General features: G+C 43.3%; 6 protein-coding genes across 20 annotated transcripts in view; 2 read left to right on the top strand and 4 right to left on the bottom strand.

The window, feature by feature from the left end:
- Positions 1-4,493: 4,493 nt before the first annotated feature.
- ITPRIPL2 (ITPRIP like 2) lies at positions 4,494-10,832 on the bottom strand. Its single transcript, XM_049903876.1, has one exon. The coding sequence runs from the start codon at positions 10,778-10,780 to the stop codon at positions 9,179-9,181; it is 1,602 nt and encodes a 533-aa protein (XP_049759833.1). The 5' UTR covers positions 10,781-10,832; the 3' UTR covers positions 4,494-9,178.
- Positions 10,833-22,991: 12,159 nt separating this feature from the next.
- COQ7 (coenzyme Q7, hydroxylase) lies at positions 22,992-55,305 on the bottom strand. Of its 2 annotated transcripts, none has more exons than XM_049903741.1 (6): positions 55,146-55,305; positions 50,174-50,352; positions 48,746-48,860; positions 47,413-47,552; positions 46,245-46,313; positions 22,992-23,058 (listed from the first exon to the last, which is right to left on the bottom strand). In XM_049903741.1, exons 1-6 carry the CDS (start codon positions 55,216-55,218, stop codon positions 23,032-23,034), a joined length of 603 nt encoding a protein of 200 aa, XP_049759698.1. In that variant the 5' UTR covers positions 55,219-55,305; the 3' UTR covers positions 22,992-23,031. The 2 variants fall into 2 exon arrangements, with proteins under 2 accessions (XP_049759698.1, XP_049759697.1); XM_049903740.1 differs by lacking the exon at positions 22,992-23,058 and adding an exon at positions 43,523-45,800.
- A 4,483-nt stretch (positions 55,306-59,788) lies between these two features.
- Positions 59,789-126,008, bottom strand: TMC7 (transmembrane channel like 7). 3 transcript variants are annotated; one of them, XM_049903736.1, is made up of 16 exons: positions 125,863-126,008; positions 106,702-106,945; positions 101,492-101,640; positions 89,701-89,868; positions 85,104-85,186; positions 81,460-81,605; positions 75,684-75,831; positions 74,382-74,555; positions 72,634-72,791; positions 71,701-71,818; positions 71,347-71,444; positions 69,177-69,363; positions 67,330-67,460; positions 64,614-64,769; positions 62,344-62,422; positions 59,789-60,365 (listed from the first exon to the last, which is right to left on the bottom strand). In XM_049903736.1, the coding sequence occupies exons 1-16, from the start codon at positions 125,927-125,929 to the stop codon at positions 60,291-60,293; spliced, it is 2,181 nt and encodes a 726-aa protein (XP_049759693.1). In that variant the 5' UTR covers positions 125,930-126,008; the 3' UTR covers positions 59,789-60,290. The 3 variants fall into 3 exon arrangements, with proteins under 3 accessions (XP_049759693.1, XP_049759696.1, XP_049759695.1); XM_049903739.1 differs by lacking the exon at positions 125,863-126,008 and adding an exon at positions 125,412-125,454; XM_049903738.1 differs by lacking the exons at positions 59,789-60,365; positions 62,344-62,422 and adding an exon at positions 62,493-62,800.
- Positions 126,009-144,708: 18,700 nt separating this feature from the next.
- Positions 144,709-243,256, top strand: TMC5 (transmembrane channel like 5). 6 transcript variants are annotated; one of them, XM_049904201.1, is made up of 23 exons: positions 144,742-144,756; positions 145,306-145,367; positions 145,962-146,192; positions 188,196-189,137; positions 193,720-193,892; positions 198,273-198,362; positions 205,112-205,211; positions 208,218-208,305; positions 208,754-209,002; positions 211,382-211,533; positions 213,313-213,457; positions 214,371-214,526; positions 219,083-219,234; positions 222,581-222,659; positions 224,685-224,782; positions 227,254-227,349; positions 230,075-230,150; positions 230,273-230,406; positions 231,678-231,851; positions 237,988-238,066; positions 240,228-240,332; positions 241,471-241,513; positions 242,281-243,256. In XM_049904201.1, the coding sequence occupies exons 4-23, from the start codon at positions 188,269-188,271 to the stop codon at positions 242,325-242,327; spliced, it is 3,105 nt and encodes a 1,034-aa protein (XP_049760158.1). In that variant the 5' UTR covers positions 144,742-144,756; positions 145,306-145,367; positions 145,962-146,192; positions 188,196-188,268; the 3' UTR covers positions 242,328-243,256. The 6 variants fall into 6 exon arrangements, with proteins under 6 accessions (XP_049760161.1, XP_049760158.1, XP_049760162.1 ...); XM_049904204.1 differs by lacking the exons at positions 145,306-145,367; positions 145,962-146,192 and having other exon boundaries at positions 144,709-144,756; XM_049904205.1 differs by lacking the exons at positions 144,742-144,756; positions 145,306-145,367; positions 145,962-146,192 and adding an exon at positions 144,810-144,874.
- Positions 243,257-247,818: 4,562 nt separating this feature from the next.
- GDE1 (glycerophosphodiester phosphodiesterase 1) lies at positions 247,819-270,039 on the bottom strand. 3 transcript variants are annotated; one of them, XM_049903801.1, is made up of 7 exons: positions 269,631-270,039; positions 261,273-261,448; positions 258,578-258,683; positions 254,706-254,798; positions 254,437-254,493; positions 253,607-253,818; positions 247,819-252,926 (listed from the first exon to the last, which is right to left on the bottom strand). In XM_049903801.1, exons 1-7 carry the CDS (start codon positions 269,889-269,891, stop codon positions 252,779-252,781), a joined length of 1,053 nt encoding a protein of 350 aa, XP_049759758.1. In that variant the 5' UTR covers positions 269,892-270,039; the 3' UTR covers positions 247,819-252,778. The 3 variants fall into 3 exon arrangements, with proteins under 3 accessions (XP_049759758.1, XP_049759757.1, XP_049759759.1); XM_049903800.1 differs by having other exon boundaries at positions 254,419-254,493; XM_049903802.1 differs by lacking the exon at positions 254,437-254,493.
- Positions 270,040-272,082: 2,043 nt separating this feature from the next.
- CCP110 (centriolar coiled-coil protein 110) overlaps positions 272,083-288,358 on the top strand; it is a 27,065-nt gene continuing 10,789 nt past the window's right edge. For 4 of the 5 annotated variants that reach the window (XM_049904120.1, XM_049904123.1, XM_049904122.1 and 1 more), the window contains exons 1-5: positions 272,083-272,299; positions 276,917-277,072; positions 280,490-280,618; positions 283,700-285,341; positions 288,294-288,358. The exon at positions 288,294-288,358 is cut by the window's right edge and continues 66 nt beyond it. In XM_049904120.1, coding sequence (XP_049760077.1) covers positions 276,932-277,072; positions 280,490-280,618; positions 283,700-285,341; positions 288,294-288,358 — 1,977 coding nt within the window. In that variant the 5' untranslated portion in view covers positions 272,083-272,299; positions 276,917-276,931. Of the gene's footprint in view, positions 272,300-272,834; positions 274,047-276,916; positions 277,073-280,489; positions 280,619-283,699; positions 285,342-288,293 lie in introns of those variants that run through there. The other variant, XM_049904121.1, reaches the window with a different exon arrangement.

Genomic DNA, 288,358 nt, shown 5'->3' on the forward strand with positions numbered 1-288,358 from the left:
AGAGGCTTTTCTTGGCTGACAAGTTGTTTCTGTCTCCTTGCAGTTGGGGAAAAGGGAAGCTGCCGGTGGGATTAAATGCGTGCCTGCTTAGCAGTGGTACTTTGCCTTGCGCCTTGCAGCTGAAGAGATCTGTCCTAGGATTTTATTCCACCCACAAAGTAAACCTCACGTGCACAGCTCATGGTTCCACCACACCAGGTAAGGAGATCACAGGTACCCTACTGTAAAGTACCAGATGGGTCATCAAAGCCAAACCAGTGGTTACAACCCTGGTTGCAGTTTAGAATCATTCAGCCAGTTGCCATGGAGTCGATTTCCACTTTAGGCGACCTTAGGTGTGTTAGAGTCGAACTGTGCTCTACAGGGCTTCCAATGGCTGAGTTTTTCACAAGTAGGCCTTTCTTCCAAGGTGCCTCTGGGTGGACTTGAACCGCCCGTCTTTTGGTTAGTAGCTGAACGTGTTAACTGCTTGCACAACCCAGGATCTCCTTAGAATAATCCAGGGAGCTGTAAAAACTACCCACGCCTGGGCTTTAACCTCAGGGTTTCTGATCTCTTGGTCTAGGGTGGAACCCCAAGAGCTGATATTTTTATGAAGCCCCTCATGTATTGTTATGCATGTATTGTTACGCATCAACTGGCCTACGCTTTCTGCCCACGCCCCAAGCAATGAAAATCAAATTTGGGAGGAAGTTCCTAAGAATATGACATAATTCATAAGAAAGAGACATGATCCTCCCACTCAATGCCCTTCCTCCTGGGGACACAGGAAACAACTATCCACAAGCGCAGACTCAATTACAGTCCTGAGGAAAGAAGCTTGGTTCAGACTGTAGTGGGGAGGCATTGGGCAGGGTGCCTGAGCATGACTCTGTCTTAAGAAATAGATTCACCTTCTGTTGTTCCAAAGATGCTGGGCACCACTCCTCAGAGAACATAGCCAACAGTTGGATAGCACTTCTCTGTTTCACACACATTACTCCTGGATTTCCCCAACGAACCTATGAAAGGAGGGATTATCACCTCCATTTTGTAAATGTGGAAATTTTGCAGATGTCTAGAAAAGTTAACTGGTTTGCCCAAAATAATAAGTCGGTGAGTGATGGAGCTGGGACACCAATACTAACAACATTTATGGAGCATTTACTATATACTAGGCCTTAAAAAATTATGGTATGGAATCCCTGGGTGGTGCAAATGGTTAGGCACTTGACTACTAACCAAAAGATTGGCAGTATGAACACACCCAGGGTGCCTCGGAAGAAAGGCTTGGCAATCTACTTCCAAGAGGTCACGGCCCTGAAAACCCTATAAAGCACAGTTCTACTCTGTACACGTGGGGTTGCCATGAGTCAGAATCAACTCAATGGCAACTGATTTTTTTTTTTTTAATTACTTCTCACGTCTTTAACACAATCTTCTGCTGTAACACTTATTAGTAATATCCATGCTTCTTTCATATTTTGGTCAGGGCTGCAGTGTACCCTATGCCAGGTTCTCTTTCCCAGCTTCCCTTGCAGCTAGGAGTGGTCATGTGACACCTTTCTGACCAATGAGATATAAGAGGATGTATCCCGGGTTCTCTAACCCATTCTCTCTTCTTCCAGACTTAAACTCACAATGCCTGAAATTATATTACCCATTGTGGACCCTTCACATAACAAAAGATAAAGATAAAAGATAAAGTACCCAGAATTGCAGAGCAAAAATGTACGTGGGTCCCTGATTCATCCCTGAACCACTGGCTGCCTACCTCCAGGCTTCTGTGCATGAGAAAAACAAGACTTAAGTCGGGGTCCCTGCATGGCGCGAACGGTTAATGCACTTGGCTGCTAACCAAGTTTGGAGGTTTGAGTGAACCCAGAGACCTCCTGGAGGAAAGGCCTGGCAATCTACTGGGTGGACTTGAACCTTCTGGTTAGCAGACTAGTGCAATAACTGTCTCCACCACCCAGGAACTCCATACTGACATGTACTGGGTGCTTATTTTGTGCCAAGCACTTTGCATGCAAAAGCCCACTTAATCCTCAATCGCTCCTAAAAAGGAGGTTCTAGTTTTAATCCCATTTTACAGATGAGGGAGTTAAGGTTCAGAGGATTAGGTAAATTTGCAGAGAGACACACAGACAGAAAATGCAAGAGGTAGGATTTGAAGACAGGTCTCTTGGCACTAAAGTCCTGGTCCTAACCACGCTACTGTTTCGTCTCTAGAAGAATTTGTCTCTCTGGCCCCACCCCAGGCCCCCTGTCCAGGCCCAGACCACTGCAACATCCAATTACTTTTTCTGCAAAGGGTCAAAGAGTAAATATTTTTGGCTTTGCGATTACTCAACTTCGCCATTTAAAGTGAAACCCGCCGTAGACAGTTATACAAAAGGGCATGGTTATAGGGTCGCTCTCAGTAGGAATCAACTCGATGGCAGTGGGTTTAGTGGGTTGGGTATTCCAATAAAACTTTATTTAAAAAAAAAAAAATACCCAGATAGTAGTTTGCCAACCCCTGGTTAATCCACTGTCTACATTGCAGCCAGACTGAGCCAAATGCAAACATGACCCTACCACTCCTTGCCTAAAGCAGTCAGTGGCTCCCCAGTGCCGTCAGAATCAGTCCAAATGCTCAGGGCGGTTACAGCCTTGCAATTACTTTGCAGTCCAACTGTGGGTGCTGGACGGGAACCATCGGCATCACCATCACCTGGGAACTTGTTAGAAACCAGAATCTCAGGCCCTGCTCCAAAGCCAAAACCAAACTCATTGCCATTGAGTCAATTCCAATTCATGGCAACATCACGCGTTACAGAGAGATGCTCCATAAAATTTTCTTGGTTGTAATATTCACGGAAGCAGATCACCAGGCCTTTCTTCCTTGGTGCCACTGGGTATGTTCAAACTGCCAACCTTTAGGTTAGCAGTTGAGCTCAAACCATTTGCACCATATAGGGACTTTTTTCCATTCCAGAACTGCTGAATCAGAATCTGTATTTTATCAAGACTCCGGTTTGAGCAGCTCTGGCTTCAGGACCCTTTGCGGCCTGGCACCTTCCTGCCTCTCCTGCCTCATGCTTTGCCACTGAAGCCCCTCTGCCCATTGCCCCACCCTCCTTTCTGCCAAACTGGAATATTCCTTTCACCTCTGCCTGCTATATTCTTCTCCAGCCCAGCTCCCTTTGCTCTGCTAAGTCCTAGTCATCTTTGGCTCTCAGCCTAGATGTCACTTCTTCTGAGCAGCCCTCCGTGGAGCCCGTAAACTGCACAAGGTGCCCCTCTTCTGAGCTTTCACACCCTCCCCCCAGACACTCACCACACTTCATGGAAACGGCTTCTTGAATTACCTGCCTCTCACAATGAGCTCATGGGGCAGGAACCACATCTGTCTCCTCACTGTGTGTGTCCTCAATGCCCTGGGACAGTTCCTGGCACAGTGACAGTTCAATAACTACTTGCTGAAAACAAAACAAGACACACCCCACCAAGACTTTCCCCTGGGCAAGTATTCTACCAGGTGATTAACCTGTGGCTGCAGGTTTCCTAGCTTCCACCTGGCATAGAAGTTGCTCAGCAGTCCTCCATGGCCTTCAAAATTCCAGCTCACCTGGAGCCTGGTGGTTTTTCATATTACCAAATGTTTACCATTTGGAAAGGGCCTGGGGGTCTAGAAGATTTCTGGGCAAAATTCTTAAACTATAAATTGGCCATAGGCCAAGGCCTGAATTTTGTGTTTGGGCGTATGAGGGAAAGGCGGGAGGCAGAAAGGAGGGGTGGGGCAGTAGGTTCTAGGTAAGGGGAAAAAAAAATCACACTTTGCCATCCAGTCAACCTGACTCATAGCAACCCTACAGGGCAGAGTAGAACTGCCCCGTATGGTTTCCGAGGCTATAATCTTTATGGGAAACCCAGGTGGCACAGTGGTTAAGAGCTCGGGTGCTAACCAAAGGTCGGCAGTTCAAATCCACCAGCTGCTCCTTGGAAACCCTACGGGGCAGTTCTACTCTGTACTACAGGGTTGCTATGAGTCAGAATCCATTAGACAGCAATGGGTAATCTTTACGGAAGCAGACTGCTGAATCTTTCTCCCTGCAAGAGGCTGGTGGGTTCGAACTGCTAACCTTTCTGTGACAATTAGTGACTCCCTTTAATGAGGGACTTGAAGGCAGGGCCCCAGGCTACACGCCTGCAGAGCTATGAACTGGCATCCTTTCCCACCTCTGTACGGAGCCAATTCTGTGCAAACAATAACCCCCAGATTTGCTGCCTGGGAAAAGACTCCCAGTATATCCAGATGCCAAGAACACTTGAGGCTTGTGCAAGGAATCACAAGCCAGTGCAAGCGCAGGCTGCCCCCCTCCCCCCAGCAAAATCTGACATCCACTCCAGAGGTTTCTACAAGTTCCTTTATTAATAAAGCAAAGTATAAAAGAACGAGGTCCCCAAATGACCCATATGATTAAAAGTGCAAGTTTAATCCAACCTGAACTAGAAAACGAAGCGCAGGCTTCAACTAATTGGGCCGTGGAATTTGATGTGATCAAAATGGTTTTTCCACGACTGTTGCAACTGAACCATATTTGATGAACTCTTTGGCCTTCGTTACTGGAACAAAACTTATGCTACAACTACAGCCAACAGATTGCATCATAATACACAGTTTGGGATCACAAGACACATTATAAAATTACCATACAATAGGAATGTTTTAAGTCAAGTGACTGCATCAAGGCACCTTTTTTTTTTTTTTAAAGCAAACGTGCTAAAATATTCCTGAATATCTGATACTTCAAAAACCAGATTAGATATAATTTAGCTGGACATTTTAGTTTATTCTGTCTACATGAATCACCCCCTCCCAACATATACTTGCTTTATCCCCACCAAGCTATGTGCTACGTACGTACAAAATACAAAATAAACAGTAGTGTCTCAGTAGCAGAGATGCAATTTTTTAAAAATTAACACACACCACGGTGATAACACTGAACTTGTCTCCCACTTAAAGAACACTAGAAACGCTGAGGTTAATTTTTCCCACCACTGGTGAGGGAGACAACCATCTTCCCCCACAGGGGTGGGAGTGAGAAGTAAAAATCTTCATCAAAGTCAAAGGCCGTTTGACAGAAACGACTTACTCCATGAGGATCAATGGCAAATGTTTGGAAGGATGATGGGTAACTCCCTCAGAGTGCTAGGATGTCCACAGTGGTGGGCACCACCAAGTCAGACAGGGATGGAAACAACCAGGTGAGAAGTCTGACCTTGGCAGTGGGAATGCTAACAAGCCTAAGAAGCTTGAGCCAAAGATCCAACACTATTTTTCTGGTGTTCATGGCCACCAGTGATCATTGCTAAGGCACAGGCTTAAGATCCCACCAAAAAAAAAAAAAAAAAAAACCCATAAATTTAATTCTAAAAATCAAAAACAAACTACTGAACAATACTTCCTGATTACTCATCTGCCAACTCCAACAGATCTAAGGAGTTTAGCCCCAAATCACCAGGAACGAAATGTCAAGAACTGGCCCACGTTAGTTTGATGGAGAATCTCTAGAACCCTGGGTCCTTCTGGGAATTAAGTGTTATCTGTGACTGTGTTAATTTTTGAGGGGTTTGTTTTTACAATAAAGCTTAGCTCTGAGAAATAAAGACTTGAAATATCACACCCCCAACTATACATAACAACACTTTAACCACAACAATAAATATAACCTTATACATGCTTTGGGGGGTTAGCTGTGTAAGGCAGGGTTCGCAAAATGGTAGCCCCGGGCTCAGTCAAATGTTTTGTTTGGTCCATGTGATGTTTTGGACATTTTTAAATTATCTGTATAATAAAGTTTCACTTAAAAAAAAAATTAGATTTCCAGCCAGCCCCCCTCCCCCCCCGTTTTTAATCAAAGATCTGACACTTTGGGGCTTGCAATCCTGCGTGGCAAAAATAGGTCTGGAGGTGAGTAATTTGGTCCCCTTAAGGTGAGTATAACCCCGCCGTCCCCCATTTACCTCCCTACCTTGCTTCTGCAGGCTGCTGAGTTTGCGACCCCTGGTTTGAAATCTTACCCACCTAAAAATGTATTTCCTAACCCAAACTTCTCTCACACCCTCCTATGGTTTTCGCCCCATCTCCTCTTTGCCCTTCTCTCCCCTCACTTCCAACTTAGGTCATCCTTCCTGAATTCTTCAGATTTCTCTGGTTCACTCTCATCTTCCCCTCTCTCAGCTTCAGTTTCATTTCGCAAAAAACCTCCTCCTCCCAGCCCACAAGCATTCCAGAATGGCTCCCAAGACTGGCCAGTGGGAGTTACCAAAGGGTGTCTGGGGCAAGATGGCTGACTCATCTTCCCCAAAGCATTTTCTTCAGGCGCTGGCTAGAAAACTCATCTTTTTTTTATTTGTTACATAAGCAATTTTGAGCCTTCCTGTCTGAGAATATTTGCCTATGTGAATCTCCAGTACCAAGCATACACCAAAAATGTGCACATGTTAAATGAAGGACGTGACAGAGCCCTAATAAAATACAGAATGGAGCTTAATTTAAGTGCCTTGGGCATCCGTCAGACCTGGCAAATGTGCCCTATTGTCTCATTTGTACACAGTACATGATTTGGATGACTAAACATTGATCAAAATTGATCTAAATCTCTACGTTTTGGTCACCATGTGCACAGAACAATTGCTCAGCATGGTATTTAAATAAAACATTCATCTCTTAAAAACTCACAAATACAATGCCCCATTAATTAAAAAAAATAATTAAAAACCTTGAGGATGGATGAGGCTTTGGGAAATTAACCTGAACAAAAGCTACAAGAACAGTATCTTACTAGATATATGTTTCAAAATATTATCAAGATAAAAAAAGAAATCCATCAACTTGGCTAAAAACATTTGGAAAACTCTGCTTTTAAAGCTTTATAATCCCTCTGAGAGCCTTGCTGTCCCCCAACTCCAGGAGACTTAATGACTACAGGAGAAACTGCAGCTGGGTATAGAAATTCTTTTTCATATATACATATACATATGATCTACTCTTGGCATTTGTTTTAAAAAGTAATTTAAAGAACACTGTGCAGTTGATAGCTTTGCAGGAAATTGATAGACTGAGCCATTTGCTAAATGCAGTACCTTAGGACATAACATAATGTCAAAAGCTAGGAATGATGTTTGTGGTATTCAAGGGAACCATCCCCACTACAACGTCAAACAGACAGCGCATTTGCTATGTCTCTTACAGTCCAAGGCTTCAAAGGATAGAAGAAATCTATGCAGCCCTGGTGAGAATTCCCTGTAAATCATTTATTCACAATGATTTCTTGCAGTCCCCAACTGGATCCCCTAAAGAAGTAAGGTTTAAGGGGCTCCCTCAAAATAGCTCAGAAATTAAACAATGGCCCCACCACACAGCTACTTCTGCCTTCCAAGTTTTACCTTTAAGAGTCTAAGGAAGTACATGTCTTTGTTTAAAAAAAAAAAAAACCCCAAAGTGTAACACTGGGGCTAGCCGCTTTTCCAGTCAGGCAAGGGGATGATAAAACGATACCCACTGCCCTCAAGTTAGTTCTGACTCATCGTGACTCCATGTGTTTACACAGTAGAACTGCTCCGTAGGGCTTTCTTGTCTGTAATCTTCATGGTAGCAGTTCACCAAGCTTTTCTTCCATGGTGCTGCTGGGTGGGCTTGAACTGCCAGTCTTTAGGTTGGCAGCCACCCAGGCTCTTAAGGGGATGACAGACCGCTCTAAACTGAAGCTGACTTTTAAGTTGACTGATGAAAATTGAGGGCCATTAGAAATTTGGAGGTACAGGAGAGATTTCAGAGTGGGCTCCTGCTGGCTGCAAAATATACCCAGAGTGATGATATTTGTGCCCAAAAAGAACAGAGTAGATGCTCTCAAGGCCTGTCTTCCCGATGGTATTTCTCCTCTGCTCTTCAAACATAGAGCCCAATATTCTAAACTATAAATGAAATGCTTTGCCAGGCTTGTGCAGAACCAACAGCTCTTCAAAGTTGGCCAAGTCCACTTCAGTCTACTTGGGCGATGCCAGAAGGAAAATTTCAACCACTAGCCATCATTGAACATTGACTGAAAGCACTAACTACGTGCTAGGCACTGCAACAGGCATTTTCACTTCATTATCTCTTTAAACCACAAAGTAATCCCCATGCAAAACAGGTTCCATTCCCAACCAGCAGCAAACCCTCCCTGGTGAGATACCCTAAAGGCAAAGATGTGAAATACATCTTTCTCCAAACTCAACATGTTTTAAGCCCTCACCAGTACCGCCTTATACATGTATTTTGTTGCCACTTTGCACTTGCCTGGCTCACAGTAGATGCTCAATAAACAGGGTTGACTGACTGGTACATAGTCCTAGATTGTGCCCTGGAGGGATGTAAGCAAGCCTGCTGGCTGCTTTTCAAGGCTGCCCATTTCTTAATCATGAACATGATTGGTCTCCCTTTCAGATGTAATGCTTGGCACTAGCAATCACCACAGAAAGAAGAAATGCATCAAAATAAAGTGGAATTTCCTCTGAAAGTCTCTCTAACCAACTCATGTGTGCCTCCCAACACGTGTGACTTAATTCTTCACAACCCTGTCAAACACCCATGATTGCACTGCTTGCAAAATACATTAAATAGTGAAAACTAAGTTCTCAGAACAGCAGCCCCTGCAAGAGAATTTCAATTCCATTTGTGAATTAAGACTTTTTTTTTTCCTTTTAAAGACAAGGGGGAACCAAGTATCTAGCAAGTAGCTACCTCGAAAACATTAGCTTCTTTTAAATTTGGGGGCAGGAGAGAGCTGTTTGTAGAACCTATATAAGGAACCTTCCCCTGCAGTTAGTTCTTGCTTCCTCTACCGGACTTCCCCTAAAAGCCGGGCCCTTCAACAGACTTATTCCACACGGCACAATATTTGGACCAATTCTTAGCTGCTGCAGTTGGGTGTCTTTTCATACCTTTCCCCGGATATTCACGTGGGCATGAACAAGGTGCTATAACTATACTAGACTGTGGAGCCAAGTGACATTTAAGCCACCAAAGCTTGTAGCATCCTTCAAATTTCCCAGCACCTTCTGCAGCTCATCTTCCTAGGTTTAAACTGGCTTAACCGCCCTCCCCCATCCCACACCGCAGGAGAGGCTTTAGGAGCATTTGGGCAGGTGGGGGCGCTGTCACGAATTACGGTTCATCTTCAGGGAATCCCTGGGTGCGCTGACTCCGGGGTGGGGGGCACCTGGCAAGGTAGCGGGGACCGCCGTAGGCCCGGAGAAGCTGCGGCAGCCTTCGCCACGTGGACAGCAACCGCGCCGCTGCGAGTTCCCGGGCGCGCTGGTCGAAAGCCGCCAGGAGGTCTACTGGGGCGGCTTCGCGCAGCACCTTAGGCAGGGGGCCCACTTCAGCGGCTGCCCCGCCAGGACCCAGGACGCAGTGGAAGAGTGTGCGGCGTTGCAGCAGGCAGTCCCTAAGAAACTGTACCACCTCCTCCAAGCGCTCGCCCAAGTGTACCTCATCCCAGACCTGCGCAGGGGCCCCCTCACGCAATAGCACCGCCAGCAGTGCCATCTTGAGCACGTATGAGGACAGGATGCGCCCCCACTGGGTGGCAGCCGTTGGGTCCAGCCCACGGGCACCCAGGTCTCGAAGGGCCTTTAGCAACTGCAGGCACTTGAGGTAGCAGGCACCTGGTGGGGCCCGTTCCTGCAGCCAGCTCAGCAGCTTCTGCTCCTGGCGTGCTGTGTTCACGCCCCACAGCGCCTCGGAGCGCAGGCCTCCCGGGAGCTCCGACAGGGGCCCTGCGGGCGAGGGCGACGGTGCCACTAAGAACACGCCGTCGCCCAGATGGACGGCAGGGATGAGACGCACTGCCATGGAAAGGCGGCAGCAGCCGTAGTCAGTGCGGCAGGGCAGGATGTGCAGGGTGGGTGGCTGCTCTAGGCCGCCCGGGGTCAGGCTGACCCGACAGCGACCCTCCAGGCTGTAGCGCACAGTGGCCAGAGAGCGTTGCAGGTGCGACTGAAACCAGCGCAGAACCAGTGTGGCAGAGAGGTGACGCCGCCCACGCACGTCCACGCAGAAGCCTTCGGCAAAGGGTTTGCAGTCCCGGAGCCAGTGGCCCGAGGGGGCCCCTGATGGCGCGGGCGGCGCCTTGAGGGCGCACAAGAAGCAGCCGCGGAAAGCCGGGGCCAGCGCGGACTCGGCGCCCAGGCTCCGCGGCTCCAGCGCCACGAGCGGCGGGAGGCGCAGCGGCACCAGCACATCGAAGCTGTCTGGCCGGCGGATTTTATGTTGCTCGTAGGCGCTGCCCACTTGGATGAAGTCTCCGCGGAAGGCCAAGGCCAGAGCACCGCCGGGGATGGGGCCTGGGGACGTCCGGGCACGGCCAGCCCGCACCAGTTCGCCTACGATCCGGCTCACGTGCGCCTTGCTGTGGCCCAGCACGTGCGGCGACAGGCGCACCTCGTGCTCATAGTAACTCTCCAGCAAGATGCCAAGGCCGGGCTCTCTGAAGGGCCTCGGGGACAAGGCGGGGTGGCCCCCCAAGCGGGGGGGCTGGGGCAGGAAGCGCTGGCGGACAGCGTGGCGGCAGCGCAGAAGGACATAGCCGAGGAGGAGCAGGACTGCCGCCTTGAGCAGCGGGAAGCCGCCGTCTGAGCTGTCTGGGGGCTCGGCCGGGACGCCCCCGTTTCCCCGCAGGACGTGGTAGAGGCACACGAGAGCGGTGCACAGGCCGGTCACCAGCGGCCAGAAGACGCGCAGATTCAGAGTGTAGTGCACCGACATGCTGGGCGCCCGGGGCAGCGGTGGCCGAGCAGCCCAGGGCGCGAGCCCCGGCGGTGCCCCCGGCCCAGCATGCGCGCAGCGCCCGGGCGCCCCCGCCGGCGCCGGCTCCTTCACTTCGGCGGCCGCCCCCGCCTCGCAGGGCCCGGGGAAGCCCCTCTCCAGCTCGGCCTCCGCTCCCAGCTCAAGTTTTCCTTCCAGCTGCGGCCCGCCCTGTACTCTCGGGCTCCGGGCCGCGCCCTGCGCCGCCTGCGCGCTGCGTCCCGCCCGGCGGCCCTCCCCGCCCGGCGCCCCGGCGCGCTGTCTTCGGCCAGTTTCTGGCTCTACCCGGCTCGCCGCCTACCCTGGGCGCCCCGCCTGGCGCCGCGGACCCTGGATTCTTCGCGGCTCCCCTCCGTGCTCGTTCCCGTTACTCGGGCCCCGGTTGCTTCCTCTTCCGAGGGGAGGCGAGGGCGCGCCAGCTGGCGGGGAGGAAATGCCGAAGTCTGCAGCGGAGTGTGGAGCCGGCGGGCGGGCGGGGTCGGCCCCCTCCCGGGCCTCCGCCTTAAAGCGACGCGGGCGGCGGGAGGGACTTCTAGAAGCGCTTGGCACTGGCGTCCCCCGGGCCAACCCCATTTTTCCTCCCCGAAGGCAGACCTGAGAAGGCCACGGTTCCGGGGCTAGGTGGCTTTGTCCGGGGAGCCTCGAGTTGTGCGACATGAAAGTATACTGGGAAGTTGGAAACGAGAAACTGTTCACATCCAGGCTACCCGCTTCCCCTCCCCCCGCCAGCAAGTTGTGGTGGCGTGGCAGGCTCGGGAAGGGAGTGGCCCCTGCCGTGTGCTGGTGTCCTTTATTCAAGCCAGTATTTACTGAGCACCTACAATGTGCTAGGCAGGGTGCTAGGTGCTGAGGAAATGGCGGTTAACAACATAGACAAGGTTTCCCCCCTTCGGTGGAGCTTAAGGCCTGGTTAAAAAAAAAAAAAAGGAAACCAAAAGAGAAAGGAGCGGATATGGGGAAGATGCCCTGAAAGAAACAAAGCTGTGTTGTGATGGAGACAGATTGAGAGGGTGACTGCTTCCCATTCAGTGGGGGAGGGGGGGTCTCCCCAGGGTGACATTCGTCTGAGACCCGAAAGAGGAGGAGCCAGCACTGGGAACGATTACCGTCCTTACCGGCACTGCTCTAATCACTTTATGCAAATTAACTTATTTACTCCTCACTTCGTGCTATGGCTAAACCAAACCAAACCCAATGTCGTCGAGTCAATTCGGACTCATAGCGACCCTATAGGACAGGGTAGAACTGCCCCACAGGGTTTCCAAGGAGCTTTCCAAGGAGCGCCTGGCGGATTCGAACTGCTGACCCTTTGGTTAGCAGCAGTAGCACTTAACCACTACACCACCACGGTTTCCATGCTACGGCTGCTAACCAAAAAGTCAGCAGTTCAAATCCACCAGGCACTCCTTGGAAACTCTATGGCACAGATCTACTCTGTGCTATAAGGTTGCTATGAGTCAGAATCGAGTTGACAGCAGTGGGTTTGGTTTTTTGTTTTTTTTGGTTAATCCCAATAAATGGATACTATTTTTCTCCCCATTTTTCGGATGAGGAAACCGGAAGGCAGGTTCAGCCACTTGCCTAAGGTCACACGGCCTTGGCAGAGCTGAGCTTTGAATCCAAGCATCTGTCTCTCTGGGAGAACCCAGTGGGCAAGACTCCCAGGAAGAGGGACCATGTGAATGTCTTTTCCTCGTCTGCAGGGAATTTCTCTGCATCCTTTGTCAGGGCCTGCGCTGGGACCTGAGTCCCAGGAAGCCTGTTTTGTTTCTTTCTTAACAGGGAGTGACACTCTCAGAAATTATCTGGATTGATTCTTGAAAAAAGGAAACAAACCTGTTGCCGTAGAGTCGATTCTGACTCATAGTGACCCTATAGGACAGAGTAGAACTGTCCCATAGGGTTTCCAAGGAGCGCCTGGTGGATTCAAACTGCTGACCTTTTGATTAGCAGCGGTAGCACTTAACCACTATAAAAAAACCAGGGTTTCCAGTTTGATTGATTGACAGGCCACTCAATTGTACCTTCCCTGCTCGCATCATCATTGAAGTAGAGCAAGGTCAAACCCAGCTGCCGTCTGGAAGCCAGGACTCAGGATAGCTCCTGGATTAAGCTCCAGAATTACTCCTGGGAAATCCTGGATTGAGCCTGATAGAGCTAAACAGATCTGCTTTCAGATCCCATCTCCACTGCTATTAGCTATGAGACCATAGTCTGTCCATCAGGATGCTTTGGATTACAGGTGAGAGAAGCACAGCTAAAACTGGCTTAAGCAAGATTGGAATTAATGTATCATGTTAACTGAGAAGTCCATGGGGAACCAGCTTCAGGTGCAGTTGAATCTAGGTGCTCATATACGATAAGGACCTGTTCTCTCTGCTCTTCAGCTCTTTCCTTTTGCTGTCTAGTAGCATCAGAAGTCTCCTAACTTCCGAGGGGATGAGAATCACCATCAGCACAAAGCTGATACCTCTTCCAACTTCTTCACCATTTCTGACACCAGCTGTCCCCCCTCCCCCCACGCCCCGCAACACACACATACATTGCACTCTCTGTATCTCTGCCAGGTTCAATAATTTGTTGCAGTGGCCACACAGAACTCATAGACTATATTCACAATTATGTAGTTAATTAGGGAAGTAACAGGATACAACTCAGGAGACAGGAGACAGGTCTTCAGTCAGGACAGCTTCCAGCCAAGAGAGCTCTCAGCTTCTCAGCCATGCCTGCTGGCGGGCCTTCTCTCAGCCTCTGCCCTGCTCAGGCAAGTGTTAAAGCTCTTTAGATCCCCTGACAAGTGCCCAGAGGCACCCCACTCCATAGCAAGCCTCCTGCTTAAAGGCACTCTCAGCTCTCTCCTGTTCCATGGCTCGGCAAGCCCACCGCGGCCACCTCTCACTGGTCTCCTGGCTCATACTGCTTGTGCTGCGGCTGCTTATGTTGCTGTGCCATGTGGTGCCACCTCAAACTGTCTTCAGCGTTACAGCTCTTGAGCCATACGTACAATAGCTCTTTTAGGAGGTTTTCAGCACAGGAACCCAGAGTCCGGAGAACACATCCACTCCAGGCTCTTCTTGATGGTAGTGAGGTCCCCTCAACCTCTGGGGAATTGGCCCTTATGTAAGCCTAACCAAAACCCAAACCTTTTGCCGTCGACTCAATTCCGACCCATTCTGACCCTAGAGGACAGAGTAGAACTGCTTCATATGGCTTCCAAGGAGCGACTGGTGGACTTGAACTGCCGACCTTTGGGTTAGCAGCCATATCACTTAACCACTGCGCCACCAGGGCTCACTTGTCAATTTCAAGGTATGGTCCTCCTACCAGGACCAGAACTAACCAATCCCCTAAGTAGGCCATGGTCACTTAATTTGCATAGTAGTTGACCAATTCCTGAAAGATCACCTAATCCTATTGGATGATTTTATGCACACTGTTTGCATAGTAGACTAACCAATCCCTTGCAAGATTTGTGGCCCAGCAAATCACCTCGGCAGAACTACAAAGCCAGGGCCAGAAAGGCTGTGTCTAAGAGAAACCCGCTGCACCTTGGCCCGGCTTAATGCTCTCTCGTACGACCTCTCGGTAGGACACCCTGCTGCTCTCCTCTCACATGATCCTCAGTGCAGATGGAAAGTAGGCTTTCCTTTCCTGAAAGCTGCAGCAAACGCCCTGGGGTAGCCTTGGGCCATGTGCTCAGAGAGATGAAGTAGGGGCTGGATGCACTGACCAACCTGTCCTGGGGTTGAGTACCCAACCCTGGAGCCAGGAGTTAGGGTCATCTGCACGCAAACCATGGGACTGTGTGTGTCGGGGAGGGGGGAAAATGGAGGGCCTCCCAAGGAAAGTCACAATGCTGTGGCTACAGAAAGGGGGGTGGCAGTGTTATAGCATGTGGACATAACAGGTGGCCACCACATTTGGATAAGCCTCTTAACTTCACTTTGCTTCAATTTCCCCATCTATAAAATGGGGCTAATAAAAACTGGGTGATTTATTTTTTCCTTGGCAGATATGATGGCATGCTATCTTCAGCCAGACAAATGAGGGCAATACCACAGATCAAGGGTCAGCAAACATTTTCTGTAAAGGGCTAGAGAATAAATAGGCCTTGCGGGCCATACAATCTCTGTCACAACTACTCAGCTCTGCCATTATAGCCCCAAAGCAGTCATAAAAACCAAAAATGAAACCGGTTGCTGGTTCTGACTCATAGCGACCCTACAGGACCGAGTTGAACTGCCCCGTAGCATTTCCAAGGCTGTGACCTTTATGAAAACAGACTGCCACATCTTTCTCCCGTGGAGCAGCTGGTGGGTTTGAACCACCAACCTTTCAGTTAGCAGCTGAGCACTTAACCACTGTGCCACCAGGGCTCCTAAAGCAGCTATAGACAATATATAAATAAATGAGTGGGCAGGGCTATGATTCAATTAAAATTTATTTATGGACACCGAAATTTGAATTTCTTACCATTTTCATGCCATGAAATACACTTTGGATTCTTTTTCAATTATTTAGATATGTACAAACCGTTCTATAATATATATATATAAACCATCCTTGGAAACTCTACGGGGCAGTTCTACTATGTCCTAGAGGGTTGCTATGAGTCAGAATCGACTCGACGGTTTTAAACCATTCTTAGCTTGCAGGTTGTACAAGAACAGGTGAGTTTTGCCTGCTGGCCATAGGTTCCCAGCCCCCAATCTAGAGCATGGAGGAGCAACAACATGGAAGGAGCTCAGGTCCTCAACACTGTCCAGCTCTCAGATCAGCCTGGACCCCTTACCCAGACTTCTTGTTAGCTGCCGTCAAGTCGGCCCCCAACTCATGGCGACCCCATGGACGATGTAATGGAATGCTGCTAGGTCCTGCGCCATCTCCATGATTGGTTAGGAATCATACTGTTGTGATCCGTAGGATTTTCATCGGCTGATTTTCAGGAGATCGCCAGGCCTTTCTTGCTAGTCTGTCTTAGTCTGGAAGTTCTGCTGAAACCTGTTCGGCATCATAGCAACATACAAGCCTCCACTGATGGACAGGTGGTAGCCGTGCATGAGGTGCACTAACTTCTATTTTGTTGAAGCCAAAATAATAATAATAAAAAACAGGGCACTGGGAAGATTAAACGAGATAATGCTCCTTAGCACAATACCTGGCATGTAAGCTGCTGTCATTATCTGCCCTTAGTGAATCCTACTAATCTTTCTCACCCTCTCTACCACCATAGCCCAGGCTGCCTCATCTACCACCTGCCCATTTATAACCACCTCTGCTTCCACCCCTGCCTCATAGAGTCCCTTCTTCACCTGGAAGCCACAATGATCTTTCTAAAACCTAAATCAGATCATGCTGCTTCTCTGTTCGAAAGCCTCCACCAGCTTCCCATTTACTCAGAGTAAAGTCCACGGCCCGCCAGGCCCTCCTGGCCTCCACCTCTCCTCCTCACTCAGCGGTGACCTCACTGCTGCTTGAACACCCATGCACATGCCCTCTTTTGCACTTGCTGTTTTTGGTGCCTGCTGACCTTTCCCCAGGCCTCCGCTCAAATGTCACCTTATCAGAAAGTCCTTCCTAAACCCCGCCTCCATAAAACAGCAGCCACGTCACTCTGTTCCCACACCCCACTTTGTTTTTCTTTTTGGCCTCCAGACAAATTATGTATTTGTATCCTTTTCCTTTAGAATGTAAGCTCCATGAAAACAGATTTGGGTCTGTTTTCTTGTTTGCCATAGCAACCAAAAAAAAAAAAAACCCAAACCCACTGCCATCAAGTTGATTCCTACTTATGGTGACCCCATGTGTTACAGAGTAGAACTGCTCCCTAGGATTTCTTGGCTGTAATCTTTATGGAAGCAGATTGCCAGGCCTTTGTTCCGAGGTGCTGGTGGGTAGGACTGCCAAACTTCAGGTCAGTTGTTGTATTGTTGTTGATTGCCATTGAGTCTGTTTGACTCATGGTGGCCTCATGTGTGCAGAGTAGAACTTCTCCATAGAGTTTTCAGGACCATGACCTTTCAGAAGCAGATCACCAGGCCTGTCTTCCGAGGTGCCTCTGGGTAGGTTCAAACAGCCAACCTTTCAGCCAGTAGCCAAGTGGTTAACCATTTGCACCACCCAGGGAGTCCTTTTTAGGTTAGTAATCAGGTGCAAACTGTTTACACCACCCAGGGACCTTTCGCCATAGTCGTGCGGGGTAAATACTTGCTAAGTAAATGATGTACTACTGTTACTCTTTTTCCTGCCTAAGCTTGGTTTCCATAGCTCATTTCCTCCAAAGAATTCAAGATAAAAACCTCAGAACTTGGCATGTGGAAAATCTACTGCTAGGTGTGTCCGAATAAATAAAAATTCATTTATTCATTAATTTACTGTCCACATCTATGGGTGGATTCAGAAAACCGCCAGTTTCTTAGCCTTTAGGTAACTATTAAAAACCTCCTTTCGTGTTTCAAATTTGACAAAGTCCACTCCTGTTGTTTTCATATCACTCAGCAAATATATCCACACACACTTTGCAGTGTTCCTGCTATGCCCGAGGCGTGCCCCGTGGAAGAAGAATGGAAACACCAATGAGAGGAAAAGAGAAAGAGGAGGTGACTCATTTTGCACAGGAGGATGATGGAAGACTCACGAGGCGGTGACATATGGTCAGACTTTGAAGGACAGGAAATGATAGATGTTTGATACGGATGGCGTGTGTCCTGGCTGCTGCTCTTCCCACACAGTAGCTCCCAGGAAGCTCAGAACAAGCCCAGTGAGGCAGGTTGTGTTATTAATGCCATTTCACATGTAGGGAAAGTTAAACAGAGAGATTAAGTAATTTATTCAGAGCCACACAGCTAGCAAGTCTGACTACAGAGCTGAGCCCTTAACCCCTGTGCGTCACTGCCTTCAGCACTGTAAAGGGTTTGATAGGAAAGAAACAGACCATCCTGGGAAGGCAGGTTAATGTATTTTTGTATTAATCTCCCTAACCAAGTGACGAGGTTCTTAAAGGCAGGGACTTTGCCATATTCATCTTGGTATCTTCAGCACGTAGAGGTTTGTTGAATTAATGGGATCCTGATAAACAGAAATTGTGGAAATGGAAACAAAATGTGCAAATGTGCAGAGGTGAACAAGCACGTGACAGTAGGGGAACAGGAAATGGGTCCTGTTGTGCAGAGGTCTAGAGTTCGTGAACTGACTGAACGGACTCTGTGGCTCAGTTTGCTCGTATCCGTCTTAGTTTCCTAGTGCTGCTGTAACAAATAATACCATTTAATGGGTGGCTTTAAAGAACAGAAAGTCATTTCCTTACAGCTCTGGAGGCTAGAAATCTGAACTCAGGGTGTCAGCTCTAGAGGAAGGTCCTTCTTTGTCTCTTTCAGCTTCTAGTAGTTGCCAGCAATCTTTGGCATTCCCCAGCTTGTAGATATTCATCTGCCTCTTTCTTCACATGGCTTCTACCCCTGTATGTCTTTCTCTATTCTGCTCTTTTCATAAGATACCAATCAGAAGTGATTAGGTGTAGGACCCACCCTACTCTGAATTGACTTCATTAACATAAAAAAGTAAAAACCCTATTTAGAAACAGAGTCATATTATCGGGATTGAGACTTCAACGTAACTTGTAGGGGGACACAGTTCAATCCATAACATCATCCATTTCAGCCTTCTTGCAGCAAGGCTTCCTCTGTGGCCCAGATGTGCAAATCCAAATGCATCTGGGGTGGCCCATAAACTGGGTCTGGAACAGAAGGCTTCCTAGAGGAGGTGTCTGCTGAGCCTAATAAAGGGGATGGAGAAGAACACTCTGTGCAGAAGCCCCTCCCCGCATGAGACCCTGGAGAAATGAAAAAGCGTGGTTTAGATTTCAGTAGGTCTGAAGTTTGGGGATGAGGGAAGAAATGTTGAGAGATGAGACTGGACAGTTGATCATGAGCCAGGTCATGATGGACCTCGTGTACCATGCTGTTTGGTTAGGTTAGGATGCTGTTGGTTGCAAGTCACAGAAGACCCAGACTCAGCTTATTTAAACAATAAGGACATTTTACAACTTTACATACTAAGAAGTCTGGAGGTGGAGTGGCTCCATTCTTGGTTAATTCAATGGCTCAGTCATGCCATCAGGTCCTCCCATCCTTCTGTTCTCCCATCCACAAACTAGCTCCCCTCCTGGTTGTTATAAGATGGCTGCCACAGTTCCAGGCATCACATCCAGACACAAAAACATCTATCAGAAGATGTGTCTTGTGTCTTGATTTTAGAGCAAGGAACACTTTTTCAGAAATCTCCCATCATAACTTTCCCCAAGTCTCATGGCCTAGAAATGCATCATGTCCAAGCTCAAAACAATCAGTCAAGAAAAATGGAGTTACCCTGATTGGCATATGTTAATGAGAATTTGGAGTCCCTGGGTGGTGCGAATGGTTAAGCACTTGACTACTAGCTGGAAGGTTGGCATCCAGAGGTACCACAGAAGACAGGGTTGGTGATCTACTTCTGAAAGGTCCATCCTCGAAAACACTATGGACCACGGGTCTCACCCCTTCTGGGGCAAGGCAGAATGGAGAAAACTAAAAATACAAGGGAAAGATTAGTCCAAAGGACTAATGGACCACAGCTACCACAGACCTCCACCAGACTGAGTCCAGCATAACTAGATGGTGCCCGGCTACCACACTGGCTGCTCTGACAGGGATCACAGTAGAGGGTCCTGGACAGAGCTGGAGAAAAATGTAGAACAAAATTCTAACTCACAAAAGAAGATCAGACTTACTGGCCTGACAGACTAGAGAAACCTGGAGAGTATGGCCCCTGGACACCGTTTTAGCTCAGTAATGAAGTCACTCCTGGGGTTTACCCTTCAGCCAAAGATTAGACAGGCCCATAAAACAAGAGGAGACTAAAGGGGCACGGACTAGAAGGTAGGAGGGGACAGGAAAGCTAGTAACAGGGAACCCAAAGTCGAGAAGGGAGAGTTTTGACATGTCATGGGGTTGTTAACCAATGTCATAAAACAATATGTGTACTAACTGTTTAATGAGAAGCTAGTTTGTTCTGTAAACCTTGATCTAAAGGACAATTAAAAAAAAAAAAAGCCTACGGAACAGTTCTACTCAGCACACATAGGGTTGTGCCATGAGTCAGAATGGACTCGACTGCAACTAACAACAACAATGAGATTTACTTCTGAGCTTGGGGTGCAGTCTCCTTTGCTTAAGAGTTGATACCTGAATACATTTGGAGTACTCTTGATAGGGGAGAAGCGGACCGATGGGTAGATTATTAATTAGGATATAAATTCCGCTGCTGTTACAGAAACCTAAAATTACGGTGGCTGAAACAAAATAGCAGCTTATTTCTCGCTCATAAAACAGGCACAGTATCAGGAACCCAGGCTCCTTCCTTCTTGTTGCTCCACCATCCCTAAATGCTGACCTGCTCTCCATTGTACAAGATACAGCACCTCCCCTGCATTTTAGCCCATGGGAAGAGCAAAAGGGGACAGGAAGAGCATGCCCCTTTCCTTTGAAGAGCATGACCTGGAATTCCACATTCTACTTCTACACATATCATTGGCCAGAACTTAGTCACATGGTCACATGTGGAAGCAAAGAAGGCTGGGAAATGTAGTCATTATCCTAGCTATCATGTGTCCTCCTAAAATTAGGGGTTTTGTCACTATGAAAGGGGATAAATATTACAGGGCAACCATCAATCTTTGCCACATTAGGCAACCAACGGTATCTGCTCCGTGGGGCACTGTTAGGTCAGTCCTACCCTAATTGTGATAAATTAATTATTTGCTTGATTACTAATTAAAGGTTTATATTTCCACTATATTGTAAGTTTTTTTGAGAGCAAGGACCATGTCCGTCACGGAGATGCTCAATCACTAATCGTTGAATGAGTGACTAAATGAAAGAATGATTGAATCTTATCTCAGAAGTTCAGCGAAGTTGCCCTGTATTACAAAAGAGAGTCCCTGGGTGGTGCAGATGGTTAAGCACTCAGCTACTGAATGAAAGGTTGGCAGTTCTAATCCACCCAGAGGCACCTCGGGAGAAAAGTAGGCCTAGTGGTCTACTTCTGAAAAATCAGCCACTGAAAACCCTATGGAGCACAGTTCTACTCTGAAACACATGGGGTCATTATGAGTCAGGGACGACTTGATGGCAACTGGTATTAATAAAGAGCCTTCCCCTAGAAAATGCTCTTCCCTGATCTCCATTTTAGAGGTCACTGTTTCAATAAGCATAATGAGTAATGAAACCATCATCAGTCAAAGGAAAGTTTTGGTCTGGCAGAGATGAAGGGCCAGGAGAGAACTAATGAGTCTGTAATGCAATTTAGTGCTAATAAAATGGCGCAATATTAAATTCCAGGCCGTGAGATTTACACTATAAACCCAACAGAATTAGAGAGTAAAAACCCAATCCCCCACCTGCTCCTAGTCTTCTAGTTTGAGTCATTTTATGGACACTGACTTCCCACTGATGTTGTCTGGTGATGTCATGGTGAAAATTTTGACAGTCATGAAATTTCTGGCTAGAGGGCCAGTGGGACCAAAGAGACTCAGAGTCTCTCAGTTGTTGTTAGGTGTCGTCAGATCAGTTCCGACTTGTACCGACCCTAATGTACAACAGAACGAAATGCTACCTGGTCCTTCGCCATCCTGATCATCGTTGCTATGTTTGAGTCCACTGCTGCAGCCATCTCGTTAAGAGTCTTCCTCTTTTTCGCTAACCTTCTACTTTACCAAGCATGATGTCCTCCAGGGAAGCTGTACCTCCTGTGAGTGTATGGGTCGTAAAATCACCAAGCCCAGGAAGCCACTGTCTGTGAAGCTAACGTGTCTGGTATCCCTGTCTCCTGCCAACAGCCGGGTAATGAGAGCTAACAGGTCTTGAGCGTTTACTATGCAGCCGGCGAAGTTCTAATTGGCACTTGACATGATTTTACTCATTCAGCCCTCACAACCTAGGACAATCCCAAGAGGGAGGGTTTATCTTTATTCCCATTTTGCAGAAGGGAAAACTGAGGCATACTCAGTGTTCTGAATGGATCTGTGTCCTCCAAAATATGTGTTGTAAATCCTAACTCTCATGCCTGTGGATGTAATCCCATTTGGGAGTAGGGTTTTCTTTGTTATGTTAATGAGGCCATATCCGTGTTGCTGGGTACCTTTGAATCTGTTCCAACTCAGAGTGACCCCATGTGACAGAGTAAAACTGCCCCATAGGGTTTTCTAAGCTGTAAGCTTTACAGGAACCTATCGTCAGGTCTTTATCCTGCAGAGTTGCTGGGTGGGTTCAAGCTGCCAACCTTTGGGTTAACAGCTGAGTGTTTAACCGTTCCACACCAGAGCTCCTTCACATCAGCATAGGCTGTGTCTTAAACCAATCACATTTGAGATATAAGAAAGGGCAGATTAGGTACAGAATCAAGCAAGCACAGATGGGGGAAGATAGACACCACACTACATGAAGAATGCCACTGAAAAAAGACAAGGACCTTCCCTCAGAGCTAACAGAGAGAGAACGCTTACCCCTAGAGCCAGTGCCAGGATTCGAACTTGCAGCCTCCTAACTGTGAGAAAATAAATTTCCATTTGTTAAAGCCACCCACTTGTAGTATTTCTATCATAGCTGCACTAGGAAACTAAGATAGGCAGAGTACATACTTTGCTCGAAGTCATATAGCCAGAAAGTGGCAGAGTCAGGATTCTAAATGGTTCGAAATAATTCGGTCTGGTTCAAACCCCTGCTGAGAATTTGCAAATACTGCTGGTTACGGATGAATTTTGAGAACTACAGTGGTTCTCAAAATTTATTATACCTAAGAGAATCTTAAAAAAAAAAAAAATTTTTTTTTTTTTTTGAGAGAATCACCTGGGGATCTGTTACAATGTAGATTCTGATTCAGTGTATTCGGGGTGGAAATGCAAATTATCAGCAGTGGCTCAAAGCCCTGGCTAATACCTTTAACCAACCCCACGCATTGCCTCAAGTCCAAAAAAACAAAAACCAAACCCATCGCCGTTGAGTCTAGGACAGAGAAGAACTGCACCGCAGACTTTCCGAGGCATTCCTGGTAGATTCAACCTGCCAACCTTTTGGTTAGCAGCCATAGATCTTAACTACTACGCCACCAGGGTTTCCACTATGCCACCAGGGTTTCCACTGTGCCACCAGGGTTTGAGTGGTTTCCAAACGGCTTGTCTAGTCTCTGATGCTGTTTTCCAGAGTCTGGGGCAAAAAGAACAAAATAAGACATATGAAATTAATTTTTCATAAAGCTCAATTTACAGTGGAGTCTCGTCTTATAGGGCAGGAATGTTGCAAATTCAGCCCATAGAAAAAGAAAATTCTCTTTAGTTCAAATTACCCTTGACAAACCATCACAGAGGTTTGGATTACACAGCTGTGTGCATTTGTCTACACTCACTGAATGGTCCACTTAGGATTTATGCATTTTGTCATATCTAAATTTTATCTCAAAAAATCATAGGGAGATACTGGATTCTAGTGAGTGATATGCATGCTGACGTGTTTAGGAGTAAAGTGTGCTGATTTCAGCAATTGTCTTTGAAATGGATCAAAACATAAGATGGCTTGATGGATGGAAAGGAGATGGTATCTTAGCTCCCTAGTGTTGCTGTAACACAAGTACCAAAAGTGGGTGGTTTTAAAGAACAGAAATTTATTTTCTCACAGTTTTGGAGGCTAAAGTCCAAATCAGGGTCTCAGCTGTGTCCATTCTTTCCTCATTGGCAGCCCCAGGTGTTCCTTGGTTTGTAGACAATTCTCGCATGGCGACTCTGGCTGCTGTTTTTACAACTCAGAAGTGATTAAGTTTAGGCCACACCCTACGCTGATATGGCCTCATGAACGTAACAGAACCTGTTTCCAAACAGATTACAGCCACAGGTATGTTGTTGTTTGCCATCAAGTCGATTCTGACTCAAAGTGACCCCATATGACAGAGTAGAGCTGCCCTATATAGTCTCCTAGGCTGTAATATTTGTGGCAACTGGTAGGTTCCAACTTCGGTCATTTCAATTAGCAGCCAACCGCTTAACCAATGCACCATCCGGGTTAGGATTTCAACACATATTTTGGAGTGGGGCGGGGGAGGGGGGGACACAATTCAATCAGTAACAGATAGAAAGATGGACAGATACATGATAAAGCAGGTTTAGTAACATGTTAATGGTTGAGTATAGGGTGTTCACTGTAAAATTATTTCAACTTCACTGTATGTTTGAAGTTTTTAAAAAATATGTTAGGAAAAAAAATATACCCCTGAAAATCTCATATAAAGTCGCCACGCTGGAAACTGTTACTCAGGCTGTCATTGGCCAGCCCAGCCAGGTTTCTTGTCTCCAGGGTTGTAACAAAAGAGCCACTGGTTGAACACCTGATGAAGGAGTTGGTTTGAGTTTTGGGGTCAAGCTGTGTGAATAATACGTATGTTTAAGCACACAGCACAGCAAGATGTGAGACATGGAAACAGAACCATCAGCTTGTCAAGTGGAGTGGTGAGCAAGATTGTCCAGACTATTTAAAGTGTTCTCGCCCCATCCCAAAGTATTTTTGATTATGTAGCTGAATTCCAGTAACTTAGGTTTACACACGATGTAGTTCCGGTATATCGTTGTTAGTTGCTGTCCAGTCGGCTCCTACTTATGGTGACCTTATGTATAACAGAACAAAACATTGCCTAGTCCTGTGCCATCTTCATGATCTTTGATGTATTTGAGCCTACTATTGAGGCGACTGTGTCAATCCATCTCATTGAGGGTTTCCCTCATTTTCGCTGGCTCTCTACTCTACCAAACATGATACTTTTCTAGTGATTGCTCTTTCCTGATGACGTGTCCAAAGTAAGTGAGTCAAAGTCTCACCATCTTCTTTTCTAAGGAACATTCCAGTTGTATTTCTCCGAAGGCAAATTTGTTCGCTCTTCTGGCAGCCCACTGTATACATTCGATATTCTTAACATTACAATTCAAATACATCTATTCAGTTTTGACATAGATATTTTAAAAATATCTCCTTTAAGGCAATGGAATGTGTGGCTGATTGCCTCCATGAACAACTGCTTTCTTTGCCATGAGACCAGAAGAACTGGATGGTGCCCTGCTACCATTCCTGAACATTTTGATCAAAGATTCTGTAGTAGAATCTTGATCAAATGGGGGAAAATACAGAACAGAATTTCAAATTCTCATGGACTCCAGGCTTTCTGGAGCCATGGAGGCTAGATGAACTCCTGAAACAACTGCCCTGAGATCATCTTTAAACCTTAAACCAAAAATATGCCCTGAAGTCTTTTTAAAACCAAACAATAGTTTAGCTTAATTAGTAAAACAAAAACAAAGTCTGCCTTCATCTTTATGCTCTTTTAAGATCTATCTGTCTGGGGTGAAATTAACAACAGCAACTCAAAAGGTCAGATAAGACCTTAGGGGACAGTGAGTTTATGTTAATGGGGGAAGAACAACTTAGAAAAGGAGGGTGAGAATAGTTGCCCACCTCAAAGAATGTAATTTATGTCACTGAATTGTACACGTAGAAACTGTTAAACTGGCGTATGTTTTGCTCTGTACATTCTCAACAACAACGAAATGAATAAAAAAAAAAAAAAAAACAACTCTAAGTGAACATCCTTCCCCTTTATGGGATGTTAAAATAGCCATTTCCTTCTAGGAGAAGTTGATTCCAATGATAGTAATGGCGGGTTGGTTTCTCTCCTAAAGTCCTCACCTGGCAAAATGAAAAGTTGGCAATCCGAGGTCAACTCCCCAAATAACTTACCTCTCCCACTTGAATGTGGGTAGGGCTTCTGTCTGCTTTGTCCCAGTCGTTTCCCCAGTGCCTGGCACAAGGAGTCACTCAAAAACTAAACAGCTGTTGAATTGCCTGTACTGGCCTGCAAAATCTAAGAGGTGGGGGAAAAGGTTGCTGTTGAAACCCGCTACTTGGTACTACAGCCAGAAGTCACGACTGAATGTGTGGAATGCTAACAGATGTGCCCAGGGTATGTGACCTGTCTCCACTCTGACATCCATGTGACATTCCAACCAGCGAGAACAGAATCACAGCCTGCCCAAGGTTCCCTTCAGTATAAATCACACTCCATAGATGTCACTGGGATATTTTTCTCCAAGGAGGATTGTGCCTCAAAGAGTCAAGAGGACCCTGTGAGATCTGACACTCAAACAAGGATCCCTTGGAATTTGCCTCTCTCTAATGGGGGAGGGAGAGAAGAGACCCCTCAGGCAAGCAGGTTTGGCCATGGGTGGAAACTCAGCCACCATTGGGGAGGAGGATTTCCTTGTACTGTGGGTGGGCACAGTGGGAAATTCTACAATTTATTCACCAACACCTGATTTTTTCCACCCCAAGCTGTTGCCAAAGCGCCCGGTTGCATCCACAGCCCACAATTCACCCCACCCTAATGACTGTCCATGTTTTCTGAGCCCCTACTGTGTGTCAACAGTCCATGGGTGGTGCAAACAATTAACACGCTTGGCTGCTAACCAAAAGACTGGAGGTTTGAGTTTACCCAGAGGTGCCTTGGAAGAAAGGCCTGGCAATCTACTTTGGAAAAATCAGACATTGAAAACCCTATAAAGCACAGTTCTACTTTGACACACATGAGACAACCATGTGTTAGAGTCAACTCAACAGCAACTGGTTTTTTATTTTCCTTCAACATGGTCCAGAGAAGCAACAATTTTCCGTAGGGCTCAACCAGAGAAACACAGTGATGTGTTCTGGCCCGGGGGGGGGGGTTGGTGTATGGACTTACGGGAGCCCTGGTGGCACAGTGGTTAAACGCTGGGCTTCTAAATGAAAGGTCAGCAGTTCAAACCCACTAGCCGCTCCATGGGAGAAAGATGTGTCGGCCTGCTTCCATTACAGATTACAGCCTTGGAAACCCTATGGAGGCAGTTCTATTCTGTTCTATAGAGTCGCTATGAGTCAGAATTGTCTAGACAGCAATGGTTTTGGCTTTGTTTTTGGTTTCATAGGCTTACTTGGAAACAGTCCAATGCTGTACTTTCTGGAGAATTTAGAGGATTATTTCAAGGGTAACTTTGGCGACCCATGGTCTTGGCCATCCTTGCTGACTTGGAACTGACCTGCCACCACATTCCCACACTCACAGGGAAGGGAGAATTCACAGGTCACTTACTTTCTCTGAAACCTTCAGCTACTCTCATCCTTTGGTATGTTTTCCTCAGTTTCCCTTTGGAACACTCTGAAGGTTATAACACCCTTTAACGATACATTGTGAACCTACCCCCAATGTAGTTATGATTTCCATGGTCTCAAAAGCTAACATTGCCAGTGGTCTCAGACACCTCCCTCCTGGACCTGCTACCAGCTTTGTTACACCGTCTCCCTGGCGCGGACTGTGCTGGAGGGCTGGTGTGAGCAAGGTGGCTCTCTGCCAACAGCTGCGCCGCCAGGGTCTCTCCTGCCTCATCCGGCACCTTGTTCATTAGTGGAGCTCTGTCAGCCTGGCAAAGCGCCATGTCCCCTTTTCTCTCCTTTGTTGAAGGTGCACTGTAAGTCGGGGAGTGCGTGTGGCCTTCTTTTCATAGCCCTCTCAAAGGTCAGGCTTTCTTCTGTGGCTGCAAATGGCTCACAACACACTGAGTGCATAAAAGGAGTAGATTTTCAGCTCTGCCCTCCTGCAAGGCTGTGCTGAGCACAGAACTTACCTCCCTTTTCTTCAGCAAAGCCACCTGGGGTTCGGTCTGATGTGTCATTTCTGGTCCTGCGTGAAAGACGGCCCTACCACCCCACCCATGGGAGGCCTTCAGCAAGGCCCACCTCAGAATTCAGCTCTGATGCCCTGGCAGCCCCAGCCTCAGTATGAACTGGATGTTCGATATGCATGAGCGAAAACACAAAACCCAAACCAGCCATGGCTTGGTGTCACCGCAGAGAGGACAGAGAAGCCAGGCATCTGGGCATGTTCAGAGCTACTTTAGCAGAACCGTCCTCGTCCCACTGTGTGGTTTTGTTCACGTGGTGGGTGCCTGTGTGTGGTGTAGGTCATTCAGGCAATATTCATTGATTCGACAAATATTTATTGACTATCTTCTATGGGCCAGACTCTGTTCTAGGCGCTTGGTGTAATTTAGTGAGCAAAATAAAGATCTCAGCCCTCATTGAGCTAATGTTTGAAGCCTGGGTGGCACAATGGTTAACCACTTAGCTACTAACTGCAAGGTTGGTGGTTTGAATCCACCCAGAGGCATCTTGAAAGAAAGCTCTGGCAATCTACTTGCGAAAGGTTACGGCTATTGAACGCCCTCTGGAGCGGTACTACTCTGACACATATGAGTTGCAATCGACTTAACAGCAACAGGTTTACTGGTTATATTGTAGGTGGGGGAACCATATACTTTATCATCCAAACTCAGATACTCATGAGAGTGAAAGGGGTTGCTATCGATAATGAAGTCAGGACAACAGACACAGAATAGAACTGTCCTGGGAAAGCCATTGGAGAGGTGTGCAGTGGTCTAAGGGCTGGCCTCACAGTGGACACAGGCCAATAGTAAGGTTGCTTCTACAGTGGAAAGAGTTAAGCAGCTCTGGGTTTGAATCCCAGCTCAGCCACTTACTAACTGGATGATATCAGCTATCCCTCCTCTCTGATCTTCAGATTTCACACCTGTAAGACTGCAGGTAATAGGGATTAAGTGAAGTAACACATGGAAAGCATCTAGCCCTCGGCGTGGCACGTACTAGGGGCTTCACAATTATTAGTTTGAATTCCCACTCCCAATCCAATGCCACCCCTACCCAACTTCACTAGATTTGGAAATTACTCTTTAGTACCTAAAGCAATTTACTTGGATCTACAAGAAACTTACATTGGCTATAAATAGTGTTATGTATTGAATTGTGTCCCCCCAAAATATGTGTTCTCAAACCTAACCTGTATGCCTCTGCTTATAATCCCATTTGAGAACGGGCTGTCTTTGTTATGTTGATGAGACAGGATGAGTGTACAGTGTGTCTTAAGTCAATCTCTTTTTGAGATATAAAAGAGACAAAACAAGCAAGTGAAAGAAGCAGACCTGGGGGAAGAGAGGTGCCAAGCCACATGAAGATGGCCCAGGAGCAGAAGCTCAAAAGAGATGAGGACCTTCCTCCAGAGCTGGCAAGAGAAAGTGAGCTTCCTAGAGCCACCGCCCTGAGTTTGGCCTTCTAGCCTCCTAAACTGTGAGAAAATAAACTTCTGTTTGTTAAAGCCACCCATTTGTGGTATTTCTGTTATGGCAGCACTAGATAACTAAGACACATAAAAAACATAGCTACAGGAAAATTTCTGCAGGAGGAAAAAGAGAATGAGAGCACTGAGAAAATAATAACTAGTCCACTCACTGAGGGTTTACTATAAATGTGGAGTCCTGGGTGCACACACAGTTAAGTACTCAGCTACTAACTAAAAAGTTCTAGTCTCCCAGAGACACCTCAGAAGAAAGGGCGGTGATCTCCTTCTGAAAAATTAGCCACTGAAAACACCACGGAGCACAGTTCTACTCTGACACACATAGAATCGACATGAGTTGAACTAATTCCACAGCAACTTTTTTTTTTTTTTTTACTATAAGTGCTAAGTAGTTTTTATGTTGATTGTGTCCCATAATCCTCCTAAACTCTATGAAACAGTTCATATTTTTATTGACCCATTTTAGAGATAAGGAGAGTAAGGTCTAGAACAAAGGTCAGCAAATATTTTATATAAAGGCCCAGGGAGTAAATCTTTTTGGCTTTGTGGGCTGTGTAATCTCAGTTGTAACAAATCAATTCAGCCACTCTATTGCGAAGGCGGCTGTAGATGGTATGTAAATGAATGGGTGTGGCTGTGTTCCAATAAAACTTTATTTACAAAAAAAACTGGCCAGGCCGATTTGGCCTGTGGGCTTTAGTTGCTGACCCTTGACCTAGAGAAGCAAAACCTCGCCAGAGCCCATCGGCCTAGTGAAGTGGTGGAGCTGGGATTTGAGCCATACAGGGTTCTGCATCCTGGTTTCCCCCCTTACAGTATTTCTCAGAGATTTTCCTGTATTACAACAAACAGGGCCACCTCATTGTTCTTAACAGCTGAGTCACAGTTTGCTTAACCAGGCGTCTCCTGACGGATCTTGAGGTCCGTTACAATCTTTTGCTATCACAAATAATGCGGCAACGAATATTACACACAAGATATTTTGCACCTGTTGAACTACGTCTTGAAGATGAGTGACTATAGAACTGCAGAACTTTCCTTTGTCCCACGCTTAGCTCTGGCCACCATGCCTGCAAGCACCGAACACATGTGGCTGACCTCCAAATAAAGGTACAGTGGCTTTTGGGGATTAATAAATGATTGAACAGTACTTTTGTCAGTTCTGCCTTCTTGGCCTTGGGATAATTTCTTCACACCTAAGATTCCATCTAAAGCAGAAATCTAGACTGTGAGCTTCCTGGGGGCAGAGACTGTCTAAGTCAAGATTCATTCATTCATCCAACAAATATTAAGCACCCACAAATGGGCCATATACTGTGCTACTGATGGGGCCACAGTGATAAACGGGAGGGATGAGGTCCACTGTCTTGGGGAGGCTACAGGCTGCAGGGCATGGAGACAAGCAAATAGGTGATTACTGTGCAGTGTGATATGAGCTATGATGCAGGATGTGCAGGGCATATAGGAAGGCAACTCAGATACGGGGGTGGGAGATCAGAGAAAGCTTCCTAGAGAAAGCAGAGTCTACCCTGAGACTTAAAGGCATTAGCTAAAAGTATCAATTAGGATTGACACCGTTTGGCTGCTAGTAACAGATACCAGAAATAACCGTGGTTTAAATAAGAAGGAGGTTTCAAGTAAGGAGGTGAGAAATACAGGGCTGGTGTGGTGATACCATGGTCACCAGGGACCTAGAGTCTATCTTTCTGCACTGCCATCCTTAGCACAGGGTGTTCATCTTCAAAAGTGCCTTGTGGTCCACAATGGCTGCTGGAGTTCCAGCCATCAGATCTACATTCCAGACTGGAAACAGGAGTTGGGGGAAGGCAAATAGAGCCTATGTAGCTCTTTGTCTCATTTCTACTTAATGACTTCTGCTTACATTTCGCTGACCAGAACATATCACGTAGGCACACCCAGTTGTAGTGGGGAAGCAACACTGGCTGTGGCGAGAGATGATGGTGGCCAATACTGGAGACGTGGCAATGGGGATGCAAAGAAAACGGGATGGGTCTGAATTTTTTTAAAATGCTGATTAAAGCTTCAAATGATTCTCAGTTTTTCTCAAGGATCCTTACGAATCAACACCCAAGGCAACGGCTCTTTTGCAAAGTTATTTATTTCTTCCCTCATCGCTGTTTAGCCAGAACAAAATGAAGGAAATGGGAAAGAGGGAGAAAAGGCTTCCTGCTACTGGATTTTTGCCATGGAGAATGGCCACTCCTCTGCCCCACTCCACCCAATGATATAACCAGTCTGAGCACCTCTCCTGGCATCTAGGGAAATGGGCAGATACTACAATGCTCCACAGAATTTCAAGGAGGTGGATGTGGTCCAAGGGGCTGTCCCTTCTTAGGGTGGCTTTCTTAAGGTCTCCTGCCCTTCAGATGGGGACAATCTAAAGTATGAAGTCACACTCAGGAAGCTGGATTCTCAGCCTTAGCGGTCACCCAGCTCTGGCGTCTTTTTTCTCCCTATCTGGAGATGCCCCCCCTCCCCTCTCCCATCTTTGCTCTACCTTAGGTCCTGTTTTGATTAATGGCATTTTGCAGAGAAACTGCAAGTAATCTTTCTTTGGATACTATCTCATCCCCCAGTGAACACTTAACATTGCTAGCATCACCCTCCCTGGTACCTTAAGCCATGTGGAGATGTGAAATCTATATGCATTATATCCATATACTGTCATCAATACCATTAATCTTCTATTTCATGTACAATAAATCTTGAAATATTAATACCTCAAATATTTTCATGGGCCCCCCCCCAAGCCATAAGTGAAATCATTACACCATGCCGTAGATCTAAAGGGCAGTGATTCCAATGTGTTCAAGACAACCTTTCAAAGTCTTCTGTACTTGGCAAGGAAATGGATTTGAAAGCGATTTGAGGAGATAAAATTATAGGTTTTACGATTAATTTGATGTTGAAGGTGAGCCCAAAGGAAGAGCCAAGGGTGAATTCTGGCCTCTAGTTGTGGTTAAGTGCTACAGCTGCTAACCAAAAGGCTGGCAGTTCAAATCCACCAGGCACTCCTTGGAAACTCTATGGGGGAGTTCTACCCCATCATAGGGGGTTGCTATGAGTCGGAATCGACTCGGCGGCAACGGGTTTGGTTTTTTGGTTTTTAGTTAGGCAACTGGGTGGGTCTTTTAATCCTCAGTGGTTAGCACTCTGTCTGGCTCAGGGTAGATGTCAAATAAATATTTGTGAATAAAAAAATCCTTCCTCCCCCCAAAACTAGTCACTTCCCCTAATTTCCTTATTTTTGTCCTGTTTTTTAATCATTTTCCTAGTCACTCCACCTGAAACTCACCATTGACTCATCCTTCCGCTAGGTCCTTTCCAATTAGCCGACAAGCTCTGCTCATTCTTCTTTGGGAGAGTCAGGGCCTGGCAGGAAACAGAGGCACCCTCCCAGGGGGATAACTGAAGTGAGTGGAATGGTGGGACAATTTAGAAAGGCGAGGGCAGGGTTAAAGGAACTAATGAGGGACGGTGAAGACCCTGGGGACCTGCAGCAGGAGGCTGCTCTGATCTCCAGGCCTGGGGGGTAAGGGGAGGGACAGGTCCTCTGAAGCCTGACGGAGCTGTTGCTCTAGGACAGAGGCCGTGGCCTCCAGGAGAGGAAGGAAGCCATTGCTGAACCTACAGGCCAGCAGGGAGGGGCCAAGATTAATACCCCCAGCCTTCTTCTCTTCCCAGCACCAAACCCACCGGAAGACAGAGGCCAAGGAGCCTGGTGGAGTCTGTCTATGGAGGTCAGCTCCCATGGCACCGAAGAGGGCAGATGGAGAAAACCCAGCACTCTTGCATATACCTTGCCCTTTCCAACTTTTTTTTGGCGGGGGGGTGGTGGGAAGTGAGTAAAACGTAGAGCAAAACATACATCAAATCAACAGTTTCTACATGTACAATTCAGTGATGTTGGTTACATTCTTCAAGTTGTGCCACTTTCTCAATATCCTTTTCTGAATTGTTTCACCATCATCAACGTAAACTCACTGCCCCCCAAGCTTCTCATCTAACCTTTCAAGTTGCTGTTGTCAATTTGATTTCATACGGATAATTCTTTCAAAGAACACAATCTCAAGGCAGATGCTCTTTTCTAATTAAGTTAAGCTATTGTTTGGTTTAAAGATGACTTCAGGGGATAGTTTCAGTCTGAGGTTTAAGGCCTAAAGATTTCATCAGGGCAATAGTTTGGGGGATCATCTAGTCTCAATGGCTCCAGAAAGTCTGGGTTACATGAAAATTTGAGGGCCTGTTCCACATCCTCCCCACCCCTCTTTGATCAGGGTTCTTCTACAGAATCTTTGATCAAATCGTTCAGTAATGGTAGCTGGGCACCATCCAGTTCTTCTGGCCTCATGGCAAAGGAGGCATCCAATTGGTTAACAAACACTTACATAGCGCTTACTACGTGAGGGCACTGTTAAAGCACTTGACATGCATTTCCTTCTAATCCTTGTGACAACCCAAGTGCTGCTATTACTCTCATGTTACAAGAGGGAAAATTAAGACACAGAGAAGCTGGCTAACACTGGTAAGTGACAGAGCAAGTTTTCAAACCCGGATGGTGCGGACCACTACTGTCATGGATTGAATTGTGTTCCCCCAAAAATGTGTGTATCAATTTAGCTAGGCTGTGAGTCCTGGTATTGTGTGATTTTCCTGTATGTTGTAAATCCTGCCTCTATGGTGTTAATGAGGGAGGATGGGCGGCAGCTGTGTTAGTGAGGCAGGACTCAATCTATAAGACTGGATTGTGTCTTGAGGCAATATCTTAAGATATAAAAGAAAGAAGGGAACAGAGAGAGACGGGGGACCTCATACCACCAAGAAAGCAGCACCTGGAGCACAGCTCATCCTTTGGACCAGGGGTTCCTACGCAGAGAAGCTCCTCAACCAGGGGAAGATTATGACAAGGACCTTCCTCCAGAGCTGACAGAGGAAGCCTTCCCCTGGAGCTGACACCCTGAATTTGGACTTGTAACCCACTAGGCAATGGTTTGAGTAGACTATGAGAGAATAAATTTCTCTTTGCTAAAGTCATTCACTTGTGGTATTTCTGTTACAGCAGCACTAGATGACTAAGACAATTATGCTACACATTTGTGACCACATGACCATCTGACCTCTCACCCAGGTCACCCCAGGTGCTATAGTAATGTCCCCACTGGTCTGCGTCTTCCCTGTTCCAGTCCATCCTGAACCCACTGCCGACAGTACACCACTCAAGCTCTGGCTCCATCATGCCCTCCTGGGCTCAGAAGACATCTGTTTTTTGTTTTGGTTTTTCCCTGCCCAACATCTCTTCTCTCTCTGGTGACAGAACCTGGGTTTCCTTTGGGGGAACTACCCCCACCCACTGTCAGCCTATGTGTCTTAGATGGACTTGTTCTCTTTCCACCTGCTTTGGGAGCAGTCACGTGACCAGGCCTGGGCAATGAGAACACCACAATCCCTGGGGCCCTAACAACTGTCTGGGGGTTAAGGAATGCGACCTGATTGGGGAAAGATGGGGCTAGAGGTTGGGGTGGGGCATGTCTTGTGACTTCCAGGGAAGCTAAGTTTTCTTTTTCTTCTGCAGAAGCTAGAGGAAGAGACCCTCACCTTTTTGCAGGTGGAGGGGTGTTAGAATGCATCGAATGGAAGTACTGCAGCCATCTTGCTGCCATACATGAGGTGAGCTGCTGGGGGCCATTGTGAGCCTAATTCCCACACTGTGGAAAGCAGAGAGAAGGGAGAAAGAGAGGTCAAAGGTTTGGCTTGAGATTCTGGATCAGACCATGCCTGAAGCAAGAGACCTCTGGATTTTTCACTTAGCAGAGCTAGTAACATGATAACAACAATAGTGACTTCCTATCAGAAGCAATGGGTTATGTTTTGTGTAGCTTGCAACCCCAAGAGCTCTAAATGATGTAAGGGAGGTGTGCGAACTTCACGTTCTGAAATTTTTGTTCCATGACACTTAGAATCATGGATGTCCTTAAAGAACTCAAATAAATAACTGAGATAATTATTTTTTTAGTGCCTAGAGAAGCCTTATGTAAACACACACATGCACAGAGCACCAGCAACTTAAGTGCAACAGGTGGCATCTCCAGGCCTTTTCTGTCTGTTTGTTTGTTTAGTATTTCAATAAAGCCGTGTGGAAAATACTCCACAAAGGCTGGTCACCCCAGCAGAAGAGGGAGTGTGGTTGTTTGCCATTGTTTCTCCCTCACGAGGACAACTCGGCCTAGAACCTGTTTCCAGCTGTCTGGGCGCGGAATGGGCTGGAGAACGTTGCAACAAGAGGTCACATCTTAGCAGAATGCAGTGCCCTACAAGTAGGGGACCAGGGAAAGTCGGAATCAGCCCAGGAAACTGGGATGGAAAGCTGGGAACAAAGCTTCCATTTGGGGGTAGGTGGAGAATAAAGCCCCCTGTGGGATTAAAAAGAAGTCCTGGTGGTGCGGTAGTTAAGCACTTGGCTGCTAACCTAAGGGTTTGTGGTTCAAACCCACCAGTGGCTCCACAGGAGGAAGATGCGGCAGTCTGCTCCCATAAAGATGACAGCCTTTGAAACCTACGGGGCAGTTCTGCTCTGTCCTATAGGGTCGCTATGAGCAGGAATCAACTTGACAATGGTGTGTTTGGTTTTCGGATTGGGTGGAATTAAACCACTGATTCTTAACCAGGGCTGTAAATCACAGAACCCATGCAAGTTTTTCACATATATTCACCCCCTACACCCAGCCCTTTAGCTTCTGATTCAGAAGGACTTGGGTGGGGCCAGTGACTGTAGGTTTTTTTTTTTTTAATCTCCAAAGTTTATTCTGAGGTACATGCACAGCTAAGAACTCAGGGATAAACATTAGGAAATTCTGTATAACCCAAAAAGAAAGGGGGGGAGGGGGGAAGAAATGATCAAGAAGAGAAATTCTCAAAAAACAAAACACAGAAGCAATAAATAAAAAGCATTTAGAGGAGAAGAGTTGAAACAGGGTTACACATGACGTGTTTACCAGGCTGGGTCATCCTGGGTTTAAAAAACAGATGGACTGAAGGACTCTTAGAAGACTGTCCCATTTCCCCTACTTCAAACTTTCATCTGGAAGTTTCTAAGTATGTTCATATTGAGATCGGGAGGATCATTTGTAATTACTAGCTGTTAAGGACTGAATTATTTTATTGACTACGCAAAGGCATTTGACTGTGTGGGTCATAAGAAATTATGGATTACATTGAGAAGGATGGGAATTCCAGAACACTTGATTGTGCTCATGAGGAACCTGTGCTTAGACCAAGAGACAGTTGTTCGAACAGAACAAGGGGATACTGCGTGGTTTAAAGTCAGGAAAAGTGTGCATCGGGGTTGTATCCTTTCACCATGCTTATTTAATCTGTATGCTGAGCAAATAACCCAAGAAGCTGGACTAAATGAAGAAGAATGTGGCATCAGGATTGGAGGAAGACGCAGATGACCAACCTTGCTTGCTGAAAGTGAAGAAGGCTTGAAGTACTTACTGATGAAGATCAAGGACCACAGCCTTCAGTATGGATTACACCCCAACATAAAGAAAACAAAAATCCTCACCACTGGACCAATAAGCAACATCATGATAAATGGAGAAAATATTGAAGTTGTCAAGGATTTCATTTTACTTGGATCCACAATCAACACCCATGGAAGCAGCAGTCAAGAAATCAAACAACACATAGTACTGGGCAAATCTGCTGCAAAATGTTAAAAAACAAAGATGTCACTTTGAAGACTAAGGTGCGCCTGACCCAAGCCACGGCCTTTTCAATTGCCTCATATGCACGCGAAAGCTGGACAATGCATAAGACCGAAGAAGAACTGACGCCTTTGGGGGATTGTGGTGTTGGTGAAGAATATTGATTATAACATGGACTGCCAAAAGAATGAACAAACCTGTCTTGGAAGAGATATAACCAGAATGCTCCTCAGAAGCAAGGATGGCGAGACTGCGTCTCACATACTTTGGACATGTCATCAGAAGGGAGCAGTCCCTGGAGAAGGATATCATGCTTGGTAGAGGGTCAGTGAAAAAGAGGAAGACCCTCAAAGAGATGGACTGACACAGTGGCTGGAACAATGGACTCAATCATAATGATTATGAGGATGGTGCAGGACCAGACAGTATTTTGTTCTGTTGTACACATGGTCACTACGAGTTGGAACCAACTGGACGACAGGATTGAATTGTGAACCCAAAAATATGTGCTGTAAATCCTAACCCCTATACCTGTGGAATAGAGCCCTGGTGGCACAGTGGTTAACAGCTATGGCTGTCAACCAACAGTCTGGCAGTTTGAATCCACCAGCTGCTCCTTGGAAACCCTGTGGGGGCAGTTCTATGGGGCAGTTTTGTTTTGTTTTGTTGGTATACCTCTGGATGTAATCCCACTCGGGAATAGGGTTTTCTTTGTGATGTTAATGAGATCATATCGGTGGAGGGTGTGTTTTAAATCGATTACCTTTGAGATGTAAAGACGGCAGACTAGGCACAGAGGAAAAATGAAACCCTTTGCCACAGAGTGCTTGAAATACTGGTGGCATAGCTCCCAGTATCATAGCAACATGCAAGCTACCACAGTAATAAGACAAACTGACAGGTGGTGTTAATACCTGTTAGGTTGTTGTTAGGTGCCGTGGAGTCAGTTCCGACTCGTAGTGACCCTGTGTACAACAGAACAAAACACTGCCTGGTCTTGCACCATCCTCACAATCAGTTATGCTTGACCCCATTGTTGCAGCCACTGTGTCAATCCATCTCACCAAGGGTCTTCCTTTTTTTCACTGACTCTATTTTTTTTTTTTTTCTATTTTACCAAGCATGATGTCCTTCTCCAGGGACTGGTCCCTCCTGATAACATCTCCAAAGTATATGAGATGAAGTCTTGCCATCCTTGCATCTAAGGAGCATTCCGGTATTTCAAGTGCCAGCAGGGTCACCCATGGTGAACAGGTTTCAGCAGAGCTTCCGAGGGTAGTACCCCTACACAAAGACTAATCTCATCCCCAGCCTCCTTCCTGTTTTCCTCTCGCTCCCTGTTCTGGAAGAGGAAGTGTATCCTCCCTGATAAGGACACCATAGTCAATGGGACAGTACAGGCTGGAGCAGCCAGCTGAGCTCTCTGCCTCTTGGGGTGTACAAATGTGATATTCTGCTCACTTTCAACAATGGAGATCAGGAGGTGTGATTACTGGGGCCAGATTAGCACACCACAGTAGCAACTACCTTGCCTTCATCGCCAGGCATTGTGGATATGACATTTTAGAAATTAATAGCCAGCTTGGCTGACAGTCCGAACCAACTCAGGCAGCCTTTGAGCCCAGCACACAGGAACTCTGGGGAGTGGGCGCCCTCTGGTGGCCGCAGCGCTGGTGCGGTAAATCCCGAGACCTTCCGTGCCCTTGGTGCACAGGGGCATAGATCTTCCGACACCATCAGGGATCAAAGGACCTGTGTGTTCAGTCACAGCCCTGTAGGGCTGCCATTTCAGGAGGCAACAGTGGGAGGAAGCAAGTCCCCGAAGGCAAGAGGAGCCTTTTAAACTTCTGAATACATACTCAGTGGAAAAGCGCTTTGTGCTCAGGGCTGTTTCTCTGGAACCCGCTAGAAAAGAGTGATTTTGAGGCCAAAGCTCCACACTGAAAGGTTTCTTTTGTTTCCTTCTGTTGGGAAAGGGTCATATTTTCTTCTTCTCAAGTCATTTGGAGGAGGTAAGGATCCATCATTTTAATCAGAGTCTCAAAGAGGTATTGAAAAAGAAAAAAAGTCAACCCTATAGGATAGAGTAGAACTGTCCCATAGAGTTTCCAAGTAACACCTGGTGGATTCAAACTGCTAGCCTTTTGGTTAGCAGCTGTGGCACTTAACCACTACAGCACCAGGGTTTCCCAATAAGGTATAAGGCCTCCAAAAGGGTTAAGAACCTTTGAGACAGCAGCTCTTTCCCTAATGTCTTTCTTTCTGAAATTCCAGAGAGACATGCATATAAGGGGCATGTTGTACAGCTTTGGGGGCCTGCAAACACTGTATTAGAAACAACCCAAACGTCCACCATGACACAATGGTTAACCACTTGGCTGCTAACAGATTGGAGGTTCGAACCCACCAGCGGTTCCATGGGAGAAAAGACATGGTGATCTGTTCCCATACAGATTACAACCTTGGAAACCTTATGGGGCAGTTTTACTCTGTCCTATTATAGGGTCGCTATGAGTTGGAATCAACTCAATGGCAATGTTTGTTTTTATAGGGTCACTCTGAATCAGGATTGACTCAACAACAAACAACAGGGGAAGAGATAACCTAAGAAAAGGCAGGGTTGCTTAGTGGTCAAGTTCATATACTGGGACCAGACTAACTAGGCTCCACCATTTACTAGCCTGTGACCTTCGGCGAGTCGCTCACTGAGCCTCTGTCCTTCCATTTCCTCATCTGTCAAACGAGGATGATGAGAGCACCTATTTCACGGGCTGTGAGAATCCAGTGAGTAAGGCAGTTAGGACAGTACTCAGACCCAAGTAGGGGCTAGGTTAGCGTCAGCAGTTGTGACAGCTCAGCTGTAAAAAATGGAGCATAAGTGCAGACAGCTAAAAGGAATGAGGCGGATCTATAGGTATTGAGCTGGAAAGATGGCAGATCTAGATCACGAAATGAAAAATGCAAATTGCTGATCAATATGCATGGTATTATTCCACTTGGGGAGCCGTGGTAGTGCAGTGGTTAAGAGCTTGGCTGCTAACCAAAAGGCCGGCAGTTTGAATCCACCAGCCGCTCCTTGGAAACCCTATGGGGCAGTCCTACTATGTCCTGTGAGTTGGAATCAACTTGATAGCAATGGGTTGGTTTGGTTTATTCCACTTGGGAAGCAACACAAATCCAAATATGTATACACGTATGAATAAAATAAAAAGAATCTGGAAGGATACACTTTGAATTTTGAATCATGGTTACTTCTGGGGAATAAGTTTGGAAGAAAACTGTCTATTTATATGGAGTTTTATATTGTTGAGTTTATGGCAAGTATTACTTTTGGAAGTAAAAAAGAAGAAAAGGAATACTGTAGAGATAAAAGGAAAGAAAAAGAAGGGAGGGAGGAAGGAGAAAGGGACTGTCTTATGTGGCAGGTTGTTAATAGTCAACCACGAAGTAAGAAAAGTAGTCACAGACTTTCCTGTTAATCAACAAGCAGTCTATAGGGAGATTTACTTGTCACTGTAAATACCTTTTAGCACTGCTGGAATATTTTGCCATGTACATGCATGCATTATTTATTACAAGAAGAGTTTTACCTTTTTTTCTTTTTTAGAAGAGGCAGTCTAACCTTGTATTTAGTCCAACAAAAATGTATGCATTCCAGGTGCTGTGCTAAGCTCTGAAGCTGTAGAGATGAGTACAACTCTCCCTGCCTCCAGAAGGTCATGATCTAGCTCAGTGCTTCTCAAACTTTAAAGTGCTTCCGAATCACCTGGAGGTCTTGTATATCTGCAGGGCTTTGAACCAGTTCATTCAGGTTCGACCCCCTGCTGAGAATTTGCATTTCTACCCCGGATCTGCTGAATCAGCTGGCTTCCCCCCAGAAGGAGTGATCCTAGAAAGGTGGAAGCTGCAGTGTCTTTTATGACCAAGCCTTGGAAGTCACATTCCATCATTTCTGACATATCCTATTTGTTAGAGCAAGTGACGAAGGAACAGCCCACACTCAGGAAAGGGGAATTCAACTTCACCAACAAGAGTGTTGAAGAATTTGTGGCTATATTTTAAAACCTCTACATCAGGTCAGAATGCAGTCTTTGATTCAGTAGGTATGGGGAAGAACCCAAAATTCTGCGTTTCTAACAAGCGCCCAGGTGATGCCGTAGCTGCTAACCCACGAGCACACTTTGAGGAGTGAGAGAATCAGAGACACGCAAAGAACTATAGCTCAGAGTGCCTCCTTGGAACTACTGCTTCGAGAATAACATCCTTCGTCATGCTGCCATCATCTTTGGATGGTGTCCAACTTTAAAATCACATTTCCCCTGAAAGGTAGGAGCAGTAAAGTAAGGGAAAGACAAGATGGCCTTGTTAATACACAAGGACAAGCCGTAATGGAATTACAAACAACCAAAGGGGGATTTAGAAAGTCACTCTGGCCTTGTTCTGGCAACTCTCAGAAGCATAAAACATCAGCCATCAATTCCGAAGGGGATGCTAAACAAACAGCAGCAAATCTGGGCTTTTAATAAGGCTTGTACAGAGTGTCTTTGTATGACTAAGATTCCTGGCTGTGATCCTTACAAAAGTACCTTTGATATAGGAGGGCAAGAAATGGCACCAGGTCCTCAGAAGATCAAGGGTTTTATATGCTCTGCTGGCTTGAAGGGCAGCTGTTTAAAGACATCATTTTCCCATTGAACAGCTTGGCTTGAAATTTGCTTTCGAATATAGCATAAACTGTAAATTCTGAGCTATAACTCAGATACCATAATTCACCATTTTAAAGTGTGCAGTTCAGTGGGTTTTAGTATCTTCACAAGATTGTGCGACCATCACCATTATCCAATTCCAGAAAGTTTTCAGCACCCAGAAAAGAAACCCTATATCTACTAGCATTCACTCCTCATTTCTTCCCATCCCTCCCAGCCCTAGTCAACCACTAATCTACCTTCTGTCTCTATGGATTTGTCGATTCCGGACATTTCATATAAAGGGAATCACATAACATGTGGCCTTTTGCGTCTGGCTTTTCATTTTGCATGTTTTCAAGGTTCATCCATGACGAAGCATGCATCAATACTTCATTACTTCATACCTTTTTATAGCCAGATAATATTAAGTTGTATGGCTATGTCCACATTTTATCCTTTGATCAGTTGATGGGCATTTGGGTTGTTTCCACTTTATGGCTATTAAGAATAACGTTGCTATGAACATGGTTTCAATTTTCTTGGGTATATGGCTAGGAGTGGAATTGCTGGGTCAAACAATAGCTCTATGTGTAACTTCCTGAAGAACTGCCAAACTGTCTTCTGAAGTGACGGCACCATTTTATCAGCAATGGACGAGGGTTCCAATTTCTCCACATCCTCACCGACACTTGTTATTATCTGTTGGCTTTGCTACAGCCATCCTAGTGGCTGCGTATCTCATGGTCGTGCATTTCTCTGATGACTGATGTTGAGCATCTTTTCATGTGCTTTTTATCCGCATGTGTATCTTTTTTGGGGAAAGGTCTATTCAAATTCTTGGCCCATTTTTAAATTAGGTTATTTGTGTCTTCATTATTGAGTTGGAAGAGTTATATATTCTAGATACAAATCTCTAATCAGATACATAGGACTTGCAAACATTTTCTCCCATTGTGCAGATTGTCTTTTTCACTTTCTTGATAGTGTTCTTAGAAACCCAAAGTTTTTAATTTTGATGAAGTCCAATTTATCTGGTTTTTACTTTGGTTGCTTGTGCTTTTAGGGTCATGTGTAAGAAACAATTTCCCAATCCAAGGTTATGTAGATTTAAATCTATGTTTTCTTCAAAGAGCTTTATAGTTTTAGCACTGACATTTAGGTTTTTGGTCCGTTTTGAGTTTGTTTTTTGTATATGGTGTGAAGTAAACCAAAAAAAACCAAACCCATTGCCATCGAGTTGATTCTGACCCATAGTGACCCTATAGGACAGAATAGAACTTACCCCATAGGGTTTCCAAGGAGGGGCTGGTGGATTCAAACTGCCTGACCTTTTGGTTAGGAGCCACAGCTCTTAGCCACCACACCACCAGGGCTCCATGGTGTGAGGTAGGGTTCCAAATGCATCCTCTTGCATGTGGAGATTCCACCTACAGTGTTTTAAATCATCAGCAGGAAGTAGACTTAATGGCTTCCTTTTGGTTTCTTTTTCATTCAATCTTGATTGAATTTTGCTGAGAGGCACACAGAAGTAGTTTTGAATTGCTAGTTATTTATGTGACTTTACACCTATTTCTTCACTCAAGTCCATCAACAACTATTTATTGTGCACCTTCTACATGTCAGTTATTGAAACACAGCTTACATTCTAGCAGGGCAAAAGACAGTATATTATATGCTGGAAGGTGGTAAGTACTATGGGGGAGGGAAGCAGAGCAGGGAACGAGGATGCCGCTTGCAGAGGGCGGGTAAAGGGTAGGGTAAAAAAAAAAAAAAAAAAAGGGTAGGGTAGGGCCTTGCAATTTTGAAAAGCGTGTCAGGGCGGGCCTCCTTTAAAACGTGACTTGAGCAAAAACCTAGGATTTTGACTACGCAGATATCTATAAAAGAGCATTCCAGGCAGGGGGAACAGCCACTGCAAAGACCACAAGGCAGACGCCTGCCTGGCATTTCCAGGGAGCAGCAAGGAGGCCGGCGTGACTGCAGCAGAGTGAGGAAGGGCGTAAAAAAGCCACAGAGAGCCAGGATATTTTAGGGACTTTAACTTTTATTTTGAAGGAACTGGGAAAAACACAAGGTTGAGGAGGGTGAGCTGAGCACTGGCGTGACATGGTTTATGGTTCAAACATTCACTTTGGTTGCTGGGTTGAGAATGCACCTTTGAAGGATGAGGTTAAATGAGAAAGAGTTAAAATTAGGATGTTTCTGAAAAACTCGAGATAAGAGATGAGGGCGGCTGGGATCCAAGCAGCAGCAGCGGAGGTGGTGAGAAGGCCTTAGCAGAGCCCACAGGATGTCTCGGCTGATGGGATGGGCATGGGATACAGCAAGTATCAAAGGTGACTCCAGGGATTTTGGCCTGACTACGGGAAGTATGGAGTTGCCATTGACTGCAACGGGGAAGGCCACTAGAGTAGCAGGTTTGTGGGGTGGGGGTGGGGAGTGGGGCTGAGACATTGAGCTCAGTGTCAGGCATGTGGGAGTCCTTGACTTCCAATGGAGGGGTCATGTAGGCTGTTTGATATTTAAAAATGGAGTTCTAATGATACAAATGTAAAGAAATTAGCCACGAGGCAGCATAAGATACCCAAGGGAAGGGTAGTCTGAGAACTGAGCCAAGGACCATACCCTGGGACCCTCCGACATTAAGGGATCCAGAGAGGACGAACCAGCAAAGAAGCTGGCTTTCATAGCAGCATAGCAACTGCTTAAAAACACCTTCTTCCCTTTCCTCCCTTCCTTCCTTTTCCATTCTCCTTCCCTCACCTCCTTCCTCCACCTTTCTCCCTCTTTTCTTCTTTTCAGTGGGCACCTACCATGTACCAGGAACTAGAAATCGATTTTTTTGCTCTCAATAAACTCATGGTCTTCTAGGAGAGAAAGATGTAAATGCACACTTCTGAAAAAATGTGGACATGCAACAATAACTGCAGAGGAGCTCGGGTTTTCAGCTGTTAACCAACTACACTAAAGGAGACTTCAGACATCTGTTTGTAGCCTAGCACAAAAGAGTTCGGCATCTAAACCAGTCTTTAACCTTTCTCTCCCACGTTTAATTTATTGCAACTATTACTGGTAGACTGATTCACTTGATCACATAAAACTAAAGTTGCTTTTGGTTTAGGAAAAGAGAGAAGTTGTAAAGGACCAATCCAAACTATCGCCCTATCTACTGTTCTTCAAAACTAGACCCTTTGCAAGTGAGGCAGACCTGGCTGTTAGGGGCTAATTACACACAGGGCACTGGGTGGGAGGCATCTGCATAAAAGCTGAGGTCCTTCACCACAAGAAGCTTACAATCCATCTCAGGGGTTCTCAACCCTGACTCATATTAGAATCACCTGGGGAGCTTCTGGAACCATTTTGATCCCAGGCCCTACCTAAATAAGTCAGAAATTTTGGCGTATAAATTGAATTTATTTTAAAAAGCTCTCCAGGATATTCTAATGCGTGGCCAGGGATGAGAACCACTGACTGACGTTTTTCCTTAAAACCTTAAATGAATTCATGAAAGTATGAAAATTTTAGTCCATTATTTTGGTAGCAGACCTTAAGAAAATGATTCTAGTTCAACGCTGGTGGAAGTAACCCCCACCCCCATCCACAACTCAAAAAGGAAGCGACAAGTCTTCCACTTACTTGATGGACTTGGGAGTCTTCCTTCATCCATCTTAAATGCCCTAGTGTTTTAAGTTTACTTAAAATCAAGTTGCTGTTGTTTTTTTTCTCTTAAAGATCTGTTGCTTTATTAATGATTCATTTTTGATGTTTTAGGAGAAGATAAGCTATGACACCAAACAAAGATCACCTTCGTTTGCTGTGACTCAAATGGGCTTGCTGAACTCTCATCCTTATGGCATAAGGCTGCCCAGGGAAAAATTAACACTGGGGATTTTCATTACAGGACAAAAAAAATTTCAGTTTGTTAAAATTCACGTAACAATAATTGTTGGTTAACAAAATTCATGTAACAATAATCGTACATTTCCTCTGCTGCAAAAAATCACTTGTCAAAACTCAGTAGCACCCCTTATAGACAAGGATACAAAAAAAAAACCCCAAATCCGTTGCTGTTGAGTCGATTCCGACTCATGGCGACCCTATAGGACAGAGGCGAACTGCCCCACAGTTTCCAAGGAGTGCCAGGTGAATTCGAACTGCTGCCCTTTTGGTTAGCAGCAGTAGCTCTTAACCACTACGCCACCAGGGTTTCCATAGACAGGGATAAGTGGACGTAATTTAAAATCTTTCTGACAAATATATTGCTGCGCTGCATCCGACCTGGATAATACTCTTCAGAAGGGCGTATGCTGGAGCCTATTTAAAAATAACAAGAAGCAAACAAAAGAAATACATTACGTTCCTCTTCAGTTGCAAGATGCAGGGCTGGCATGGCAGGGTTTGGACTTCCTTAGATAAGAAATAAGATCTTGAGAAACAATTTATTTTAATTTGGAGGGGAAAAAAAAAAAAACCTTTGCAAAAGATGGGAACACCTCTGCTCCCACCAAAGCACTCGAATCATGTGATTTCTCAGAGTAACGGGAAGAGATGATGTAACCTGAACGTGCTTGCTTGGGAAAAGGATAAGGGAGGAAGCAAGAAATAAGATTTCCAATCAGGAGTAATGCTTCTGCTTGTTTTATGTCAAAGCTACATAATTGGTTTTCTTCCTTTAGTGATCACGTTCCTGTTTTGGGAAAAGTAGATTTAAAGGGCCTTGAAGCACCCACAAGCAAACAGGAACAGTTAGGTACCTACCAATTCTGCGTCGTGGTCAAGGCCTATATCGTGGTGCTCAAGCTCTTCATCCCGAAATTTCTTTATTATCTGATTAAATTAAAAAAAAAAAAGAAGTGAGTCAGCATTCCAACTCTTCTGTTGTTCTGTCTTATTTTGGAGGCTAAAGCCTGACATCATAGTTTGAAACAGGGTCAGTAAACTTTGCCTATAAAGGGCCAGATAAATACTTTAGGGTTTGCAGGCCATATGGTCGCTGTTGCCACTACTGAATGACTTCATTCCCGTTGCCATTGAGTTGATTCCAACCCTACCAGACAGAGTAGAACTGCCCCACAGGGTCTCCAAGGCTGTAATCTTTACGGAAGCAGACTGCCACATCTTTCTTCTGTGGAGCCGCTGGTGGGTTCAAACCACTGACCTTTGGGGTAGCAGCCATGCATTTAACCACTGTGCCACCAGGGCTCCTTACCCAGTGACTAGTACTCTGCTATTGCAGCATGAAAGCAGCCATACACAATACCTGAACTAATGGGTACGTTGGTGTTCCAATAAAACTTATTATAGAAACAGGTGCTCAGCCTGCAGGCTAGTTTGCCAATATCTTGTTTAGGCTTTTCAAAAATTCTGTTAATGAATAAACAGTTCCTTATTTGCTGTGGAAGATTACCTGAGGATATCTATTTATTCTTTTATTTCACCTAAAGGGTTCATGCTCACAGCATTTCCTCAGATTCTCCCAATGATACTGGGTTGCAGTTCTGGGCCCAGCTCTGCCTAATCCGTGTGACCAGCTTCACCGCTCTGGGCCTCAGTTTGCTTACCTTTAAAATAAGGTGCTGTCCTAGACATCTATGTCCCTCTCATTCCCTAACGTTCCATTTTTTATTCTTCTTGCCAAAGAAGAATTGTATCCAAAAAAACCCCAAACTCACTGTTGTTGAGTTGATTATGACTCATAGTGACCCTGTAGGACAGAGCAGAACTGCCCCATAGGGTTTCCAAGGCTATAATCTTTATGGAAGCAGACTGCCACAGCTTTCCCCCACGGAGTGGCTGGTGGGTTCAAACCGTCAACCTTTTGGTTCGCAATCGAATGCTTAACCATTGTGCCACCAGGGCTCCTTCCAAATTGTATACTTTCCCTCTTTTCCTTTAAGCAGCCCCTTTCCAGAGTACAGTCAAATACCTGAAGAAGTTCCTCGTATTTTTCAGGATCCTCCTCCATCAACGTCCTGATTTGGTTGTTATAATGATGTGCTATTGATTCTTCTACGGCCACAGTGCAAGCCATCGCGCCCTCCTTCCCAAGCAAGGCTGTTCCAGCTCCTGGAATGGTCAAGTCCAGAGAAGTAAAGGAAGGAACTGTGACCACTGATGAGGGAGATCATTTTAGTTCAGGGTTTCACAACCGTGGCACGATCGACATTAGGGGCCAGATGGTTCTTTGTTGTGGCAAGCTGTCCTGTGCGCTGGAGGGTGTTTAGCAGCATCCCTGGCCTCTACTCTACCCATCAGACATCAGTAGCAACCCCTCCCCCCTGGTTGTGACAACCCATGAATGTCTCCAGACATTGCCAAATGTCCTCTGGGGGGCCAATTCACCCTGGGTTGAAAAATCACTGTTTTGGGTGGCACCAGATCACAGTGCTGAACTCTGAGTCACACAGTGAGACAGCTATTCTCTTTTCAGTGTTCTCCCTGACCTTCTGATTATAGGAGGAGAAGGCCTTTGTCTGGGGTGAGAATGTCTGATTCTTCAATGCCATTTACTCTGCTCCCTTTTTAAAAGGGCAAGCAGATCTTGGGTTGAGAGCCTTTGTCAGAGACGGTATCTGGCTGCAACTGAATTACACTGGTTCCCCACCCCCACCCCTCACGTCTGTTTTGACTGTCCCTTCTACAGGGTCGCTGTGAGTCAGAACTGACTTGACAGCACAGCAATGGGTTTGGTGTGTGCTAAATGATGTACAGATTCTAGAAGAGATAATTCTCGGTCTTTTTTGCACATTTAAATCAGGTACATAGAAATATGTATTTCAGTAACGCAGATAACAGAAGGTAGCCATTAAGTAAAATTATTCACATTTACCAAATTTTACCTATTCATTATTTTATTACTATAATCCAAATGCAAGAATCCCTGGTGGGGCAAAGGTTAAGCGCTTGGCTGCTAACCAGAAGGTTGGTCGTTCGAACCCAAACAGTGGCTCGGTGGGAGAAAAGACCTGGCAATCTGCTCCCATCAGATTACAGCCCGGGAAACCCTATGGGGCAGTTCTACTCTGTTATATAGGGTCGGAATTGACTCAATGGCACACAACGACAACAACATTTATGAAAGTGCTGATTTTATGATTTCATCTTAAAAGAATTTAAGCCAAAAAAAGTCAATTTAACTTTTAGAAAAATATTAATAACAAAAGACAGTAACAGGACACAAGAATTATGGAAACAGGACTTGAATGATTCAATCATTCAAAATTACAAAGCTCACATACGCTCTTCTGGCAGGCACTTACCCAGGGCAAACCCCACCACATTCCAAAAGGGCATCAGAATTGTCGGCCGGACCCTGAATGCAACCATCAACTCGTTGAACTTCTTCAAATGGTCCTTCTCCTGATCCCACATTTTCTGTAAGAGATATAAAGACATCCAAGCATTCCGTCGAGGCCTACTGCTACTTACCAAGGATGCCACATGTCCCGTCCACGTGGTCTACAGGAAGCAAAACAGAAATGCCTGTTATCTCACTTTCAACTGAGCATGCCAGCCTCGAGCCCCGGCAGAAGTCCCTCGGCTGCACCACAGCCTGACTCAAGCCGCTGAAGAAGTCCCGTGGGCACACCACTGCCTGACTCGAGCCCCGGCAGAAGTCCCTCAGGCCCACCACGGCCTAACTCGAGCCCCGGCAGAAGTCCCTCGGCCGCACCACAGCCTGACTCAAGCCCCTATAGAAGTCCCTCAGGGCCACCATGGCCTGACTCGAGCCCCGGCAGAAGTCCCTCAGGCCCACCACGGCCTGACTCGAGCCCCGGCAGAAGTCCTTCAGGCCCACCACGGCCTGTGCAACGAAGAGGAGCACACGCATGAGAAACGAGATGGTTGGCCCGTTCCAAATTACACGGGGCAGAACATTCACTACTGTGTCATTTCCTTCCAGCAAGCTAGAATATAAGTATCATTTAAATCAGTGGGGAAAAGGGAGGATAACAGCCAACATTTACACAGTGTTTCCTAAGTGCCAGGTGCCATCAGGTAGCCTGACACAGACAACTCATTTACCCTGTACCACCACCTTGTGAAGTACAAACTATTATCCCCATTATATAGATGAAGAAAGTGAGGCACAGAGAGGCTAAGTAACTTGTCCAAGGACTCAGATGAGGCTGTTTAACTTGTACAAGCACCTATTATGTGCCAGCCACTCATTTATTTCTCACCAAAACTCAATGAGGTCAGTGGTATCACCTCATTTTGCAGAAATGGATGGAAAGGGAATCCCGGAGAGGTCATGTGACTTCCCCAGGTCATGAAGAGGAAGTGGGACAGAACTGGGCTGTGAACCCAGGTCTGTGTGACTACAAAGCCCAAGCTCCTTCCACTGCCCTGGCACTACCTCTGAGCATAAATATCTCTGCCATCCAGGTATTGTGGGTGGGGCACACCAGCGCCTTCACCTAACACGTGAACATCTGTATTACCGCCTCCTCCACCATGACATTTTAAAACTACAGAGATATATTTTAATTGTTTATGTACTATATTGTATGTCCGTGCTTTACATGTAAAAAGAGTAAGACTTTTTTCACCCTACCCCATCCCCAAGAATTAATTTTCATTTGCTTGGGGACAACAGAGCTTCCCTTGAGGACACCTGGCCTAAGGTGGGCCTGAGGCCTTTGGATCATCTGTGCAGGAGAGCAAGTGAGTTAAAGAATACCCACCTGGATGACTGGCCCAACGCTCGTCCGGCCCAGGACGGCCATCTGCCCTGCATAGATGCGGTTGGCTCCGTATTCTCCTGCATGATCCACCCGGATTATCCGATCCACAACTGCCCAATTGATATTGTCTAAGGTCATTCTTGAACTGCAAAATCTGACACCGATCTTCCTTCCATAAGCTGCAATGCAAGTGTTTATTCTTCATTACTCTCAGGTAAAATCGGGATGGACCCTTTCACAGACAAGAACACCTTAGAACAAGGGTTGCAAATGAGCTCCTGTGGGCCAGAAATGTATTTTGTTTCACCCACTGAGTTCTTAAAAAAGTGAATTAGTTAATCAACATTTAAAACCTTCAAGATTTTACCTAAAGCTCTGGATTTTTGGCTTGACTTTAAATATTTGAAGACCCAGCAACACTGAGCCTGCAGGTAGCCTGGCAGCCGCCTCTAGGTGGGCAGGGCTCTCTGGCTCACCCATCTCCTCCTGCTTCAGTTTTTTATGTCAGTGGCTTCCAACACTGGCTGCACACTGCAATCCCTCAGGAGCTCTTAAAAACACAGACTCTCCTCCCCACCCCAATCACCCAGTCTCTGGGAGGGGGCCTGGACTAAGATTTTTAAAAAGCTTTCTGCATGAATCTGACCTGCAGTAGAGGCTGAGATCATAGATTTAAGTTCTAGCAGGCATTTGATTTTGAGAGTCCAGTCCAGCCCTACAGCTCAGGTTTCATCTCATTTTGGTCCAATTCAACCAAACTCTTCTTGTCTTCAAAACGTAAATTCTTCAGGATTAGATTTTACCTTTTAAAAAACTCCTAGGAGTAACAGCTTAATTTTATTCTCTGAGCCTTATATTGCTGTTGCTGTCAGTTGCCACTGACTCATGACAACCCCATGTGTACAGAGTAGAACTGCTCCATAGGGTTTTCAAGGTTGTGATTTTTGGAAGCAGATCGCCAGGCCTATCTTCCGAGGCACGTCTGGGTGGATTCAAACTGCCAATCTTTTGGCTAGTAGTCAAGCACTTAACCATCTGTGCTGCCCATGGACTCCTGAGCCTTATATTAGGGTATCTCAAGAGTTCTTTCCACTAAGAGGAGGGTTTGTGGACGTTAATTTGAACTATGAACATTGACTTGTACTGATAATCACCTTGACATGTGTCACAGGGCTCATGCCCAGCACGTCATTGGTGGGTAATTCCTTTTCACTTAGGCTAACTTCAACACTCAGGAAATATGTGGGAAAAATTCATTTCGGGTATATTTATGGTTCTTTCATTAAAAAGACTTGAGTGCTTTGGACAGAGGGTGATAGTGTGGTGTTATGGATTGTGTCTCCCAAAAAGATATGTTGAAGTCCTAACCCCTGTACCTGTGAATGTCACCCAGTTTGGAAATAGGGTTTTTCTTTTATATTGAATGAGATCATACTGGAGTGGAGTGGGTCTTAAATGTAGACCTTTCTGGGTGGTAGCTTTTAAGAGGGCAAACAGACAGGGAGATACACACACATACACACTCACACGCATGCAAGCACGCAGAAGACACCACGTGCAACAGAGAGCCTAGTCCTGCCAACACCCTGAATTCAGGCTCCCTAGCTTCCCAAACTGTAAGACAATACATTTCTGTTCTTTAAAGCCACCCACTTGTGGTATTTTTGTTATTACACCAGGTAACCAATTCGGGTGGGCTTGGTGGAATTTGGAGGGGCAGTCTGCACTTGAACTTTTCTACCTGGTAGGGTTTTAAATGCTGCACTCTAAACAAAGGAGAGTGGATGTGGGAGTTCTGATCCATCACTACGCAACTTCAGTCCACTCCTCTGCTCCAGCTTACTGAGCATATTCGACTCAGTGAGACACCAGGAAGTGGGTGCAGTCCCAGTTCTGCCCAGTGTACCACACCACACGGACCTGTGCCATCGGACAGTAGGTCACTGTAGTCTGTAGCCATGTTTTTATGTGGAGAACAGTTTGAGACATCTGACAAGGTCAAGGTAGCCTGTGTCAAGTTTTTGCCTCCTAGTTCAAGGACTGGTGCTTCTATCATAGAGCTCCTTGCAGAGAGATGGAGTTCAGTAATTGTAATGATGAACTGGTTCTATTTTTTTTTTCCACAAAATAATCTTATTTCCTTGTGATTTGTTACCACCAAAAACATGTTAATGGGAAAGAACTTTAGAGACAAGCTAATGCTTCTGTGTTTTTTTTTTTTTTAATGTCATTTACTGAGACAGTAAGGGCCTGAGGACAGAGGATGACTGACTTCTGACAGGTAATAACGAGGATTTGTTATTAAAGCATACCGTGCTGTTCCCTAACACTGTGCCACTTCCAGACTCAGGCACCCAAAAAATGATTTGGGGGGGGATGGTAATTGAGTACTGTGATATTTGCCACTTTAATCTTCATAATCTCTGCAAAATGTCTTTATAAAGTATGGGGTGGGCCACAGAAAAAGAACGGACCTAGAGTCAGAAAATACGTGTCCGATCTCTAACACTAATCTTGGACAATTCAGAACCGCCATTTCTTACATACAAAATTGGTAATCATGCTAGTTCCTTTTTCAGGGAAAACATACATAAGAAAACCTTTCTTACTGAGTTATCGTGAGGACAAAATGAGATGTTGTTGTTGTTAGTTGTAAGCCAGCCGATTCTAACTCACGGCAACCCCACGTAGGACTGTGCTCCATAGCATTTTCAAAGCTGTGACCTTCCGGAAGCAGACTGCCAGTCCTGTCTTCGAGGTGCCTCTAAACCAAAACCCGCTGCCGTCGAGTTGATTCTGACTCATAGCAACCCTATAGGGCAGAGTAGAACTGTCCCATAGAGTTTCCAAGGAGTGCCTGGTGGATTCGAACTGCCGACCTTTTGGTTAGCAGCCGTAGAACTTAGCCACTATGCTACCAGGGTTTCTGAGGTGCCTCTAGATGGGTTTAAATCACCAACCTTTCAGCTAGTAGTTAAGCACTCTTTTGGAATGAATTACGTCCCCAAAAATACGTGCTGTAAATCCTAATCTCTATCCTATGGTTATAATCCCGTTTGGGAATGGGTTTTCCTTGTATGTTAATGAGGTATGATTAGTGTAGGGTGTACCTTGAGTCAATTTCCTTTTAGATATAAAAGATTAAATAAGCAAGAAGAGAGAGGGAAAGAGAGATGCCAAGTACATGAAGACTGCCTAGGAGCAAGAAGCTCAGGAGCGACAAGGAGCTTCCTCCGGAGCCAACAGAGAGAAAGCTTTCCCCTAGAGCCAGTGCCCTGAATTCGGACCTCTAGCCTCCTAAGCTGTGAGAAAATTAATTTCTGTTTGTTAAAGCCATCCACTTGTGCTATTGCTGTTATAGCAGCACCGGATAACTAAGACTAGCACTTAGCTATTTGTTCCACCCCCACTCCCCGCCCCCCCCCCCCCGCCACCAGGGAGTTTAAAATGTGATGAAGGAAGCAAAATAACTTTATAAATAAAAAAGGAATAATTCTTCCTGTTATGCTCACTGCCTCAACAGAAGTGGACTCAAGGCTGCATTCAACAACTCTGAGTTTTGCCTGCATCGTCACACACTTGAAAATAACACTGAGGTCTGGTGCTAGAAGTTCTCAGATGCATTATTTTATATCACTGTTTTCGCAAAGTATGAAACACGTGTCAGTAATGGTACCCAGGAAATTTTAAATGACATACGGGAAGATTTTATGTGGTCTAAGGGCATGCATACCCATGTAGTAAGAGTTATTTCCTCTTAAATTCTCTTTCAATCTTTTTGATTATTACATGTTTTGTTATTACAATATTTTTGATTATTACATGTTTTCAGCTAGTATATCCTGAACACCTTTGTAACACTTGCTAATCTCCCTTTTCACCAAAAATAAAAACGGTCTTGGGTTCAAACCTCCGTTGACAACAGTATCTAGAGGAAACTTTATAGCTTTTTGTTTTCAGTGTATTTATTTAAGATTTTTATGATGATCCATTTGATACTGGTGAGACTGGTTTTCCCTTTTACTGTAAGGATTTAGTTTCCATGAAATAATTTTAATTACTTTTAAAGTGGGACTTGATTATGCGGGGAATAAACCTATCAGGTAATCAAAAGTACAAGGGGTTTTGCTAAAAGGCAAAAATCCTGAAAGTGGTACACAAATGATTTAACTTTGAGAAAAAGACCTCACAACACTCTGTGAGGCACCTGAGATTTAGCCAGGAAGGGAGAGGGAGCCAGGATCCAAAGCCAAGTTTTCCAACTCCAAATACTGGTGCTTCTCAAACTTGACAGTAAGTACTAATCACTTGAAACAACAACAAAAAAAAACCCAAACCCGTTGCCGTCGAGTCGATTCGGATTCACAGCCACTCTACAGGACAGAGTAGAACTACCCTATAGGGTTTCCAAAGAGCACCTGGTGGATTTGAACTGCTGACCTTTTGATTAGCAGCCGATCTCCTAACCACTACACCACCTGGGTACAGATGCACATTTAGTAGGTCTGGCGTGGAGCCTGGGAGTCTGCATTTCCAAAAAGCTCCAGGTGAAACCGATGCTGCTGGTTTAAAAGCCCTGGGTGACGGATTACAATGACACCCTGGAACAGAGCTTGCAATGTCGCCAAGCGTCCTTAGCCCAAACTTCCGACCACACCTATCGTGATCTCGCGGCACAGGTGTGCAACTATGTCGTTCCCCAAAGCGCCTACCCTGACCAGCCTTGGCAAAGCGTCACTGACGAAAACCACCCCCTTCCTGCCAGTTAATCTCTCAGCGAACTACAGACCCGACCCCGCGACTCCGCCCTCTATACCCCGCCCACTATCCCCAACGCGTTTCGTCACGCAGTCGCACTCTGTCGCAGCCCTGTGACGTAACGCGTCTCCCCCGTGACCTCTCCAGACCACTCAGGCAAAAATGCCCTAGTTGACAGGCCGAGCGCGGGGCCGCGGCCCTGCCTCCCCTTTACCTGAAAGGGGCCGCCGGGCACCCGTGCGCAGCCGCCACAGTGGGCGAGCCACCGCCGCCCGGGCGCAACTCATCGTCGGGACAACAAAGCAACCGCGCCTCTGAGCTCGCCGGGCCACATGTGCCCTTGGCGCTGACTGATAACGCACGGGAGACGTAAGGACGACGCTGCCTGTCCTTGCACTGGTGGAAACGCCCTTGGTTCCCGCGCCCCATTCGATTGGTTGGAAACGGCCAATGAAAAGATGCTATTGGATGCAGTCACTATCTATCACTCAGGAGACGGGACTAGTCTTTGGGTTACTATGGAAATGGGAATGCGAAATTGCTCTTCGAAAGGATCAAGATCTCTCACCAAAGTTCCAGGGAAAGAAGACGGTGAGGGAATTATTTATTCACACATCTAGCCATAGTATTTTCTGCTTTACCAACGTGGAAGGGGATTTTTCTCTATTTGTATCCTACATCCACTTTAAAATATTAAAAGTTACATGCTGCAGTTAAATTCATCACGTGGTTGTCGCTAGGTGGTGGACTGACAACCGACTTAAAATTTCTCCGTTTTCTCTATCTTCAGATTTCTACAGAGAACATGTAGTCTTTCTCTGTCCACTTTAGTGTTGATATGAGTGTATATTGATGCAAAGGTTTTTTCTGGGTGGGGGCGGTTAGGAGATTTAGCAACATATTTTTTAAGGTCCATATGCATGGATACAGCAATCCTAATTCTCGGGATCTAGCCAACAGAAATTATTTCTCGGATGAGTAATGGTATATGAGGAGACCTGGTGGCACAGTGATTGAGTGCTTGGCTGGTACCATAAAGGTCGGTGTTTCAAACCCACCAGCCCTTCTGAGGCAGAAAGATGTGGCAGTCTGCTCTGTAAAGACTACAGCCTTGGAAACCCTATGGGGCAGTTCTACTCTGTTCTATAGGGTCGCTATAAGTCAAAATAGAAATGACAGCAGTGGATATGGGTGGGAACAGTGTTCCAGTTAACACACTGCAATAACTTAAACTTAGGATAAACTATATATATTTTAAACCCAAATTCTTAGTGCTAATCAGAGTGGTGTAACATTCTCATGTAAAACTACTGAGGGTAATCTAGGCCTCAGATGCCTTAAAATGTTCAAAACCTTTGCCATAATCCTGCTTCTAGGTCTCTGTCTGTAAGGAGAAAAATGCTGACAAAGATTTATGGATGTCCCAGTTATTTATTAGCAGGAAAAATAGGAAGCAAAATGTTAAGCAGCCAAACAAGGTGTATGTAAGTTTTTGTACGAGACTGACTTGATTTGTAAACTTTGAGTTAAAGCGCAATAAATAATATAAAAATAAAACTGCAACAACAACAGAAAATGTTAAGCAGCTAGGGAATTGTTAAAAAGCATGATGTTATGTCTACTGAAATGTTTATAAAGAACTTTTGATAACATGAGAAAACACTTATGTTAAGTAGAAAAAAAAAATGAGAACGCCAAATTCTTTCCTCCCTCTCTCCTTCTGTATTTTTATCTTAAAAGGAATTTTGCCAAGATTAATGGTGGATGGTGGATGCCCATGAATGGTGCTTATGAGTGATTTTTTTCTCTGTACTTTTCAATGTTTTCCATAATAAACATGTATTTTTATAATAAGAAAATTTCAAAAAAAGCATACTAATCCCTAATTCAGTCCTTAAAACTAAGTGAAATCTATGTATTTTCCCATTTTAAAGGTGATGGGACAGAGCCTTACACAGATGAAGACAACTATCCAAAGTCACACATTAGGCAGGTCACAAAGCCATTCCATGTCCCAAGCACATCCCACAGCACTAGAAAGGATATACAGCAGAAGGAACTTGCTAGTAAACCCACATGAGAACACACACACATACACACACATACAGTGGTGCAAAAGGCTAAGTGCTTGACTACTAACCAACAGGTTGGAGGTTCAAGTCCACCCAGAGCCCCATAGAAGAAAGTCCTGGGGATCTACTTCCCAAAAATCAGCCAATGAAAAACCCTATGGAGCACAGTTCTACTCTGACACACAGGGTCGCCATGTGTCAAAACTGACTTGATGGCAACTAGACTGGGCTGGATATAATAAAGAAGATATATTGAGAAGTTCTTTCTTCCCAGGGGTCAGACTTCTTGCCACCTTGGCAAAATTAATTGCTTTCTCTTCCAAAACTTATGCAACTGGGTAGCTGCAATCAGATTTGCCAACTTAAGAGTTAAAGCAAACTTAAGACTTGCTTGACTGGATTCTTCTCTTTGCTGGGATGAGAACATTTTTTGACTGTGAAAACCGGCAAGGCTGTCTTGGTAAAGAACAAGGACCTAATGCAGAATGGGGCAAAAAATAGAACTGTTTGCAGGAGTCTTTCAAATTCCAGCGCCCAGTGTTTTCAACAGGGGAAAAAAATGGAAACAATCTGAATTACTGGTCAGGGGTAAATGGTTATAGAGACACCATGGAATGCCATATTACCATTAAAAAGGATGAGGTTGTTGCTTATATGGAAAAACCCATTGCTGGCAAGTTGATTCTGACTCATGATGACTCTATAGGACAGGAAAGAACTGCCCCATAGGGTTTCCAAGGCAGTGGGTTTTTTAAATCTTTATGGAAGCAGACTGCCACATCTTTCTCCCACAGAGTGTCTGGTGAGTTTGAACTGCTGCCATTTCCGTTAGCAGCCAAGTGCTTAACCACTGCACCACAAGGGCTCTCCAAAAAGGGGGAAGAGCACAGAAATATATATTTCACACATACAACCACATAGGTATGTCTGCTTGAATATGTATTCAAATAATCTGGAAGAATGAAATATACAAATTGTCAACTGTGGTTCCCTCTAGAATGGGAGGGGAAGTACTAGAAATAATTTTGTTTTTTAAATTCATTTTAAACACACATACGCATACACCCCTTCCATCTCCTACAGAGCCAAGGAGTCTTAAAAGTACTCATCTGATGATGGCATTAAACATTCCTTTCTTCTCTTGGTGATTTGAGGTAACAGTAAAGAGCAATACAAACTGGTACCATTTTCCTTGATGACTTGATGGCTGACAAGAAGGCTCCGTGAATCCAAACACACACAGTCACATGTTAAAACCTTAAAGATACCATTTAATCAGTAGTTTTAATGCACATTTGTCAGCGACAGTTGCATTTTAAAAATCATACAAACATCACCTGAAGTTATTAAAGTTGTCAAAATATAGAAACACATTCAAGTAAGAGGTATGCAAATTAGTAGCATTTAACTAAAACAAATTAGTACATTTCACTATCAGTTTTATAACAGGAAAGAAAAAACGGCAATTTATTTTCACTGTTTCCATCACACACACACAGAATACTGTCTTCAAAAACATGTGAAGGTGAGAACATTTCATATATAGGAAGGCATTAGACAGAAATGCCAACAATTAGAATTTGTTTTTCAAGTGAGGATGGGATGAATTTTTGGTTACTTAAAATTCCATGACACCAGTTATTAGATTGAGAAACTCATAAGCCGTAACAAGATAGAGATTTCTTGAAAAAGTTTGTCAGTCTCACAAGTACAAAAATATCCCATGTTAATGCTACCCTTGTGGAAGAGCAAGAAAATGGCTCTCTGGCAAAGGGACAAGTACAGAGAAACTTGCAAGCTATGACAAGCTTGCTTTGATCCTTGGACCAAGGAGTCAGTCACTTTTGAGTAATGGGGAGTGGTAGGAATTATTCTTTCTAAAACCTGCCTCCAACTTTAAGTCCCAGCTACCCCCCAAGAAAAGTTTGGAGTAAATGAAAGGAAGAAAAATAATGGGACGAAGGCCCCAACGGTCTGTTGCAAAACCACAGTACTCTGATAAAGTTTTGAAGGTATTAAATGAAAACTGTTACATTTGACAATAACTTAGGCTTATATTAAAAGGTTCAGTGAGCTATCAATTTCAGGGAAGCCTATGCTGAGGTACTTATTGCACGTAGTTCTTACTGTAAAGGAAATTTTAAGACATACTCCACACGTTTTATAAAATAAAGCCATGGGCATTTAAAATGTTAAGTACAGGGAAACAAGCAGCCTTCAACATGTGGGTATGTCTATGTTAGAAACCAGTCTTAAATATAGTTTGCTACATTTTCACAGGCTGGACTAAAGAACAGGCTGAGCTGCAACTGGCATCCCAAAATACTTATGCATAGAAACCCACAGCTCAAATACTAACCAGCCCTTTCCAGCCTGGCCCTGAAATGTTAAGTGTCCTTCGGAGGTGAAGACCTCAATGCAGAAAAGGACGTGGCATCTGGAAGATCAAGAGACCAACCCTGACTCCTAATTTTGATGGCACAGGGTCCTCTGCTAAGTCTCCAGGACTCAGAAGGAGAAGGGAACCGAGGTTTGAGGACACCCAGCCCCCAAAGGCAATTTTCCCTGGAGTAATAAGGCTGCAGCCAATTGCCCAGGAAGTGAAGAAATCAAGGCTGCCAACCTGCAGCAATTCACTTCATCATAAGGCTTATTCTAGAGCATCCCAGAGCTGCTTATTTACAAAGCAAGGAACGGGATTTTTTCTCTCTCAAATTACTACCTAGTAGCTGAAATTACGCAACCATTCTCTCCATTTTCTCACTATCTGTCCCAAAGATCACGATTCAAGGATTTCTTTTCACTTAAAAAACCAAGTCTCATTTTCGGTCAACCAAATCATTCAAAAGAGTCCCTACTTCTTAAGGAACAGTCCTCAGCCTCACCCCGCGTAAGGAAGTAATCCAGCTTCATGAATGGATGACTCGAAAGTTCACTTTAAAGGACAGGACAAATACGCTTTTAAAAATGTAAAAGTCCTCTTCTCCTCCAGTTGTAAAGGCATAAGCCGCTTAGCAAATTAATTTTCAGCGCAGTCAATGACCCGTTGTTCTATAGGAAAAGACTTGGTTTTTAACCGCTTTTCTTCTAAGTCACCAAAGCCCTAACATAGGGATGGGGTTATGGGAAACGTGGCCACCACTGCTGCACGTGTGGAGCCCCAGGCAGGAAAAGCCTAAACTCTAGAAAATATAGATGAAAATTTCTGTTCAAAACTCAGGTGGGCTTTGAAAACTTGGCAGAGTGCTAGGTCAGCCCAGGAGCAAAACATGTCAGCGTCTTCGGCATCAGTCCAGTTGCTCCCTCATATCCTTTTGGGCTTCTGTTAGTTTCTGGATTAAATAACGCTTGTCACGACTTTCCTAAAAAAAGAAATGAGTTGGAAAATACATTCACTATATTTGGAAGCAAAGGGCATTATTTTCTTCCTAGTAAATTACAGGTAATTCTATTAGACTCGGGGCTAAGGATTCTAACCACTGGACTTTTCATAATAAGGGTCCAAACTGGTTTGCCTCTTTCATCCTTGTTTCTCACAACTCCTTCTCCACTCAGCAACTGATAATCTTTTAAGAATATACCTCAAGAATGGGAGAAAATATTTGGGAACCATATATCTGATAACGGTTTAATATCCAGAAGATAAAAAAGACTCCTACAACTCAACAACAAAAAAGACAAAAACCCAATTTAAAGATAGGCAAAGGACTTGAATTGACATTTTCACCAAAGTAGATACAAAAATGGCCAATGAGCTACATGAAAAGATGGTCAACAATGAGTTATTTTGGGAAATGTACATCAAAACCACAACGACATACCACTTCACCCCCTCTAAGATGGCTATGATCAGAAAAATGGAAAATAACAATTGTTGGCAAGGACACTGAGAAACTTTGTGGGTAGGATTTTAAAATGGTCCAGCCACTGTGGAAAACAATGTGGCAGTTCCTCAAAAAGTTGAATATAGAATTACCATATGATCCAGCAATTCCACTCCTAGGCATATACCCAGAAGAACTGAAAGCAAGAATGCAAACAGATGCTTGTATACCAACGCGGCACTATTCACAACACCCAAAAGGTAGAAACAACCCCAGTGTTCAGCAACAGAAGAATGGGTAAACAAAATGTGGTATATACATGCAATGGAATATTATTCCGCTATAAAGAGAAATGAAGTCCTGATACATGCTACAACACGGGTGAACCTTGGAAACATTATGCTAAGTAAAATAAGTCAGTCATAAAAGGACAAATATTGCATGATACCACTTATATGAAATATCTCGGAAGGCAAATGCATAGAGACCACCGCTCATTAGTGGTTACCAGGACTGGGTGAGAGAGGGAATGAGGAGGTATTGTTTAAAGGGCAATGGGTTTCTAATAAGGGTGAGGAAAAACTCTGGTAACAATGGTGATAGTTATACAACAAGGTGAAAGTAATTAATGTCACTCAGTTGTACTCTAAAAAGCGTTGAAAGTGCAAATATTTTTTATATATATATTTTACCAAAATAAAAAATTTTTTTAAAGTAAATAAAGTGTGAGGTATCAATTTAAAACCTTCCAATGGCTTCCTTCACATTGACAGTGAAATCCAAACTTCTTACCAGAGCCCTCATGCTATATAACCCAAACCAAACTCATTGCCGTCGAGTCAATTCTGACTCAGCGACCCTAAAGGATAGAGTAGACCTGCCCCATAGAGTTTCCAAGGAGCGACTGGTGGATTTTAACTGCCGACCTTCTGGTTAGCAGCCATAGCTCTTAACCACTACACCACCAGGGTATGGCCCAGCTGATGTTCCAATACCGTCTTGCCTCATTCACCCACTTCCAGCAGCCCTACCCTTCCTTCTCATCCCTTATCCCTTGTTGCACTCTCTGCTTGTTACTCTCATCCCAAGACCTCCAGCAACCAGCTCCTTCTCATCACTCACATCTTAGCCCAGATGTCACCTCCGCAAAGAGGCCTTCCCTGGCCACCCACCTACAGTAGCAGAGGGCCCACTTGTCACTCTAACAACCTTGATTTTAATATCTTCACAGCAATGGTTATTACTGGGATTGATGTTATTCCTTTAACTCACCATTGGATCCCAGCACCCAGCACAGTACAGGGTGTAAAGTAGGTGCTTTATATATATGTTGAAGGAATGGATGAGTGAGCAAATGAATGAATGAACCTGGGGAGGGCCTGGTGGCAGAGCTTTGGTAAGGTGGTGATGAGAGGACCTCAGCAATTTCATCTCCTCCCTGAGAGAAGTACCACTTTCCCTATGGCGTCCTGGGCAAATGCCCCCTTGCCATGACCCCATAACCCTGCTCCCTTACCAGGGACAGCTGCTCTCGGAGCTGGATGACCACCTGCTTGTGAGCTCCTGCCAGGGCGATGAAGTAGAACATGACGAGGCTGTGGCACAAGGTGGAGAGATTAGCAGTGAGTTTGCATGACTCGAATGCCAGCAGAAAAACAACCCAACACATTTTGCCTGGAATGATTTTTTAAAAGAAAAAAGAAAGCCCTCACTTCCCCCAAGCAGAGAGTATCAGAAACAGCCCATATTGTCTTGCTTGTCTCCCCTTCATTCACCCACCAATTTTTTTTTTTGCCAAATCTGTATTTGGCAGTGGCAAGAGAGTCTGATTTCTACTTAGCTTTTAATGCCACAAGTTGCTGATGTTCCCCTGGCACATGCAAAAGGATAGGGAGAGGAGAAAGTCAGCTCAGTGTGTCTGCAACTGGCTATGGAAGATCATTGTGGACCATCTCTGGCCTCAGTTTCCTCATCTGTAAAGTGTGGGCAATACAGTTAAACCCAAAAAGAGCAAGGCTCAGTATCCATAAGACAATTTTAGGTAAAAACAACTGGCAATTGGTTCCTGTCTTCTGTCCAGCCCCAGATCTCAAATGGGGGGGTAGCTGAAGTTATAGTCTTTGGGGAAGTGGGCCAAGTGGAGTGGAGCACAAGCCCCAAGGAAAACAGCAGGTGGCCTCCTTTAATAAAGGGAAGGTGGTTTCCTGTGTCCCTAGGATTCTACCCGTCCAGTCTCCCAGATGGGCCTGACAAAATGAGGACCAAGTAACCAGGAGAGTCCTGGAATTACCAACATCAGTGACACTCTCCTGGAAGTCCCCACAAACTACAGGACAAGAATGGTCCCCAGAGATACGGAAGCCAGATCAGATAATCACCACCAGGTGGGGCGGGCCAAATTAAAGCTGGGGTGAGCAGCTGGATCCCTGGATCCTTGGAATTCCAGGCTGATTAGCTGTACAGTTTCCCCAAGTCATTTTATTAGTCTTGCCAAAAAGTATCTTGCATTATAAGTTTGAATTTTTTTGTCCCATTCTTGCATTATGGTGAGGTTTTACAATAATATCTACATCATCACACTGTAATTGTGATGGTCTCATGAGTTAATAACACATTTAAGGAATTTGGAGCAATACCTAGCACACAGTAAGCACTCAATCCACATTCGTGATTAGTATTAACGGATCCCTGGGTGGCACAAACAGTTAAGCGCTCAACTAGTAGCCAAAAGGTTGGGGGTTTGAACCCACCCAGAGGTGTCTGGGAGGAAAGGCCTGGCAATCTGCTTCCGAAAAGTGACACAGCCTCGAAAACCAGAGGGAGCAGTTCTACTCTGTACCCAAGGGGTGGCCATGAGTCAGAATCAACTTTATGGCAATTAACAACATTATTATAACACTCAAAATGACTCACTGTGTACAGCAAAGACCCTCATGATGCTCGTATACAAACCCAAACCAAACTCACTGCTGTCAAGTCAATTCCGACTCATAGTTTCCAAGGCTGTAAATCTTTACAGAAGCAGGCTGCCACATCTTTCTCCAACAGAGCAGCTAGTAAGTTCAAACCATCATTCACACCGACAGTCATTTACTGGGGCAGCACTTTTCACAGGTTATCCCATTTCTCCCCACAAGCCTCCGAGCCATGCACCATTCTCATCCCTATTTTCCAGGTAAGAAGACTGAAAGAATATGTGATGGCCCAAGCCAACGCAGCTTAAAAGTGACAGAGCCTGGCTTCAAGCCCATGGTCCTAATCCAGTGCTCTTCTCCTGCCCAGGTAATCAGTCCTTTTTTACAAAAAGCAAGAGGTTTTGTGAACAGTCAGTAATATTAATAAAAAAAAAAAAACAAAAAACCCAGCTGCCACTGCGTTGACTCAGACTCACGGTGATTCCACGTGCTTCGGGGCAGAGCTGTGCTCCGTGGGGTTTTCAATGGCTGTGACCTTTTGGAAGCAGATTGCCAGGACTTTCTTCTGAGACACCTCTGAGTAGACTCGAACCTTTCAATTAGCAGCCAAGTGCATTAACTGTTCGCACCACCCAATAAGAGATAATGTTTATTGGCTTCGGGCTAATTGCCTTACATGTGTGATCTTCTCAAATCTGCTCAATGACCTTCTTAGACAGCTACTATTATGATGTCCACTTAGAGACGGGGAAAGTGAGGCTCAGAGAGGTTCAGTGATACAGCAAGTGTGACAGGGGCCCCATTCCCCAGTGGAGATGAGCCCGCATGCTCTAGTGGGAAATACTCACTGGTCCGGGTGGTCCTGACTTACCAGATGATCATGAAGAAAGGGACTGCAAAGGCCTCTGACGTGATGTGGTGGATCAGGGACTGCAGTGAGCTGGGGAAGGTGCTTACTGTCTTAGGCATGACCTCCCAGGTGGTGTTGAACTTGGTGAACGGCCCACAGGCTTTGGAGGAAGGGATGCTGCCAGGACACAGACCAAGGGGCTCAGGGCGGGTGGCACAGGCCAAGCCTCCCTTCTCTGCAGGACCAGAAAGCTTTGCTAGCAGCAGCCTAGAGGAATCACCTGACCGCATGGGCCTCCCGGAGTATTCTGGTCAAAAATGCCTCCCCTGGATTTCATCAGGTGTCTAGAGCCAACTTCCAGTGTACGGAAAACCCAATGGATAGAGGAACAAGTTAAATGACACTGTAAGGAAGTCATCAGACATATCTAGGATGTGGAGATTCTGTTCTCTAATCTCTTAGAGATGAGGGAACTGGACTGGACTCTTTGAAAACAAATCAAAAATTAAAACACCACTGAAGAGATATAATAATCAAAAGCAATGGTGAACCTTAAGGATCTTCATTTAAAAAAAAAAAAGGTTATAAAAGACTATCTTGGGACAACTGGAGAAATTTGACAAGGGCAGGATGTTGGGTTAATATTAGTATTAATTATCTTAGCTGTGATCATATTATTGTGGGTACACATGAAGGGCAGCGTCCATATTCTCAGGAGTTGTATGCTCACACGTTTAGGGATGAAATGTCATGATACCTAAAGCTTAATTTCAAATGGTTCATCCCCCCAAAAAAAGTGTACATAGAGAGATAAAACACACGTGGCAAAACGTTAGTAATCGGAATGTCCTATTGAAGGGTATATGATTATCCATTGCTGCTATTTTTCATCTTTCCAATGGATTTGAAACTTTTTGAGATAAAAAGTAGGGAAAAATTATAATGAAAAAAAAGAAAAGAAAATTAAGGCCTAAAAAGAATTGCCTGAATTCACATCACAAAGATTCGTGTGTAAGATTTTCCATGGCAGCCCTCTTTGTGGGGATAAAAATAAATCCCTAGAAACAACCTTTCCGAATGTTTGTTAAGGAAATGAGTGAACGATTTATGGGTCATTCATACAATGGAATGAGAAAGAGTCACAGAGAGAAGAGAGAGAGACAGACAGATATGAAGAGATGACTGTTTCTCTGAGGGGAACTCAGTGGCTGAGAAATATGATTAGAAAATGAATCTTCACCATACACTCTTATATACCTTCTGAATTTTGTGCCATGGGAATGTATTTCTTACTTAAAGAATATTTTCAAAGGTTGAGACAGTTCTGTAGGTACTAGCATGGAAAGAGGTACCAAAAAAAACACCAAACCCATTGCCATCAATTTCATTCTGACTCATAGCGACCCTAAAGGACAGAGTACAACTGCCCCGTAGAGTTTCCAAGGAGCACCTGGTGGATTCGAACTGCCAGCCTTTTGGTTAGCAACCGAGCTCTTAACCACTACACCACCAGGGTTTCTAAAGAAGGTACAAAGCATAAAATTAAGAGAAAAAAAAAAAGTTGTCAAACAGAATTACAGTGTTATCCCATACGTATTTTTTAAAAAACATAGATACATTTTGCATAATGAGTTTCTGGAAGTTTTCATAAGAAAATGTTAATGTCATCTCCAGAGAGTAGGATTAAGAGGTGACGATAAGAGGTAATTTACTCTCTTCAATTTATACCCTTCCATACCATTTGAAACCCTATGGGGCATTGCATAGGTCGTTATGAGTCGGAATCGACTCGATAGCACTGTTTTTTTTTTTTTTTAATACCATTTGAACTTTTTTATATAACACATATTACCAAAACCCAAACTACACCACCAGGGTTTCCTACCCTGGTATTACCCAAACAATACAAAATACAAAATATTACCAAAACAATATAAAATACATAGAATCATATTTGTTTAAAAAAAAAAAATCTGTGAGAGGGATTCAAAGCTCCAAGCTTTCAACTTTAAAGATGAAGAAATGGAGTTTCATGAGTGTGTAAGTCAGGAGTTGGCAAAGTATGGGCCATGGGCCAAATCTGGCCGTCTATCTGTTTTTATGAAGTTTTATTGGAATACAGCCACACCCACTCATCTACATATTAACTATCACTGGAGTTTGAACCCTCAACTTCTGATCCTTAGTCTACTGTCCTTTCTGCTCTTCCCAAATTCCATACTAGACCCTAAATTCCATGTGCCACATCTTAATAGTTTTTATACCTTAGCATCTATAGCACACTCCTTGGCACATAAAAGGCATTTAGTAACCTTTTGATGGGTACAAAACTCTCTCAACCAATATGGGTGATTTCCTGCTTCTTTTTGCTTTTTCCTATACTCCAAATCTTCTGCAATGACCGTGTATTATTCTGATAATCAAAAACAAAGAAACAATCCGAAAGGGGACTAGAAAGGAAGTTCTAGGAAAAAGGGGTACAGTAAGAAAGACCCAACTCACAAAAAATGATGGCAGCACTGTAAGCCCAAGTTCCAGAAGGAGACCAAGACGTTCCAATGTCTAGAAGGAGATTCTGAAACAAAGGTGTGTCTGGCGAAGCCAGGAGTGCCTTGTCTTACCTCTGTGGGCAGAATGATGCGAGGAAAACCAATAAAGAATGCAATGAACTCTTTAATGTAAACGAGGGACATGTTGAGAAGCAAAGCAAGGTTCTAGAAAACAAAACTGTGCTTACCGTGCCATGCTGATTGTTAGTGGTATTATGGCCAAACACAGCCCAATCAACAACACCAACAGGAAGAAGAAATTAGAATTGGATGCTCGGAACTGCCTCGGAGAGGGTCTACAGGTATAAATAAGGCTCATCTAAGGGGGGAGAAAGAGAAAAGAAATCAAGAGAAATGAGCAGAGCCTCCAAGAGGACTGGAACACACTCATGCCTTACAGGTGAGAATGTAGATTGGTATAACCTTTCTAGAGGGTAGTCCAGCAATACAGGTCAAAATGAAAAATGCCTAACCCAGACCCCAACTTTGGGGGATTCCTCCTGAGGAAACAATAGGAAAAATGGGCCAAATATATGTATATGGATATTTACTCCTGCAGTTGTTGATTAACAGAATAATTGGAAGCAATCAATAAGGTGATTGCTAGCTATCAATAGGGTGTTTATTAAAGGTAAAGTTACATCCATACAGTATAATATGATGTAGCCTTTAGGAAAGATGAGAGCTTTATGTACTCAAGTAGCACTATGAGATGAAAAGGATGGATATCATAAGTTATGGCGTGATTCCATTTAAGTTAAAAAATAGTGTTTATTTTTTATACTATTAAGATTATAGCCTTGGAAGCCCGGTGAGGCAGTTCCACTCTGACCCGTAGGGTCTCTATGAGTTGGAATCCACTCAAGGGCAATGTTTTTTTTTTTTTAAATACTTTTCACATACCTATTTTAATGCAAATAAGGGGTATCTTTTACATTTGTTTGCCAACCACGCCCTTCCCCTGAGGTATTTTCACAAGCACTGCTCTGCCAGTTTTTTTTACATGTTGCTCTAAAAAAGAAATTGAGCATAGCGCATTTAAGAAAATACCTGGGAAGAGGGGGAGGAGGGCGTGGTTGGCAAACATAGAAGGTGCATATTATTATTTGCGTAAAAACATAGGTATATTAAAAATGAATATGTCCATTGAGGGGAAAAAAAGACTTGAAGGAAATATCAAAGGGGGGGGAATGGATATAGAAACAGGTGTAAAATTTCTCCCTAATATTTAAAAAGTAATGTTACTTGGAATATGCATCAAACTCTTCTGACATCAGCAGCTGCCAGACCATCTTGAGGGTGGAGGACACAAAGTATTAATGGGTCACTTATTTATTTTTTTTTAGTGGGTCACTTCCCCCAGTAAGCACTCATTCAGGCACACTGCCTAGGGCCCATAAGCTGTTCAAAGGCCTACAGAAGTGACCAAACCAAAAACCAAACCCACTGCTGCTGAGTCGATTCTGACTCACAGCAACCCTGTAGGACAGAGTAGAACTGCCCCATAGGGTTTCCAAGGCTGTCACCTTTATGGAAGCAGGCTGCCATATCTTTCTCTGGTGGAGCGGCTGGTGGGTTCAAACTGCCAACCTTTCAGTTAGCAGCTGAGCGCTTAACCACTGTGCCACCAGGGCTCCTTACACAAATGAAGACCTGAAAATAAACGTACTGGCTCCAAAGTCCAAACAGAAAACTGCAAAATCAAAATTAATAAACACTGCGTTAAATATCACCAAAATGTACCACTGGCAACTGATCGACTATGACTCAACTCTTAGACAGTTGCATATAAACACAACATTTAAATCACAGGAACGAGACAATTCTTAACAAAACTCTCATATTATAAAAAATGCCCCAATCCACTCAAAGCCATTTTTTCCAGAGTAAAATATGTATTAAATTAAAGGATGATATGAGTTAAGTCTGACACATCTGACAGGATATGGGGTGGGCTCCAAACATATGAGTGCCTGATGCCTTGGAAGGTCAAGAATGGTGCAGGGTATCAGCCCCCACCCCTGTCTCCCCTTACCTTTTTCACATAAAAGATGATAATGAATTTCACAGTTGCAATTGCAGGAATAAGAGGGGAGAAAAAGGCTCCGATCCAGCAAATGGTTTGCCCATAAACAATCCCCAGAACATTATCAGGAATGGCAAATTCCTGCTGCCCCCAGCACTGAATCACCTTCCATGAGGAACAGTAGGTCACCAGGAGCCTGGAAACAAACAGGAAAACTGCTCACCTGGACTGTCAGTGTCTGCCAAAGCCCCAGAACCAAGTCCACAAAATCAGGGCCATTTCCTCACATATTCCTCAGGGAAACTGGTTAGTCAGATGTCTTGAGGATGCAGCCTATAGTGATCTCTGGAATCATTCAGACCAGGGTCCTAGCCTTGGTTCCACAACTTATTGGCTAAATAAACTTAGACAAGTTCCTTGACCTTTTTGAGCCTCATTTTTCTCATTGGGAATGTTGGTAGATTATAATGCAACCGACTTCAAAGGGTTGTAGTGGGAACAAGTGATATGGGCAGCCTGTGGGGTCCGGCTTGCCACTCAGCACTAAGAGTACCACGTACCCGCACAGAAAGTGGCTTACAAAGACCCATTACCCCGCAGTTCCACTTTCTGGACCCTAGAAGCTTCCTACAGAAACCCTAAGCCCAGGGGCCTGAGATAAACATACACAGTTGGTCGCTATAACGTTGTCATGTATTAGCAAAGACACTGCAGACAACCTGCATGTCCACCGGTAGGGGCCTTGGGTAAGTGGAAGATTACACAGTTCTTAAAAATGAATGAGGAAAAGTCATGGGTTCTGACATGGAAAGTTGTTCACGATACTTTGTATGAGAAAAAACAGAAAGGTAAGCTGCACACAACGTGCATTTACGCGATTACACTTATGGGGGGAGAAACACTTTAAAACCAAACTGTGCATTTGCTTACATGTGTACTGATGGAAATACATGTTTTTTTTTTGTTTTTGTCTTTTTTTAAGGATGGCTAGATCTACTCCAAAGGGTTAACAATGGCTACCTCTGAGGAGTGGAGAGAGACCGTGGGGTTAGGTGGTTGGGTAACAAAAGAAACCGCTCGCTCTTCTCCAGACTTCTGTATTTTTCTCTAAATCTTCTAAAAATTTTTTTAACAACATGTATTCATGACACACTTGTGCCATTTTTTAAAAGAACTGTTCCTTTTTTAACATTTATTTTTAAAGGCTTACTGGACCTCTGGCATAACCCGTTGGCTCTCAGTCAATTCTGACTTCTAGCAAGCGGCCTGGGTAATCTGTACAATACATGTGGGTGATAAAGTGAACAGAGTTTCATTCAGACTCAAGGGGCTGCTGAGAATAGTAATAATAATGATGATAGACATGATAGTGACCATGAACATTTTGTTTAGTGCTTACTGTTTGCCACGGGGCAATCGTGGTTCCACGTGGGAGACCCAGGTTTGATCCCTGGCCAATGCACCTCATTCGCAGCTGCCACCTGTCTGTCAGTGGATGCTTATGTGTTGCTGTGATGCTGAGCAGGTTTCAGCAGAGCTGCCAGACTAAAACAGACTAGGAGGAAAGGCCTGGCAACCTAATTCTGAAAATCAGTCAATGAAAACCCTACGGATCACAACAGCCTGATCTGTAATCAATCACGAGGGTGGTGCAGGACCAGGCAGCGTTTCATTCCCCTGTGCATGGGGTCAACACGAGTTGGGGGCTGACCCCACAGCAGCTAACAATATGTGCCAGTAAGTGTTCTTAGTACTTTATCCGCATCGTCTCATTTAATCCTCACAATCTCATTAAATGATTAATCCTCTCATGACTTAGGTACTACTACTACTATCACCCCCATTTTATGGATGAGAAAACAGGCACAGAGCTTAAATCACTGGTCCAAGGGTACATGACTAACAAGCAGTAGTGCTGGGGCTTGAACCCAGATCAGGGAACATGGCATCCGCTGCAGCAACCTGGAGGGTCTACCCAGCCAGGCCCATGACGAATGGCGGGAAGGCAGGCAGTCTTCCCCATGGCGGCCCTGAGAAAATCAGCACCATTTCCGCTCTTCAGTCTGCCTTTTAAGATGGAGCAGTGAGCGGGCTACGAGGTGGATGGCCTGGAGCCACTCAAAGTCACCAGTGGGGAGTGGCTGTGATGGGGGGTAAGGGGTACATCCTTCGCACTTACTTTCTAGGAAAATCCACAAAAAGTGTCACAGCCAAGATGATGATGAGGTCGAAGATCATTAGCTTGTACATTTCCTGCCCAACTTGGGTCTCCCAGCACTGAAACCAAAGAGAGCAAGAGAAACTGGGAAGCCGGACTTGCAGCAGAGAAAGCCAGGCTTTTGGACTCCTTCCAACACTCTTTCCATTCCCAGATCTGCTGCCTCTGGTTAGGGCATCAGCTGACGTTCCTCTGAGCTTGGGCACAGGCTTTGGTTTTTAAGCCCCTACAAGTGGAGATGCTGGGATTCAAACCCATGAAGCTGTCCTCCACAATCATTTGTCCAGCAGGGGGCTCCCATCCCTGCAGCCTTACCGGGTAGAGTTTCTGGTTGTAACCACAGAGTTCACAGGTGTAGTTATCACAGGATGTAATCTTGGACCCCAGGGTGAACACCAGCACACAGATGGTTGCCAGTCGCATAAAGACACACCTTCAGGGAAGAGAGGGAGGAAAGAAAAAGGGAGGAGGAGGCTCTCAGGGCAGGCTGGCCCCTCAGAACTAGAGATAGAGATAGGAGGTACTGCCTTTTTTTAAACACAAACCCACACCACTGGTCATTTCTTTCATCACTAAGCATGGGGCCACCTGACATTATGTGCCTCCTGGTAGGATGCCACAGGAGGTACACTGCATTACCAATGAGATTTCCAGAACTAAAGATCTGAAATGGAATCTAACAGAAACTTCTAACACTACACAGTAGCTTACTGGGAACATGGGGGATAGAAAAACAAACATATCACAAAGAAGCAATGAACTAAATTCAGAATAGGGGACATTCTACAGGACAAATGACCCAGTGCCTCCCGCAAATCAAAGGCATATCTAAAGAGGAGGAGGAATTCTTAAAGAATAAAAGGGATTTAAGAGACTTAAGAACCAAATGCAATGTGTGGACTTTGCTCCAGTTCAAACTCTCCAGTTCAACACCGTCCTCACCTGGTCTCCCTCACTCATTTGTGCTAATTTCCCAGACCCTGCATTACACTGTTCATTTCTGGCATCTTCAAAACAATCCTTCTCCCGGGGCCCCATCCTTTGACTTCAGCTGTCAATGTGCAAATTCATGGACCAAAAAGAGATTTCACTGTGTGTACAAACTCTGATTCATACATTGGGGTCAAGAAGGGTTCTTGGCTCAGCAGGAAAATGTTCCACAATTGATTAGCAATGTCTGTCATGGACAAGGGAGAAGACAGGTGGTGGTCGGCTTAATGTGTTTGCTATCCTTGAGTCAGGCATTACCTAAGGATTGTCAGCCGGATCTCAAAGCCTGGGGAATAATCCTCATAGTGGATGATCTTAGCAAAGATCACTGGAGTGATAAAATTGGCTAACGTGATCACAATAGATGGCAGATACAGTATCAGGAGGTTCTCTCCAAAAACCATCTTGTCAATCTCCTAGGAAGGTAACAAAATTTATTGGTCAGGAGTATGTAATAAGTGAGGCTGCATCACAAATAAAATGAACTTACGAGAACTCAATCCTACACATTTGGCAAGCACACAAAACAAGACACATCTGTTATTCAACATAAACAATGGTTTATGTTATTAAACATAAGCTATTTCCTGAATGTAATTTATGACACTGAACTGTACACTTAAAAATGGTTAAAATGGCAATTTTTTTTGTTATATTTACTACAACAAAATTTTTTTCTAAAGCCATCTCCTTCCTTGGATGTTCAAACAGAGGAACCATGATCTAGTACCATGCTGGAAGAAAAATTAGCTCTATTGGATTTATTAAAGTGAAATATAAAAACTTCATGTATTCTGTATCAATGGGCAATTTAAAAAATATTTTTAAGCCCTGTTTCTGAAAGGTCACAGCTAAGAAAATTCTACTGAGTCCGTTCTACTCTGCAAGACATGGGATAGGTCACCATGAGTTGAGACTGACTTGACAGCAACTGGTTTGATTAGTATTAATTCACTTATAAGGAGTCCTGTTGGCCTAATGGTTTAGTGCTCAGCTGCTAACTGGAAGGTTGACAGTTTGAACTCAGCAGCTTTGAAGGAGAAAGACCTGGCAACCTGCTCCAGTAAAGAATACAGCCTAGAAAACCCTATGGGGCAGTTCTAATCCATCACATGGGGTTGCTAGGAGTCAAAATTGACTCAGAGACACCTAATAATAGCAACAATAACTCACTGACAATAGCCATTCTCTCCTTCTTTTACTATGTAGCTACATATACACTTATCCACCATAAAGACTAAATTTCCTGGCCTCCCTTGTAGCTAGGTACAGCTATGTGACTAAATTCTGGCCAAAGGGACGAGTGGAAGTTATAAGCGCAACTTCCAGGTCATGTCCTTAAAGGTAAGGGCCATGCCCTCCCTCTTCCTTTCTATGTACAATGTGTACATGGTGGTGAGCTATCTTGTTATCATACAGAAGGGGGCCATTCTTAAGGATGGCAGACTCGTAAGATAGAAGGAGCCTGGGCCACGGATGACTGATTTTATGAGGCAGAGCCACTAGATGAAAATGGATTTTTAAAACCACTGTTATTTTAGGTAAATTGAGGCCCCAGCTAATAAGTAGAAGAGTCAGGAATTAAATTCAGGAAGTCTGGCTCCAGAGCCAGAATGCTAACAACTGTCATATTGTGAATTCCAGGAGGAAGAGGCATCTCAAATCTGTTTTGGATATTTTTTTATTTTTCTTAAAAGTGGAAATTTATTATCTCTGATTTTTAGGTCTCTGTCATATCAGCCAAACTTGTATCACCATATAAAACCCCAAACCAAATCCAGTGCCGTCGAGTCGATTCCGACTCATAGCAACCCTATAGGACAGAGTAGAACTGCCCCATAGAGTTTCCAAAGAGCGCCTGGCGGATTCGAAGTGCCGACCCTTTGGTTAGCAGCTGTAGCACTTAACCACTATCGCCATATATATAACAGAAATAATGATGGCGCCTACTTCACAGCTTTTCAATGCCCAACCAGAAGAAAAGTTAATTTTCACTGAGTACTTACTTTTTTCATGTGTTCTTGTGAAAATATAGTTGCTCTATAGATTGCATAAAAGCAGGCGGCTAAAACAGCCAGAACAATGCAGTTCAAAAACAGTCTCAAAGAGTAAATCCGTATTGTTTCTTCTGAGGTCCTTTCTGCTATCTTCTGCCGTATTCTCTCTTCCTCCAAGTCTGCCTGGGGACCAAAGAAAACTCAGTGAGCACTGGGATGGAGGGATCGGGGTGAAATTAGTGATTTACTGTATCCCTCCTCATTCATCTTTTAAGATTTACCTTAAATATTCACCTTCCCCAAGATGCCTTTGTAGTTCTCATGTCTCCTAAAGGCTCAAGTCAAGGTAGAGCCTCCTACTTAAGACTGCAATTAGATCTGCGAATAAATGTGAACTATAACCTATTCATGGCATTATTTATACACAGTATACGTAGTTTCTTTAAACAGCATATGAGCGGTTGATTTTTTGTTTTTTTTCCTAACCCAATTTGGGAGTCTCTTTTTAATGGGAGAATTTAATCTATTCACATTTAACGTAGCAAATAATACATTTGATTTTATTCTTTTCATCTTTATTAAGGCTTTGACTTATTGTCCTCTCCCTTATTTTTTTTTTTTTGGTCGGTTTGACCAAGAAGTTATTTATTACTCATTTTCTTATTAATTTGAAAATTCTACTGTTTTTTTTTTTTTTAATATTCTCTCCATTCTACCCAATCATCACAGCATTCCCTCTTGAGTCCTATTTCTCCTAATATCAGCAATGTTTATGACTGGTTCTCATCAGGTGGAAAATAACAGTATAAAATGAGAGAGGGTGGCGGGAAGACACCATCTCCTTCCACCCACTATGGAGTTCCTACCTCCCTTCCCAGTCCTACCTAGTTCCCAGACCTACCATCATGCTTTGGGCTTTGGTGAACAACCCCAACAAGTTGTTCCCTACAAAAAGTTCTTGAAAACTTGTTAGTTGCCATTGAGTCGATTCTGATTCATGGCAACCCCATGCATTACAGACTAGAACTGATCCATAGGGTTTTCTTGACTGAAATCTTAATGGTAGCAGATCATCAAGCTTACCTTTCAAGGTACTTCTGGGTGGGTTCAAACTACCAACCTTTAAGTTGGCAGTTGAGTGCAAACAGTTTGCATTACCCACGGGCCTTCTCTTGAAAACGATATGGGGGAAACTTGCTAAGCACCAGGGAGAGCCTGGCCTCCACCTAGCTCCTCTGCAAGCTGTAAACTTGCCTCCTAGGCACAACCTTGCCGGCTAGGAACCGCCAAGGGAAAGCCAGCAGCACTCACTCGGAGCTCGTACCGCAAGCTGCTGTGCTTCAGATCCGCCATACTGCGGTTGGTGATGCAGAAGTCCCAGCCGGCAAAGATCTTGTTGCAGTAACTCTGGAAGTGCTCCTCACTCCGAATCAGATTGATTTTGAACCCTTCCACGGACCTGACCCCAAAACACAATCATCCTTTTTATGAGAACAAATACACGCCCACGAAATGGCTTTGTCTAAGATAAAAAAGTTAGACATGAGTGCATTGTCTGTCCATTCAGCCATGCTCATGTTTTGGCCCATTCTAAATAAATATATGTGGCAGCTAACCAGATATGTCATTGTTGAAAACCACCTCCTTTCATCCATCCAATGGTTCCCATCACGGCTGGAATAAAATCTCACTCAACTCTTTAACCTAGAGGGCCTGCATGATCTAACTCTGCCATCTTTGCTCCCATGGGGCCACTGGCTTTCTTCCCTTTCCATAAACATACAAATCTCTGCTTCTGCTTCAGGGCCTTTGCACTTGCAGTTTCCACTACTCTCTCCAGGGATGGTTCTTCCCCTGCTTCTTCCCATGACTGGATCCTTTGCATCCTTCACGTTTCAGTTAAAATAGTCCCCCCATATAGAATAATCCTGATCACAAGGGGGAAAATGCAGAACAGAATTTAAAATTTTCAAAGAATCTAGTCTTTCTGGAGCCATGGAGCCTGGATGAACCCGTGAAACTACTGCCCTGAGATAGTCTTTAAACCTTAAACCAAAAATATCCCCTGAAATCTTCCTAAAACCAAACAGTAAATCCAAAAACCAAGCCCACTGCCGTCAAGTTGATCCTAACTCATTTTAGCTTAACTAATAAAGAAGGTCTGCCTCGAGGATTATGTTCTTTTAAGATTTATCTATATGAGATCAGACTGACAACAACAACTCAAAAGAGTAGATAGGAACCTTAGGGGGCAGTGAGTTTATGTTAATGGAGGTGGGGAAACAACTCAGAAAAGGTGAAGATGGTTGCATAGCCTGAAAAATGTACTCAATGTCACTGTATTGTCCACGTAGAAATTGTTGAATTGGTGTATGTTTTGCTGTGTATAATCTCAATAACAACAAGAATAAAATAAATTATAAAAATAAAATAGCCCCACCATGGATAGGATTCCCCACCACTAAAAGTCGCACACTCCTCTTTTTATTTCCATCGCAGCGCTGAATCTAATCTGCAATTATTTTATTTATCTGTTTACTCTTTGTGGTCCCTTACCGTTGCTGAATTTTAAATTCCTTGAGGGTAGGTGCCCTGGCTCTCTTGCCACCTTTATAACTGGAATGCCTGGAACATGGCCAATGTATGACTGATAATGAATAAATGACTTAAATCTAACAAATAGTTAGCACCTGTTTACGCCACATGTATATAACTGCTGTACATTTCAGAATTCTTATGTATTGTCATGGATTGGATTATGTCCCCCCAAAAATGTGTGTATCAATTCGGCTGGGCCATGATTCCTGGTATTGTGTGATTTTCCTATACGTTGTAAATCCTGCCTCTATGATGTTAATGAGGGAGGATGGGCAGCAGTTGTGTTAGTGAGGCAGGACTCAATCTACAAGATTGGATTGTGTTTTCAGGCAATCTCTTGAGATATAAAAGAGAGAAGAGGGCAGATAGACAGGGGGACCTCGTACCACCAAGAAAGCAGCACCGGGAGCAGAGCACGTCCTTTGGACCCGGGGTCCCCGAGCCTGAGAAGCTTCTCGACCAGGGGAAGTTTGAGTTCAAGGAATCTTCCTCCAGAGCCGAAAGAGAGAGAAAGCTGTCCCCTGGAGCTGACACCCTGAATTTGGACTTTTAGCCTACTTTACTGTGAGAAAATACATTTCTCTTTGTTGAAGCTGTCCACTTGTGGTATTTCTGTTATAGCAGCATTAGATGACTAAGCCACATATTAAAATGCTTTCATGGAAAAAGAAAAGTACCCTTGTACACGATAATATAAAAACACCAAATGCCACAGACAGTCCTCTGCAGATGAAAGAGGATATTTTTGGGACTCGCTGCTTGTTATGGATTAAACTGTGTCCCCCAAAGTATGTGCTAGAATCCTATAACTATGGATGTGATCCTTTTGGAAACAGTTCTTTGTTATGTTAATCAGATCATACCCAAGTAGGGTGGGTTCTACATCTAATCACTCCTGAGCTATAAATAGCAGATTAGACACAGACCTACACACATGGAGGAAGACAGGCTCTGTGAGGATCACCTACAAGCCAGGAAACCAAGTTGAAAATCATTTCCTTGTTGGGCTACCAACAAGAAGGAACTGACACAGCAGAGACCCCAATTTGGACTTTTAGCTTCCAGAGCTGTTGTAAAATAAATTTCTCCTCTTTAAAGCTACCCACTTGTGGTGTGTCTCTTACAGCAGCACTGGGTAACCAAGATACCAGTAAACCATTAAGATAATAGAAGTGGAAGGAAGGAATTACAGTGGCCAGTCATTTGGACCAAAGGTTCATGGCAAAGAATTTCTGTCAGAGCCACAGGGGGTGCTTTTCTAAAGGGTAGACTCCCAGGTGGTGTCATACCCTGAGGTGAGCAGATTACTCATTCAGCAGATTTTATGTGGAGTCCTGAAACATGTTATTTTATAAAGCGCCACAGGTAATTCTAATTCACCATTCCAGTTGAAAATCTCTGCTTTAGATCAAGCCTACTTTTTACAGATGAGGAAGCTAAGATCCAGAGAAGTGAAAATTCTTTCCCTAGATCCAGAGAGTGGCAGAACTGGGGCTAATTTGATGATGATGATGTTGATGATTTTAACTGAATAAAGGTCCACAAAGTTCTTTACCTGCCTTGCTTCAGGTAATCCCCCCAGCGACCCTTTCAGGTATGTACATTTCAAAGATAAAAAAAAAGCAGACTCAAGGAGGTGGACTGGCTGGATGAAAGCCACAAAGCGCGGCAGAGCCAGGTTTGAATATTGGTCTCTGGACTCAAGCCCACGCTCTTCACCACTCTGCAGCTCGCCCACCTCCCAGGCCAGGCCAGTCCCCCATCACATCACAACAGCCCTCCCTCTGCCAGTATCCTCCAGGAAGAAACCAAGGCCCTGAGGATATGCAGCTTCAGCAAGATCCAGAGGTGGGTTCACTGTTAGGCTAATAAAGCTCACTGATGCTTCAAAACCCCTCTCCAGGGCCCTGGGAATGCCTCCAGCAACATGTTCATATGGTCGTATGCTCTTTTTATACTTTAGAAAACATATGTTTGTACTCTTGGTCTTGAAGAAATCTCTCCAAACTGTCTAATCTGCAGTTCTACAAAACTCGGATCTGTCCCTGCCACAATCACAGAGTAGCAAAGCCAGAACTCCAATCAATCAGCATTTCTTTACCAAGCATGTCTGTCCCTCAAAGTCAGCCATTGCTCGTGCTTGGTGGTACGCTGCCCATCTAAGAGGGGGGATAAAAATACACACCGGTTATTTTTATCTCATAGATTCAGAGTCAGGACACAAGTGCCCGCCTTGGCTCTGGGGTTTTCTCTGAGGGCTGTGGTGGTGAATCCTGGTCTTCATGAAGGGCAAACTCATGATCCCTTCTGCACCTGAGATAAGGAGCTTCACAGCCCTTTGGCGTACAGCACTGCCCACATGCTCAGAGGGGACAATGAAGTAGGCAAGAGAGCTGTCATTCATTCTACTGTCTGCCAAGTAACCCCATAGTGGCACAGACGGCAAGCTAGCCATTATGGATTGAACTGTGTCCCCCAAAAATGTGTATCAACTTGGCTAGGCCATGATTCCCAGTATTGTGTGGTTGTCCACCATTTTCTGATCTGATGTGATTATCCTACGTGTTATAAATCCTAATCTCTATGATGTTAATGAGGCAGGATTAGAGGCAGTTATGTTAATGAGGCAGGACTCAATCTATAGGATTAGCTTGTATCTTGAGTCAATTTCTTTTGAGATATGAAAGACAGAATCGAGCAGAGAGGAGAGGGACCCCATTACCACCAAGAAAGAGCTGGGAGCAAAGCGTGTCCTTTGGATCTAGGGTCCCTGCACTGAGAAACTCCCAGGCCAGGGGAAGACTGATGACAAGGACCTTCCCCCAGAGCCAACAGAGAGAGAAAGTCTTCCTCGGGGGCTGGCACACTAAATTTGGACTCTAGCCTCCTAAATTGTGAGAGAATAAATTTCTGTTTGTTAAAACCATCCACTTGTGGTATTTCTGTTATAGCTGCACTAGAGAACTGAGATGCTAGCCATCAAAAATGTGTGGCTCCCCTTCTGTAATATTGTGTTGTTGCTAGGAAGTGGCTGCACAGCCAGGGACATTTCCCAGCCTCCCTTGCAGTTAGCTATGGCCATGTGACTGGGTTGTAGCCAATGCAATGAGAGTGATATGCAGCATTTCCACACCTAGACCATAAACATCTTCCATGGTACTCCTTTATGCTCTTTTTCCCTTCCTACCCTCAGAAGCACCGTCAAAGCCACATCTGAAGACGGTAAAACCTTGGTCAACTTGAGTCCGGGAATGACTATGGGAAGGAGTCTACCACACTAACCTGTGTCCCTACCTAGAATTGTCAGGTAAGAAAGAGCTTCCATTGTGTTTGAGCCATTGTATTTTTTGTGAGAGTTGTTTTTTAAAGTAGTTGCAGCTATTGTTATTAGCTGCTGTTGAGTAGACCTCTGACTCATGGTGACCTCGTGCACAATGAACAAAGCACTGTCTGCTCTTGTGCCATCCCCATGATCGTTTGCTGATCAGACCATTGTGATCCATAGGGTTTTCATTGGCTGACTTTTGGAAGCGGATTGTCAGGACTTCTTCCTAGTCTATCTTAGTCTGGAAGCTCCACTGAAACCTATTCAGCATCAGAGCAACATGCAAGCCTCCACTGACAGATGCATGGCGGCTGCACATGAGGTACACTGGATAGGAATTGAACCCAGGTCTTCATCACAGGAGGCAAGAATTCCACCACTGAACCATCGCTGCCTTTGTTAAAGTAGTTAATACTTTCCTCTTTACTTGGGAATTGATATTTTCTACCAAACCACTTGGCTACCATGGGAAATGCCATGTTCTTATATGGCCCTAACCACTAGCCACAGTTGAAAGATCAGGAGACTGGACACTTGAATCAACAGAGGCTCATCATAAGACACTCTGTTCCCCACGGCTACAGTTGATTGGTTCAGGGTTGGGTTCCTGAGTGAAGCAGAGACAAGGTTCTTCCCAGGATTTCTGCACCTGTGACTCAGAGATTCATGGGCTGATAAGACCTGTAGGATGCTCTGTCTTCCACCACTTAAGGGAGCTACCCTACACAGGAGAATCAGAGACGAGGGAGCCCTTGTTTGGGGTTGTTTCTACGCATAGCTACATTCTTGTCCTTCCTGTAATTTGGACTTTCCTCCCTCCCTTGGTTCCCCTTCGCTCCAGTTGCCAGAGTTGAGTTTCCATTACTTGCAGCCCAGAAGAGACCTGACTAACATCCACACCAAAGACAAGGTCAGAGCATGGTATTAGTGAATGTGTCTGACTGAAGAGCTCTAGGATGCTACTTCTGGCTCCCAAATCCTGGCCTCCATTTCCTCCTGGTCTCCTCAGCCACCCAGATGCTCACAAACCATTCCCCACAAGGCCTGCCCCTGTACTCTGCTCATCCATTGGGCAACGACTTCCAGAATCCACAGATCTCTAATAGACTCCAACCATCACAATAACAATTAAGAGAAAAAATGCAATTACAAGGCAAACTTTACCTTTTTACTATCCAAAGAAGGCTCAGGGCTAGGTAAGCAATTGTGCTTACCAAATAAGCCAGAGGCAGATCATAGGTGAAGTTCTGAAATTTCACCCCATCAATGGTGTAATTTCCATAAAAGAGGCAAGTCTTCTCCAAGAAACCCTGAAACAAAGCCAAAGGCATGAGGTCAGACCAGTGAGTTCATTGCAGGAGAGCAGTCTCCAACCTCAAAGAACTCATATTCTGATGTTTTGTTCATTGCTGTTTCCCCAGAGACCAGTACAGTCTCAGAGGTATAGGGTGTGTTCAGTTGGTGTTTGGAGAATACAGCGCTGATAAAACCTGAGCATTAAAAATATACTGAAAAAAAGTGAAAACAAAATTTTAAAAATTCCATTTACGATATCATCAAAATGAATAAAATACTTATAATTTTTTTAAAAAGAAGTGTAAAACTTATACTCTGAAAGCTACAAAACATTGTTGAAAGAAATTAAACAAGATCTATGGGAAGGCATCCCATGTTCATGGATCAGAAGACTTAGTATTGTAAAGATGGCAAACCAAAAAAACAAAAAAACCAAACCCGTTGCTGTCAAGTTGATTCTGACTCATAGCAACCCTATAGCAGAGTAGAACTGCCCCATAGGGTCTCCAAGGAATGCCTGGTGGATTCGTGCTGCAACCTTTTGGTTAGCAGCGGTAGCTCTTACCACTGCGCCACCAGGGTTTCCATTAAGATGGCCAAAACCAAACCAAACCCACTGCTGTCGAGTCGATTCCGACTCATAGCGACCCTATAGGACAGAGTAGAACTGCACCATAGAGTTTCCAAGGAGTGCCTGGCGGATTCAAACTGCCAACCTCTTGGTTAGGCAGCCACAGCACTTAACTGCTACGCCACCAAGGTTTCCGTTAAGATGGCAGTATTCCTCAAATTGATCTACCGATTCAACAGAATCTCTAACAGAATCTCAGCTGGCTTCTTCACAGAAACTGACAAACTCATTCCAAAATTCATATGGAATTGCAAGGGATCCAGAATAGCCAAAACAATCTTGAGGAAGAACAAAAAAATTGCAGGATTCACGTTTCCCAGTTTCAGAACCAATTACAGAGCAACAGTAATCAAGACAGTATGGCACTGGCATAATGAGAGACATAGAAATTGATGGAATTGAATTGAGAGCCCAGAAATGAGCACATGTATATATGGTCAACTGATTTTCAACAAGGGAAAGAATAATTTTTTCATGGTGCCGGGACAAGTGCTTATCAAAGCAAAAAAATTATTTTCCAGGCCCAGTGGACCTTTGCCCTGTAATGTTACATGACTTTGAGGAAGAGATTGGTGACTGCCCTGATACCAATCTGGGGTGACATAAACAAGTTTCACACAGTTGTGCAAGTCTATATGGCCTGTGTGCCCAGCCTTCAGGAGAGTTGAAGAGAATATAGGGTCATCTTTTTTTACTCGTTTTTTTCTTTTTCTATTATAAGATCTACTCAGTTACTCAAATGGCATAAGAATACATGGTTGTTATAAAAAATATAGAATTTGTAGAGTAAAAAGCAAAAGTACTCCTCCCCAGAGGTAAATGACCCTTGAACACCGTGATGCTTCTCTTTCTGGACCTTTCTCTGTGTGCTTGCATGGTCTTGCTTAGCATTTCATTATATGGATTATTCATGATTTGGTCAGTCCCTTATTGAAGGACGTTCAGATTACTTCCATTTTCTTCCTTTGTAAACAATGCTGTTCAGTCTCCCTGGCTATCTGTCATGGGGCTATTTAAATTACAACTAATTACCATAAAAATGAAATGAAAAATTCAGCTTCTCGGTCACATTGGGCACGTTTCAATTGCTCAAGGGTTAGTGGCTATCAAACATTACAGCGCAGATATGGGACATTCTCATCAAAAAGTTCTTTGTCACTTGACTTTATTGAACATGTATAATCAAGTATAGCTAGTTCTCCTACTTAAAACGTCCCCTATAAGGAAGAAAGTTAATGGTGTGTGGAAACCTACAAATGGCAATGTCTCTGGTGGTATATAATCTAAAGAAACGGAGCTAACAGCAGTCCTAGGATTTGAGCCCAGTTTTGTTTTCACTGGTAGTGTGACCTTGGCTGAGTCACTGAACCTTTTTGAGCCTCTGTTTTCTCATCTGCACAGTGGGCATGCTAACACCCACTTGACAATTTCTCTGAGTTGTTTTGAGGGAAACCTAAGATTGGAGATGTACAAAACCACTTTTTCAAAATCAAATGCAATGGACAAACTCAAGGCTTTTTACTTACCTATTCAGAAAAGTGGAAGTTGAATGATGTGGCATTGTAATACATTACATTTCAGAAAGATACCTTCAAATATTCATATTTCTTAAACATCTAGAGCTGTGGTTCTTAACCATGGGCATTTTGTCCCCCAGGAAATATTTGGCAATGTCTGGAGATAATTTCCCTCTCTCTTGATATTTTTTGGAAACCCTGGTGGCATAGTGGTTAAGAGCTACGGCTGCTAACCAAAAGGTCAGCAGCTTGAATCCACCAGGTGCTCCTTGGAAACCCTATGGGGCAGTTCTACTCTGTCCTGTGGGGTCGCTGTGAGTCAGAATCAACTCAACAGCAACAGGTTTCGTTTTTTTTTTTTTTTTGGTTTGCAGATATTTTGGGCTGTCAAAACCTGGGGCAGGGGGTGCCACTGGCATCTAGTGGGTAGAGGCCAGGCATGCTACTAAACATCCTACCATGCGCAGGACCGCCCCCACAGCAGAGAATTATCCAGCCCCAAATATTGACAGTGCTGAGGTTGAGAAATCCTGCTCTAGAAGACAGAGACAGTCAGCTTTCACAGCTGCAAACTTACTCTGCTGAAAAGCAAGGAAAACTGAAAACTGGGCTAAAAATAAACCAAAGCACACCAAAAAAAAAATCACTTTTGAGAAAGAAGATTAAAAAAAAAAAAATCTTTTCAAAGTACTATAGAAGGATGTGATTAATTCTATTTTACAGCAGGGCGCTGAGCTGAGATTTATGGATTTTTAAAGGACTTCAGGAACATGTATACGGGTGTGTGTGCATATGAGGGTGCATTACACGTATCTGTGTGCATCCATTCTGGGGAGAAGAGCCATAGCTTTTATCGAAGTGGTCTAAAAAACCAAACTTGTTACCATCGAGTTGATTCCAACTCATAGAGCCCTATAGGACAGAATAGAATTGCCCCATAGGGTTTCCAAGGCTGTAATCTTTACAGCTGATGGTTCCAAACTGCCAAACTTTTGGTTAGCAGTCGAGCGCTGAACCACTGTGCCCGCAGGGCTCCTTCAAAGCGGTCTAGGATCATAAAATATTAATGTCTTACAGTGTCAAAGAATGTAAATCTATTTTATCTGGGTTAATTGGTCCAGGCCAGTATGAAGGTGGTGGGGACTAGAAGAAGGCTGACTGTTGAAAGTGACAAAGCACATTTCCTGTAAATTCTAGCAGGGGCTGGGTGATAGTATCCTTGCTTTTACGTAACTGTGAACCTTGTCTCTTTTGCCTCAATACTTGTGTTTGGCTCTCACTGCAGACAATAAGGAAATGATCTTTAAATGGACAAATTTTCAGTGTATTGAAGGTCCAAGTACAGAATGATGTTAAATGCTTACAGTGCCGGAAAGCAAGTCTATGATATAACTGTAAAAGTAAACGAGTCCAGAGCTACTTCTTCGATATACGGTACATTCTTTATCTGTAAAAAAAGCAAAAACAAAATCAGTGGAAATGTTTTTATAGTCTCTATAATTTGTCCACTTACGACTATTACTGTATATAAGCATGTACATGCATACACATTTACACGTGTATACATGTATCTGTATATGGATATATTTGTGATTTTCTATTTGTGGGCCAAATTCGAATGCGCTGAGTATGGTAGTATTTTCCCCCTTCACTATTCTTCCTAAATATTTGGGGATATCTGCTTTTTCTACACATTTTGTATGTGGGTCAGTACACAGTACATGTTTTCTGCATGTCTGTGTGTTTTCTGTTTCGGTGTTCATGTTGGCACGTTTTGGGCTATGTCATCGATATAACTGTTATCCCATTTTACGCATATCCAATTTTAAAATACCTCTGTTGACGTGTGTATAAATTAATCATGCCATATTTATTCAAAAGAATTCATATATTTAAAGATCAACCAAGAAATGTTTTGACATCAACTTCAGTGATACCACTTTATGCTTGAAAAACAAACTCACTTCCCCCCTGTATCAGTCAGCTATTGCTTCATAACAAACAACCTCAAAGTCTTAGTAAGTTAAAACACCATTTATTTTCTCACTCATAGGTCTGCAGTTTTGAGTTCATTCAGCTGACTTAAGCTGAGCCAGGTTGAATTCCAGGCTTCCAGCTGGGCTCAAGTCTGTCCCACTTGACTTTATTTTGCAGGCCTGGCGAAGAGTCAATGGCTACCTTCGGGGGGCGCTCTTCTCATGGCAGATCACAGGAGTGCAATGGAGCAAGCCAACCACACAAAGAGCTTTCAACCTAATGTTCTACTTAACAAAACAAGTCACATGGCCAATATCAATGAGGCTAGAAGAATTCTCCGCCCACAGTGGGAGGCCCTGCAATGTCACTATTACAGGGATTGATGAATTGGGAGAAAATAACCCAATCTACCACCCTTCTCTGGGCCTCAGTTTCTCCTTCTGTTAAAATAAGGGAGTTGAACCAGTTCCTCCTAAGGCCAATTCCAGCTCTGCCATTTTATAATTCTAACATGTTCATTTATTTATTCATCCAACAAACATTTCTTAATCATTCTGAACCACATAGATATTGGGGATAAAAAGATGAGTAAGAAGCAGTTCTTGCCCTTGAAAAGTTCACCATCAAGTGACAGAGAAAGATAAGTCAAAGGATTATATGAGGTGCTCAAATGGTTGCAGGAACATGGTGCTCGAGGCAGAGAGGAAGTCATTCTCTATGGGGAGGAGTCAGGAGGATGGAATGAGATGGCTGGGGAAGTTCTCCTGCCACTCCACTCCCTACTCACTATCCTTTAGCCCCAAAAAAACAACTGTCAAATCGGTTTGACTCATGGTGACTCCATGTGTTACAGAATAGAACTGCTCCACAGGATATTCTTGGCTGAAATCCTTACAGCAGATTGCCAGGCCTTTCTTCCACAGAGCCACCGGGTAGGTCCAAACCACCAACCTTTAGGTTTGTAGTTGAGGACAAACTGGTTGTGCCACCAGGGACCTTTTTCCTCTAGCCCAGGGGCTTACAACCTACAATAGGCCAAATCTGGCCAGCCACCTGTTTTTATAGATAAAGTATTATTAGAACATAGCCACACCCATTCATTTAAGTTTTATTTATGCTTCTCCACTAAAATAAAAAAACAAAACAAAAAAAACCCCAAACCTATTGCCTTGAGTCATTCCGACTAATAGCAACTCTATAAGACAGAGTAGAACTGCCCCATAGGATTTCCAAGGCTATAAATCTTTATGGAAGCAGATTGCCACGTATTTCCCCCACGGAGTGGTTGGTGAGTTTGAAAGGCCAACCTTTCAGTTAGCAGCCGAGCACTTAACCACTGTGCCACCAGCGATCCTCTTACTCTACAATAGCAGAGTTGAAGAGTCACAACAAAGACCCCACAAAGCATTAAATATTTACTATATGGCCCTTTACAGGAAAAGTTTGCCAACCGGCCAATCCAGACTTTCAGCTTCTCTAACAGGCTGTTATTTCCCAGCTCTGGGCCTTTTCAGATGCCAACCCTCTGCCTGAAGGAGCATACCTTTGTTCTTCAAGATGGCTGCCTTCTCCTCACCATCCTGATCTTTGCTTAAAAGTCCCTGTCTTCAGGAGGGCTTTGTGGACCCCTCAGCCTAAAGGGCCCTGGTGTTCAATCTCACAGCACCCTGTCCTTCCCTTTCCCCCCCGTGGCCAAATTCTGATGTTATATACATCTTTGTGGGTTCACTTCCTTAACACCATCTTCTGCTGGGGCTGTCTACACTGGATGCCTGCGTGTGGTTCCTGCTGTATTCCCCATGCCCAGCTCAGGGCCTCGCACACAGTAGGTGCTCAAAAAGAATTTGCACCTACTGTGTAATAGGGAGACAAAATAAAATAAAAAGGTAGGGAGAGGAAAGGAGGGCCCTCTAATCCTTTCTTTAAGGGAAAAAGTTTACTAGGTGAATTTTTTTTTTAATGTGTGTGTGTGTGGTAGGGGGATATAAAAAAAACCCACCCAGTGCTGTCAAGTCGATTCCGACTCATAGCGACCCTATAGGACAGAGAAGAACTGCCCCATAGAGTTTCCAAGGAGCGCCTGGTGGATTCGAACTGCCGACCCTTTGGTTAGCAGCTGTAGCACTTAACCACTACGCCACCAGGGTTTCCAGGGGGATATAGTCAGAGGAAATAATGATGAGAAAGAAGAGATGCTAGGTGATGACGCTTTTCATCCAGCTCCATTTTCTTCAGAATAGTGGCCTCCCTCAGACTGAAGCCTTGCTCAGGACAGACAGCAGAAAAGCGGGCAGTGAGCTCATACAGCCTAGTGGTTGAGTGCTCAGGCTCCAGGTTCAAAGATGGACATGCCATCAAATCTTCTAGAAAAAGAAATAATACTGAAAGAAGTAACAGCTACCATTTATTGGGTGCTTTCCATGTGCCGGGCACTGTGCCAAGTGATTTAGACATCTTATCTCACTTAATACTCAAATTTAGGAGTATTGTTTAAATAATATTTATTCACAATTTACATTTTATATTAAGTAACAAAAAATTTATATTATTTATCATTTTCAGTTACTTACAATTTATATAATTATTTTATTAAATGAGCTAAGTATTAAATGAGATATTATTTAAATAAGAAAAGAATCAACTCATTATTTAAATTGTCACTCCCATTCCATGAATAAAGAAACTGAGGCTCAGAAGACTTAAGCAACCAGCAGAGCTAGGCCTTAAAACTGAATCCAGGGTGCTCACTTAGCAGCAGTCGGTATTTATCCACACAACGAACGAATTAGAAGATGAGAATGCAGCATATGCATACAGTAGGTATCCAATAAATCACTGCTGAAAGAGTGTCAGTGCCCTAGAGCTAAGTCAGGGTTTCCACTTTGTTCTCATTTTATTTTTAAGTGTAGTAGAATTAAAATAGAAACAAACATGGCAAGGAGGAATGTTGAGGGCCACAGAGTGATTCCAGAGGATTCTTCTATAGAAAGTATGGTGTCTCAGGACTCCAAAAGGCCTGGTTCCAGCTCAGCTCCTCTACTTCTAGTCCTAGCACAGAGCCTAGTATTCAATAAAAGTCTGTGGAGCAACTAAAACCAAAACTTTGAACGAATGGGACCCCAAGAAGGTTTGACTTGTATTGAGAATTCAATAAGAAAACACAGGTCCAGCTCCTGGCATGGTGCCTGGACATGGTAGTGTTCAATAAATGGTAGGCTTGAGCATCCTTAATGTGACAGAGATAAAATCTTGAAATAAACAGTCACGGGGGTAGAATGCATTACGTTTGCCAAATATTCCATTTTCCTGCCCCGCAGTGCTCCTCCCAAATGTCCTGCTGAACTAAGGAAGGGGCACGTGCCTTGCTTTGGCCAATGAGATGTGGCAGAAATGATGTCAATGAGATGTGGCAGAAATGACGTGTGCCATCTCCAGGAAGATACTTCAGGAGCATGTCTGCCATGGCTGTTTCTTCCTTGCCACCAAAATCAAATCAAACCCATTGCCACTGAGTTGATCCTAACTCATAGTGACCCTACAGGTCAGAGTAGAACTGCCCTATAGGGTTTCCAAGGCTGTAAATCTTTACAGAAGCAGATTGCCACATCTTTCTCCCTTGGAGTGGCTGGTGGGTTTGAACTACTGACCTTTCAGTTAGCAGCCAAGCTTTTTAACCACCACACCACCAGGGCTTCGCTTTGGACACAGTGATTGTCAATGGTCCAGATAAAGGCTGCTCTATCTGTCTGGGCTCCGAAGTGAAGACAACATGGAACAAAGCTACCACCAATCTGTGATAGACATGTACTATGAGTGAGAAATAAACCTTGTGGTTATTAAGTACTGAGAGTTTGGGGATCACCTGTTTCTACAGCATAACCGAGCCCATCCTGACTAACATAGTCATCCAAGACTTAAACACTCCGAGAAAAGGGAGCATTGTAGTGAAAACAGCACTCCCATATTCAAGTAGGCCTTACTCACCCATGTCTTTGGATGGACTGAATATGAAGCTGCTGTCAGTGATCTTGTATTTGGTGAGCAAGACTGGAAGCAAAACCAGCATAAAGATGATCACAAATACCACCAAATTCAGCAATACCAGGAACCGCAAGAAGGAGAAATAGGACCGAATCCCGGTGCCAAATTTCCCTGGAAGAAAGAAAACCAGACACGCACCATAGATTCAATTAGCCACAGAATGCCAAGCTTGGAGGATTCTTAGTAGAGAGACTGAAGAAGAAACATTTTATTTTTTCTACTGCTGGTTTTAAGGTTCTACTTCTTAGTGGTTTAACCATTTACATAAAGATCTAAAATCCATTTGGAATTAATTCAGAATGGCACAAGGGATGACTTAATATTTAGCTTTTTACCCTTAGGTGGCAGTAAGTTTATGTTAATGAGGAAGGAACAACCAAGAAAGAAACTGAATTGCACATGTAGAAACGGTTGAATTGCTATATGTTTTGTTGTGTATATTCTCAACAACAAAATAAAATTAAAAACAAAACAACAAAAATATTGACCTTTTCCTATATGAATATCTAATTGACTCAGTGCCATTCATTGAAAAGGTCATCCTTTTCTCAGTGAGCTGCAGTACTGCCTTTGTTGAGTCAGTGGACCATACATGTATGAATCTGTTTCTGAACTCTCGGTTCTGTTCCATTGGTCTATTTGTCTATCCTTCCACTAATACCACACTATCTTAAGTGACGCAGATTTATAATAAGACTTGCTAGCTGGTACTATGTCTTTCTTCCTTCCTGTGGCTCCTTTATATTTGGAAATAAATTTTAGAATCAGTGTATTAATTTTCACACATACACAAAATCTGCTTAGATTCTGCTGGGATTACATGGACTATATAGTTCAACTTGATGAAAAGTGGTATCGTTACAATATTGCATCTTCTGATCTATGAACTTGGTATGTTTAACTGTTTCATTTTTCTCAACAGTATTTTCTAGTTTTCAGTGTAAGCTCTTGCACACCTTTCATTACATATATTCCTAGGTATTTGTTTTTTGGTTTTTTTTTTTAAACAGGATGATATTTAGTTTATTCAACAGATATATTTTTAAAATTTTTATTGTGCTTTAAAAGGACGTTTACAAATCAAGTCAGTCTCTCATACAAAAATTTATATACACCTTACTATATACTCCTAATTGCTCTCCCCCTTACGAGATAGCACACTTCTTCCCTCCACTCTCTTTTCGTGTCCAGTTTGCCACCTTCTGACCCCCTCTACCCTCTCATCTCCCCTTCAGACAGGAGACATCAACATAGGCTCATGTGTCTACTTGATGCAAAAAGCTCATTCTTCCCTAGTATCATTTTCTATCCCATAGTCCAGTCCAATCGATGTCTGAAGAGTTGGCTTTGGGAATGGTTCCTGTCTTGGGCTAACAGAAGGTCCGGGGACCATGACCTCCGGGGTCCTTCTAGTCTCAGTCAGACCATTAAGTCTGGTTTTTATGAGAATTGAAGGTCTGCATCCCACTGCTCTCCTGCTCCACCAGGGGTTCTCTGTTGTGTTCCCTGTCAGGACAGTCATCGGTGGTAGCTGGGCACCATCTAGTTCTTCTGGTCTCAGGCTGCTGTAGTCTCTGGTTTATGTGGTCCTTTCTGTCTTTTGGGCTCATAATTCCCTTGTGTCTTTGGTGTTCTTTATTCTCCTTTGCTCCAGGTGGGTTGAGACCAATTGATGCATGTTAGATGGCCGCTTGCTAGTGTTTAAGACCCCAGACTACACTCTCCAAAGTGGGATGCAGAATGTTTTCTTAATAGATTTTATTATGCCAATTGACTTAGATGTCCCCTGAAACCATGGTCACCAAACCCCCGCCCCTACTATGCTGGCCTTCGAAGTGTTCAGTTTATTCAGGAAACTTCTTTGCTTTTGGTTTAGTCCAGCTGTGCTGACCTCTCCAGTACTGTGTGTTGTCTTTCCCTTCACCTAATATAGTTCTTATCTACTATCTAATTAGTGAATACTTGTCTCCCTCCCCCCGCCCCATGACCATCAAAGAATATTTTCTTCTCTGTTTAAACTATGTCGAGTTCTTATAATAATGGCCTTATACAATACTTGTCCTTTTGCAACTGACTAATTTCACTCAGCATAATGCCTTCCAGATGGCTCCCTGTTATGAAATGTTTCACAGATTCATCATTGTTCTTTATGCGTAGTATTCCATTGTGTGAATGCACCATAATTTATTTACCCATTCACCCACTGACGGGCACCTTGGTTGCTTCCATCTTTTTGCTATTGTAAACAGTGCTGCAATGAACACGGTGTGCATATATCTGTTCATGTAAAGGCTCTTATTTCTCTAGAATATATTTCAAGGAGTGGGACTACTGAATCGTATGGTAGTTCTATTTCTAGCTTTTTAAGGAAGCTCCAAATCGATTTCCAAAGTGGTTGTACCATTTTACATTCCCACCAGCCGTGTATGTGTTCCCATCTCTCCACAACCTTGCCAACATTTATTATTTTGTGTTTTTTGGATTAATGCCAGCCTTGTTGGAGTGACGTGGAATCTCGCCATAGTTTTGATTTGCATTCTCTAATGGCTAATGATCATGAGCATTTCCTCACTTATCTATTAGTTAGCTACCTGAATGTCTTCTTTAGTGAAGTGCCCGTTCATATATTTGCCCATTTTTAAATTGGGTTATTTGTCTTTTTGTAGTTCAGTTTTTGCAGTATCATGTAGATTTTAGAGATCAGGCGCTGATCGGAAATATCATACCTAAAAACTTTTCCCCAGCCTGTAGGTAATCTTTTTACTTTTTTGGTGAAATCTTTGGATGAGCATAGGTGTTTAATTTTTAGGAGCTCCCGATTACCTAGTTTTTCTTCTGCATTGTTAGTAATGTTTTGTATATTGTTTATGCCATGTATTAGGGCTCCTGACGTTGTCCCTATTTTTTCTTCCATGATCTTTATCATTTTAGATTTTATATTTAGGTCTTTGATCCATTTTGAGTTTGTTTTTGTGGATGGTGTGAAGTACGGGTCTTGTTTCATTTTTTTTGCAGATGGATAACCAGTTATGCCAGCACCATTTGTTAAAAAGACAGTCTTTTCCCCATTTAACTGACTTTGGGCCTTTGTCAAATATCAGCTGCTCATATGTGGATGGATTTATGTCTGGATTCTCAATTCTGTTCCATCGGTCTATGTATCTGTTGTTATACCAGTACCAGGCTGTTTTGACTACTGTGACAGTATAATAGCTTCTAAAATCAGGTAGAGTGAGGCCTCCCACTTTGTTTTTCTTTTTCAGTAACGCTTTACTTATCCAGGGCCTCTTTCCCTTCCATATGAAGTTGGTGATTTGTTTCTCCAACTCAGTCAAAAAGGTCCTGGGATTTGGATCGGAATTACATTGTATCTATAGATCGCTTTTGGTAGAACAGACATTTTTACAAGGTTAAGTCTCCCTATCCATGAGCAAGGTATGCTCCTCCACTTCTGTAGGTCTCTTTCTGTTTCTTGGAGTAGTGTTTGTAGTTTTCTTTGTTTAAGTCTTTTACATCTCTGGTAAGATTTATTCCTAAGTATTTTATCTTCTTGGGGGCTACTATAAATGGTATTGATTTGGTGGTTTCCTCTTCAATGTACTTTTTGTTGGTGGAGAGGAATCCAACTGATTTTTCTATGTTTATCCTGTATCCTGATACTCTGCTGAACTCTTCTATTAGTTTCAGTAGTTTTCTTGAGGCTTCTTTAGCGTTTTCTGTGCTTAAGATCATGTTATCTGCAAAAAGAGATACTTTTACTTCTTCCTTGCCAATCCAGATGCACTTTATTTCTTTATCTAGCCTAATTACCCTGGCCAGGACCTCCAGCACAATGCTGAATAAGAGCGGTGATAAAGGGCATTCTTGTCTGGTTCCTGATCTCAAGGGGAATGCTTTCATACTCTCCATTTCGGATGATGTTAGCTGTTGGTTTTGTATAAATGCCCTTTATTATGTTGAGGAATTTTCCTTCTATTCCGATTTTGCTGAGAGTTTTTATCATGAATGGTTGTTGAACTTTGTCAAATGCGTTTTCTGTATCAATTGATAAAATCATGTGACTCTTCTGTTTTGTTTTATTTATATGACAGATTATATTAATTGTTTTTCTAATGTTGAACCATCCCTGCATACCTGCATACCACTTGATATGTTATTGAATTCTATTGGCTAGAATTTTGTTGAGGATTTTTGCATCTAAGTTCATGAAGTATATAGGTCTGTAATTTAATTTTTTTGCGGTGTGTTTTTTTTTTTTTTTACCTGGTTTTGGTATCAGGGATATGCTGGCTTCATAGAATGAGTTTGGTAGTATTCCATGCTTTTCTATGCTCTGAAATACCTTTAGTAGTAGTGGTGTTAACTCTTCTCTGAAAGTTTAATAGAACTCTGCAGTGAAGCCCTCCAGGCCAGGGCTTTTTTTTGTTGGGAGTTTTTTTGATTACCTTTTCAATCTCTTCTTTTGTTATGGGTCTGTTTAGTTGTTCTACTTCTGTTTGTGTTAGTTTAGGTAGGTAGTGTGTTTCTAGGAATTCATCCATTTCAAATGTGTTAGAGTACAATTTTTCATAGTAATCTGATATGATTCTTTTAATTTCAGTTGGGTCTGTTGTAATATCACGCATCTCATTTCTTATTCAGGTTATTTGCTTCCTCTCCTGTTTTTCTTTTGTCAGTTTGGCCAATGGTTTATCAATTTTGTTAATTTTTCAAAGAACCAGCTTTTGGTCTTGTTAATTCTTTCAATTGTTTTTCTGTTTTCTATTTAATTGTGCTCTAATTTTTATTATTTGCTTTCTTCTGGTGCCTGGGGGTTTCTTTTGTTGCTCTCTTTCTATTCATTCAAGTTGTAGGGATAATTCTTTGATTTGGGCCCTTTCTTCTTTTTGGATGTGGGCATTTATTGATATAAATTGACCTCTGAGCACTGCTTTCACTGTGTCCCAAAGGTTCTGATAGGAAGTATTTTCATTCTCATTGGATTCTATTGATTTTTTTTATTCCATCCTTAATGTCTTCCATAATCCAGTCTTTTTTGAGCATGGTATTGTTCAGTTTCCAAGTGTTTGATTTCTTTTGCCTGCTTTTTCTGTCATTGATCTCTACTTTTATGGTCTTATGGTCAGAGAAGATGCTTTGTAATATTTCAATGTTTTGGATTCTGCTAAGGCTTGCTTTATGACCTAATATGTGGTCTATTCTAGAGAATGTTCCATGTGCACTAGAAAAGAAAGTATACTTGACTACTCTTGGGTGGAGTGTTCTGCATATGTCTATGAGGTAAAGTTGGTTGACTGTGGCATTTAGATCTTCCGTGTCTTTATTGAGCTTCTTTCTGGGTGTCCTGCCCTTCACCGAAAGTGGTGTGTTGAATTCTCCTACTATAATTGTGGAGCTGTCTATCTCACTTTTCAAAGCTGTTAGAGTTTGTTTTATGTATCCTGCAGCCCTGTCACCGGGTGGATAAATATTTAATATGGTTATATCCTCCTGGTATACTGTCCCTTTAATCATTATATAGTGTCTTTCCTTCTAACCAAAGGGTCAGCAGTTCAAATCTGTCAGGCGCTCCTTGGAAACTCTATGGGGCAGTTCTACTGGATTAGTGTCTTTCCTTACCCTTTGTGGTTGATTTAGCTTTAAAGTCTATTTCATCAGAAATTAATATTGCCACTCCTGCTTTTTTGATTGTTGTTTGCTTGATATATTTTTTTCCATCCTTTGAGTTTTAGTTTGTTTGTGTCTCTAAGTCTAAGGTGTGTCTCTTGTAGCAGCATATAGATGGATCATGTTTTGTAATCCATTTTGCCACTCTCTGTCTCTTTATTGGTGCATTTAGTCCATTTACATTCAGTGTAATTATGGGTAGGTATGAATTTAGTGCTGTCATTTTGATGTCTTTTTTTGTGTGTTGTCGACAGTTTCTTTTTCCAACTTAATTTTTTGTGCTGAGTAGTTTATCTTTATACATTGTCTTTTCCTCTTATTTGTTGTTGTTGATTTTGTTTCTGCTAAGTCACTATTTTTTTCTTGTATTTTGTTTTGATGTGTACGATAGTTTGTCTCCTTTTATGGTTACCTTAATATTTACCCCTATTTTTCTAAATTTAAACCTAACTTCTATTTCTTTATATTGCCTTTCTTCCTCTCCATATGAGAGATCTATGACTGCATTTCTTAGTCCCTCTTTATTGTTTTAATATTGTCTTCTTTTACATAACATTGCTGTTTCCCTGTTTTGAGCATTTTTTTTATCTTGATTTATTTTTGTGATTTCCCTGTCTGGGTTGACATCTGATTGCTCTGTCCAGTGTTCTAGTCTTGAGTTGATACCTGATATTATTGATTTTCTAACCAAAGAACTCCCTGTAGTATTTCTTGTAGTTTTGGTTTGGTTTTTATGAATTCTCTAATCTTCTGTTTGTCCAGAAATGTCCTAATTTCACCTTCATATTTGAGAGAAGGTTTTGCTGGATGTATGACTCTTGGCTGGCAATTTTTTTCCTTCAATGCTTTATATACAGCATACCACTGCCTTCTTGACTGCATGGTTTCTGCTGAGTAGTCCCAGTTTATTCTTATTAACTCTACTTTGTAGGTGACTTTTAATTTTCCTTAGCTGCTCTTAAAATTCTCTTTATCTTTGGTTTTGGCAACTTTGATTATAATATGTCTTGGTGACTTTCTTTTAAATTCTACCTTATGTGGAGTTCGATGAGCATCTTGGAGAGATATCTTCTCATCTTTCATGATATCAGGGAAGTTTTCTGCCAACAAATCTTCAACAATTCTCTCTGTATTTTCTGTTATCTCTCCCTGTTCTGGTACTCCAATCATGCATAGGTTATTTCTCTTGATTGAGTCCCACATGATTCCTAAGATTTCTTCATTTTTTTTTAATTCTTTTATCTGATTTTTCTTCAAATATATGGGTCCCTCTTTATCTTCAAGTTCACCAATTCTGCCTTCCACTTATTCAGTTCTACTCTTTCTACTGAGTTGTCTAATTCTGTAATTTCATTGCTAATCTTCTGAATTTGATTGCTGTCTGTATATGGATTTTTCCAGCTTATTAAATTTTTCATTATGTTCTTGAATAACCTTTTTAATTTCTTCAACTGCTTTATCTGTGTGTTCCTTGGCTTGTTCTGCATATTGCCTGATCTCCTTCCTGATGTCTTGAAGGGTTCTGTATATTAATCTCTTGTATTCTGCATCTGGTAGCTCCAGGAAGGCACTTTCATCTAGAAGATCCCTTGATTCATTTACAAAGTTTGTGGAAGCATCATGGTCTGCTTCTCTACACGATTTGATATTGACTGTTGTCTTCGAGCCATCTATAAGTTATTTTATTAGTTTACTTTGTGTTTGCTTACTGTATCCTAGGTTCTTGCTTTGTTTTGTTTTGATATGCCCAAATGGGTTGCTTGAGTGAGCTAGCTTGATTATTTTCACCTTTGAAGCTCTGATGTCCTGTCACCAGATGGCTAGAGCTGTTATCAGGTACATCAGTCTAGGAGTACATTCACTTTTCTTTTATGGATTCAGCTCATGTGTCCATGTGGCTGGTCATCAAGTGTGTGGTACAGGCTCTGTCCTACAGTCTTAGAGGGGCAGGGGTGATTGGTGTAGGTACCGGTATCTGCTTGCAGCAGCAGATCATGCTCTGAACAAGGCAGGGGGCTGCAAATCGTCCCCCAAGTGTCTCTGAGGAAAGCACGTCCCTCTTCTCTAGAGCATATGGGTGGGTGGGTTCTGCAGATGGACCATGGGCACCCAATGTTTCTGGTTGTAAGGACTGGGAGGTACCAGTTATCTCTGGACCCCTGTAGTGGGAGGCTGGGTGACCTGAGTGGAGCCACCAGACCTTAGGCCCCTGATGTGGGTAGGTGAACACTGTGTTTAATAGGCAAAGCAGTGTCAAACAGCAAACACTCACCTCTCCACCATGCAGCTGAAACAGTTGTAGTATGCCTACGAGGGCCTATTCTCCTGAAATAGGCCTACACAGGTCCATGGAGGGGGGAAAGGTATTCAAAGTCCATGGACCTTTTATGCCTGCTCAGGAGCCACTTCTGTCCTGAGCTCCCCTGGTTAGTGGAGCTGGCAAATTATCTCTTCCCCCTGTTGTGAATTTATTCCTTCTCCAAGGCCAGGAGGATGGCTCCAGGTACTCAAGAGGGCCTATTTCAGGCCCAGGGCAATCAGCCACTGAAGCTGGCTTGAGGCTGGGGGGCGTGGTAAAAAACAGCTGAAAGCGCTGTTTTTCTCTTGTTCTGGAGGTGTGAGTGGTCTGCGTGGCTGGCTGCTTCTCTCTGAGGAAACTGCTGCCAAACACTACTACCAGCCCGCCGCAGCTGCTCCTGGGAGTGGTGCCTAAGGAGTCCCGGCAATTCAGGTCCGGCAACTCCTCTCCACTGCTGAAGTGTCTCTCCCTCCCCATGCTGCTCAGTCTGTTTTCTAACTTTGCCTTTGATGTTCACGGCTCCTAGCTTGTCTTAAATATAATCATTTCACTTGTTTTTCCGGGTCTTTGTTGTAAGAGGGATCGCAGGAAGCATCTGGCTATTCCACCATCTTGGCCCCATCCCACAACAAATATTTAAGAATCAATATTTGATGTTCTTGATGCTATGGTATCATTTTTCAATTTTCACTTTCTAATTATTGCTTGCTGGTTTATAGAAATACAATTGGTTTTATATATGGACTGTATATCTAGTAACCTCACTGAATTCACACATTAAATCTAGTAGTTTGTCTTTTTTATTTTCTACACACAGTGAAACCTGTGAGAGCTGGAACTTGATGGGACCACCATGTTTTTCTAGAACTTGCAAGTTTTCTGCCTTTGATGGTGTAGTCTTACAACTTTTCTATCACTCTCTATTAGTGGAAAACGTTTGAGTTTTCCTTCTCTGACCGGCTTCTACTCATACAGGTCCCAACTTTCGCAGGTTTTATTGTGTAAATTATATCACCTGTAAATCTGTTTTCCTTTATAGTACCTAGTGCTACGGTTGCTAACCAAAAGGTCAGCAGTTTGAATCCGCCAGGCGCTCCTTGGAAACTCTATGGGGCAGTTCTACTCTGTCCTATAGAGTCGGTATGAGTCGGAATCGACTCGACGGCAGTGGGTTTTTTTGGTATAGCCAGTTGCCATTGAGTCAGTTCTGACTCATGGTGATTCCATGTGTGTTAGAGTAGAACTGCTTCATAGGGTTTTTGATGGCTGATTTTTTTGATTCACATTGCCAGGCCGTTCTTACGAGGTGCCTGTGAGTACACTCAAACCTCCAACCTTTTGGTTAGAGCCAAGCACTTAACTGTTTGCACCTCCAAGAGACTCCTTTATCGTAAAAAAATATGTAATCCTAAGAGGCATTTTGTCTCTGGCTCTGCTACATAATCCAAATGGTTAATGTTTTTTCTAATTTTATATCTTGGCACCACTTCCAATTTTTTGTGTGTGTATGTGCTTGTGTGTATATATATATATACAGCTGCTGTTGAGTCAACTCCAACTCGTGGCAACCCCCATACTCCAGAGTTTTCCTTTTTTTTTTTAATGGTGTGTCTTTATTTTTATTTGCATGTCATGAACAATTCCATCTTTTGTCCATTTTGAGAGAAGAATACAGAGTTGCAATGAGATAATATTAGAAAAAGTCAGTTCAAATGGGGAAGTCATTCAAAATTATGTATGGATTCCTTAAACACTCATTTTAACTTGAAGTAAATCAGCACAATCTTTTAACTCAGAGTCAAGGCCTTTCCTTTGAGAATATGGGTTTGCTGCTTGTGGGTCCAGGTCATGTTTCTCCCATCCCGCACTGGTTATGATGCCCAACTTCAGTCTGATGATGGGCGGGGGAGGGGGGCATTTGAAGCGAACTGAACGCAGAATCCTAGATTTTTATAATTTACTGTTCTAATATTTTGCACATGTCTTACCTATATCAAAATTAACAGCAACTTTAAAAAAAATTTTATTGTGCTTTAGGTGAAAGTTCATAGCACAAATTAGCTTCTCATTCAAAAATTCATACACAAATTGTTTTGTGACATTGGTTGCAATCACCACAATGTGTCAGCACTCTCCCCCTTTCCATTCCAGGTTCCCCATGCCCACTTGTCCAGTTTTCCTGTCCCTACCTGTCTTCCCTACCTGTCTTCTCATCTTTGCTTTTGGGCAGGCATTGCCCCTTTGAGACCACAGGGGCAAGTATAAAACCAAAAACCAAACCCAGTGCCGTCGAGTCAATTCCGACTCATAGCGACCCTACAGGACAGAGCAGAACTGCCCCATAGAGCTTCCAAGGAGTGCCTGGTGGATTTGAACTGCCAACCCTTTGGTTAGCAGCCGTAGCACTTAACCACTATGCCACCAGGGTTTTGGGGGCAAGTATATGAGACCATAATACTTGATTGAACCAAGAAGCATGTCCCTCATGTGTGTTACTGTTTGTTTTATAAGGAGCGGCTTCAGTTCTGAGTTAGTAGGGTTTCTGGGGGCTTAACAATAATTTTTAAGCAACCAATGCACACTAAATCCATAGGGTTTTTAATGGCTGATTTTTCAGAAGTAGATTGCCAGGCCTTTCACCCAAGGTACCTCTGGGTGGACTCAAACCTCCAACCTTTGGTTAGTAGCCTAGCATGTTAACAATTTGTACCCCTTAGGGACTTGCCATTTTTGTAAACTGCATCCCAAATTTTCACTGTCATGGGGAAGGGAGGGATTTTTAGCATTTTCAGTGCTATGAACTCCTTTGGCATTCTGGTGATGCCTACGAATCCCATCTCAGAATAGTGTTTTTAAATGCAGAAAATACAAGTGGAAATACAGTTATCCTATTAGGAAAAAAACCAGTTTGTGACAGAATAACATATGAGCACCTTCATGAGCACATTAAATAACAAGCTCCAGTAGCAGGTCTAATAACGTCAAAATAATTTCAAAGCAGTGAAGAACATACATGATACTCTAAGCTCTCTGCAACATCTGAAAGGGTGAGGAAAATATCTGTTTTTCCTGTTGGAAGACACAGGTTCTGTGGATCCTAACTGTGATTGGTTGCTGTTATGGATTGAATTGTGTCCCACCAAAATATGTGTCAACTTGGTTAGGCCATGATTCCCAGTATTGTGTGGTTGTCCTCCATTTTGTGATTGTACTTTTATGTTAATGAGGATTAGGGTGGGACGTAACTCCCTGGCTCAGGTCACATCCTTGATTCCTGATCCAATGTAAAGGGAGTTTCCCTGGGGTGTGGCTTGCACCACCTTTTATCTGCCAATCTGCTTCTGAAAATTAGCTTACAAGAGAAAAGGAAAGGGAAGCAAGCAGAGAGGGGGACCTCATACCACCAAGAAAGCAGTGCCGGGAGCAGAGTGCGTCCTTTGGACCTAGGGTTCCTGCGTGGAGAAGCTCCTAGTCTAGGGGAAGATTGATGAGAAGGCCAACAGAGAGAGAAAGCCTTCCCCTGGAGCTGACACCCTGAATTTGGACTTTAAGCCTACTTCACTGTGAAGAAATAAACTTCTCTTTGTTAAAGCCATCCAGTTGTGGTATTTCTGTTATAGCAGCACTAGATGACTAAGACAGTTGCTCACATTCATCATTGAAGGAAATGCTAAATATATCAGGTGGAGATTAGTGAGGGTGAAGAGGTGATTTTCCCTGACATTGGAGACACCGTGGAGGAGATGGTACAGAGGGAGGGCGCGGTACCTTCTATGCTGCGGATGTCATCCCGCCACAGTTCCAGGCGGGTCGTCATCTCATGAGCCTTCTCTAGAAACCTCTTCCACGACTTGCTGCTATACTGTTTCCACTGGTCCCACTCAGATAAATACTTCATTTGGGTCTCCTGAATGGCCCTGCATTAAAAACAAGCATGACAATGACAACAGCAACACCGTCAAACCTCAGCATCAAGTAAAACCTCAGCCCAGGGAACAGGCTCAAGAAAGCCATGACTCCATGGGACCAAGCCTGACCTCTCTCCCTACCCCCAGATGAGCTCAGTTCCCTCTGTTCTATCTCCCATACCACCCCTTCTTTTCATAACTTGTTGTCGTTATTAGTTGCCGTTGAATCAGCAACTGTTATGTACAATATGACGGAACGTTGCTCAGTCCTGCAGCATCTTCAAGACTGTCGGTATATTGGAGTCCACTGTTGCCGCTATCGTGTCGTATTCTGAGTGTCTTCCAACCTAGAGGGTTCATCTCTTCCAGCACTATATTGAGCAATGTTCTGCTGTGATCCAGACGGTTTTCATTGGCTAATTTTTGGGAGCAGATTGTCAGGCCTTTCTTCCTAGTCTGTCTTAGTCTGGAAGCTCTGCTGAAACTTGTCCACCATGGGTGACCCTGCTGGTATCTGAAACACCAATGGCACAGCTCCCAGCATCTTAGCAGCATGCAAACCACCACAGGACAACAGACTGACAGATGAGTAGTGGTTTCATAACTTAGCCTCTTCAGTTGTGGGATCATCTGATTAATGTCTGTCTCCCCCACCACACCACAAGTTATTTAAAGGCCAAGAATATGCAGTATTCATTTCCGTGGTCCCCACGTGCCTGGCACAGACAGCAAGTGCCATGACAGCCGTGGTTGTATCTATTTTGCTCACCACTATATCCCTACCACAATGCCCCACACCAGTTGCCATGGAGATTCTGACTCACGGCAACTTCATGTATTGCAGAGTAGAGCTGCACTACATAGGGTTTTCAATGGCTGTGCTCTTTTAGGAAGCAGATTGCCAGGCCTTCCTTCCAAGGTACTCCAGGGACTCCAGCATAGTACATCGTAGGTTCTCAGTAAACATGTGTTAACATACTGAACACACAGTCCCCTGATTAAAAATGGTCTTCCGCTCCTGCATTGTTCAAATGGCTTTCCTATGAACATGAATTACATTTACATATATTAAAAAAATTTTATGGCTCATCAAGATTTATGGACTAGGAAGCACAATCTTTAGGTTGGGAATTCAAGGCCCCTCTCAGCCCAGGCCTGGCTTTCAAGGCTCCCTGTCCCTCTCCTAGGCCCACTCATGTGAAAGTCGCACCCCTCCCTGAACCTGCCCCTGGAGCCTCTGCACCTGCCCTAGTCCTCTCGGTGAGCAAGTGCACATCCCTCCTCCTTTATAAAACCAAACCGGCTGCCGTCGAGTTGGTTCTAACTCACGGTGACCCCATGCGTGTCAGAGTAGAACTGTGCTCCATAGGGTTCTCTACGGTTGATCCTTCAGGAGTAGATCAACAGACTTTTCTTCTGAGGGGCCTCTAGGTAGACTCGAACCTCCAACCTTTCAAGTCGCAACCAAGTACACTGACTGTCTACATCAACCAGGGATACCTTCCTCCTTTATACTGCTGTGAAAGCCCCTCTGACCTCCACCTCCATCCTCCTCCCCTCTCTGTAAGATGACTGAGCACATGTTTATGGCCAGGCACTGGGATGGTCTATAGCAGGGTTTCTCAACCAGACATTAGTGGAAAGATCAGTCATTGTAAACCCTATGGAGCACAGTTCTGCTCTGCGACACATGGGGTCGCCATGAATGGGAACTGGCTCCACGGCAACAGGTTTTTATGGCTGCTTTCAGGCTACAACAGCAGAGTTCAGCAGTTGTTACAGGTACTGTCTGGCCCACAAAGCCTCAAATACCTAAACTCAGGCCATTTACAGAAACAGTCTGTTGGCTCCGAGTCTAGAGGGGAGACAGACATCCTGAATTCAGACAACTACAACTGTCTGGGAAAGTGCTACAATAGGGGACACACTCAGGGACTGGGGGAAACCCAGAGGAGGGGCCCCAAGTCTACGCTGGTACTGGGAGGGGAGTAAAGGGAGCAGGAGAAAGAGAAGGTGCTAAAGCCTGGAGGTGTGAGAGGGAAGGTGAGGAATTTGGGGAAAGCACATCACCTGGTGTGACTAGGACACAGCATAAAAGCACACAGCCTCCCCCCGCCCCCCGCCACAGAGGCTCTGCCAGCCGTTCCATAGCACCTGGCACATGTCTCCACCCTCCATCCAGCCTGTCCTCCTCTAGACAGGGAGCACCTCCAGGGAGGGCCTCAACTCTTCCATTCAAAAGCCTTTCTTTGCCTCCATTTCCTCATCTGTAAAATGGGAGTCAGAAAAGTACCTACCCTTGCAGCTGGTAACTGAAAGCTCAGTGGTTTAAACCCACCAGCCGCTCCATGGGAGAAAGATGTGGCAGTCTGCTTCCATAAAGATTACTGCCCATATGGGGCAGTTCTACTCTGTTCTATACAGTCGCTTTGAGTCAGAATCGACTCAACGGCAACAGCTTGGTTTTGGAGCAGTAGTTCTCAAATGGAGACTATTAGCCCCCTGCCCCAGAGGGAGATATTTTTGGTTGTTACAACTAGGAGGTGGATGCTCCCAGCATCTCGTGGGTAGAGGCCAGGGATGCTGCTGACCATCCTACAGAGCAGAACAAGCCAGCCCCCACAACAAAGAATTATCCAGCACCAAATGTCAATAGTTTACCATGCTGAGGTTGGGCAACTCTGCTCCAGAGGACTGATATGGGGATTAAAGGAAACAAAGAACGCAGAATAAAACCTGGTAAGATGTAAGTGCTCGGTAGCTATTTGCCATTAGTACTGTCATGTGGCCTCCTCTCTGCCAAGTTCTAAGGATTTGCTGGTGAACCAGACAGGCATGGCCCCCGTGACCCTATAGGGCAGATCAGAACTACCCCACAGGGATTCCAAGAAGTGGCTAGTGGATTCAAACTGCTGACCTTTTAGTTAGCTGTCAAGCTCTTAACAACTGAGCCACCAGGGCCTCACCCTCATTAGTCTAATTATTAGTTTCATTTTTCCAACTAGCATGGAAACCCCTTGATGGAAGAAAATATGTCTCTCTCTTGGGTGCAGCAAAGTTTAGTACCGAATTTTATAAGAATTCAGAATTTGTGAATCTGAAACAGTGGGAAAGAAATACGTTAATAAAGTCTTACTTCACTCACATATTTTTTGAGAATACAAAACTCCCCAAATTAAAATACAATAATAATCACCAAGGATCATGTGTTTTCAATGCTAAAGGGCCTAGAGCATCATCAACTGTGATTATGCTACAGCCTTTGATGGCCCCAATTATAGGGTTAAATAGAAACACCACCTCCATTATATCTGACTATGGGGTTTAAAATTAAATGTACCCAAAGAATTTTGCGTTTGTCCTTGGTTCTTGAGAGATAATCTCTAAAACGTTGGAATTCCCCCAGCAAATGAAGTATCTTTGATCTGTAAGGACTCCAGGTCACACCTGAGGGTTTATGCTAATGAGGTGACTCAGGTGGGGGTAGCCAGGCCAGAAGAAACACCTGGTGATATCAAATGGACACAGAAGCCCCACAGGCTTCCTGGTTGTTGAAAGATATCAATGTGCTTGGGAGGATAAAAAAAAAAAAAAAAAAAACCAAACCCATTGCAGTCCAGTCGATTCCCACTCATAGCAACCCTACAGGACAGATTAGAACTGCCCCATAGAATTTCCAAGGAGCGCCTGGTGGATTTGAACTGCTGACCTTTTGGTTAGCAGCTGTAGCTCTTAACCACTACGCCACCAGGGTTTGGGACACAGAAGCTCCATGTTGCAAACCCTCCCAGACCTTGCCCTATGCATCTCTTCATTTGTATCCTTTTTTGTATAATAAACTGTAATTGTAAGTATAGCACTTTCTGTGAGTTCTGTGAGTCATTCTAGTGAATGATTGAACTCAAGGGAGTAAGGGGAGCCAGCAGGTCAGTGGGGAGGGGCCTGGGGACCCCTGAGCTTATGGCTGGTATGCTGAGGACATAGAGGGAACCCCCAAATTTGTAACCAAAATGTCAGAAGCTAAAGGGGCACTCCCAAGCCTGCAGCTGGCCTCTGAGGTCTTGAGCAGACTTGGCTGTCTGGAGGACCACGCCCTTTAATTTATGAGCTCTGACCTAGCTTTGGGTGGTCAGGGTCAGAGGAAGAAGGGCGGCCTGTGTAACTGAATTGGAATTGAATTCTTTCAATTTCGTTGGTGTCTGAGAAGTGGAAATAATTGCATATATTTGACTTCCACACAGTGACCAATGAGACAAATTATATTTTGAATTCTGTGATCATGAAGGAGGTAGCCAGCTACCTACCAAAATCTACTCTCCCCTTCTCTGGCATTGCCTGGTCAGAGACCAAGGGGCTGGCCTTGTGATCTGCTTGAACCCACAGAACGCAGAAGTAATGCTGTGTCCGTTTCAAGCCTAGGCCTTTACTGCTAGAAGCTCCTCTCTTGAACCCCAGCTGTGGCCATGTGAACAAGCCCAAGCTAACTTGCTGGAGGATGGGACCATCTGGGGCAGGGATGGCCACCCCAGCTGAGGCTATCCCAGACCAGTCTAGAGCCAGCTCACCCCCAGCCTAGACCAGCAGGGCTACCTGCCTTACCCACAGCTGACCACAGAAAGAGTGAGCTCACCTAAAAGTAGAACTGCTCAGCCGACTTGTAGACTTGAGTAACTGCTATTGTTTTAAGCTACTAAGTTTTGGGGTGATTTATTATGCACCATAGCTAACTGACGCACCCACTCCTCCACTGGCTAGATGTACTGGGTGCAAATAACAATGATACCTTTAGGGGGTGGTGTTCAGAGCCACAGGATGGAAGTCATGGCACCTGGGTCTCTGAATGACTGCAGAGTCCTCCGTTGACCTGGACCTAGGATTTTATCTGAGCGAGAAATAAACCTCTAATATGTTAGCTACTACATGTTTGGATCTCTTTATCACAACAGCTTAGATTCCCCTAAATAATAAGGCTCTAATTAGGTGAGCTCATCAGAAAATGCATCCCATGCCTAAAATGTACCTCTGCCCAAAACATACATCATCTGGCTTCCAGGTGGTTATAGAACAAACCTTAGTCTCCGCTTCTCAGAGATGTTCAGTGCATACTTTCGAATGGACTGGCTACTGAGGCTTTCAGTGATTCCTTCCTCCAGGGGGGACCTGTAACAGTCTGTAGGCTTCAGCAAAGTGCCACTTTGCTTGTCTCGGGTAAGGATGGAAGTTCTCTTGCGTGCAATGGACCGGTAGCTTGGCAGTTCTTGAAGGAAGTTCACAGGTGGAGAAGAGAAGCAGCTGGAGTCCAGAGAGAGGCTCTCTGGGTAAGGGAAAGAAAACCGTCACTCATTCCAGTGAGCTTGGGAGCCAAAAAAACAAAACTTGTACAGGAGACTTGGATCTTAGAGATCATAACTGAACCTTGCAGATCGCCCCTAACCTGGGCCAAAAGCATTTGGATCTTAATTATTTACCCAGATGGCACTCAGGACAATGAAATCACTTGCAAGTGGGTTCGCTTTCTGCAGATGTGTTTGCAAGATGCTTTAAGTTACGATAGCTGAGTTCTAGTGCTTGGCTGCAGACACTGGCTAAATGTGCGGCCTTAGGCAAGTTATCTAAACTCTGCTCCGTATTTGTCAAATGGGCTAATGTTTGCTCTAATAATCTTCACACAGTATAGGGTATAATGATAAATGGGATAAAACTTTGAAAAGCATAAAGTGCTAGGCAGACACATGGCGGTAACAACAATAATAGTATTTATCGAGCATTTCCTATGTGCCAGGCACTGTGTCAAGAGTATCATGTCCACTGCATTCTCTTGGTCTAAGCAGATCACATAGCCAGCTCAGGTTCCATGAACACACATTCAAGGTGAAGATCTCTCCCTGTATCCACTCAATCACCACTCAGAGTGATCTTCCCACAAATAAAATCTGATCAGGCATAAAATCCATACTGCAGGTGGCCTGTCTCACCTTTAAAGAAAGCCCGCCCTCCTTAAGAATGGTGCTCAAGGCACAGCAAAGCTTAACTCCAGCTGCTGCCTGGTGTAGTAGAAAGAATACAGGTTTTGACAGACCCACTGGGCTGGCTGAGACTGGAGGACTCCCCAAAACTATTGCCCTTAGATACTCTTCAAACCTGGGACCAAAACTAACCCCTGAAGTCACCTTGTAGCTAAATAACAAATTGGCTCAAGAAATAATGAACATTACCCTTAAGTACTGTGCTCCTTTAAAAAATCACCTATATGAGACCAAACGGTCACCAATTACTTTTTAAGAAAGTAATAATAGATGCTAAATTCCTTGGGTCTGAATCCCAGCTCTGTAAGTTATTTGCTGTGTGCCTTTGAGAAGGTTACTTAACCTCTCTGAGCTTTAGTTTCCTCATCTCTAATACTCATTCATTCAACAAGTACACTTACTACATGTCAGACCTGGAGCTAGGGAGACTGTGAACAAAACAAACACCCTATTTACATGGCACTTATGTTCTGAGGTAGGGGGAACAGAGGAGTCAGACAATAAGCAGACAACATGTATTATGCTATGCCAGGAGGTGATAAGTGAAATGAAGAAAACCAGAGCAGAGTATGGAGGCACAGGTGACATGCAGTTTTTGATAATGTGGGGTCAGGTATGGCCTCTCTATCAAGGTGATATTTAAGCTGAGCCTGGTTGAAGGGAGGGAGCAACCCTGTGGATATTTGGGGAACAGCATCCCAGACAAAGGAGAAACAGCAAGTACAAAGGACCTTGGTAGGGGTGTGTATAGTGTGTTTGAGGAAGAGTGACTAAAGGGGAGCCTGGTGGTCTCTTTTAAGACACCAGTCAGGGTTCATGCCCTTGTGTGGCCTTGCCCCTTGAATCTGGGCTGGAGCTGTGACTTCCTTTAACCAAGGATGCAGTAGAAGTGACACTCTGTCAGTTCCAAACCTAAACCTTAGAAGGGCCTGGAAGCTTCCACCTTGGTGCTCTTGGGAGCTCTGAGCTGCCACTTAAGTGGAGAGACGCCCTAAGTCTACATGCAGGAGAAGCAAGGAGCCCAGCACACAGCAAGAATGAAAACCCCAGACTTCTGACCCCAGAGGAAGAGCTCCAGCCAGCCCCCAAAGATCCACACCCTCCAAGCCAGACACCCCCACAGGCATGAGGAAGCTACGGATGCTCGGTTCCAGCAGACATCATGTGGAGCGGAATGAGACCTCTCCTCCAGGCCTGCACAGAATCAGACCTAAGCCACTGCAGATGGTGTAGTTGGTGAAGCAGCGGTAGGTAACGGGGAGAACAGAAAAGCTGAGGTCAGAAAGGCGGCTGGAGCCAGAAGAGGACGAACTCCATGAGCTGTGGTATGTCCTTCAATTTACCTCAGAGACAGGAAGCCACTGGGGCTCTGAGCCAATGCTGTCTGATCTGATAACGTTTTAAAAGGCCGATCACTCCGGAGGCCACAAGGACAGGACTGACCCCTTGTTGCAGCACAAGGCTTCCCAGCTTGGGACCAAGTCCTGTTTAGACTCTTGCCTTCTACTGACCAAGAATGACCAGGAGAGGCTCAGAGGTTCCACACAAAGGTTTATTAATGACAGAAAAAAAAGCAGGGGCTGGCGAGGGAGGGACGGAGAGAACTCCTGCCTATGCTAGCCTCCAGTCTCTACCTGAACGGAGGTTTTCCTGGAGTTGATAAAAGGGGTTTTAGGTAGGAAGGATCTCATGTTTTATTTATTGCTTTTGGGGGAAAAAGGTGGGGCTTTTTGAGAGATAGTGGGGTTAAGAAACTAGGTATGTGCTCATCTGGAATCCAACGTGGAGTCAGTTTGGACAATGTCACGTCACCACTGCCAATTCTCGGTGGCCACTTGACAAGATTGTAAGGTTGCACCCATCCTCACTGCGCATGCCCTGGGAATCGGCTGATTCTGTTCATCTTTGGAAAACAGCTTGTAGGGAAGATATGTGGAACTTCATGCCTCAGAGTCCAGGATGTGGGTTATCTTGTAACACCACCCCCGTAGTGGGGTCCTGAAAAACAACTTACAAGAGAGATATGCAGGATGCCACCCCCATAGTGGGGTCCTGAAAAACAACTTGAGAGAGATATGGAGGACTTTGTGCGTCATGTGCTGCATGTGTGGGTTGTCTTGTAACATCACCCACAGGACAGAGTCCCAGATTAACAGTCCTGTTATTTTGGTCTTGAGGCTGTCTGGCCTTCTGTCCCTGTCTCACCCTCAGTCCTATATGTGAGTACTGCTGTGTTGTTGTGTGCCATCCAGTCAATTCCGACTCATAGCAACCCTATAGGACAGAGTAAAACTGCCCCATAGGGATTCCTAGGCCACAGAAAAATTGATACCTTTGAATTATGGTGGAAGCAAAGAATATTGAATATACCATGGACTGCCAGAAGAATAAACACATCTGTCTTGGAAGAAGTACAGCCAGAATGCTCCTTAGAAGTGAGGATGGCAAGACTTTGTCTCAAGTATTTCGGACATGTTATAAGGAGGGATCAGTCCCTGAAGAAGGACATTGAAACTGGTGGCATCCTACTAGCCATCTTGAATAAGCAAAGGACTGTGCCTGCCATCTTCTGTGATACAGGAACTAACTCCCTGTCTTCAAGCTATGTCTTTATTTAGTTATGCTTTCTATTTCTGGCCAAGTTGAGGAAAACATGAGACTGGGGTCACAAGATCAGCTGAAACTAGCAATAATTAGATCTGGCCCACCTGAATCATCTGCACAGAACCATTGACCCCATCCTCTGGGTCACCCCAGAATTCTTCTCCCACCGGACGGAACCAAACTTCAGTGGCCCAAGATTGGGGGAAGGTTTTCAGAAGTGAGGGGTCAGAGCCTAAGATCCCCCCTCCCCCCATCGCTGTTTCAGACTGAGCAAGCACAAAAAGGCCGGACCACCCCAGGAACACCTTTTCCGGCCAGACCAATCAGCAAGCTGGCCCTACCTCAATGTGTTCCTGAAGACCCCAGACCTGATTTACTTCATCCATATAAACCCCTTGCGCTATGGTTCTGGGAGCCATCTTGGCGAGGCAAGTCCCAGTGAGCTCCTTTGCTTGGCCAACCACATGAAGCCTCTTCTTTTGCTTTCACCCGTTTTGTGTCTCTGTGGCCACGCTGAGCAGGCTTGGAACAGTCCTGTTACAACATCATGCTTGGTAGGGTAGAAGGTCAATGAAAAAGAGGAAGACCCTCAATGAGATGGATTAACACAGTGGCTATGACAATGGGCTCAAACATAGCAAAGATCGTAAGGGTGCGCTGAACCAGACAGTGTTTCATTCTGTTGTACATAGGGTCACTGTGTGTTGGAACTGACTCAGTGGCACGAAACAACAACAATATTTATGGAAGCAGGTCGCCAGGTCATTTCTCCCTTGGGGCAGCTGATGAGTTTGAACTACCAACCTTTCAGTTAGCAGTCGAACACTTAACCACTGTACCACCATACTAGGACTCCTTTTGTGAGCATTACAGGCGATCATATCCGTAGAAGCGCTGAGCACAGTGCCAGGCAGGCAGTGAGCTCTGTGAATGCACTTATGAGCTCCCAGGAGGAGGAGGACCTATGAGCAGGGATGGATGGAAGGCTGGAGAGGAGGGGCTAGAGTCAGATGGTGCAGATTTACTGAAACCACTGCCTCCCTGATGGGCATGTTCAGACACACAGACACGGGAAGGGGCCCTGCCCATTCCCACGTGCCAGCCTGCCAGAGACTCACTACTCAACCCTTTCTCCCTGACCCAACACACTCTGAGGATATGACACACTCCCATTAGTAACAGCTAATTCCTAAAATCAAGTATAGGAGCTAGGAGTGGGAGTTGCTCTGTGAAAGCCACTGGCCTTGCCCTGAAGGTCCCAGGGCCACTTCCTCCATGTTGGTAGCAACAAAGAACTGTTATTAACAAGGAACAAAGGTCTTTGAGTGAGGAGTCGTGAATATTCAGCAACTGTGAGGTCAGGGACAGAGGGCTAGGGCCGCAGTCTGGGCTGGCTTGGAACACTGGCCTGTCACACACTAGCCAGGCCATCCCAGGAAGACAATGACCTTCTCTGAGTTGTGTTTTTCTCATCTCAGAAATGGTGGCCACAATACCATTGACTTCATCAGCACGACTGTGAAGACAGTTACAAATAACACAGATAATAGTTGCTAGGATTTATGGGAAGTTCCTGGGTGGTGCACCCAGTTAACACACCCAGTAAAACAGTTAACACACTTGGCTGCTGAGAGGTTGGAAGTTTCAGTTCACCCAGATGCACCTCAGAAGAAAGGCCTGGTGATCTGCTTCCAAAAAAATCAAGCACTGAAAGCTCTATGGAGTACGGTTCTACTCTAACACACCTGGGGTCGCCATGAGTCGGAATTGACTTGACGGCAACTGGCTGGTTAGGATTTCTGAAGCACTTACTATGTACAGGGCTGTTCAAAGTACTTTACACGCATCCCCGTATTTAATACTCTGAACTACTTACTCTTTGAATTAAAAAAACGAAATTGCTATTGAGTCGATTCTAACTCATAGCAACCCTATAGGACAGAGTAGAACTGTCCCATAGGGTTTCCAAGCCTATAAATCTTTACAGAAGCAGACTGCCACATCTTTCTCCGGCTGGTGTGTTCGAACCACTGACCTTTCAGTAAGCAGCCAAGTGCCTTAATCACTGTGCAATCAGCGATCCTTTACTCTTTGAGTAGTTACTTTTATCATCCTTATTTCATAGGTGAAGAAGCTGAGGCTCAGAGAGGTTAAGTGCCTTGCCCGCTCACACAGCTAATAAGTATTGGAACTAGGAATCTGTCACAGGCTTGTTGGATGACAAAACTTGGTGTCTTCACCATGAATCTATTCGATGGGGTCATGGATTTGAAATGTTTCCTAAATGCTAACCACTAATACCAGTTGCCATCGAGGTGACCCTGACTCACGGTGACCCCACGTGTGCTGGAGAATTGTGCTCCCTAGGAGTTCCAATGGCTGGTTTTTCAGGAAGCACATCACCAGGCTTTTCTTTAGAGGCACCTCTGGGGGACTTGGTCCTCCAACCTTTTGGTCAACAGCCAAGCATATTAGACGTTTACACCACCCTGAGACTCCACACAAACTAAAGTAAGTAATTATTTGATTATACTCCCCACAGGAAGAATAGGTTTTACTCACATTTCATGACAACAATCACTGATAGAAAACTATTATTTTCTAAATAGCCATCACTGAAAAGGAAAAATCAGACAGTCCTGGGAAAGTTTTCCATCTTCAGATAAAACACATAAACATATCTTTGAATTCAGGCAACATTATTTTTATAACTATAATGTGCCTTCTCCCATTTTCACACAGCACCACACACTTTTCAAAGCATGACATCACCCCATTTCTCACGCCAACCTGCAGAGGTAGTCTGAGAAGGTATCATCACCCTGGCTTTTCAGCAAGGAAACTGGGGCCCAAAGACATGGTGACTTGACCAAGGCTGTAATGTCAAGACAGGCTCATGATCCTACTGCTTCTTAGAAAGGCAGGTCGCATCACCTCTCTGGCCCTCGGTTTTCTTATCCTTGAAGAATACCAAAAAAACCCAAACCCGTTGCTGTTGGGTCGTTTCTGACTCACAGTGACCCTGCAGGGCAGAGTGGAACTGCCCCATAGGGTTTCCAAGGAGCGGATGATGGATTCAAATTGCTGACCTTTTGGTTAGCAGCAGAGCTCTTAACCATGTGCCAACAGGGGTCCTAAAGGAGAATAAGAACATCTTATTGTGGTTATTGTCAGATGTTCTCCTGAGTTGGTTCAGCCAATAGTGCTGCAAGTGTCACCGTCAACAGGGCCACTCAGTCCTGTGCTCAGTGAGTGGGCTGCTTGTTGACCACGTGCATAGTTCAGATATTGGGGTACCTCCCTCTAGGGATGCCTAGAACCTGTTGGCCACTAGAGCCAGATTTCAGCAACTAGGAGCTTATTATTTAGGTGGGAGGATGATAGGGAAATGACAGGAGATGTGGGGGAGCAAGAGGCTGACATTACTACTGGTTTATAACATTTGTAATCTTCCAGAAGAGGGACAAAGCCTCCCTGAGGCTTCACTCAGAGCCCTCCTGCTCAGAGGAGGTTCTCCATAAATATCTGAAGAATGAGCGAGTGAATGAATGAATGGGCAGAGGCAGGCACATCTGGAGTGCATCCTTAGGTCCTAACTCTCTTGGCAGCTCTTTCCACAGGACACCTAATCCCACCACACCATGAAGAGTCCCAGGACTTGGATACCTGCCAACTGTGATCTAAATGGCATAAAACAACCACTCTTAGCGTGCTTGCCAAGAATCAAGCCCAGCCGTATTTGGTGCTGAGTTCACTTCAGGGTTTTTCTTCCCACTCATAGGATTACAGAAACTCTGGGTAACAAGGGACCTTCGGGGTCATCTGGTCCAGGCCTCCTCCAGGCTGCTGTGGAAATTAGCCTCCACGTTGAGCCATTCTCTGGGCCCAGCTCCGGGCTGGACGCTGGGACTCGGGAGAGAATGGAATTCGTTCCCCGCCTTGACAAGCTTCCACTCACTCCTTCAACCAGCACTTACCTCCTTCGTCCTAGATCCTGAATTCTGAAACAACCTACAGTGGGTACATCATTTCCTACTTCTTTATGCCTGCATTCCTGCTTGTTTGTCCCTTCATTCATTCATTCTCTCAGCTCTTCATTCATTCTATATTCAACTAATATTTACTGACCCATTGCCGTCAAGTAGATTCCAACTCACAGTGACCCTGCAGTACAGAGCAGAACTGTCCCATGGGGTTTCCAAGGCTGTAAATCCTTAGAGAAGCACACTGCCGCATCTTCCTACTATGGAGTGGCTGGTGGGATCAAACTGCCAATCTTTCAGTTAGCAGCCAAGCGCTTTACCACTGCATCACCGGGACTCCTAAATATTTATTAAACATCCACTATTTGCCAAGCTTTGTTCTAGGCACAAGGGAAAAGAACAGCCTTAAAAAAATAAAGATAAAATAATTCAGGTAGGATCTCTGCCCTCATGGAATATACAAATAATAAGTAAAATATATACTAAGGCAAATAGTGATAATAAGGCAGGAAAAGGAGTTATCAAGTGCCTGGCAAGGGAAGTGCCATTTCCATAAGATGGTAAGAGAAACCCTGAGAAGGAGACACTTGAACAAAAGACCTGAAGGAGGTGACACTCACCTGTCCTTATTCCATCTTCCTTCCTATTGTTTCCTTGCATGCTGTATTTGACCGTCTGCTTCCCCCAGGAGACTCTTGTTCACCACTGAATCCCCAGGATCTAGCACAGAGCCTGGCACATCGTGGGTACTCAGTAAGTACCTGCTGAATGCAGGGATTTGGGGCTGCGGATACAGGCAATGTTGGGTCACCCACTAGGCAGACTGAGTCATGTGCTTAGTGCACCAACGAAGCACCAAAAAATGAGAACAAGATTTAAGGAATTCAAGTATTATTTTAATAGTATTCCTTACTATAGGATGATAAATATTTTCACACTAAAAAAAAGCTTAAAAGAACTCAAAACCAAAAAACCCATTGCCGTCAACTCATAGCAACCCCAAATGGCAGATTAGGACAGCCCCAGAAGGTTTCCAAGGAGCAGCTGGTGGATTTGAACTGTTGACCTTCTGGTTAAGAGCCAAGCTCTTTAACCACTGGGCCACCATAGCTCCAAGAAAGAAATAAAAGCTGGTAAAAAAAAAAAAAGAAAAAAAAACACTGACAGATTTGACCTCCTATCATATTCATCCTATCTCAGGTACTTCTGCTTTATACAAACCAGCCCTGTTAGAAAGGCGCTTTGCTGTTTTTTCTTGCAAAATGATAAAACGCCAGGCGCGCACACAATTTGATATTGCCAAAAAGGCAAGGTAGACCATCAATTTCAAAACTGTCTGGACTTCTTTCCACTCATAGTCTATGGTTTGACATTGTTTCTGTTTTTGAAAGCTATAAGGAGGCAGGCTCTAATAATTTGTGTTTACAAATACTAAAGGGTCTTAAACCAGGAGCTCAGAGCCCACGGGATCTAGGTGAGGCTGCTATCTGACATCACCATCAATGCTCAAAAACCTCCCACACCAGGGACTCATCACTTCCCTACTCCTGGGCAGGCCGCCCACCTACCTACACATCCATTCATTCATTCACTCACTCAGTCATGCATAAACATTTATTGAGCAACTACTGAGCCAAGTACAGTTCTAGACTAGAGACACAGCCTTGACTAAACCAAAAAGAAAAAAACACCAAACCCGTTGCCGTCCAGTCGATTCCAATTCATAGCGACACTACAGGACAGAGTAGAACTGCCCCATAGAGTTTCCAAGGAGCGCCTGGTGGATTTGAACTACTGACCTTTTGGTTAGCAGCCGTAGCACTTAACCACTATACCACCAGGGTTTCCAGCCTTGACAAAAACATACAAAATTCTCTGCCTTTATGGAACTTATACCTAGCTAGAGGACACAGGCATTCAACAAATAAAACAACAGAGTATTTCAGATGGTGATAAGCATATGGAGGTAATGAAGGCAGGGGTGAGTGGTGGGGAGGTCTCGGGGGCAGAAGGGGCAACTTGAAACAGAGCGGCCAAGGCTAGTCTCCTGAGATGGTGGCGTTTGAGCAAAGCTGGGTAAAAAGGAAGGGAAAGGGCTAGGAAGCTATCTGGGGGAAAAATGTCCAAGGGAGAGAGAGGAGTAAGTGCAAAGGCCCTGTGGTGAGGCTGTACCCAGCCACTTCCAGGAACAGGAAAGAGGCCAGCGTGGCTGGAGGAGAGTAAGCAGAGAGCGATGGCAGAGGGCGTGAGAAAAGTACAGGCCAGGCTGTGCAGGGTCTTGTGAGCCAAAGACTTCAGTTTCTACTTTGGTGAGGTGGGAGCCATGGGGGAGTTTTGGGCAGAGGAGTGACATGATGAGACTCAGGCTTAACAGGACCCTGCTGGTCACCCTGTGGCTATTTCTGTCCTTGAGCTGCATACTGTGGCCACTTGTCAAATGGCATTGTCCTCTTGCAACAATGAAAATACTCTGTATCTGTGTTGTCCAATACGCTGACAGCTAGCCACGCGAGGCTATTAAGCCCTTGACATGTGGACGAATGCAATAAAGTGAATTTTTTATTTCATTGTTGTTGTTGTTAGTTGCCGTCGAGTCAATTCCAAATCATGGCAACCCCATGTGTGCGGAGTAGAACTGCTCCATAGGGTTTGCAAGGCTGTGACCTTTTAGAAGCAGATCACCAGGCCTGTCTTCTGAGGTGCCGCTGGGTGGGTTTGAACTGCCAACCTTTGGGCTACTAGTCAAGCATTTAACCATTCGTAGCACTCAAGGACTCTACTTATTTTATTAACCAACCAAAACAAAACTCGTTGCTGTAGAGTGGATTCTGACTCATGGCAACCCTATAGGACAGGGCAGAACTGCCCCTCAGAGTTTCCAAGGCCGTAAATATTTACGGAAGCGGACTGTCACATCTTTCTCCTGCCGAGTGGCTAGTGGGTTCAAATCGCCGACCCTTTGGTTAGCAGCTGAGCACTTAGCCAATGCACCACCAGAGCTCCTTTTTATTTTATTAAACTTTACTAAATTTACATTTTCACAGCCACAAGTGGCTAGTGGGTGCCCTATTGGACAGCAGCCTGGAGCATCATGGCGGGGCGGGGCAGGGGCTTTGGGAGCCAGGCTGGGAAGCCCTGCATGAGTCAGGCATCTGGCAGCTGGGTGGGGCCTAGGGACTGTCTGGGTCCAAGGCTTTATGACCAGATGAGCAAAGAGCCTTTGGGGGCAGTGACTAATTGCTTGATCAGAGCCCCAGCTGGTCCCAGGACCCAGGTATCCTGGTTTTTAAGCCAGTGCAACATCCGGTGGGCTGTCCGTGAGCAGTTACTGTGACTCTTTTGGAAGAGATGGCACGGCACAGTGGTTAAGAGCAACCTCCAGAGGCTGACTGCCTGGATTCAAGCTTTGGCTTCACTTGACCATTCTGTACCTCAGTTTTCCCACCTGTAAAATGGGGATAACCTCATACAGTCAGATGGCTGTTATATGTGAAGCACTCAGAATAAGGGTCGGCAAACTTTCTTTGTTAAAGGCCAGATAGTAAATATTTGCTATTTACCATACCATCTCTGTTGCGACTACTCAGCTCTGCCATTGCAGCAGGAAAACAGCCATGGGCCACCCATAAATGAATGAATGTGGCTGTGTTCTAATAAAATTTTATTTATGGACACTGAAATTTGAATCACATAATTTTCAAGTGTTAAGAAACATTATTCTTCTTTTGTTTTTTTTTTTTTTGCCCAACCACTGAAAAATGTAAAAACCATTCTTAACCCATGGGCCATACAGAAACAGGCGGTGGGCAGACTGGGCTCATGGGCCATAGTCTGCAGATCCCCCATCTTAGAACAGTGTCTGCCACATTGTGCTATATGCCCTTGTAGCAAAAGGGGTTTTCGTAAGTCAGAATCAACTTGACAGCAACTAACAACCACAGGCTATGACTGATTATTTATTTACAAACTTAATGGAAAACAAATTTGTAGTGTGAATCTTGCTACAGACTAAGCTACTCTTTATGTGGAATGCTGAACCCACTCTAAAACCAAAAATCCATTGCTGTCAAGTTGATTCAGACTCGTAGTGACCCTACAGGATAGAGCAGAACCACCCTATGCAGTTTCCAAGGAGCAGCTGGTGGATTCCAACTGCCTACCTTTGGGTTAGTAGCTGAGTTCTTAACCACTGTGCCACCAGGGATCCTAGATTTAATTTATTTGCCTTGGCTGGGACCTCTCCAAAAAAGGAATTTCCAACCTTCCTGGAAGCAATAGCAACAACTAGCCTTTACTGGGCACTTACCATGCAGCGTGATTATGCCAAACTTTTCACATATTTATCTCTTGGGATTCTCACCTTACTTTAATACACGGATACTTCTTATGTAATGTCCTCATTTTGCAGACGTGCAAGGTTCAGAGAAGAGAACTTTGCCCAAGATGGAGCTATGGTCTGAACCATGAGGTCAAAGACTTCACCACGTCTCATTCACTCTTGAACACCTGGCAATTAGCATGGGGCCTGGCACAGAGTAGGTATTCAACAAACAATCGTCAAATGAATACACGAACACACTAGCTCTAGATTCATATCAATATTCTTTTGTGTCAATAGCTTGTCTAGTAACTTCTCAGAGGCTCAGTTTCCACAAGGGTAAAACGGGCAAGGGGCCTTGGTGGCCCAATGGTTAAGTGCTCGGCTACTAGCCAAAAGGTTGGTGATTCTAACCCACCAGTGGCTCCACGGTAGAAAAGACCTGGCAATCTGCTCATGTAAAGATTATAGCCTAGGAAGCCCTACGGGGCAGTTCTACTATGTCCTACAGGGTCGCTTTGAGTTGGAATTGACTTGACGACACACAACAACAAGAAAATGAGTTGCTATGAGTCATTAAAGAAAGTTAATGCCACTAGCAAGTGGCCATCTAAGATGCATCAATTGGTCTCAACCCACTTGAGCAAAAGGAAAATGAAGAACACCAAAGATACAAGGTAATTATGAGCCCAAGAGACAGAAGGGCCACATAAATCACAGACACCAGCCTGAGACAGGAAGAACTAGATGGTGCCTAGCTACAACTGATGACTGCCCTGACAGGGAACACAACAGAGAAACCCTGATGAAGCAGGAGAGCAGTGGGATGCAGACCTCAAATTCTCATAAAAAAGACCAGGCTTAACAGTCTGACTGAGGCTAGAAGGACCTCAGAGGTCATGGTTCCCAAGACCTTCTGTTAGCCCAAGTTAGGAACCATTCCCAAAACCAACTCTTCAGACAGGGATTGGACTGGACTATAAGATAGAAAATGATACTGGTGAGGAGTGAGCTTCTGGGCTCAAGTAGGTACATGAGAGTATGTGGGCACCTCCTGTCTGGAGGGGAGATGAGAAGGCAGAGGGGGACAGGAGCTGGCTGAATGGACATGGGGAATATGGGCTAGAGAGAAGGACTGTGCTGTCTCATTAGGGGCAAAGCAACTAGGAGTATGTAGCAAGGTGTATATAAATTTCTGTATGAGAGACTGACTTGATTTGTCAACTTTCACTTAAAGCACACACACACACACAAAAAAACAAAGAAAGTATAGAGTCCAAAATCAAACTCCTGACCCTGCCTACCAGATCCTCATGGACATTTGACCTCATCCCCTCTCCTCCTTCCCTAAGCTCCAGCCTGAGGCCTCCTCCAGTAAAAAAAAAAAAGGTTATTCCCACCTCCAGCCCTTTGCCCTTGCTGTACCCTCCACTGGCATGCTCCTTCCACCTGCACTTCTAGGACTGGCTCCCTTACATCCTTGGGGTCTCAACTGAGAAGTCACCGCCTCAGAGAGACCTTCATGACCACCCATCTGACCAGGCCCCTCCCTCCTCTACCACCTATCATGTGGTTTATTTTCTTCCCAGCAGTTACCCCTAGCTGAAGATTACCCTCTGTCTCTCTTGAGTTCTTTGGAGTGTCTTCCCTACATGAACATAAGCTCCATGAGAGCAGGGGCTCCCTCCCTGGCACATGGCAACTGCTCAGGGTCCATTCCCTTCCCTTCCTCCTCCTCAGGGAAGGACAGCCCTGCAGAAGGTCTGGGTGGTCCCAGGCCCAAACAATGCTCTTTTAAAAAGCAACAAAGGTTACAACACTGAAAAGTCATTTCCTCTCTTTACGGCTATAAATTCTCTGTGTCCTGGAAAAACAAACACAAAAGCCACTGCAGGGCCCTTGGGTTTCATTACGGCCTGAGCTGCTGGGCAGAGCTCAACCTCTTCCAGAGAGAGGGACAAATAAAAATTACTCAAGTCTGATGGGCGGTTCATCAGAGAACTGAGCCTGGAAATGGTGTGTATTCCAGCTGGGTCCAGACCAGCCCAGATTTCTTCCTGACATCTTAAGGGTGATGGGTGACCAGGATGAGCGGGCTTAGCAGATAAGAGAAAAAATAAACCAACACTGCAGGATAAATGGTTACTTTTGTTCAAGTTCAATACTACAGCTCCCAAAGCGGCTGCAGGTGAGCTTCATTCATTCATTCAACACATATTTAAAAACCCATTGCCATTGAGTCAATTCCGATTCATAGTGACCCTATGGGACAAAACAGAACTTCCCCATAATGTTTCCAAGAAGCAGCTGGTGAATTCAAACTGTCAGCCTTTCTGTCAGCACAAGCACTTAACCACTGCGCCAACAAGGCTCCAAGACATATTTAAAAAAAAATTTTTTTTTTTTTTTTTTTTAGTGACTACTTTTATAGATCAGGCAGTGCCCTGGTGGTGCAGTGGTTAAGAGCCTGGCTGCTAACCAAAAAGGTCACAGTTTGAATACACCAGCTGCTCCTTGGAAATCCTATGGGGCAGTTCTACTCTGTTCCATAGGGTTGCTATGAGTTGGAATTGACTCGTCAGTAAAGGAGTCCTGTTGGCACAACGGTTAAGTGCTAGGCTGCTAACCAAAAGGTTGTCAATTCAAACCCACCCAATGGCCCCCCAGGAAAAAGGCCTGGAGATCTGTTTCTGTAAAGATTACAGCCTAGAAAACCCTATAGGGCAGTTCTACTCTGCTACATGGGGCTGCTATGAGTTGAAAATAGACCCAACGGCACCAACAACAACAAATACACTAGGCAGGTTCACTGGGCAGTGCAAAGAGTTTGCACTCAGCTACTAACCCATAGGTTGGCAGTTGGAATATACCTAGTAGCACCTCGAAACAAAGGCCTGGCGACCTTCTTCTGCAAGATTACAGCCACTGAAACCCTATGGAGCATAGTTCTAATCTGACACACATGGGGTCACCAGGACTTGGAACTGACTTGAGGGCAATGGGTTTGGGTCGTTTTGTTTTGTTTGTTTTTTCAGGGGGAGGGTGAGGCATATACCTGGCACTGTTCTAGGTTCTGGGAGAACAAGAGAAAGCCCCTGCTTTTCATGGCACCTACGTTCTGGAAGGAACAATCAAACCAGATGACTTCATATGGTAATGTTTTCTTTGAAGGAATATGCAGGATAACTGGGGAGGGGTAAAGAGATTGGATGCTCCTTCAGAGAGGATGGCCCCAGAGGGCCTCTCTGAGGGGACATTTGAATAGAGACCACAGGAGGAAGAGGAGGAAGAGGCTGCCATATGAAGATCAAAGAGAAGTACCTTCCAGGCAGAGAAACCAGCAGATGCAAAGGCCCTGAAGCAGGAACAACCTTGGTATGTCCAGTAATGAGAAGGTGGCCAGTGTGGCTGGAGCAGGACGGGTTAAGAAAGGGGCTAGGTGATGAGGGCCTGGGGAGGTGGGGCTGGGTCATGCAGGCCTGGTGTTTTGTTAGAACAGTGGGAAGCCACTGGAAAGTTTCAGTTTAGTAGGGGGGAGGCATGATCTGCTTTATCATTTAGAAGGATGCATATTTCCTATTCTTTGAACTAGACACCCTTCCTTCCTTCCCCTCCCACCACTGTCCTCCCATGATGGCCATACAGCAGGTCACTGTTTACAAAGTGCTACAAAGTTACAAACATGGTACCTTCTGTGCTTCCCACCCATGTCGGTAAGTACAAGGTCATGAAACATCATCTGTCTAGTAGTTGGAGGAGGGAGGAGGGCCTTTTAGCTAGAAAAAAAAAACCAAACCCATTGCCATCGAGTCAATGGCCGACTTATAGCAACCCTATAGGGGGGCCAATTACAATACATACACATAAAAAGGTGCTTACCATACCATACCAGTTGCCATCAAGTCATGGCAATCCCACGTGTGTCAGAGCAGAACTGTGCTCCACAGGGTTTTCAATGGCTGATTTTTCTGAAGCAGACTGCCAGGCCTTTCTTCGGAGGTGCCTCTGGGTGAACTCAAACCTCCAACCTTTCTGTTAGTTGTCAAGTGTGCTAACCATTTGCACAACCCCAGGACTCCCAAAAAGACACTTAGAGAGTCCCTTAAACACCCAGCAAAGGTTCAAGAAACAATGGAATACTGCAGAATAAAGAACAATGATGAATCCATGAAACATTTCACAATATGGATGAATCCGGAGGGCATTATGCCAAGTAAAATAAGTCAATCGCAAAAGGACAAATATTTTATGAGACCACTATTAAGAAAACTCAAGAAAAGGTTTATACATTTACTGCTCTGACAGGGATCATAATAGAGGGTCCTGGACAGAGCTGGAGAAAAACAAAATTCTAACTCAAAAAGGAAGACCAGACTTGCTGGCCTGACAGAGGCTGGAGAAACCCTGAGAGTACGGCCCTCAGACACCCTTTCAGCTCAGTAATGAAGTCACTCCTGAGGTACACCCTTCAGCCAAAGATTAGACAGGCCCATAAAAGAAAACGAGACTAAAGGGGCATACCAGCCCACGTCCAAGGACTAGAAGGCAGGAGGGGACAGGAAAGCTGATAACAGGGAACCCAAGGTTGAGAAGGGAGAGTGTTGACATGTCATGGCGTTGTTAACCAATGTCATAAAACAATATGTGTACTAACTGTTTAATGAGAAACTAGTTTGTTCTATAAACCTTCATCTAAAGTACAATAAAATAAAAAAAAAGATTACAGCCAAAAACAGAAAAGGTTTACACACAGAAAAAACAATCTTTGATGGTTACAAGGGAAGGGAAATCACTAACTAGATAAAAAAAAAATAATAATAATTATTAACTTTGGTGAACAGAAAGGCAACACACAATATAAGGGAAATCAGCACAACTTGACCAAGGCAAAGTCATAGAAGCTTCCTAGACACACTGAGGGATGGAGTTACTGGGGCTGAGGACTGGAGACCATAGTCTCGGGGGACATCTAGGTCAACTGGCATAACATAGTTCATAAAGGAAACATTCTACAGCCTACTTTGGTGAGTAGCGTCTGGGGTCTTAAAAGCTTGTGAGCAGTCATCTAAGGTACATCTATTTGTCCCATCCCGTCTGGAGCAAAGGAGAATGAAAAAAACCAAAGACACAAGAAAAAATATTAGTCCAAAGGGTCAATGGACAAAATGAACGACAGCTTCCACCCGCCTGAGCCCAGAAGAACTAGTCAGTGCCTGGCCACCACCGCTGACGGCTCTGACAGGGATCACAACAGAGGGTCCCAGGCACAGCTGGAGAAAAATGTAGAACTAAATTCAAATTCACAAAAAAAGACCAGACTTGCTAGTCTGACAAAGAATGGAGAACCCCTGAGACTACAGACTCCAACACCCTTCTAACTCAGAACTGAACCCACTCCTGAAGACCACCTTTCTGCCAAAGATTAGACAGGCCTAAAATAAACAATAACACATGTGAAGAACGTACTTCTTAGTTCAGTCAAGTATAAGAGACCAAAGGGACAACACCTGCCCAAAAGCAAAGACGGGAAGGCAGGAAGGGACAGGAAAACTGGATGAACGGCCACAGGGAACTCGGGGTGGAAAGCGGGAGAGTGCTGACGCATTGTGGGGATTGCAACCAATATCACAAAACAATTTGTGTATAAACTTTTGAATGAGAAACTGATTTGTGCTATAAACTTTCACCTCAAGCATAAGAAATTATGAATCTCACATCTTCCATATGAGAAGCGGGGGTTGGCATCTTAAACGTAATGAATTGTGTTGCACAAAAGAATGATAAATAGAAACCAACTAGAAAAATACCTGAATGGCTATTACTGAAAGGCTGGAAACAGGGCTGGAGCCAAGGAAATACATGAGCCATAAAATAATTCACATAGAGCCTGGTCTGATTTGTTGTCTGATTCCTAAGCACTTTTCTAGAGCTTGGGTCTCTTCTAGATGTTGAGAACAACTCAATCGGAAGAGCCCAGTGCCCAAATCTGCACTCATGTTTTACTGTAAATCCCTGAAATAGAAGCAACCCTGCAGATGCAACTCACAGCAGGGTCTTGTGCTTTGTTAAGGCCCAATGTAAGATAAAAATGCTACAAGGAAGCCAGCCTGCCTGAGTGCTGACAACTTTTTTATCTTGACTGGGTGGTGGTTGTTTATATTTAGGTAAAAATTCTACTAGGTGTATACTTAAGATTGGTTGCCTTACTTTGTCTAAGTTTTACCTAATAAAAAAGAAAAAAAATTTAAAAGATTATAATGCTTGCCCGGCTTCCACGTATTGTGCCTGTTCTGGGTGGTGCCAATGGTCTGCCCTTTGCTACTAACCAAAAGGTTGCGGGGGAGGGGTAAGCCCACCCAGCAGTGCTGTGGAAGAAAGGCCTGGCAATCTGCTTCTGTAAAGATTATACCAAAACCAAACCGGTTGCCTTCGAGTTGATTCCAACTCATGGCAACCCCATATGTTACACAGTAGAACTGCTCCACAGGGGTTTCTTGTCTGGAATCTTTACAGAAACAGATTGCCAGACCTTCCTTCCAGGGCACCACTGGCTGGGTTCTAATCGCCAACCTTTAGGTCTGTAAGTCAAGCAAAAACCATTCATGGCACCCAGACATCCTTCCATAAAGATTATAGCCAAGAAAATCCCATGGAGCAGTTCTACTCTGTAGCACACGGGGTCACCATGAGTCTGTAACGGACTTCACAATGTTTTGTTGTTGTTTGTTTGTTTATATGCCAAGCACTGAGCCAGGTGCTTCACATGTTTTCTCTCAGGTAATTTCACCAGCATCCTATTCTCATTTTACTGCTGAAAAATCTGAGGCTCAGAGAAGGCAAGCCACTTACCAAAGGTCACACAGCAAATAAACAGCCGATGCAGAATTCCATCTCAAGTCCGTGTAACTGTTAAGCCTGAAATGTTTGGGAGGCAGGCACCTGATACCAGAATCGCGATGATCTCACGATCTTTTCATTGAACATATAAACTTGGAGATTGCCCCCAGGATCCCTTCAACAGCAACTAGAAGGCAAATCCACTAGGGTCCGACCTACCGTTCTAGTGCTCCTTTTGGGAGGGCGGGCTGCATCTGTATTCGGAGAGGATGGATTGGAGGAGGGAGAGCTGGAGTAACAAAGATCTCTCATCCTACTCGCTTGCCACAAAGCCAAGGAGGCCCAGCGCAGTGAGGTGGGCAGAGAGCTGCTGCCGTCCCCAGCTCCCAGCCCCTAGCGCACGCCCTGCCCTGCCCTGCCCTGCCGGGGCACCGTCCCTCCCCGCGCCGTCCCGCCGCCCTACCTGGGGGGATGAAGGGCTGCCTGCTGGGCCTGCCCGGCGGGAGCGCACTGGCGCTGGACTCGCTCATGGCTGCGCCCCGCGCCCGGAGAGGCGCCGCGGACCTGCTCCGGCTGCCGCCGCCTGCCGGCCTGGCCTCCGGGAGCCGGCATTCCAGGTTCCGGCGCCGACGTCACAGAAGCCGGGGCGGTGCCCGGAGCGGCCCTTCCCACGCCCTGAGCCCGCAGACCGCACCGAGGGGCCGGGCGCGCGGCCGGGACCTGGCGGAAGGAGGTCCCCAGGGGCAGGTGCGAGCCTCCCGCAGCCGGGAGCCGGGAGCCGGGATGGGGGTGCTGGGGTCGGGTCGTTGGAGAGCCCCAGAGCTCCGGGAAGGCCCCGTCCAGTCGCGGTGACGAGGAGCGATCTTCGACATGTAGTAATAATAACAACTAAGACGCGGAACAGTGTTTCTAGTCAGTGACCGTCTGTACAGAGAGGAAAAGAATATATGTCTACATGGTTGTAAATACGTAAGGTATCTCTAGTGGTTGCCTCGGGTCGGGAGCTGGGAGGCCAAGAGGCCAAGTGGGAACGGGTGATTTTCACTTTATACCATATTGCTCTTTTAAATTGTACACCATCTCCACGTTTCTTCCTGATCTCTATAAATCTATCCATGTACAATTTAAAACAAAATAAAGAAAAATAATTGCCTGATATCAATAAATGGTTGATTGAACAAATAGGAGAGTGTAGACAAATCTGTGCAGAACCCCAAGTAATTTATGTAGATACTCCACAGTCAAGGAGGCGGAGCATAACGCCCCACTCTTTTTAACTGTGGGCTGTGTATAGTGATTTTCTAACAGAGTACAGTGTACAAGGAGGTGGGGCATAACTTTATAGTACATAATACCTGCCGAACACTTCCTCAGCCAGAGTGTCACGGTTAACAGCAACAGTGATAAGCCATGTTGATAGAACATACCCTTGATATGCTGTAATATAAACGGCACTTTCCCTCTGTGGTCTTCTCCCCAAAACCAATAACTACAGCCTTATCACATGACAAACACCAGACAAACTCGACTGAGGAACAGTCTACAGAATACCTGCCCAGACACCTCAAGGCTGTCAGCCATTGTCGTTGAGTCAATTCTGACTCCCAGCGACCTTATCGGACAGAGTAGAACTGCCTCATAAAACCAAACCCAGTGCTGTGGAGTCATTCCGACTCATAGCAACCCTATAGGACAGAGTAGAACTGCCCCATAGAGTTTCCAAGGAGCGCCTGGCAGGTTTGAACTGCCAGCTCTTTGGTTAGCAGCCGTAGCACTTAACCACTAGCCACCAGGGTTTCCAGAACTGCCTCATAAAAAATATATATATATATTTTTTTGTTTTCTAAATCTTTACTGAAGCAGACTGCCGTATCTTTCTCCCACGGAGCAGCTGGTGAGTTCGAACTGCCAACCTTTTGGTTAGCAGCCGAGTGCTTAACCACTGTGCCACCAGGAAGCCCCAAAACTGTCAATGTGATCAAAAACAAAGAAAGTCTGAGAAATTGCCACAAGCAATAGGATCCTAAGGAGACAGACAGCTGAAGGTTATGTGGTATCCTGGGTGGGATCCTGGGACAGAAAAAGGACATTAGGTAAAAATTAAGGACATGTTTTTTTTTAAATAGAATATGGTCTTTAATTAATAATAATGCATCAATATTGCTTCATTGATTGTGACAAATGTATCATACTAATGTGAGAATATACTATGGACTGCCCGAAGAACAAATAAATCTGTCTAGGAAGAAGCACAGCCAGAATGCTCCTTAAAATCGAGGATGGCATGACTTTGTCTCACTTTAGACATTGTTTTAGTTACCTTGTGCTGCTATAACAGAAATACCACAAGTGAATGGTTTTAACAAACAGACATTTATTTTCTCACAGTTTAGGAGGCCAGATGTACAAATTCAGAGCGCAAGCTCGAGAAGAAGGCTTTCTCTCTCTTGGTTCTGGAAGAAGGACCTTGTCTCTTCAGCTCCTGCTTCCTGGTTCCTTGGAGATCTCCATGTGTCTTGGCATCTCTCTTTGCCTATCTCATTTCCACTGGTTGTTTAATCTCTTTTATATCTCAAGAGATTGACTCAAGACACAGCCCACACTAATCCTGCCTCATTAACATAACAGAGACAACCCATTCCCAAATGCGATTATAACCACAGGCATACCCATAAAAACCCAGGTTAAGAATTACAACACCTATTTTGGGGGGACATAATTCATAACATTCCACCCTTTGACCCCCCACAATTCATGCCCTTGCCACATGCAAATCACATTCACCCCATCACATCAGCCCCAAAATTTTAAGTCACCTCCAAGTCCAAAATCTCATCTTTCTGAATCATCTAAATCAAATATGGGTGAGACTTTAGGTGTATTCCATCCTGGGGCAAAATTCCTCTTCGTCTGTGTACCTGTGAAATCTAGACTACAGATTAACCGTTTCCAAAGCACAATGGTGGAACAGGCACAAGGTAGACATTTCCATTACAGATGGGAGAAACTGGAGGGAAAGAAGGGGTAACAGGCACCAAGCAAGTCCATCACCCAGTAGAATAAATTGCATTAGCTCTCAAGTCTTGAAAATAATCCTCTGTTCTCTGAGACTATCTCGGCAATGACCTTCTCCTCCAGACTCTGTGTGTTGGCCACACCCTCTGGATTCTGGGTGGAAGCCCCTGGTGCTGGGCTTCATCTCCACCTTCCAGGCCCTCTAGGATAGCAGTTCCACTCCTTCAGCTCTGGGCAACGGCCCCATTGCCTTTGACACTTGTGAATGGCAGCCCCACACTCTAGAACCGAGTTGTTGAAGATCTGACTCTCTTAGGCCTTGGCTTCACCCTTTGAAACTGACGCAGCCCTGCTTCTCCTGCTCCTTCCAACAGTTCTGCTGATCTCTGAGCTGCTCCAGGGGTGGTCCTTTTCTTTTCTTGTCGGACAAAAGATATAGCTCCTTTGGTATATTTCCTGGCTGTAGAATTCCAAGAGGCAGACAGCGTTCTTTCCTTTCATTTTTCTCTGTCCCCTTCAGTCTAAGCTGATGGGTTTTCTGCTGTGGTAGTTCATTAGATCCAAAAGTCAAAGGCTTAATCTCTTTAATAAAAGATGGTGTAGCCAGGTCTTTAGTGAATATTCTAGGACACATGTCCTTAGTTTGTACAACAGAAGTTTCCAAAGCTTTAAGTTCTGCTTTCATTTTGCGCAGTTTATTTTTAAGTCCATTTCTTTCCTCTCACATTTTACTATAAGCGGCAAAGAAAAGCCATGCGGCCTTTTAAGACTGTGCTTAGAAATCTCATCAGCCAGATAGCCAAGTTCATCACTTACAAGTCCTACCTTGTACTAAACATTTGAACCTAATTCCCACAAGTTCTTTGCCACTGCATAAAAAACATTGTACTTCCTCCATTACCCAATCACATGCTCATCATTTTCTTTAAATGTCTCACCAGAACCACATTTAATATCCGCATTTCTAGAACATGCTGTTGCTGGAGCCATATGGATTCTCTAAGACAAGATAAACTTTCTGTATAGCTCTCCTCACTCCCTTCTGAGCCCTCATCAGAACTGCCTTTGACATCCATAATTCTACCAAGTCTCTTCAAGGCAATCTAGGCTTTTACTATTACTTTCTCCTTAAAAAAAATTTTTTTTGATGCTATATGTGTTCAGTAATGGAAGGCATGCAGAATCAAGGAGTTTTTCTAAATTTGTTAGGAAATGTGGATTTTGATATATATTTTGTGGGACACATGTCCCAAAAATCATCAGACTTTTCAAGTATAGGTCAATGCATAAAGGCGTCTTCCATTTGGTTACATTGGGCACCTCTTGCTTTCCGATATGACACACATACACACACACACACAAAAACCTAAACCCATCAAGATTCCGTAACTATCACACAGAAAACCATAAATATGCTTACAACACTCATCTACCTGTTCAAAAGTCAAAAGTCTGACCCAATCACACTTTCTGGATGCACTGCCTCATACATAATTTAAAAAAAAATTTTTTTTTTTTTTTTTAATACTTAGTGACTTTTTGTCAAAGAACACTTCTTTCATTTTTCACCATTACACAAGTCCCCACTGGAGGGCAGTGTATGCTTTTAGTGGGACCATGAGCCTCCCCAGAAACATGAGAACCCAAAACTGTTTGTGGGCACATTCTGTCCCAAGATTCAATAAAGGGTTAAAACTCTTCTGGCCTCTACCCGTTACCCAGTTCCCAAACCGCATCCATATTGTAGGTATTTGTTAGAGCAGCTCCCCCACTTTTCAGTACCAAATTCTGTCTTTGTTGTTTTAGTAATCCTGCCTCATTAACATAACAAAGACAACCCATTCCCAAAAGAGATTATAACCACAGACATAGAGGTTAAGATTTACAACACATATCTGGGGGGGACGTAATTCAATCTACAACAGACATGTTATCAGGAGGAATCAGTCCCTGGAGAAGGAGATCATGCTTGGTTAAGTAGAGGGTCAGTGAAAAAGAGGGAGACTTTCAATGAGAAGAATTGACACAGTAGCTGCAACAATGGGCTCAAATATAACAACAATTGTGAAGATGGCACAAGACTGGGCAACGTGTTGTACGTAGGATCGCTATGAGTTGGAACTGACCCCATACACTGCACAACATAACAAATGTAAGCTATTAATAATAGGGGAAACTGAGTATGAGGTGTATGGGGACTCTCAGGACTATCCTCGCAATTTTTTTTGGTAAATCTGAAGTTATACTAAAATTAGAAGTTTATTTTTTTTTAAAAAGGAATTGCCTGGCTCGAAATGAAGGCTATTTTTATTGTGGTTAAGGGTAGATTTCTGGGTAGGAACCTGGGTTCCAGTTATGAAGCCTCCACCGAGACCTCCCCCCTCCACAGTGATTCCCTCTCCCTTGCAGCCCACCAAGCCATGGTTTCTAACTGCCGTTTGGCCCAACCACGCTGAGGCCATAACCACAGTTTGCACTTGGTGCCAGGATCCTGTGCGTGCATGCGCCAACATTTTGGCGCATGCGCAGGGCCTGAAGAGCGGTGTCCTCAATCTGTCCTTGGACCTGAACATCAGTGACATGATTCAACACCCGGACCTCCAAATGTGGACATGGGAGGGCTAAGGGTGGAGAGTTCCAGGGACCAAACCCAACCCCCAGACACCACTGGGAATAAAAAGCTCCCCAACCCTCTGAGACAGCTAGTACGTGGCCTTATGGTCCCTAGACTGGGAGTTGCTCCTTGTCTGTGCAGACAATAAATTTCCACTTTGTTTCCCTTGCAACTGGTGATGTGGCGTCCATCTTATTTCGATTAGCAAATACCAAAGGACAAGAACCCTTGTTCAGTTACAGTCATTCCTTGTGTGAGCTGGGCCACGTGCCTTTGTATCTCTGAGCCTCTGCTTTCTCACCTGTAAAATGCGGATAGAAAACTAGAACTTAGGTCCCAGGGCTGTGATGAGACCAATTGCAAGTGCCTTGCAGAAAATCCAGGGAAAAAAAATTAATCTGGGTCCCAACCTCACACTTTTCTCAAAATAAAATCCAGACAAAGTATCTTAGTCATCTAGTGCGGCTATAAGAGAAATACCACAAGTGGATGGCTTTAACAAAAAGAAATTTATTCTCTCACAGTCTAGTAGGTTACAGGCCCAAATTCAGGATGTCAGCTCCAGAAAATGACTCTCTCTCTGTCAGCTCTGGCGGAAGACTCCTTGTCATCAGTCTTCCCCTGGTGGAGAAGCTTCTCAGATGCAGGGATCCCAGGTCCAAAGGACTCGCTCTGCTCCAGGTGCTGCTTTCTTGGTGGTATGAGCTCTTCCCCTCTTCCACTTCTTTCTTCTATATCTCAAGAGATTGCCTCAAGACACAATCCAGTCTTGTAGATTGAGTCCTGCCTCACTAACACAATTGCTGCCCATCCTCCCTCATTAACATCATAGGCGCAGGATTTACAACATACGGGAAAATCACACAATACCGGGAATCATGGCCCAGCCAAATTGATACACACATTTTTTGGGGGACATAATCCAATCCAAAGATATAAATGTAAAAAGTAAAACCATGAAAGTAAAAAGAAAAAGGTAGAATTTTTTTTTTTTTTTTTTAGTGTCAAAGAAAGTCTTACTTAAAAATGGTACCACCACTATGGAAATCGATTTGGAGCTTCCTTAAAAAGCTAGAAATAGAACTACCATACGATCCAGTAATCCCACTCCTTGGAAATACCCCAGAGAAATAAGAGCTTTTACACAAACAGATATATGCACACCCATGTTTATTGCAGCACTGATTACAATAGCAAAAAGATGGAAGCAACCAAGGTGCCCATCAATGGATGAATGGATAAATAAATTATGGTATAGTCACACAATGGAAAGCTACACATTGATAAAGAACAGTGATGAATTTGTGAAACATTTCGTAACATGGAGGAATCTGGAAGGCATTATGTTGAGTGAAATCAGTCAGTTGCAAAAGGACAAATATTGTATAAGACCACTATTATAAGAACTCAACAAACAGTTTAAACTGAGAAGAAAATGTTCTTTGATGGTTACGAGATAGGGGAGGGACGATGGAGGGAGAGGGGTATTTACTAATTAGATGTAGATAAGAACTATTTTAGGTGAAGGGAAAGACAACACACAGTACAGGAGAGGTCAGCACAACAGGACGAAACCAAAAGCAAAGAAGTTTCCTGAATAAACTGAACACTTTGAAGGCCAGCATAGCAGGGGCAGGGGTTGGGGACCATGGTTTCAGGGGACACCTAAGTCAATTGGCATAATAAAATCTATTAAGAAAACATTCTGCATCCCACTTTGGAGAGTGGAGTCTGGGGTCTTAAATGCTAGCAAGTGGCCATCTAACATGCATCAATTGGTCTCAATCCACCTGGAGGAAAGGAGAATGAAGAACACCAAAGACACAAGTTAATTATGAGCCCAAGAGACAGAAGGGGCCACATAAATCAGAGACTACATCAGTCTGAGACCAGAAGAACTGGATGGTGCCTGGCTACCACCTATGACTGTTCTGACAGGGAACACAACAGAGAACCTCTGAGGGAGCAGGAGAGCAGTGGGTTGCAGACCCCAAATTCTCGTAAAAAGACCAGTCTTAACGGTCTGACTGAGACTAGAAGCACCCTGGAGGTCATGGTCCCCAGACCTTCTGTTAGCCCAAGACAGGAACCATTCCCAGAACCAACTCTTCAGACAGGGATTGGACTGGACAATGGGATAGGAAACGACACTGGTGAAGAACGAGCTTTTTGGATCAAGTAGACACAAGAGACTATGTTGGCATCTCCTGTCTGGAGGGGAGATGAGAGGGCAGGGGGGGTCAGAAGCCGGCTAAATGGGCACTAAAAGAGGGAGTGGAGGGAAGGAATGTGCTGTCTCATTAGGGGGAGAGCAATTAGGAGTATATAGCAAAGTGTATATAAATTTTTGTATGAGAGACTGACTTGACTTGTAAACTTTCACTTAAAGCACAATAAAAAAAAAAAAGAAAAAAAGTCTTACTTAATTTGGAACAAACTCAACTGAAAAAGGGTGATAAATTCAACTACATAAAAACTAAAAATTCTGCAACACAAGCAAAATGAACATTTTTTTACAAGTATATTTATTGCATTGTTTGTAAGAGCAAAAGACTGGTAGCAGCCTAAATTTCCACTGATGGAGGGCTGGTTAAGTAAATTTTGACGTCTAGATATTATATAGCTCTATATGTAGACATACAGAAAGGTTTGTGTAAAACCAAAGCCAAACCCATTGCTGTTGAGTGGGTTCCAACTCAGAGCGACACTAGAAGACAGAGTAGAACTGCCCATAGGGTTTCCAAGGCTGTAAATCTTTATGGAAGCAGACGGCCACGCCACATCTTTCTCCCGCGGGGCTGATGGGTTAGCAGCTGATGCTACCGGTTCCTAGGCTTACATATAGAAGGTATATTACTAAATGAAAAATCAAGCTACAGAAAAAGTGTGTTGGATAAACTACCTTTTGGGTGAAGAAAGAAAAAGATGTTTATAAATGCATAGTATATCTCAGGACCAGGGGCAAGGGGGGAAACAGAGAGAGATATGTAGTGGATATCCTTTTTTGGACTCCATAGACATATTCCCTACAAATGCTTAATTAAAAAAAAAATTACCATTAAAGTCCGTGGCACAGTGTAAGTGGTCAACAAATAATGTCTATTTTTATTGAGAGACAATCCCTCTCTCTTCCCTTCCTCGCCAGAGGCCACTTCCCAGCCCCCAATTCCATCATGCATACCTGGAAGGGCAGATGGAACCCAATTCACTTACAAGATGGATAATGGAATGGTGTGTGTGTGTGTGTGTGTGTGGAGGGAGGGCAGAGATAGTCATCACTGTGTGGTGTCCCTAGAGAGGAGTCCCAGAACTCCTAATGCTTTTCTCCCTCCTGCTGGTTTCACCTGGCACCTGACCCTGGCTTGGGTCTACATCCTGAGCCGGGTGAGGCTCCTGAACCAGACTCATTCTTCCCGGAGAGGAATAATTCACAGGAATAGAAATAGGGTAGTTTTGGGGGGAAAGCTTACAAAAATCCTGTTTGAAGGAAACAGAAGAGAAAGAAAGCAGGCAGGCGGACAAACAGAAAATCAGATACAAGGATGGCAAGTTGGACAGAAAGTAGAACAAAGTTCCTTGATTCCATTTAAAATACTTTATTTCAGGGTGAGGCACGTGCGTTGGCCCGTTTTCTCAATCCTAGTGCTTTACTTTTGTTGTTAGTTGCTACGGACTAGACTGGACTCATGGGAACCTATGTGTGCCGAAAAAAATGGCGTGGTAGAGGCATCTGTCTGACCTCTTCTGACTTCAGGAGGGGGAGAGAGAATCACCATCGACATAAGTCCAAGGCTAATTCCTGTGAAGTGGAGGTCAGACACACCTCCTCTCGCCAACTGTTTTATCATTTCTGCCACCAGCTCTCCCTCCCATGGCACTCTATTTCTCTGCTGGGTTTGCTAATTCATCGCAGTGGCCACACAGAACTCACAGACAATACTCATGATTACGGGGTTTGTTACGGAAGTAACAGGTTAGAGTTCAGGATCAGGAATGACTCAGGATACAGTTCTTCGGTCTGAGACAGACAGGGTTAACTGTGCCAGTGGCTGAGCAAAAGAGCTGTTAAAAGATTACCATCTAGAAGTTGGGTAAACAGAAACTTACCCTGTCAACATGAGATAAGATTGAAACTATCTCCTTCTTACTGTTTTTCTAGTCCCTTCCACCTTTACAGGCTCAGCATGAGCAGAAGAACAAAGCGTGACCGCTGTTTAACCTTCCTTAGCCCTCAGAAGATGGTGACGTAGTACCGAAGATCAAGTCTGCTTGTGCTATATCCCATAATAAGTGATGCCAAGGGCTGCCAAGAGCACTCCATCTTGAATATCAGTGGGTTCCATCTTAGATTCCAGATGCATGCAACGTAATTAGCATACACCACCATTCTGAGAATTATCTGCCCCTTGAAAGAAGCCCACTAAATATTCATTACTCTGTTGTCTCCACTGAACCCATACAAGCCCTAACCTTGCTCCCCTTTTAGAGTCAGTCTTTTGGAGAGGCTTAGATCCCTGCTGACTCCTTTTGCTTGCTTGACTCAAGCAAAATAAAGTTTGCTGAAGATGAAGTTTGTCTTTCATGTATATACTTACTCGGGAAAAGACAAGGACCCTTTGTGTCAGGTCAGGACAGCTTCTTGGCCGTACCCACAGGCAGGCCTTTCCCTGACCCTTGGCCTCTCAGCCCTTGGCCCCTTGGGCCTCTTGGGCCAGCCTGGCCTCTGTCCTGCTCAGGTAAGTGTTACAAAACTCTTTAGCTCCATCGATAAGAGCCTAGAGGCACCCCACTGTGCCAGGAAGCCCCAGCCTGAAGGTGCTCAGCTTTCTCACTCTGTGGCCCAGGAAGCCCACCACACAGGCTCCTGCCAGTCTCCTGGCTCTGCTGCCATTTCTTTCCCACTGCATCTCACCGTCTCTTACCATCTCCAATGTTAACAGCTCTCTCTGTCTCCTGGGTCTAGGAGGTTCTCCACATAGATATCCGGGGTCCAAAGGATGTGCTTCACTCCTAGCTCTTCTCTCTTGGTGGTAGTGAGTTTCCTCTCTCCTCTGGGATTGGATCTCTTTTAAGCCTAGCAGATGGCAAAACTCACAGTCGTTAGGGTACCATACACCTTATTTGCATGGTCCCACCCCCATAAGGGTACCATGCATCTTATTTGCATTATTGTCAAGTGGTTCAATCCCCTTGGTGGGCCACAAGCACCTTATTTGCATAGTCTCACACAATCATTTGGTGGGGCTTACATGACCATGGCTAAAAAGGCCATATAAAAGTGATCCATCACACCACACTCATTAAGGAAACAATTGTTCTACTGCCACCCTCACCCTTCTTTCTCCCCCATCTACACTCCTAGAGCACATGAGAAATTCTGGCAGGACACAGGGAAGACTCCCCAGGCCAAAGGCCCTCCCTCCCACATTGTGTGCTGCTCTCCTCAGAGCATCCTAAGGAGGCCTGTCTGTCCTGGCCACGCTGGGAGAAGAACCCTCTCACCCTGTAACATGGATTGAATTATGTCCCCCCAAAAATATGTGTATCAACTTGGTTAGGCCATGATTCCCAGTATTCTGTGATTGTCCTCCATTTTGTGATTGTAATTTTATGTTAAGAGGATTAGGGTGGGATTGTAACACCACAGTTACTCAGGTCACCCCCTGATCCAAGGTAAAGGGAGTTTCCCTGGGGTGTGGCCTGCACCATCTTTTATTTCTAAGGAAAGGAAAGCAAGCAGAGAGTTGGGGACCTCATACCACCAAGAAAGCAGTACCAGGAGCAGAGCGCGTCCTTTGGACACAGGGTCCCTGCACCTGAGAACCTCCTCGACTAGGGGAAGATGGATGATAAGAACCTTCCTCCAGAGCTGACAGAGGGAGAAAGCCTTCCATTGGAGCCTGATGCCCTTAATTTGGACTTGTAACCCACTAGACTGTGACAAAATAAATTTCTCTTTGTTAAAGCCATCCACTTGTGGTATTTCTGTTCTGGCACCACTAGATGACTAAGCCCTGCTGCCGTGTGCATTGCCCCAAGCAGGGTCTTCTGTTCTTTCCTGTAGGGTCTTGAAGATGCCTTGGGGTGTTCAGGAGCCTCTATGTCTAATATAACAGAACCCAGGCTAAAGTGGAAGAACATGACCTCAAAGCCTGTCTCCTGAACACAGAGTCCACTCATTTGGGTCTCCACAGGCAAAATAAATTTATCAGCTTGTCAATAAATCTGTAATTGCTTTGGTGAAGGGAAGGACAACACACAATACAGGGAAGTCAGCACAACTGGACCAAAGCAAAAGCAAAGAAGATTCCTGGACACATCCAAACACTTCGAGGGACACGGAGTGGCTGGGACTGGGGCCTGGGAACCATAGTTTCAGGGAACATCTAGGTCAACTGGCAACACACAGTTTATAAAGAAAATGTTCTACATCCCACTTTGGTGAGCAGCATCTGGGGTCTTAAACGCTTGTGAGCGGCCATCTAAGATACATCTATTGGAGCAAGGGAGAAATGAAGAAAGCCAAAGACACAAGGAAAATACTAGACCAATGGACCAAAAGACCAAATGTACCAGAGACTTCACCAGCCTGACACCTGAAGAATTAGATGGTGTGTGGCTACCACCAATGACTACCCTGACAGAGAACACAGAGTACCGAACAGAGCAGGAGAAAAATGTAGAATAGAATTCAAATTCACGTAAAAAGACCAGACTTAATGGTCTGACAGAGACTGGAGGAACCTCCAAACTATGGCCCCTGGAAGCTCTGTTAACCCAGAACTGAAACCATTCTCAAAGCCCACTCTTCAGACAAAGCTTAGACAGGATTATAAAATAAAAAATAATAAATGTGAGGAAAGTGCTTCTTAGTTCAATCAGATATACAAGACCAAATGGGCAGCTCCTGTCCAAAAGCAGGATGAGAAGGCAGGAAGGGACAGGAACAGGACGAATGGACATAGGGAACCTGGAGTGGAAAGGGGGAGGGTGTTGTCACATTGCGGTGACTGCAACCGATGTCACAAAACAATATGTGTGTAAATTTTTGAATGAAAAATTAATTTGAGCTGTAAACTTTCACCTAAAGCACATTAATAGAAGAAAAAAAAACTAACTAATTTTCATATGGCTCAGGGATAGAGAGGATGAGAAAAGGGAGGGGGCAAATTTGATGAAATGTGAACACTTAGTGAATCTTGTCGTTGTTTGCTGTTGAGTTGATTCTGACTCGTGGCAACCTCACGCGTGTGGAGTAGAACTGCTCTGTAGGGTTTTCAAGGCTGTGACCTTTTGGAAGCAGAACACCAGGCCTGTCTTCAGAGGCAACTCTGGGTAGGTTTAAAACCACCAACCTTTCACCTAGTAGTTGAGTGCTTAATTGTTTGTGCCACGCAGGGACTCTTAGTGAATCTAGGTAAAGGCTTTATGGTTGTTCGTTGTACCATTCTTGCAATTTTAATGATGATTTAAAATTTTTCAAAATAAAAAGTTGGGGGAGGAATAAAAACATTAAAACCAAAACAGTATCTGCAAAATTTGCTGGGCTCTTACTGCCAAGCCTGATGTAGTTGTAGGCCGGATTGCAGCATTTAAATGCGTCTATCGCTGTGCTCAGCTACTAGCCAAAAGGTTGGCGATTTGAACTCACCCAGTCGCTTCTCAGGAGAATGACCTGGTGATCTGCTCCTGTAAAGATTACAGTCTAGAAAACCCTGTGGGGCAGTTCTACTCTGTCACATGGGGTCGCTATGAGTTGAAATGGGCACCACACACCTAACAAATTGTTTAAAAATTGTCTTCCTTATGCAAAGAGCACAGTCCTGGTTCGCCCACTGAAGAATAAGCAGCTTTGCAGACAAGTGCACCCACAGAGCACAGCATTCAAGCCTCTGCCAGGGAGCAGCACTTTGTGGTTCCCTCCCTGGTGGTGCAGTGGTTAAGCACTCGGCTGCGAGCTGAAAGGTCGGCGGTTCCAACCCACCAGCTACTCCTCAGCAGAAAGATATGGCAGTCTGCTTCCTAAAGATTACAGCCTTGGAAACCCTATGGGGCAGCTCTACTCTGCCCTACAGGGTCTCTATGAGTTGGAATAGACTCGACGGCAACAGGGTTAGGGCTTATTTCTTGTGGTCAAAGGCCAAGTGCCAAGGGCACTACAAAGCCGCATACTGGCCACAAGGCTGCATGTTGTATTCCCTGGACACAATGCTAGGAACTCACTGAGGAGGGTGTTGGGTACCATGACGGGGACTGATGGGAGGTGGGGAGAACAGGAGACCTGGCTTCTTGCAGTCCAGCCCCTGTCACGTCTCTGTTGGTGCTGAGGTTAACCTCTCTGTCTCTGTAGTGACCTAATTGGGCTATGACCCTGGCTCTATCACTCACTTTTAGTGACTGGCAAAGAGACCCTGGGCAGTGCAAATGGTTAAGTGCTCGACTACAAGCCAAAAGGTTGGTGGTTCAAACCTATCCAGAGACACCTTGGAAGACCCGCCTGGCAATCTTTCTAAAAGTTCACATCCTTGAAAAGACTATGGAGCACAGTTCTACTCTGCACACATGGGGTCACCATGAGTCAGAGCCAACTGGACAGCAACTAACAACAACAACAAGGTATTTGACCTTTCTGTGCCAAAGCTTCCTCATCTGTAAAATGGACATGATAATAAGAGAAGTGTATTTATTTATTGCTGCATAACAAGTTTACAGAAAACATAGCAACTTAAAACAACAACAAACATTTGTTATCTCTCACAGCTTCTATGGGTCAAGAATTCAGGGGAGGCTAAGCTGGGTGGCCCCGGCTCAGGGTTTCTCGTGAGGTTGCAGTTAAAACATCACAGGGGCTGCAGTCAGCTAAAGGTTTGACGGGGGGCTACAGAATCGCTTCTAAGGTGGCAGCATGCACATGGCTGGCAAGCTGGTGTTGGTTGTTGGCAGGAGGCCTAGTTCATCTCCACATGGGCCCCTCCACAGGGCTGCTTGAGTGTCCTCACAACATGGCGGCTGGCTTCTCCCAGAGTGGACAATTCAAGAGAGGGAGCATAAGGCAGAAGTGCCAATGTCTTTTCTAACCCAGGCTTGGAAGTCACACAGTCATTTCCACGATATCCTATTGGTACAAAGGTTGCCCTATTCAATGTGGGAGGGGAATTCAAGGGACGTGAATACCAGGGGACTAGAATTATTAAGGGCCACATTAGAGGCTGGCTGCCACAAATACCTACCTCACGGGGTTGTCGTGGGGATTAAATGCATTGATATATGAAAAGGATTCCAGGTCAATGCCTTGTATACAGCAGGTGCTTATAAATGTTAGCTTTTATTATTATTATTGATCTCGGCTACATATCACTGCCATAATTTTTAGTTATAATAATCTTTAAGTCTTCAGTCTAGGATGCCTCTCAGAATCACCTGTGGAGTTTTCAGCGTAATATCACCTTTTAAAACAATTTTAAGTGTTTTTTTTTAATTTATGAAAATAAAGCTGTTCAGCCTTTACAGAAACATGTGTAATAACATATGCTTGTTTCAAATGATACAGAAACAAGAAGAATAAAAAGTAACATCCCTCTTCATGCTCTTTTTCCACTTCATTCCACAAAGGGACCAATTTCTCTTCACTTATAGACATATTATGCTATTACTGAAGGTCACTGGTTTGGAGCAAAAGGTTTGCGTTCAACTACTAACCGAAAGGTAGGCAGTTTGAACCCACCCAGTGGCACCACTGGTGATCTGCTTCCATACAGATTATAGCCAAGAGTGGTTCCACTCTGTAACGCATGTGGCTGCCATTAATCAGGGGCTGACTCGATGGCAAGTTTTTTGTTGTTGTTAGTTTATGCTATTATTAAAGAAACCTAGTTATAGTGTATGCGTGGGCCAGTGATTTAAAAATTGGTTTAGGAGTTTATCTTGGGAAATGTTCGTGTTATAGCGAGGTATTTAGATGATGGCTGCCAGCGCCACCCGACTCTCTACAGCATACAAGTGATTATTTCCAAGGAGGAAGTGGATATTTTCATAATTTGCCATTTCATGTAGGGTGGAATAATGGAATCATGACATAATTTGTTTCCCAAATAGGTTAGTTGGCTGGACTCCATATCAAATCTACAATATGAGGTAGTGAGAAGTGTGTGCGTTTTGGAGTCAAGACAAGCCTGGATTCAATTCCAGCTTCTGGTGCTTACTAGCGGGTGACTTTGGCCAAGTTTCATTTTTATTGTTCGTATTAATCTCTTTCCCTCAGCCTCCACATTTGCACCTCACAGAAACTGTCATGGATTAAATTGTGACCCCCCCCCCCAAATATGCATTGGAATCATAAACGCTGTACCTGTGGAGGTGATCCTGTTTAGAAATAGGGCTTCTTTGTTATGTTAATTAGATGTTTACCTGCACTGGGTGGGTTCTAAACTGAATCACTTTGAAGTTTATAAAAGGAGCAGATTAGACAGAGACAGGGATGCACGGGGGAAGACAGACGCCCCGTGAGGATCATCTACAAGCCAAGAGACTAAGGACTCAGGGAATGCCGGGGGCTACCGACACGGAAGGAATCTACAGAGCCGGACACAGCGGAGGCCCTGGTTGGTACTTTTAGCCTCCAAGAACTATGCGAAACAAATTTCTGTTCCTTAAAGCTGCCTACGTGTGGTATTTCTGTTACAGCAGCACTAGGAGACTAAGACAAAGACGTTGAGAGGTTTACGGAGTCACACCTGAGGTCAAGTGCTAGGCCCAGCTCGGGCAGGCATTGGGGCTGGGGGTAGCCAGGTCCCAGGCCACCTTCTAGAAAGACTGCAGGACTTCCCACAAGGGGGCGCAAGTGAGCGGATGTGAGTGGTTCCTGCTAAAGGAATCTAAGCAGCCAACTTTGTGTTCCTTAGGGGCATCCCTGCTGTGTGTAAACACCATTGTCTCAGGAGATGTTAAATCACATTGTGTCTTGGTTATAATGAGAGCTCCTGGGGGTGGTGGCAGCTCTGCTCTGTCTCACTTAAGAGCCTCACCTTCTGGTTGCTAGGGAATTTTCACAGCCACTCTCTTCCCAAAAGCACTGCGTCAAATCCCTTTTGTGACCAGAAGCCTTAGTTTCACCACCTTTGAAATAGACACTGGCATACTTTCCAGTCCCTCCCTACCAAGTTAGGTGAAATTTGGGCAGAGTTGGGGGGCAACACAAAGAATGCTTGAATGAACACGAAGTAACATGCTTACACTTTTATTTTCAATATTTTTTTAAAAGACTGGCTAATCATGACTTGGAAACCCTGGTGGCATAGTGGTTAAGAGCTACGGCTGCTAACCAAAAGATCAGCAGTTTGAATCCACCAGGTGCTCCTTGGAAACCCTATGGGGCAGTTCTACTCTGTCCTATAGAGTTGCTGAGTCAGAATTGACTCGATGGCAATGGGTTTGGTTTGGTTTTGGTTAATCATGACTTTCCGTATCTCATCAACTTCAACCCTCAGAACAATCATATGAGATTATCGTTTATTGCTTGCTGTCGAGTCGATTCCAACTCATAGTGACCCCATGTGACAGAGTAGAACTATCCCATAGGGTTTGCGAGGCTGTAATCTTTACAGGAGCAGATCACCAGATGTTTTCTCCCACAGAGCTGCTGGTGTGTTCCAATCACTGACTTTTCTGTTAGCAGCCAAGCACTTAGCCATTGCGCCACCAGGGTTCCTTTACCCGATGGGGTAGGTACTACTATCATCTCCATTTGGTGAGTGAGAAAATGAAGACACAGAGAGTGCTAGCAACTTCCCCAACATCACGCAGCTAGGAAGTGGTAGAGACAAGTTTCAAAGTCTTGTTTGTTCAAACTCCACACTCACAGCTTGCACATCTAACTACTCACACACTGCCTTTTTGCGTGGGGCAAAGACGGCTGGACCCAGGGTCAGAAGACATGGCAGAATCACAGTTCTTTTATCACTGAGTAAATTGACCCTGGGCAAGTCCCCTGGTTCTGTTTCTCCATCAAAAACTGGGTTGGGGGAGAGTACGAATCTCCACTCCATTAGTATCCTTCTCATGGGCTTTGTAAGAGGAGTCAAATGTGATCATGGGGTGAAAGTGCTCTGTAAACAGATGTACGTGTATGTAAGGGGTATGCTGACGAAGATGAAGATGATGGTGAGGAAACAATTAGTCAGGGGCTGTAGGTCCTCATTGAACTTGCTGGGTTGGTTTATTCCCTCTTCCCCTCTCACTCTTTGGGAGAAAGATTACAGCCTTGAAGGCCCTATGGGGCAGTTCTACTCCGTCCTATAGAGTCGCTGTAAGTCAGAATCTACTCAGTGGCAAGGGGTTTTTGCTGTTGTTTGTTTTTTTTCTCTCACTCTAAGCTTCCAGCGACCTCATTCATTCAACAAATACTGAACACCCAGACCCTCTCCTAGGCACTGAGGATTCAGCAAAGAGCAGAAGAGATAAAAGTCCCTGCCCTTGGAGCATGGAGGGAGGCAGACAAGACACACATGCACATATAATACATCAGGTGGAGATGAGTGCTTTGGGGGAAAAAAAAAGAAGCAGGAAAGGAGATGGAGAGAACCCAGGTTAGGGGCAAGACTAAGACAGACTAGGAAGAAAGGCCTGGTGATCTACTTCCAAAAATTATCCAATGAAAACCCTACAGGTCACAATGGTCAACCAATGATCTTGGGGATGATACAGGACTGAGCAGCACCTGTTCTGCTGTGCATGGGGTCGCCATGAGTCAGGAGTGATTCCACAGCAGCTAACAACTAGTCCCTTAATATCAAGAGACATACCTGGTGCACAGTATGTCTTCCTCACATGCTTCCTGAAAGGATAGGCTGAAGTAACTTCTAGAATATAGAGCTGACAGATGCTTGGGAAGACCCTCTGGGTTTCTGCTCTAGACCAGCACTGTCCAGTCAAAATATTATATGTATTATAATATTATATATAACATCTCCGTTACCACGGAGTCAATTCCAACTCATAACAACCCTATAGGACAGAGTAGAACTGCCCCACAGTGTTTCCAAAGAGCGGCTGGTGGATTTGATCTACTGACCTTTTGGTTAGCAGCCAACCTCTTAACCACTGCGCCACCAGGGCTCTGTATATAACATATATAATAATAAGCATAACATATTATATGTAATAACATGTAATTTCCAATAGCTACATAATTCTAAATTTTCTGGTAGCCACATTTTTAAAAAGTAGAAACAAGTGAAATTAATTTTAATAATATATTTTATTTAACCTAGTCCAAAATATTATTTCAATATGCTGTCAACATAAAAAATTGTTAATGAAAAATTTTACATTCTTCTTTTGTCCTTAGTCTTCAAAACAATTCGGTTCGTTTAAGCCCCATTTCAAGTGTTCAACAGCCACCTGTGACTAGTGGCTACCGTATTGGAGAGCGCAGCCCTAGCCCGTGCGCCCTCTGGGCCTCTGGGTGCTGGCAACACCCAGGCCAGCCTGGCAGCTGGTGGGCGCTTGGAAGAATGACTGCAGACTCAGGGCAGTGAATAGAGGTCCCAGGTGCCAACAGGTGCGCTAACCCAGCTCTTGCAGGAACTTGGCTCAACTCCAAGAAGAAAGTGATCGGCCCTCCAGGCAGGAAGTCCGCCTCCGGTGCCAAGGTCCGCCGCCCGCGGATGCTCCGCCCGCGGATGCTCCGGCCGCGAGCAGACCCGGAGGCGGAGAGCGCGCCAGGCGCAGGTGAGGCGAGATCGGGCTGGGAGGTGAGGCCGGTCCTCCAGGGCCCGGGGCCAGCGCTGGGACTCAGTCTTCCGGGGATCCGAGGGGGGATGGATGGAAGAACTAGACGCCCGGCAAGGTGCGTCCCCGACGCGGGATAGCCGCGGGATGGCCAGTTGCGGCAGCGTTGCTGAGAACGAACCCGGGAGGGGGTGTGACGACAACAAGGGGGAGGACAATGAGGGTGGAGGTGGCCGCTGCAGTCCGGAACCACCGCGCGCGGATCCCCTAGCCCCAGCGTTAAGAACGTTTCTGAGGAGCGCTCGCAGTCCGCCTCCCCCGCGCAACCCACCGGGCCCCCGGGGGAAGGAAAGAATAATCGCTTCCATTTTTCCAGCCCTCGCTCAACCGTGCCCGACCCGGTGAACTTTCTACCTGCGCGGCGACGTGATTCAGGGCTCAGACCTTTGGAGTCACACTGCTTATACGCCCTGTGCCTCTGAGCAAGTTACTTACCCTCTCAGGGCTACAGTTTCCATCTCTTGTACATTTTGTCGTTGTCGTTGTTAGGTGCCGTGGAGTGGCTTCTGACTCATAGCGACCCGGTTCCTGCGCCATCCTCACAATCGTTGGTATGTTTCAGCCCACCGTTGCAGCCATTGTGTCAGTCCATCTCATTGAGGGTCTTCCTCTTTTTCGCTGACCCTCTCCAGGGACTGATCCTGATAACACGTCCCAAGTATGTGGGACAAAGTTTTGTCATCCTCGCTTCTAAGGAGCATTCTGGTTGTATTTCTTCCAAGACAGACGTGTTCCTTCTTCTGGCAGTCCATGGTATATTCAATATTCTTTGCCAACACCATGATTCAAAGGCGTCAATTCTTCTTGCGTCTTCCTTATTCATTGTCCAGCTTTCCCATGCATATGATGCGAATGAAAATACCATGGCTTGGGCCAGGTGCACCTTAGTCCTTAAAGTGACATCTTTGCTTATTAACACTTTAAAGAGGTCTTGTGTAGCAAATGTGCCCAAAGCAATACGTTAATTTCCTGACTGCTGCTTCCATGGGCATTGAATGGTGGATACAAGTAAAATGAAATCCTTGATAACTTCAATATTTTCTGTTTTTCATGATGTTGTTTATTGGTCCAGCTGTGAGGGTTTTTGTTTTCTTTACGTTGAGGCGTAACTCGAACTGAATGAAGGCTGTGGTCTTTCCTTATAGGGTTTCTGTGAGCCTCATAGTGTGCTGCAGACCCAGAAAGCGCTTCCTAAATGTTAAATATTATTTCCCCTGGAATAACCTTCTGAAGTAAAGTTTCCTGGTCCCCTTTACCCATGAGGAGATTGGAGCTAAGACAGGATAATTGCCCACAGCAAATAAATGGAGACAGCATTCCGGAGACTGGACATTAACATCTAATCCAGGCCCCACCACTTCCTAGAAGGAACGGAGGTAAGCTGCTTCTGAGACCTCTTTTCCCATCTATGAAATGGGTACAATAATAGTGCATACCCCATGGGGTTGTTAGAATTAACTGAGACACTGCACTTAAGTGCCTCCCTACCAGAGTGTGCATGCCACAAAGGCAGGAGTTTTTGTCTTTCTTTGCTACCCCCACGCCTGCCACATAGTAGATGCTCAATAAATACTTGTTGAATAAATAAAGAGCACATATGGAGTGCTTAAGGTTTCTGGGTGGCGTAAATGGTTTGTGCTTGACTACTAACCTAAAGGTTGGTTGTTTGAACCCACCCAGCAGTGCTGCAAAAGAAAGACCTGGCCATCTGCTTCTGTAAAGATTACAGCCAAGACTGCTGGATGAACCCCTGAAAATACTGTCCTGAGATAATCTTTAAACTTTAAACCAAAAATATCCCCTGAAGTCGCCTTACAACCAAACAATGTTGTCGTTATATTGTTAGGTGCTGTAGAGTCAGTCCCAACTCATAGCAACCCTATGTACAACAGAATGAAACACTGCCTGGTCCTCCGCCATCCTCACAATTGTTGCAATGCTTGAGCCCATTGTTGCAGTCACTGTGTCAATCCATCTTGTTGAGGCTCTTCCTCTTTTTCACTGTTCCTCTACTTTGCCAAGCATGATGTCCTTCTCCAGGGACTGATCCCTCCTGATAACATGTCCAAAGTATGTGAGAATTAGTCTCTCCATCCTTGCTTCTAAGGTGCATTCTGGCTATACTTCTTCCAAGACAGATTTGTTCTTTTGACAAAAAATAACAAACTAACAATAGTTTAGCTTAACTAGTAAAAAAGGTCTGCCATGACCATTATCCTCTTTTAACAACTATCTAAATGGGATCAAATTGACAACAGCAGCTGGAAAGGTTAGAAAGGAACCTTAGGGGGCAGTGAGTTTATGTTAATGGAGGACAAACAACTCAGAAAAGGCGGGTGTGATTGGTTGCACAACTCGAAGAATGTAATCAAGGTTACTGAATTGTATATGTAGAAACTGTTGAATTGGTGTATGTTTTGCTTATATATTTTCAACAACAACAAAAACAATTAAAAAAAGAATTACAGCCAAGAAAATCCTATGGATAAGTTCTACTGTGTAACACAAGGGCTTGCCATTGAGTCAATTCTGAAATAGTTTTGGAAGGAGTGCTATGAAGAATTTGATGTTGTTCTTTATCCTTGCAATAATCCCATGAGGTAAGGACTGAAAACCCAAAACCCGTTGTCTCAATTCCAACTCATAGCAACTCCATAGGACAAAGTAGAACTGCCCCATGGAGTTTCCAAGGAGCACCTGGTGGATTTGAACTGCTGACCTTTTGGTTGGCAGCCGTAGCACTTAACCACTACACCCCCGGGGTTTCCGAGGTAAGGATTACTACTTCATTATTACTGATGAGGGGACTGAGGGTTAGAAAAGTTAAGTACTTTACCCAAGGTCTCACAGGTTGTCAGTGGAGAAGTCAACATTTGAACCCAAGTCTATTTTATCATAAAGTCTGCATGGCCTTGACTTCCAATCAAGATTCCACCACCTCCCAGCAGGGTGAATGTGGTAAATTACTTAACTCTGCCATACCTCAGTTTCCTCATCTGTAAAATGGGAGCAATAGTGGTACCTACATCACGTGTTTTTTTTTTTTTTTTTTAAATAACACTTTATTGTGTTTCTGGTGAAGACTTACACAGCAGTTTAAGTTCCCATTCAACAATTTCAATTTCTGAGCAAGTTGTTCAGTGACATTGGTTACATTCTTCACAATGTGCGAACATTTCCGTTCTGGTTGTTTCATTTCTATTAATCTAATTTCCCTGCCTCCTTACATTCTCATCTTTTTTTTTTTTTAATTTTTATTGTGCTTTAAGTGAAAGCCTACAATTCAAGTCAGTCTGTCATACAAAAACTTATGTACACGCTGCTATACACTCCCAATTGCCCTCCCTGCAATGAGACAGCACACCCCCTCCCTCGACTCTATTTTCACGTCCATTTGGCCAGCTTCTGACCCCCTCTGCTCTCCCATCTCCCCTCCAGACAGGAGATACCAACATAGTCTCATGTGTCTACTTGATCCAAGAAGCTCACTCTTCACCAGTATCATTGTCTATCCCATAGTCCAGTCCAATCCCTGTCTGAAGAGTTTTCTTTGGGAATGGCTCCTGTCTTGGGCTAACAGAAGGTCTGGGGACCATAACCTCTGGGACCCTTCTAGTCTCAGTCAAACCTTACATCCTCATCTTTGTTTTAAGGTAATTGTTGACCATTTGGTTTCATATAGGTGATTTTTAAAAGAAACATAGTACTTACGGGTGATATTCATTATTTTTTGAGCCAATTTGTTATTTAGCTACAAGCTTACCTCAGGGGTTAGTTTCGTTTCAATAGTTTCAGCAAGTCCTCCAGTCTCAACCAGTTCAGTAGATCTATTTTTTTTTTTTTGATGTTGTGTTCCACGTTTTTCTCCCACTCTACCAGGGTCCATCTATTGTGGCCTTCGTTCCTAAATAGTAGGTAATGGTATGGTAGGCAGGCACCATCTAGTTCTTCTGGTCTCACGTAGATGAGGCCATGGTTCATGTAGATTATTATTCCTGTAAACTAGTTTCTTCTTTGAGTCTTTGTTTTCCTTCTTTCTCTTTTGCTCTGGACGAGTAGAAACCAATAGTTGTATCTTACTCATATGGTTTTTGTGGGGATGAAATAAAGGTAAAGTCTTAGAATAGACCTTGGCACTTAGCAGGTACTCAATAAACATCAGCTACAGTAAATACTATGATGTTCACTGCAAAAGTGGAGGAGATGGTGTGTCCATTTGAAGGAGGCAGAGGGAACAGTGGGGGTGGCAGGGGCAGAGGTGACCAAGAAGCGTCCCTGCCTTCTGTGTAGGCTACAGAACCAGGCCCCTGTTTTCTTTCTGGAACATTTCTGAGAAGCCCGAACTCTCAGTACAAAGGAAGGAGAGGTCACCCAGTGTCCCTGCTCTCCATTCCAGGCACTGGGAGGCTGTCACTAGGGCCAGCCACTCTCGTTATTATACAAATAGTGTCCAACCTCCTCTTTATTTCCATTTGCTCCCCATTGGAGCAGAGGAGGCTTCTGGGAGGAGGATTTCAGGTCTGGAAGGACAGCTATGTAGTGGTTATTCTGGACCTGGGTTTGAATATCAGCCTGGACATGTCCCAGCTCAGGGACTTTAGCCAGTTGCTTTCTGAGCCTCAGTTCCTTCATCTGTAGAATGGGGACAATAATAGGACCTCCCAGGGTTGCCAGAAGGTTTATTTGAACTCATGTCTAGAAAGCATTTAGCTTTTGTCTGACACATAATAATTGATAGTTATTGTTGTTCTTGGAGCCCTTGTGGCACAGTGGTTAAGAGCTACAGAGAGCCATGACTGCTAACCAAAAGTAGGCAGTTCAAATCCACCAGCCATGATAGCAAGTGGCCATCTAAGATGCATCAATTGGTCTCAACCCACCTGGAGCAAAGGAGAATGAAGAACACCAAAGACACAGGGTAATTATGAGCCCAAGAGACAGAAGGGGCCACATAAACCAGAGACTACACCAGCCTGAGACCAGAAGAACTAGATGGTGCCCGGCTACAACCGATGACTGTCCTGACAGGGAACACAAGAGAGAACCCCTGAGGGAGCAGGAGAGCAATGGGATGCAGACTGCAAATTCTTGTAAAAAGACCAGACTTAATGGTCTGACTGAGACTAGAATGGCCCTGGAGCTCATGGTCCCCAGACCTTCTGTTAGCCCAAGACAGGAACCATTCCTAAAGCTAACTCTTCAGACAGGGATTGGACTGGATTATGGGATAGACAATGATACTGGTGAAGAGTGAGCTTCTTGGATCAAGTAGACACATGAGACTATCGAAGGGGAGATGAAAGGGTAGAGAGGGTCAGAAGCTGGCCGAATGGACACAAAAAGAGAGAGTGGAGGGAAGGAGTGTGCTGTCTCATTAGGGGAAGAGCAGTTAGGAGTATATAGCAAGGTGTATATAAATTTTTGTATGAGAGTCTGAGTTGATTTGTAAACTTTCACTTAAAGCTCTCCCCACCGCCCCCCCCCCAAAAAAAATCCACCAGCCACTCTTTGGAAACCCTACGGAGCAGTTCTACTCTGTCCTATAGGGTCCCTGAGTCAGAATCAACTCGATGGCAATGGGTTTTATTGTTGCTCTCAGATTATGTGATCCTTGATGTTCCTTTCCATTCCCAGCCTTAGGGGCTGTTGCTCTGCAGGTAAAACTCTCCAAGGTGGGTTAAGTAAAGCACCCTTTCCTTGACTTCTCATCTACAGATTCTCCTTCCAGGTATCCCCAGCCAGCAAATCATTGGAGAGTTTTGTGTTCTAACAGGACAAGTGCTGCCCTTAAATGTGCCAGGGCAGTTTCTGGGGCAGCAAAGCTGGCATGTTGTGGGAGAGGTATGTGCTCTTTGCTTAGGGCACTGTGTTGTTTGATATGGGCACTTGAGGGACGTGTCCTAGCCTTTTATTATAATCATAGTTGTCAATGTTTGTTCTGCTTACTATATGCCAAGCACTGTGCTCAGCCCCAGGACTACTGATCTGTAGAAACTGGGCTCCAGAGCCAGACTGCCTGGGTCCAAATCCTGCCACTTCCTAGCTGCGTGACCTTGGGCCAAATTATTTAACTTTGTACTTTAAATGACTCATGTACAAAACTTCATAGAGCTGCTGTGAGGATTAAATAAAATCAACACATAGCTAGTGATAAGAATAACATAATGATAAATGTTAGCCATTTATATCATAAATATTCCTATTTTATAGCTGGGGAAACTGAGGCTCAGGGAAATGAGGAATACAGAGCTATCATTTTATCTTTGGTATCTTTCCATTTCCATTTCCTCTACCACCACTATCTTAATTCATGCCTCTCTCATTCTATGCCCAGATTTCTTCACCACCCTTCATCCTGTGTCTGGGGCTCTCAGCATCTGATGCTTCCAGAAGGTTCTTCCTTCTATACCTCTCTTCTGAAATTGGTTGCCCAGTGACGTTGGAAATTGTTCTTTTTCTTTTACTTTTACAATTGTATTATCTGATTACAAACATAACACGTATACTATTTTTTTTGTTTTTAATTTATGCCTTACAAAACTATTTCCATAGGAGGTAAGAAAAAAAAAATTCTCTGTGATTTCATCCCCTGGGGGTAATCACTGTTTATAGTTTCATGTGTGTTCCTACAGGTTTCTCTCCCTCCCCCTAGGTATACTAATATATATTATATTTGTCTTTAATAAAAATGGAATTACACTATCCAAGTTTCATGAAATTCACAGGAGATTATTTTTCATCTTTCAATTTATGTTTTGAATAAGTTACACTTTCACAAAGTATAAAATCCAAAAGATCCTGTTAGGGATTGAATTGTGTCCCCCAGAAATGTGTGTCAGCTTGGCTAGGCCATGATTCCCAGCATTGTGTGATTGTCCACCATTTTGTCATCTGATGTGATTTTCCTGTGTGTTGTAAATCCTACCTCTATGATGTTAACGAGGCAGGATTAGAGGCAGTTATGTTAATGAGGGAGGATTTAATCTACAAGAGTAGGTTGTATTTTGAGTCAATCTCTTTTGAGATGTAAAAGAGAGAGGTGAGTAAAGAGATGGGGGACCTCATTACCACCAAGCAGTAAGAGCCAAGAGTCCCTTAGACTTGAGGTCTCTGCGCTGAGAAGCTGCTGGATTGATGACAAGGACCTTCCCCCAGAGCTGACAGAGAGAGAAAGCCTTCTCCTACAGCTAGCACCCTGAATTTGGACTTCTAGTCTCCTAAACTGTGAAAGAGTAAGTTTCTCTTTGTTGAAGGCATCCACCTGTGGTATTCCTAACGTAACAGCACTAGGTAACTATGATAGTTAAGATCGTGTGTTAGCTTGGCTGGGCCATGATTCTCAGTGTTTTGGCAGTCATGTAATGTGATCACTTCCCTGTTGAGATTTGATATGTGATCACCCCCATAATGGGATTTGCTGTGAGCAGCCAATCAGTTGAAAGGGAGTTTCCTTGAGTATGTAGCCTGCATCCAAAATAAAGTGGACATTCTGGCAAGGTTGGGGGCTTTTGCTTGTTCTGGATCCTGCAGCTGGCTCCTGTTTGTCTGATCGGTTCTTGGGACTTGAACTAACAGCTTACCTGTGGTCTTGCCTGCCAATCTTGGGATTAGTCAATCTTAACAGTCTGTGAGCAAGAGCCCTGCTCTTCCACCTGCTGATCTTGGGTTTGCCAGCCCCTGTAGCTGTGTGAATCAGAAGTCTCTATGCTGATCCATGGACTTGGGACATTGCACCCTCTACAACTACCTGAGCCATTTCATTGATATAAATCTCTCTCTGTATATACGTATTTATACGTTTTACTGGTTTTGCTTCTGTAGAGAACCCAGCCAAAGACAATAAGTAAGACAGATGCCTAAGCGTTTCCCTCTCCTCTCTCCTACACCAAATCTCATACTGAGGAGGCAACCACCTTTAACTGTTTGTTTTTAGTTCTTTGACCAGTTACCACAAAAAATCTAAATGGTACCTTGCTAGGTCATATGTAGAGAGTGTGTGTTGACTCTATTAAGGAAGCACAAGAATGTAGCTCACTTCTACTTTGTTGCCTCTCTTTTCTCTCCTGTATATAATGAAAAATCTCTCTTCCTACATCTGTACACCGGATACCCAGTTCCTTACCCCAGACATAACCATTATTGTCAGTTTACAACCTACCTATAGTCAAAGTACAACAACAACAGATAAGACAAAAAGCATATAATTATAGTTTCCAGGACACAATATTCATGTCGTAAACTACAATAAGTAAAAATACAGCATAGTTTCCAGAAGTAGTAAAACGGAAAGAGAGAAGAACTTTATTACAGGAAAGTGAGTTATTGTTAGGTACTGTCAAGTCAGTTCCAACTCATAGCAATTATATGTATGGCAGAATGAAACACTGCCTGGTCCTTTGCCATCCTCACAATCTTTGTTATGCTTAAGTCCATTGTTGCAGCCAATGTGTCAATCCAGCTCATTGAGGGAAGTGTAGAGGTGCTAATTCCATTGCTTTATGCAGTGGGGAGTCAGGAGATATTGCAAAAGTTCATGGCACTTTAAGTATATATTTATAGTTCTCAACTGGGAACTATATTTTTGATTTTCACAACTGGTTGGGGTACTACTGCATCTAGAGGCCAAGGATGCTGCTGGACATCCTAAATACATGGGACAGCCCCCCACAACAAAGAATTATCATGTTAATAGTGCAGAGGTTGAAAAACCTTGATTTACAGCTGCAGAAGGAAAAATGGAAAAAAGTATAAATAATAAAACAAAGCTAGGAGAGAGGGAAAGAATCAGGAGAAGGAAGAGGAGAGAATGGAGAGGGGAAGAAGTGGAAGTGAGCTGTTTCTGTGTTTTCCCAATAGGGTCAACACACACCGTCTACATACGACCAAGCAATGCACCATTTAAAGAATTAACCAGTAACCAGTCAAAGAATTAAAAACAAATAGTTAAAGGTAGTTTCCTCTTCAGTGGGAAATTTGGTGTAGGAGAAAGGAGAGGGAAATGCTTAACTTTTTTTTTTTAATTGCGCTTTAAGTGAAAGTTTACAAATCAAGTCAGTCTTTCATACAAAAAGTTATACATACCTTGCTATGTACTCCCAGCTGCTCTCCCTCAATGAGACAGCACACTCCTCCTCTCCACCCTGTATTCCCTGTGTCCATTCAACCAGCTCCTGTTTTCCTCTGCCTTCTCCTATTGCCTCCAGACAGGAGTTGCCCATATAGTCTCATGTGTCTCCTTGAGCCAAGAAGCTCACTCCTCACCAGTATCATTTTCTGTCTTATAGTCCAGTCCAATCCTTGTCTGAAGAGTTGGCTTTGGGAATGGTTCCAGTCTTGGGCTAACTAAGGGTTCAGGGACCATGACCCCCAGGGTCCTTCTAGCCTCAGTCAGACCATTAAGTCTGGTCCTTTTACGAGAATTTGAGATCTTCATCCCACTGTTCTCCTGCTCCATCAGGGATTTTCTGTTGAGTTACCTTTCAGTGCAGTGATCAGTGATAGCTGGGCACCATCTAGTTCTTCCAGTCTCAGGCTGATGTAGTCTCTGGTTTATGTGGCCCTTTCTGTCTCTTGGGCTCATCTTTACCTTATGTCTTTGGTGTTCTTCATCGTCCTTTGCTCCAGGTGGTTTGAGACCAATTGATGCATCTTAGATGGCTGCTTGCTAGCATTTAAGACCCCAGACACCACGACACCAAAGTGGGATGCAGAACATTTTCTTAATACATTTTGTTATGCCAATTTACCCAGATGTCCCCTGAACTAGAAATGGTTAACTTTTGTTTTTTTCTCTCCCCCCCTTTTTTTTTAAAATCTGGTGAAAGCTGACACACCAAAACTTCCAAAAACACAACTTCCACATTTACAACTCAATGACATTAATTACACTTTTCCTGTTGTGCCACCATTATCACTGTCTTCATCCAAAACCTTTCATCGTCATTAACATAAACTCACTGCCCCCTAAACAAAAACTCCCCCTTCCTCCCACCCTTGTCGTTGTCGTTGTTAGGTGGTGTCTAGTCAGTTCCGACTCATAGCTACCCTATGTACAACAGAACGAAACACTGCCCAGTCTTGCGCCATCCTCACAATTGTTATGCTTGAGCCCACTGTTGGAGCCCTATGTCAGTCCATCTTATTGAGGGACTTCATCTTATTCACTGACCCTCTACTTTACCAAGCATGATGTCCTTCTCCAGGAACTGATCCCTCCTGATAACATGTCCAAAGTATGTTCAATGTAATCTCACCATCTTTGCTTCTAAGGTGCATTTTGGTTGTATTTCTTCCAAGACAGATTTGTTTGTTCTTTTAGCAATCATGGTATATTCAACATTCTTCGCCAACACCTCAATTCAAAGGTGTCAATTCTTCTTTTGTCTTCCTTATTCATTGGCCAGCATTTACATGCATATGAGGCACTTGAAAACACCATGGCTTGGATCAGGTGCCTGGTAACCATTAATAATTTTTGGATTCTATGTATTGGCTTATTTCATGTAAGTGAGATCATAAAGTATTTGTCCTTTTGTGACTGACTTATTCACTCAGCATAATGTTCTCAAGGATCATCCATGTTGTGGCATATATCAGGACTTGATTTCTCTTCAAGGCTGCGTAATATTCCATTGTATGTGTATACCACATTTTGCTTATTCATTCATCTGTTGATGGACATTTGGGTTGTTTCCACATTTTGGCTATTGTGAATAGTGCTGCAGTGAACACTGGTGTACAGGTTCATGTTTGCGTTCCTGCCTTCACATCTTCTTAGTACATACCTAGGATTGTGATTGCTAAGTCATACAGTCATTCTGTGTTCAACTTTTTGAGGAACAGCCAAACTGTTTTCCACAGTGGCTGCACCATTTTACATTCCCACCAACAGTAGATGAGAATCCCAGTTTCTCTACAGTCTCATCAACACTTGATGTCTTCTGTTTTTTTTTTTTTTTTTAAATCGAGTGCCATTCTAATGGGGGTGAGGTGATATCTCATTGTGGTTTTGACTGGCATCCTTTCATGTGCTTGTTGGCCATTTGGATATCCTCTTTGGTGAACTGTCTGTTCAAGTCCTTTGCCCATTTTTTTTATTGAATTTTTTTGTCTTTTTGTTAGGTTTAATTTTTATTGTTGACTAATTTTGCATCACTTGAATTTTTTGGGCATGTGTATCTCTTAATTACATGACTTCTTGAAAATAAAAAAAGAGGTTTCTAAAAATACAAATAAATTAAGTAAGGACTTAAAAATACAAAAGAAATGGCAGGTAGAAGTTTCTACGCAATCACAGCCCGTAAGTACAGGGAGACACAGTGGTTTTCAAGCAGAATGTTTGCTTACCTTGGAATATAAGAGCATACATCTCCCTCCCTCCCACCCAGGAAAGTGAGTTCTCTCTTTTCCAGCTCCAGTTTTATCAACACTCACATCTCGAATTCCCCACTCTTTTGCCTGTGCTGGGGAAATATGATGCTAAGCTTGAGAAATTTCTAGATGCAGTGCTGTCTGCAGCACGGCCGGGAGTAGGGTGAGGAAATGAGGTACTGGGCTTGCCAAAAACCCACTAATCAAGATAAGTAATATTCTAATACAACATTAAAAAAAATAACAAATAATACAAACAATCCATGACATCAGAATTTTAAATAAAAATAGCATCACAGTCACTGACTTGTCCTTTTGCCTCAGGCTGGGCCCTGACTTGTGGGCAGGACCCTGGGATCCCGATGTTCCATGAGTTACTCATGGCCAGGTACCATCGTCTCACCTCAGGAATGACAGCTCTTGGGACAAATGAAACCCTCTTCCTGGAGCCAAGCACCCACCTCCTCTCAAGTCAAGACCTCTGCTTAGCCACACAGAGAATTCTGTCTCTCCTTTGGGAGGTCTCTGATTTGCATTTAATGGAAGCATGAATACATCAAAGATTGGGAACAGTAACCATGGGCCCCAAATTCTTCTTGTGAATTATAAAGTAGGGCTTTCTTCTGTTCTTTTTAATGATACCCATCAAGATTCAAATGTCTCAGGAAATGAACTTATTTTTCTGGCAATCTTAAAAGTACAGAAATCCTAACCCAGCCCCAGGTTGTCTACTTCCTTAATTCTTTGCCTATGAATAAGAAATTTCCTTCTCAGAGATTAGCATTTCATCAGGTGAGGTTTATCTCTGGAACGCTGAATCTTGGGTGGCTGAAAATAATCTGAGCAGTAAAATAGTCCAACTTTTCTCAGATGTTAACTGATTTAATCCTTACCCTGGTGCTGTAGTGGTTAAGAGCTTGGCTGCTAACCAAGAGGTCGGCAGTTCAAATCTACCAGCTGATCCTTGGAAACCCTATGGGATGTCGCTATGAGTCAGAACTGACTTGAGGGTACTTAACGACAACAGTATTCTGAGACGGGATATAGTTCTCATTTTGCAGATGAGGAAGGAAGATTGAGGCTTATAGAGCCTTAGAGTGCTAGAGTTAGGATTTGAAATCAAGTGCGCCTGCCTCTGAAAAGTAGGCTGGCTCCATGTGTTTGTCCTTTATCGCTGGAAGGTTGGACACACCATCTGCCATCTTAATGACATAGTTAAACCCATGCCTTCGGAATGTTGGCCCAGGGATCTACCTGTAGAATAAAGCAGTCAGTACCCTCTGGTATCTAGGGAGGCATCAGGTTCCAGAATAATGTTTTGTAGAATAAACAAATTCAAGTGGTTCACTCTTCCCACTCTGCCTCCCTCCCTGGGTGAAAAAACAAAATCTACTTTCTTATGGTGTCCAAGAAATAATATATCCTCTAGGAGGGACTTTGGCCTTCTATTGCGCATGAACTTTCTATTGCGCCAATGCCAAAAGAACATTGATCACAAGGAGGAGTTGGTGTTCAGGATGAAAGGAAGAAACGATTTGGGCCTGGCATTAGAGCTGGATCTTTATAAGCTCAGTGGGCAAAGGCCATAGCTGTGGCTGTGATATTGCGAGTTGAAGACAGATCTGCATTATAACCTGGTAAGACGTGGTTATTCACTGGCCGGAGAGGGGAGAGATAGTAACCAGGGTGGCATAAAACTGCCACCTGCTTAGTAAACATCCCCTCCCTGGGAGCTGGGTGGCCTGGTGCAGCAGCGTGACCAAGAAAGCAAGCAGGAGACATGGCACAGAGACAAAAAAAGATGGGCTTGTGAAAAAAAAAGGATCTGCCGTCTCCGTAGCTTTGGATGGCAGAGTGGAGAAGAAACCCTTCTAGATATTGCTCTGAAGGCAGGCAGGAGAGTACACCTGGATAGAGAGGTGGGTCGCAGAAATAATGGGGAATGCTTGGAAATATGCCATGGGAGGAGGGCAGAAGCCGGGCTGTTCTGTTCCTTACAGAACAGATACCCAATAAATATTTGTTGGCTGAATGGATGAATGAATGACTAAGAGGAAGAGGGAGGCAAGGGACTGCATTTTTATAAGAGCAAGCTCTAGAGCTGTCTGCCTGAGTTGGAGTCTGAGCTTCCTTGGGTTCTAGCTGTGAGACTGGGTGAGTTATTACTTATACCTTTCTGGCCTCAGTTTTCTCATCTGTAGAATAGGTAGTCTGCTGAGTGTCCTACCTCCAGGGGTGGATGTGAGGGCTAATAAGAAAGTGTGCTGTGCTGTAAGCACTTAATAAATGTTACCCCACCCTCCTCCTAATAACAATGGCGGTGATGAGGAGGATGATCCAAGTTCAGGGCCTGCAGTCAGAGAGGCATGGGTTTGCATCCTATTCTGCCTCTGTTTAGCTGTGTGATCTTGGGCAACTTAACCTCTCTGGGGACTTAATGTAATCATCATAATATGGGGATAATAATACCTCCCATAAGGCTGTTTGAGGAGTCCTGGTGGTGTAGTGGTTAAGAACTTGGCTGCTAACCAAAAGGCTGGCAGCTCGAATCCACCAGCCGCTCTTTGGAAACCCTATGGGGCAGCTCTGTCTGTCCTGTGGGGTAGCTATGAGTTGGGAATCTACTTGACTGGGCAACGATCTTGGTTTCTCAAGGCTGTTTAAGGATTCAGTTGCTAACGTCTTTGAATGGCATACCAGGGTGCCTGCCATAAAGTGAAATCAAAACCCATTTCCTTTGTGTAGATTCCAACTCAAGGTGACCCTGTAGGACAGAGTAGAACTGCCCCATACAGTTTCCAAGGCTGTAATCTTCATGGAAGCAGACTGCCACATCCTTCTCCTGAGGAGCCACTGGTGGGTTCTAATTTCTGACCTTTTGTTTAACAGCCAAGCTAACTAACTACCAGCAGGGCTCCTTGGCTTAGAGTGTGCACTCATTAAATGTAGCTGTCTTTATCCTTATTGTTATGGTTGTTGTGTGACCAGATGCCTTCTGCACTGCAAAGGGGAAAGGGGAGCAGTGGAGATGGGTGTAGAGAAAGTGGGACTTATAGTCTTATTTTGCCTCAGAAGGTAGAAACTAATGGTATAAGCATCATCCTGAAAGTTCAATGATTCACTCGATAAATAATGCTTGCTAAGGTTTCCCGACTTCAGGCAGTGGATGTTTGGACTATTTTATTGCTCAGGTTATTTCCAGCCACCTAAGAGTCAATGTTCACAGAGATAAAGTCCAGCTGATTGAATGCTAGTCCTCCAAGTAGGGTCATCTCTGGGGAGGAGTCTCCTTATTCACAGTGAAGGAAATAAGGGAGTAGACAATCTGGGACTGGGTAAGATTTCTGTAGTTTTAGGAATGCCACACAAACAAGTTCCACTTCCTATCTCATTTGAAACTGAGTGAGTTTCATTAAAAAAGAAAAGAAGGAAGTCCTACTTCTATAATTCACAAGAAGAATTTGGGGCCCATAGTTACTGTTCCCGATCTTTGATGTATTAACGCTTCCATTAAACACAAAACAGGCTTTCCAAAGGAGAGATGGAATTCTCCGCGTGGCTAAGGAGGGAACTTGAGAGGAGGTGGGTGCTTGGCTCCAGGAAGAGGGTTTCATTTGCCCCAAGAGCTATCATTCCTGAGGGGTGACAATGGTACCTGGCCATGTGTAACTCATGGAACATCTGAATTCTAGGATCCTGCCCACAAGTCAGGGCCCAGCCTGAGGCAAAAGGACAAATCAGTGATCCTGATCCTGTCTTTATTTTAAATTTTGATTATTTTATTCATCATGGATTTTTTTTTTGCATTATTTTCTTTTTACAAATATTGCGTTAGAATATTATTTATCTTGCGTACTGGGTTTTTGGCACCTCCTTAATTTGCGCCCCAGCCCAGTGCCTCATTTCCTCACCTTACTCCAGGCCCTACTGCAGACAGCACTGAATCTAGAAATTTCTCGAGCTTAGCGTTATACTTCCCCAGCACAGGCAAAAACGTGGGGAAGTCAAGATGTGAATGTTGATAAAACTGGAGTTGGAAAAGAGAAGGCTCACTTTCCTGGGCAGGATGGAGGGAGATACAAGCTTCTGTATTCCAAAGTAAGTAAACACCAATATGTTGCTTAATGTCCGGGGTCTTAAAAGCTTGTGAGCGGCTATCTAAGATACTCCACTGGTCTCACCCCGTCTGCAGCAAGGGAGAATGAAGAAAACCAATGGCACTAGGGAAAGATTAGTCCAAAGGATTAAAGGACCACAAGTGCCAAGCCTCCACCAGACTGAGTCCGGCACAGCTAGATGGTGCCTGGCTACCACTACCAACTGCTCTGACAGGGATCACAATAGAGGGTCCTGGACAGAGCCGGAGAAATACGTAGAACAAAATTCTAACTCAAAAAAAAAAAGACCAGACTTACTGGCCTGACAGGGACTGGAGAACCCCTGAGAGTACAGCCCCCAGATACCCTTTTAGCTCAGCAGTGAAGTCACTCCTGAGGTTCACCCTTCAGCCAAATTAGACAGGCCCATAAAACAAAACAAGACTAAAGGGGCACACCAGCCCAGGGGCAAGGGCTAGAAGGCAGGAGGAGACAGGAAAGCTGGTAATAGGGAACCCAAGGCCAAGAAGGCAAGAGTGTTGACATGTTGTGGGGTTGGTAACCAATAACACAAAACAAGATGTGTACTAATTGTTTAATGAGAAGCTAGTTTGTTCTGTAAATCTTCATCTAAAGTATAATTTAAAAAAAAGAAGAAAAAAGTGCTGCTTGAAAACCAGTGTCCAGGTGTCTCTCAGTACTCACAGGCTGTGATTGCCTAGAAGCTCCCACATGCCATTTCTTTTGTATTTAACAAAAAACAAACCCAAACCCACTGCCATGGAGTCGATTCTGACTCATCACAACCCTGTAGGACAGAGTAGAACTGCCCCATAGAATTTTCAAGGAACACCTGGTAGATTCGAACTGCCAACCTTTTGGTTAGCAGCCATAGCTCTTAATCACTACGCCACCAGGGTTTCCAAGTCCTTACTTAATTTGTATGTATTTTTTATTTGTATTTTTAGAAATCACATTTTTTATTTTCAATAAGTCATAAAAATAAGAGATGTACATGCTAAAAAATTTCAAATAATGCAAAACAATAGACAACAATGCTAAGTTTTCCCCTCTCCTTTCTCCTACAGCAAATCTCATACTGAAGAGGTAACCACTGTCATGGATTGAATTGTGTCCCCCCAGAATATGTGTATCAATTTGGCTATGCCAGGATTTCCAGTATTGTGTGATTTTCCACCATTTCCTCACCTGATATGATTTTCCTATAGGGTTGCTATGAGTCGGAATCGACTTGATGGCACTGGGTTTTGTTTTGTTTTTTTTATATGTTGTAAATCCTATCTCTATGATGTTAATGAGATGGGATTAGTGGCAGTTATGTTAATGAGGCAGGACTCAATCTACAAGATTAGATTGTATCTTAAGCCAGTATCTTTTGAGATATAAAAGAGAGAAGCAAGCAGAAAGATATGGGGACCTTATACCACCAACAAACAAGAGCCAGGAGAATAGCGTGTCCTTTGGACCTAGGGTTTCTGCACAGAGAAGCTCCTCACCAGGAGAAGACTGACGACAAGGGCCTTCCCCCAGAGCTGACAGAGAAAGGCTTCCCCTGGAGATGACACCCTGAACTCAGACTTCTAGCCTCCTAAACTGTGAGAGAATATATTTCTCTTTGTTGAAGCCATCCACTCGTGGTATTTCTTTTATAGCAGCACTGGATAACTAAGACAACCACTTTTAACTATTTCTGTTTTTAGATCTTTGACTGATTACCATCAAAAATCTAAACAGTGTCTTGCTTGGTCATATGTAGACAGCGTGTGTTGACTGTATTGGGAGCACAGAAATATAGCTAACTTCTACTTCGTCTTCTCTCCTTTCTCTCCTCTCCCTTCTCTCTCTCCTAGCTTTGTTTTATTATTTATACTTTTTCTATTTGTTTCTTTTGTAGCTGTAAACCAAGGTTTCTCAACCTCTGTGCTGTGACATGTTGGGGCCTGTGGTGGGGGGTTGTACATTACAGGATATTCCGCAGCATCCCTGCCTTCCACCCACTAGATGCCATTAGTACAACCCTTCCCCAAGTGGTAAGAACTGACAATGTTTCCAGACATTGGCCAATGTCCTCTGGGAGAAAATTAGCCCTCGTTGAGAGCTATAAATGATATGATTCTGTTCCATGAACTTTAAACAGTATTTCCTGATATCCCACTAAAGAAAACAAGTGAACCGGAGAACTAGCATCTCCACGCTTTTCTCTAGTAAATTTCTTCACTTCCTCTGTTTTCCTGCTTCTCGAAACTATACCATATTTTAAAATATTGTGGTTTATAACATATATTCTATTCTATAAACTACAATTATTTGTTCCTTGCTTATCTCCTATTGTTGTTAATTGCCATATGTTCCTTGCTTTATCTGTTGTTAGTTGCGGTCAGGTCAATTCCGACTCTTGGTCACCCCATGTGCTTTATCTGTCGGTAGATTATGAAAACTGAAATCTAATATACATGGCTACAGGTTTATGGTGATGTGTATATCAGGGGAGCTGGACAGGTTTATGGTGATGTGTATATCAGGGGAGCTGGACAGGTTTATGGTGATGTGTATATCAGGGGAGCTGGGCCTGTAGAAAAGGACAAGTAATCCTGTGCCACTAAATCGGAGTCACCGAAGGAAATTGATTCTAAGGTCAGGTGAATTTTCCTTTCCTCAGTTCCGTGAATTGCTCATGGTTGGGTCAGAATTTAGTTCGTTCAGATCTGGATGATGACTTACTTATACAGCTTTTGAGGGACTGCTTGTTTGGGAGTTTTCTATTTGCCTTTCGTTTTTTGTTGACAGAGAAAACATGCACAGTGTTCACCACGTCTCTCAGGCCACCCAGGTCCTTACACATCCCCTTTGTTGGGTGGCGTGATTTGGACCAACTGGTCTCCAGGCTGTTGCATAGCTGTTATCCTGAGATTTCTTCTCCTTGTCTTATGAAAGTCAGCCCTTCTTTCCAATACCTTCTTTTTTTGTTTGTTTTAATACTATTTTATTGTGCTTTCGGTGAAGGTTTACACAGCAGCTTAGGTTCCCATTCAACAATTTCTACACAAGTTGTTCAGTGACATTGGTTACATTCTTCATAATGCATGAACCTTCTCATTAGTTCCATTCTGGTTGTTCTGTTTCCATTAATCAAGTTTCCCTGTTCCCCTTACATTCTCATCTTTGTTTTAAATTGTTGACTGGCCTTATATAGGTGATTTTTATAAGGAGCACAGTACTTGTATTTTCTTTATCTTGCTTTAGCTTATCCTCAAGCAACTTTTAATGTAAACTTTCTTATACTTTGTGTGTCTGCATGCATCTCTATTTTGTCCTCAAGTTTGATTTCATAGTTTGGCTGGGCATAGAATTTTATGTTAAAAGTAAATTTTCCTCATAACTTTGATGGTCAGGCCACATTGCTAATAGCAAATCTTGGTGCTCAAGCAAAGTCTGACATTGGCCTGGGTTTGTCGAGAAAATGATTTTATTTCTTAACACTTCCAAGATTTTTTCTTTAGCTGTGGTGCTCTAAAATCTTGTGAGGATCTATCCACCCACCCACCCATCCACCCATCCACCCATCCACCCATCCACCCATCCACCCATCCACCCATCCACCCATCCACCCATCCATCCATCCATCCATCCGTGTTGCTCATTCATTTTTGTCTACATCTGGCGACCTGTTCAATCTGAAGACACATGTCATTTTCCAGCTCTGGGTATTTTTTATTATTACCTTTGATTTGGAACTTTTCTTTGTTTTAGAGCTTCTGTTTTATAGATACTGGACTTCCTGGACCAGTGTTCTATGTCTCTTTTCTCACACATTTTTCATTTCTTTAACTTTTTACTCTACATTCTGGGAGACTGTTTCGATTTTATCTTCTGGCCCTTGTATTAGATTTTAAACATTTCTGCAGTTACATTTTTAAATTTGATGCTTCTTGTCCCCAGACTGTTGCAAGTTCACTTTTTCCCAGGGATGCAATACCCTCTTACAACTCTCTGAAGATAGTAAATTCAAAGTTCATAAGTTCTTTTCACCAAATTATTTGTTTCTATCAGAGTCATTTGTTTTATTTTTATTTTCTTGGTCTGGTGCCTTTGGTTTTCCTTTTGTTTTGCCTTTGGCTTTCCTTTTTTGTGCCTTTGCTTTTCCTCAAGTGCTCATTGATCTTTGTTCAACTGTTTTATTTCTGAATGGAGGGCTGGGTTAATGAATATGGCTGGCATCCATTGCTTCTGCTGGGGGGTAGATTTGCTTCCCCAACAGAGCCTGTCCCTACATGGCAGGACTAATGGGTGGGAAGTGTCATTTAATCTGGGTTTAATCTGGGGTACCGACTGTTTCCTTTAGGGCACCCTAGAGGTTCCAGGACGGAAACAGTCTGCTTGTTCTCTAGGGTGCCCATTCATTAAATACTTTAATGATTGCTTCACAGTGTACTCTGGCTCTCCCTACCTGCCTGCTCTGCGCTTGGCACCCTCCTGGCACTGAGCTGAGTGAGCCTGCAGCTCCCTGGCAAACTGGCTCTTTCCTTGTTGGGCAGGAGAGAAGTCTGCTCCTCTAGCTGGTCTCAGCGGATGCAATAGCCATGATTTGCACCACATGATGTCTCCGGCTCCTTGTTCTTCTGGGATTGGCTAGGGTAGTCCAGCCAGGCAAGAAGAGGCTGAGCTGCCAAGGCACAAGGAACCCACAGATCCACTGTTTTCCTTCCGCATTCCCACCTGCCCCTTTGCTGCTGCCATTACTGAATCACCTGCGAAACTTGATAGAAACTCCCAAGTCCCATCCCAGACCTGCTTGTTATGGATTGAATTGTGCCCCTTCCAAAATATGTGTTATAAATCCTAACATCTATGCCTGGGGTTAAAATCCCATTTGGGAATGGGTTGTCTTTTTTATATTAATGAGGCAGGATTAGTGTAGGGTGTATCTTGATCCAATATCTTACAGAATATGAAAGAAGCAGATTAAGCAAACAAAGATGGGGGAAGATAGATGCCAAGACACTTGGAGATCTCCGAGGAACCAGGAAACAGAAGCTGAGAGACAAAGACCTTCCCCCAGAGTCGACAGAGAGGGAAAGCTTTCCCCTAGAGCCAGTGCCCTGAATTTGGACTTCTAGCCTCCTGTTGTTAAACGCCATCAAGTAGGTTCCGACTCATAGTGACCCTATGTACAACACTGCCTGGTCCCACGCCATCCTCACAATTGGTGCTATGTGTGAGCCCATTGTTGTAGCCACTGTGTCACTTTATCTCATTAAGGGTCTTCTTCTCTTTCACTGACCCTCTACTTTACCAAGCATGATGTCCTTCTCCAGGAACTAGTCCCTCCTGATAGTATGTCCAAAGTATGTGAGACAAAGTCTCACCATCCTCGCCTCTAAGGAGCATTTTGGCTGTACTTTTTCCAAGACAAATTTGCTCATTCTCTGGCAATGCGTGGTATGTTCAATATTCTTCACCAATACCATAATTCAAAGGTATTGATTCCTCTTCGGTCTTCCTTATTCATTGTCCAGGTTTCGCATGCATATGAGGCGATTAAAAACACCATGGCTTGGGTCAGACACACCTTAGTCCTCAAAGTGACATCTTTGCTTTTTAACAGTTTAAAGAGGTCTTTTGCAGCAGATGTGCCCAATGCAATATGTCCTGTGATTTCTTGACTGCTGCTTTCATGAGTGTTGACTGTGGACCCAAGTAAAATGAAATCCTTGCTGACTTCTATCTTTTCTCGGTTTATTATGATGTTGCTTATTGGTCCTGTTGTGAGGATTTTTGTCTTCTTTATGATGAGTTGTAATCCATACTGATGGCTGTAGTCTTTGATTTTCATCAGTAAATGCTCTAAGTCTTCTTCACTTTCAGCAAGCAAGGTTGTGTCATCTGCGTATCACAGCCTCCTACACGGTGAGAAAATAAATTTCAGTTTGTTAAAGCCACCCACTTGTGGTGTTTCTGCTACAGCATGCTAGGCAACCAAGACACCCCTTAATCGAAACCTCAGGGAGTGGGACTTGAGCTAGGGTCACCAACCATCCTGTTTGCCTTGGACCCCAGAGGTTCCCTGGTCAGGGGACTCTCAGTGTGGTTTCCTAGGACTGCCATGACAAAGCACCACCAACTGGGGGCTTAAAACAGCAAAATGTGTTCTCTCATGGTTCTGGAGGCCAAAAGTCCAAATTCAGGGTGTCAGCAAGGCCATCTGCTCTCTGAAGCCTTTAGAGGAAAGTCCTTCCTAGTCTCTTTCAGCTTCCAGTAGCCTCAGGCATTCCTTAGCTTGTGGCAGCATCACTCCAGTCTCTGCCTCTGTCTTCACGTGGCCGTCTTCACTCTGTGTCTCTCTGTGTCTCTTCTCTTCTTAGAAAGACACCAGTCATATTGGATTAGGGCCCATCCTTCTCCAATATGATTTCACTTAACGTGATACATCTGCAAAGACACTGTTTCCAAGTAAGATCACATTCACAGGTACTGAGAGTTAGGACTTGAACTTTTTGGGGGGGTGGGGGGGGAATGGCACATATCAACCTGTAACAAGTGCTAAAACCGGGAAAGTAAGAAAAAAAATAAAACCGGGAAAGGCCTGGGCAAACTGGAACAAGTTGGTCACCTGACAATCCACAGTCCACAACTCCAGCAAATTGCCAGATGACTCTCAGGGGCACACTGAGCAGCAGTGCTTTCAATGCTGGAGCCCCTTCAGGCTCTAGCCTACACCCTCCTTCTTTTCATTGTGTGCCTTCCCTAACCTGCACTGACCAATACAACAGCCCCTAGCCATTTGTGGCTATTTAAAATTAAATAAAATTAAAAACTCAGTTCCTCAGTTGCACTAGCCACATTTTAAGTACTCAGTAGCCACGTGTGGCTGGTGGCTGCCATATTGGACAGACATTTCCATCATCTCAGAAAGCTCTGTTAGACAGCACTGTCGTAGGTGGTCTCCTCAAAATCAGGGCTCTCAGCCTTGGCACTACTGATGTTTCGTTAGAGGGCAGTGGTGATTCAGTAGTAGAATTCTCACCTTCCATGAGGGAAACCCAGGTTTGATTCCTGGCCAATGCGCCTCAAGCACTGCCACTCTCCATCTGTCAGTGGAGGCTTGAGAGTTGCTATGATGTTCAACAGGTTTCAGTGAAGGTTCTGGACTAAGATAGACTAGGAAGAAAGGCCTGGTGATCTACTTCTGAAAAAAATCAGCCAATGAAAATCCTATGGATCACAATGGCCCAGTCCCATTGTGGATGGTGTTGCCACGAGTCAGGGGCCGACTCAATGCAGCTAACAACAACAGTTCTTTGTTAGTGGATCATAGGATGTTTAGCCACATCCCCAGCCTCTACCTACTACATGCCAATAGCACTTCTACCACCACCCTAGTTGTGATGACCAAAATATCTCCAGACATTGTCAAATGTGCTTTCAGAGGCAAAATCACCTCTGGTTGAGAACTACTGCTCTAGACCCACAGTTTCCACTAATCTTTTTCTAAAACAGCATCTATAACAACTATGCACACCCTGTACTTCAGAGTGTTGGCACCTGAACGCAAACAGATGTTGTGGAATTTGGTTGCATCAGCTGGCTTTGTAACACCTACTTTGGGGACAGTCTCATGTACAAGAAAGTCTGATTACTAAGTGTCATTGGCTTGGGGAGAGGTTAGGATTGTAATAAGGATGAGACCCCTGGGAAGGGATTGCTCCATGGACTTACTTCCTACCAAGAAAGAATTATAGTAAAAGAGGAGTTAGCTCGGTGAGTACAGTGGGATTTGAGAAGCTTCAAAACACTCATGTCAACCAAAGAATCTTCCATTCAAGTTCTTTCTCGAACTTCACTCATGGAGATTAACTGGTAACATTTGCCAGCTCTATCACCCCGATGCTCCCAAATCTGATCTTACAAAAACTAGAACTCATCTTAATTCCGTGTTATAAAAGCTAAGAAACATTGGCTACTTCGGTGGTAAATGCCATATGCTATGCCATTTTCTTGGTGGATTTTTGCGATGTCTGGGGAATGCCCTTCATGAGATTAAAATGCCTTTTCATTTTCTAGCCTCTGACTTCTCATTTCCTTAACAAGCTAACAATCTTACAGTTTTTTTTTGCATTCATAAAGTATAATTATGCTTTCTCAGGTATTAGTAAATATCTTGGAAATTTAGTAAATTCCTTTATGAAGGGAAAACATTACGAAAGAACAAGATATATCCAGTTTGTTATATTTGTGTTTTCCTGTCCTCTCCATAGCTCTGGTATTGCTCCCTTGCAAACACGGGCCTTATTTTCTGAAGAGTTCAAATGTTCAGCTTTGGATGTGCCCAGTGCAAAGGCGGAAACACATCTCTGAAAAGCCCCTATGGATCCCTGCACTCACAAATGTTTAGTTAAGGGGTGACCTTTGTTAAGGGAGGGACTGAAACTATTGACCTCACAGGCTTTTAAAAAAACAGTTCATTTCCTTGTTCTAAACATTACATACCACAGCTAAAGGAGTTGCAACACATTTATTTGTAATGGCATTGATGGTGACAGTCAAAGTAGTCGTTAAGCTAACACGACAAGCCCAGAGTGAACAGTGAAGCAGGCAAAGAAAATAAATGTCACCTGTGAGATGTGGATGTAGCTGAGTGTTAGATGGCCCAGTGCCTGGACAACCGCTTGGATGTGTGGTGGCCACCACTCTCGGTCTTGAAATTCTCTCTCCAATATCAGGTGCCTGAAAAAGGACTCAAAGCTTCCACAAGTGCCATCCTGAAAGCATGGTTGAATTGAGATGCCTGGAAATGAGTAATTTCTTCTGTTTAGATTTTGTTCCTCCTTGCCTTTCAAGAGCTCCTAGAATTAGAGGCTGGGACTCCGGTGTGACCCACCCAGCAGCTCTGTGGGAGAAAGACTTGGCGATTTGCTCCTATAAAGATTATAGCCTAGAAAACCCTATGGGGCAGTTCTCCTCTGTCCCATGGGGCCAATATGAGTTGAAATCGACTCGACAGCGCCTAACAACAACTCTAGTGTGAGGTGGGAGTATGCAATTGGATCACTGTATAACGTCCGTTGCTTCCCAAACTTTAGTCGTTTGCATTCCACCTTCATAATTTTTGCTCCTCTTCTTAGCACAACTATTGTGAAGAGTGCTGCAGTGAACACTGGCGTACGAGAAAACATTTCAATGATGACGTTACTGTGCCTACTTTGAGGCTTAACTAAATGGCATGATCTAAAAAACTCAGTAAGCTTTGGAGCTAACTTTGGTTTATTCTAAAGCTTCTGTAGCTTATTTGGGAGGCCTGGTGGCACAGTGGTTAAGAATTTGGCTGCTAATCAAAAGGTTGGCAGTTCAAATCCAACATCCACTCCTTGGAAACCCTGTGGGGCAGTTCTTCTCTGTGCTATAGGGTTGCTATGAGTCGGAATTGACTCCACGGCATTTTTTTTTTTTTTTTTTTGGTTTTAAAAAATATGTATATAAAAAAGAAAGTATTTACATAGTCAATTTATTCCAGCTTTGCCTTCCTACTCTTTTTCCCTCTGAGACACAGTGCTATAGTGTTTTACTCTTTAAAAAAAAAAAAAAACTTTTCATTTTGAGATGCCTATGATTTTAAAAAATACTTGCCTCCTTTTATTCAGCTTTGCTCCCTGTTTTTCTTTCTGTAAGGAAGACTTCATACCTGGATCAGAATAGTGTTGTTTTTATTTTCTATCTTTAATAGGAGAAAAACTCTGTCACTTTTGCTGTTTGAGTAATTTCCACTGATTTTTCAAAATATGTAGAGAAGTAAGTAAATAAAAAAATTTTAAGTCAATCTACGTGGAATATCGTAGTTAAGAACTCAGACTTATACTCAAATCCTTGTTCTGGTTTACAATCTATGAGAATGTGGAACAGTTACTGAGTCCTCCTAAACCTCATTTTCCTCATCTGTAAAATGGGAGCACGAGAGTCCCCCACCTTGGAATAGCTTGAAGATTAAATGAGTATGCTTGTAAATAGTTCTGCTCACTTCCTGGCTCAGAGTTGTTGTTGTTAACTGACATTGAGTGAGCCCCCAACTCATGGTGACCCCTGAACAGTGTAAGAAAATGCTGCCCAGTCCTGTACCACCCCTGTGATCGATTGTAGACAGGGCCATTGTGATCCACAGGGTTTTCATTGGCTGATTTTCAGAAGTAGATCACCAGGCCTTTCTTCCTAGTCTGTCTCAGTCTGGAAGCTCTGCTGAAACCTGATCAGCATGACAGCAACACGCCAGCCTCCGCTGACAGACAGGCGGTGACTGTGCACGAGGTGCGTTGGTTGATAATTGAACTCGGGTCCCCTGCATGGAAGGCAAGAATTCTACCACTGAACCACTGCTGTCCCCTGGCTCAGAATAAAACCAAAAACCAAGCCTGTTCCTGTCTAGTCAATTCCAACTCATAGCAACCCTATAGGACAGAGTAGAACTGCCCCATAGGGTTTCCAAGGAGCGGCTGGTGGATTCGAACTGCTGACCTTTTGGTTACCAGCTGAACTCTTAACCACTGTGCCACTAGGGCTCCTTGGCTCAGAAAACGTACCCCAAAAGTAAATGCTATTATATCTCAGAAGTACAAGAGTTCTTACTTCTCGCTTACTTTGTCCATTTTGCTTCCGAACATGGGTTTCACTTGTATCCAAAATGTCCACGTCGTCTTTAATGAAAAAGTCTCCTTTCTGCTTTGCTTCCTTTTTTCCTGTTCATTTCACTTTACATCACTGACTTGGAGAGTTGGAAAAGCCCTTTTAGGTCTTTTGACTATTCTCAGCTTAACTCAGTCGTTCTTAGCTGATGGGGGTGGAGAATGACTTTGATCCCAGGGGATATTTGGCAACACTTGGAAACATTTCTGGTTGTAAAAATTGGGGGACACTACTGGCATCTGTGAGTAGAGGCCACAGATGCTGCTAAACACCCCACAATGCGCGGGGACAGGCCCCACAACAAAGAATTACCGGTTCCAAAACGTCAAGAGTGCTGACGTTAAGAAACCCTAGCTTCACCGAAGCTAACCCTATATCAGCCGCTTACACATGCTCCTGTGCTGGGTGTAATCCAGGGGAAAGGAAGAAAGATCTATTAAGATCCATTTTGGGAATATTCCTGGTGTCCTTCTGGCACGACAACGTGACAATGAGTGCCCAACTTACCACAGATGTTGGAAATTAGCACAGCTACCGGCTGGAACAATCGGGCCATCTCTAAACCCACTGCTGTGGAGTCAGTCCTGACTCATGGCAATTCCATGCATTACAGAGTAGAACTGCTCCACGGGTTGTCGCGTCTGTGACCTTTTGGAAGCAGATTGCCAGGCTTCACTTCCGAGGCACCTCTGGGTGGGTTTGAACTGTCAACCTTTCGGTTAGTAGTGTGGCGCTTAGCCTTTTCCACCACCCAGGGATCCTTCCCCAGTTGCTGAGAGGAGTTTCTTTTTCTCTGACTGAGGATCCCTGGTGGCGCAGTGGTTAAGTGATACGGCTTTTTCCTGCAGGAAGAGAAGCAGGTTGTTTTCATATTCATGTCTGGAGTAGGCTGTCACCTGCCTGAGTCTTTCATTCATTGATTCATTCCACAAATACGTGTTAACTGCCTGCGGTGTGCCATGCCCTGAGCTAACCACAGGACAGTCGTGAACAAAGTGAGAGGGTTCTTATCGTCATGTTTTTGGAGGCATGGACTCTGGAGCCAGATCATCTGGGTTCACATCCCAGCTCTTGCCACATCCATGGTCAAGTTACTCAACCTCTCAGTTCTTTCATCTGTAAAATGGGAATGATAATACTGCCTACCTCATAGGGTTGCGGTAAGGATTAAATAAGTTGATTCTGTAAATGTAAAGCTTTTAGAGCAGAGTTTGGCACATAGGAAGTGCCATGTAAGTGCTGGCCAGTACTGGTAAAGTTCTCTTGGTTATTGCCCAGGCTGCTGCCCTCCAGCATCCCTCCTGCCTAGCAGTGATTTGGACATTTCTGCCATGGAGACAAGAAAGCAGTCTTGGAATGAGGAGGAACTGTCTTGACAAATCTTTCATTAAGTGCACACACAGCTGCTAGAGAGGTTACTGCAAAAGTCCCTGGCCACAAACTCGTTTGCTAGACAGTAGAAGTCTGTCTCTCTAGACATTTGAGGGAATGAAACCCAGGACAGTTGAGTTGTTTTTGTTTTTAATTTTACTGTGGTGAAATATATTTTAAGAAGGTTTGGCACCTTAACCATTTTTAAGTACACACTTCAGTGACATTAATTACATTCACCGTCACCACTATCCATTTCCAAAAGTCTTATATAACCCCAAACAGAAACTTAGTACCCATTCCGCAATAATTCCCATTCCCTCCTCCCCCAAACCTCTGGTAACCACTAATAAACACTGGTCTCTATGTGTTTGCCTATACTAGATATTTCGTATAAGTGAAATCATACAGTATTTGTCCTTTGTGTCTGACTTATTTCACTCAGCATCGTGTTCTCAAGGCTCATCCATGTTGTAGCATTCCAGTGAATGGATATACCGCGTGTTATTTATCCACTCATCTGTACACGGACACTAGGGTCGTTTCCACCTTTTGGCTATTGTGAATAACGCTGCAGTGAACATTGGCGCACAAGTATCTGTTTGCATCCCAGCTTTCAAGACTTTTGGCGATATATGTAGGAGTGGAATTGCTTGCCATGAGTCAGAATCGACTTGACGGCAACTAACAACAACAATAAATAATAGTAATTCTATGTTTAACTTTTTGAGGAACGTCCAAATTGTTTTTGACAATTAAGTTTTGATATGGGAAAGGGAGTGTCTTAGTTATCTAGTGCTGCTGTAACAGAAATACCACAAGTGGATGACTTTAACAAATAGATGTTTATTATCTCACAGTTTAGGAGGCTAGAAGTCTGAATTCAGAGTGAAGGCCCTAGGGGAAGGCTGTCTCTCTCAGCTCTGGTGGAAAGTCCCTGTCTCTTCAGCTTCTGCTTCCTGGTTCCTTAGAGATCGCCATGTGTCTTGACATCTCTCTTCCCTCATCTCTCCTCTGCTTGCTTGTGTAATCTCTTTTATATCTCAAAAGAAATTGACTCAGATGCCCTGTATTAATTCTGCCTCATTTATATAACAAAGACAATCCATTCCTGAATTGGATTATAACCACAGGCATAGAGTTTAGGATTTACAACACACATTTTGGGGGGGACATAATTCAGTCCATAACAGGGTGTATCATATAGCATGGATAGTCAGAGAGCAGCTTGAGGAACTTGAATGTCTTTGGAGGGAGATGGCAGTCCTAATAGGAATGATCACCAGAAGGGGAGAAAAGAGACATTCAAGATAAATGTTAAATCCTCTAAAGTCATGTCAGGAGCAGGTTGACTTATATATTAGTGATAATAAATCCAACTCAGATAAGCCTTTGGTTTCTTTCTTACTCATGCCTAGACTGACTTGACTAAAATATCTTTTTAATTATAAAAATAACATATGCTCAGTATATAAATTCACACATGATAAACATAAATTTTAACCACACCTCCACTCATAATTTAATGACTACTAACGCTTTTCAGAGGGAGGCTCGGGAAGACAAACAATTATAATGACATGTTCCAAGAGCTGGAGATAGAAACTCAAAAGGGAAGAACATGCTTGGCATTTCTCAAGCTGAAAGAACTGAAGAAAAATTCAAGCCTCAAGTTGCAACAGTGAAGGATTCCATGGGGAAAACATTAAACGACGTAGGAAGCATCAAAAGAAGATGGAAGGAATGCACAGAGTCATTATACCAAAAAGAATTGGTCGACATTCAACCACGTCAAGAGGTAGCATATGATCAGGAACCGATGGTACTAAAGGAAGAAGTCCAAGCTGCTCTGAAGGTATTGGCGAAAAACAAGGCTGTGGGAACTGACAGAATATCAGCTGAGATATTTCCACAAATGGATGCAGCGCTGGAGGTGCTTACTTGTCTATGCCAAGAAATACAGAAGACAGCTACTTGGCCAACTGACTGGAAGAGATCCATATTTATGCCTATTCCCAAGAAAGGTCATCCAAACGAATGTGGAAATTATAGAACAATATCATTAATATGCAAGTAAAATTTTGCTGCAGATCATTCAAAAGCAGCTGCAGAAGTATATCGACACGGAACTGCCAGAAGCTCAGGCTGGTTTCAGAAAAGGACAGATGGTTCCTGGCTGAAAGCAGAGATTACCAGAAAGATGTTTACCTGTGTTTCACTGACTATGCAAAGGCATTTGACTTCGTGGATCATAACAAATTATAGATAACATTGAGGAGAATGGGGAATTCCAGAACACTTAATTGTGCTCATGAGGAACCTTTACATACATCAAGAGGCAGTTGTTCAAACAGAACAAGGGGATACTGAGTGGTTTGAAGTCAGGAAAGGTGTGCATCAGGGTTGTATCCTTTCACCATACCTATTCAATCTGTATGCTGAGCAAATCATTGGAGAAGCTCTATGAAGAAGAAAGGGACATCAGGATTGGAGGAAGACTCGTTAACAACCTGCATTATGCAGATGACACAACCTGGCTTGCTGAAGTGAAGAGGACTTGAACCACTGATGAAGATCAAAGACCACAGCCTTCAGTATGGATTACACCTCAACATAAAGACAACAAAAAACCTCACAACTGGACCAATAAGCAACATCATGATAAACGGAGAAAAGATTGAAGTGCTCAAGGATTTCCTTTTATTTGGATCCACAATCAACACCCATGGAAGCAGCAGTCAAGAAATCAAAAGGTGTATTGTATCATGGATTGAATTATGTCCCCCCAAAAATCTGTGTATCAACTTGGTTAGGCCATTTGTACTTGTCCTTCATTTTGTGATTTTCCTATGTGTTGTAAAGCATTATCTCTGCTATCGCTGTTGTTGTTAGGTGCCGTTGAATCGGTTCCGACTCATAGTGACCCTATGCACAACAGAACAAAACACTGCCCAGTCCTGCGCCATCCTTACAATCGTTGTTATGCTTGAGCTCATTGTTGCAGCCACTGTGTCAATCTACCTCGTTGAGGGTCTTCCTCTTTTCTGCTGACCTTGTACTCTGCCAAGCCTGATGTCCTTCTTCAGGGACTGATCCCCCTCCTGACAAAATGTCCAAAGTATGTAAGACGCAGTCTCGCCACCCTTGCCTCTAAGGAGCGTCCCGGCCGCACTTCTTCCAACACAGGTTTGTTCGTTCTTTTGGCAGTCCATGGTATATTCAATATTCTTCGCCAACACCACAATTCAAAGGCGTCAACTCTTCTTCGGTCTTCCTTATTCATTGTCCAGCTTTCACATGCATATGATGTGATTGAAAATACCATGCCTTGGGTCAGGTGCACCTTAGTCTTCAGGGTGACATCTTTGCTCTTCAGCACTTTGAAGAGGTCCTTTGCAGCAGATTTACCCAATGCAATGCATCTTTTGATTTCTTGACTGCTGCTTCCATAGCTGTTGATTGTGGATCCAAGTAAAATGAAATCCTTGACAACTTCAACCTTTTCTCCATTTATCATGATGTTGCTCATTGGTCCAGCTGTGAGGATTTTTGTTTTCTTTATGTTGAGTTGCAGTCCATATGGAAGGCTGTGGTCTTTGATTTTCATTAGTAAGTGCTTCAAGTCCTCTTCACTTTCAGCAAGCAAAGTTGTGTCATCTGCATAATGCAGGTTGTTAATGAGTCTTCCTCCAATCCTGATGCCCCATTCTTCTTCATATAGTCCAGCTTCTCGTATTATTTGTTCAGCATACAGATTAAATAGGTATGGTGAAAGAATACAACCCTGGCGCACACCTTTCCTGACTTTAAACCAATCAGTATCCCCTTGTTCTGTCCGAACAACTGCCACTTGATCTATGTAAAGGTTCCTCATGAGCACAATGAAGTGTTCTGGAATTCCCATTCTTCGCAATGTTATCCACAGTTTGTTGTGATCCACACAGTCGAATGCCTTTGCATAGTCAATAAAACACAGGTATTCTCTGGTATTCTCTGCTTTCAGCCAGCATCCATCTGACATCAGCAATGATATCCCTGTTTCCACGTCCTCTTCTGAAACCGGCCTGAATTTCTGGCAGTTCCCTGTTGATATACTGCTGTAGCCGTTTTTGAATGATCTTCAGCAAAATTTTGCTTGCGTGTGATATTAATGGTATTGTTCTATAATTTCCACATTCAGTTGGATCACCTTTCTTGGGAATAGGCATAAATATGGATCTGTTCTAGTCACTTGGTCAGGAAACTGTCTTCTGTGTTTCTTGGCATAGATGAGTGAGCACCTCCAGCGCTCCATCTGTTTGTTGAAACATCTCAATTGATATTCCATCAATTCCTGGAGCCTTGTTTTTTGCCAATGCCTTCAGAGCAGCTTGGACTTCTTCCTTCAGTATCATCGGTTCCTGATCATATGCCACCTCTTGAAATGGTTGAATATCAACTAATTCTTTTTGGTATAATGACTCTGTGTATTCCTTCCATCTTCTTTTGATGCTTCCTGCGTTGTTTAATATTTTTCCCATGGAATCCTTCACTATCACAACTCGAGGCTTGAATTTTTTCTTCAGTTCTTTCAGCTTAAGAAACGCCGAGTGTGTTCTTCCCTTTTGGTTTTCCATCTCCAGCTCTTTGCATATGTCATTATAATACTTTGTCTTCTCGAGAGGCACTTTGAAATCTTCTGTTCAGTTCTTTTACTTGGTCAATTCTTCCTTTTGCTTTAGCTGCTCAACGCTCCAGAGCAAGTTTCAGAGTCTCCTCTGACATCCTTCTTGGTCTTTTCTTTTTTTTCAATGACCTCTTGCTTTCTTCCTGGATGATGTCCTTGATGTCATTCCGCATCTCGTCTGGTCTTCGGTCATTATCTCTGCATTATCTCTGCCTGTGGTTAAAAGGATTACTCAGGTCCCCTCCTTGATCCAAAAGGGAGTTGCCCTGGGGTGTGGCCTGCACCACCTTTTATCTCTCAAGAGATAAAAGGAAAGGGTAGCAGGCAGAGACAAGAAAGCTGCACCAGGAGCAGAGTGCATCCTTTGGACCCGGGGTTCCTGCACCTGAGAAGCTCCTCCACCATGGGAAGATTGAGGACAAGGACCTTCTTCCAAAGCTGACACAGAGAGAAAGCCTTCCCCTGAAGCTGACGCCTTGAATTTGGACTTTTAGCCTACTCTACCTTTTTTTTTTTACCGTGAGGAAATAAATTTCTCTTTGTTAAAGCCATCCACTTGTGGTATTTCTGTTATGGCAGCAGTAGATGACTAAGACACATTGCATTGGGCAGATCTGCTGTGAAAGACCTCTTTAAAGTGTTGAAAAGCAAAGATGTCACCTTGAAGACTAAAGTGTGCCTGAACCAAGCCATGGTGTTTTCAATCGCGTAACATGCATGGGAAAGCTGAACGATGAATAAGGAAGACTGAAGAAGAATTGATGCCTTTGAATCGTGGCGTTGGCAAAGAATGTCGAATATACCATGGACTGCCAAAAGAATGAACAAATCTGCCTTGGAAAAAGTACAACCACAATCCTCCTTAGAAGCAAGGATGGCGAGACTACGCCTTACATACTTTGGACATGTTATCAGGAGGGATCAATCCCTGGAGAAGGACATTATGCTTAGTAAATACAGGGTCAGTGAAAAAGAGGAAGACCCTTGATAAGATGGACTGACACAGTGGCTGCAACAGTGGGCTCAAGCGTAACAACGATCGTGAGGATGGCGCAGGACCGGGCAGTGTTTCATTCTGTAGTACTATGTAGTCGCTATGAGTTGGAACCAACTTGAGGGCACCTAACAACAACAATAACAATGCTTTCTACTCAGCTGGTAACGAAAAGTTTGGTGATTTGAACCCACCCAGCAGCTCCACTGAAGAAAAGTCCTGGCAATCTGCTTCCGTAAATATTAAGAAAAAAAACAAAAAACCTTGCTCATAGCGGCCCTATAGGTGGGGGTAGAACTGCCCCATAGGGATTCCAAGGAGCGGCTGGTGGATTCGAACTGCTGACCTTTTGGTTAGCAGCTGAACCCTTAACCATTGTGCCACCAGGGCTCCATTACAGCCAAGAAAACCCTATGGTGCAGTTCTACCCTGTAACACCTGGGGTACCAAAAGTCTGAATCAACTCAATGGGCACAAGATAAGAATAATGACAACAATGCTTTGGGTTATATTTCTGCAGATCTGTTTCCTGTGCAAGTACTAACAAGGCTAGTTTGTCAACATTATTTACAAAAATGAAATCCCTCCATATACATTCTTTTGTAACTTTCTCTTTTCTTCAAATATATTATGGACACCATTCCATGAGGGTACATACAGATTCAATTATTTTTTTTCAATAATTCTATTGCTCTCATGTCTTGTTCATATATTATGAACAAAATATGGGACTATGCAATACATATTGTTTTGCAACCTGCTTCTTTGCAATACACAATATGCTAGCGCATGTAGATCTAAAGTGTTCTTTTTGGCAGCTCCACAATATGCCATTGTGCAGATGTACTGTAACCAATTCTCCTCATCCCCTGTTGATGGGTTTTTGGGCTCCTTCCAGCTTTCTGTTAGTAAACACAAAGCTTGGCTTGACAACGTTTGGTGACTCTGCATCCCTGTGTTTTGTGAGGTCACTTTGGTGATGGAATTACAGAGCTTGTGAGTGACTTGTGGTTAAGAGCTCAAGCTGCTAACCAAAAGGTCTGCAGTTTGAATCCATGAGCTGCTCTTTGGAATTCCTATGGGCAGTTCTACTCTGTCCTATAGGGTCACTATCAGTTGGAATCAACTCAGTGGCAACGGGTTTGGTGTTTTGTTTTTGCCTTGGCTAATGCTGGCTTGAGTCTGGGAGAGATAAGAGGCAGCAGAGATCCAGGTAAATATCCAAATATGACCTCATCAAGTTTCTATGATATAATTTATCCCTGGAACTCTCCTGGACTAGCTGAAATGACAGACACAAGATTGTATGATCACTCATTCAAACCAGGGAGCATTCCAAGCTTAAATAGGGGGTCCCCAGTTAAGAGATTTAGAGGCATGGAATTATAAATGTGATTGAAAAGGACTGAAACAATGAATTGTTGTTGTGTGCTTTTAGTCAATTCCAACTCATACCCTGTAGGACAGAGTAGAACTGCCCCAGAAGGTTTCCAAGGCTGTAATCTTTACAGAAGCTGACTGCCACATCTTTCTCTCTCGGAGAGGCTGGTGGATTTGAACCACCAACCTTTCAGTTATCAGCCAAGCTCTTAACCACTGCACCACCAGAGTTCCTTGAAACAATGAAGTGGGAAGCCCTAAATTGACTGTCAAAAGAAGGACTGAAAGTGGATGGGTCAGGAAATAGCCCTAATTGTGGAGGTGCTGTTGTTAAGTGCCATCAAGTCGATTTTGAGTTATAGCGCCCTCATGTGATGTAGTAGAACTACCCTATAGGTTTTTTAGGCTGTAATCTTTACAGGAGCAGATTGCCAGGTCTTTCTTCCGTGGAGCTGCAGGGTGGGTTCTAACCGTCAACCTTTTTGGTTCACAGCCGAGGGCTGAAAGCCACCAGGGCTTCTTTTGGGGAGAGACAAGAGAAACAAAAAATTGAAGAAAGAAATTTTCCAAGGCATAAAGCAAAATTGTCATTCCTTTGAGGGGGCAGGATATTTCATGTACTGCTCTAACAGTTAATAGGAAGGTAAGAGTAAGGTTCTCATAAGGCCACTCTCACTGCATTTGATAATGCAAGACTATTTCCTTGTAGCCGTTTCCTCCTCCCTCTTCTTCCCCACCAGGGGAAACCCTGGTGGAGTAATGGTTAAGTGCTATGGCTGCTAACCAAGAGGTTGGCAGTTCAAATCTGCCAAGCGCTCCTTGGAAACTCTACGGGGCAGTTCTACTCTGTCCTATAGGGTCGCTATGAGTGGGAATCGACTCGATGGCAGTGGGTTTGGTTTTCTGGTTGCTTCTTCCCCAGCCCTTTTCTGTGGGCTTAGTTTTTTGTCTCTTTAGGAATTTGTTCCAGTGCAGGCGTTAGGGACTTAGAGCCCCACTTGTACCTGGACTGTGAAAAAGACTGCTCTTGTCAAAATGACATGAGGAGAACAGAGAATTGTACCAAGAGACTTGAAATCAATCGTCAGCTGATTGCATGTCACATCTGTTTATATAAAAATCCAGAATAGACGTATAAAATCAAACTAGCTGTTGTCGAGATGATTCCAACTCATGGCAACCCCACGTGTTTCTGCTCAGAGTAGAACTGTGCTCTGTAGGATTTTCAATGGCTGATTCTTCTTCTTTTTTTTTTTTTTTTAATTGTACTTTAGATGAAGGTTTACAGAGCAGACTAGTTTTTCATTAAACAATTAATACACACGTTGTTTTGTGACACTGGTTGCCAGCCCTATGACAAGTCAATACTCTCCCCTTCTTGACCTTGGGTTCCCATTTCGTCTCGTTTAGTTTTATGGGCCTGTCTCATCTTTGGCTGAAGGGTGAACCTCGGGAGTGACCTCATTACTGAGCTCTTTAAGGGTGCCCGGGGGGCCATACTCTCGGGGTTTCTCCAGTCTCTGTCAGATCAGTAAGTCTGGTCTTTCTTTTTTTGTGAGTTAGAATTTTTGTCTACATTTTTCTCCAGCTCTGCCTGGGACCCACTATTGTGATCCCTGTCAGAGCAGTCATGGTGGCAGCCAGCACCATCTAGTTGTGCTGGACTTAGTCCGGTGTGGTGATTCTTTTTTTTTTTTTTGAATAAGCAGGAATTGTTTTGTATTCATCTTATTTATTTTTAAATTTCACTGTGTGTAAGGTGAAAGTTTACAGTGTAAATTAGTTTCTTATTCAAAAATTTATATACAAATTGTTTTGTGACATTGCTTGCAATCCCTGCAATGTGCCAGCACTCTCCCTTTCCCTTTCCACCTGGGTTCCCAGTGTCCATTCATCCAGTTTTTCTGTCCCTTCCTGCCTTCTCGTTTTTTTTTTTTTTTGGTTTTGGACAGGTGTTGCCCGTTTGGTCTTGTACACTTGATTGAATTAAGAAGCACATTCCTCATGTGTGTTATTGTTTGTTTTATAGGCCTGTCCAATCTTTGGCTGAAAGCCGTGGTAGCTTAGTGGTTAAGAGCTACGCTGCTAGCCAAAAGGTCGGCAGTTTGAATCCACCAGGTGCTCCTTGGAAACTCTATGGGGCAGTTCTACTCTGTCCTATAGGGTCACTATGAGTGAGAATCAACTCAATGGCAATGGGTAATCTTTGGCTGAAAGATGGACTTCGGGAGTGGCTTCAGTTCTGAGTTACCAAGGTGTCTGGGGGCCATAGTCTTGGGGGTTCCTCCAGTCTCTACCGGATTAGGAAGTCTGGGCGTCTTTTGTGACTTTGAATTTTGTTCTACATTTTTCTCCTGCTCTGTCTGGGACCCTCTACTGTGATCCCTGTCAGTGTGGTCAGTGGTGGTAGCCAGGCACCATCTAGTTCTTCTGGGCTCAGGCTGGTGGAGGCTGTGGTTCATATGGTCCATTAGTCCTTTGGACTAATATTTTCCTTGTGTCTTTGGTTTTCTTCATTCTCCTTTGCTCCTAATGTGATGGGACCAATAGGTGTATTTTCGATGGCCACTTGCAAGCTTTTAAGACCCTAGACGCTATTCACCAAAGTAGGATGTAGAACATTTTCTTTATGAACTATATTATGCCAGTTAACCTAGATGTTCCCTAAGACCATGGTCCCCAGCCCTCAGACAATGGCAGGTTCTTCGAAGTAGACTGCCAGGCCTTTCTTCTGAGTTGCCTCTTGGTAGACTTGAACTTCCAAACTTCTGGTTGGCAGCCGAGTACATTAATTGTTTGCACCACCCAGGGACTCCATATAGATCTAGGATCTATACAGATATGGATATAAATACATAGATATGTATGTGTGTGTGTGTATATATACACATGCATGTGCACACACACACGTACACATATATGTATATATATATACACATAAATTTGTCAAATATTCAAAACAAACCAAAATGGTCTTAGATTAGCCAAGCTAAGCCACACTTTGCTGCACTAACAAATAACCTCAAGATCTCAGTGACTTAACATATAAAAGTTTGTTTCTTGCTCATAAAAAGCTACTGTGGGTTGGTGGGGTGGGGGTGGGCTGTGATCCATTTAGTCATGCAGGATCCCAGGCTGATGGAGGGGTCACCATCTAGAATGCCATTGGTTGCCGTGTCAGGGGAAAAGGAAGCTATGAGCATTGTGTTTGGGCTCTTGAATGCTTTGGTTTAGAAGTGACACAAGTCATTTACACTTACAGCCGCTTGGCCAGGAATCACCACGTGACAGTGCCTTACTGAAGGGACTGCACAGCTGCTCACAGTGACCTAGAGGAGACTTCAGTCTCCACGCCCTCTACTCCCGCAGCCTGTCCTGGAGTTGTTAGAGCTTTTGAGCTCTTTGGTCCACATACTGTTCTCAGATCCCTTTGGAAGGGTTCTCATGATAACTTCTCTTCAGAAATCCATCCTAGGAAGAAGATTGGCTCTCTTGAGAAACTGGTATAAAACTTCCTCTTTTTCACAAACAGTGAGTATTAGAGTACCTGTCATGATCCACTTTTAGTCTTGGCTAATTTTTTTTTTAATAAACTCACAGCAAACATTGATTTCTCCATTACAGTGACTATGTTAACTGAGAAATTTTGTAGAATTACATCTCCCTCTAAAAAAAAAAAAAATTTTTTTTTTTTTTCTATCTGGTGGTTCAGTGGTAGAATTCTCACCTTTCATCCAGGATATCCAGGCTCAATTCCCAGCCAATGCCGGTCATGTGCAGCTACCACCTGTCTGTCTGTGGAGGCTTCCTTGTTGCTATAAGGCTGAACAGGTTTCAGGGGAGCTTCCAAACTAAGTCAGACTAGGAGGAAAGCCCTGGTAATCTACGTCCTAAAATCAGCCAATGAAAACCCTATAGATCATAATGGTCTGATCTACAACTGATCACGGGGATGGAGCAGGACTGGGCATTGCATTATGCATGGAGTTGCCATGAACTGGGGGCCAATGTGATGGCAGGTAACAACAAGTGATTTACTATAAAATATTTTCTATTTCTCTAATCATGACTTTTATTGTCCATCAACTCATGTCTCTTTTGGAAGACGGCAGGGTTTATTTTACACATGAATAAAGATAGCGGTAAGAATAGCCTCCATTCAGTGAATGCTCCCTTGGTGCCAACTGCTTTATGTGCCATATGCCAGTCATTACTTACAGCGACGCCCTATCATTACCGGTACTTTATGGTGAGGAAACAGACTCAGAGAAGTTAAACGACTTGTCCAAGTCTCCACAGTCAGTGATTTGCAACTCTCCCCAGTTCTACCCAACGCCAAGGGCTAGGCTCCTAACCACTTTCGTTTCACAGCCTCATAAACACAGAGGATTCAATTCAGGTAATGCATTCTGTCCACACTTAGCTTTTGCTTTCATTAATCCAGATTTTTTGTCATCTATGGAGCCCTGGTGACGCAGTGGTTAAGAGCTACGGCTGCTAACCAAAAGGTCAGCAGATTGAATCCACCACTTGCTCTTTGGAAACCCTGTGGGGCAGTTCTATTCTGTCCTATAGGGTCGCTATGAGTCAGAATTGACTCAACGGCAGTGGGTTTGGTTTTCTGGTTTTGCATAAGAAAACTACAAATGCTTGTAAGCCAGAACCCTTAATTTTTTTTTTTTCCCCCACAATCGCCCCTTTTGGAAAAAGAAGTTTTATGCTATGGCTTCTGGTTTAGGTCTTTTTCATTTTCTTTTAAAAAATGTTTTCCAGTTGCCATCAAGTTGTTCCCAACTCATGGAGACCCCATGTGTGTCACAGAAGAACTGTGCTCCATAGGGGTTTCAATGGCTGATTTTGGAAGTAGATTGCCAAGCCTTTCTTCCAAGGTGCCTCTGGGTGTACTTGAACCTCCAACCTTTCTGTTAGCAGTGAGCTCATTAACTGTTTACACCACCTAGGGGCTTTTAAAATTAAGGAGTAATATATTTACAGAGATGTGGGTCACCACAAGTCAGAATTGACTCAAGAGCAACTAACAACAATGATGCACAAGTCTTAGATGTACAACATGATGAATTTTTACACACACACACACACACACACACACCCACCCACACCACTCCACGTAACCATCCCCCAGATCAAGATATAGAACATTTCCAGCACCAGAAGGCTCCTTCACGTCCTTTCCCAGATATTACCCACCTCTCTCTTTCCCCAAGGCAACTGCTGTTCTGACTTTTATCACCATTTAAAAGGAGCCCTAGTGGCACAGTGGTTAAAGTGCTTGGCTGCTAACCAGAAGGTAGGTGGTTGGATCAGCCACTCCAAGGGAGAAAGATGTGGCAGTCTGCTCTTGTAGAGATTACCGCCTTGGAAACCCTATGGGGTAGTTCTACTCTGTCCTATAGGGTCGGTGTGAGTTGAAATCAACTTGATGGTAACCAGGTTTATCACCATTTATTAGTTTCCCTGCTCTGGAATTTTGCGTGAATGTCATACATACAGTAGGTAATCTTTTATGTCTGACTTCCTCTTTTATTTTTTTTAACTAAAGGACAATAATGCCTTAATGATAGATGCCCCTTCAAATATACTTTTGGTTTTTACCAGTGTTCACAGGCGCATTTTTATCTAGCTACCACATAAATTGATGATTTTTAAAAACCTGGTTAATTTTGCACTTCTAGCAAGGATCAGCAGGTGACGTGGCAAGGCCAGAGCCATTAACCAACTTCAGATCAGCGTCTTTTTTCGGCCCATGTAGCAACACTTCTCGTGAAATGGTTTTATTTCTTTTTTTTTTAATTCATTAAAATGTTTTTTTTTTAATTGTGATATAGGTGAAAGTTAATTTCTCATTTAAATATTTATACACATATTGTTTTGTGACATTGTTTCATCCATCATTGTATGTGCGAGACTCATCCCTGTTGTGGCACGTACTAGAAGCTGAGTCTTTGTTTTTGCTGTGTAGTGTCTCATTGTATGAACAGGCCACAATTTATTTACGCATTCTGCTATTGAAAAGCATTTGGGTTGTTTCCAGTTTTGGGCTTTTTAAGTTGTTTTTATTTTATTTATTTTTGAACATTTTATTGTGGTTTAGGTGAAAGTTTACAAACCAGATTAGTTTCCCATTCAACAATTTATACACACTTTCTTTTTGACATTAGTTGCAATCCCCTCAATGTGACAGTATTCTACCCCTTTCCTCCCTCAGTTCCCTGTTTCCATTCGCCCATTTTTCCTGCCGCTTCCTGCCTTCTGGACTTTGTTTCTGGGCATATGTTGCCCTTTTGGTCTTGTATGGTTGACTGTTCTAAGGAACACGTTCCTCACAGGTGTTATTGTTCACTTTACAGACCTGTTTATTGTTTGGCTGAAAGGTGATCTCCGGGAGTGGGAGTTTTTTTTTGCTTTCACAGGGGAAAAAAAAAAAAAAGCTGCTGTGAACATCTTGTTGCTTTTTGGTGGATACACTCATTTCTCTGGGGCTGGTATAGATCTAATTGTTTCAATCTCCTGAAGTTAGTAGGCCTGCATCGTTTAACTTGTTAGATGCAATAGCTTGGATTTTAGTAAGGCCATGGAAGTTCCTACATAAGTTGATGTCTAGTTTTAGAATACAGGTGAATGAAATGGTTCAACTTCCACGTTATGACAAATAATTTGCAATAAAAAAAAAACATAGAGAATAATAATTAGTCTTCATAGCACTCACAGTTTGTATAGATGTTCCTGTTTGCAAAACTTGGCATGTTAGTCAGAATTCTTCTTGTTCACTTGCAAATGACAGACACCCAACTCAAACGAATTGAAGTAAAAAAGAGAAGGTAATGACTCAAGTACCCAGCGATTGGTGGCCTTCAGGCATGGCTGGATTCAGGTGCTTAAACAATGTCATCAGTATTTGGCCCCTCTTTCTATCTCTAGACTCTTTCTTCTCCCTGCTGTGATTATTCTTCTCCACTGGTGACTCTTGGCAGCTGCTGGCTTATAACTTTCTAACTACAAGTTCAGCCAAAAGAGAGAGCTTCTCTTCCCAACAGTTGTGACAAAACTGCCAGAATCAAATCTTATTGGTTCTCACTGAGTTATGTACCCTTGCCCAATCACTGTGTCCAGGAGAAAATAATTCTGATTGAATCATATGTTCAAAGCTGACCTCCATGGACCAAGAGTGGGGACAAGGGGGTTACTCAAAGAAAACTGAAGTGTTGCCATAAAAGGTAGAAGCAGATCTGAGCAAGGACAAAATAAAGAAAAGCATCCAGTTCACACCTAGCTTTTGCTATCATTAATCCAGATTTCCTGTCATTTATGCATAAGAAAATTGCTATGCTAAGAAATATGGAGTTGAGTTGGCAAATGAACATTCTAAGACTATAGGTGATGGCAGAAGGTTAACATTGTCTTTACTGCTGTTTACTCAACAAGTCTGATCATTTTAGCTTAGAGAAAAACTTGTAAAAGTTTACTGAACTCGAAAATTGTTCCACTTCATTCAAAAGCCTTATTATTCTACTAATCATACTGGCTTGAAACAGTGGAGGCATTATTGTTTTATATTTTCCTTACCTCTCCCTCTTCCCTTGTCAGGTCAGTCAGCAGATCCTTTTGATTCTTCCTTCAAGTTTTCTCCCTTATTATTTTCTCCTTGATTCTCACTCACACTACACCAGCAGCTCCAGGCTTATATCCTGTTACCTTAGTAACCTCAGTAAAATAAGAGCACTTCTTTCTCAGTAAGTCTAGCCAAGTCTTGGAAGGCTGAATTGGTCATATGTCCATTCCCAAACCAAAGTCTATAGCCAGGGGGATGGCAGACACTGATCGGTCAGGCCTGGGCCCTGTGACCATCCTTGGGCCCAAGGATGCAATCAGTTCTTCTTGAATCTCCCGGACAAAGAGTGGAAGATCCCCAGAGGAAAATCAGGGCATTGATGCCAAAGGAAGAGGAAAGGGGTAATAAAAAAAAAAAACAAAAAAAAAAAACAAGTGAAAATAACAGATATCCAGCACACCTAGAAATTAAGACCTCACCACTTCTGACTTGAAAATATGCCACGCTTATAGATTAAGAGGCTCGTGGTACTCATAAAATCATATTTTCAAATTGGAAAGGGTCGTAGCAATTATTTCCTTATCCTCTAGTTACCATTAACTATTTTTCCTTTGTGTATTTCTACTAATTTATGCTTTGAACCTTAGAACCACAAGTACAACCAAAGTACTCAGGAAGTCCTTGTCCTTCCAATCCTTTAGTTTACTGCCTTTCTTTCCCTTCCCAACTCCCCACTAGGGGAATGTATTGGTCAGTATATAAGTTTGGCTGTACACATCAGAGACTCAAGAAATAGTGGTTTAAACAGGATAAAAGTTTATTTCTCTCTCACATTAAAGCCTGAGCTGGTATGATGGCTCTGCTCTGTGAAGTCATTGGAAATCCAGACTCTTTCTATTTTGTTGTGCTGCTCTCCCTGAAGTGCTGCCTTTGTGTGTATGGCCCAACATGGTGCACCATCATTTCCACATTCTAGTTCACAGAAAGCAAGAAGACCAAGAAAGGGCGGACGTACCCCTTCTCTTTGAGAGTACAGCCTGTAAGGTGATTCTGCTTATATCCTATTGACTAGTCTCATGGCCACACCTAGCTGCAAGGGAGGCTGGAACACATGGTCTTTATTCTGGGCAGCCTGTTCCTCACTATGAAAAAAAGGAGAATAGATACTGTAGGATAACCAGTGATCCCTGCAGGGAAGAAATGAAAAACCTGACCTTTTCCTTTCTTTTTATTTTTCAGGTAAAAAATTATCCCCGAGTAACTGCAAACGCAGGAATATTTTAACTCTTCAGGGTAAAGAATCTGTGCCAGCATGTCTGCCTACTACAGAAATAACGGGTATGAGGAGGATCCAGATTACCCTGACTATTCAAGGTCTCGAAACTATCCGGGTTCTCCAGATCCCCTGAACAATCCAGACTATCCCAGCAGCAGGAACAACCCATACTCTGCAAGCTCCAGAACAAATACAGACTATCCCAGATCTCTGGCAGAGCCAGATTATCCTGGATCTCAGAGTAACCCAGACTATCCCAGCGCCAGGAGAAATCCATATTCTGAAGACTCTAGAACAAGTTCAGACTATCCCAGATCTCTGGCAGAGCCAGATTATCCTGGGTCTCAGAATAATCCAGACTATTCCAGCACCAGGAGAAATTCACATGCTGCAGGCTCCAGAACAAATCCAGACTATCCTGGATCTCTGGCAGAGTCAGCTTATGTTGAACCTCAGAGCAATCCATACCATTCAGGCTCATCCAGAGAGCCAAACTACCCTGGATCTCAACAAGATCCTGATTTTCCAGGTTCCAGAAACAGTGGAAGCTATTCAGGCTCCAGAACAAATCCAGATTATTTTGGATCCTTGGAAGAACCAGACTACCCTGGAGCTCAGAGCACCTCTAACTATTCTGGTCCCAGAGCCAGTCGCAACGATCTAGGTTCGGGAAGAAATTCAGAATATGCTGTTTCCAGAATCAATCCATACACACACTCTCCAGAAAAGCCTGATTATCCAAGTGCTGAAAATCAACCTACCTCTCCAAACCTTTTTGGGGAACCAGGCTATCCTGTTGCTGAGGATTTTCAGAACTCTCCAGACTTTTGGGGGGAACCTGATTACCCAGATGCTGAGGACCGTCATGATTATGGCTCTTCTGAGGTCCCAGAGACCACCGGGAGGTAAGTGCAAGCATCTCCCTCCAATGACACTTGATTGGTATAGTTTGGGTTGGGGTATGATGAGGATGGTATGATGGTTTCCATGTCCTGAAGTTGTGCTGAAACTTCCATACTTACCTATAGACCTCACTTGGGTCATGGACCCTCTGCCTGAGTCCTCAAATCCTTGCCTGAATTTAATCTTTATCACCTCTTGCTTGGATAACTTCCTCACCAGTCTCCCAAAACAAACCAAAACCAAACCACTTGCCATTGAGTTGATTTTAACTTACGGTGACCCGATGTATGTCAGAGCAGAATTGTGCTCCATTGGGTTTTCAATGGTTTTTTGAAAGTAGATTGCCAGGCCTTTCTTCTGAGTTGCCTCTGGCTGGATTCCAAACCTTTCAGTGAGTAGCCGAGCACTTACCCATTTGCACCACCAAAGGACTCATACCTGTCTCTCATCTCTTCCTTATCCAACCCATGTAAGACTTTTAGATCCCCACTTTTTTTAAATTGTACTTTAGATGAAGATTTACAGAACAAACTAGTTTCTCATTAAACAGTTAGTACACATATTGTTTTATAACATTGGTTAACAACCCCACGACATGTCAGCACTCTCCCTTCTCAACCTTGAGTTCCCTATTATCAGCTTTCCCGTCCCCTCCTGCCTTCTAGTCCTTGTCCCTGGGCTGTTGTGTCCCTTTAGTCTTGTTTTGTTTTATGGGGCTGTCTAATCTTCGGCTGAAGGGTGAAACTCAGGAGTGACCTCATTACTGAACTAACCCGGTATCTGGGGACCATACTCTCAGGGTTTCTCCAGTCTCTGTCAGGCCAGCAAGTCCGGTCTTTTTTTGTGAGTTAGAATTTTGTTCTACATTTTTCTCCAGCTCTGTCTGGAACCCTCTACCGTGATCCCTGTCAGAGCAGTCAGTGGTGGTAGCCAGGCACCATCTAGTTGTACTGGACTCAGCCTGGTGGGGGCCTGTGGTAGGTGTGGCCCATTAGTCCTTTGGACTAATCTTTCCCTTGTATCTTTAGTCTTCTTCATTCTCCCTTGCTCCCAAAGGGGTGAGACCAGTGGAGTATCTTAGATGGCTGCTCACTGGCTTTTAAGACTACATGCTACTCACCAAAGTAGAATGTAGAACATTTTCTTTATAAATTATATTATGCTAATTGAGCTAAATGTTCCCCAAGACTATGGCCCCCATAGCCCTCAGCCCAGCAATTCGGTCCCTTGGGGAGTTTGGATGTGTCTACGGAGCTTCCATGACCTTGCCTTTTACAAGTTGTGCTGGCATCCCCAGTATTGTGTACTGTCTTACCCTTCACCAAAGTTACCACTTAACTATTGTCTATTTAGTGCTTTTCCATCCCCACCCCTCCCCTCCCTCATAATCGTCAAAGGTTCTATTGTCTATTTAGTGCTTTTCCATCCCCACCCCTCCCCTCCCTCATAATCGTCAAAGGTTGTTTCTATGTGTAAACCTTTTCATGAATTTTTACAGTAGTAGTCTCAAAGAATATTTGTCCTTTTGTGATTGACTTATTTCACTCAGCATAATGCCTTCCAGATACATCCATGTTATGATATGCTTCGTAGATTCATCACTGTTCTTTATCATTGTGTAATACTCTGTTGTGTGTATATACCATATTGTTTATCCATTCATCTGTTGCTGGGCATCTAGGTTGTTTCCATCTTTTTGCTATTGTGAACAATGCTGCAATGAACATGGGTATGCATGTGTCTATTCTTGCGATGACTCCTATTTCTCCAGGGTATATTCCTAGGAGTGGGATTGCTGGATCATATGGTATTTCTATTTCTAGCTTTCTAAGGAAGTGCCATATTGTTTTCCAAAATGGTTGTATAATTTTGCATTCCCACCAGCAGTGCATAAGAGTTCTAATCTCCCCACAGCCTCTCTAACATTTGTTATTTCCTGTTTTTTTGATTCGTGCCAGTAATGCCAGGATGAGATGGTATCCCATTGTGGTTTTGATTTGCATTTCTCTAATGGCTAGTGATCCCAAGCATTTCCTCATGTGTCTGTTGGCTGCTTGAATGTCTTCTTCTGTGAAGTGTCTGTTCATTTCCTTTGTCCATTTTTTAATTGGATTATTTGTCTTTTTGTTGTAGGGGTGTTGGGTTTTCTTGTAGACTTTAGAAGATTAGACCTTTCTCTGATTTATAATAACCAAAAATTTTTCCCAGTCTGTAGATTCTTTTTACTCTTTTGGTGAAGTCTCTTGATAAGCATAAGTGTTTAATTTTTAGACGATCCAAGCTATCTAGCTTATCTACTGGAATTTGTGTGTTGTTGGTTGTGGTTTGTATACTGTTAATGCCGTGTATTAGGGCCTCTAGCATTGATCCTATTTTTTCTTCTATGAACTTTATAGTTTTTGGCTTTATATTTAAGTCTTTGATCCATTTTAAATTAGTTTTTTATATAGTGTGAAGTATGGGCCCTATTTAATTTTTTTGCAGATGGACATCCAGGTTTGCCAGCACCATTTGTTAAAAAGCCTGTCTTTGCCCCATTTGACGGACTTGGGGCCCTTGTCAAAGATCAAGTGACCATAGGTGGGTTGATTTACATCTGGGTTCTCAGTTCTCTTCCATTGGTGAATGTATCTGTCATTGTACCAGTATCAGGCTGTTTTGACTATTGTAGCTGTATAGTAGGTTCTGAGGTCAGATAGTGCGAGTGCTACTTTATTCTTCTTCTCCAATAGTGCTTTCCTTATCCAGGGCCTTTTCCTTTTCCATATAAAGTTAACAATTAGTTTTTCCATCTCTGTAAAGAATGTTGTTGGTATTTGTAGATCCCCACGGTTTTGACCCTGCTACTTTGACAATGAGGTTAGAGTTATGAATCCAAACATTTTAACTAGAATTACATCAACACTAAAAAAATTTTATCAAGAAAATCTTTAAAATATCTAACTCCATGAAGTCTGTTTAATTTCTCAATTGTTTTTTTATACAAGATGGCTGAGCCACTCCTGATTTCTTCCACTTTTCTTTTACTGAAATTATTGTCATCAGAATCAATTCCTTTTCATGTAAACTCTATAAATGATTTGATTTATTGATCTTCTGCACTGTTGTTTTCATGAAATTTTATCAATTGTAGATTTTGGCATTGTTAGCATTTCTTTAAAGCCGTTATTTTCATTAAGTCCATTTTTTCCTGGTTCAGATTTTGTAGATCTAAATCCTGTCAAGAGGATTTTATTCTTTCATCAAATTTTCATCAGTGACAAATTTTACCAGATACAGTTCTGTCTATTAAAGGTATTAGTTTGAGTGGCTTAATTCTACCAACCTAATTTTTCCTAGGTTAACTGGTTTACTATTCAGTGTTACCAACAAGATATAATTCTTTGGTGTTTTTTTAAAATCTATAACAAATTTTACCATGTGCAATTTTAACCAATATGAGTCTTATTTTACATTTACTACTTCTACTAGGAATATTTATGAATTTGACAAAATCCGATCACCTGATTTTATCTCTAAGAACAAGGATATGGGATTTGGGTGGGCATTAGGGTCAAAATGTGTAAATAACTGTTAGAGCAAGTGTAAGAAATACAGCAAATAGAGTAAGCTGGGTTAACTGGACCAAGTCAAAACATCTCCTTGGTCTTATCTTGCCTGAGTCATCATTGCAAAATATACAGTTGACCCTGTCACGTCTCGGCTTCTCATCTTCCATGGTCCTCGTAACATTTGGGAGAAAGTCCACACTGCTTCACATATAAAAACATTTATGAGTGAGGATGCACTATGCTAATGTAAGATGCTGGCCAAAGACCAGCCCCATTTGACCTCCTCCTACTTCCTATCCCCTCTCTAACTGGACCATACACTCTTGGCCAGTGGTTCTTGACCCTGGCTGATCCTGAGACTTGCTGGATTACCTAGGGAGCTTTAAAAAGGATGCAGATGCCTGAGCCAAACCTTCAGAGATTCCAAATTAATTGTCTGAGGTGGGGCCCGGGAATTGTTTGTATATGTGTATGTATATATATATATATATATATATATATATATATATATATATATATATATATATATATATATATAAAATTGAGAGCCATTGCTCCGGGTTAGCTGATATTCTTCGCATTCCTCTTATATATCCTGCACTGTCCGGCCTCACACATTTATTTATGTTGTTCTTCATTCTTGCGGTGCCCCCCCAACTCTTATGTTTCAATCTATCCTTCAAATCCCAGCTCAGATGCTACCTTTCCATGTAGATTTTCCCTTGAAATCCCAGCCAGAATTCTTCTTCCTCTGAATTTTTTGAACTGTCTTCTGATATTCATCAGTTTCTACTTGTGTTATAACTGTTTATGGCCACGTCTAACAAGCTCTACCACATGGCATCGGGAGCTCCTTAAGGACAGACACTATATGTCTTTATCCTTGTACCTTCGCTCCCTAGCCTGTGCCTGACACGTAATTGGCATTGAGTCAGCGTATGTAGAATCAGTAGATGGAGGATGGATGGATGGATGGATGAATATCCTAACCACACTACTGGATGGATAATGACCCCTCATCTTGGGATTTCAGGGTGGTCAGCAGAACATCTCAAATCCAGCCTGCTGCCCATCACTGGGGTGATGGCCCCTTGGGCATCATTGGGAGAGAGAATGAAGATTATCCAGAAAGGATTGAAATGACATCCATGGAGATGGCAAACCCATATGGCCACTTTGCGCCAGGTGCTTCTAGAAATGGCTACGGTAAGCACTCATTAGGACTAGGATCCTATTCTGAGAAGAAAAGAAAATTCAGCGTATTCAGGGAGTGTTATGGATTGAATTGTGTCCCCCCAAAAGATAATATTGAAGTCCTAACAATGTTAATATTAAAATTGACTAGATGGCACACAACAACAACAGTGTTCAGGTAATTCCTGGGTAGCACAAACGATTAACGAAGTAGGCTGCTAACTGAAAGGTTGGAGGTTCAAGTCCCCCAGAGGTACCTCAGGAGAAAGGCCTGGAGATCTACTTCCGAAAAAAATCAGCCATTGAAAATCCTATGGAGCACAGTTCCCCTCTGACATACATGGGGTCACCATGAGTCAGAGCTGACGTGACAGGAACTGGTACAGGTGGTAAAGGTGTTCAGACAGTCAGGACTTTGTATTCAGAATATACTGGGGGCGGAGCACAGTGCTAGGAACTGTATCTGTCAGGGGAACAAGGAAGTAAAAAGCAGCTTCATTCTCAAGCTACTTAACGCCCAAGTGGGTAGATGAAACAGCACATCAAAACTAAAGAAAATTAGCAAGCAGACTATTAATACATGACAAGTCACTTCGTCCTCAGAATCTGTTGTGTACAACAGATAAAAGACTTAGCTCTGGAAGGGAAAGGAAATTGTAAAGAACAGCCCTTACCTTCCAGGAGGAAAAGGAGACTTGCTGCCTGCTAGGGGAAGCCACTTCATTCCCCAAGAGAAAAAAATCCAGCCAATGTCATAGGAACTTAGAGCCTGTGGGAGTCAGAGAAGGGACAGAGTGTTCAATCAGGAACACGGTGAGTGGCCCAGGTGCTGGGAGGTGCACAACTAGGATTGATCAGACCCAAGAAGGATGGATGAGAGAGGTTTTGAAGCAGGCAAAGGGAGGGGGCAGTACGCATTGCCTTGGACTAGTGAAAAACACTGACTGTTACATATATTCGTAGAAAGCATCCATTCAAGAGCCAAATATCCACTTTTTATATAGCCAAGGGTCATTCCAAACCTCTACATCGTGCCTTCTCAATGGGGGACATCACCTCCAAGGGTGCAGAAATTTGTCTTGGGAGGGAAGAAAAAAATCTTACCATTTTTATGTATAAAACACAGACAGACATATAGTACACAACAGGTATGTGTAATATATCTGTGATAGTAAAATTTCCTGGGGGAGATCAATCAAGAAAAATGTCTACAAAGACTCTTTAAGGGACAATAATGAAAAAAAAAAAAAAAACGTTGAGAAACACGGCCCTATCCCCACGGCAAGTGCAGCTAAGAATGCTGAGCAGCTTTTGCCTCGGAGACTTTGCTGAGTGCTTTACTTTTATCAGCTCGTTCATCTGCAGCCAAGGAGCCCTGATAGCACAAGAGTTATGAACTTTGTTGCTCTGAATCAAAAGGTTGGCGTCTCCAACCCACCCAGCAGCTCTGAGAGAGAAAGACCTGGCAATACAGATTACAGCCTAGGAAACCCTGTGGGGCAGTTCTACTCTGTCACGTGGGGTCACTACGAGTGGGAATCAACTTGATGGCAAAGGATTTGGTTTTTGGTTTGGTAAGGCCACTCTTAGGAGCTGTGGTGGTGCAGTGGTTAAGCACTCAGCTGCCAACCAAAAGGTCAGTGTTTTGAACCTACCAGCCACTCTGTGGGAGAAAGCCATGGCAGTCTGCTTCTGTAAAGATTATAGCCTTGGAAATCCTATGGGGCAGTTCTACTATGGGGCTGCTAAGAGTTGGAATCGATGGCAGGAGGTTTGGTTTTTTGGTTAAGACCACCCTTAAAAAAAAAAAACTTTTGCTGTCCAGTCGATTCTGACTCATAGCGACCCAATAGGATGGAGTAGAGCTGCCCAATAGGGTTTCCAAGGAGCGACCGGTAGATTCCAACTGCCAACCTTTTGGTTAGCAGCCAAGCTCTTAACCACTGTGCCACTAGGGCTCCGAGACCACCCTTAGGTTTAATAATTCTCTAGAAGTATACACAGAACTTAGTGAAAGCAGTCATACTCATGGTATGGTCTATTATAGCAAAAGGATTACAGATTAAAATGAGTCAAGGGAAGAGATCTCTGGGGCCAAGTCCAGGAACGTTCCAAACATGGAGCTACCAGTTGTCCTCTCCTCATGGAGTCATGGGCAGCATTACTTTCCTGGAAACAGTGTGTGACAATATGCACGGAGTATTGCCAACCAGGGAAGCTCACCCAAGCCCTGGTGTCCATGGCCTTTCTTGGGGCTCTATGGTCTACTTCTCACCTTGCTGACCTCAGTCTCTAGCCCTCTGGAGGTCAAGCTGATACCATCTGACTCAAAGCCCTCACCATCAGTCATATTATTATATTAAACAGAGACACCCTTATCAGGCAGGACATTCCAAGGGCCTAGTGATCACCTCCAGACCTCTCTTGGGGCAAGGTTAAATTCTTTACTACACAGCCACCCATCTATTAAATTGACAGAATCCGGCCTGTCTGACCCAAAGCGTGACCTCTTCCATGCCCGCTAGATCACTGAGTAAAATAAGGGCCGGACTCGTCACCTCCAAGCTCCATCCAGTTGCCTCCAAGTTGATTCTGACTCATGGTGACCCTGTGTAGTGTCATAGTTTAACTGTGCTCCATAGGGTTTTCAATGGGTGAATTTTTTTAGAAGTAGATCACCAGGACTTTTTTTCCAAGGTACTTCTGGGTGGACTCAAACCTCCAACTTCTTGGTTAGCAGCTGAGCATGTTAACAGTTTGCACTATCCAGGGACTTCATAGAACACTGGGAATTAAGATGTGACAAAAACAAAAACAAAACAAGAACCAGTCAAGTGCGGCTTCATTTTTTGAGCTCCATTGTAGGACACAGGTTGTAGCCCTTGTCAGAAAGCATTACAATTACTTCTCCAGTGCTGCTGCATCCCAAAAGACTATGTACTCCTTAGGAAGAACCCATGTTCATCTCTGTGTCCTCCAAGCTCTAGGTGACACAGTGCCTGGCACACAGTAGGTGCTCAAGAAATGTTAACTCAGTTAATAGCAACAACAACTGTAAGAGTTGAATCAGTTAGCTGTTGCCACAGTAACACTGTATAACAACTCCAAAAGTCTTATGTGGTACCATGAACATTTATTTCTCACTCACACGTGTGTGGGTTTGGGTTGGAGTTTGGCTGAACTAGGATGGGCTTGGCTGGGCTTGGCTCCAGGTCATGGGTTCTGTTGAAGTCTGGTCTCACTCTCCTTGGACCAGTACATAACAGATATGGTGGGCTCCCTGGTGCATTTTCTTCTCATGGCATAAGCTGGAAGTACTCAAATGGGCAAACAGAAACATGCAATGTCTCGATAAGCCTTGGCTCAGAACTGGTCACGCTGTCACTTCTGCCCATGTTTTATTATTAAAAGCAGGTCACATGACCAAGCCCAAAATCAATGGTGGTGGCCAAGGTTGAAAGGGGGTGCAATCTCTGCTGAATAGTAATTAATCTACCACAGTAGTTAATATTTAAAAAGCTTACTACATTACAGAATTGTTTTAAGCATTTTACTTGTATTAGCTGATTCGGTGTCCTCAACAATCCTATGTGGAGGTCCTATCATTACCCATATGTTACAGACTAAAGCTACTGAAGTTCAGAGAGGTTAAGTAACATGCTGAGGGCACACGGCTAGTAAGTAACGGAGTTGGGATTCAATCCCAGGCAAGAAGCTCCAGAAACTCCTGCAATGTAATTTTATGCATTGTCCCCATAAAAACGTGCTCCGTTTCCTCTACTGAGAACTGTTTAATATTTACCATGGGTTGATTAAAATACATTGGAATGTGACACTGTTGTGTAGATACTGAGAGTGGACTCTGTCCCTATGCCATATTTCATAATCTTTCCTAAGAAAATTATGCCATATTTCAAATTTACACATCATCATAAAATGTTACAGCTGGAAGGGAATTTTGTAATCGTCTAGACAACTAATTTTCACATACTGAGTTGTAACCCATTCATGGGTTGTGAAATTAATTATTAAAAATGAAATGGAATAGAATGGAATAGAATAAGAATGTATTAGAGCATTTTTATGTAGCAAAACAAAGTATTGTTTTGTGAAACTTTTTTTTCCCTGGTTATGTAACTGTGAATGTGTTCTGGATCTCAGTGTTAACAATTATCTTTGACCATGGCTTGTAGTGAGATGAAAACCATTTATCTGGGCTGTTTATGTTTAACAGCACTTTTAGGGTGTTTGTGTCCTGTTTTCCACCCAAGTTATTAATAATTTTTCTCTCAGAACCTCAGGACAGGGCCTCAGTCTTACCAACCATTATGTGCTCAGTGATAATGAATGTGGTGAGATTCATTGGCAATGTCTCCTGCCTCTTCATTTCAGTGAACCCTGCTTATGAAGATGAAAGTAGCCCCAGGCATGCTTACGGAAGCGCACCATTATCTGGACATGATTGGCACACGTCACCCCAAGGTAAGGCTGAAATGGACAATGACCAAAAAATTAACCCTGGAGTAGGAATGTGTTCCAGGCAACCCAGCCATGGCCATTTCTTCTTGACCTCTGGTGTATTAACTGATGCAATACTTGCTTAATTTATCAAAATGGGGTTTACTTTCAGACATGCAGTTTTTTCTGAATACAGTGTCATAGGAATCCTCTGGTTGCAAGTGACAGAAACTCAACTCAACTCAAATGCACATAAACCCATGGCTCATGTGGTGGGAAGGAAACAGGAAACTTACAGAACTGAAAGTAGAATTACCCTTCAGCGCTTAGTAGAGTGTCCGGCACATAGTAGGTGCTCCCGAGATATTTGTTAATTTGTTGAATGAATTAGAACCAGGACCTCATAGTCTGAAGCCCTGGGCTTGGTGCCACAAGAACTCATGTTCTCCACCCATCCCTCATTTCTCCTTGACTCAGCTTCTCTTTAAGCTTGCCTTCATTCATCTCTATCACACTTACAGGCCAGGGAGCAGCACTAATAGCAGGCCCAGATACACACACTCCCAACTTAGCAACCTCATTAGAAAGCCTGTCTTTCTCCCTGGGTCTGTCAGTCAGTGCTGGGGAAGGACTATATATTTGTGGCACACGCTCACGTGGCACAAGTTGGAAGTGCTCAAAGTGGCAAGCAGAAACACACAATGCAATATCTCTAAAAACCATCCTTTGGCTAATGTATGGGTTGGTGAGGAGGAAGGTGCATTGATCAAAATGTTTCTGAATAATCGTAAAATTATTATGACGGTGAAGCATAGGAGCAATTGGAGTGAGAAAAGACAGAAAGCAATGAAATCAGTTAGGAAGCTCTGTAAGGGTCCCTTGTGTGTAGTGAGGGAGGTCAGATCCAAAAGCAGGGACTTAGAATTAAAAGTGAAGCAACATAAGGGGAAGGAGGCCTGGCGGCACAACGGTTAAGTGCTTGGGGGCTGACTGAAAGGTTGGCAGTTCGAACCCACCCAGTGGGTCCGTGGGAGAAAGACCTGGCGATCTGCTCCTGTAAAGATTACAGACTAGAAAACCCTATGGGGCAGTTCTACTCTGTCACATGGGGCCGCTATGAGTCGAAAATCAACTTGACGGCACCTAGCAATAACGTAAGGGGTGCTGGGTTTCTGTTTGGGGTGAAGAAAATTTTTTGGAAAGAGATACTGATGATGGTTGCACAACATGGTGAATGTTGTTAATATCACCAAATTGTATGCTTAAAAGTGGAGAAAATGGCAAATTATGTTGTTATACATATTTTACCACAATAATTTTTTTTTTTTTAAAGGAAGCAACACAGCAGAGAGTCTAGGAATACTGAAACCAAAAGGCAAATCTGTGAGCCCCAAGGAATAAATGGATGGGGTCATCTATATAATCGAGAGACCTCATGACTTAAAACTATCTCCCCATCTTCCAGCCTCATAGCCTACATGATAACCCTTAGCCTCATCCTTCAAGAGCCTTCTCAAGGAGGGGTGTGTCTTGAGGACAGGCATTGCTACTTGGGAGGGAAAATCATGGGGCTATAAAAGATCACATTCTGCATTTGGTTCTCACTGGAGCAGATGACTTTAATTACTGGGGAAAGGAAATGTCTTTAAACTTTGCAAGACTGCTCTGTCTAGCCAGAATGATGTTTGGGTAAAGAGAGAAGTGAAGAAAGATCCAAAGGTGAGCCTGGCTTTCGTCACCACTTTGCCTTGGGTTGGTCCCGATTCTCTTGGCAGATACAATTAATTGATGGGCACCCTCATGATAAAGTGTCTGCTAATAGATTATGCTGTGCACCTAGGAAACACCTGGCACATAGTAAAAAGGCACATAGTAGGCACTTGTAAATATTCATTCATTTATGAGTGACTCAATGAATGAATTATATACAGCTGCTAACCAAAGGGTCAGCAGTTCAAATCCGCCAGGCACTCCTTGGAAACTCTATGGGGCAGTTCTAGTCTGTCGTATAGGGTTGCTATGAGTAGGAATTGACTCGATGGCACTGGGTTTGGGTTTTTATCTTGTTATAGAAAGGGGCTGGGGTGAAGTGGTTTTAGATCTCTCACTTTGGATTCAGACAGACTTGGGTTTGATACCCAGTTCTACTACTCGCTGGCTTTGTGACCTTAGGCAAATTACCTGCTTGATCCTCAGTGTGATGGTTAATGTTATGTGTCAACTTGGCTGGGCCATGATTCTCAGTGTTTGGCAGTTATGTAATGATGTAGTTACCCTTCATTTTGTGATCTGATGTAAGAGAGTTTCCTTGGGGGTGTTGCCTGCATCCAATATATATATGGATACTCTGGAAAACTCTTGCTCTGGATCCTGCATCTGGTTCATCATCATCTGACCTTCGTTTCTTGGGACTTGAGCCAGCGGCCTGCCGTTTTACCTGTCGATCTTGGATTCATGAGCTTCTGCAGCCCATGAGCCAGTGGCCTGCCTTCTGACCTGCTTATCTTGGGTTTGTCAACTTCTGCAGCCATGTGAGTCAGGAGAAGCCTCCTGCCTGATGCCTGATGCCTGATGCCTGATGCCTGGCCTGCAGACTTTGGACTTGCCAGCCTCTACAACTGCATAAGCTGTTTCCTTCAGATAAATCTCTCTATATATTTATATACATGTGCTTCACTGGCTTTGCTTCTCTAGAGAGCCCAACCTAAGACACTCAGTTTTCTTAGGTATAAAATGGGGTCGATCATGGTACCTACTTCACAGAGTTATTGTGACAAATGTGATCCTCTATTTAAAAGTGTTTGTCCCACAGTAATGGCAGGTATTTTTATTGTTATTCTCGTTGGTGGGGAGAAGGGATAGTTGAGTTCCAGTCTAACCCTGCCAGTTAACGAGGCTGTGATGGGGGAGGAAGGTCAATTCACCTCTCTGAGCCTCAATTTCTCCAACTATCAAATAAACAACTTGGCCTAGGTAATTTCTAAATGAGGTCTATTGGATAGGAATTGTGTTCAGGTGCAGGATACAGATATGGAACAGTGGTTTATATAATAAAGGAATTAATTTTTCTCATGTAACAAGAAGCCTGGAGAGGAAACTCAAAGTTTGTTCAGCATCTCTAACCATAATGCCCTCAAGGCCTGATGCTCCTTCTAGTTTTTTCTCCACAGGTGAATGTTTGTCCTCATGTTACCAAAATGATTCCTTCCAGGCAAGAAGCAGGAGGTATGGTGAAAGGCAAAAGGTGAGGCCAGGCAACAAAGTCCCCTTTTAAAGAGCATTCTTGGAAGCTGCATGTCTCGTTGGCCAAAACTGGGTCATAGGTGCATCCCTAGCCATGAAGGAAGCTGGGAGAATTTTAACTAAGTACGGTCCCTCCACCGGAAATAGGACTTTCTGCTGGTATGATGGAAAGAGAGAATGGATAGTGGTAGGCAGTACCTACCACCCAAGGAGGTCCCTACTACTAACCTAAAGGATTGGTGGTTCAAACCCACCCAGCAGCACCACAGGAGAAAGGTCTGGCAATCTGCTTCCATAAAAATTACAGTCAAAGAAAACCATATGGACCAGTTCTACTTTATAACACATGGGGTTACCATGAGTTGGAATCAATTCGATGGCAATGCTTTGTTTGTTTTTAACCACTCAAGGTGGTACAAATCTAAGTGGAATGAAGAAATCAGTCTCAGAAGAAATATAACCAGAATGCTCCTTATAAGCAAGGATGGGGAGTCTTCGACTTGCTTACTTTGGACATGTTATTAGGAAAGACCAATTGCTGGAAAGGGACATCGTGTTTGGTAAAACAGGGGGTCAATAAAAATGAGAGAAACTCTCAGTGAGATGGTCTGACACAAAAGCCACAAGAATAGACTAAAACATACCAATGATCTTGAAGACACACAGGATCAGGTAGCCTTTCATTCTTTTATACATAAGGTCACCGTGAGTTGGAGCCAATTCGACGGCAACTAACAACCACCACCACCACTCAAGGCAGTCAGGAGATAATTTTATCACTCTAAACCCATCTAGATTTACATAGGTATATGAAATTATAAATGTAAAATATAAATTCTAGGCCAGAGGTAACAGGTTAAAAATCGTGCCCTTTGATTATGAGTCATGTAGAAGAAGCTCTGCCTTCTGTTTCTAGAATCCTATTGTCATTAACGAAGGATTCTGTTTCCAATGTCTTACCTGGTTACCAAGACAGAACTCTGCAGGAAAACACACCCCCTTCAGTGGAGACCTCTCTGTTGATGTGTGGAGTTATGTTGTGATTTCTGTGGGGTTGGCTCTGATGATTTCACCTTGGCATTTTAGAAAATGTGACTGGTGTATCTCTTTGTGATTGTCCATCAATTTTCCTGAAAATTCCTGACCATGCCAGTGTGACTACTGTATGAAGTCTTTGGAATAAAGCTTGGAGGCAGCAAGAGATGTCGTCTGATGACCAAGGGAATGACATCATCGTAGAGGTTGAGAATGTTCCATCTGGGGTTCAAAGCCACCCATCCCCAAATGAGATTTTTCAAGATAAAGTGCTAGTAAACTCAAGCTGCAGCAGGGTCGCATCAATTTCTGACATCGATGTAATAGACTCTCAGATTTTCAGCAAATGGAATTACAAAAGGGGCAAGCAGCTGTCACAGTTTTCAACGTCTCTGAATGAATCCATCTCTCAGACCCTTCACATCCCAGGACGTACCGGCCTCAACACTCCTTGTACTTCACTTGAAAGCATTCAAGGTAGTAAAACCAGGGAGGAGGAGTTAGGAAGGGAACAAAGTCGTCTTCCAAGTTGTCCACAGGGTTTTTAGTTTAAGACATCGAGTAGGTTGAAAATTTGGTAGCTTAAGTGAAGATTTGAGGGACGAAGGAAGGGGCCACTTGGAAGCATCCCCTAACATCTCACCTTTATCAAACTCATTTCATGTGCCTGGTGCTCTAGTGAGTGCCTCCTTTTTGTTATCCGTTGAATTTAATTTTAATTCCCACCATGCACCTCTGAGGCAGGTACTCTTGTTATTCCCATTTGCTTGATCAGGAAACTGAGACTCGGAGATGCTAAGTAACCTGCATTATGTCACACAGATAGTAGCTGGTAGATCCGGGACTCAAAAGCAGGTCTGTCTGATTGCCAAGTCTGAGTCCTCAACTACTGACTCTCCTGCTTTGGTTCAATGTCTCCTCACCCTGGTTTTAGGCAACATAGGATGCCTCTTCTTGCTGTGTCCATGGTGGAACCAGGTGGTAGCCAAGGCTTCCCCGCCACTTTGCTCCTGAGGTCAAAAACTGACACTATTTCTGTTTCACCCCATGTTGTTGTTGTTAGATGTCTGTCAAGTAGTGTAAACGGTTAAGCACTTCACTACTAGCCAAAAGGTTGGCGATTTGAACCCACCCAGAGATGCCTCAGAAGACAGGCCTGGCAATCTGTTTCCGAAAGGTCACAGCCTTGAAAGCCTTATTGTGCGATTCTACTCTCCACGCTTGGGGTTGGCATGTGTCACCCTATAATACCCAGGCATAAAGTCCAGCCACTTCCTATAGTTTCAGGAAGAAAAGAATCCATTGGCACCAAAGCATTTTGTGGGTTTAGTTATTTTTCTAAAGACCGGGGAGTCACCTCGCAGGCTTCTGTCTCCGGGCGTCTCCGTGTTTTCCTTCTTCCCGCCTTTCTTCTTCTTCTTCCCTCTCAGTCTACTTATTGCTCCTCATTCCCTCTCAGGACAGACACAAATTTCTTGTCTTTAGCAGAGTGATTTGATGGCCGTCCTTTGGGCACTCCCCCTCCACCTCAACTATGGACAGGGTGCTTTCCCGTGAGCTCTGGTTCTAGATGTGACAGGGAAGAGCCAGTCGGCTCCCTCTGTCTGTGCTTGCCATCTTCGGCACGTCATCTGGGCCCCAGCCAGCCTCTGCTGGCTTCCCTCATGTGTCAAGGTGGTGACAGCAGTTCCAGGTGTCACACACAGACACAACAATATGGAGTGGAAGAAGGATTTGTCTTTTCCTTATTACAGTATCAGTAATTTTTATGTGAGGAAAGGAACTTTTTCCAAGAAACTTCTCAATAGACCACCCCTCACAGCACATTGGCCGAAATTGTGTCACATGACCGTGTCTAACCCTGTCATTGGCCAGGGAACAGAACCATCGGGATTGGCTCAGAGTCATTGCGCCCCGCCCCCTGTGCCAGGAGATGGGCCCACCCCCCACGGAAGTACACTTGCTCCTAAACAAAATGGGGCTTCCATTTATGAGTTGGAATCTGCTTGACGGCAACGGGTTTCTTATTAGCAAGGAGGGGATGAGTTTGGGGTGGGCGATCAAAGCGTCTGCCGTGCTGACTTAAAATGTGAAAATGTTCGGAAAAGCACGTGACAGCCATCAAGGGCGTAAAGAAGGCCCTTGGGCCTGGAGTGCAGGGGGCAAAAGAGAGATCCGGGAGATATATTAAAACGAAAGAGCAGAGGTAGACTTGTTCACTTTGCTAAATGTTTTTCGTCAGGGGAAACCAAAAAAAGTAAATAAATAAAAAAATCTGAATTGGAGTTAAGTACAAACATTATCATTTGCTTTGGCTTTGAGGTTTAACAAAGATGCAGGTCTTTTGTTTGTATTCCTGATCTTTGGAATCCCAGACTTCATGTCATCTTCTTTCTTTGTGCTCTCTTAAAAACACATGCCATATTTTAAAATGTTATTATTCTGTTAAGGAAGAAAAAAAAATTAAACTCCATTTATTTTGTTTTCTTCCACAGGACAAAAGCTAATCACATCTTTGATACCCCTGACCCCAAGAGACAGAAATAAAGCCATCAGGAACCTGCCGAGGACCATGGAAGAGAAAAGGAAAATTAGGTATGGACCAGAGGCTTTCCTTCTTTCCCAGATTTCAGGAGAACCTCCATTTTCTACTTTTGTCGTATCTCAAAAAGGTACATCAATGTGGGAGAAGGGACAAATATTTCTTAAGAGAAGAATTCCAACTAACACGTGTCAGTACTCCCCACACCGTGGCCTTGAGTGTGGGCTGCGCTTAGTGGATGCTTGCCAAGAGTAGGATGTGGAAGGGACGGTGGGGAGAGGTAAACTTTACAGGGGAGAAGCCTGGCTAACACTACCTCAGCCAGGCAATTGAGGTTAACATCGCTAGAGATAAAGAATGTGATGAGAAGGGCGCTACCTCTCTATAGAACTCTCTCTTAAAACCCATAACCCCCGCCTTGTTGTTGTTAGCTGCTGTGGAGTTGGCCCCCAACTCATGGTGACCCCATGCACGACGCACTACCCGGTCCTGCGCCATCCCTGTGATGGGTTGTGGATCTGAGCATTGTCATCCATAGGGTTTCATTGACTGATTTTTGGAAGTAAATTCCCAGACCTTTCTTCTTAGTCTTACTCTGGAAGCTCCACTGAAACATCATAAAGGTTTAAGACCATCATGCAAAACCTTACCTCAGCACCACTGCCATTGGGGGACAGATAATTCTCTGTTGTGAGGGGCTGTTGAGCAGCTTCCCTGGCCTCTACCCACGAGATGCCAGTAGCGTTCCCAAAGTTGTGACAACCAAAAATGTTTCCAGACATTGCCAAATGTCCCCTAGGGGGCAAATTTATCCCCATTGAGAATCACTGACTTATAGGATCTGCACTTCTCCCCCATCCTCCTATCCCAAGGTTATCCACCTTCCTCCCTCTTGCTCATTGCATTCTAGTTACCCTGGCCTCCCTGCTGTTTGCCTGCATAGAACATTACCTTATCCATACAGCTAATCCTTCACCTCCTTCAAGATTGTAACAGAGTTCCTGAATAGTGCAAATGGTTAAGAGCTGGGCTATTAACCAACCTTAAAGGTTGGTGGTTTGGATTCACCCAGAGGCATGTCAGAAGAAAAGCCCTGGTGATCTGCTTCCAAAAGGTCACAGCGGAAAACTCTATGGAGCACAGTTCTACTCTGAAAGCACTAGGTGATGACATGGAGATGAATTGGAACCAACTGGATGGCAACTTTTTTCTTTAAGATTGTCCCCACCCCGCATTTCCAATCTCCTTACCCTGCTCTAGTTTGTCTTCTTTCCCACAGTACAAATCACCTTCTAATATGCTGTATACTTTAATCCACTTATTATTATATCTAGAGGTAATCTCTGACTTACGACGGGGTTTCCTTCCTACGACTTCGTCCTAAGTCTGTTCTGACGTTAGTTGAATACTTTTTTCTTTTTAGTTTTCCTTATTATTACCTTTTATTACCAGGTTTTATTATCAGGGTGGGAAACATTACATATAAACTTACAGATATATTTTAATATATATCTAAAAAAATACACAAATCATAAAAATATACTCTGACAAAGAGGAGTTGAACAATGTTGGCATTTTGTCAGTTGCAGTAATAACTCCACTTGCAAAAGGCTTTAGATCATCTGGATTAGCTCGGGGAATGGGGATAGCATCTCTAGTCAGAAAATTCGTGAGAGTTGTCTGTATGGTCCTTCTCTTTTTTCCTCTGTATATGTTTTGTCGTAACATCTCCCTGCTTCTCTAATCTGCCTATCTACTTCCTAAACGAACATAGACTTCATTGTAGACCAGGCCATAGCCTGCTATATGGCAGTGTTTCGAACAGTAAATCATAACATTGAACTTCTGTGAGTGAACATCTGAAAATGATAACTTCAACAAATTACACGCTGCAATACTGTATGTAGTACATGTTACTAACGATGAGATGTACCAAAAAAAAAAAAAAAAAAAAAGGACAATCGTAAGCGTGGTTCATTGTAACTTGAATACATCGTAAGTTGGGTACTACCTGTATTGTTCATTGCATATTGTCTTTCTCTTCTGACTAGGATGTCAGCTCCACGAGGCAGGAAAACCAGTCTTTCTTGCCCACTGCCTGGGACTGTGCCTGGCACTTCTGTCGTAGGCACTTAGTAATTATTTTTTATTTTAATTTTTGTGTCTAGTTTGGACCAATGAAACATAAGGGGAAGTTTGCTGATAGGCTCCCAGGCAAGTTTTTTCCTGAGAGGGGGGAACTGGGAGAGAGAAGAGAGAGAGGGAGAGAGACACACAGAAAGAGAAAATCAAGGAGAGACAGAGACACAGAGAGAAAGAGACAAAGACAGACCAGAGAGAGAGAGAGGAGGAGAAAGAGAAGGATGTAGAGAGTTGGTGAGAAATGAGGAGAAAGAACCAGAGGCACAGGAAGAGAAAGCCAGTGAGATGGAGGGAGAGACAGCCAAAGACACACACAGGGAGGAAGACACAAAAACTGATGAGAAAGTGAGAGAGAGGTGGGAAGAGAGCCCTGCTCCCTTCCTTTAAAAAAAAAAATTTTTTTATTGTGTTTTCAGTGAAGGTTTACATGGCAGGTTAGGTTCCCATTCCACAAGTTGTACAGTGACATTGGTTACATTCTTGACAATTGTGAACATTCTCATTATTTCCATTCTGGTTGTTCTGTTTCCATTAATCTAGTTTCCCTGCCCCCTTACATTCTCGTCTTTGTTTTAAAGTACTTGTTGACCATTTGGTCTCATATAGGTGATTTTTTAAAGGAACACAGTACTTACAGATGATATTTTTTGAGCCAATTTGTTATTTAGCTGGAAGATGACCTCAGGGACCAGATTCAGCTTAAACTAGCAATAGTCTATTGTAGAGCAATAGTCCTTTAGCCTCAGCCAGTCTGATAGGTCTGTTTTTTTTTTTTTTTGAAATTTGAGGTTCTGTTCCACATTTTTCTCCCATTGTGTCAGGGTCTATCTGTTGTGGCCCTGATTAGAATGGTCAGTAGTGGTAGCTGGCCACCATCTAGTTCTTCTGATCTCACTTCCCTCTTCTGTTCCCCACAGGAAAATGGTTGACAAAGAGAAAAGTAAACAGTCTCGCCATGTCCTTAAGCTCAATTGCTGCTCTCAGTGTCTGAACTCCATTTCACTGGTAAGTCAGCCTTTACTGTAGTTGGCAAGCTGGGCAGTGCAAGGGGGTAAAAGCAGGGAGGCAGGAGAGTGGGGATAAAAGGAGACCAAAGGGGACACTAATTAGGGAAGAGGAACAAAAATCCAGGGCTATTTCACTGCCCAGAGCCATAGAAATTGAGTCAGTACAGGTGTGGGGAAAGGAGGTTGGTATGGGCAAGGTCTAAGAGGTTGCTGAGTTAGCTGGGCAACTTAGCTAGGGTGAGCTTCACCTTCTTCAACAGCAATCCTGGAAAGATAATAGTAACACTCACCTTAGAGGGTGGCCGTGAAGGTTAAAAGAGATGACATATGTTAACTTGCTTAACATGGTGCCCGAGAAATGGTGGCCGTTCTTGCTGTTATGGTACCTGTTCAGGGGGTATTTGTTGAGTGACTATAAAGCCACCTGCTTTGTGTCCTAACTCCAGGCTTACCGGAGGTTCAGGAACAGCCTATCAGAACTACTCAACTCCATCAGCCTGTGGCAGAAGACACTCAAGGTCATTGGAGGCAAATTTGGAACCAGTGTTCTCTCCTATTTCAACTTTCTGAAATGGCTTTTGAAGTTCAACATTTTCTCGTTCATTGTCAACTTCAGCTTCATCATAATCCCTCAGCTTACCATGGCTGAAAAGAATACTCTCAGCTTCACTGGATTGGAATTTTTAACTGGGGGGGTAAGTTCTCCATTTCCTTTGTGCACAAACATCCAACCTGCATTCAGCACCCTAGAAACCAAGGGGCATACCTGGCTGCTCACCCCGTCCAGATCATCTTATTGTCTGGGGGCTGACAGATGGGGAAAGTGAGTATTTTAAAAGCAAATTTTTTCCCCCAAAGTTACATATACACAACATAGTGGAATTTCTATCTTCAGGGGTAACTACCATTAAGAGGTTGACATTTTATTGTCTATACTTTTTTACACACATGTGGACTCATTTGCAAGTGTATATGTATATATATATATATCCTTTTTTTTTACAAAGCTAAATTATTTGTTATATACTGTGTACAATTTTTTTTTTAAACAACATATGGCAGACATTATCCCATGTCAGTGTTCGTGGATATACTTTTTCTTTTTTTTTATTTTTATGTCTAAATACAGTGCTTCTTTTGAAAAAATTCTCCCATATAGAAAGGAACAAACTAAAAGGTGAAAGTTCATTTTACTCTTCATCCCTTGTCCAGCTGCCCAGTTCAGGGTGTATCCCTATAGACTGTTTACCTTTCTATACAAACATAAACCCGTTGCCGTCGAGTTGATTCCGACTCATAGCCATCCTGTAGGACAGAGTAGAACTGCCCCATAGGGTTTCCAAGGAGCGCTTGGTAGATTCGAACTGCAGACCTTTTGGTTAGCAGCCGTAGCACTTAACCACTAGGCCACCAGGGTTTCCATATAAACATAAACGTATAAATAAATAGATAATCATTCTTTTAGATAAAAAAAAGAAGATAGGGTCATACTTGTTTTTGCAACTTTTTGTTTGTTTCACTATATATCTTGAACAGCTATATAAATTCACATTCTTTGTTTTAACAGCAGCCATAATTTATTGGTCCGACTCCCTACGGAAGCATACAGCCCCTGCCTTGTGGAGCTTATATTCTTGAAGGGGTTGCTGCCATTGAGTTTCTGTAGAACAGGGATTGGCAAACTACCGCTCACGGGCCAAGTTTAGCCTGCCACCTGTTTTTGTACAGCTTGTAAACAAGGAAGGGTTTTTACGTTTTTAAGTGGTTAAAAAAAAAAAAAGAATAATGTCTTATGAAACATGGAAATTATAAGACATTAAAATATTGGTGCCCATAAATAAAGTTTTATTGGAACACAGCCAGACCCATTCATTTACATCTTGTCTATGCTGCTCTCCTGCTACAGAGGCACAGTTGAGCAGTTGCTACAGCGACCAAATGGCTTGGAAAGCAAAAAAGTCTTTACTTCCTGGCCCTTGACAGAAAATGTTTGCTGACCCCTGCTGTAGAATGTAGTAAGATTTTTCATTTATCTTTTTTTTTTTCTCTTTCATTAAAAAAATTTCCTTGGGATAGATGCCATAAAATGGAAATACTGTATCAATTTCTCCTTCATTTTTTGTCATGACTGTGTTATGTACAGGAAACATGATGAAAAATGTCAAACATACAGGAAGGTAAAGAGTAGTATAATAAACACGGATACTATATAGACTTAAAATTGTTAACATTTTGCCATATTTGTTTTATCTTATTATTTTTGGAAGCATTTGAAAGTAAATTATAGACATCAGAACATTTTATTCCTAAATTCTTCAACATACATCTCTAAAAAATAAGAACACATTTCTACAGTCATAATGCTATTATCACGGAAACCCTGGTGGTGTAGTGGTTAAGTGCTATGACTACTAACCAAAGGGTCAGCAGTTCAAATCTGCCAGGCGCTCCTTGGAAACTCTATGGGGCAGTTCTACTCTGTCTTATAGGGTCACTATGAGTCAGAATCAACTCGACGGCAGTGGGTTTGGTTTTTTTGGTTAATGCTATTATCACCTACAACAGAATAAAATAAATAATTCCCCCTACAACAGAATAAAATAAATAATTCCCTAACATGGTCTAAAATCCGGACCATGTTCAAATTTTCCCAGTTGTCACCAAAAAGTCTTTAATACCTTGCTTGTTCAGACCAGGATCCAATCAAAGACCATTTGTGGCATTTGGTTGTTTTTTCTCGTCTCTTATTAATCGAGAACAATCCTTCCAGCCCCACTTGCCTTTTTTCTTGACACTGACTTGTAGAAACCGGGCCAGATATCCTTTAGATTCCAATGTCTTAGCTGCTGGAATTGTCTGTTTCCTTGTCCAAGAACAAAAACCAAACCCACTGCTGTTGAGTTGATTCTGACTCTTAGTGACCCTATAGGACAGGTGCTCCTTCCCTGGCAAATGAAATGGACTAAACTGATGGGCCCATGCTTCTGGCAGAGAAGAGGTTAACTCTGCAGATCATACTCATTCATCTTTGTCTCAAGAGGTCCACCTGACCTAGGGTTTATTGTCCTTTTCAGGGTTATTTTCGGGACACGGTGATGTACTATGGCTTTTACACCAATTCAACAATCCGGCATGAGAGCATTAGGGCATCCTACAACATGCAGCTGGCCTACATCTTCACAATCGGAGCCTGCTTGGTCATCTGCTTTTTCAGTTTGCTGTATAGGTATGGAGGGTTGGCATTCCCAGAGCCCAAGGCTCTTTTTTGATTTAAGCCAGATTCAGAAGACTTGAAAATTGCCCAGAAAACAGCTTCACTGCAATTTCGACTTTCATATTGCTGTCTGATCCTTTTTTGTTCTGCAACATATAATATGAGTTCAGGTAGAGGAAGAGAGGTTTTTGTGTACTTTTAAGGAAATTGGTCAGTCTGCAAATAAGGATGCATTGATCCAAGTAGTTATATGGACAAAAGGTCATGGATGGACAATTGTGAAAGAGAAGGTTGTGTCCGGTGCTGTAGAGCCTGTTCCAACTCATAGTGATCCCATGTACAGCAGAGCCAAACACTGTCCGGTCCTGCGCCATCCTCAAATTTGTTGCTATGTTTGAGCCCATTGTTGCAGCCACTGTGTCAATCCATCCCATTGAGGGTCTTCCTCTCTTTTGCTGACCTTCTGCTTTACAAAGCATGATGTCTTTCTCCAGGGACTGATCCCTCCTGATAACATGTCCAAAGTCTGTGAGATGAAGTCTCACCATACACGCTTCCAGGGAGCACTCCGGCTGTACTTCTTCCATTACAGATTTGCGCATTCTTCTGGCAGCCCATGGTGTATTCAGTATTCAAAGACATCAATTCTCCTTCCATTTTCCTTATTCACTGGCCAGCTTTCACAGGCATATGAGGCAACTGAAAACACTGTAGATTGGATCAGGCACACCTTAGACCTCAAAGTGACATACTTGCTTTGTAACACTTTAAAAAGGTCTTTTAGAGCATATTTGCCCAATGCAGTAAACGGTTTGATTTTCTGACTCCTACTTCCATGGGTGTTGGTTGTGGATCCAAGTAAAATGAAATCCTTGACAGCTTCAGTCTTTTCTCCGTTTATCATGATGTGGCTTATTGGTCCAGTTGTGAGGATTTTTGTTTTCTTTATGTTGAGGCATAATCAATACTGAAGGCTGTGGTTTTTGATCCTTATCAGTAAGTACTTCAAGTGCTCTTTGCTTTCCAAAAGCAAGGTTGTGTCATTTGCATACCGCGCAGGTTGTTAGTGAGTCTTCCTCCAGTCCTGATGCCCCGTTTCTCTTCATGTGGTCAAGCTTCTCAGATTCTTTGCTCGGCATACAGGTTGACCTCATTAACTTCACTGATAATATCTTCAAAGAAAGACCTGTGTCCCCAAACAAGGTCACATTCATGGGTACAGGGATTAGGACTTTAACATAGCTCTTTGGGGGACACAGTTCAGTCCATAACAGTGTAGTTATTCGTTGGCTTTCACACTAATTCTCTGAGGTGTGTGCTGTTATTATCCCCACTGTAACCAGCTACCACTTGCTGTTGTGTTGACTCCAACTCATGGTGATCCCGTGTGTGTCAAAGTAGAAGTGTCCTCCGTAGAATTTTCAATGGCTGATTTTTGGGAAGTAGACCGCCAGGCCTCTCTTCTGAGGCACCTCTGCATGGACTCAAACCTCCTTCCGGTTGGAAGCTGAGCATTTTAACTATTTGTACCACCTAGGGACCCCCTACCCCCATTATACAGATGTGGAAACTGAGGCTCACAATATCACAGAGATCCCCCAGCTGGCAAAGCTAAGGATTGCAAGCCAGGCCAGCTCATTGTTGTGCTTGATATCATGAGGAGGAGCTCGAGAGTAACTCTTTGATGTTGCCTTTCACCTTGAATGATAGGGCTTTGCTTTACTTTGATGAAGTTATGCTCCCAGCGCCTGTTGTAATAACCCATGGATATTTGGTTTCTGCTTTCCGTAGCATGGCCAAATATTTCCGCAACAACTTCATTAACCCCCACATTTACTCCCGTGGAATTGCTAAACTTGTCTTTTGCTGGGATTCCACCGTCACTCATGAAAAAGCCGTGAAGCTGAAACAGAAGAACCTCAGTACTGAGATAAGGGTAAGGCAGACCCACTCAACCCACCCTTCCACGGCTGGCCTACTCCCTCCTCCAGTAGGTCCTGAGCTTTTTAAAGAATGATAATGAATTATTTTTTGATGCCTGTAAGTTTTGCAAAAAGTTAAAAATATTTATAATATGCAGTGCTGGTGATGATGCAGGGAAATGGGCATTTTCATATGGCATTGGTGGCTTTGTAATCAGTATGACCTTATTAGAGGGCATTACAGCAGTTGGTATCAAAATTTTGAATGTGCATACTTCTTGACCCCTTGATTTTATCCTAGAGCAGTGATTTTCAACTGGGGGCAATTTTACCTCCCCAGGGGACATTTGGCAATGTTTGTAGACTTCTTTGGTTGTCACAATTGGGAAGGGTGCTACTGGCATCTAGAAAGTAGAGGCCAGGGGTGCTGCTAAACATAATCCTAAAATGCACAGGGCACCCCCTTTGCTTCCAAAGAATTATCTGAACCAAAATGTTAGTAGTTCTGAGATTGAGAAACTCTGGTCTATAGAAGAAAACAAATCATGACAAAGAAAGAACAAGAAGCATTTCTAAAGAAAGGGACTTTGTTAACTTTTTCCTTGGTGAAGATACCCACCCTGTTCTTCAACAAAGAGCTTCATGATCTCAACATACCTTCCCTGAGAACATGGCCCCAATATATTAGTTCCACCTGTCCCCATAAGAGGGAAAGAGTGTTTGATTTGGTGATGGGGGCCCTTGGCCCCATTTGAGATTTTCCCCAATATCTCCCATAATCCACGTCCATTATCAGCTTTTCCCCTCACTCTTGCCTGTGGATCTGAAGTGGTTTGGTGTCTCTGGGTGTGGCGAGTGTTCACCTTGAGATCTTGGCTAACAGTGGAGAGGGGTCTCTTGGTCAACTTCACTTCCTTGTGTTTGTAGGAGAACCTGTCAGAAATCCGACAGGAGAATGTCAAGTTGACGCTAAATCAGTGGCTGGCCCGCTTGTCTGCCCATGCAGCAGCCTGGGTTGTCTCTACTGGTGTGGCTGTCGCCTGCTGTGTAGCTGTTTACTACCTGGCTGAGGACAACTCAGAGGTAACTCCAGAGAGGCTGGAGCACCAAGGTCCGGAGCAAAGAGAGCTAGGTGAAGGGGTGGGATGCTACAGGGGGAGAGTGGTGCAGAGGCTGCTACTCACATGGGGTCCATGGCCAGCAGCATTGGTGCCACCTGGAAACTTGTTAAAAATGCAGAATCTTGAGTCCTGCCCATAGACTCAGAATTGGCATTGTAAGAAGATCGCCAGGGGATGTGTGTGTACATGCTACAGTCAGAAGCTCTGGGCAAGGGGGCAGAGTGGAAACTTTGGCAGAAGACCTGGGATCAAGTTTTGGTTTCTTCCTCTGTTATTATATCCCTAAGGCCTTACTCAGAGCCCTGGCGGCGCAGTGGTTAAGAGCTCTGCTGCTAACCAAAAGGCTGGCAGTTCAAATCCATCAGCTGCTCCTTGGAAATCCTATGGGGCAGTCCTACTCTGTTCTATAGGGTCACTATGAGTCAGAATCAACTTGACAGCAATGGGTTTGGTTTTTTTTTTTTTTTTTGACATGCAGATAGGCAGTTTCAGTGCTGTGTGTGATAAGTGTACAGGGGAAGCCTGCAGGGTCAGGAGTACCCAACTCAGCCTAGGGAGGGTGGTGGTAGTGAGAGAAGGCTTCCTGGAGGAGGTGACTTCCATGCTGAGGTCTAGAGGAGGAGGAGTTTGCCAGATGCAGGGAAGTAATTGGAGAATGAACTGCATGTTTCCCATCTAGAGATGAGGAAAAGCATGGAGTGTTCAGTGAACTACAGACAACGTAGTGTTGCTGGTATGGGATACAGGTGGTTGTGGGATGCTGAGGTTAGAAAAGTGGGCAGGAGTCAGATCATAAAAGATCTAGCAGTCATGCCATGGAGGACAGATTTTACTTTGAGGTTAGTAGGAAGTCAGTAGGAGTCCCTGGGTGGTACAAACAGTTAAGCACCTGGCTACTAAAAGGTTGGAGATTCAAATCCACCCAGAGGCACCTCAGAAGAAAGGCCTGGTGATCTAATTCCAAAAGATCACAGCTAGTGGAAACCCTGGTGGCACAGTGGTTAAGTGCTACCGCTGCTGACCAAGCAGTCAGCAGTTCGAATCCGCAGGTGCTCCTTGGAAACTCTATGGGGCAGTTCTGCCCTGTCGTATAGGGTTGCTATGAGTTGGAATCGACTTGACAGCAGTGGGTTTGGTTTTTGGGTTTTATTGAAAACCCTACAGAGGATAGTTCTACTCTGGCACACCCGGGGTCACCATGATTTGGAATTAACTCAGTGGCATCTAGTTTGGTCTTTTGGTATGAAGCCATTAAAGAAAGTGACATAATCAGACTGACCTGCACCACAATTCTAGAAGCAGGCAAACTGGATCCAATTAGCTCTATTTTGCAGAGGAAAACAAGCTGAAGCCTAGAGAAAAAAACAGTACTTTGCCCAGGCCACTTAGCTACTTAATCTCAGAGCCTAAGTCATTAAACACACGCACGCGCGCACACACACACACACACACACACGCAGAGTAACATCCCTTCATCCATAAAGAGAAATGAAGTCCTGCTGCGTGCCACAACATGGAAAACCTTGATTGAAAATATCATGCTGAACGAAATAAGTCAGTAGCAAAATGACAAATAAACTGTATGCTCTCACTTATGTGAAACAAATATGTAGAAATTAAAGATTATTAGTAGAGGAAGAAACCAGAACTTGATCCCAGGTCTTCAGTCAAAGTTTCTACTTTCCCCACTTGCTCAGAGCTTCTGACTGCAGTGTGCGTGCTACACCACCAGGGCTCCATCTACATGTCTGTTTCTTCAAAAGTCTGTATCCCAGCACCTGGCCCAGTACCTGATACATAGTAGGTAGTCAACCAATGAGTGAATGAAGAATGAGAAGCTAGCCAGAAAATGGCTGCGGGATTATACAAACCTAGAGGCTTGCCATTAACCATATTAAGATCTACCCTGGAAGAGAGGTCGAGTCACAGTCCTCAGGGGCTTGGCATTGCCTGTCTTAGAAGTACGACAAGGCAGCTGTAAGTAGGAATAAAGAAATTTCTGAGTTCTTCACACTGAAGGTTTCCTCCATGCCCACCTGAAGTGAAGGGGGGCGGCTAAGGAGGAGTGGAGGTAGAAGTGGGATAAACCAAACCAACACCAAACCCTCTGGCTGTCAAGTAGATTATGACTCATAGCAACTGTTTTTGTTATCTGGTGCTGCTAATAACAGAAATACCCCAAGTGGATGGCTTTAACAAACAAAAGTTTATTCTCTCACAGTCTAGGAGGCTAGAAGTCCAAATTCAAGCCGCCAGCTCCAAGGGGAAGGCTTTCTCTCTCTGTCCGCTCTGGGGGAAGGTGCTTGTCATCAATCTTCCCTGGTTGAGGAGCTTCTCAGCACAGGGACCCCAGGTCCAAAGGACATGTTCTGCTCCTGGCACTGCTTTCTGGGTGGTGTGAGGGCCTCTTGTCTCTCTGCTTACTTCTCTCTTTTATATCTCAAAAGAGATTGATTTAAAACACAACCTAATCTTATAGATTGAGTCCTGCCTCATTAACAGAGCTGACTCTAATCCTCCTCATTAGCATCCTAAAGGTAGGATTTACAACACACAGGGAAATCACGTTAGATAGCAGAGTGGTGGACAATCACACAATACTGGAAATCATGGCCTAGTCAAGTTGACAGATGTTTTGGGGGGACACAATTCAATCTATGACAGTGGCCCTATAGGACAGAGTAGAACTCCCCCATAGGGTTTCCAAGGCTGTACTTTTTACAGAAGCAGATTGCCACATCTTTCTCCCTCAGAGCTGCTGGTGGGTTTCAGACCTTTTGGTTAGCAGCCGAGTGCTTAACCACTGTGCCACCAAGGCTCCTGAGAAGTGGAATAGTTTTCCTTTTTTAAGCATCTACTCTGTGCCAGGCAAGGCCAACCTTTCGCACAACACCAGGGATGGCCATTCAACTCCGCGTCTACAATTTAATGTAAATGGTGCTTCCAGTTGTACTGTTTGGCAGCCCTGGGGCCAGACCCTTGCCTTGGGTGATCTCATTTCATTCTTGCACAGTTCCTGTAGGCTATGTGATAATCTCCCCATTATGCAGATGGGAAAAGGAGACTCAGAGAAACTAAGCATCTAGCTCTAGGCTTTGCAGCTTTTAAGTGTGTGTGTGTAGGGGGAAGGGCAGTATTTGAACCCCAGCTACCCTGGCTTCAAAGACACAGCCTAGAGTGACGATGGTGCTTTCAGAACTACCCAGAGGTAGATGGAGCAGAGTCAGGGTGGGAGCCAACCCACTGGGAATCCCTTTCCATTGCACCAGGATGTCTAGCCAAGGCTTCACTCCCAACAGTTTGCCAAGTGCTGCAACCACCTGGAGGAAGGGGCACCCCTTCCTGCCTCACATACAGGGGCATGTGGGCTGGCGGAGGCCAGCCTGCCCCTCTTTGGTACTCAAGAACTGGCGAAGCCTGGTGGCAGTGAACTAGGCCACACAGGAGGGGGAGGAGAACTTCCGAGTTTATGGCTACCCTCGTGCTGTAGCTTTGGTGGACTCAGGCTTTTGCCCCAGCAGCAAGGAAGCCTATGCTCACTGCCCCAGACTTTGCAGTCAAGTCATGGAATGGCTGTTTGACCTGGGTTCAGATGTGCCACTCCCTCAATGGGTGACCCCGGGCAAGCCCCTTTGCCTCTCTGATCCTCAGTTTGCTCATCAGTGAAGTCTGTTAGCACCTGAAAGAAGCCCTGGTGGTGGCTCAGTAGTTAAGCCCTTGGCTGTTCACCAAAAGGTCCGCTGTTCGAACCCACTGGCCACTCTGCGGGAGAAAGATGTGGCAGTCTGCTTCTGGGAAGATTACAGCCTTGGACACCCCGTGGGGCAGTTCCGCTCTGTCCGATAGGGTCACTATGAGCCCAAATCAATTCAGCTGCGCACAACAGCGTTAGCACCCACCTGGCTGGGCTGCGGGGAGGATTAAGTGCAGTCATGTGGGCAGTGAGCGGCACAGGGTAAATGCCCAGCACACCAGGCCTTTCTCCTGAAGCACCGCTGGGTGGGTTTGAATCACCAGCCTTTAGGGTAAAAAAAAAAAAAACACCTCATTGCTGTCAATTCCCACTTATAGCGACCCTATAGGACAGATTAGAACTGCCCCCTAGCGTTTCCAAGGGGCAACTGGTGAATTCGCACGGCTGACCTTTTGGTTAGCAGCCTGAGCTTTTAACCACTGTGCCACCAGGGCTCCAAACCCAAAAAACCAAACCTGTTACCCTTAAGTTGATTCTGACTCATAGCAACCCTATAGAACAGAGTAGAACTGCCCTTTAGGGTTTCCAGGGAGTGGTAGGTGGATTTGAATTGCTGACCTTTTGGTTAGCAGCCGAGCTCTTAACCGCTGCAACCAAGCTCAAACCGACTGCACCACTGAGGCACCGCCAATAAAGGGTAGCTTAATAGTTAACCCTAGAGGAGCTGCTTCTGGGGTTTTCCCATGGTGGAGGTCTTCTGAGTGAGGTCGAGAGGGGTTCAGTGCACAGTTAGCATCTGGATTCTCCCCTTCCACCCTCTGTAGTTCCTGAAAAAGCACAAGAACCCTGGGGCGGTGCTGTTACTGCCGTTCGTAGTATCCTGCATCAACCTGGTCGTGCCACGCTTCTATTCCATGTTTGGGCTGGTGGAGAGGTACGAGATGCCACGGCATGAAGTCTACATCCTCCTGATCCGGTAGGTGTGCCCGTCCCGCCAAACACCCCTTGTTTCTACGAAGCGGCTGGAAGCTAGAAAGGGTTATGCCCAATATCAGAGTTCTCTTCTCCAGCAGGAATTTCAGGAGTAAAGTGTGTATGTGTGATATGGTAGCCTAGCCATAGAGCATGAGAGAACAGCTCTGAGAAACTACAGCAATTGAATACCTCTGCCTTTTGCTCACAGTAATGGCTTACCTTTCCCAGTGGCAACCAGCCCGAGGATTCCTAGCTTTTCTAGGAATCAGATGTGCAGCTGCTCAGGCAGTGCACTGCACGAAAGTTCTGGCTGGGGGGGTGTGTGGAGACTGAGATCCACCCAGTGTTGCCATTAGTCAGACCGTGAGCCCTGGTACCCACTGTATCAGCTGGGGGAAGGGGTGCATTTTTGTGATTTCTACAAAGGCACCGTATGCACTAGAAGTGGCTCCAGGGCTTTGGTAAACAAAGCACAAAACTACCCAAATTTTGTACTCACAGCCTTTTCCTGGCTAGTTCCTCCCTGTGGCGGTGTTTGTAACAATACTAGTGCCAGAACGGGTTGCTGTTGAGTCGACTCCGACTCATGGCAACCCCACGTGTGGCAGAGCAGAACTGTGCTCTATAGGGCTTTTTGTTGTTGTTGATAATATTTTATCGCGTTTGTGGTGAAGAGATACACAGCAGTTTAGATTCCCATTCAACAATTTCTACACAAGTTGTACAGTGACATTGGTTACATTATTCACAATGCATGAACATTCTCATTACTTCCGTCCTGGTTGTTCCATTTCCATTAATCTAGTTTCCCTCCCCCTTACATTCTCATTTTTGTTTTAAAGTAATCGTTGACAGTTCGGTCTCATATAGGTGATTTTTAAAAGGAGCATAGTACTTAAAGTGATATTCTTTTTTTTTTTTTTTAAGCATATTTGTTGCTTAGCTACAAGGTGACCTCAGGGGTTGGTGTTAGTTCAAGGTTTGAAGAGTATTTCAGGGCAATAGGCTCACGGAGTCTTCTAGTCTAGTCTCAACCAGTCCAGTAGGTCTGGTTTTTGTTTTTTTTTATTTTAAGAATTTGAGGTCCTGTTCCACATTTTTCTCCCATTCTATCAGGGTCCATCTATTGTGGCCCTGATTAGAACAGTAGGTAGTGGTGGCAGGCACCATCTAGTTCTTCTGGTTTCAGGGTAGATGGGACCATGGTCCGTTTAGACTATTTGTCCTGTAGGCTAGTTTCTTCTTTGAGCCTTTGGTTTGCTTCTTTCTCTTTTGCTCTGGATGAGTAGAGACCAATAGTTGTATCTTAGATGGTCCGCAGGGTTTCCAGTGGCTGATTTTTCAGAAGGAGATCTCTAGGCCTTTCTTTGAGTCACCTCTGGGTGGACTTGAACCTCCAGTCAAGTGCATGATCTATTTGTACCACCCAGGGATATCGTTCAGTAAAAGTAAACTAATGTATGAATCAGTAGATTTGGAGGGTCTTGGCTCCTTGGAAACTCTATGGGGCAGTTCTATTCTGTCCTATAGGGTCGCTGTGAGTCAGAATTGACTCGACGGCACTGGGTACTGGGTTTACTACTGGCTAGGCACTGAACAAGCGGTTGTGGATCTGGCATTGAAAAAGACCCATCCATTTCCTTCCTTCATGGAAGTTAAGAGTCTAGTACAGTGGTTCTCAACGTTGAGCATGCATGAGAATCATCTGGAGGGCTTATTCAAACACAGCTTGCTGGGTCCCACCCACAGAGTTTCTGATTCAGTAGGTCTGAGGTAGGTTCTGAGAATCTGCCTTTCTCACAAGTTTCTAGGTGATGCTGATGCTGCTGGTCTGGTGTCAGTGGTTTAGTGGCATATGATTCTTGGTACACCTATACCAGGGCCCCATTAAAATCAGCAGGTACCATCTAAGGCACAGTTGGTCTCTGTTCACCTGGAGCAACAGAGGAAGAAGGAGAGTCAGGAATAGAAGGAGGAAATGAAATGCATGGCTAATTGCCTCCATGAACAACTGCCTCCTTTACCATGAGACCAGAAGAGCTGGATAGTGCCTGGCTACCATTACTGAATAGTCTGTTCAAAGATTCTTTAGAAGATCCTTATCAAAAGTGGGAAAATGCAGAACAGAGTTTTAAATTCTCATGGACTTTAGACTTTCTGGAGCTATGGAGGGTGGATGAACCACTGAAACTATTGCCCTGAGATAATCTTTAAACCTTAAACCAAGAACATCCCCTGCAGTCTTTTTAAAACCAACCAATACTTTAGCTTAGCTAAAGAATGTCTGCCTTGAGCATTGTGCTTTTTCAGTGGGAGCAAATTGACAACAGCAACTCGAAAGATTAGATAGGAACACCTTAGGGGGCAGTGAGTTTATGTGAATGAGGGAGGAACAACTCAGAAAAGGAGGGTGAGAATGGTTGCACAACTCAAAGAATGTAATCAGTGTCACTGAATTGTACATGCGGAAACTGTTGAATCGCCGTATGTTTTACAGTGTATATTCTCAAAATAAATAAAATTAAAACAAAAACCCCAGCATGTATTGAATTAAGCAAAATGAAAAACCAAAAAACCAAACCCAGTGCCGTCGAGTCAATTCCAACTCCTAGCGACCCTATAGGACAGAGTAGAACTGCCCCATAGAGTTTCCAAGGCGTGCCTGGCGGATTCGAACTGCCAACCCTTTGGTTAGCAGCTGTTGCACTTAACCACTACGCCACCAGGGTTTCCTAAGCAAAGTGAGTGAGCATAAAATCCTCTTTACCTGGATAGAGTTGTAAAGCTTAAGCAGGACCATTCAGTGAAGTGCTTAATAGTGTATACTGTGCACTCAATTAATGTTAAGCCTGCTTATTACTATTACAGTGAGGAGTGAAATCAGATAGTTTGGAGATGCACCAAAAGAGGGTTTATCAGTCACAATAAATTAGGTTATGCTGTGGTAACAAACACCCCTCCCCTCAAATCTCAGTGGCCTGGAACTCAGTGACATGCTCATGCTACATGTCCATTGTGGATCAACAGTGCCTTTCTACTCGTACTAGCCTTTCAGGGATCCAGGCTGAGAGAGTAGCTACTCTCTGGAACGTTGCTGATTGTCATTCCAGAGGGAAGAGCTTGAGTGCTGGAGGGTCTCACACCAGCATTGAAATGCTCCAGCCTAGAAGTAACACACGTCACTTTTGCTCACAACTCATTTGCCAGAACTAGTGACATGGCCCATCCGACCACAGGATGGCAGGACTAGCGATCTTACCATGGGCTCAAAAGGAAATACGGGCATACAGCTCTAATGACTGCTGTGAGCGAGGGTAATGATAGTTGTTTTCTCTTCTGTTATTTAGAAACATCTTTCTGAAAATATCCATCGTTGGAATTCTGTGTTACTATTGGCTCAACATCGTGGCCCTGTCTGGTGAGGAGGTGAGATTTCCATTCTGTTCTGCCTTACATCCAGTTTCTTAGCCTGTTAGCACCAGGGAGGAAGTGAGTGTCTCAAGAGCCATCATGCCTCCTATTTGGCATTGAATCCCTTGTGGGAAGAGAACAGAAGCTAATTTGGAAGGCAACAAGGAGGGAGGAGAGTCTCCCCCACAAAAAAAAACAAAAAAACAAAAAAACACAGGTTCTAAAGACAGGCAGACTTGATTAGAAGACCAGCTGTGTCATCTACAGATGATCTAATCTCTTTTAGCTTCAGTTTTCTCATCTGTAGAATGGGGATAAACTACATCACATGTAGTCTAAGTACAGTGTCAGGCATATGTCGGGCCCTCAACAACAGATGGTAGTAATTTTGATACTAATCTGTCCAACCAGCCTTGGGATTTGGGAAGGATCCTTTTTGATCCTTGATGTTCCATTTTCTCCATAACCTACATGTGGTGGGCTTCACCAATCTGCAAACGTATGAGTGCTGGCAATAGCAATTATGTCCTAACTCTGATCATTTCTGGCCCTCCCCTAGTTGAGAACAGCTTCTCACTCTTCCTCTACCCCAGAGAGTCTTCCTCAGTTTTGTCTGGGAGCCCCTGAGGTGATGTCCTGTGTAGATGCAGGAACAGACCAGTCTTCCTGGTCTTATTAGGATGCTGTTCCCTGCTAATGGGGTCCTCGTGAAAATGGGACTCCACACCCCGAATTGCCCTTAGCTGTTGGTCATTCTGGATCCTCAGGGTACCCAGGCTGCCTTGTGGCTCAAAATGGAGTCAGGGGAATAGGGACCTCTCTCTACCTCTGTTACTCTTTGTCCCCGGGGCCCCAAAATAGCACTACTTGTGTCTAAAGTCAAACCATCTTACATGACATGGCACCCTCACCTTCCCTCCTTAGGTTCCAAACCAGTCCTCCAAGTTGGGCTGTTCAGAGCAGACCCCATGTTGTTCTTCCACATCTATCTGTTCATCTGTCCGTCTGTCAGTCCGTCCATCCATCCATCCATTATCCTTGTGCTGTGCACTCAAAACTTCCCTCTCCTCCTTTAGCCGAATCAAAAAGCTGCTGCTGGTCAGGGCTGTATTATCCAGTAAGCAAGGTAAGCACAGACTTACTTGTGCTTGCTTACTAATCTGTAGTGAACAATTTCACATAGAGATTAGTAAGTAAGCACAAGTAAGCCTGTGCTTACCTTGCTTATTGGGTCATCCACCCCTGTCAGAGACTGTAAATTTGAAAAGAGGCTTTGATTCTATAAGAAGGTGCTGTGGAGTTGGGAAAGAGACAGATGCCAGCCATACGTAGAAGCAGAATCTTTGATGTGGTGAAAAAATGTGAATTTGTTCATTAAAGATGATCTAGTAAACAAGGTAAGCACTGTGCTTACCTTGCCTGTTAGATAACCTGCCCCTGCTGTTGGTCCATCAGTTTACGGCGACAACTGCCTGCAAAAGTTACTGACCACCAGTTTCATAAACTGACTGATGCAAACTTCCAGTTTGTGCAAGCCAAGGCACCCTGCTTGCGAACCCAGAAAAGAAGACCCTGTATTGGCAAAAATGCACCATTAGGCTGAGTTCCTTAAACCAACAGATATGAATCAATTTTTAATCCTTAATCCTCTAGGCGACTTCCTTAATCCAACAGATATGAATTGATTTTTACCTAAGATCGATAAGCAAAAAGAGTGGAGGCGTTATTAACCATGGATGCCTTCTGTTTTCTGGAAGAAGCTCATTATCCCTGGCTGAGAATTGGGATCCAGAGGAGCTAGGACAGAGATGGAAAGTTTTGAGAGGAGAGATGGTGAGGTTTGGTGCATGTGGAAGACAGCCTTAATAGGGAGAAAGGGAGTGAACGCCCTTGAAAATAAAATCAGCCTAATGGTGCATTTTTGCCAAGAATGCCAGTCTTTTCTGGGTACACAAGCACTTGGTCTCATAGCCGCGTGCTAATGAGAATGGGCGGAGGTAACATCCCCATCTTGTATCCTGACTCTTGATTGCCTTCCAGTGTTGGGAAACTCTCGTTGGCCAGGAAATCTACCGGCTCCTTCTGATGGATTTCGTGTTCTCTTTGGCTGATTCCTTTCTGGGGGAGTTTCTGAGGAAGTAAGTAACTGTTGGGGGGCAGTAGTGGTTCAGTGGTAGCATTCTCGCCTTACACGCGGGCCAGTGTACTTTAAATGTAGTCCCTACCCGTCTGTCACTGGAGGCTTTGCATTTGCTGTGATGCTGAGCAGAAAACCCTGTGGGTCACCTTGGTCTGATCCACAACCCATCATGGGGATGATGCAGGACCAGGGACTGTTTTGTCCCATTGTGCACGGGGTCGCCATGAGTTGGGGGCAGCTAACAACAACAACAACAACAACGTATCTGTTTGTCAGTCTTGAGTAATAACTACCTGACTCCGTAACCACAGCCCGATTCTGGGCTAGGCAGGAAGTACAGACCCCTTACACGCTCAGAGGATGCATCGTTCCAAGTCTGCCTGTTGTCCCCTGGAGTATTGCTTCCGTCTGAATTAACTAAGATTCCACCTTGACCTACAGTCCTGTTGGCACAGTTCGTTTGGTTCAGTAGGCCCTTTACAACCTTCTCTTACAACAGTTCTGAAAATAATACACAGAAACTGAGGGCCATTTGAAATCCTATCCACCGTAGATATTTTAATCGTTGAGTGAATATCCTCCCAGATTTTTTTTCTATGCCTATGTGCACATACTGCTGTATGTGTGTGTGCTATATAATTTTTAAAAACCAAAGAATGGTCACAGTGTAGAATCACAGTGCGTTTATCTAACCTTATTACTATCCACTGGCATCTTTCCCTGTCAGTGCGTATAAACTTAGGTCATAGTTTTAATTTAATTTATATACTAGCTTTTATTTTAGACCTCGCCAAGTATAAGTGATAGAAATAAATTAGCCACTAATATTAAATGTTGAGGGACTGTCATCACTGACCTGTATGTGGTCCTCTGTTTACTTATTCATTTATTTTAATTTATTGTAATGTAGACATTTGCATATTTGTATGAGCTGTTGATTTAGGATCTAGGGATAAGGTGTGATTCTTCCCTCAGCGTGTAGGCTGAATGCCACATAGGCTGAATGCCATATAGACTGAATGCCACATAGGTTGAAAGCCACATTTCTCCACCCGGTTCTACCCAAACTCACTCTTATTCCAGCTTCTGTCCAGGGCCTGGACATAAAGGTGAAAAGTTTTTCTGATGATGACTCCTCTGTATAAAGAAAGCGGTGTGGCCTCAGCTCTCCGCAGGGTAAACGGAGACCTTTGCTTCCCTCTTGTGGATTTAGAAAATAGGGAAACACTATTGATCTGGATTTAAAAAAAAAACAAACCCCTTTGCCATTGAGTCATTCCGACTTACGGCAACCCTATAGGACAGGGTAGAACTGCCCTATAAAGTTTCCAAGGAGTAGTTGGTGGATTCGAACTACTAACCTTTTGATTAGCAGCCAACCTCTTAACCACTATGCCACCAGGGCTTCTTAATCTGGATTTGTCGTTGTTGTTAGGTGCCGTCGAGTTGGTTCTAACCCATAGTGACCCTACAGGACAGAGTAGAACTGCCCCCATAGAGTTTGCAAGGAGTGGCTGATGGATTCAAACTCCTGACCTTTTGGTTAGCAGCCGAACTCTTAACCATTGACAGCAGTATCCAAAAACTTAAGCAATTTTGGGTTTATTTGGGTTGGAGGGTGTTGAGTTCCTATGGCCCGTGAGAAAAAAGGTTTAATAAGCAAAGAATGGTATAAACAAGATAATCGTTGTTGTTTACTGCTATCTTGTCAGTTTTCAACTCATAGTGACCCCCTGTGACAGAATAGAACTGCCCCATACAGTTTCCGAGGCTGTAATCTTTATGGGAGCGTATCGCCAGGTCTTTCTCCCGAGGAGCCTCTAAACCCACTGTTGTCGAGTCAATTCTGACTCACAGTGACCCTGTAGGACAGAGTAGAACTGCCCCATAGGGTTTCCAAGGCTGTAAATCTTTATGGAAGCAGATTGCCACATCTCTGTCCTGTGGAGTGCTGGTGGCTTTGAACTGCTGACTTTTATCAGTTAGCAGATAACTGCCTACCCACTCTTCCACCAGGGCTTCTTTCTCCCTCAGAGCCCTTGGGTGGGCGCAAACCGCCAATTTTCTGTTAGCAAACGATTGCGTAACCATTGTGCCACCAGGACTGCTAAACAAGATAATATGTGTGCTGGCTGAAATAATTCGGTTTAAAAATGTTCTCTGGGTTTCTTTAAATCATTCTAGCAGCACCCCATTTGAATGCATTGTATTAATTCCATTTTCCCTCAATTTTTATAACAAACCTCTTGTTCATTGTGTACTTATTTCCACTAACATCAGAGGAATGAAATTATTTCTTCAAAAACATGCTTATACTTAGAACTTAAAAAAAAAAAAAATTGGCGAGGGAATTTACAACTTTCTTCCCAACTAGTGAGGGTCTCCTTAATTGATCGACATAGTCCTTGGGGGAATCTTTTGAAGGACGAAATTGATGGTTTGGGTAGTAAACTCAGCACATTTTTGCAGAATCATTGGGATGAAACTTATCACAAGCCTTGGCTTACAGGAGTTTGACATCGCCAGAAACGTCCTGGAGCTGATCTATGCACAAACCCTGGTGTGGTAAGTCTGTGGTTCCCACCTGACTTGGGGACTTGGAGTTTCATTGGCGAGGCCCCAGCATCTGCTGTTGTTTTTAAATCTGTGCAGCCAGTCTGAGAATGTGAATGTAGATCCAGACTATTCTTTTCCTTTATGAAATCTTGAGGACTTCAGACAAGATCCCATAGAGCAGGGATTAGCCTGCGGATGTGTTTTGCTGACTCCCCAGAGTGCTTTTCCTGAAAATTTAACCGCCAATATTAAAAGACCAGGAGGGTTTACATAACATTTTAAAATTCCTGGCTTCTTTTGAATAAAGGAAAGGTCTGTCCCGTCTTCCTTCGTAGTAGTAATTGGCTGGGCCTTGACCTGGGCGAGGGTCCCCAAACCAATGGCCATTGTGTCGACTTCGGCTCATGGCAATCCCACGTGCATCAGAGTAGAACTGTGCTGCATAGGGTTTTCAATGGCTGATTTTTGGGAAGAAGATCTCCAGGCCTTTCTTCTGTAGTGCCTCTGGGTGGACCTGAATTGCCAATCTTTCAGTTAGTAGCTGAGTGCGTTAATCACTTGCGCCACCTGGGGACACTGGGTGTCTTCAGTTTGCCCTGTCCCTCACCTTGAACCTTTGCCTCACCAGCATAGATTTGCCAGTTCTCATCACCCTTATGGTGTTAGTTTTCTTACAGTAGAAAACATTGCTTCGCATTTCTGTCCCAAGAGAAGAGGGAAAATACAGAAAGGCAGAGAGGGCTGTGTGTTTCTTATTCTTGGCCTGCTTCACTCATTGATGTATTGTCCGGTGGGGCCTCTATAGCTATTAAACATTTTAAAAAGTCAGATTCTGACTCTTGGCAACCCCATGTGTTATAGAATAGAACTGCTCCGTAGGGTTTCTTGGCTATAATCTTTCCGGAAGCAGGTCATGAGGCCTTTCTTCCGTGGTGCCACTGGATGAGTTCGAACCACCAACATTTAGGTTGGTAGTTGGATACAAACTGCATCACCCAGGGACCTTCTTATTTAACAGATATTAATAGATACTCCATGCTGACTTTGTGCCAGGTGTCTTTAATTCCAAAGCCCAAGCCCTCATTCTGTGACCATTTGACTGAAGGTGCCAAAAAGAACTGTGAGCAGTGAGGGGGGAAAACTACCAACAGAGACGGCTGGAGTTATGTTTGTGCCTTTAAGGGTTTTGTTGATAAACCGTGAATAAGCACAATCAGAAACACAAATCTTTTCCATTTTCTGTAGCAATTAGATTTAGCCTCTGTGAGTTTTAGGAGAATATTGCCTTTGATGGTGAGTTTTCAAAGAAGGTGATACAGCAATGCAAAGGGGAATGATGGTAGAGGCGAGGGGAGGAAAACCTGCCCATTTTTTGGCATATCTATATATCACCTGGAAAACCCTGGTGGCGTAGTGGTTAAGTGCTACGGCTGCTAACCAAAAGGTCAGCAGTTCGAATCCATGAGGCACTCCTTGGAAACTCTGTGGGGCAGTTCTACTCTGTCCTATAGGGTTGCTATGAGTTGGAATTGACTCGGTGGCAGTGAGTGGTGGGCTTTATCACCTGAGGAGTCCCTGGGTGGTACAAACACCTCTAGGCTACTAACTAGGGGTTGTAGGTTTAAGCCCACTCAGAGGCACCTTGGAAGACAGGCCTGGTGATCTCCCAAGGGAAAATCATCCATCAAAAACCCTATGAAACACCACTCTACTTTTGACACACATGGGGCCGCCATGAATTGGAGTTGACTTGATAGCAGATCTTTTTTTTTTTTTTATGTATCACCTATAGTGTTATTTAATTAATATTTTGTTTTAAGTTGTCTGTCACTTTTTTTGGAGTGCCTGGGTGGCACAAATGGTTAAGCCCTTGACTATTAACCAAAAGGTTGGCAGTTTGAGTCCACCCAGAGGTGCCTCAGAAGAAAGGCCTGGTGACATGCTTCCAAAAGGTCACAGCCTTGAAAACCCTATGGAGTGGTTGTTCTACTCCGTATATATGGGGTGGCCATGAGTTGGAATTGACTCCGTGGCAACTGGTTTGGTTTTTGGTTTGCCACGTTTTTACTTAAATTTTTTAAGTCATCTTTTTTTTGCAGTCACAAATGAATTGTAAAATCAAGTGTCATTTGACATAAATTGGAAATAACTGGGAAAATAAAGGCAATTGTATTTTTAAAAAGCCAGTAAATTTAGCCAGGTGCTGCTGCCTGTCGAAGCTCTCAGGCTAAAGCCTACTTGCTTTTCAAAATGGGAGTCTGGTAAAAATAAATAAATAAATAAATAAAAAAGCAAGTTGGCAAGTGTGAGGAGTTAAAGACAATCTAGTACCAAAGGAAGATTTTCTTCTTTGGGTCCTCAGAAGCATGGAAGAGGGTTGAAGAGGGAACGCCTTTCTCACTTGTAACTCAGTGCAGTTAAATGCCTTGTCCCTGTAGGGCCTCAGACCTTCGTGAATAGCACAGGGTGAGGGGTCAGAGAAAGGAGGGACATGTCCCCCACTTCGGGATATGCCAGATTAGGGCATACTGGAGGTCATCTGCTGGTTCAGTGACTGCGTTCTCTGCAAAGCCATTTTTGGGAAGAGAGCATCTGTGGATGCTGGGTGTGGCCGGAAATTGCCTGCTTAGCTGTGATGGAAGCCATCTCTTCCCCTTCTTTCCAAACCCTCGTATCTGAGTCCCACCTCTCACGTGTCCTCTGGTCTCTGACATTCACCCTCTCTCTCTTGCAGGATTGGAATCTTCTTCTGCCCTCTTCTGCCCTTCATCCAAACGATTGCTCTTTTCATCATGTTTTATGTCAAAAATGTGCGTCCATCCGAAGTGGGACCCAACCAGCTTCACGGAGCCACATGTGACCTGGGGAGGGCCTGGGAGGGACCTGTGGGGGTGGGGGCAGCAGATGGGAGATGGGCTGCTTCTCTCCTCAGATCAGCCTGATGATGAATTTCCAGCCTCCGAGCAAAGCCTGGCGGGCCTCACAGATGATGACTTTCTTCATCTTATTGCTCTTTTTCCCATCCTTTGCCGGAGTCCTGTGCACCCTGGCCATCACCATCTGGAGGTAGGAGATGGGGCCTTAAGGTGATGTTTTAGAGATGGGTGGGTGAGTTACCAACAGACAGTAAAACCAAGAGGAGACTATATCCTAGCATGGGCGTCACACATCAGGGTGCCACAGTAAGGAACCAGCAGCTTCCTTGCTTGTGCCATGTGTTAAGCTTCCTGAAAGGGGCATAGGCCAGTTCCTTGACATGGAGAACAGAACTTTACTCAAGCTAACGGAAAGGTCCTGTCTGATCTGGCTCCCTCCTATGTTCTCCAACCTCCTCTAACTTTGGCTCCTCTGTCCTCCAGCCCAAATGCTCTTGTTCCATTCTGGGGTCCCAGCAAGCTCCTCCCCACATGGTCCTTTGTTTGGATGTCCTCCCCACTCCCTTGCATGGCTGTCTTCTTCCCATCCTCTGGTTCTCAGCTTGAATGTCATCTCTAAGACATGCCCTTCCTTGACCATCCTGTCTGCAGACCATCCTCATCCTTCCTTCTCTTAGGGCTCTGCTTCCTTTCTTCGTTCCATTGTTTATAGTCAGAAATGGTTAACACTTTGTTTGTTTCATTGTTTACTCATCAGTTATGCTCCTTCTCTACTAAACTGTAAGCCCAAGAGGGCAGGACCATGTCTGTTTGTTTACTATGGGACCCCCCGGGCCTGCCTAGCACAGTGCCTGGTAGAAGTTCAATGAACCTTTGTAGAGTTGTAGAACGAATGAACAAAGGAAATAAGGGAGTTGATTTTTAGGATGCATATGGCACTGGAACCATCAGGAACTGAAGGAGCTTCAGGACAGGCTCTTCTGCTTCACCATGTCCTACTTTTTACATCTCCTCTCCTTTTTCTCTTCTAACCAGTTTCCTGCTGCACTCTAGTTTCTGCTCATTGATAACAACTGCCTATATATGGCCATCATTGTTACGGCTTCAGTTTCTATAGCTGACAGACTTCTGTCTTCATATTTCTTAATTCAAGTTTCCAAGAAGGGAATGATTGGCCCAGTTTGTTGGTTCAAGCCAGGATACCATATAGGTCACTGCCTGGCCTTTGTGTTGGCCACCATTGGATCAGATGATACCCCTGGTCTAATCAGCTAGTCCTCAGAGTACAGGTCCTAAGTACAAAACACCTCAGCTGAGGCTGTGAGCTAGAAAAGGGCAGTGGGTGGAACAGGCAAGAATTGCCACTTCCAGGTCAGGAGTCGAGGAAGGACACCCTGATTCTAGAATAAACAATACCTGAGCCTCATGCCAGAGTTGAGTTTCTGTCCTGTGTTTTACCAGATTGAAGCCTTCAGCTGATTGTGGCCCATTTCGAGGTCTGCCTTACTTCATTCACTCCATCTACAGCTGGATCGATACCCTAAATAGCAAACCTGGCTACGTTTGGGTTGTTTGGATCTACCGGAACCTCATTGAAAGCGTGCACTTCTTTTTCATCCTCACCCTCATTGTGTTGTAAGTGGAACTTGGCAGGGGATGGGGAGAGTGGGTGGGTGGTAGGGGGCAGGGGATGCAGAAGCAGCTGGGTGGGGGTCCAGGTGGGGACGGGGACACTTCATGACTGTCAGATGGACAGCCCACGGGATGGAGAAGCAGAGGGCTCTGGCAGAGTTCAAGACTGTGGATGATCCAGATTCTACTCGGAAATGGGTGGGTAAAACCTGGTGGTATAGTGGTTAGGGGCTACAGTTGCTAACCAAAAGTCCGCAGTTTGAATCCACCAGGCGCTCCTTGGAAACTCTATGGGACAGTTCTACTGTGCCCTATAGGGTCACTATGAGTCTGAATCGACTCAATGGCAACAAGTTAGGTGTTTTTTTTTTTTTTTTTTGTCTAGTTTCTTTGCCTGTTTTATGAAAAAAGCAATACCTATTGACTCTCTTAAGTGATGATACCAAACCCACTGCCATCGAGTAAATTCTGACTCATAGCGACCTTATAGAACAGAGTAGAATGGCCCCATAGGGTTTCCAAGGAGCACCTGGTGGATTTGAACTGCGGACCTTTTGGTAAGCAGCTATACCTCTTAACCACTACACCACCAGGGTTTCCTAAGAGATGATATGAGAATAAAATGAAAAAAGGGCTATGAGAATGCTTAGGAAAATTATATGTGTGGCTCTGAGACTGTTAGCTGTCTGAGATGTTAGGATGATTTGGGCATTACTGATATGTGGTGGGTATGGGGATATGTAGGATATTGTATTTACCTTTGAATTTTTGTCAACCAAAGCACCGCTGACGTAATGACAGCTTTTTGGGGAAATCAGAAACATTCAATGTATACATCAATTGTAAGATATGTTATTTTAAATATATTAACCTGTGTATGGAAGGGGGGGCACATCATACGAAACAGTAGGTTCCATTAAAAGCCAGGCCAGATTAAACAGAGTACACATTTAATTATAAAGATTGGCATAATAATAATAATAAAACCTTTTATTATTATTTTCTCCTCTGATTTGGTCTCTATCCTTGTTGGCACGACAGATTTTCTTTGGTAGTAGTAGTCCAGGTTCCAGCAGGAGGCTGATGGCTCACTTAAAGGGTTTAACTGAAGAAAGTTTCATGAAAATATTTACAAAGGTATGGGCAGGTTAAAAGAACCGGCAGGGAAGGTGAAGTACCGTGTGGGGAGCCACAGTGGGAAGCTGCTATGGGCCCCTTGGCCTGAAGGGACAAGGCGAGGGAGTGGTGTTAGCAGAGACTGGAAATTGCTGGGGCATGGAGCAGGGGCTGCCTGACAGGAACTGTTGGCAAAGAGGACAGCTACTTGCAGAACAGGGAGGGGGTAAGGGAAAATAATGCCTCTTGCCTCCAATGGCTGAACCCAACTGGAAGCCAAAGGGTAAGGAAGCTTGGCTGATGTGATCACTTGATGGAGATAAGGAGTATGGATATATGTTTGGGAGAGAGTTCCAGGCAGAGACCATAAAGTCTAAGAGCCCTAACACAGGAGCAAGCCTAGCACATTCGAGGCCAGTGAGGATGCCAGCGCTACTAGAGCAAGGTGAACTTGGAGAAGGGGATAGGGTGAGTTACAGATGTAAGGCAGGGGTTGAGGGGCAAATTATTTAGGCCTTAGGGTCCATTCTGAGGACTTTGGCTTCTACTTGGAGTAAACTGTTGCAGGATTTTGAGCAAAGGAGTGGCATAATCTGACAGGTTTCAAAAGAATCACTCAGGCTACCGTGATGAAAGATGACTGTAGATGGGGCAAGAGAGCAAGCACGGCGTTTTAATCCTAGTGCTTTGGATGAGATATGGTAAGGCCAGAGGCAGATTAAGAAAGAGAGACCTAGAAAGTTTTAAAGGTTTTACTATATTCACCATTCCCTGGGGAGAACACAGCATGCCCCTTGGGGCCACTCAGGGGTTATACTGGAGACAGGGTAAAAAGCTGTACTTGTTGGAGAAGGCTTATGTATGGCAAACAGAGTGGGTGGGGCATAGAAGCTGTCCCTACTTGTTTGGTATCTGACCCTGATGCAGAGTCGGGCGGGTGCATAGTGGCTCACACCAGTAAGGGGAGTGGTTGGAGAACGGATTTAATCAATTGTTCAAGAAGGGGAACACACTGGCCTCTAGCTGGGACCTCAAAACTGGGTCAAGACAGCATTTGTGATATTACAAAGGGTGGCTCAGTATTCTCGCCTTCCATGCAGAGACCTGGGTTCAATTTCTGGCCAATGCACCTCATGTGCAGGTCACCACCTGTCTGTCAGTGGAGGCTTGGATGTTGCTAGGACACTGAACAGGTTTTAGTGGAGCTTCCAGACTAACATAGACTAGGAAGAAAGGCCTGGTGATCTACTTGCGAAAACCAGCCAGTGAAAACCTTATGGACTGCATGGGGTGGCCATGAGTAGGGGTCCAACTAACTTGACAGCAGCCAACAACATGCATTACACAGACAGACGCCGAATATTCAGGGAAGAATCTTTTCTGGCCTCTTCCTAGTGGTTGCTGACAATACTTAGCATTCCTGGACTTGCAGCTGCAACAGTCCAGTTTCTGCCTGTGTTGTCACATGGCCTCTGTGTGTCTGTGTCTCCGTGTGTCCTCTCCTCTTCTTGTGAGGACACCAGTCATATTGGATTTAGGGCCATCCTAATCTTGTATGACCTCATCTTAACCTAACTAGTTATATATGCAAAGACCCTATTTCCAAATAAGTTCATATTTTGAGGTTCTGGGTGGACATGAATTTTGGAGGAACACTATTCAACCCAATACAGGAGGCTTTTGCAATAACCCAGGTGTGGCTTGTACCAGGGTGGTAGTAGTGGAAGAGGTGAGAAGTGATCAGATTCTGGATATATTTTGAAGGTAAGTTAGCGTGATTTCCTGAAGAATTGGTTGTGAGGTATGAGAGGTGGCATCAGGGAGGATGGCCAGATTTTTTACCAGAGTACCTGGGAGAATGCAATCACCATTATCTGAACCCAAGAAGATAGCAGGTGGGGCAAGAGCTGCTGTGGACATGCTAAGTTTGAGATGTCTGTCAGACATCCAAGTAAAGGTATGGAGATAGTTGTCTATAAGAATCTGGAGGTCAGGGAAGAGGTACAGGCTGGAGATAAAAATTTGGGACTTATCAGCATAAGGATGGTATTTAAAGCCACAAGACAGGATGAGATCACCAAGGAGGAGAGTGTGTAGATAAAGAGGCCCAAGTACTGAACGCGTTCAAATCAAAAAGTGAGCCAGTTTAAGGAAAAATATTAAGTAAAGTACAAGTGATAAAACGATAAGGCAAAAATGATGACAGTGGTTCTCCAAAAACTATTGTTTGGGAAAAGCTGCTCTAGGAAAAATTCTTGCGTGTGATGGGCCATTGGACTAGATGCCCTCTGAAGTCTGGTGCAGTTCAGAGGGCCATGGGAGACTTTTTTGTTGTTGAAAATACACAGCAAAATATACACCAATTGAACCGTTTCTACATGTACAATTCAGTGACATTGATTATATTCTTTGAGTTGTGCAACCATTCTCATCCTCCTTTTCTGAATTGCTCCTCCTCCATTAACACAAACTCACTGTCCCTGAGGTTCCTATCTAGTGTTTTGAGTATCTGTTGTCAGTTTGATCCCATATAGATGGTTCTTTAAAAGAAGACAGTGCTCAAGGCGGACATTCTTCACTAGTTAAGCTAAACTATTGTTTGGTTTTAAGAAGGCTTTAGGGGATATTTCTGGCTTAAGGTTTAAAGGTTATCTCAGGGCAGTTAGTTTCAGGGGTTCCTCCAGCCTCCCTGGCTCCAGAAAGTCTGGAGTCTGTGAGAATTTGAAATTCTATCTGCATTTTCCCCTTTTTGATCAGGATTCCTCTATGAAATCTTTGATCAAAATGTTCAGTAATGGTAGCCGGGTACCATTTGGTTCTTCTGGTCTCATGGCAAAGGAAACAGTTGTTCGTGGAGGCAATTAGCCACAGATTTCATGGGCTACGTTTAATGCACCTGGTATTATACTGGGTGAGTCACAGGCACAACTGGGGCCATAACTCAGGTGTCTCCACTCATAGGAGTAGTTCCTACATCAGAATTATCCAGAGAGTTTTTTCAAAAGCATGAATTTCCCACCTCCACTCCCTAAAGCTTTGGATACAGTGGTAGGTCCATTCCTAGGATCAAAGAATCTTTATAATAAGTTCCTCCAAGTGACTCTGAGGTCCTAATGGACTAGTGTTTGGAAACTTCTGTAAATATTGATCATCATCATGGGAGAGTTTCCCAAACTTTGGTCATGTTTCTGGGATATGTGTTCTGCTATATCTGTAGCCTTGGTGTTCTGTCATGACCATTGCTGTGAGTTTGGTGTTTCTTTCACCAGATCACACAAATTATTTATGAGACGTGAAGCCATGTTTTTCTATGTGTATCACTGTTGGGAAATATAATGATTCTTCCATCCCTTCTCCCTGAACTAATTGGTTTCTTACTCTCATAAGCTCCCTTCGTTAGGTGGTAACCATGGAGACATCTCTAGGCATGGATGGTTGGTGTGTTCCATCTCTCTCTGAAGCCCACCTCCTTGGTAGTTTCCCTTGGCTGGCCTCTTTCCTATGTTAGGTGTCACCTAGACAGCCAGAACTGAGTAGTGCACTGCACCTGATGTTAGACAAATAATCCATTAATCTGTTGACCACAGTTGATCTACATAATACACCCATCCCTGAGGAAGTTAAGGTGGTATTATTCCCATCTTACAGAAGGAAACCAAAGTCCTACCTCTTGTAAATGGTGGCCCAGGTCTGACTGACCCCATGCCCTGGTGATCTTTACAGTACATTAGTGCTGCCTCTTAGTAGTAGCTCAGGAGTTGGATGGCTGTTTTCCTGGAATTTACCATGTTAGAAAAACCCAGAATAACACTTATTTTTGCCTTAGTAGCTCCCAGTTTAAGTATACCAGGAGAGACAGAGCTGGATTTACATGAAAGCAAAGGAATCCTAAATAATTGTTCAAAAGAAAGAGGCAGCATTGTCTCCATGAACCAATGCCTTCTCTACCTTGAGACCAGAAGAACTAGACGGTGCCCGGCTGCCACTACTGAATGTTCTGATCAGGGACACAGTAGATGGATTCTGATAGAAAGGGAGAAAAATGGAACAGCACTTCAAATTCTTGAAGAATCCAAACTTACTTGACTCCTAGAGGAGATCCTGAGAATATTGTCCTGAGTTACTCTTCAAAACTTGAATGGAAACTATCCCCTGAAGTAACCTTTAAATAACACTTTAGCTCAAAACATAAAGATTGTCAACCTCGAGTATTGTGATCTTATAAAAAAATCATCTATATAAGACCAAATGGACAACAGCTATTTTAAAGTATAGATGAGAAAGTTGGGGGGCAAAGAGTTTAAGTCAATGGGAGCAAAACAACTAAAACAGAAATAACGAGAATATTGACACAATATGAAGAATGTAACCAGTGTCACTGATCATATGTCTAGAAACTGTTGAATGAGAGTGGGTTTTGCTGTGTATATTTTTACCAGAAATAAAATATATATTTAAAAAATGGAAGAGGCAGCATGTTGTTGAGCAGACTTAAAAAATGGCAGTTCCAGGGCCAGATGTGATCTGAAGACAAGTTGTAGTTCACATCCTCAGTGCTATGGGTTTGTGGTTTAATTTTCAGATTAAAAATAAAAATTTCTGGCTTCTTGTTAAAAAGTAGAAGATCTGCCAGTTTCTGGCATGGAAATCCACATGCAAGATCCCATATTCCTGCATTGAAAGGACTGGATGGATGAATAATGACTATCCCTCTTAAGAAGGCTAGCTCTGTTGGCATTTGAGATTATAACGCCTCATGGAAAGAGGCAAAACTCAAAAACAGACAGTATTGGAACGAGTTGATCTAGATTCTAGAGCAACCTCCTAGACGATTCCATGTGCAGCCAAGTTGGGAACCACTGCACTAATGTATTCATCCTACAACTTGCCCCAACACACCTTTTCAGGAACACCCTTGCCAAAATCCATTTGCAATCAAATATCACATCCTTTTCACCCAAGTGAAATTTGGAGCCTGTAAAGCATTGGCAAGAGTGTCTGTCATTCTTCTCTTCTTTTCCAGAATCATCACTTACCTTTACTGGCAGATCACACAGGGAAGGAAGGTGATGATCAGACTACTTCATGAACAGATCATTAATGTAAGTCTCCTTGCTCCCTCTACCCTCTCTTCTTTTTTAAACATTTTATAATGGAAGTTTCTGAACATCCTCCAAAATAGAATAGTACAGTGAATTCTCATATACCCACCACCAGGTATCAACATAAATATACTTACTTGGGAAAACTCAGCCACTGAAAACCCTATGGAGCACAGTTCTACTCTGACACACACCGGTTCACCGTGAATTGGAATCAGCTACACAACGCTAGTTTCATTTCCTCTACACTACCCCTACCCTGCAAATCTCTGGATTATTTCAAAGCAAAATCTAGGATATATAATTTCATCTGTCAAAACTTCTATATGAATCTCTAAGAGAAAAATATTTTAAAAACAACATAACCATAGTATCATCGTCACACATAAAACTTACCAATAATTCCTCAATATCATTTAATATCCAGTTAATGTTCAAATTTCCCTACTTGTTCCATTAAGTGTCTTTTTACAGGAGGGCTGCTCGAATCAGGATCCAGAAAAAGGCCACACATTGCATTTGGTTGATAGGTCTCTTAAGTTTCTTTTAATCTCTAATGGTTCACCATCTCCCTCTTTCTCTGGCCATTTATAGTTCTTTTTTTTTTTTTTTTAATTTTATTGTGCTTTAGGTGAAAGTTAACAGCACCAATTAGTTTCTCATTCAAAAATTATATACACAAATTGTTTTGTGACATTGGTTTGCAATCCCTGTGTTGTGTCAGCACTATCCCCCTTTTCCACTCCACCCTGGATTCCCCATGTCCATTCGTCCAGTTTTTCCGTCCCTTCCTGCCTTCTTGTCTTTGCTTTTGGGAAGGTGTTGCCCATTTGGGCTTGTATACTTGATTGAACTAAGAAGCATAGGAAACTGAGGCTTACGGAGTGAAGTGACTTGCCCCAAATTACAGGGCTAGTAAATTGTGGGATTTGAACCTGGCAGATTGACTCCAAAGGCTATATGCTCTTAACTACAATGCAGTTCCGCCTCTTGGAATCAAAATCTCTTGGGTGGCACCTAGGAATTTGCATTTTTACAAACTCTCAGGGTCATCCTGCACTAAAGTATGAAAACAGAAGCTACAGACCAGAGATTTCCAAATAACTGTGCTATATCCAAGTCAGCTGGCAGACTTGTTAATAATACCAGTTCCCAGAGACAGTGCTTCCTTACAGGAGAACTCCAATTAATAACTGTAGAAGGAATGAGAAACACAGAATATCATCATGAAGCAAACCCCACAGTAATAATTGTTGCAAGCAAGATCCACTGATGGATGCTAAAATTAGTGGGTGAAAGTTTAAAGAGAAACAGGCATGGGAAATGGGACTACCATCATTAACCTAGACTGGGCAATCAACAGTGCTTCCTACACCACAGCACACGGGGGAATATATCCCTCTCTTATTCTACAACAGGAAACCCTGGTGGCATAGTGGTTAAGTGCTATGGCTGCGAACCAAAAGGTCAGCAGTTTGAATCTGCCAGGCACTCCTTGGAAACTCTACGGGGCAGTTCTACTCTACCCTATAGTGTTGCTATGAGTCGGAATGATGGCATTGGTTTTTTTTTTTTTTTTAATTCTGCAACAAGGGTTCACGGGAAGGTAATTACACTCCTGGGGAGGCCATGTTCTCTTCCCCTTTCCCCTTCCCAATTGTTGATCTGGATGAATGCAGCAGGGCCGTGTTTCTGTTCCATTAACACAGATAACTCCCCAAAGAAACGTACTTGACATCCTCAGGCGCAGAGCTATAAGCTTTGGGCTTTTCAGTGGGAGGACCGGACAAAGCCAGCAAATTAGGTGCCCTGCCAGAGTCCTGGAGCAGAGAGTCTGCCAAGGAGGGGCATATTGAAAACCATTTGTCCTGGGGCTTCAGACAATAGCATGGAAATTGCTTCTAGAAGAAGGCTACTATTCAAGCATACTAGGGGAATTCCTTTTGAGGGGAATATTACAATGGAGGAAGGCTCTCTGGGACAATCTGGCTTTGCTGTGAAATGTTTCTTTTCTTTCAAGAAGAGAAAACATGGCAGCAACCTCTCTCCACCTTCTAGGATTCTAAAAACCTAAAAATCCCCTTCTTCCCATTAATTGCTTTTCAACCCCACACCATCATTATCCTCTGTCTTTTTGTTTTGTTTTGATTCTTCTTGGCAGGAGGGCAAAGATAAAATGTTCCTGATAGAGAAGCTGCTTAAGCTGCAGAATGTGGAGAAGAGAGCGAACCCCAGCTCACTTACACTGGAAAGGAGAGAGGTGGAGGTGAGCTAGAAGTTGCCTGGGGACCCTGTGACACAGACTTGCCTCCTTCTTAAAAGTGCAGCAGGGAACTAGATACCAGCTCTTGGCATCACATAAGGGACTTCACTTTCTACTGTTAAACATTTCTGTAATTTTTTTTTACTTAAAACATAATACCATTCAACACTTTCCATGCCTGGCCTTGTTTTAGGTGCCGGGGTTATCAAGATGAACAAAACAAAGCCCCTTTCCTTGTGGATCTCATATGCTTTTATATTATCCGGTAATACCAAGGGATATCTTGCTGAGACTAAAAGTGCCCTGTAACCTCCTCCCATTATTAATGGTTCAGTGTATGTTCTTCCAGACCTTTTTCCCTAGGCATCTGAAAACATATATGCATCTAGGAAAGGCATTTATTGCTTACAAAAGTAGGGTATATATACAAATAATATCATAACTTTGTTTCCCCACTTAATATTATGTCTTAGACATTTGGGTTGTTTCCAGTTTTTTTTTTAACTACTAAAAATAGTATAATGAAACATTTTTGTTACAGTTATCTTGAGTATTTCTGCCACAGAGCATGAGCATGGTAATTTTAATAGATACTGCTATATCACTCTCTTAAAAAAATTATATCAATTTATATTCCTACCAAGAGGATATAAGAGATACCTGAAGCCCTGCCCTTTCTAATTCTAAAGCCCTTGCTGGCTTCCTTGGAAAATACTGATAAATAGTAAACCCACCTTCATTTAAATACAAGTTTTGAACCCGATGAAAGGGACTGCTGTGTAATTAACTCTCTGTGCCCAAATACATACTGTCAGCACAATTTGGGTAAGGGGTCTAGAGGACCAACTGTAAGCTCCATGAGGGTAGGGACTGCCTACAGCCTTGCAGTCCCAAATTCTAATATATTACCTGGCATATTGTAAATGCTCAGTAAATATCTGTTAAGTGAATGAATGGAAGAACAGAATCACTGTCCATAAAAAAATAAAGATTAAAAAAAAGCTAGATATTTCTGTGGCTGAGCCTTGGCTGTCACCCCTCACTTTTACAATGGTGGGGGCTCATAAAGCTTTCCACCTATACAAGACCCAGGACCTACATTCCCTTCCAGTGATGCGGTTGCCTATTTTCTTCTTTTCAGCAACAAGGCCCTCTGCATTTGGGGGAACATGATGCTACTCCTGGTGAGTAACCGAGCTGGCACTGAATAAGACACTAATTTGAAATTCAGATGACATATGACAGAGGGTCAGAATTGCCCGCATATCTGTTACTTTTTCAATTGTAAGACCCAACCCAAACTGGTTTAAGCAAAAATCAAAGAACAGTTCTTGTTTTAGGCATGGCTAGAAGCAGGGGCTACATTACGTCACCAGAACCTGGTTTCTGTCTTTCTGTTCAGCTCTTCATGCTAGATCCTTTCTCACATAGGCTCTTTCTACTTATTGTAAGACAGCTTTATCAGCTTCTTATATTTCAGATTGATGTCTACTAGGAAAGAGAAACCCAGAATTCTCATACCGTTTCATTAGATCTAGTTGGGTGATGTGCCTTTCCCTGAAACAATTGCTGTGGCCATGGAAACGTGATTTCATTGGCCAGATCTGAGTCACATGCCCCATCTCAGGATAAAGATGGTGTGACCATACCAGGCTACACAGACTAAGAGTGCAGGGAGGGGGACTTCCCAAAGACAACCTGGGGCTGATGCCAAAAGGGGAATGGATGCTGGAGAAGAAACCAACCAACCAACCCCTCATCTTTTTTGGCATGGCATTTACTGAAAACATTCAATGATAGGGATTCAAGGAGGAAGATAGAAGAAACTAAAAACACGGGGGTAAAGAAGGCCCAAGAAGCTGTGGGATCTTGAAGGCCAACTTGGTCTTCCCTTGTAGAGATGGGGCAGTGCATGTCTGTGCTAACTTTTCTTTCCTCTTGTCAAACTCAGACCTGCGATATAGGAGATCCATTCAAGAAAATAATCCAAAGGCCTGATGATGGCTGTGCTAGCCAGACAACAATCAAATAAAGAAAGAATATAAAAGTAGAACAACAACTTCATGACACGTGGACCTTTAGGAGCTGCCCAGAAGGAGAATTACAGAAGCCTTTAGCCAAGAGTGGAAATGGACCACAATGTAAATACCAAAAGAAAATTGGGCATTCCCTGCAGTTTTTTAACACCTGAATGAATTGCTGATTTTTCAAGATAAAACACTTTGAGTTTTCTAATAAAGACTGTTGTAATATTTAAACTAGCCCACAAAAATCTTGGAAGAGATAACCTGGGAATGATGTATTTAATCTTCAAGAAATATGCATATGACTTATTGGACCTTAGAGATTTCTTCCCCCAGACGTCAAGTCAGAGGTATGTCACTTTGCTTTCCTGGCAAAGGTTTGGAAATTGGTGCTAAGTGTCCCAGGCTGAATAAAGATGTGATCCTCAGTCAGGGATGTGAAACCTCTGAATTATGGAACTTACATTTGTTTGTGACTCTGAACTAAAAACATTGCCATGTCACCCAAAGGCGAAATATAACCAGAGGTCTTGGACTGTATGTTTAGAGCTGTTTTTGGGTTTAGTGCATATGAAGTACATGAGTCTTTTGGTATAGAGTGGGATTCTGCTCCTATGAGGTTTCATATATGACCATCAGTCTTATTGTGAACCAATATCATAAATCAGTGGTGATGTTTTTAATCTCTATCTGTGTCATCTATGTATATGCATATGTGTGGATGTATGTACGTACAGGTACTCCTCACTTATCGGCTCTCATTATCTGGCATTTCTTATTTACGACAGTAGTAAAAAATCTACTATCTGACTATTTTGTGCATTGATGTATGTCTGGCAGTAATGCGTGCTGAGGTGCGAGGCAAGAGTAACATTGGCTGTGATGGTTATGTGTGTCAACTTGGCTGGGCCACGATTCTCAGTGGTTTGGCAGTTATGATGTAATTTCACAGTTATGTAATGGTGTAGTCATCTTCCATTTTGTGATCTGATGTAGTTATCTTCCATTTTCGCATAATGCCAATTTTCACATAATGACCTGGTCTTTGGAACCTAATCATGCCAAGAAGTGAGAAGTGAGTGTATGCATATATAGCATTTTTTTTTAAGATTTGCCAATAAGGCATGCAACTGTACTTAAAACTGAAGGTTCCAAAAGGGTGCAATTACCAAATTCCTCAGGAGTTAGGAGTCTCCATTTAAGTAATCCCTGACATGAAATCTAATTGGAACTGAATTCAGAAAACATTTAAGATACATTTGAAATACTAGTACCCAGCTCATGCTCAGTCACTGATTCACTTTTTTCATTCAGTTATCCATTCGTTCATTCACTTCAACAACTGAATCAGCTAATATAGGTATCATTTTTGCTAGTGGTTTCAAATTTAAAAAATTAAAAATCATGTCCTTTTGCTTATTCATTCATTCAACAAATATGTGCCAACTGGTGGTGAACCAGATGGTAAACAAGTCAGACAGACCCTGCTGTCATGCTGGTTACTGTCTAGCAGATTAATTTGGACATTAACTTAGTAATTAACCATTAATTACAACTGCTATGCAGGAAAATCATTGGGATTACTGGAGACATAACATGCCTATGGGATCAGTGAAGGCAGCCCTGTGGGATCGATATTTGAATTGATGCCTTCCCTTTGTGTTGTCTTAATGCTGTTTGTGCTTCCTTGGTTTCTGTGTTGAAATGTGAACTCCATCTAAAAGCATTCCTTCATCATTTTTGCTTACTTACCACATCTTAACTGCTTATATCTGGAATCCTTCTCCACTCATATCCATCTCTTGTCTCCACGTTAGGGCAGCCCCTGCTTCTCCTGGAGGTGTAAACACGATAGATCTAATCTGTAGTTTCCCATGCACAGCTGGATGTGAGAAGGAAGCTTTCAACACTTGGCCTGGGAATAGGGGGGAGCCTGGTTAGCCCAGCTCTCACCAAGTCCTTTCAGCCTTCTTTGGGCAGCAGTTCTCAGCCCTGGCTCCACTTAGAATCATGCAGGAAGCTGTTCAACAACTTTGGTAGGCCCCTTTCCAGACCAATTAGCATCCTTGAAGCAGGGCCCCAGGCATCAATATTTTTTCTTTAAAGCTTCCCAGATGGATTTTAATTGGCAGCCAGGGTTGACAACCACTGATCTAGGATTTAGAGTACAGTAGTTTTTCTCAACTCGCTTGACCGTAAGAGCCACATAGGGCACTTATTAAATGTGCAAATGGTGAGCCCGGAATCTTATATCAGCATCTTCAGGGCACATCCCCCATCTTCGTCTTCTCTTACTTTAATTAGTTCAAAATGATGAAAGTAACATATGCTTTCCAACATTAACTTTCCAATATTAACTTGAAAGTTGGGTAACCCCTGTAGTTTTAAGTATAAAAAATTATATCCTTTTTTGAATTTCTTCAGAATCTGATCTTCAAGTTGCTGCAGTGAATGATCCAGCTCATTTCTTTGGAGGCAAGGAGATGATTTTATGTGAAGGTCGTGTATAAAATGAGTGACTAAAATAGTGAAGACTTTGAGTACTTTGAATTGAGAACAGGCAGTAAGAACTAAGCTCATTAGTAGGCATTATTTTTCAGGACAGTAGCACATAATAGTACCTCCCTAAATTTTCAATGTTGGAACTTGTTCACAGCATTTACACATCTGGTCAACTGTGAGATGGGCCCTTAAGAGAGGAGCTTGGGCGTAGAGCAGAGACTCCCTCTGCTTTGCTCAGGAGTGCACCTTCTTGATAAGAACAACGCCTTATATCTGTGTAGCATTATGATTGGTACAGTGCTTTTCCAACTTTCCTCACCTGAAGATTTTGTTACTACGCATATTCTGATTTGTGAGGGGGTTGGTCCTAAGATCCTGCATTTCTAACAAGTGCCCAGCTGATGCCCATACTGGGGGTATGTGGTTTACACTCTGATATGAGTACCTCCACTTTTTTTTTTCTTATCCTCATAACAATGGTAATTCACTGTTAACATATTTTTCAAATTGCTTCCACTTTTTTTCTCATTTGAACCTCCTAAACAATATTGCTATAAGACAGTAAGCAAACATTATGATCTCCATTTGACAGATGACGAAAACTTACGCACGCGTAGGCTGAGTGATTTGTCTAAGGTCGCATAGCTGGTTAGTGGCAGAACTGAGGACTCTAGGTTTCCTGGAAGCCTGTCCTAAGTTTATTCCTCTAGCCAGTGGTTCTCATGCTTAAGCATGCATCAGAATCATTTGCAGGGCTTGTTAAAACTGATTGCTGGGTCCCATCCCAGAGTTTCTGATCAGTTCTGGGGTGTGGTCTGAGAATTTGCGTCTTTAACAAGTTCCCTGTGATTTTGACTACATCTCAGAGGACAGATCCTTTGAAAAACCACTGCCGCCTTGCTGATACCCAACCTCTTCCTTACACTTGGTGTTCTGCTGAGTGTTAGATTTTGAGCATAAAGTTTGGTAATGAAATATATGAGGTTATTAATCTTCAGCATATTGGTAAAAAAAAAAAAAATCACATAACCTTACACTACAGTGACCATCAATACATGCTAAAGAGGATTTAAGTCGTTGTTTCGAACATGTCATTTTTATACCCGTCTTTGTCCTCAAAGCTGTGGTTTACTGTCCTACTGCGGCCCTTATTCCTACTTCAGGAAATGGTCAGTATAATATTACTGAGAAACTTGCATCTAATAAAAATAAGATATGTTGGTCTTGGCGAAATTTTTGTTGAAACTGGATTGCAGACACCAATCTCCAAATGAGAAAGTGAGTATTGTTATCAAGGAAGTGGATTTCATAAACGTTTTGAGGTAGCCTTTCTTTGCTATCTATGTCTCCAACATCTTGAGTTGCAGAAGGGCAGTCCAATGGACAGCAGCAGATGTGATTTTTATCTGTATTTACTTTCCTGGGAAGAAGGCTACCTGTCTTGATGTTGGCTGGCCCCTTGATGCTGCTGAATTGAGTCATTTATCTTGGGCCCCAACTGGTCATTTCACTCTTAAGTCTGTACCTCCAGTTTCCTCAAGGAAATGTTCACTTGGGTATCCCATAATTTATTCCTTCAACAAACATATATTGAGCATCTATGTGACAGGTACTGCAGTAAGTGTTGAATGAGAATTCACCTAACTGGGGACCTAAGAGACTAATACAATGAAAATTAGAAAACACTAATACAAGAGACTAAAAGAGACCTACAAAAATGAAAAGGCATCCTGTGCTCATGGATTGGAAGAGTTAATACAATGAAAATGTTAGCTCTACCTAAAGTGATCTATAGATACAATGCAATGCAGATATAAATTCCAACCACATTCTTTACTGAAATGGAAAAACTAATGACCAACTTCATATGGAAGGGAAAGAAACCCAGAATAGCTAAAGCAATACTGAAGAAAAACAAAGCAGGAAGCTTCATACTCCCCAATATCAAAACATACTATACAGCCACTGTAATCAAAACAGCTTGGTATTGGTTCAATGATAGGCACAGACCAGTAGAACAGAACTGAGAACTCATAATTCAATCTAGCCATCTGTGGACAGCTGATGTTCGACAAGGAGTCTAAGTCCATTCACTGGGGCAGAAACAGTCTCTTTAATAAATGGTGCTGCAAACTGTATATCCACCTGCAGAAAAATGAAGTAGGACCCATACTTCACACCATACACAAAAACTAACTCAAAATGGATCAAAAACCTAAATGTTAAACCTAAAACCATAAAATTCCTGGAAGACAAAATAGAAAACTATGGGACTTAATCTTTTGTAAAAATAGGAAAACAAACATAACAAATGAATGAATAAAAAGATAAAATAGATAAATGGGACCTCATGAAAATTAAAAACTTATGCCCATCAAAAGACTTTATTAAAAGAGTAAATAGACAACCTACACACTGGGAAGAAAATGTTCTGGAAACAGTTTATCCAATAGGGGTCTAATCTCTAAAATCTATAGAAAACTGCAACAACAAAAAGACAACCCAGTCACAAAATGGGCAAAGAACATGAACAGAACCTTCACCAATGACGACATACAAGCAGCCAACAAACATATGAGATGCTCATGATCGTTAGCCATTAAAAAAAACCCAGTCTCGTCGAGTCGGTTCCGACTCATAGTGACCAAATAGGACAGAGTAGAACTGCCCCATAGAGTTAGCCATTAGAGAGATGCAAATCAAAACTACGAGATACCATCTTACCCCTGCTAAAATGGCACTGATAAAAAGAGATAACAGATGTTGGCAAGGATGTGGGGAGATTGGAACCCTTAGGCATTGCTGGTGGGACTGTAAAATGGTACAACCACTATGGAAAATGTTCTGGCATTTTCTCAAAAAACTGGAAGTAGAACTACCCTGTGATTCAGCAATCATACCCTAGGTATATACCCTAGCCCACTTAGAGACCTAAAAATATGACATAAACAGACATGCACACCTATGTTCTTTGCCACTTTATTCACAATAGCAAGTGGAAACAACCAAAATGTCCATAAATAGATGAATGGATAAGTAAATTGTGGTACATATATACAATGGACTACTACACAACCATAATAAACAATGAGTCTGAGACACGTAACATGGACGTACCTAGAGGGCATAATGCTAAGTGAAATAAGTCAAGCATATACAGAAAAATATTGTATGATCCCTCTTTTATAAGAAGACACCAATAGATAAATATACAGACCAGTGTTCATTGGTGGTTACTGGGGGGTAGGGGTGGGGGAAGTATACTTTAGACAATAGAGACTAGTTATTTTTGGTGATGGGAAAAATGGCACTGAATATGGATGTAGCGAGCACACCACAACCAAAGTAAAAACAAGCGTTTGAGCACATACGGATGGGTATAGGCAAACTGGTATACAGGTAGGTACTGGTGTGTACATAGATGAGAACAGAAGTATCTATAGGTACATGTAAATACAAATATGTGGAGGCAGGCACATAGACTCCTCAGACATAACCAAACATTGGATTTCTGGGTTTGAAGGCTTAGGACCGCTGTCTCATGGGACAACTCAGTCAACTGGCATAACGTAGTTCACAAAAATCATCACTGCCTCCTAGGAAGTGAGTAGCATTTGGAGTCTTAAGACCTTACGAGTGGCCATCTAAGACACAATGATGGGTCTCTACTCACCAGAAGCAAAACAGTAAGAATGTAATCAAAAGTGCAGAGAAGAAACAAACCTACATGAGCCACAACTTCATCTACCCTGATCAGAATAACTAGGTGGTGCCCAGCTACCACCGACTGTTCTGACCGGGGGCACAATAGTTGATCCTGGATAGAATGGGAGGAAAATATGGAGCAGAACTCAAATTCTTATTATTAAAAAAAAAAAAAAAAAAGCCAAACTGGCACAGTAGAGGACTCCCTGAAACTTTCACCCTGAGACACTGTTTAAACCTAGAACCGCGCCTATCTCGAGATCACCTTCTAGCAAAATAGCAGAATGGCACACAAAATAAAGGCTATTACCGGTAAGATCAGCGTCTAATTAAAAACCATCAGTATGAGACCAAAACGTCAAAAATTACTCAAAAGCAAAGATGGAAAGGCAGGGGGAGAGGGAAATTTGTTGTTAGGTGCTGTAGGGTTGGTTCTGACTTATAGTGACCTTGTGTACAACAGAATGAAACACTGCCCAGTCCTGCACCAACCTCAAAATTGTTGCTATGCTTGAGCCCATTGTTGCAGGCACTGTGTCAGTCCATCTCGTTGAGGGCCTTCCTCTTTTTTTGCTGACCCTCTACCAAGCTTGATGTCCTTCTCCAGGGACTGATCCCTCCTGATAACATGTCCAAAGTCTCACCATCCTTGCTTCTACGGGGCATTCTGGTCATATTCTTCCAAGACAGATTTGTTTGTTCTTCTGGCAGTCTGTGGTATATTCAATAATCTTCACCAACACCACAATTCAAAGGCCTCAATTCTTCTTCAGTCTTCCTTATTCACTGCCCAGCTTTCACACGCATATGAGGTGACTGAAAACACCATGGCTTGGGTCAGGCACACCTTAATCCTCAAGGTGACATCTTTCCTTTTAAACACTTTAAAGAGATCTCTTGCAGCCGATTTGCCCAATGCAGTGCATCTTTTGATTTCTTGACTGCTGCTTCTGTGGGTGTTGATTGTGGATCCAAGTAAAATGAAATCCTCGACAACCTCAATCTTTTCTCCTTTTATCATGATGTTGCTTATTGGTCCAGTTGTGAGGATTTTTGTTTTCTTATGTTGAGGTGTAATTCATACTGAAGGCTGTGGTCTTTGATCTTCATCAGTGCTTCAAGTCCTCTTCACTTTCAGCAAGCATGGTCGTGTCATCTGCACAACGCAGGTTAATAATTTCCTCCAATCTTGGTACCTGGTTCTTCTTCATATAGTCCAGCTTCTTGGATTATTTGCTCAGCATACAGATTAAATAGGTATGGTGAGAAGATAGAACCCTGATACACACCATGCAGTATCCCCTTGTTCTGTTCGAATGACTGCCTCTTGATCTATGTATGGGTTTTTCATGAGCACAAGTGTTTTGGAATTCACATTCTTCTCAATGTTATCCATAATTTGTTATGATCTACACAGTCGAATACCTTTGCACAGTCAATAAAACGGTCAGTAAAGCGCAAGTAAACATCCTTCTGGTATTCTCTGCTTTCAGCCAGGATCCATCTGACATCAGCAATGATATCCCTGGTTCCATGTCCTCTTCTGAATCTGGCTTGATTTGCAGCCTGTTGATATACTGCTGCAGCAGCTTTTGAATGATTTTCAGCAAAATTTTGCTTGCATGTGGCATTAATGATATTGTTCGGTAATTTCCATCTTTCTTGGGAATAGACATAAATATGGATCTCTTCCAGTCAGCTGGCCAGGTAACTGTCTTCCAAATATCTTGGTATAGAAGAGGGAAGCTAGAGTACTGGAAAGGGAACAAACTGAACATAAAGAGAATGTTGACACATTGTGATAAGTGTAGCTAATGTCACTGAACAATTTGTGTACAAAGTGTCAAATGGGAACCTAATTTGCTGTGTACATTTTCGCCAAAAACTCAAAAACATATTATTAACAAAAAAAAAAAAAAGGAAAAAGTAGATCTGGCCACACAGGCCTGCATTCCAGCAAGCTGGGTGGGGTTTGCCAGGGCTCTGGTTAGCCAGAGCTCCTGGTTTGCCAGGCAGGGCTCCTCCTATCCCCTCCTGCCTAACACCCTGTGCCAGCTTCCCTCATTTATGTAAGTAGCCTGAATTGCCAATTGGTTTGCAACAACAATGGCCAGTTTGTTAATTATTTTATAGGATAATACTGGGGTCCTGATAAAAACAGCCAGGTGGGATACTGTTGTATGTTATGGCCTTTTTCCCCTTCTACTTTGTGTACCTGAGATCTATCAGGTCTCTCTTTTTTTTGCCACTTCCTCCTCTCATCACAGCACGGAAAACACATGCAGCTTAAATCTTTGTCCTGTTATTAATTTTAAAATTCAGGAATATTACTTTGTACATGCTGATTGAAAATACTCCAAGCCCCATCTATCATGCCCCTGCCACCATCAACTGTAACAAAAATTGGTTTGATTCTCACTTGCATCTAGCTGAGTGGGCTGGCAACCTTCCCAGGTTCGCTGTGGCTAACTGGTGCCAAGCGGGAAGCTCATGATCCATCAGAAGGAAGCAGGAGGGAAGCCATGACTAAACTGGGGGCTTGTGATAAAGGCCAGACGGGATGCAAGGTGGAAGAGGGCGCAGCTAAAGGCCAAGGGCAGCTTTGCAACGTTTAAAACACTCAACTTCATTTTAAATATTGCTACTTAAGTTCACTATAAAAACCTGGAAGCTCATGTGGGAAAGAGCACCAACTTGGGAATCGAGCATTCTACATTATAAAAGCAGACCCGGTGAGTGGTTAGGAGCCTACTCTGGAGGCAGACACACCTGACTTTGAATCTCAATTCTACCACAGGCTCTGAGACCTTGGGTAATTGACTAACTTTGCAGTGCCTCAGTTTCCTCATCAGTAAAGAGGATGCAAATTCTCCATAAGCTTTTGTGAGAGTTAAATAATATATGTTAAACACTTGTACACAACAAAATAAACCAATTGCCATCAAGTCAAATGCAACTCATAGTAACCCTATAGGACAGAGCAGAACTGCCCCATAGGGTTTCCAAGGCTGTAATCTTTATGGAAGCAGACTGGAACATCTTTCTCCTGCAGAGCAGCTGGTGGGTTTGAACAGCAGACCTTTTGGTTAGTAGGTGGGTGTTTAACCACTGCGCCATGAGGGCTCCAAACACGTGTGTTCCTGGCAAATACAGTGAAACCTGTGAGAGCCGGAACTCAACGGGACTGCCTTATTTTTCCTGGTCTCACAAGTTTCCTGCCTTTGACAGGTTGCAGTCTTATCACTTTTCTGTCACTCTTTTTAGTGGAAAATACTTGAGTTTTCCTTCTCTGACAAGTTTCCACCTTACACAGGTTTTGGCTTTTACAAGTTTTACACAGTAAGTAATTTAATAATTATCATGAAAGCAGGCTCTGCTCTTACCGGCTGTCTGATTTTTGAGCAAGTCCCTTCCCTTCCACAGGTTTTAATTTCTTAGTTTGTAAAATGAGAATTAGCCTGGATGTTCTTGGAAGTTTTTTCCAATTCTAATTTTCTATGGTCATCTGTGGTAGAAAATGAGCTTCCAGTAAATCTGAAAAAGTGCAACTGTGCCACCTGGTGGTCTATAGCTGCTATTTTGAGATGCCATAAACCAATTCCTGGGAGTAGTTTTAAGACTTCCTTACCATTTTGGTTGGCGTACATTGAAGCCTTCCCAAAGGCTGTTCCCCTGTTCTCTGGATTGCAAATAGCGGCTTTCCTAAATTCCTTACAACTTAGTATATGATGCTTGGAACTAATTTTCCCTTAGTGGACCTTTTAATGATTTTATTATTATGGTCAAAGTTTGACGTCTACAGTACACTGTTAATTTGAAATCAGTACATTACATAAGTGTGCCAAGTTTTAAAAATGTCAACTCTGAGCGATCATGCATTTCCCATGCATTTGCACCTGTATTCCCAAATTGCACAACTCAATCTGTGCTTATTCTCACTGGGTCTTGGTGTGCACCTCAGCTAAGACGGGGCAGGAGCTGTGGTACCTCTTCTCAGGCCCAGATTTCCAAGAGCAACAGTGTTGAACTCAGGCACTCCATGGAGTGTGGTGGGAACACGGGTTTTGCTTTGGTTCAGGGAAAAATGCCATTCCCGACTGTTGCTCCTGTGAGTCACCTGACCCCCTAGAGCTTGGGCTAGCACACAGGTGCTTTGACATCCCTGCATGAGGCCGGCAGGCAGTTTTGGAAACCATGTTTCCTCCATGGGGCAACAGTCTAGAATTGAGGTGCACAGTCTTCCAACATGCTGTCTGTGATATAGCTGGAAGCAAGATAGGATTCGTAGTAACTTTTTTCTTCGAAAGTATTAACAGTCCAGCCAACAACCTGGATTCCTTTAGCTGACCACTTATTCAAGTAGGCCCTGGAGAAAGAGGGAAAAACCAATCCTGTTACAATAATGACCAGCTGCCCCAGGAATCAGTAATGGTTACTAAGTGTGGTATTCATTCAGTACAAACAGTATCAAGAAACAGCTTCTCAACTGACCTCTGTAAATATTGAATGAATGCATGCATGACTAAAATAATATGAAACTTAAAACTGTTATGAACTGTTAAGCATGTAATCAGCTGAAATACACAGCTATATAGCAATGCAAGAGGAAAGAGTCAGAGACTGATGACTGCAGGTGAGGGAATGGAAAGTTTCTTGGAAGCAGTAGAGCAGAGCCTCTCATGTATAGGGAAGCAGGAGCAAAGAGGGAAAGGGTGAGGCCCTGGATCCTGTGTTGGTTTTCAAAGGGAGTCATTCCCCAGAAATTTAATCCCTCTTTCATCAAAGTTTGACACATTAACTTTTTCTTTAAAATGCACTAAAAAAAAAAAAAAAAAAAAAAAACAAGACTATGTCATCAGCCTGTTTTGGAAACAGTGAAACATGCCTGAACTTTTCCCACCTAAGAAGCCAGCGGCATTCCAGCTTCATAAAGATACGAGGGGCTTTGCAGTTGGAACCAAGACATGTCCTGCCCTCTGTTAATCCTTTCTTTCCAAGAACAGCATTCAGGAAGTGTGTCAGGAGATAAAAGACCTTCCAACTTACGGGGATACAAAATCCTTTTGCATGAGGAAAGCTGAAATTCCACACAGGTACCACAAGATATTGTGCATGCTCCAGTCGAGCAAAATGTCCATAATCACAAACATGGACTGTTTCCAGACAGAATTATAACGTGGTTTCCCATCTCCTGTATAGCTAAGGCTCCAAGGTCTGTGAGTTAAAGCCGTTACTACATTCCGATCTGCTTGTCTCATCTGAAAAGAAATTGTGGGGGGGCGGGGGGGAAGTGACTGTATCTAAAGTCTAATACTTCTCATTCATTCTTTAGAGTTTAGCCAACATACTCATTCTGGCGAGATGATCATACTCATCATGCTAGCTCCACGTCTACTAAACAAATATACTCTATCCTAAACCCTAGGAGAATATAAGGTGATAGATGCAAGACATTTAATATGCAGTATAAATAAGAACACTTCCTTCAAAATCCTAAGAGAAATTTATAAAACCTAAACCCATTGCCATCAAGTTGATTGTGACTCCTAGTGACCCCCCAGGACAGAGCAGAGCTTCCCCATGGGGTTTCCAGGGATGCAGTCGTTACAGAAGCAGACTGCCGTATCTTTATCTGGAGCAGCCTAGTGACCCCCCAGGACAGAGCAGAGCTTCCCCATGGGGTTTCCAGGGATGCAGGCGTTACAGAAGCAGACTGCCGTATCTTTATCTGGAGCAGCCTAGTGACCCCCCAGGACAGAGCAGAGCTTCCCCATGGGGTTTCCAGGGATGCAGGCATTACAGAAGCAGACTGCCGTATCTTTATCTACAGCAGCAGCTGGTGGGTGGTCCAAGCCTACCAGGTTCAAACCGCCCACCTTCCAGTTAGCGACTGAGCTCTTCTCCACTGTACCACCAGGACTCCTTGAATGAGCCTGTGGGCAACATGAAAGAAGGGGCTAAGAGGGGTCATGGTATTTCTAACTGAAATAGGAGTACATTCCCTTTCCTGAGTATCTCTTACTAATTTAAAAAAAAAAACAGCAAAAGCATCTTATCTGTGACCTTCATTCCATTCAATTTAACAGGCACCTAGCCCATTGGTATTTCCACTAACATTATATACAATAAAAATCCTGAGTTTTACCTTGTAAATAACATCCGGTAAGAAAGAGCAGACGATACTATTATTGTATAATTGAGGAAACTCCAGATAAGCTTTCTTTAGAGCAACAGTAGCCTGCAAAACAGATATTCATGTATTTAAAACCTACTAAAATGTGACAGTCCCAGCCAGTGATTATTATACGTTACGTACAGCCCTACCTAGTAAATCAGAAGTTTACTAATATCTGGGGATGTTGGAAAGAGTACTGGTAGATTCCAATATCCATATGGATACATTTTAAAGTCATATCAGCAATAGACAAGGAAGAAATTGGGGTACTGCTCTTTACACTCTTGTCAAGAGGCTTGCCCCCCCCCCTTTTTTTTCACACTTTCAGAAAGTGTGGCAGACTGCAGGCCACTGAAGGCTGGAAGCAAAGTTTAAAAAGCCTTTCCTTATATCCCAGCTTAAAAAAAAACCAGGAAATGGCCTTTTGCACCTACGGCTCTATAACCCTTCTGACTTTCCCAGATGCACGTGAGCCAACCAGCCTGGGAAGTACAGGGAAGCAATGGAATGGGGTGGGTGGTGGGGGGCTGGTGTGGGTGAGTGGGGTAGGTGGCTGGAAAAGTCTCTCGACTCTTCCCAAGAGGAGCAGAAGTTTTTTTTTTTTTTTTTTAATAGAAGTTGTCCAGCTAATAAATGAAGAAGAAATGACAGAACGAAAGGACTGACATTTTTCAACCCCTCGTGAGTGGCCAGACCTGGCCACTGAGTGTCAACAGCAGCTAACAATAACAAAAAAAGGGTTGACCACATGTTACGTGGAACGCGATGTTGCTGCAGCATAATGCTTGATGTACTGCTAAGTCTCAGAAAGTCCCACACACTCATCATCAAATGTAAGCAACAGAATGCATTAAAAAAAAAAGTAGAAATTATCCATGCCATGCCTCCCCTTCACTAATATAACTGAGTGCTACGTAACCAAAGTTGTTTTTTTGCTGTTTGAATTAACATATGTGCTGTGTGTAAGTCTTCACCTGTATTTAATTCTCACAACAACCTCACGTGGTAAACCAAAAAACCAAACCCAGTGCCGTCAAGTCAATTCCGACTCATAGCGACCCTATAGGACAGAGTAGAACTGCCCCATAGAGTTTCCAAGGAGTGCCTGGTGGATGGATTCGAACTGCCGACCTTTTGGTTAGCAGCCGTAGCACTTAACCACTACACCACCGGGGTTTCCTCCTCATGTGGTAGTTTCTTTTATTATTCCCATTTTGCCCATGAGGAAATTGAGGTTTATCAAGGTTAAGGTTACAATGCTGTGACACAGCTTAATCAAGGTATGTTGAACTCCAAAGCCTATGATCATGGCTATTGTGTTGTACTATCTCCAATTTGTCGCCACCACTTCTCCCTCTAAACAGTAGTCCCCCCTTATCTGTGGTTTCAATTTCAGCGGTTTCAGTTACCCAAGGTCAACTGTGATCTGAAAATAAACAATTCTTAAGTTTTAAATTCCGCGCCAATGAAATCTCCCATGGCCTGCTGGATCCTGCCCCAGAAGTGAATCATCCCTTCCAGCATATCCACGCTGTATACGCTACTGCCCTGTTAGTCACTTAGTAGCTATCTCAGTTACCAGGTCAACTATTGAGGTATCACAGTGCTTACATTCAAGTAACCCTTATTTTACTTAATAATGGCCCCAAAGCGCAGGAGTATTGATTCTGGCAATTTGGATATGCCAAAGAGAAGTCATAAAGTGCTTCCTTTAAGTGAAAACTATTTATGTATAGAAAAAAGAAAGTATATATAGGGTTTGGTACTATCTGCTGTTTCAGGCATCCATTGGGGGTTTTGGAACATATTCCCAAGCATAAGGAGGGGGCTACGGTACTATCAACTTGGTGATTTTTGCTCTACCCTATCTTGGCCAAACACCTGTGAGCACCCAACCATAAAGCTCAAATAACTAGATTTTCCTCCCTTTTCTATTTTTTTTTTTATTCTAAGAGAATAAACACGCAGGTCAGTACACTGTGAGTAAAACATAGGCGCTGTTAGGGTTCCACAACACCAAAAAACCCTACGGTGCTCATTAAATATTCATGTTCCTTTGGCCCCATTCTAGGGACTTTCAGAATCTTTTCTCTAGGTGGTCTGGACGGGAATCTGTATTTCCAGTAGGTACTCCAGATGACTGATGTACGCTGAGTGGAAAACCTGGACAGTACACAACTGTAAGTTAACCAGAAGAGGAAATTACCCAGAACAGCATTCCCCTCTTTCCTTAAAAATGGGAGCTTACTGTCCTAAAATTAAAAGCATATCTTTAGGCTCACATTTCAGATTTTAAGAACTGGCTTCAATTATATCCTGGGATTAATTAAACAAAACAAAAAAAGCCATCATCAGAATTCTCAACCAGTAGATGGTCATTACTGGCTGTAACTATTGCTAGGGAAAAAAAAGAAAACAACAACAACAACAACAACCCTCTTTGTCCAAATGGGAAAAGAAGTATTTGTATTCGAAAAGCTAGGTATAAGAGAACAAGTGTAATCTGAACCATATTTTCCCATTCATTTCCGTAGCAATGTTTTTTATGAGTATATGCTCTAAAGTATAAGCAATTTTTTTTTTTAGGAATTGTTATGGTTGAATTGTGTTCGCCCAAAATGTGTGTCAACTTGGCTAGGCCATGATTCTCACTATTGTGTGGTTGTCTGCCATTTTTGTGATCTGATGGAATTGTCATATGTATTGTAAATCCTAATTTCTGCCTGTGGTCAATGAGGCAAGACTGTTGTTAGGAGCTGTCGAGTCAGTTCTGACTCACAGTGACCCCATGCACAACAGAAGAAACATTCCTGGGTTCTGCGCCATCCTCACAATTGTTGCTATGCTTGAGCCCATTGTTGCAGTGATGCAAGATTAGGTTATATTAAAGAGGATTTGGGTGGGATGGAACACCCTTACTCAGGTCATAGCCCTGATCCAATGCAAGGGGAGTCTTCCTGGGTTGTCACCTGCATCACCTTTTATCTTGTAAGAGATAAAAGGAGAGAGAAGCCAGCAGAGAATGAGGGACCTCATACCACCAAGAAAGAAGTGCTGGGAGCGAGGTGAGTCCTTTGGACCCGGGGTCCCTGTGCTGAGAAGCCCTAGACCAGAAGAACATTGATGACAAGGACCTTCCCCCAAAGCTGACAGAGAGAGAAAGCTTTTCCCTGGAGCTGGTGCACTAAATTCAGACTTCTAGCCTCCTAGACTGTGAGAGAATAAATTTCTGTTAATGCCACCCACTTGTAATTCTGTTACAGCAGCACTAGATAACTAAGACAGGAATGTTATACATATTTAAAGAAAATACAGTAATTTTCTGATAAAAGTATAATTACACAAGTCACAGAACAACAAAACGATATCAGAAACCATATAAAAGGTATTAAACCTGTGTAAAAGATACCCTGCTAGCTCTCAGAAGCTTTAAATATAAGAATTTTCTGTCAGTGTAGTCCACTGTTGTCCATCTGAGATCCTTAACAGGCTGATGCAATTGGTCTTGTGTTCAACTCCTGTATTACTTTTTTTCTGTTCTAGAAGTGCCTCTTTACTATCTAACATCTTTTGTAAATGCTTTATGCAAATAAAAGAAATCTGACTCCTCCCCTTAGTGCTGGTTGTAGAACATCAGGGGTTATTAAAAAGTTCAGTTCCATAATTTACTGTTTCCTTCAAGATGTGGATTTTTGCATTGTATACGTCCATTAAGCAAAAATATGATACTTTGTTAAAATAATTTAAGAATAAATAATAAAATACACGGCCAGTTTTGGAAATGACTAGCAACCAAATAAGATGTCTTTTTTAAAAAGTGAAGTCCGTGGTATAAACTGTACCATATTTGCATGGCCTTTGACATCAAAGTAGATTGTGAGGTTATGGTTTAGGCACTCTGCAACAGCTTCCCTCAGGGTGGGGATCTTTTCATCAGGGAAATCATTCCTATAAGAGAGGGAAAAGAAAGTAGCAGGTTGTAGGAAAAAGAAAAAAAAGACAAAAGTTTAATGGAACAGACATTTTGCAAATGGCTCCCAACCAAAAGGAAACAGTGTCTTTCCCAACTTCCTTTCCTCAACCATTCCAAAGTCCAAGGATATTTACTTCTGTCCCTTGAACCAAATTACAGATATTCTTGACCAAAGAACAGCAACAGGAACAAAAATCATTTCATTTTTAGGAAATCACTGAATTAATAACACAGTCGCTAATTCTGTTTGACCAATGGGCAGAATATATGTCACCTTACGAAACCTAAGAAATTTCATCTTAGGATTGACATTGCCCTACGCAGGAGAAATTCCTGGGAATACACAAATCTGTCAACTTTATTGTTGTGCATTTAAGTACAACTGTTTAACTACTTTTCTAATACATAATGTTTTAGATAAAGAAAATGAAGGTTAATTGTTGGATACACAAGAAATCAGCTTTTCTTACACAGTTAAATTTAATTATGCATGATTTAACTTAAGCTAAAAAATTTTTAATTCAACTATATTATTTCAACAGTAAGATCTTGGTTCTTTTAAAAAAAGGATAACAATAATTTAAATGGTACTGGTGATTCTGCCAGCCATTCTATTCAATGTCTATCCCTGGAGAGTGAGAAATGGGAGGCCTGACTCTGCTGTTCCATTGGCTAGTTTTAGTTTCCATGCCCCCTCCCAGGATGGGCGTCTCACCACTGAACATAATTACACCTACTCCTCGCTTATCAACTGTCTCAGTACCTGACATTTTGCATTTATAACAATAGAAAAAATCTAGCTGACTATTTTGCACATTAACAAAAGTGCCTCTGGCAGTAATGGACACTGAGGTGTGAGGCGAGAGTAATGCTGGCTGTGATGATTAAGGTTATGTGTCAACATGGCTAGGTCATGATTTTCAGTGGTTTGGCAGTTATGTAATGATATAGTCATTCTCCATCTTTACACAATGCCGATTTTTGCATAATGACTTGGTCTTTGGAACCTAACCATATCATTAAGTGCAGAGTGGGTGTATAGAGAAAAATACCTATTTTTCCCAAACACAAGCCAATTACTTCATTTGGTATTCAATCAAAGAAGATGCAAGGTGGTTCACTTTTGGAGCAAAGACTGGTTAAGAGTTATTAAGATGGTATATCGAATCTGATATGGTGTCTTCCTAAAGGATTTTTAAAGGTGATGTTGACCCTAACCATTTTTTGCTTTGTGTTGACTTTGGACTTGGCATCTTATTAGCTACATGTCACTGTATATTAAAACCAGCCTTTCCCTTGCATACTGCAGAACAATGAAATATCTGATAAAAGCAATTCCAGCAGCCTAGACTGAGAATTGTTAAGTGTTACTAATATTCTTTCCAGCCTACAGTATGATTTCCTTTGGCTGACTTTAATTTCTTTTTGGTCTTAGGAAAATAAGGTATCAGTCATCTTTTAGGGAGGACTGTAATTTAATTGCCGTAGTGAATATGCTCCAGGAGTACTGATCATTGTCCAGAAAACGGATATTACATAAATAACAAAGAGCATCAGAAGCCCTGGTGGTATAATGTCTAAGTGCCTGGCTGCTAACCAAAGTTTGGTGATTTGAACTTAATACGGCCCTTACAGCCATGGTCTTTGTGACTCATACACAATGATCGAGTGGGACTATGCAAATGATTGTATACGGAACCTATGATGGTTAGGGTTCTATGTCAATTTGGTTAGACCATGATTCCCTGTATTGTATGGTTGTCTTCCACTTTATGTGTTATAAATCCTAACTTCCACATATTAGCGAGGCAGGATCTGTCTGAGGTGTATCTCGAGTCAAAGCCTTGTAGGAGGGTGTGACTCGAGTCCTACCCTTAATCAAGTTACACCTTTCCCTAGGGCGTAGCCTGCATCCACGGTATATATGGTACCCTGGCAGGTTTCTCTCTGTATCTGGATCCTGTATCTGGTTTGTGATATTCTAACCTCCGGTTTTTGGGACTTGAGCCAGAGGCCCATCATCTGACCTGCCAATTCTGGGATTTACCAGCTTCCATATTCCCGTGTGCTGGTGGCCTATTGTTTAACCTGATTCTTCAGCTTCTGTAGCCTTGCGAGCCAGCAGCCTGTGGTCTGACCTGCCAGTTTGGGTTTGTCAGACCCTGCAGCCATGTGGGTCAGGATCAGCCTACGCATGACCCAGATATTTGGGAATTGCCGGCCTCCACAACTATGTGAGCCATTTCCTTGACATGGTTTGTGAGTTCTGTGAGATGTTGCAGCGAATGAGGGAACCCAAAGACAGGAGGGAGAGTACCGAGGGGAGGGAAAGTAGTTGATGTTAAGAGATGAAGGCATGGTACAGCAGCTTGGAAAAGTAGGACATTTGGGACATCTTGCTGATCCTTATAAAAGAAATTATTCATTTACTTGGGAAACCTATACAGAGTTCAAAACAAAACAAAAATACTCTCCTGGAGCAGAAGATGTAATTAGAAGTTGCTAGTGTTCATTTGTGATTGTCAAAGATGAAAGATACATTTAAGAGACAATAAGCCACTTACCTCAATCTGTGATTTGCTGCAGGATTAAGTTTCCTAATTTGTTCAAATGTCAAATCACACAATCGACCAGTCCCATCAGTCGTCCTGTCTACTGTGCTATCATGCATTAAGACAGGAATCCCGTCAGACGTAAACTCAAGGTCCAACTCCACACCTGTTGCTCCATTCTTAGCTGCCTTAACAAAAACATCAACAATATTAACGTTAAACGGCCACAAATTTCATTTTGCAATCTAGACACCAAGAAGATTAACAGGGCTGACTCTTACCGATTCCTTTCCTTTCCCATAACAAACAACCACCCCAACCTGCTCCTGTTTTTAATAAGTGTTACTTATATTGCAACTTCTATACTTATAGATTCCTTACAAACGTCTTTCCCACCCTTATCACCCTCACAGTGGCAAATGAAGAGACTTCTGGAACTTCACTTGTATCTAGGTGCCTTACCTATATCTGGTCATTAATGGCTTATAAATATTTACATAAATTCCCTTGTTTACCTTAACCTCTGTTTGGTGCAGTAGCTCGAATGAGTTCCCTGAGTTTGCCAATTAGGTATTTCTCTACCTTGGCATAAACAAGATGACTAGGGTTTTTTTTTTGTTGTTGTTGGTTTAACCACACCCACTGTAAGAGAAACACTAAGCCTGCTTCTAGGGGATACTTTACACTATGTTTATGGGAGCAGCACTGCCTACTGGTCAATAAATTGGTAAGCTTCATAACGTGTACTAGAATGTTTTGAAAAAAGGTAACTTCAACACTCAATTTTATGCGCTGTGCTCCTCTGAGACACACACTATCCAATATTTGCTTCCTTGGCTTCCTCACCACAACGAAGCTGTGAAATGCTTATTATGATCAAGGTTTTGTTTTTTTTTTTAAATTGTGGTCTATTACAAACATATAGAGTAGTATAGTAAATTAAGATTTAATAGGTGTTAACATTTTGCCATCAGCAGCCCTGGCGGTACAGTGGTTAAAGCTCTCAGTTGCTAACTGAAGGTCGGTGGTTTGAACCCACCAGCCACGTCTCAGGAGAAAGATGTGGCAGTGATTCTTCTGTAAAGATTACAGCCTTGAAAACCCTATGGGGCAGTTCTGCTCTGTCCTACAGGGTTGCTATGAGTCGGAATTGACTCGGCCTCTTATTCTCAGTGCTTTAAACATATTAACTCATTTGATCCTCACGACCCTGCGATATACTATTAATATTCCCATTTTACAGATGAGAAAACTGAGACAACGAGAGATTAAGAAACTTACCCTGGGTCACACAAGGTAGGACGTGGTAGAGGCTGCACTCTTAACCATTACAACTTTATTATCAACAATACAGACACAGCTAAAATTTTCCTGTGCATCCCCTTCCCTTCCTTGCCATAGGTTATTACCATGTTAAAGGTAGCATATCATTTTCGTGTTATTTCTTTCAATGTCTTTTGATATATTTATTACACATTTATATTCCCACAACAACATACAGCATTGTGCTGGTGCATGGTAAGCATTCAGCAAGTGTTAGCCATTGTTATTGTGTCCCTTGTAAGACATTTTTAATTGTAACACAAGTTCATCGTTCATTTCTTTTGTGAATATTTTTCTACCTTGTTTAAGAAATCCTCTCCTACCCCCATGTTATAAAGATATGCGAGTGTATTTTTTTCTCAGCTTCAAAGTTTGATTTTCACATATATGAATGACTAAGATTCCCTCCCCTCCTCCCCCCAAAAAATACCACAACAGGATAGGTTCAAATCCCAATTCTGTCCCTAACTGGCAGTGTCATCTAGGTCAAGTTACTTATCCAGTCTAGCCTGTTTGATCATTTTTAAGATGATATTTCTGTAATGATCTTCAGAGTTGTTGTGAGGATCTAGAAACAATCCACATGCTCAGAAACAGTGCCTGGCTCAGAGCTGGTACTCGATATAAACTATCATGACTGGAGAACATTTTGCCTTAGTGAAAAAGTCCTTACAAGAATGCTTACATTTGTACTGACAAAAGGTTGAAAGGTGTATCTTTTCTAAGTTAAAGACAGAATAATGCACTGGTAAATCAACACAGATTATATACTTTATAAGATAAAACAAAATCACATTTGCAGTATACACGGTGAGTCTCTCTCACTATAACACAAATGTTATCCTTATTCCTTCATGTCAGCACTATAATTAGGTTCAATTATGCTTTTATTCATTAGGGTCTTCTTCATTTGACTACAAAGTAAAAATAACAATGGTGAGACACTGTTTTCACAAGGCTAGCAGAACTAGTGAGTAGTTTATCTTTTCTGAGTAGTTTGTTAAGGTCAAAAACAAAAGCTCTATAAAAAATCCACTATATTAGAGTTTCTTTAACCAGGCATTCTAATGATTACATTCAACATTCTTTACCAATACTTTTATGTTATCCCAGTTACAGAGGTAAAAGAATGAACACCCAGTTCTAATTCACATATTAGTATATACTTCATACCTTTTTATTTATCAGGGGAAATCTATCTTATCATAAGGCTATTTCACATAGATCAATTTACATAATATTGAAATTTTATTAAAAATGCTTGTTTGAAACTATAAAACCCAAACCTGCTGCCGTTGAGTCGATTCTGACTCATAGCGACACTATAAGACAGAGTAGAACTGCCCCATAGAGTTTCCAAGGAGCACCTGACGGATTCGAACTGCTGACCTCTTGGTTAGCAGCCATAGCACTTAACCACTATGCGACCAGGGTTTCCTTTGAAACTACAGTAATAGTTTAGTAATAGAATAGTATAGTATAGTAATAGAAATCACATCAATGGTTTCCTTGGGGCAGAGGTGGGGGATGGGATTGACTGTAAAGGGGGCACAAAGGAATCTTCTGGGTGATAGAAATGGATTGAAGTGGTGGTTACTCACATGTATATAGTTTAAAAACTCATCAAACTATATACTTAAAATGTGTGTATTTTATTATACGTAAATTATACTTAATAAAGTTGATTTTTTAAAAAGTTTGCGCTTACAAATTTATTACGTGGCTTTCAAAATGTTTCATTGAAAAGTATCTTTTTGCAGTGCCGGAAGCAGAGTGTGTCCTTTGGACCTGGGGTCCCTGCACAGAGAAGCTCCTAGTCCGGGGGGAAGACTGATGAGAAGGCCTAGAGAGAGAAAGCCCTCCCCTGGAGCTGATGCCCTGAATTTGGACTTTTAGCCTACTTTACTGTGAAGAAATAAACTTCTCTTTGTTAAAGCCAAAAAAAAAAAGTATCTTTTTAATATCCACCCCTATAATATGAATAAAATAGTTGTGTACAAGTTCCTGTGTGGGCGCAAGTTTTCAATTCTCTTGGATATATACCTACGAGCAAAACTGCTGGGTCACATGGTAACCTTTTGAGGAACTGTCAGACTCTTCCCACTAGCAGTGAATGAAGGTTCCAGTTTCTCCACATCCTCACCAATACCTGTCATTGTCTGTCTTTTCGATTACAGGTAGTTCCCGACTTACAATGGGGCTCTGTTCCAATGACTCTGTTGTAAGTTGGCTCTAAGTTGAATACCTTTTTCTTCTTTTTTCAGTTGTCATTATTGCCTGCTATACGGCAGTGTTTTGAACAGTAAATCGTTAACACTGAACATCTGTGAATGAACATCTGATGATGACAACATCAGCAAATTGTGCGCCCCGACACTGTATGCGGTACATATTACTAATGATAATATGTAAAAAAAAAAAAAAAAAAAAGACAGTAGTAACTGCAGTTTGTTGTAACTCGAATATGCTGTAAGTTGGGGGCTACCTGTACAGCTATCCTAGTGGGTACGAAGTGCCATCTCATTGCGGTTTTGATTTGCATTTCCCTGATGGCTAATAATGCTGAGCACCTTTTCACATGTGCATATGGGCTATCTGCACATCACAATTCCTCAACTGAGTGCCTATGGAGCCCTGGTGGCCCAGTCATTACAGAACTCGTCTGCTAACCAAAAAGGTAGGCAGTTCAAATCCACTAGCCGCTCCTTGAAAACCCTGTGGGGTAGTTCTACCTTTGTCATATATGGCCACTATGAGTCAAAATCAACTCAATGGCAATGTGTTTTGGTATTACTATGTAGCAGGCACTGTCAAGGCAGTGAGGATACTGATGAATAAGAGAGAAGAGGTCTCGGGCCTCATGGATCTTACATTTTGTGGGGAGAAACAGATTACAAACATGTTAATAATTAAGTTACAGCAGTGATAAATGTTTTGAAGAGGAAAATAGAGGGTAAACGTGAAGGTGAAGGTAGGTGGGGTCACTAGACAAGGCAGCCAAAGAAGACTTCTCTGAGAATATGACATTTGAGCTGAGACCTCATTGATCAAACGGAGCCAGCCATGCAAAGATCTGAGGGAAGAAGCAGAAGCAGAAGAAAGGGCAAGTACAATACAAAGATCACAGGGTGAGAGTGAGCCACCCAGGGTGGCAGAAAGTGTTGCCTGCCTGTCCAAACCTATTCCCCTTCTTCTTTCCTGCTGGTGGTGTTCAGTTTCTCCTGTGCTCAGAATAAGTGACCTATGTCCAAACCCTGTGTGTTAGGGTGGGGTGTGGGTGGGTGGCAGCTTCTGAGAAAGAGAAAGGAAGAGGGAGTGCAGTCTTGAGATTGGATGCTAGCATGTAAGAGGGTGATGTAGGGGCTGCGATGGTGACTTCGTAACTGCAATGAGGGCTAGCAAATATGCTGCAGATGGCAGATTGATCAAAAGAACCTGGATCTTGGATAACCATAAATTGAGCAGCTCATTTAGCCATCCTGGGGGCTATCTTTCCCACACACACCTCTTGTTATGTGAGATATTTTAAAATGGATTTCTTGTTACATGAAGCCAAAAGCATCTTAACAAATGCCCAGAGTGGAAAGAACAGAGTGAGCAGGAACTTTGGGAAAAGTTCAAGATGGACAAGCAATTGTATTTTCCCTAATTGCAAAAGGAACTTTAAAAAAAAAAAAAATTTTTTTTTTTTTTACTTTTAGAGGGCTTTAAATAAAGGAATCTGATTTATGCCTTTAAAGCTGTACTCTGGCCACTATGTGGATATAATTCCAGTCCTTTGCCACTGTTTATAACAGTATTACCTGTTTTCGGGACACATCCATTTCACATCTGTTAAATTTCTCCTTCGGTATCTAGTTTATAATATACCAGAAATTCCACCACTGTCAGAAAGTCTTCTGTGATTTTTTTTACATCGCAAAATGTTTAAGAATATAAATAATGAGCTTCACCAATGCAAAGGTAGGGGAAGAACAGGACAAAAAAGAGCCCAGATGAAAATAAACTATGTATTTCTTTTGAAGTCAAGGAAGGACACAACCTTATCTTGTGCAGGCTGTATGTGGCAGCTAATTACTGTTATGACTAAAAAATTTATTGATAATACTTATATTCTAACAAGCTGAATTACCACATTCTATTTCCTCTTAAGACCAGGAATCAATTTTGTGCAATGATTATTACCATTATTATACTTATGAAAACATGCTCAACACAAATGTAAAAGACATGAATGTAATTTCGCTATAATTCCCTTGCAACACAATAGGATATGAATCACTACATGCCTATGTGTGTTTCACATACATACTTTCTTAATCAGAGCTCTGGTGGCACAGTGGTTAAAGAACTCAGCTGCTAACCAAAAGGTTGACAGTTCAAACCTACTGCCACTCCACGGGCAGAAGCTGTGGCAGTCTGCTTCTGTAAAGATTTACAGACTTGGAAACCATATGGGGCAGTTCTATACTGTCATATAGGGTCGCTATGAGTTGAGATTGACTCAACAGCCGTGGGTTTGGTTTGGGTTTTTACTTCTTTAATCACGTAATATGACTTATATTCAACCAGACATGCTCCTGCCCGCAATACCAAATCCATCAGTAAATACTTATTGAATACCTTCTGTGCTCAATGAACACTGAGCTATATTTTAAGTAAACTCACCTAAAGGCAAGCTGAGATGGAGGCCAATGACAATTATGTGCTTTTTTTCCTATAGTAAATATCTTTCTTTTCATGACAATACCACCTCTTGTGCATCTATGTTACTTCATCTGACCGCCCTAAGTTTACAATGTAAAATAATATTCTTCAATATCTTTAGATTTATTTTTAAACGGAAGCTAGAAAAGCTACTCTACAGTCTCCTTTCCATCACAAGAGAACCAAGGGGAGAGAAATATAATAGAAGTTTGTTGTTCTTACGTGCTGTGATTCCGATTCATAGAGACCCCATGTGATAGAGCAGAACTGCATCACAGGGTTTTCTAGGGTGGTACAACGGTCAGGCGCTTAGTTGCTAACCAAAAGGTTGGCAGTTCAAACCCACCCAGTGGTTCTGTGGGAGAAAAGACCTGGTGATCTGCTCCCATAAAGATTATAGCCTAGGAAACCCTATAGGGAAGTTTTTCTTGGTCATATGGGATCACTATGAGTCGAAATCCACTCCACAGCACCTAACAACAACAAACTTTACCTGAGCAGATCTCCAGGTCTTTTCTCCCATGGAGTCTCTGGGTGGGTTTGAACCACCAACTTTTTGGTTAGCAGTCAAGTGTTTAACCATTGTGCCACTAACTTGGTTTAAAAATACAAAAACTGAGATACCCTGCACTGACTCAAAGGTTGCCTGATCTCCTTCTCTTGTCACATTTAGTTTTTTGTTTAGTTTACACCACAGCAATTTTAAAGAGTTATGCTAACTTTAGATTCCTGACAGAATAGCTTATATTTGTGGAGTTCTTACCACGGGACAGGCAGTTTATGTGGATTGCCTCATTGAATCCTTGCAACCTATTAGACAGATGAAGTCCCTGGGTGATGTAAAAGGTTAACTTACTTGGCTGCTAACAGAAAGCTGGAAGTTCGAATCTACCCAGAGATGCCTCAAAAAAAGGCCTGTGACCTACTTCCAAAAAATCAGCCAGTGAAAACCTCGTGGAGCAGTTTTACTCTGACATACAAGGGGTCACCATGAACTGGAATTGACTCAATGACAATTATTTTTAATTAGGTAGATATCAATATTATTCCCATTTTACAGATGGGAAAACTGCGGTTAGGGCTGTGACCAGGGTGAGGAGAGGTGCCCACAGTGCAACATTAGATGCCAACTCACACGCCTTGCTTGCCACACCCTAGTCATGACCCTGACTGGGGCACAGAAGCTTAAGTAACTTGTTCATTACACAATACTGTCTGTCCCTAGCTGGATAAAGAAAGGAAGGTTCAAGTTTTTACATCCTGGAACACATTCTAAACTATGACAAAGAGCACTGGGCTTGGAATCAGAAAGCTGAAATCTGGAGGAAGATGTATGCATTTGAGTCTCAGTTTTCCCACCCATTTAATGTGAAAGTCATGTCTCAAAGGAATGAGAGGATCAGATATATTTCCACAGATGTAAAAGTGTGTGGTCAACTGAAAAGCTCTTTTATTGTGCAAGCTGTCATTATTATGAAGACAGGAGACTGCCAGGAGCTGGGAGAGATCAACAGTCTCAGAAGTGAGTGCCTTGTAAAAATTGATCAGTGAGCCTGCCAGGGTTGTTGTGTGAGTTCAAATATATGCTTTGGGGATGTATGTGCGTGCATGTGCTATAAGGAGGTGACAAAGTCAGAGGACAAGCAAAGCACCACATTCCTGTGAAGGTTGTTCCATTTAGAATAAGCTCAACTATTGACCAAGACTCTTTGTGACCTGGCCACATTTCCTACTTCATTCACACATCAGCCTTTGTTCTGTTTCTTGAGTTCAGGCCTTCAACAGCCTTCTCTATTCCCTGGACACTCAAGAAAGATCACTAACACCTCAGAGCTTTTGCACTTGCTGTTCCCTTTGCCTGGAACACTTTTTCCCCAAGTCCCAGGGCTGGCTTCTTCTCATAATACCAGTTTCCATTCAAATACTACTATCTAAATATATCACATATACTAACTTCCAGTCATTCTTTACCCCATTACCGTATTTCTTCAGTGCACTTTTTGCCCTATTAAAAGTATCTCATTTACTTATTTAAGGCCTGTCTTCCCTACTCCAATGCAAGCTCCGTAAAGGCAGGGACCCTGTCGGCCCTGTTCATGGCTGTATCCCCTGTGCCTGGCAGTCGGCAGGCGTTCTATAAATATTTGTTTAAGTATTCTATAAATACCTGAAGCCCGGCGAGTCCCAGATACTGGGAAGGATCAAGGGCCATAGTAATGCATTACTTGAGGGCTAGCAGGTAACCGGGAAGGCTATCCTGAGACTGGGGACCTTTGGAAGGTCAAACAGAAGCCCAAGCTTCCAGGTGGAGCTGAGGGGCGAAAGGCGTGGGGGGCTCACCTGTCGGATGGCCGCCAGGGTGTTCTCAGGCGCGTCGTGGCCGCCACCGCGGTGGGCGATAGCGGAGACGCGGCCCCGGGGCTTGAGCACCTGCAAGGCCCTGAGGGAGGGCACTGGCTCAAAGCTGAAGAGGCGCAGCAGGACGTAGAGGCCGCCGGTGAGGAGGCAGGCATTGAAGGGGCTGCGCGTCGCCAGCAGCAGCAGCAGCAGCAGGAAGGAGAAGGGACCCAGGAGGCCCCCCTGCTCCTCCCACAGCCACATGCCGGCGCCAGCACCGGCAAGGACGGGAGTCCCGGACCCGCCGGGCTCCCCAGACAGGAGAGCGGCAGGCGAGGGTGAGAACCCGAGGCGTTTGCCCCAGCTGGCACCTTCCGAGGGGACCAGTGCCGCACAATGGCGGCGACAGATACATCCGGAGAAAGAGACGGAAGTCTAGCCAATCAGAGCCCGGGATCTCCAGAGCGCCGGGCGGAGCCGCTGCCATGGCAACGGAGGCGGGCCCTGGCCCCGGGTTCACGTTCCAAAGTCACTTTTGGATTTTCTGAGGTGGAGACCTTAACATGGACTTTGAGACTTGGTAGAAGAGAAGAAGCGGGATAGAAGAGTCGTCGTACGGTTGTACGGCTAGAAGGGATCTTAGTGACGCCTTCATTCTACCTGGGAGGAAACTGAGGCAAGGGGCAGGACGCTTAGCCTAATCATTTATTCAGTTAAATTCAAGATGCGCCCAACACACATCCAGGTCCTGGGGACGCGGCATAAGAGCAGGACCGACAGGGTCCTTGCTCGTGTGGAGCTTACGTCTTAATTGGGAAAAATAATGTTAGTAAGTAGAGCTATCATTTATAGAGCGAGCATTTACCGTGTCCCAGGTACTGTGCCCAGCAAACGCTTTGTATGCATTATCTGATTTACTCTCAAACAGCCTCAATAGGTAGGTACTATTTCAGAAGTCTGGTTTCAGTCAACTTAACAAGCGATTTTCAGATTCTGAGGAAATGAAAGAACATAGCAAAAGAAGCACAGTCAGATTATAAAGCTGGAAGTGATTTTAATCACTCTCATGGACGAGGAAACTGAGGCCAGGAGCAGTGAAGTCAATGGAGCAGCTTTAATGGTAGAGTCAGGACAGACATCAAGCCATTCCATTTTTAGGCCTGTGACTTTTCCACTGCTACTACTCCTTCCAATCCTACTTCTCCTAAAGAAGTCAATAATTGGGGTTTATGTAGGCATTGTGTAAAGATTATTTCAACTGTTATCCACAATGACTTTGTCATAACCAAACCAAAGCTAAACCCGATGACATCGAGTTGATTCCCACTCACAGCGACCTTATAGGTCAGAGTAGAACTGCCCCACATGGTTTCCAAGGAGCACCTGGTGGATTCGAACTGCCGACCATTATGGTTAGCAGCCGTAGCTCTTAACCAGGGTTTCCAACCTTGTCATACGTTGATATAGGTAAAATCTCCATTTCACTTGTGCAAAAATAGGCATTGGAGGAGGAGGAGTAAGAGAGACAGAAGATATAGCCAAGTTAGGGGGTGGGGGAAAAAAAAATTTGCTGTAGGGTCACCTCTAATTTATGGCAACTTCATGTATGCCATAGTAGAACTTTGCGCCATAGGGTTTTCAAAGGCTGATTTTTCAGGAGCAGCTTGCCAGGCCTTTCTTCTGAGGCGCCTCTGGGTGAACTCAAACCTCCAGCCTTTTGGTTAGCAGCCAAGCAAGTTAACTGCATCACCCAGGGACAGAGGAGAGAAATTGGCCACTAAATCATATTTTGAAAAATTGGTGCCATACTGTTTAGATAGAGAACTTTGGCAAAAGATTTAGGGCTTTTTATGTCATCTTGAATCTGTTAACTTTCTTCTTGGACATCTTTTCCCACTGATTTGTAAAAGGGTAGGGATGTCTTAGGGCTTAGCGCTGGCATCTGTGGATTCAGCAATATTTTATCTACAGAGAAATAATTTTGGTGAATATTGTATGTTTTCCAATGACCATACAGCAAGAGTTTCATCTCTATACATAAAGTAAAAAATGGTAATTTTAAGGAACTTTTCAGAGGCCTTCAGACCCTTAGGAGCGTTCCTACTGTAATAAATTATAATTTTAGAGGCCTTTACTTAAAGTGGAAACCCTGGTGGCCGTGGTTAAGAGCTATGGCTGCCAGACAAAAAGTCGGCAGTTCCAATCCACCAGGCGCTCCTTGGAAACCCAATGGGGTAGTTCTAGCCCGTCCTACACTGTCGTTATGGGTCCGAGTCTACTCCACGGCAAAGGGCTTTACTTATAATGAAGACCACGTCTCCCAGCGTGCACCCTGCTTGCCATAAAGTCTACGCCCTCCATCATTGGGCGAGGGCGCGTACCCTGGCGCGCAATGCACCTTGGGGATTGTAGTTTTTCTAGGACCCGCTCCTTCCAACGGCCGGGGAAGCAAGCACCGGAAGTGCCTGCCCTGGAAGGTGGAGTCCGGGCAGTGGCGGCGGCGGCGGTTGCCAGGTTCCCGCGTTGCCGCTTGAGACCCGTAATATGGCGGGGAGGAGGAGGAGAAGGCGGCGTTGGATCAAGCTGCACTCTGTCAGTGCCATCTGAACTACGTGCTTCCTGACGAGGCCCGGAGCGAGGAAAGAAAAGCTGTTGGGGCTGTGAGGGACCAGGTGTGTGCGTGAGGAGGGGGCTCGACCCTGAGCTGGTCAGGGCTGAGCGACTACCGGGAGAGACGGAACTGGCGCCCTGAGGAGCTGAGGGCGGGCTCCACACTGAGCCCGAGGGCAGGTGCTGGGCTCCGGGGCCGCGAGCCCCTGAAAGGCTTCGGGTGTGAGGAGGCTACAGCCTGGGGGGCCGGCGGCACCGGGCGCGGAGGTGATGCTCGGATGCTGGCACCGCCTGATGGGCCTTTGGGAACTTGTCTGAGGAGCTGGGTGAGGTGGGCGCGGGGCGTTTGGGTGAGGGCACAGGTCCCTGGTAAATAAACGCTGCCCAACCCAGCCCAAAGCCGAAAAATCACCTCCTGTTGATAGAACTGTTCGGGGCCGTGTTTCTTCTCCCACGGTGCTGGAGAGGGAGGGGCCCCCAGGGGCTGCACTGGCCATTTCTGAACGCCGGTTGCCACAACCAAAGGCCCTAGGAGCGCTGTTTACTTTGCCTTTGCGACTCTCGGGGGCGTAAGGATAATAAAGCAAATTCTCTTGATTGCCCCTGATGCTGCTAGGTGGTTCCCACCCTTTGCTATTCTCATCTGGGTGTGGGACCAGTTCCCTGCCTCCAATTTAGGCAATTAAGTAGGGCGCCTAGAGATTGATTTGATGGGCAGAGGGGTCTGGAAGCAGCGAAATGAGGAAGCTGTTGTCCCCCTTTCCATATTTTTTAAGTTACGTTTGAATCTTACCAGGAATCAAGCACTGTCGCTGCCTTCCAGAAATTCATAGTCATCATCATCTTCATAATTAAAGCAGCCCCCATTTTTGATGGTTTCTGATGTCCTTCACTATGCTAATTGCCCTACATGCATTATCTCATTGAATCCTCACAAAATCCCTTTGAGAGGGATACTCTGATTATCCCTGTTTTACAAATGAAGAAACCGAGGCACGGAGACGGTAAGTGACTCAGACAGCTAGTCAGTATGTATCTGAATGAGAAACCTCACCCTTACTGCCTGGACCAGGAGTTTACATCTTGTGGAGGACTGATGGGTGGGTAAACCATCAGCTCAGATCTGAAAAACAAGGCAGGAGCTGTTCTGTTACTTTTGTCATTCCCATCAGTGACAATTTTGGCAGAGTACTGGTGAGGTGCAGATAGTAGAGCCCTGAGTATATGGGGTTTGCTAAGAGGCTCAAGTGGAGAAGGGTCAGTAATACTTGTATGGTATAAATGGAGAAGACAAAGCATGTCTGAACTTGTTGCAACTGACAGATTATTAATGGAAGTGGACCAGTAATGCCTGATGGTAAAGTATGGGGCAGTAGATTTGTGGCTGGGTGGCCTTGTAGTCAAATGCACCCTTAAAATACAGCCTGGCTGACAGTGGTAATTGTGGTGTGAGAAATGTTGTGCCCTCATCCTTAATCGTATGGGTACGGACGGCTCATTTTTTAAATGGTTGCCTTTGCACTTTAGAGGTACCAGTTTCTCTGAGAACAGAGTCACACATGAAACTACTGTCTCTAAATTCCCTTCTTACTTCTTTGGTATTCCTCTTTTTCTGGTTTACCTTATTGTTTGAGCTAATTACCCTAATTCATTTATTCCATACTTTTATCGAGTACCTAATGTGTGCAGACACTACGTAACGGGGATTCAGTGGTGAGCAAGACTGAGAAGGGACCTGTGCTTATGGAGCTTACATTTTGGTGGAGGAAGACAGAAAAAGCCAAGGAAGTAAGATAATTTCAGACAGTGGTAAGTGCTGTGAAAACTGGGAGACAGCAGGGTAATGTGATAGTGAGTGAGGCACTAATGTATAGATGGGATAGTCAGGGATGGCCCCTCTGAAGCTGAGAGATCCTGAGGTGCCATCTCCTAAGGATCCACTCCTGCTCTAGGATCATTTGGTAGTTTCCATGATCTCTAAATTAGTACCTTTATTTGAATGTTTGAAACACTACCATGTGCTGTAAATTATGCTGTAATATGCTACAAACGTGAAGGACAGCATGCACTGTTTAAGGGACGTGAATTTAACTTTCTGAAGCAATGAGGTATATTTACATGATGTTGTTAAAAGAAAATCAAACTATTGCCATAAATGTTGTCTTAGTTAACTACTGCTGCTTTAACAGAATACCACAAGTGGAGGACTTTAACAAACAGAAATTTGTTTTCTCCCACAGTTTAGGAGGCTAGAAGTCCTGGCTCTAGAGGAAGGCGTTCTTTGTCAGCTCTGGAGGAAGGTCCTTGTCTCTTTTGAGCCTCGCTCCTGGGTGATCTTCATGTGGCTTGGCATCTCTCTTACCTCATCTCTGCTTCTCTCTCTTGCTTGTTTAATCTCTCTTATATCTCAAAGTAGATTGACTCAGGACACACCCTACACTAATCCTGCCTCATTAACATAACAAAGACAGCCCATTCTCGGATAAGATTATAACCACAGGCATTAAAAAAAAATTGCCATTGAGTGGATTCTGACTCATAGTGACCCTATAGAACAGAGTAGAACTGCTCCGTAGGGTTTCCAAGGAGTGGCTGGTGGGTCCAAACTGCTGGCTTTTTGGTCAGCAGCCAAGCTGTTAACCACTGCACCACCAGGGCTCCAATCACAGGCATAAACCCAGTGCCATCGAGTTGATTCTGACTCATAGCGACCCTATAGGACAGGGTAGACCTGCCCCATAGAGTTTCCAAGAAACACCTGGTGGATTCAAACTGCCGAGGCTTTGGTTAGCAGCTGTAGCACTTAACCACTACACCGCCAGGGTTTCCATCACAGGCATAGAAGTTAGGAATTATAACTCGTATTTTGGGGGGACACAATTCAATCCTTAACAAAGATATTTTATTTAGGTTTCCTTGACCTTTAAAACAAAATTTCATGCTTTGCTTGTGTATGCATAGGAGTATATTACAGTGGTTGTATGAATAATCTATTTAAGTTCCCTGTGATGCTGGATACATGGATTGTGTTAAAAAGTATTTTGAAGTATTTTAGCAGAAATGGGATCATTTGAATTTCTTTTTACATTTTAGTTGCTGTATTTTTTTGTTGTTAAGACATCTTAATATGGGTTGAAATTTAGATTAAAAAAATGAGTATTGCTATGGTTATCATGCAATAAGTATTTTTTTTTTACTTTTTTATGACTATAAGCTTGCAAAATAATCTCAGTCATACTCTAGGGAGCATTCTTTTAATATTAAAATCTCACTTTGCATGAATTAAACAGAGAAATAATTACAAAAATGGGATGGTAGAAGAAGTTCTGTTACTGATAAGACTACCAGTTGGTCAAAAGTAGCAATATATCTTACTTTTTTCATAATTTAATCATACTTTTGAATATGCCTTTTCTTCATTTCGAACTGAGCTATAATTTCTCCCTGACAATTTAGTGTACTGAATTTTTAAGTGCCTTGAGGCCTAGGAGTATCATATTCTATCTTATTTCATCTTTGTATATCTCATATCATGAATTGAATGTCTTACCCGCTTTTTTTTGGTTAATTAGTTAAGTGTTTTAAAATGAACACTTAAAGGAACACTATTATATTACTTTTTCTGTTTTCATACCCTTGCTGGCTACGATTATGTTGATGTCTCTGTTCATATTTTTCCCCTGTACTTACTTAAAAGAAACAGAACCAGATATAATGCTATGCAAACAGGAAATCAATGAATATTTAATGCTTGCTAGACAAATGAATAGGAAACTCTGGTGGTGTAGTGGTTAAGTGCTGGGCTGCTAACCAAAAGGTCAGCAGTTCGAATCCACCAGGCGCTCCTTGGAAACTCTATGGGGCAGTTCTGTTCTATCTTGAACAGGGTCGCTATGAGTCGAAATTGACTCCACGGCAGCGGGTTTTTTAGACAAACGAATATGGTGGCTAATCCTCCCTGGTTGCCTTGTTTTTTTCATTACTACCATCACCATTTCTCAGAAATTGTGAAATTACTGGTTTTATTGTTCCAGGTAGTTAGCAGTGGTCTCAGTTTTCAACAACATAATAGGATTAATACCAGAGCCAATAGATTTTGTTTTTACTATCTCTGACCAGTTGGTTAGTGCCCAAGGAGTCAAGATATATTCTTAAGCTACTTAAGTAACGACCTTTGTGTTCCATAACAGAAAAAGATTGCACAAATAAATAGCCTCTTTTTATTTAAATAGGCTTTTTAGTTTCTTTCTTTCTTTTTTGGTTACAAAATCCTCTCTGCCTTTGTATGGTATAATTTTTCTTGTGTTGCTAAATCCTATTAAAGAAAATCTAGTATATTTTACAATTCAAATTTTGTTAAGTAGCATAGAACTTTGTTTCCGTTAAGAAGGTTTTGCTGGTGCATTCCTTGTACTTTTCTAAACTATTCACATTTAAAGATTTACTTACATGTGAACGTTCAGAAATATTTAATATATGAAGCAAGGCTTACCTGGGCGGAGTCTTGCTGTATTTTCCTGTATCCAAGAATTAGCTCCTGATCAGTGAAACAGTTCTGAGAAGGCCAATTCTAAGAATTGTGAAGTCTAGAAATATTTTAGTGCTCTACAAGATTCATCAAATGAAATTAAGATCTGTTTTTCTCAGCACATTAAAAATGGCATTTTTCTCTCTTGTAGTGTGATTGTGGGAAAATGGAGGAGTATGAGAAGTTCTGTGAGAAAAGCCTTGCCAGAATCCAAGAAGCATCACCACCTGGGGAGAGCTTTCTACCTGTCCAATCTGAAAGCATCTCTTTAATTCGCTTCCATGGAGTGGCTGTCCTTTCTCCACTGGTAAAAGTTCTTGTTTTTAAATAATTGTTTGCCTTTGGTGAACCACTAAATGACTTCAGCTTTTATCAGTAAGTTATTTTACAGCCAGCCTAAGAAATATATTTTTAAATATCTGACATTCAGGTCAAGGCTGAAGGGCAAATGAGATGGATGAGTAAGGAATTTGCTTTTCTGAAGATTGGTATGGAACACATTATTTGAAAAATGCAAACTTGAGCGCCTTTCTTTTTGTTTTCCTGAGTAGCCTTGGGTTTTGATGTGTACCAAGTATGTTTTAGCTTAAAGGCTAAAGAGCGGCAGTATGAACAGTGCGGCTCAAGCTCTGGAGGCAGGCTCAGGTTGAAGCGTGAATCTGCCTGTTGTACCACTCACTAGTAGCTTATCCTTAGGCACTAAACATCTCCCAGCCTCGTTCTCTTCAGCTGTAAATGTGGCTGTAACTGTGCTGACTTCTCAGAAAGGGGGAAGCTTTACTTGGGGTAAAGCATGGAAACTGCTTACTGCAGTGGCTGGCCCCCGGTGAGCATACTGGAGATGCTTGAAACACCTGATAGTCTTTTGGATCTAGGCTTGCTAGGATTATTTTTTTAATCAGAGCAAGCTGTAAAATTTAGCAACTGTTATTTTAAGTATGAGTAAAATTACCTCTCAAAATTTGTTTTATAACAAACTGGAGAAAATACTGGTAACATACATAAAGAAGAGCTAATTTCCTGAATTGAAAAAGCTCTTACAAATCAATAAAAGACCTAATATAGAAGTGGACAAAGAACAGAAATAGGCAGTTCACAGAAAAACAAAATAAAGGCTTATAAACATTTGAAAAGATATCTAACCTTTATTCATAATTGAAGAAATGCAAATAGAAACAAAAATGAGTAGCAGTTTTTACTTACTAGATTGGCAAAGAGTTAATAGATTGTCGGGGAGAAGGCAGTTTTTTTTTTTTTTTTGGGGAAAAGGCACTGTTAATGAACTTTTGCTGAGAGAATAAGTTGATACGGTTTTTTAATGAGCACTTTGGTAGTTATCAGAATTTAAAAGTGTATATAACCTTTGACTCAGCAATTCCATTTTTGGGAATATCATACAATAATACTAGTATATGTGCCCAAAGAAATATGCATAAGATTGTAAAAGTGTTATTTAAAATAGCAAAAGATTGATGAACAACCTAAATGTGCATTGGTAGTGGACTAGTTTAACTAACTGGTCCATTTTAAAGACTTTCACACATGCCAGTATAGTGAGTAAGGTAGATCTAAATGTGCTGGCATGGAAGGGTCTCCTAGAGCTGAAGGTCACTGCATGGAACATGTGCACAGAGGCAGTGTAGTGAAGTGGGTAAAAGGCCAGGCTCTGGAGCCTTGTGCCCTGGAGTTAAATCATCATTGCTCTGCCGCTTCCCTGCTATGTGAACTGGTGGCCTGTTTTTCTCCTTTGTTAAATGGGGATAAATAATAGTGCCAACCTCATAGAGCTGTTTTGAGGATTAAAGAACAAATGCATGTCAAATTGCTTAAAACAGTACCTGGTTCATAGGATCTACTTAATTTGTTAACTGCTATTTGGATTTTGAAATAAGGGTATTCTTTCTCTGGGCAGAGGTAAGGGGATATAAGATGGGAGGGAAGACCCACTTTTCATTATGCACCCTTTGATATTGATGGCGTTTTTTTTTTAAACATACATGCTGTGTTTACTTTATCATAAAAAAAAAACCCAGTGCCTTTAAGATTATTTATGTATATGTGTGTATTTATACGTATATACCAAAAAAAAACCTCTCATGTCCTACATTTTAAATTTGTCTAATTGTTTCCTCACGTGATGGTTAATTTGTTCCTCTATTCCTATGCTTCTTATAAACTGGAAGTTAAGTCTAAAAGTTTTATTAGACTCCGTTTGAGCATTTTTGGCAAGGATTCTTTTATGATGATGCTGTGTACTTCATATTAAATTAATCAGATGTAACACAATGTCCAGTTGTCCGTCTGTTAGTGATGTTTAGTTTGATGATGTACTTATGATGGTGACTGCCAAATGGCTTTTTAAACCAAAAAACCAAACTTCTTGCCGTTGAGCCATTTCTGACTCATAGGGACCCTATAGGACAGAATAGAACTGCCCCATAGGATTTCCAAGGAATGGCTGGTAGATTTGAACTGCAGACCTTGTGGTTAGCAGCCATAGCTCTTACAGGTATACGTTTTCTCTTTTTTGATTAGCAAGTCAACTGTGGAATGATTCTTTTGTACCATACAAATAAGAAATTAAAAAATTTAAAACAACAGTTTGATAAGATATGTGATGATATATTGCTTGATGAATTTAATATGGACCAAAATGTCTCAGCCTTGTTGCTTAGGGTCTTTAACTCCATTAAAACCAAGCCCAGTGCTGTCAAGTCGATTCCGACTCATAGTGGCCCTATAGGACAGAGCAGAACTGCCCCATAGAGTTTCCAAGGAGCACCTGGTGGATTCAAACTGCTAACCCCTTGGTTAGCAGCTTTAGCACTTAACCACTACACCACCAGGGTTTCCTTAACTCCATTAGTTGCTAGTTATTTATAAGCAAAATCTGATAGTCAAAGATCTTAATCCATGCTTTTATGTTGTATTTAATAGATAAGTATTGCAATTTTGGAATAATTTTATTATGATTTTCCATTTGTGTAAGTCTAAAATCATCTTCCTGACTCCTTAATACCTATTGTACCACTCACTAGTTGCTTATCCTTAGTCAGGCACTGAACATCTCCCAGCCTCGTTCTCATTGTAAAAAGGTATAATACTTGGAAGCCTTTGACTATTTTAGATCCATTTTATTTTTATTGATGAGTACAATGACATGGAGCCAAAAATGTGTTCTCATTTTTAGGCAGATCAAACATTATCTGTTTCTTTTATCATTAAACTTTCAGACTTTTTTTTGTGGCAACAAAGAGTAACATGTGCCCTGATGAGAAGATTCAAAGTTGAAGAATCTAACAGATACAGTGAAGATACTGCCAAGTGAAAAGCTCGGGAGTGTCCAACAGACTAATTGTAGCTCTCTAATTTTAGAGCATTTAATAAGTGAACAGGTTTTTTTCTTCTCTTAACCTTTTTTTTTTCATTTGATAATAATGCACATACAGTGAAATGCACAGATCTTAAGTGTTACAGTTCCGTGAATTTTGATATATGGTGTATACCTGTATAACTCCCACCCACACAGAACGTTTTCATCAGCACAGACCCTCATGCCCGCCTCAGTCAGTCCCCCATCCCTCAACCAACCACTGTTCCGATTTCTTTCGCTATAGACTAGTTTTGCCTGTTGTACATGTCTTTAATCATTCTGATTCAAAACTTCCTGTTTTTATGGTAGTTTTATCACTGAAAAATAAGTACATGTTATGATGTTTTACAGCTTAACATTGAAAGAAGAAAGGAAATGCAACAGGAAAAGCAGAAGGCCCTTGATGTAGAAGCACGAAAGCAGGTTAATAGGAAGAAAGCTTTATTGACTCGTGTCCAGGAGATTCTTGAAAATGTTCAGGTGTGTCATTTAAGTTCTTTTAGATTGTAATTAAGAAATCATAAGGATATTGTCATTCAAAACAACAGCATTGATAATTTCTCAGAAGTATATTTGCACTTACTAGTTAATTACCAATACAGTTTACTTTTAACATTTGAAAAGCTTCATAATTTGTAATAATTCATTTCAGTTACTGCAAAGAAAATCCACTTGCTTGTTAGTGATGCTGAGTACTTGAGTCAGAGGGTATTTCAACAATGGAGACATGCACTGAATATAATCGCTTATTGTCTGCGTCTTATGACTCTAAAAGCATTGAATTCTTAGTCACAAAATGGTAGAATTGACCATTGTAGTTTACTCCTAAAGTAATCAGAGTGTAGACTAAATGACCTCTTTCTCATTCTCTGCAAAAGTAAATAACTGCCCTTTTGTTTGGTTTGGTGACAGTTACTATCTTAGAGGAACAAATGCAATTTAGATTAGGTAAATAGAATTCCCTAGATACATCCTATATCCAAATGGAAATCATTTAAACGCACCTACACTTTTTGGAGCCCTGGTGGCACAATAAGGGCTACAGCGAGCTATGGCTGCTAACCAAAAGGTCGGCAGTTCGAATCCACCAGCCGCTTCTTGGAAACCCTGTGGGGCACTTCTGCTCTGTCCTATAGGATTGCTGTGAATTGGAATCGACTTGACAGCAATGGGTTTGGGTTTTTGTCTTTTTTTTGGTACATGTTTTTCAATGATTTTTTTTTTTAAGCTTGATTTAAATTTGTGTAAGCAATTTATTTCAAGGTCTGGATCATTTTGTACTAAAAAGAAAAATGAATGAATTAGATTGAACAAATAATTTCTGCTCTTATATATAGTACTGTTTTGCTAGATAAATGTTTTTGTTTTGTTTGTTCATAATCTTATGGGCTTCTGGTTTGTCTGTGTAATTTATACTAGATGACACATGCATAGTGAACCTTAGCATATTTCTTACTAACTGCTGCCTTCATTTTTCTGTGTAGTAGGTAGTGATTTTAATTCGTAGATTATAATTACTATCCATATTTACTTTTCAAAAAAAAAATGTGACATAGAGCTCTACGGAGCCCTGGTGGCAGAGTGGTTAAGAGGTGGGTTTTGGACAATAAATATTTCCTTCTTTCTTTTTTTTAGATATAAGTTCACAGATGAAATTAGTTTCGCATTAAACAATTAATGCTGTATATTGTTTTGTGACATTGTTTGCCAACCCCACAACACGTCAGTGGTCTCCCCTTCTTGACCTTAGCTTCCCCATTACCAGCTTTCCTGTCCCCTCCTGCCTTCTTGTCCTTGCCCCTGGGCTGTTGTGTCTGTTTTGTTTTATAGGTCTGTCTAATCTTTGGCTGAAGGGTGAACCTCAGGAGTGACTTCAGTACTGAGTTAAAAGGGTGTATGGGGTCCAGACTCTTGGAGTTTCTCCAGTCTCTGTCAAACCAATAAGTCTGGTCTTTTTTTGTGAGTTAGAATTTTGTTCTACATTTTTCTCCAGCTCTGTCTGGGACCCTCTATTGTTGTGATCCCTGTCAGAGCAGTTGGTAAATATTTTCTGTTATTGAAACAAAAATGGCATGTCACTATTCGTCCTTTGAGGAAAGCTAGCAAATGTTCATTTAATAAACTTATTTGAGTCTGAGAATTTACAACGTTGAACTGTAATGAATTAATTATACAGATAGAGAAACTTTATATAAATATACATAGATTTCTGAGGTGTTTTACCTCTAAAACCTATGATTCTATGATAGGTTTTTCAAAAAAATTTATTTAACCGATAGAACTAAAACCTCATTTTAGTGGTATACAAAAAACATAGCCTCTGAATATAAAAAAATGTGAAATATTTTATATCCAGGAATAATTTTTATTGTATAAACCTATGAACATGTTTGTGGGTTTCATGAATATGTTCCCTTTTGGTTTATTTTGGTCCTGAGGTAGTAACTGAGCTATTACTCCTTGTTGTATTGTTTATTGTGTAGTACCTAGAAACCATTACACGTCTTGGGATTTGAAAAATAGAACCAGGAGTGCCGTATGGTCTAGGAAAAAAACAAGCACATACAAAAACAACATAAAAATCTTTTAATATTTAGGATTCTAGAGCCTATGATAATGGTTTTTACCACTTTACTATATGTTTGTATAATCTTTAAAAACTATCCTTGTTCACTCTTTTTTCTTTTGCATAGTCAGTTATGTAGATATAGAATGTAATTTTTTTTCTGCTGGATCTTTTGTGTATACAGTTTTTCTCAGCTTAATTTATCAAATTTTTACCTATTTTGCTTACCCCCAAAACACATTATCAGGTTGCTGCTTTTAACTGACCATAAGTTAATGTAATTGAATTTTGTTTTAATTAATTTGATTTTAAGTTGAAATTATTCTTATTTCTGAGTAAGTTAAGCTACATGTCTGAGTAATCATTTACTATAAATTTGCCTCATTTTATAGAGGGATTGTAGCTAAAATCTGGAGTGGACACCTGGGAGAATCCTATTACTGAACTATTTTTGCATAATCAGTATCCTGGTCAAGTTAGCCTCTGTTAAAGAAGGAATCATTTGTATAAGAGATTTAATTAATTGCTATTTAATTCATACATCCATATCCTAAGATGATAGCTCTCATAGGAGAAACAGTTTAGGAAAACAGAAAAAAGTTTAGGAAAATGCTCCTATTCTGAGATTAAATGGTACATATATCTGTTTGTGTATGTGTATATATATACATGTGAGTGTATGGATGTATGTGTGTATCTGTACATATATGCACCTGTGTATACACATATATGTTCATATTTGTATCAGATTACATAAGTTCCTTTTTTTTCTTTAATCTTGTTTAATAAATAGACTGATGTGACCAAAAATGTGTGAGCCCTATGTGATGTAGGATATCACAGAATACAGGTCATCTTAGTTTCTTTTTGTTTGTTTGTGTTTTTAAATATTAGAACTCTAAGTCTTTGATTTTAGTTGCATTTTTAGAAAATAATGAAATCAAAGGCTTTTCTGTTCGGTGAGGAAATGTTAATTTTTATATTTTCCTTTTCAGGTTAGAAAAGCACCTAATGCCAGTGATTTTGATCACTGGGAGACTGAAACCATTTATTCTAATTCAGAAGTCACAAACTTGAATGTTCCTGCTACATTTCCAAATAGCTTGCCAAGCCCTACTGAACGGTCTACTTCAGCAAAGCTTGAAAAAATGACTGGAGTTTTGCCTTTGGATAATGAGGACCAGTTTAGATCTAATGGAATAGACTTAGCTAGTGACTCAGAAGAATTTAGCTCTCTGAGGCAATGTGATGGTTCAGGTAATAATCATGCAGAAAATGAAGCTTCTCCAAAGACCTCTTCAGCAACCCCACAAGAGACTCTGGTTTCTTATAGTCGATTCCCGAAAAATGAAGAACACGATCCATCACTTTTGGAAGAAGTCACTCCAGATCCCTACATAATGAGTCTTCAAAACCTAATGAAAAAGTCAAAGGAATATATAGAAAAAGAACAAGCTAAACGCACTCTGAGAAGCAGTGCAAAGAGCAGTTTTAATGAGAGTCTTTCAGACAAAGAAAATGATGCTGTTAAAGTGACTGAATGTGTAAAGGAGAAACCCCAGTTGATAGGCAAATTCTGCGGCTCAGTTATTCCTGACAAGCCAAGCCTTAATAAATCAAATGTTCTCCTCCAAGGTGCTTCCCCTCAAGCAAGTGGCCTGAACACATCCGTTTTAGGTAGCTTTTCTAAAGTGGACATACCTATGCGAACTGGCCATCCTGCTGTTTTAGATTCTGATTTTAAAGCCATTCCCACTCCTGTTCCTGAAAATAATGCTATCAAAAGTCTTACTGGTTCATATGCCAAATTACCTAGTCCAGAGCCAAGTATGAGTCCTAAAATGCATCGAAGACGTTCAAGGCCCTCATCAGCATGTCATATACTTATAAATAACCCAATAAATGCCTGTGAATTAAGCCCTAAAGGAAAAGAACAGGCAGTGGACTTAATTGTTCAAGATACTGATGAAAAAACAAATATACCTGAAACTGTGCCAAAGTTACCAATTGATTTAGCAGGACGTTGTTCAAGCAAGGTTTATGACTGCAGAAATACACCTGAAACTATAGAAGAAGTGGCTTTAGGTAAATCAAATCAGGTATGTCAGTCTTCAGGAGATCAGTTAGAAAATAAAATTATTCACGGACTTGCTCCTGTGGAAGGTCAGGTAATATCTGATGGGAGAGGACCACACAAAATGAACAGTGCTTGTACCGTAGTGCCAAGATCTCATGAACCATATGGCAGCAGTCAATGTATAGCAAGTCAAAACTTTGGGACCATGAGTGGTCTTAAGTCAGCCAATGTGCTAGAGAAAAACTGCAGTTTACAGATGGAACTGAATAAGTCTTACGATGTAAAGAACCCATCTCCTTTACTGATGCAAAACCAGAATAATAGACAACAGATGGACACACCTACTGTGTCCTGTGGAAATGACCAGTTTTTGGAAAACAGTTTTGAGAAAGTTAAACGGAGACTTGATTTAGATATTGATAGTTTGCAAAATGAAAACTATCCTTATGTTATAACAACTGGAATAGCTGAACAAGAAAGGCAGCCTTTGTTGGAAAAAAGATACCCTAAGGGGTCTGTCTGCATTAACAAGAATAAAATGTTAGAAAATAATTCAAAAGGTAAGGAAATTTTGAAGCATTTGATGCCTACTAAGCAGATGGTGCCTTTATTTAATATTTTTAAATGACATTTTACAAAAAAACAAACAAACTTGTTTTCATGTTTATCGGGGTACTTAATTTCATTTATCATATTAGAGAGTTTGTAACTCCAAAACCAAAAAACCAAACTCATTGCCATTGAGTTAATTCTGACTCAGTGACCCTATAGGACAGAGTAGAACTGGCCATAAAGGCTGTAATCTTTATGGAAGCAGACTGCCCCGTCTTTTTCCTTTGGAGTGGCTTGTGGATTTGAACTATCGACCTTTCGGTTAGCAGCCAAGCACTTAACCACTGCACTATTTATTGCCATTTAATAGGCTTTCTTTTCTTTAATGACCTTTTTAATTTAAATTATGAAGCTTCCATAGTCCACTTGGTATTTTAGAATATGGTTTCTAATTTTTTTTTTTTTAACATTTTATTGTGGTTTGGGTGAAAGTTTACAGAGCACATTAGTTTCCCATTCAACAATTTTTTACACATTTTGTTTTTGATATTAACTCCTCAATATGACAGCATTCCACCCACTTCCTTCCTGAGTTCCCCAGTTCCATTTGCCCATCTTTCCTGCCTCTTCCTGCTTTCAGAACTTTGTTTTTGGAAAGATGCTGCCCTTTTGGTCTCATATGGTTGATCATTCTGAGGAGCACATTCTTCCGAGTGTTATTGTTGATTCTATAGGCATGTCTGTTGTTTGGCTGAAAGGCGATCTCTGGGACTGGGTTCAGTTCCAGGTTTGAAGGGTGTCTATTGGCAGTAGTCTCAGGGGTTCCATCTGTTTCTATCAGACCAGAAAGTCTGGTCTTTTTTATGAATTTGAATTTTGTTCTACATTTTTCTCCCACTCTGTCCAGGACCTTCAGTTGTGATCCTGGTCAGAGTGGTTGGTAGTAGTAGCTGGACACTGTCTAGTTCTTCTGGTCTCAGGCTAGTGGAGGCTGTGGTTCGTGTTTTCCATTAGTTCTTTGGAATTATTGTTTCCTTGAGTCTTTGATTTCCTTCACTCTTCTTTGTTCCAGATGGGAAAAGACCAAGAGTTGTATCTTAGGTGGCCACTCGTAAGCTTTTAAGACCTCAGTTGCTACTCACCAGAGTAGGATGTAGAACATTGTCTTTATGGACTGTTTTTATGCCAGTTGACCTAGATGTCCCCTGATACTATGGTCCTAAGCCCTCAAGCCTAGTGACTCAGTCCCTCGAGGTGTTTGGTTATGGCTAAGGAGTTTTCATAACTTTGCCACCCGTGTGCTCTAGTGTATACACAGATATCTTGTAGCACATACAAGTATGTTTGTAGAAATATCCTCTTCCAAACCTATATATGCTCATGGGTGTACGTCCATATGCCATCTCACACCTGTTCAGCTATATATCTACCTACGTATCCACTTGTACATTATTATTTGTTATTGCAGGATTGATTGTGTATGTAGTAGTATTTACCATTGTTGCCTTTTACTCCTGTGTACTTCCTAGTGTCTTCCTTTGCCTTGGTCATGTGCTGACTTCCCCCTTCTTGTGTATTGCCTTTCCCTTCACCCAAGTTAATACATGTCTACTATACAGTTAGTGATTTTTTCCTTGCCCCCGCTCCCATCCCTGTTAACCATCAAAGAATGTTTCTTTTTGTACCTTTTCTTGACTTTTTGTAATAGTGGTCTCATACAATATTTGTCCTTTTGTGATTGACTTATTTCACTAAGCACAATATCCTCCAGGTTCATCCATGTTGCCATATGTTTTGCGGATTCATCGTTATTCCTTATGTTGTATAGTATTCTGTTGTGTGTATGTACCATAGTTTGTTTATCCATTCATCCCCTGATGAGCACTTAGGTTGTTTCCATCTTTTTGCTATTGTGAATAATGCTCCAGTGAACATGGGTGTGCATATATCTATTTGTGTCATAGCTCTTATTTCTCTAGAATATATACCTAGTAGTGGGATTGCTGGATCATATGGTATCTCTATTTTTAACTGTTTAAGAAGTGCCATGGCATTTTCTGCAGTGGTTGTACCATTTTACAATCCCACTAGCAGTATATGAGTGTTCTAATCTCCCCATACCCTCCCCAGCATTTGTGGCCTTCTGTTTTTTGATCATTGCCATTGATGTTAGGGTGAGATGATATCTCATGTTGTTTTGATTTGCATTTCTCTGATGGCTAGTGATCATGGGCATCTCTTCATGCATTTGCTGGCTACCTGAATGTCTTTTTTGGTGATGTGTCTGTTCATGTCTTTTATCCGTTTTTTGATCAGATTGTCTTTTTGTTGTTGAGGTATTGAAGTTTTCTATAAATTTTAGAGATTAGTCTCTTGTCAGATATGTCTTTGTCAAATATTTTTTCCCAGTCTGTAGGTTTTCTTTTTACTCTTTTGGAGAAGTCTGGTTTCTAATTCTTTTGTCAGTTTGCTGTTTCCTTTGCAATGAGAGTTTCATGTAGTTGGCCCTTTAGTAAACACTTTCACATCAAATTATTAGAGAAAGTATCACAAATTATGTTCACGCTGAATGGTGTTTCAAGAATGGTTTATTTATTGATAAAAATTATTTTTTCCAATTTCTTTCTGTTACATCTAGTTTTTATATTAACAGCAACGTGTTAAAATATGCCTTCTTCATTACTCCTTACTTTATTATCATGGGTAATAATCCTTCATTACTGATATGGAAAACATACAAGTCAAATAAATTAAGTTCTTAGACATAGACATTTCAGCTCTTATGTGATATATAGCATCCTGAAAAACCTCATGTTCTGTGAAATTGCACAGTAGACATACCAGGGCTTATGGGAAAAATAGGTTCTAGTCAGAACCATGTTTTAAATTGATGGTATAAAATATCAGATATTATCATTGTAGTGAATTTTCTTAATTTGAGGGGATATGTTTCTTTTCAGAAGGTGAGGAGATATTAAAAAGCAAGATTTTAGCTTTTGAAGAAATGCGGAAGAGACTAGAAGAA

This window comes from Elephas maximus, chromosome 12, assembly GCF_024166365.1.
Source record: "Elephas maximus indicus isolate mEleMax1 chromosome 12, mEleMax1 primary haplotype, whole genome shotgun sequence".
Taxonomy (NCBI): Eukaryota; Metazoa; Chordata; class Mammalia; order Proboscidea; family Elephantidae; genus Elephas; species Elephas maximus.

What these genes read in the sequence shown, in the direction of transcription:
- GDE1 (XM_049903800.1), bottom strand. Translation starts at nt 269,891, where the DNA reads ATGTGGCTGTGGGAGGAGCAGGGGGGCCTCCTGGGTCCCTTCTCCTTC. An exon ending in GCAGCAAATCACAGATTGAG is followed by an intron (nt 258,684 to 261,272) that starts GTAAGTGGCTTA and finishes CCTCTCTTATAG; the next exon opens with GAATGATTTCCCTGATGAAA. An exon ending in CAAAAGGATTTTGTATCCCC is followed by an intron (nt 252,927 to 253,606) that starts GTAAGTTGGAAG and finishes CTCTTTCTCCAG; the next exon opens with GGCCTACTTGAATAAGTGGT.
- TMC7 (XM_049903736.1), bottom strand. Translation starts at nt 125,929, where the DNA reads ATGAGCGAGTCCAGCGCCAGTGCGCTCCCGCCGGGCAGGCCCAGCAGG. An exon ending in TAGACTTGCTTTCCGGCACT is followed by an intron (nt 81,606 to 85,103) that starts GTAAGCATTTAA and finishes GCTTTGTTTCAG; the next exon opens with GGTTTCTTGGAGAAGACTTG. An exon ending in ATCCGGCTGACAATCCTTAG is followed by an intron (nt 71,819 to 72,633) that starts GTAATGCCTGAC and finishes TCTTCCCTGAAG; the next exon opens with GTGTGTCTTTATGCGACTGG.
- TMC5 (XM_049904204.1), top strand. Translation starts at nt 188,269, where the DNA reads ATGTCTGCCTACTACAGAAATAACGGGTATGAGGAGGATCCAGATTAC. An exon ending in GAAGAGAAAAGGAAAATTAG is followed by an intron (nt 205,212 to 208,217) that starts GTATGGACCAGA and finishes TGTTCCCCACAG; the next exon opens with GAAAATGGTTGACAAAGAGA. An exon ending in GTCTACATCCTCCTGATCCG is followed by an intron (nt 219,235 to 222,580) that starts GTAGGTGTGCCC and finishes TCTGTTATTTAG; the next exon opens with AAACATCTTTCTGAAAATAT.
- COQ7 (XM_049903740.1), bottom strand. Translation starts at nt 55,218, where the DNA reads ATGAGTTGCGCCCGGGCGGCGGTGGCTCGCCCACTGTGGCGGCTGCGC. An exon ending in TGCCCGGCGGCCCCTTTCAG is followed by an intron (nt 50,353 to 55,145) that starts GTAAAGGGGAGG and finishes CTTGCATTGCAG; the next exon opens with CTTATGGAAGGAAGATCGGT. An exon ending in GCGTTGGGCCAGTCATCCAG is followed by an intron (nt 48,861 to 50,173) that starts GTGGGTATTCTT and finishes TATCTCTTACAG; the next exon opens with AAAATGTGGGATCAGGAGAA.
- ITPRIPL2 (XM_049903876.1), bottom strand. Translation starts at nt 10,780, where the DNA reads ATGTCGGTGCACTACACTCTGAATCTGCGCGTCTTCTGGCCGCTGGTG.